The sequence below is a fragment of the Rhinichthys klamathensis genome, unplaced genomic scaffold (assembly GCF_029890125.1).
Source record: "Rhinichthys klamathensis goyatoka isolate OS25496 unplaced genomic scaffold, OSU_Roscu_1.1 h1tg000177l_1, whole genome shotgun sequence".
Lineage (NCBI taxonomy): Eukaryota > Metazoa > Chordata > Actinopteri > Cypriniformes > Leuciscidae > Rhinichthys > Rhinichthys klamathensis.
Window position 1 is genome coordinate 1,246,981 of NW_026606706.1, and position 243,793 is coordinate 1,490,773.

Here is a 243,793-nt window from a genome sequence, read left to right on the forward strand (position 1 = left end):
ATTTTCTCAAAACACCAAAAAATAAAATAATTTTTTTTATAAAAAACAAGTAAAAAAAATATATATATGATTTTCTTTTAATAAATATGAATCAAACCCTTCCGGACCATTTGGTCCCGAAGACCCTGAGTGTGACCCTGAAATGAAGGACCCCAGAGGGTTAACAAGACTGAAGTGAACACGAATTTGTGTAGCCTACAGTACACAATTACTACTTATTACATTTTCTTTCAGTACCCCCCAAACTATTATTTTCATCCCTTTTGGGAGGGTCCAAGTCTCATCTAGGGGGGTCGGACCCCCCCAAATACCAACCGTAATTCGAACTATGCATTCATATATTAAATTTGGCATCTAAACTGATTAAGGTCCTTTCTTCTCAAATCAAACACTTTTGACCACAGTTTTATTCTTGCTTGGACCCTTTATAAATAGAGAAAAAAAGTTGGTGTTTTAGATAGCCTACCATCTGAACTCCCTGCTGTAGTTTATCCTTCAGAACAGACAAAATCAATAAATATTCTCCTCAAGAGCACAGGAAGATATTGTGACTCATGAACTTATGAGATGGACCACATTCTGTGGGTGAGTGACAGTTGGAGAGTCATTTTTAACAGTGATGGACAGACACGCATACAGGTGGAACACACACACACAACTGTGCCTCGACCCAGAGTAGATTATGCCCCATATACCTCACACATAGCTACTACTGGATAAGGTACAGAGTATAAAAACATCAGCATATAATGCTTATTATTAAAAAACAAAACAAATTGTAAACTCCCATGTCCATTATGATCTTCAAGGAGCTGTGTGTACGTACGTTTATGTATTTATATGAGCATTCTGTGTATATGTATGTGTGTGTTCTCCATATGTGCAGTGAAAAGGTCTTTTGTCCCTTGCCCTCCCCAACCTGGCCTACATTACATGCATTTTCACTCAAAGTATACAAGTGTTTTTATAGGACAAAGTAGCAACATAAAACTTTACAACCATGAATATTTCATATCAAACAACACAACATGACAAGAACAAATATCATTAACATTTCACTACATAGCCTACATTAAAACACTGACAAAATTATGCAAATTTGTCCTAAAACCATTAAAAGAAGAAATGGTTCTTTCCTTTCAAATTCTATCCTTGTATGATGCCCACAATAAATCAGCTTATTGTAAGTAGTAATTTACACTGCAAAATGAACTTATATTGTTAAATATGAAGCCAGCAAACCAATTTGTGCTTTATAAATAAAGATGCAGCAATGAAACCGCCTGTGTACAGTTTATAATGATGAGTTAAACCTGTAGCATATCCATAAATAAATAATAACACAGCTAATAAACAAGCATCAGTAATGAATAAGCAGTATAAAATATCACAAATTCCTTGTTGCTGAGAGTTATTTAAAAAAAAATGAAACCTCTGTGTCTGTACTATCAATATGGGGTTTAAGCAGCAAAATGTCATCTCTAGAATACTACGTATTAAAGGTGGGCAAAAAAAAGAGAGTTATGGACCATATCGAACCCATCAGGAGTCCATTAGATATCCTGGGTCTCTCTTTCTACTATTTGATGAAACGCTCAAAGCTTTGAGTATTGTGACTGATGTGCTCATGTCTCCCAACAGCAAAGCAATGCTGAAACTCAGACTGTGTGATCTAGATGTTCTGCACTGCTCTGCTGAGCTCTTTGTTTTGATAGACTGTCTGAGTCGGCCACCGAGGTGCTGATGATCAATGTCGACTCTCAGAGGTCACAGAGGTAAAGGAGATTCACTCTGTCTCTTCCTAGTTAATGAGGTGTAGTGCCTTAAACAGATCTGAGAGCAGTTCATCAAGTCTTGGGCTTTAAGGCTAAAAAAGAAAAGAAAAAACGAACAAAAGTATCATAGTAACATGGTATTCTTTGAGGTCCTTTTGAGTATCATCCAGCCTATAATATTAAAAATAACAGTTCCAAAAGGAGGCTTTCACCATGATGCCACAGATTTGAATAATTTTTTTATTATAAAGAATATTTTGTGCAATAGAAATGTTTAATGGTTGCCAATGTTTCATGATGCCATAAATAACCTTTATTTTTGGTACGTAGTATATTATACATAAAATACAGTGATTAATATTGTAAACATTCAGTACCAGAGTTAGAAACCCAGACCAAGGCCGAGACCCTTCAGGGTCCAGATCCAGACCAAGACTTGTTGGACAATTTCAATAGATGAAGAAATACAGTAGAACAAATGGACTTATTGCAGTGTTCATTTTCAGATACCCAGCAATAACTTTTTTTTGTTGTTGATGCTGTTGTTGTTGTTTTTTTGACTATGCATGCATCTGTGGTTTATGTTGGAATGTACTTGTGATCTGTGGTCACTGTTCTATTGTTTTGTTGTGTTAAATAATAATAATAATAATAATAATAAACAATTCCGTGGTATTTGCACAGCACCATGACCAAAACTAATAAGTGCCATATTTTTTTTGGAGCCACTGAAGTGTGGGAGATCTTAGAGTAAGACAGAAATATTTTAGTAAGCTAAACATAGAGATTGATGGAAAGCACAAAAGAGGGAAAAAGATGTGGTTTGTTCATCTGTGTTTGACATACATAGCAAGACAGGATGGTGTGACATGTCTGTGCTCTCATCAACTCATTCCTTCACAGCAGACATCTCTGACCCACATCAACCCAAAATCAAAATGAAAAGAACAGGGAGAATCGAAAACAAGCTTTTTAGTTCAAGAACATATGTAGCAGACTGTTGTACAACAAAAAGTTCATAGCAACAAATTAATGTTTATGATTGCTGTTGAAGATTTAGTCCCCCAAAAAGTATTTGGACACTTATGCCAAGTATAATATTGCATCAGATCAACTATGAAAACTAGAAGAAATTGTTGCGCTCTAAATTGACAAAAAAATCTTTTTGCGTGGAGCCAAAGAAATATGGAAAACGAACAAGAAGGTGGCTGGCCACACACTGGATTCAGTACAGACTGCAGAAGTCTATCAAAAAAAAAAAAAAAAACAGGAGTGTTTGAGCACATTGCTATCTTCAGTGCTCACTCTGCAACAAACCTTCACCCTTTTCTTGACAAATTAGCAATTAGGGGTCATCAGCTGAAATGAATTATCACAAGTACAACTCTATCACAGGTGGAGCTCCAAGAGAGTCTGATAATTGGCATGCATGACAAAATATTACAGGTATTCAATAGCAACAACAACAACAAAAGAAGAAGAGTAAACAATGCATAAAATCACAAATAATTCTTCATTCAGGGAATAAAGACTTAAGTTCAGAGATCCAGAAGGCCTCCCTTTGCAACAATTTCTAATCTTCTTTTTGTCCATTTCTTTGTGATTTTTGTCTTATATGCATTGTTTTTATACTTTTTTGGGGGGTAAAATGTCTATTAAGCTCATTATGTCTGCATTTATTTGATCAAAAAATAGTAAAACAGTAATATTGTGAATCATTGTTACCATTTAAAAGAACAAATCTTAATTATTGATTATATTATTATTTAATATAATTAATTATAATTATATTTTAATATATTTTACATATAGTTAAATATATTATATTTTAATTTGTTCCTGTGAATTTTCACTCAATTCTTCTGTCTCATGATCTTTCAAAAACCATTCTAATGCTGATTTGGTGCTCGAGACCCATTTCTTTTTATGATCAGTGTTGAAAACAGTTGTGCTGCTTAAAATTTTTGTAGAAACATGCATCATTTTTTTAGGATTCTTTCATGAACAGAAAGCTCGAAAGCATTTATTTGAAATCGAATTGTAATGATTTCTTTCTTTCTTTCTCAAAACATTTTCTCTTTATTTTTTCAATCAATTTAGCTGTTGTTTTTGTGAGTAGTGTGCTTGTGATATTTTCCCTTTTTTTTTTTTTATATCACTTGGTTTTTATATTTTGTTATTTAATACAACGATATTTATATCTAAGTGTGACATAATTAGCCAAACATCATTAATTTTGGGCCAACTGTTATGTCCATAGGGCATCAGACTGCTTGCACTACCTCGTATTTCCACCGTGCGACAGTATCTTCTTCTAGTAGTAATTCCTCAAGATGACAGGGAGTCTTGCACCTCTAGGTGGCGTCATAGCGTTAGAATTTAAGATTATCTGCTATTTCCCATGTCCACACAGAGAATGTGGACGTGCAGAGCAGACCTTGTTGTGTAGATAAAAGATAACAATTCTGGCTGAAGGACACTGATTCACCACTGAGCTATCCCAAGGACAGAAAGAAAGGAAATTAGATATAGCGAGAAAGAATGAGTTAGAGAGAGAGATGAATCTGGTGTTGTTGTGGTCCAGGGGAGAAAAACATACAAAAGTTAGACCCTTTCCCAGATATTTTGAACAAAGTGTGAGGCATTTAGAAGAGAACAAAAACTATTTGTATCAAAAACAGAAGTCCTTTACTGTATGTTCCTATTAAGATGACACATATTTATCGTTAGCAACCACTCAATAGAGATTAAGACACTTTTGGTGTTATTTTAAACTACTTTGTATGAAAAATATACTAGTAGGCCTACGTCTTCATGGTATCCTTGCTGTGGTTGACAGTTTTCATATTGAAGTAGCTTAGAATTAGTAAAATTATGCTTGTAAGAATACCATGTAGATGTATTAAAACTACCAAAAGCCTCTTTGATTCTAGAAACTGAAAGCTTGAAATGTAGTAAAATATATGCTTTCCTCACATTTTTTCATCTGCAAGGGAATGTGACATTAAAACTCCAAACCACTGATCTATAATTGATCTTATAATAATTTCAGAAAATTTCATATTCACAGATGTGAGATTCAGCCTCTTCATTCTGTGGGTTTTTTTTTTGTTGTTGAGAAGTTGGACATTTATAAAGCCACCAGCCAAGAGACTTAGTCTCAGAACTTCAAACAGATTCAATTATATATCTGCATCAAACAGAAATATAAACATGTATCATTAAACAAAACATTTCTACATTTCCAAAAGACGGCTAAATAGCCTACCTCTTCTTTTTTTGTTGTTGATATTTCAGGGTTGTGTCTTTATATTGAAGGTCCTCTTTCTAAATTTCACCCTTAGGTAGGACTAAATTTGCAATATCATGTGCACAACCATGATATTTGAACCAGAAAAACAAAATAGCTACTGTAAACGTGTGATATTCATAATTCTTTTGTCAAAACCATACATTTTATGTCTGACTGAGATGACAAATCACTGGATCAATGACAGTTAAAATAAAAATTAATTAATTAATTCCTTGAAGTAAACGTTAAATGCCAAATTGTATGTATTTTGTCCTACTCAGTGTTAACCATAATCATCATAAAAGTTATTATTTTTGTGATTATTATTAAAAACATTAGGCTACATAGCCTAACAATAGAAATGTTAATTTATGCACAGCTTAAAGTCTTTATAAAAAGGTAATATCTGATTATTAATAGACATAATAATAATAATAAGACTAAGAACATTATATTAAAAGCTATCATATAATTTTTTTTTTTTACTTTTACAATCGGTTTAATAATTTACTTTTATACTTGTGTTTTTATTTCCCGAATAACTTTGAAATTTTGTTCTGAGCAGCCTATATATTTCTGTCAAACAAAAACAAACCATTATCACCCTTATCCACAACAATGTATGGAATACCACAGAATTCCCATCTAGGGGCCGCTGTGTGGTGGGAGGAGCGGAAGTTGAGGAAGTCGTGTATTAGATCGGGGGATGAAGAGCCCGTGTTTGTTCTAATCGTGCGCCGCAAGAGTTCAGGAAGCGTCAATAAAACCATCCAGATACTAAACACACAGTCCCTCGCGCGCACTTATCGGGACTGTGACACGTGCGCGGCTGGATCAGGACACTTTTGCATTATGCATTCGGACTGCAGGCTGCTGGGATGGACGCGTCGGTAATGGTGGGCAGAGGGACCGGAGGGGCTGCGGTCTTCATCCTGATCGTCTTCATCGTACTCCTCGGTGCCAGAAGCTCGCGGGCGCAGAAGGGTACGTGATCTTCCGATGGGGATTAAAGTTTTTATGAGTTGGTACTTCTCATAAACTGCTTCACCGCCTCTGGGTTTGGGACCGATTGTGGTTTCACAACAAACTCTCGGGGTGGTGTGGTGTATGGTACATGAAACTAAACTGTTAGTGGTATCTGAAAGGTTGTAGGTTCAAACCTAGGCTCGGTTCATGAATAATCACAATTGTGTGTTCGATCAAGACATACACTAATCCACACCAGAAACTAACCAAGACAGCAGGACTGAACCTGTAATAAATTCAATGGGTAAACACTTCAGGTAAATAACGGAGTTTGTGCTGTATAAGTACGTGCGCGTACATTCTAGCATTCTTAAATTGTTGCTGTGCTACAGCTGGAGCAACAGAAGAACGTGATGACGCAACGCCTGACATGGGCCGCGCGCTCGCTGCCCTCGCAGCTTTCCCAAATAGGTAGTGAGTTCATGTGCTGTCCAGTGTCAAGCTGCTGCATTTAACAGCAGTATGTGTTTTTTTTAACAGATTCAGTCCTTCTCATGTAATCTGAAGTTAACTCAGTAAGTTTTTGCCAATTCGTTTTACACATACAAAAACAGTACTTTTGCAAAATATCATAAAAATATGCACACTCACAAAAGTTGAAGACTACAGATATATCAGTCCTCTAGGTAAAGATGTTTGATTCTACATGGAGCGAGTTGCCCCCTCATGGATGCCACCATTTTGATTCACCAAGACTGTTACCAGATTTTTTTTTTATTCTCCAACCCCCCCCCCCAAAAAGCCATTAAAAGGTAGAGTAGGTAATTTTCGGAGAAGCTAGCAATAGTGAGCTAGCTTTGAAAGCATAAGATCCCACCCTCCCTTCATAGCGCTCTACAAAGCCACGCCTCTTTCAAAACACATGAGCGCGTACAGCAGGGAGCAAACCAAAGCGCCACGAGAGACGGCATTTAACTACCTCATGTTTCAAAGCACATCACATTACAATAATAATAAACATAACTCAAAGAGCACTGACCTGTACCACCTGACAGCTGCAGATTCATTTCAGTGTTGATTGCCATTGAAACGCAGAATTTCGAGTCACGATTCGCTCTTGAGTATAACAGGTCACGGGTTTCCATCTCTTCCCTATTACAGTAGTTATGGCTTGAACGCAGCACAGCATAAGCTCGTTGTTTTAGTTCAGGAGGAACTGCTGCTGTTTCGGTTGCGATGCTCAGTGATTGACGTCTGTCTAGCATGAAACGCGCTGATGATGATGTGAGATGTGTGCGCGAGCAGGGTGCGCAGAGGTATAAAAATGCATACGCTGACAAGCAGGAAAGGCATCAGCTGCATCTGAAATTGCATACTTCCCTACTATATAGTAGGCAAAAAACAGTATGTGACAAAAGAAGTATGTCTGAATTCACAGTACCAATGAAAGAGTTGGCAAAAAGTATCCGGATGACCCACTTGCCATGAGGCCACTGGAGAGGATTTATGAATGGCAGTGAAGCGATGTAACTGATGCTGGTAGGTCACATGATAAGGGCAACATGGCGAATGTAGTAGGTCCGAATTACATTCATCACACACATTCGTACTGTATAGAACATACTTTTTAGCGGTCGTGAAGTAATTACTTATTCAAAATAAGTGCCTATTCAAGAGAGTATGCGATTTTGGACATTGTAATGTATTGCATATGTATTGCAATGATCAGACAAACATTTTATGGTCTTACGCCTTCCACAGACGAGATATATACACATACATTTAGACCACTTAACTTAGTGATTGCTATCAGGATGTGAAGAGACTTTCAACCAGCATAACAAAAAATGTTTCTGGAACAAATCGGCTACCATGCCTTTAATATTGTTATATATTATCACAAAAGGTCAAAGTTTGTTAAATAAACTGTTTAAGTTTTCCTGGGGAAAACGATAGAAATGTTCAATTGCTTTTTTGTAGCGAAGACTCCATTTCTTAGACTGTTTTCTGAAATAGCTGTTTGTCTTCACTGTCACATGATCCTTCAGAAATCATTCTGCTGATTTGTTGCTCAAGAAGCATATTTTATTAGTATCAATGTTGAAACAGTTCTGCTGCTTAGCCTAATATTTTTGTAGAAACCGTGATACATTTTTATCAGGATTCTGTGACGAATAGGACGTTATAGGACGATATCTTTTGTAACACTAAATATATTTACTGTCACTTTGATCAATTTAATGCATCCTTGCTGAATAAAAGTATTAATGAAAAATTTTCAGTGAAACATGTGACAACTAGCCCCATTTTCTCATACTGACTGTTATCTGTGGGTGTGGAGGGGGCTGTTGTTTTTGCTCCAGGGGTCTGAATATTGTCCAGCAAGGATTACGTAACAAGAGCGCAAGCTGAGTTTCATTCGGTGTGTAAACGCGTGACAGGCGGCGCAAGCAGCTGCAATGCAATGCGATCTCATCTCTCTGTCTCTCTCTTTCTCCTCTCTAGAGATTCAACAAGGAGCTCTTTTGCACAATTTCCAAGCTAAATATTTCACCAAATGAAGTTTAAGTTCTAAGTGACAAAAAAAAAATATCTGTACTTCTTAATTAAGACTTTCTGTTTGTCAAATGGTATTCTTTGAATTACCTTGGAATAACATTTTAAGATCACGGTGCATGATGTATATATATATAAAAGTACCTTTGAATTTGAGCTCTGCAGGGTGCTTGATCATTTCTGGATGTTTTTCAGGGGACGGGTGTGGACACACTGTGTTGGGTGTGGGCAGTGGGAGCCTGGCGTCATTGGGGTACCCTCTGTCCTATCCCTCGCACTCTGTGTGTGAGTGGGAAATCAGCGTGACCGCTGGACACACGGTCCTTGTGCACATTGCGGATCTTGATATCGATACAAACAACTGCCAGGTCTCTTACCTGCGACTTTATAATGGCATCGGACCAGGACGAACGGAAATTGGTGAGAAACGCTTATGGACTTGATGAGCATTTGTTGTTGTTGTGTTTTCCTGGTCCTCAGTCCCATTTGTACTTCCAATACAAATGGAGAGAGAAGGTTAAAAAGTTACTTTTCTTTTCAAAACTTTTGTGATCCACAGGCCTGTTTACACCTGGTAATAATAACATTTGTTGCCAAAAAATGGCCAGAAACTGATGTTAAAGTCACCGTGAAATCAAAATTGACAATTATTATTTTTTAATGGAAAACTGCAATGTTTGTTAATAATGTTTTATCTGTGCACAATACATTATATATCAAAATGCATGTGCTCTTATAATCTTTAAGCAAAAATATTAACTCACACCCACGAGATCGCATCAATTAGCAAGCAACAATGATCCAATCGATTCCCACTGGATAAAATCAAGTCCTGCCATACAGTTTTTCTTGTTCAAGAAGCAGTTTCATTCTAATATACAGATCAGAATATGGTAGAAAAGATGTTTGCAATTTCCTTTTCATATCAACTTTAAAAATGGGTGTAAACAGGGTCTTGGTAATAGCAACAAAAATGCCCACTAATGTACAGATTGTTGCCAAGTAAATGGAAATTGAGTATTATTCTCATTTCTGTCTCTGCAGTGAAGTTTTGTGGAGGGAGAGAATGGAGAGATGCTGTCATAGAGTCGAAAGGGCATCAGGTCACAGTTCAGTTCATGAGTGGACCACACAACAACGGCCGTGGCATCTTCCTCTCATACACCAGTAGTCAGCACACAGGTAACCATTCTGGAACAGATTTTTTTATATATTTATTGATAGTCTTCACCTCTTTCAAAGCTTGTGGAAGTGGTGGTACGGTACATCAAAATGATGGTTCGGTACGTACCCAGGTTTGATATGCTATCAGCACAGCAGGGGGGGGAAACAAACCCTGTTGTTTTTTGTTGTTTTGTTTTATTAAACATTACTTTACTGAACAAACTATGTCTTTCTTTATAATAAAAAAAGTCAGTCAATATTCCTGGAACTTTCAGCAACATACACTGCAGTTTATGGTGCTGTTGTAATTGGGGAAGAGATTGCAAGAAGTGCATACTCTTTTAGGTGCAAAATGTGTTAGCAAAATATTTTAGAATAAGATTAGTATTATTGCCTTTCTATTTCGGCAATTGTTCATTACAGTCTTCAGTGTCACATGATCCTTCAGAAATCATTCTAATATGCTGATTTGGTGCTCAGGAAACATGTCTTATTATCAATGTTGAAAAATAGTTGTGCTGCTTAATATTTTTGTGGAAACAGTGAATTTTTTTTCAGGATTCTTTATAGGAAGTTCAAAAGTCACTGTTGATCAATTTGATGTGTCCTTGCTGAAGAAAAAACAATTTCTTAAGAAGAAAAAACAATTTCTTAAAGAAAACAACTTTTTAAAGGGTAGTGTATGTGTGCAAGATTGTGATTTGTATGAATTAGTGTTGTTGAAGTAGGCTTGGATGTCTCGGGACACACAAAAGAGCTGCTATGGAAACTTTGTGTGTGTGTTTGTACGTCCAGATGAGAGTGAGGGACATCATGCGAAACTGATTATTTCAGGAGTATGTTTCTGACTCTCAGGGTGTTAGGGTTTTTCCTGGTTCCAGGGTGCGTCCTGAGAGCTTATGAATGACAGGCGGTTCATTTAACAGATGCGTCAATAATTTAAAGTCATTCAGGAAATGATGTAATGGCCGTTGGTTCTTATGTCATACCGTGCAAAGATGGCTCAGAGATGGAAATGCATTCCAAGCAACTAGATTTTTTCCACTTTCTTACAAATGTGAACACTTTCCTGTGCGAAAGTGGATGCCATGCTGTTAGGGTGTTGTGGGCGGTTGCCAGGTGGTTGCTTACTTGCCAACTCCTGAGTTCCCTCAACTCCGGGTCCCTCCTTCAATGGCTTTAGGATTTTTCTTCTTTACATCAGGTGGAAATCATAAGTCGGATTGCTTAGAAAGTCAAGCCAGGTCAAGGTCTCAAAGTTCAATTTCTGGGATCAGTAATAGCAGTTCTAAGTAATAGCACACCTAGGTTAAATACGCTGATCGTTGATTGAAGAAAAATAGCATCCATGTCTGTAGCATAAACAGATTGGACTTCTCTAAATACTAAACTTAGACATCAAAGTATACTTCAGTTTTAATGTGAATGCTTAGCGTATACATACAGCATACATAAGTTGCGTTCACGGCATGTTGAAATTACCACAGTTATGAGATTCCGACTCGATATTGTAAGAAGCGTTCGCATCTTTGTTGAACGCTTCCTTGTTATATTGTGGTTGTGTCTATTGATTACTACAATCGATTCATTTTGGTGTTAATAATGTTTCCATAGAAACGCATAATTCAGAGTCTGAGCAATACTTTGCCGAGTCAGTCTCCAATAATTAGTTGTCGTCTCCTCTGTTTCTTTTTTGATGGTGAAACAGTAGGCCGGGTCTATTGTGTGTTAGTACTAATTAGTCCAAAAAAAAAACATTCAAGGAACATATGTGAGAAAAATCTGCCTGTGTGTACATCACATGCTAATAATGAAATTTTAGTCACATGCACTGTACACATACTAGTGTATACTTTAGGCTTTAAATTATACACTCACCGGCCACTTTATTAGGTACCCCATGCTAGTAACGGGTTGGACCCCCTTTTGCCTTCAGAACTGCCTCAATTCTTCGTGGCATAGATTCAACAAGGTGCTGGAAGCATTCCTCAGGGAGTTTGGTCCATATTGACATGATGGCATCACACAGTTGCCGCAGATTTGTCGGCTGCACATCCATGATGCGAATCTCCCGTTCCACCACATCCCAAAGATGCTCTATTGGGTTAAGATCTGGTGACTGTGGAGGCCATTTTAGTACAGTGAACTCATTGTCATGTTCAAGAAACCAATTTGAAATGATTAGAGCTTTGTGACATGGTGGAAGTAGCCATCAGAGGATGGGTACATGGTGGCCATAAAGGGATGGACATGGTCAGAAACAATGCTCAGGTAGGCCGTGGCATTTAAACGATGCCCAATTGGCACTAAGGGGCCTAAAGTGTGCCAGGAAAACATCCCCCACACCATTACACCACCACCACCAGCCTGCACAGTGGTAACAAGGCATGATGGTTCCATGTTCTCATTCTGTTTACGCCAAATTCTGACTCTAACATCTGAATGTCTCAACAGAAATCGAGACTCATCAGACCAGGCAACATTTTTCCAGTCTTCAACTGTTCAATTTTGGTGAGCTCTTGCAAATTGTAGCCTCTTTTTCCTATTTGTAGTGGAGATGAGTGGTACCCGGTGGAGTCTTCTGCTGTTGTAGTCCATCCGCCTCAAGGTTGTGCGTGTTGTGGCTTCACAAATGCTTTGCTGCATACCTCGGTTGTAACGAGTGGTTATTTCAGTCACTGTTGCCCTTCTATCAGCTCGAACCAGTCTGGCCATTCTCCTCTGACCTCTGGCATCAACAAGGCATTTCCGCCCACAGAACTGCCGCTCACTGGATGTTTTTTCTTTTTCGGACCATTCTCTGTAAACCCTAGAGATGGTTGTGCGTGAAAATCCCAGTAGATTAGCAGTTTCTGAAATACTCAGACCAGCCCTTCTGGCACCAACAATCATGCCACGTTCAAAGTCACTCAAATCACCTTTCTTCCCCATACTGATGCTTGGTTTGAACTGCAGGAGATTGTCTTGACCATGTCTACATGCCTAAATGCACTGAGTTGCCGCCATGTGATTGGCTGCTTAGAAATTAAGTGTTAACGAGCAGTTGGACAGGTGTACCTAATAAAGTGGCCGGTGAGTGTAGCTGTGTGCGTATGTACTATGTACACGTAAAAACCGGAGCAAACATTTGGATTTTTTCAATTAGTGATGTGATTAAACTCTAAGCATGAGAGAAAGTAGTGCTAGTTATTTTTGTAATAATGTCTAATGCTACAGGAAAGTTTCAGTTTGTGATTGTTGAAACTTCAGTGTAAGCACATTTGTGAAGGTGCTCTTTACAGCACGGCACATCCTGAGCCTCCAAATCTCTGGAATCACAGCTGTGCACTCGTGTTTGATGTGTCTTAACAATGACATTTGCACTTTGACCTCTGGGGCTGTCTGAGGTCAGGGGTTCACACTGCCATGTGGGAGCTACACCTGTTTACCGCAGTACTGAGAGTGTGTGTGTGTGTGCGAGAGATCATATTTCCCATGAGTCAGGAAAGAGACAGATGAATCCATGCTGTGGGTATGAGTAATGGGTACAATAACACCACAAAATACCTTGAACCTTAGATGCGCTCACACAGTCATACACAATTGTGGCAGGACATTTTGCACCACTCACTTTTTCTTCAGAAAAAGTAAAGGATGAAAATCTAGTTGGTCTTGATCTGTTCATTCAGATAGAGGCTTTTATCCACAAATATGAAACCTAATACACCAATCTGTTACACCACTTACTGAATGGCCAGTGTGCACTTAACACACACGCGCGCACCCACACAAAGAAAATATGCAGCCTTTTGTGTGTAAGGATGACATTAATCAATAGTCACCATGGCAACCATCTAATGTGCTGTTTTATAAAATGCGTCTCTCTTTTCTCATCTTTCAGACCTCATCACCTGTCTGGAGAAAGGAGAGCACTTCAGTGAAGCGGAGTTCAGGTACGCACATTTATAGCTGTCTGTGTGTTTGTGCATGTTCTTGCGTATGTGTGTCTCATTTTACCAACCTGCATTTGCAGTAAATTCTGTCCTGCTGGATGCCTGACTGATTTCGGAGAGGTTTCGGGAACCATACCACACGGATACAAAGACGTAAGTATGCCGCTATTGAGTGGATGTTGGATTAAAGGGTTAGTTCAGGCAGAAATGAAAATTCTGTCATCATTTACTCACCCTCATGTTGTTCCAAACCTGTATGACTTTCCTTCGTCTGTTGAACACAAAAGAAGACATTTTGAGGAATGTTGCTACCCAAATAGTTGATGGTAGCCATGGAATTCTACAGTCAATGGCTACTGTCAACTGTCTGGTTACCAACATTCTTCAAAATGTCTTCCTTTGTGATGAAAGAAACCCATAAAGGTTTGGAACAACATGAGGGTGAGTAAATGATGACAAATTTTTGGGGTGAACTATCCCTAAGCGCAAAGTATACTTCAGTTTTAACGTGACCATGAGCATACGCATACACCCAAACGTGCAGCCTTTCAAAGTTGATAGTGTGTGCCAACACAGGTGATCAACACATGCACACTAGTATAAGGATTCATCCTTGTCCAGTGTTTTTCTATTTCTCTCCAGAAGTTAAGAGTGATAAAAATGTCTTTCTTTGTACTCTACAGTTGTACTGTTGATTTGCGTGTATTATCCCCTCACTTTATCGCTAATCTTTTTTTGTTGCGGTCCTGGGTGGGTTGTAGCTCTTGTTGTTCCATCTGTTTCTTTTCTCTTTTTTTACTACTGTGAAACAGTGGCTGGGCCAGTGTTGCCAACTTGTGGACTAACTAATTAGGAATAATAATGTGTTACGCCTAAAGTATACTTCAGTTTTGACGCGAACGCTAAAAAATGTGTACAGCCGAACATGCAATCTTCAATAGCCGAACACTGCATTTGATAGTGTGCGCGAACACCAAGCGGCAACATTCTAATCTGAAAAATGAAGCCTACCCGGAAGTGCGAAAAACTGCAATACATCGAAGATCCGCTAGAGGGAGGTCCCAAAAGGGAGCAAATATCCATAGACCCCATGTTAAATGTTTTTTCAATTTTGCCGTTTTCACAGCATAAATCCATGTTTTTACAGGTTGGTCCCATGGACTTTTATTTTATTTTTCGATAGGTTCCGAGTGCCTGACAACCGTGAGGGGGGTGAATTATTTTCTAACTCGTTAGTTTAGATCGTATTTAGATATAAAATGTATGACAAATAAGGGCGTGGTTAACTTTGATTGACAGCTTGATTGACAGCTGATAACGGGCTGCGCCGAGTGGAATTCCTGAAATTTGACGTCTCGGCCATGATCTGACACAATACATCATACCACCTCTGTAGCCTTTCTGAACATTTGTATTGAAATATCGTACATAAAATGGGTTGCTATAAACTGCACTAACCGACACTGTAGGACTAGGAGTACTTCGCTCCATTTTTTCCGGTAAGAGACATTCCACTACTATTTCACGTAGTTAGTACTATTTAGCATCAATGTTTGTGGGCAGTGGCACTGCAACAGTTAGCATTAAATCGCCTCGGATAAGTAAGCGTCCGAGGTAGGGACAGGTGGGGTTTTGGGGGGCTAATACAATGCTAAATCATAAATCAGATGTACCTATGTACAATAACATACCGATGTCCAGCAATCGATTTAAATAGTACATTTTGTTTAATTTGTCGTTTAATGCGTCTGCCAAATGAATAAATGTAACATAAGAATAGACTGATATGTCCCACATTAGAGTGTTCTCGGTGTGCTTGGCTGAAGAGGCGCGTCCACTGGCCGGCTCAGTCTCACACAAAGCCCGCCCTTTTACCCATATATGGATTGGCCAGAAGGTGGGCGGGGTTAGGATTTCCCAAGATTTTCAAAAGATGGCGCCGCCCATACCCCCCATAAACGGCCTCAAAACCGTTATTCAGAAAGTCAATGGGTGACGTCAAAGACGCTTTGTCCATTTTTTTTTTTTTTTACAGTCTATGGCGAACACAGATGCTTGACACATGCACATTTGAAAGTTTTTATCTTTGCCCCGTGTCTGTGCTATTTCTCTCCAGAATGACCGTCTGACCAGAATGACCGTCTTAATTCTCCTCACACAAGCGTTTGTCAACTTGGTCGTCAATTGTTGTTGTGGTCTTGTGTAGTTTGTTGCTGTTGTTCCGTTCCCCCGTCCCCTAATTAGTGCAAAAATTCAGGCACAGATGCGAACTGAGCGTACAGGGTATGCACAGTTTGAAGAATCTGTCTGTGCACGTACAATACGAGCGTACTATGCTGATGATGAAATTCACGCCACATGCACTGTACGCATACCTAGCATACACTTAAAAACCGAAGCATACTTTGGGCTTTAATCACTCTTTTTCATGGGGGTCAAAGCTTTTAAGCCTCAAAAATGAAGTAAAAGCACCTTAAAGGCATCTTAAAGCAACACCAAGTAACTTTTCCTCTGCGGTCGCCCTACAGGTTGGAAGCGGAATTGTCCATTACTGTCCTAAATCATTTAGCCTACCGCAGCCTACTGTCGCACGCGCACGCACGTACATGCTCTCTGTTTATCCAGCACCGGCTTTGGAATCATGATGACAATTCAAAAGCTACCCGGCTGCTAGGTATCTTACATGTCTACTGTCGAGTACGCTCCACCTATCGGCAATTGTAACGCTTGCCATAAAGCAAGTCAAATTTGTAGTTTTCTTTTGTCTCATTCGGACTACAGAAACGCAACCCGATCTGGCAATCTTACATAGCTTGGATATATCAGATAAAGGACCGCAAAGCGGTGGCATAAGTGCATTTCACCATGTCACGACTTGATGAACCACTGAAACGATTTTGAAAACATTATTTTAAGGTAAAAAAATCTTACTTGGTGTTGCTTTAAAAGTGCTCCATTTGACTTATGCACTATATTCCAAGTCTTCTTAAGTTGTACCAGAAAACGACTGACATTTTAAGCCGCTATTCATTAGGGGTGTAACCAGGGGCGGACTGGCCATCTGGAGCACCGGGACTTTTCCCGGTGGGCCGCTGGCCAATCTGGGCCGGCCCGGTACACAAATATATATACAAAATATTTATAAAATGACGGAAATCATAATATTACATTTCTTTTCTATGAATGAGGGAATCGATCGCGCGGGCGCAGCCGACAAGGAGTGTGTTTCGTGTGCATGCATGTGAGTGTATCCCTCCCTGTTAATTAGTTAACTTTGGTCTACTCCATTGCGTATCTTGAAACACGCCCTCTTTCACGTCCTGGAAAGTGGAAACACACCAAGCCGCGCAGATGAAAGCCGACTCCCTCGCTTCTGTCGCGGGAAAAAAGCTGCACTTGAACCGACTTGAACACACCGAGAGAACTACAGCCGACTGACAGCTAGAATGCGCGTTCTGCTCCTGCGTGTGAATGAGACAACTGTCTATTTCTGCAGATATATCCATCTATATTCGACATTCAAAAAGAGAAACCGACGCTGCCCGCTGCAAATACACAAACCGTTAACAAAGCAGTGCGTGCTTAGTTAACATTACAGTTTTGAATATCAATCCTGCTAAACACTTTCTTTATTCCACTCCGCTCATGTTAATATTTAAATATTCGCCAAGGAACACTCGGGTATTATGACGTAACATTAAAACAGCCATGGATGAAAAGGGGAAGAAAAGAAAAGGTGGAGCTGAAAAGTTACGCGTTAAAAAAAGCATTAGAGATAGATGCTGTGAAATGCTTCAAATTAACAGATTATACATTTGGCGCGAAGAGTAGCAGTTCAGCAGGCTCTGACGGCTCTAGCTCCCCCTGACTAGCTGATATGCTGTCTTTATAGTTTTATATTAATAATGTTGTGTGTCTTAATGTTCTTCTGTTTGTTTCCCTTTGGTTTTACAAATATGACCTAATATATGTTGTGTTACTTAAAATAAATGTTTAAATAGCATTTGTTTTTGTATTGTGTTATATTTGTATGCTATAAGTGGTGTTAAAAAATATTCTGCACATTAATGGGCCAATGTGTTGTGATGTGGGATGTGGTGGGCTGCTGTGGGCCAGAAAGTCCAGGGCCACTTTTTGGTCTCAGTCCGCCCCTGGGTGTAACAATACATCGTGTCACAATATATCGCAATGCAAAAATGCAACAAAATGTATTGTGTATAGTTCACCCAAAGTGAAAATTACTGTGTGTGAAAAACAAGTTTACAGAGTTTTAGTGTCAGTACGACATTAAACTACTATGTATAATGTTGAATAATGCAATGGGGGAATCTCTTATGTTACCAGTAAAAAGTGGCCTACATTATTTTAAATATATCTAGTCAGTGAAAGAGTGCAACTTGTGCAAGCTTAAAATAATTCTGTTTTCAGCTCCAGAATCATGAATATTTGTATTCTGGTGTCACTAGCACCAAGTCCAAGCCTATTCATTTACAACCACAATGTAATACCAAATAAAAATGTTATGTTATCGCAATAATATTGTATCGTGAGTTCAGTATCGTGATATGTATCGAATCGTGACATGAGGGTTTTGTTACACCCCTACTACTATTCATTGATAATCTTGTTGATAATTGATAATTATCAACAAGATAATTCCAGTGAGCTCTCAATTTGAGAACCACTGTGACCAGATTGAGTCATTGAGTTCACTGAAAATATCTGACTCAGACACCACTCAGGGACACAAGAAGTGCGGGTGATCTTGCTTCTTCATTATATGGTTTGTTTATCCTCTTTAACTGTGGTAATTCAGTCATTGCTCTTTAAAGTAAAATATTCTCTTTGGATCCATGTTTGAAATGTTCCATCTGAATTCTTTACATTCTTCAGCAATGTTAATAAAAATTGTCCTTCATTCAATAAAGGAATGTGTATTAATGTGGTGCAAGAGAGAAGCTATTTCTTCAGTGAATTGCATCGTTTTAGAAAAGGTTGGTCATTGAAAACATTGGTAGCTGCAGAAAATGATCTTTCAGGCTCTTGAGGTTGCACAATTGCACAGATAAGCGATTCTATCATGTAATGTTTAACTATTTGTTTATACTTCAAAGCAATAGCATATTTTAAACACTTATTTAATTTAGCGTTTCTGCCTGCTTTCTTATCAGGCTTCCATTATAAGTGCATCGCCTATAAATGTTTTTACAAATTAAGTCAAAATTATTGTCGGTGGTAAGCAAAAGCATGCTGAAAATGCTTTCAGTTGTATTTAACTGCAGAATATTTCTAAGAGTGACCACACACTGTTTTATCTGTACATTAGGTCATTTCTGATGACCTCATCATTGCTTTAATGCTTCCTGCTTGCTTTAAACTGGATGATTTCACATGTGAATTTGTCAATTTGAACACAATAGGCAGTTGTCTTCTGAGAGTGTGTTTTTAAGCTTGAACGTGGTTGAGTTTGAGGGAAAGACAGAGCGAGAAGCAGGCGTTTTTTTGAAGTTGAGTCATTGTAAATGATTCTGTGTGTCACTTTCAGAGCGCTTGGTCTCCTAGGGGCGTGTTGGTATGCGCGTCTGTGTGTTTGGATGTATGTGCGCGTGTTTTTGTGTGTGTATGACAGCGTGTTTCTCAGGGAGATGTTAGATCAGGTTTGGCTGAATGGTTTTCTAATGCAGACCAGCTGACAACAGTCTTGTTTCTCAGCTCAGATACACCCTCAGAATTAGTGTGGGGCCCATATGACGCCTTGCGAACATGTGTGTGTGCCACGTTTTTTGTGGCCAGAGCAGTGTTTTATTTTGCCCAGAGGAAGTGGTGTATGTTTGCGGTGTCATTGTGTGTGGGTGTTGAGATTTTGTCTAGTGTTTGTGGTCTCATTGGTTTGGAGTCCCTACTCTGTGTGTGTGTATATATATATATATATATATATATATTATTTTTTTTTATTTTTTTTTTAACTAGCAATTTTACCATTATTCCAGTGCCGGGCAGCAAGTCGGCTCTGGCCATGTACACGCTGCAGATAGATGCAGTTGTCATTTCTCTTCTGAGTGCTTTAAGTCCTCCTGCTTATGAGTTTTGGAAGTCGTGATTTCACTATGATGTGTATTCAAGTGTCACCCTGAATGTAAGTGAAACATAAAACGCGCATCTGTGGATCAGATTGTTTAAAGGTGTTTATTAGGAGTGTTTTTCTTTCTGACAGGCTTATAAAACTGATTTAAATGCCTCTGATTCTATTGCTTTCACATGCACTACAGACATTTCAGCCTTAACTGAAGTGTGCAATCTTGATTTATTTGATTAATTGTGCATCTTTTGGACCCAGACAACTTATTAAGAAAGACATGAAGCTTTTAAAGCTCTAATTCAACTAAATTGAGGGAAGGATGCACATTAGGTGTGTAAATGATACTTACATTTTGTCCTTTATGTGCTGCCACAGCAGATGGCAAATGTGGTACATTTCCTGTCACCTCATAAGCTGCTAAATGAGTTGTATTTTCTGGCAAGCTTTATTGCTATTCTTCTTCAATAGTCCCCAAAATGCATGCAGAACAGCACTGTATAGTCAACATTCACAATTGAAACCTAATCCCAATACCAAGTTGCATCTGACATGATTCTTTAATGGACACAAACATATTTAGTTTTAGAATTCACAAAATCATGTCGACAACCAATTTTTTTTTAAACAACTCCACAAAGTAGATGAATTTTGAGAGCAGAAGAAAAGAAAATTGTCATCATTTATTCATCCTAATGTCATTCCAAACCTGTTTGACTAACTTTCTTCTGTGGAAACTTTCTTCTTTTTTGAAAAAGTCTATACAATAAGAATCAGTGGGGTCCAATCTTGGGGTTTGAACAGTTGAAACATTCTTCAAAACATCTTATTTTGTGTTTCACATGCAGAACAACATGAGGGTGAGTAAATGATGACACAATTTTAAGGTTTGTGTTGACTAATTGGTAAATTTTTGACAGCTGTAGTTTACTAAGAATTACAGGATAATAATATGTTTCTGGTCGCTAAGGTTAGTTTGTTGATCGGCCCAATTGAGGCATCCGATCAGCGAGTGAAGGTATTTGCGCGTTACTGTCTTTCCTCGTGGCAAAGTAATTTGATTAAAAAAATATTTTGTTTCATATGCATTTCCTCGTTATTTCATCTGACTCCATAAATGAAAAGGTTTTAATGATATCTGTGCATCATTAAATGTGAGCGAATGTTTGACTATTCTTTTTAACTCTTTACTGAAAATAATGTCAGAGTCAGTTAGAATCAAATGTAACAATTTATTATGTCAGGTAAATGTATCATGCCAATTTCATAATCAGTTCAAAGATGATAAATACAAAGCATCAAATGCTCAGAGATAAAGAGTAAAAGATGTAGGGTAAACCCGACATTTAGAAAATACATAATGCTGAAGTCTTGAGGTCCTTCAACATTATGGGCTGATCTGAGGTACAGAATCGCCACGAGCCGCCTTCAGCATCTCCCTAAATACTCAGACCAAGGCAGAAACCTCTTTTCAAATGTAAACATGAGTTCACACTGGGAATTTGCATTAATCACCGTCCCAGACTTACTGGGAACAGAAGTTGATTTACATGGGGGCACACCCACAGCAGTTAACAAGATACCTCGAAACTCTCCACACCTTATTGTTTCTGGTTTACTTCTGTGGGAATGAGACCTTTGTACTAGTCGTACTGAGACATTTCAAATGATACCAAACAATGTATAGTACTCTGATAATTGTTCACATTAAACCATATAGATTTTTGGGTGAATTCAGGTAGGGATGGGTGAAGGGAATGATGTGTAAATTGGGAGGTGATCAACTCAAGTGTGATCGTGTCTCGAATGGGGATGGTAATATAGCAAGAGAGTTCAAATGTTAATTTCCTTTGTTTTCTCAGAGAGTAGCCCTCTCTTCCAGTTTTTCCAGTCTTACACATGTTACTATGGTTTTCACAATGTCTGCAGTAACCCCGAGTTATATGAGCGACTCATTTATTCTGCACACAGCACACACTGAAAGATAATTTAATGAGTTTCTTTCCCGTAAATACACTACCAATCAAAAGTTTGGGGTTGGTAAGTGTAAAATATGTTTTAAAGAAATCTCTTATGCTCACCAAAGGCTGCATTTATTTGATCAAACAGTAAAAACAGTAATGTGAAATATTATTACAATTTAAATGTAAGTTTTTCCTGTGATGGAAAAACAGAATTTTAATACTCCATCCTTCAGAAATCATTCTAATATGCAAATGTTGCTGCCCAAGAAACATTATTATTATTATTATTATTATTATTATTATTGTCCACAGTTGTGGTGCTTAATATCTTTGTGGAAACTGCAATACATTTTTTTCCAGAATTCTTTGATGAATGGAAACGTCAAAAATACAGCATTTATTTGAAATGGGAAATCTTATGTAACATTATAAATGTCTTTACTGTCACTTTTGATCAATTTAATGCATCCTTGCTGAATAAAAGCATTCATTTCTTTCAAAAAAATCATACTGACCCCAAACCTTTGAGCAGCATTGTATACGCATTTGTCATTCCCCAAACTTTACAATGTGTATGTTGCTTGTGAGAACTCTGTGTAACTCAGTCTAAACTCTGGAAGAAGTTCCTCTTATGATTCATCCATCATTCTTTATCATAGTGGCATAAATGATACCACTGCAATTCTGCTTCAAGGATGTGACCTCATCATGCCAAGTCACAGCTTGTGGGTTTTAGGTGAGTGAATCAGTGTCAGCTGTCTTAATGTCTCACCGTCTCTTTCTGCAGTCTTCTCCACTCTGTCTGGCCGGTATTCATGCGGGTGTGGTCTCCAACACTCTGGGGGGGCAAATCAGTGTGGTCAGCAGCAAAGGCATCCCACACTATGAAAGCTCACTGGCTAACAATGTGACATCTGTGCCGTGAGTAACCCATTTGCATTCTTGCTTTCTTTCTTCATGGGAAAATCTATTTCATTTGATTACTGGGCTTGCAAGGCATTGCAGTTTTGAAATGTCTCTAAACTTTTTTCTTATTCGTTCTGCAAATTCATTCTGTTGAACTGCTTAATGCAGGGGTTCTGCATTAGGAAACATTATTATGAAAATATTAAGTTGTAATATATATATATATATATATATATATATATGTGTGTGTGTGTGTGTGTGTGTGCATACAGCATATTTGTAATATATATCGATTATGTTTTTTTTTTTTTTTTTTACAATTATGGAATTAGTCTAATTGCAAGTTTTATAACTAGTAAAAACCATCTGTCTTTCTTGAACTTGTACTTTCAAGTTGGAAAGCATTTTATGATTTTATGAAAGCTATAGTCATATATTGCACTCTTATTTTGCAAGAGCGTATAGAGGTGAATTAATGATCAAGTACTGTCATAAACATCAAAGCAGCACATGGATTCATCTTGGCTTTATGAATCGTTTGTTGCCATAGAAACAAATACTTTGATTCAGAGGACCCAAACTGCTCTAAATTGTAATTTGGTAATTATGGTATTTTCGACATGAACACAGCATAAGAGAACCGTGAACACAGCATAAGAGACAGCTTAACATTTGCATACTGGATGCACTTATTTGCAACCTTCTATAGCCGTCTACACTGCAAAAATCTTGTTTATTCTCATGTACAAATCTAGAAGCATGCTGTGTGCAAAACATCTCTGATGCAGCATTTCATTTAAACCGAATCGAAGCCCACAACCTAGACTTACTAAAGCGTTTTGCTGCCTTGCAAACACTGGTATTTCCTTCTGGAAATGCAAACCTAGTTTGATTCCTCTCTTTGGTTGAGTTTGTTACCATCTGTGTAATAAATTGATTGATTGGTTGACAGAATGATAGCCCTGTGTCAATCTATGTAATAAGTTGATTGATTGGTAGACAGAATGATAGCTCTGTGTCTTTCTCCCTCTTACAGTGGAAATCTCTCCCCCAGCCTTTTTACTTTCAAGACTAGCGGTGAGTGAATCAGTAATGTATCAAACTTTTTGTGTCTTCTCTATTTTTTGGATGTGCAGTACTTTCCAGAAACCAAAAAAAGTTTATATAACTTGATTTAATAAAGAAGTTTGTTCTTTATTCCTGTCACTTTTATAGAAATGGCCTACACCTTGATGATCTAATAATAGAAACTTTCATTTTCTCTCTCTGTAAGGTTGCTATGGCACTCTGGGTTTGGAGTCAGGGGTGGTCAGCGACTCTCAGATCACAGCCTCGTCGGAGTGGGAATGGGGCGGTCACGGAAAGGAGCCCACCGTCTGGGCCCCCACAGGGGCCCGCCTCAAAACACCGGGACGCCCGTGGGCAGCAGCCAACAGCGACACAAAAGAATGGATTCAAGTGGACCTGAAGAAAGAGAAAAAAATAACAGGTAGAGTTTGTGTATGAGAGAAAAGATCAGTGTTTTTATCTACTGTATGTCTTGATTGATCATTCAGTCGAATGTACTCCTCAGGTATTATGACCACTGGCTCCACCCTCCCAGAATATCAGTTTTACATTTCGTCCTATGAGGTGTTATATAGCCATAATGGACAGCAATGGAAACCCTATCAAGAAGTGAAATCAAATAAAAACAAGGTATGGAGGATTTCCTTAGTACTCTGGAGGATATAGTTCTGTAATACACTTAAAAAATACAAATATCGGGTAAAAAATAAAAAAACTTTAAGTATCAAATGAGCTAGGTTTATTATCAACATTTGACTTGTCCCATCTACCATCTTGATTTTATATATATATATGTGTGTGTGTTGTCGTATTCTAACTGCTGCAGAATGACATCACTGTTTGTATATTTCCAGGAAAAAGGGTTTTACATTCCTGTGGTTTAAGGACCCTGAAATTAAAGTGCACTCTGTGGTCATTAATAATGAATGTCCATCGACTGTCAGGGAGCTTAACGAGAAGCGCATTGATTAGGTGTAAATAAGATGGACCTTGGTCTGAGGCCAAATGTTCTTTGTTGCCAAGACAATGTGTCCTTGTGTGTCTGTAACAGATTTTCCAAGGCAACACCAACTATTTCCAGGAAGTACGGAACAACTTTATTCCTCCAATTGAAGCACGGTTTATCAGAATATGTCCCTTCCAGTGGCACCAGAGGATTGCTCTTAAAATGGAGCTGCTGGGCTGCCAGCCGCATGCAGGTGAGACTAATCTGAGAAATCTGTCTCCGATTTGGCCAAGTAGCTGTGCTAAACATGATTGGATCTCTTTCTGTTGGTCAGCGAGGCCAAGAATCTTCCATCCAGCCCCTCCTCCCCCTCGCAGAAAAAGCACAGTGCCCCCTCTGCAGGAGAGGACGACACACACGCCCAACATCCGAAACACCACCATGCCTCCGCACTCTCACGATGGTAAAAGCATTCTTTATTAAGTAAATTAACATATGTGCTAGTGAGCTGCCTTACCCTAAATTTAGGCAATGACATCGACTTTCTGAGGGGTCATTTGTTTAAAAATGCAAGATGCAGGGCTGTCAAATGAAAAAAGGTAATGTTTTTTAAAAGTTGAACTAGTTTGAACTCGAGCACCAGGTTTTTAGAACGCTGTTAAACATGTCCATCTCGCGCATGTTTACATAGAAACAATGGAAAAGCAGCGCAGTGAATGCAAAACGTGTTCTGTGTGAACGGCCTCTCAGGCAACATTCTTAGTAAAATGGAACATCATAAATGACTGATTTAAGATGTTTTATATAGACCGCAAACTCGCTTTTCACACAAAAAGCGCTTCTCATATGAAGTGCACTGATTTACGTTTTACAGTTGATTCCAGTAGTCTCATTTTAGTATGTTGCCAAGTTAAAACTTAAAGTAAACAACAAAAAATACAAACCATGTGCAAAAATTGGGTGAAATTGTCCCTTTTTAATTAGTCATAAGCATAGAGCATGCTTATGATGCCTAAAAATATTGTTAGGTAGGCAGCTCACTCGGGTTTTGAACAGTTCTAACGCTAGATTAATGTTATTAATGTGCTGTGTAAATGTTGCAGAGGTGGCACTGGTGGCAGTGTTGGTCCCTGTATTAGTTCTGGTTCTGACAACCCCGGTGTTAGTGATGGTGTGCTCGTGGCTGTGGAAGAACAGGTCAGTAAAAAAACTAAACGTTTAGGTATCTCAAATTATTTGGTATCTGAATAGTAAAAAAAATCACCAGCCAAAATATTTCAGCCTCCTTTTAAAACCTTGTTGTTCATAATAAGATCAAATTTAACTTGATGCGAGTAGGCCTAAAAGACTACTGGTTTCAGATAATATGTTCATCTGCATTCAAACCTACAGAAAAAGCCCAGAGGTGACTTATGAACTTCCGCACTGGGAACGCACAGGTGCGTCTGTTCTCACTTGTTTTCTCTTATGCATTTTCCCCTACACGAATTATTAAATGTGTGTAAATGTGTGTTTTAGTGTGGTGGAAGAGTATGAAACAGCTGTTGCCCTCTAAGCTGGATGGAGACGACTGTGTTCGTTACAGTTCCACAGCCCGAGTGGACCACCAGAGACCCCGAGTGGAGCCTGCTGGTACACATACAAACAAACTTGTAGATTTATGTTCCCCAACAAACCCTTTAACAATCTATTTTCTGCCTTTCCCATCTGCTTAGAATACGCCCAACCGCTTGTCACCGGTACCATGGCCTCTCTCGGACAAAGGTCAACGTTTAAACCTGAAGAGGGCGATGCCCCCGAGTATGATGCACCTATTCCACCGGAACATTACCATGCTTACGCTGAGCCCCTTCCTGCTTCTGGCACTGAATATGCTACGCCAATCATGATCGACAGGGCAAACCACCTATCAGGAGGCACTCTACCATTCAGGGGCCGTGGTTTAGTGGCTCGGACAGACAGCAGCCAATCAGCAAGCTCAGCCTATGACACACCCAAGAGCACATCTGATAAAGCCACACCCACAGAAGGACAGTTGTACCAAGTACCACAGAATACCCACAATGCACCGTGTCAGAAAATAGACTGAACAATCACAGAAGAGTGGACCCTTTTGGAAACCCTCGGCTGAACACTACCTTTCCTAGAAATCTGCAGATCAGAATGTTCCGCTCCTAGCCATCTCAAATTGTACGCCTCGCAAGTCCTATCACTGAAATAACACAAAGGAATGTCAGGAGAGAGAGAACAGCAGAGATCTCGTTACACTACTGTGTTTGGTGGGTGTTTTGTGTGTTCATGCGTCTAAATGTGTGTGTACGAGTGCATATATGTGACTATGCTCTGCTATCAAACTGTGAGTCTTTAGATATCTGTGCATTTTTCTGAGAGTGGAGATGTATTCATCTCGATCGCTCATTGTAAGGCACATTTTTTCCCCCTTAGGCAAAGATATTTTCATCAAAACCACCCTTGTGCAGAATAACAAATGATCGAATTTCAAATTAATCGACAAACACTCTCATAACACTGTGATTCACTGTCATTTTGCACTGTTGTATTGTATTTTGCTGTTACATAGGTGCCTTCTTTGTGACATAGCAACACATACTGGTTTCTCTACTTCTGTTCCATAACCTAGTGAGTTAACTTGCTTTGTACTGCCTTAATAGTGCAGTATACCAACTTATAGGGAGTAAATTAGATTTCATCATGATACAATTTGACATTGATTCTCCTAGCTAGCAATACAATATGTACTGATGATACCTCATAACATGCTGCAATACATTTACAATTTTATTAGATAAAGGGGCCTGCGATTCAATATTGATATTATATGCCTATTTTAGACAACCAGTTACATATTTTTTATTAACTTACAAATGCAACCAAACCTTTTATTTAACGCTCTAAAATATAAAAATTCTACATCCCAATTGGGACATCCACAACAAAAATACTTATTTTTTAAATAATATAGAAAGATAAATAATGAAAATTATAATTTGCTTATGCAAAGAGATGAGCAATGACAACAGTCAAAGTCTCAGTTTTCTGTGCTCCCAAAATGTGCAAATCCCCATTAGGACATAAACAACAAAATTAGGTACTGAAAAAATATATACTTTTTAGCTTTTAGTCACACAGATTTTTTTTTTAGCTTCAGACTTTAATTGCATCCAGTCAGAGGATATCAAACATGTTTGATATTTTGAGCTGATTTTTATTTTTATTTGTCATGCAATTCCTAGCAGCGAGGCAACTGCTTCTGCTTTTTGAGTTTGTGTTCAGAATGACTCCGTCAATAAGTATATGATGCCTAAAATTTTAATTTGAAAAGCATGTAGTGTATTCCAGCCTTTAGATGTCTTGCTTTATATAGGCAGAAACTCGCCTACTCACAATTTATAGTTTGATGTTAGCATGTTGCTAAGCTAACACCTCAGTACTCTAATAAGCACCAAAATACATTGTACACACAAATATTGATCAAAATATTGCAGTTTTACTTATAATTAACTAGTTTTTATTAATAGATTTCAGTATTGAAAGACATGTGATTATTTAAAATCATCAGAACATTTGTCTCCACTCGTCCGCCATCTTGGATACATTTTTTCATTGATGTCACTGCAGTAAGGCCTGCCACTTGGAGCATGACTGTGATGCCTTAAGATGTTGACTTGGTTTGGAACTCACAAGGTTTTGGAACAGATTTTTGTTGATTTTGAATCATTTAGTTAAGTCTGAATTAATTAAAGAAGGACCGACTGACAAACATTTATTCAGCACAGGAAATGGCAATGCCTTTGTTAAAAATTTTTTAAAAATGGTACAGCAATGGTGCTGGTGCTGCATTTTCAAATTCCATGGAAAAGTTCTCTGTGCATGACTGCGTATACACATTTATGCAGATATATCTTTTTTTTTCATGCACGTGAAAACCTGTGCCATGCAAAGATCCATTTTTTCCTGCTGATGTGTCTTGTTTTAATATTCCCAAACCACTAACAGGTCAAGTTTAAGCTACCAAGCATGCACTGCTTCCACGGTCACACTGTCCTAGTGGATCCTTTACGAAAGGTGACCCTTTAGTGGTCAAAGGTTGAATAGCAAGATACAGGATGCCGACATTCTTGCCTATAATAGGATTCACTCTGTGCCAAGTTGTCTTATATATATATATATATATATATATAATTTTTTTTGGGTTTTTTTTTGTGGTTGACTTGAAGACCAAACAACTTGATGGATAATCAGTCCAAACATATTATCCATTTGATTTAATGTTATCAGACCAAACGTTGCCTCACGCTATGGATTTTGGATACCAGGATGTTGCATGTTCAAACTCAGATTTGTACACTGTTACGTTTGTCATTTACTACAATATCTGACAAGTCATATTTCGGTACTTGCGTTAGTTTACTGGCTTAAAGCAATGAAATGTCCACAGTGGTGGCACTATGGACATGTATGTGTGTTTCAATGTATTTGTGAGTTTAAAAGTATACCAGATTCAGTCGTGTTTGTGCATGTTTGCTTATAGTTTTTGAAATCTTATCAGAGTTGTATGTAATGTGTTTCTGTGCACTGTATCCACAAGCCTGTGTGTGTTCATGTTTGTCTGCCGTTCACTGTACATCTGTCTCTAAATGATGATTGGTACTGTAGATTGATTGTATAGAAAAACAATTTTAAAATTTTAAATTGAAGTTTTATTAAAAAATAAAATGTAATTACAAGAAATTAATTTGGACTGCTGTATTGATGAATCGCTCACTGGCCTTTTAATTTATGCAGCAGTGCTATTTCTCATATTTATTTATTTAGGCTATTAATAGAACACACAATTTAATAATGTGACCTGAGCAGTTGAAATCCCAAAGCACAATATCAAATATGCTTCAAAATATGAATGGGTAGATGACAATATAAGAGAAATATTTCAATTAAAATATATATATAAAAAAGGTCCTATCACAATTTATTTTTCAATATTGTAACAACCCACTTTTTTGGTAGTTCTTGTGACAAATTAATTTAAAAGAATATTCCATGTAGTCCCTCAATTAATATGTCGTCATAATGCATGTGTAATAATAATAAAACACTTCGAAAACACTTATTACAAAGCTCCTGTGATACAAATTTCCCGCAAATATAGCGTCTGACTGAATGACGAATGCGTTATGCCCAACTTTCATACTGACAAAAAAGTCACTTTGTAAACTATTTGGAGTGTTGAAAGCGCATACATACATACGCCAAATGTGTAAACTAATGCATTCTAATTAAAAAATAACACATATTGTATGCTGTATTATAACAAGTAAATGTAGTGTTGAGAAAACACAGGTGGTTTGTTATCGCGTGTTCACATATCAGGATTTCGTATTGTCACAGACGCCCCCTGCTGGTAGTTTCCTGATATACTGCGTACTCATTGAGTACGTACTGTATCCTTTTTTTAATAGTATGTTAAAAATTATGCAATTCTTTCTGGTTAATTAATCACACGGGAAATGGAAAATCAAGTCAAGCGTCCCCTTTGTAAACTGCACTTTTACAAATATTGTGAGGCATGTGTAGGCTACTCACATGCCTCACAATATTTACCTAGAAAGTAAATTTGCATACTATGCACAATATAGTCATTACATAAAGCATAGAGAAGTTAGTAGTATGCTATTTCAAACTTAGATTATGTCAGATGTGAAGAGGCCTCAGTGTAATGATTTTAGACAGCTGTAAATTATAATTATTCATTACTCATTTCCTGTCTGGAAATACAGGCCAGTTTTTACATTTCATCATAATAATACAGTGGGGTTCAAAAGTCCACTTGCAAAAATGTTTGTATTTTGCAATTTTCTACTTTAATACAGATTAATTTGTTCCAATTACAAATTATAAGCATTACAACTTGCATGAAAAGTTTAACTGAAAAATTGCACAGATCACGCACTTAATCTCTATTTTTAATCCCATATTTTCGATGTGTGTTTTTGAATGCCACTGTATATAAAACTATTAATATTATTATTAAACCATACAAAATGGGTTTTGGCCACAAATTTTTTTCCCTCATAATTAGAGAGGATGATATGTACAGTGTATATGCACACTTTAATTGCTTCCAATGCCTATAATGACTTTTATGGGCAATGTTTGTCATTCTTTTCTGATGTACATTTCCTTCTTCCTTTGGCTTATTCCTCCATATTCTTGCCCTCTTTGCCCACTTTCACAAACACCATTGTGAGTACAATAGCTGCCACCAAGATCATTCCACCGGTCACCAGGTACGCTATGGGCAGGAAGTAATTCTGCCCACCAAACCAGGTCACCATGGAGATCACCAGCTCCTTCTGACCTTGAAAGGGCTCGACAGGAAAATCTGAAGGTATTAGTCAAGGTTAAATCTATATAGAAATGAAATGGATACATATAGGCCCGGTTTTACAGACAGGTCTTAGATTAAGCCAGGATTAGGCCTTAGTTCAATTACGACATTTAAGTAGCTTTTATAAACGTGCCTTAGAAAAAAACATGGTGTCAAAACAATGGCACTGACCTATTTTAAGATATGTCAGATATGCAAGTTGCTTTCAGTTAAAACAGCTCAAACTTGCATTTTAGTCTGGGACTATCTTAAACCTTGTCTGCCAAACCAGGGGATAGTGTCTTAAAAGGGATAGTTGGCCCAAACATTTCAATTTACTCATCCTTATGTTGTTCCAAGTCTATATGACTTTCTTTCTTCTGTGGAACATAAATAAGTTATTTTTAGAAATGTAAGAGCATACATAAAATATTTTGTGTTCCGCAGAAGAAAGTAAAGGGATATTTCCCCCAAAAATGAAAATTCTGTCATCATTTACTTACCCCATGTTGTTCCAAACCTGTATGAGTTTCTTGTTGAACACAAGAGATATTTGTTTGATTACCATCATTCTTTAAAATATCTTCTTTTGTGTTCAACAGAAGAAAGACACCCAATACAGGATTGGAACATCCTGAGGGTGAGTAAGTAATGACAAATTTTTCATTTTTGTGTGAACTATCCCTTAAGTCATGGAGGTTTGAAACGACATGAGAGTGAGTAAATGATGACAGAATTTTCATTTTTGGGTGAACTATCCCTTAAAATGAACTAAGGTAAAAACAAATTAACAAAAGCAGACTTCCCATTGTGACCATCCAATTTTGTCAGTGGTGTAATAAGATGTCACCAAACCAAAAGCCTGGCTGCTGCCGAACCATTTCCTTCCATTTACAACCAATTCTGTCCTCCATGAGCAAAGGATACTGTAAATTATAGAGATGCTGTAGTTGCCACTGGGTAGGCCTTGATTGAAAGGCCCTTGAGCACGATTGAGAACCCCATAAAGCTTTTTGAAATTAGGGAAGGCCGCCTCTCTCATCCAAACAATCAGGTCGTCATTTATGAAGCCATTGTTGTTGGAGTCTGTGTCATCCAACTCATAAACCGGACGCTGCCAGTATAAGGGCCGAATCGTGCCTGAGAACAAACAGAGAGACAACAATGAGAAAAACAGACACATGCTCATAACACATGCAGCATATGGCGTGTAGCCTACCTTCAAAGGCTTGTCGGAGTGTGAATGTGTTGTTGGTCGGAGGGTTGCGGAACTTGACATTTTTGTCTGTGTACCAAGCGATACCCTTCCTGTAGAGTGGAACTGGTAGGCCTACTCCTGGCTCATTCGTTGGATAATAAATCACTGTAAATGAATCTAAAATAAAAATAAAATGGTATAAACAAACCACAAGCAGCAAGCAAACTGGCTTATTAGCATACTACTAACATGCGTCTCACCGTTGAACATGCTGTTGGCCACAGCACCACATGGGGCAACGGGTAGTGCTCTGTTTGCATCGTAATCGAACGGAGCGCAGTACGAACTCGGTGCCTACGTGAGCAACAACAACATCTTGGATGTGATAACAGCGCTACTAATGTGAAGCATAGTGAGAGATCAAATAAAGACAGACGTTATTTGAATCAGTGAGTGGGAGGGATGAGGAAAGAGCGTGAAAAAAGGAGTGCAAACAGAAGGGGAGTAAAAGAGACGTCCAGCACCTTCAGGTTGTTCTTCCTCCCCACCATCTGTGCATCATCGCGGGAGTCCATGTACCTCCGCAGGTTCTGATGAAAGTTCCTCAGACCGTAGTAAAAGAATACATCGCCCTGAAGGAGACAGCATGCTATCAGACATAGTACTACATCATGTTGAAAGGAAACACGCTGATGACAAATTATGAGGTTCATATGGTGTCTCGTTTAAATTAGGAATCAGACATTTGTAATATGAATTTAATTTAGGATGTCTTCTCTCTTTTTTTTAAAGTACGGGTTGAATACACTAAAATCGGAAGCACAAAAACTTTACCCCAGAAAGTAATTTGAAAAATTAGACAATGAATTATGTTATTTGAGTTTATGTACATGTCGTTTTACCAGTGGGACTGTTCTAGGCAGAAAATGCTTTAATTCAGCTGGAAACAGTGCATGAAACCAAAGTTAGGTTTACTGGTTTTAAATAGTCATGCCAGGAGTTCAAAAATGGTATATTATTTATAAAATCGGATATAACGTTGTGCAGACAAGGCTAGAGTGATTTTAACACAATAGTATCTTGTTTACATGCATAAAAACTAATGTTGTATTGTGCACACAATTTTCCTTTCATCATTGTTGAAAACAGTTATGCTGCTTAATATTTTTTTCAAAGCCATAATACATGTTTTTTCAGGTTGCTTTGATGAATAGAAAGTTCAGAAGAACATCAATCTTTTGTAACATTTTACATCTTTTCTGTCACTTTTGATCAGTTTAATGTATCCTTGCTGTATACAAGCATTACTTTCCTTAAAAAAAATCTTTAAAACTTTTGAACGGTCAAATCACTTCTTGAACTGACCCACCGAAAAGTTTTTGGGAATGTAGAAGCTGACTGAGCATGTGCAGGCCGTTCTGGTGTGGATGGCATGCTTCCGCATCTCGAAGCATTGTTTACATGTTCCAGCATTAGTGTAATCCACCTATGCAGCAGAAGGAACAACATACGACATGAGTGTACAATGTAACTGTGGTTGGAGTTATGGCAGCACGTACTTCAAAATGTTGTGATGTGGTGCTTGTGTGGTTTGAATCCTATTCACCCCTTTTCTTTCCATCATTTATCAATGTGACCATACTGAGCAATTTTTTTATAGAGGTACCATAATGTAGCAAACCAGATTTTTATGCTTAATAAAAACTGAGTGATGCCCATGCAAATGCTGCTGTCATTTTGTTATATGGTTGCTAAGATGTTCAGGGTGGTTGTTTACTGGCCCAATTTAAAATAGCGCACCCCCAAGGCTATGATATTCTGGTCTGTAGATATGGCTGCCTTAGCAAGCCATGCTAATAACAAACAAGACAACAATCATGGTCATATGTAGTTAGTCAGCTACTTTAATTAAACAACGAAATTGAATGGTTTAATAAGTCCTAATGTAATGACTTTGAATAAAAAAAGTCTAACAATTTGTCTTTTGACCACCAACCTTGAGGAAAAGTTTAATAATTTATTAAAGTACCAATATTTTGAATTGATCAAATGACAAATGTTAGGTCTACATTATGAGTAAATATAGCAAAAGGACTTGACTAATACATGAAGTTACACTACAAGAACACAGTAAATTAATTTGTAGGTTGTGTTGATCTTGTTTCCAGAGGAACACATCCTTCTGGTCTGTTTCCCCACTTCCTGCTGTCTTGCACATTGGCACTTGATAAAAAAAAAAAAACCTCTAACCTTCAGTTCGTGTGTTTTCTGAACAGTGATGAGGAGCCAGACGCCCAGAAACAAGCACACGAGAGAGAGGATGTAGAAAGTTGGCAGCACGGTCTGTGCCGTGAGAGATGGAGACCAGGCGGGTAACCTCTGCTGTTTAAATGCGGAGTTATCCGGACGCCTCGACAATGGCCCTGTACCTGCCTGCTTCTTTCCCATCTCAGATTCTCTACAACTTCACAAAAATAGTAATAATAACACAAATTCAAATAAGAAAGTGTTTCCTTTAACTGCCACCGGAGGAAGTTTTCCCAGTTTCCAAGTATGACTGAACCTTTGAACCTTAAGTGACTGTTACTTATTAACTACAACCATGAACCACCCCACCTTATACACACAGAGCAGTTCTCCCTGTCTTTAGCTCTAACTGTAAACCTCCCCAGCGCTCCACACATTCTTTTCTATCAGAACTGAGTCTCTCCTCATTCCTGGACTGTGCCGTAATGTGTGGGAGCCGCATTTGAATAAATGTGTGTGCGCTTGGTGCCTGAGCATGTGTGTTGTAACAGGATATTGCATTAAGCAAAATATTCAGAATAAAGTATAAACAGTCTAAAACGGGAGGGGCTCCTGATGCACAAGACAAAAAAATGGACAGATTTTTTTTGTCCAATCAGATATTTTTATTTTTAATTGTAAAAAACAAAACAAAAAAACAACACTCACACGTAATGTTTTTTCTCTTGCAGCAGACATATTTCACTAAAATACATTATAATAGCTCTATCAAATACATACTGAGCAAGGAAATGAATATGAACGTGTAAATAACAGAGAACAGACTGTCTGCTCAAAAGAGTCCTATTTTAAATTGTCCTTCCCTGCAGCTCTGAATTAGACCACGGTCCATCATTTTCAGAAAGTCTTCTTTCACCTGAAACACACAAAAAAATATTTTAAGCTATTTTCCCCACAGTTATTAGAATATAGTTAAGTCAGTTAAACCCAAATAAATCCAAATAAGCAACGTTTTCTTTTTCAGATATGCACATTTAAAATGTAGTCTCTTTCCGGGAAAATGCAGCAAAAATATTGATGTTCTTGTTCACACAACTAACAACAGCAAGTAGCAAAACATATTTTTTAATGGCTGTGATGTAAACGAATCCCTTTTGGCTGTGTACTGTCGATATGTACCATTACAGGAAATATGTTGGCAGTAAATAATCTGTATTAAAGGGTTAGTTCACCCAAAAATGAAATTACTGTCATTAATTACTCACCCTCATGTCGTTCCAAACCCGTAAGACCTTTGTTCATCTTCGGAACACAAGTTATGATATTTTGGATGAAATCCGAGAGCTTTCTGACCTCCCATAGATTGCAACATTATTACCACTTTCAAGGCCCAAAAAGATAGTAAAGACATCGTTAAAATAGTCCATGTGACTACAGTGGTTCAACCTTAATGTTATGAAGCGACGAGAATACTTTTTTTTGTGCACAAAAAACAAAAATAATGACTTTACTTAACAATTTAATCTCTTCCGTGTCAGTCTCTGACGCTGTTCACGCGAGCAGTGCACCACTACCTTTCTGGGCCTTGAAAGTGGAAATGAAGTTGCAGTCTATGGAGGGACAGAAAGCTCTCGTATTTCATCAAAAATATCTTAAATTTGTGTTCCAAAGATAAACGGACACTTACGGGTTTGGAACGACATGAGGGTGAGTAATTAATAAGAGAAATTTCATTTTTGGCTGAACTAACCCTTTAAGTGTGTATCAAAATCATCCATAATTTTGGCTAGTTACATTAGATATCAATATTTTATGTATATTTCATCTCTATCTGTATTGTAATTCTTTAAAAAGTATCTTTGTAATGTTGTAACAAACATGTCTGTCCTATCTGAAAAAACAGCATATCAGTGCTACCTCTGGTATATCCACCATTCTCCTGAGCTTCTGGTCTCGGTAGTTCCAATCCAGTACCAGATACCTCAGTCCTTGCACAGTCAAACCCTCTTAAGCACAAAAATCAAGGAGCGAAAAAAGACGTTTCACAAAACTGAAAACCATGCAAGTTGGTTAAAATAACATTTACAAGATGTACAAGACACAAATGTGCATCAAAACAAACCTTTTTCTAACAAGGCAGCAATTCTCCCAGGAGTTCCAACAGCAATATGGGTCACACCTTTACTCAATGCCTTTATCTGGTCATCCACTTTGATGTGTTTCGCGAACAGCTTTAGCACTTTAGCTTGACCTTTAAATGCTATCAGCTGCCTTAAATGCAAAGAGAGAAAAAAGTCTAACACTTGGGAAAACAAACTCTGTATTATTCAAAACAGAACAACTGAAACTCACTTAATGAGATCAATAGTTCTGAGAGCGGATCCGCAAACGATGAGAAACACCACTGACTGGGTCTGGGTGTGCTGCTTCTGGATTTTAGCCCACTTTGGACAAACTGAAACAAAATTTGTTAATATGAAATGTGTTAATACAAACTATTTACATGTATTCATTAAGCAATTAACACAATGGACACAATTAATAAACCCACCTGACTTGCCATTAAAAAATTTGGTGTCAGTAAGAGTTGTTTTGAAAGAAATACTTTTATTCAGGAAGGATAAAAGTAGCATTAAAGCAACACCAAGCAACTTTTCCTCTGCGGTCGCCCTACAGGTTGGAAGCGGAATTGTCCATTACTGCTGTCCTAAATAATTTAGCCTACCGCAGCCTACTGTCGCACGCGCACACACGCACATGCTCTCTGTTTATCCAGCACCGGCTTTGGAATCAACAATGGCCACAGACAAGGTAGAGTATGATGCATGATTTTATGAAAGTGTAGTTGTAGTCTACTGTCGAGTACACTCCACCTATCGGCAATTGTAACGCTTGCCGTAAAGCAAGTCAAATTTTTTGTTTTCTTAGGTCTCATTCGCACTACAGAAACGCGACCCGATCTGGCAATCTTACATAGCGTGGATATATCAGATAAAGGGCCGCAAAGCGGTGGCATAAGTGCATTTCACCATGTCACGACTTGATGAACCACTGAAACGATTTTGAAAACATTATTTTAAGGTAAAAATTCTTACTTAGTGTTGCTTTAAATTGATCAAACGTGACAATAAAAACATTATAATGTTACAAGAGATTTATATTTCAAATAAATTATGTTCTTTAATGATATACTTTTTATTAATCAAAAATCCTGCAAAAAAAATTATGGTTGTCAATATTGATAATAATAATAAATGTTTCTTGAGCAGCATATTAGAATGATTTCTGAAGGATCATGTGACACTGAAGACTGGAGTAATAATGCTGGAAATTCAACTTTGCCATCACAGGAATAAATTACACTTACAATTAAGTTTTTTAATGTAATATTTTTTTCACAATATTACAGCTTTAACTGTATTTTTGATCAGATAAATGCACCTGTGGCGAGCATAACAGACTTCTTTTAAAATCATTAAAAATCCAAAATTTTAAATGGTAATTTCTATTCTGTAATATTCTATTCTGAAATATTTGCTTATTTAAAATGAGTGTGTCAGATGCTCCTGGTTTGAGGTCAATATTTATTTTTGGGTGAACAATCCTTTTATTCTTCAGTTGAACACAACAGAAAATATTTTAAAGAATGTTGATAATCAAACAGTTGACGATAGCCATTGACTTCCATAGTAGGAAAAAAACTATGGAAGTCAATGGCTACCATCAACTGTCTGGTTACCAAATATCTTCTTTTGTGTTCAGAAGAACAGAAGAATAAAAGGATTGTTCACCCAAAAATAAATATTGACCTCAAACCAGGAGCATCTGACACACTCATTTTGAATAAGCAAAGATTTACCCATTACAGAATATAAATTACCATCAAAAGTTTGGATTTTTAATGATTTTAAAAGAAGTCTATGAAAGAAACTTGAGGGTGAGTAAATGATGACAAAATTTTAATTTTTGGGTGAACTCTCCTTTTAAGAAATTGACAGACTGCATAAAAAGACAAACACGGCATATGTATATATGGTGTTTTACCTTCTTTGAGGTAAGAAGACAAGCTATGTGTAAGGTCATTACTGCTGAGGAAACAAGAGTCTGAAACAGAAAAGACAACAAACAAAATCAACCTCCTCATCCAATATCCTGATTCAAACGAAAGCAGACACAAACACGCATTAATCGACTCACCCTTTAGCGTCAGGTCCTCCTGCTCAATAACAGAGCGGGTCAGGCTGAAGTGATTCTTCAGAAGGCTCATAAGGTCAGCTGGAGAGCCCGGCGCAGGTTCAGAGCTTGTCAGGACATCTGTGATAGTTTTCTTCTTCTAAAGACAAAGGAGAATTATGCAACAATAACATGTTTTAAAGCAAATACATCAGTGGCAGAGACAGTGACAAGAAATGGAATGAATGAATTCAGATAAGCGCCGTCCTCTAATATAAATTAAGAGGCAATTATCTTAATTATCATACTAATAATAACCAAGACCTATGAAAACTGAGAAATGAGCTGTCAAATTATGGTCCATTAAACCAAATCATCTCTAGGGTAAGTTTGTACATTTTGTCACTTTTCTATCGAGCATGAAGTGATCAAAAATATTCTAAAGCAGCATATTGAACTGGGCAAAAGAGTTTGACATCTACAATAACATTAACAGACATGTGAATTATAATTCTTACCTTTCTTCTCTTCTTGTTTTTGTTGGACTCCTTATCACCCTTTTCCTCTGATCTCTCCTCTGTGATGAAACATTCTTTCTGCAGGGAAAGACAGTCTTTACTTAAAGATGCCCTGCTTCTGTTTTTGCTCATAAGACCTTTTGTCTCAAAGACATCTCTTTGATGAAAGACTTAAATGCCTGAACCCAAGGAAAAAAAGATTTGCAAAGTCGAGGTTTCTATATTTTTCTAAAGTGCCCATATTATGCTCATGCACAAGTTCATAATTGTATTTTTGAAGAAATCTTCAAAAATAGAATTCTGCTAGAATAAATTTACATGACTTAAAGTTCAAAAAACATTCTTTTTCTCATATTATATATTATTGTAGCACCTCTTTACACCATCTGTCTGAAAAGCTCTGTTTTAGTTCCTTTAAAGCCTGCCTTTCCAAAAAGCCCAGTCTGCAATAGTCTATAATAGGAGCCCTTTAAATAGAAGTTAAATATTTTTAACAGGTTTCTAAAGGAACCCCCACCCCAAAGCCTCATTCCAAACCCACGGCATTGGTTGAGACACACTTGAGCTTTAACAGAGTGCAACAGTGGCCTGGCCACACACTTTTTCAACGTGACAATATAAAAATCTCTTTTCTTTTGAGAGCATGGGGAGATTACATCATTAGCAGTGCTTCATGGATGTGGGCGGTCGCTGCAGAGCTCTTTTGTGTGATTTGCTTGCTGCGATTATGATTGTAGCTTTCTTTGCTGAATCATAGGGTAATGTTTTTCACCAGGAATTCAGCTTGAACGCAAATAATGAACACCGATATAAGGATATGTTAAATTATGTGAAATGATGGCTTCAACAAAAGCATTTACCATCGATTAATTACATCTCAGTAGATCTGTCTTTAATGGTTTATAAGTTATTTTTAAAAATCAATTTCCCTATGAACTGAAAGGGCTTTTTATTTCCGGGACCTGACTGTTGCACACTATTCAGTTAGATTTGTTTTTAGCCTCACAATCTTCACTTTTGTGTGTGTATTACCTTAACAGTTTTCTTCTTTTTCTTGGTGCCGTCTTGAATCTTTTTTTCACCCTTCCTTTTCTTTGATGTGGATTTATTTGATTGTTCTTCTGTAAGTGGCTGTGTGTCCTCCTCTTGAATCTGTTTATCACCCTTCCTTTTCTTTGATATAGATTTAATTGGTTGTTCTTCTGTAAGTGACTGTGTGTCCTCCTCTACCTCTGACACACCTCAATGGGACAAAGTTTGCACATAAACGAAATGTCATAATGAACGTTAATAACCGAATTAATAATAATAATAAAAAAGCTCAAATACAAACAGTACTACAATACTACAATTGTTTACATGGGAGAAAACTACATATCCCAAGATGCACCGCAGACAGGGCAAACACGTGTTTTGCGCAGTCTGAATCTAGTAAGAAATGTTAAGCCATAGATCCGCCAATATGAGGCTAACCAAGTTCCAACTGATGCTCGTTTATTGACAGAAGTTTCATGTAAGTTACAAAATAATTATTAACGATAAAACAGAACCTTGTTAGGCAGAAGTTTCTAGAGCACTAGTGTGCCCTGGAACAGCAGGCTGTTTAAAACCGACACGCGCAGAGCATAAATACATGACACACACACATTACAGCGCGAAGTATAGTTCAAATAAACAAAAAAAAAACTATGTGTTTTACCTAAATTGTCTCCCTGGGTCCACCACTCGTCTCCCAAATCATCAGCCATGTCTCAAACCGCAATCGCATGTCTGGAGTTTGCGCACGGCAGATTCGCATAGTACAAAAATTGCGCGAATCTACCCGGTAAAAACAAGACTATATTATCTAAAATAAATAATACTCAAATAAATGTATTTTACAATAAGACTTATATAATTGTAAGCAGAAAGACCATTCGAGTATACAAAAAATATACGTTGTTTTCTATTGTTCTTTAGTTACTTGTTTGATTATTGAGGTTTATTTGTAATCTAAAAATCATGCTAAAAATATATTGTAACCTAAACATATATTTAGGTTTTCATGTGGTTTCATTATGCGGTATTCAGATTAACTAAGTCTGGACCACTAGGCGGCGCTGAGTCCTATACAATTATGTAATTATCACTCTGCAGGGTGTTTACCGTGTGAATGTTGGACCGGGACGGAGAATTTGAGATGTGTGTGTGTGTGCTCGTTTGTTCCACTTTCCACCACACTTGTTTGACTGGTCATAACTCTGATAATTTATCCTTCCTCATTCCGAGCTCGCGCCTCTCTACCCCTCCATGCGCGCACGCATAGACACACACAAGAACGCGCAAGCAATTATTTATTCATCACAAACATGAATTAAAAATCTCTGTTTCCCTTCAGCGTACAGCACTGAAGGAAACTTCACAGGCTGTTCATCTAACACAGAGATCACTTGTGGTTATCCAAAGATGGAAAAGATTTTGTAGAGAAATTCTCTAAAGCCATATCTAATTATTCAAGAGCAGTTGGCAACTGAGAGAAGAAGGGTGCCTAGTTTGCTTTAATGCTGTTGTCCCAAATACTGGTGAAAATTCTCAGAATTTTACAGTCAAGACCAAGTTAATTTTATGAACTGTTTTTCAGCTTTTTTAATGTGATAAAATTAAGATTGCAATTCCAACTCGAGGAGGACTATTTTAGTCTTACAACCTTTAAACACACACACACACACACACAAAGGAAGAGAGAAATAGGCTCAACGTTGTAATTTTCCCCTAATTGCAACCATTCTCTTCTTTCTTTCTTTCTTTCTTTCTTTCTTTCTTTCTTTCTTTCTTTCTTTCTTTCTTTCTTCTTGAGTGATCCTTAGTAACAAGTAGGTTCTCGTCATGGCAACATGCCTTGAAATAGACTGTGAAGCTGCATTGGTTTCAAGCCGCGGTGGTCAAAAGACTGATGGAGTGTGGAATGCGTTCTCTGCATTATGGGATTCATTGTTTCAGTAGATTTTCTGTGTTATTAAGAGCTATCCTTTGGGTAACAACAACACTTTAGACCCACGGGGATGCAATGGAGTAATCCAGCAATCAAATAAATTCTTAAAACAGAGTGCAGATTATAGTCACTGGCATGTTACATTTTGTAATTTAGCTAACGCTTTGATCCAAACTGACTTGCAGTACCAACCTTATTACAGGCCAGTCCCTCTGGAGTTACCTGAGGTTGAGTGCTTTGATCAAGAGCACAATACTGTAGTTCATATCACCCTATTGTGGATTTTGAACGTCCATGATTCATTTAAACACTGGTTTTCAGTAACCTGCTCTTGCTTATGTGATGTTGCTTTCCCTATATGTTAACTACATGTTAATATTGTGTGACATTTCAGACATAATATGGCCAGTTATATATTTTTATGTTTGCTCCGCTAATGAAAATAGTCTCAAAAGAAGCCAGAGCAAGATCTGGCTTCTTTGTATGTAAATGACTTGCCAAATGTTTGTCCTAATGCCAACACCCAAATGTATGCAGATGACACAGTAATCTTTGTACATGCTAACAGTGCTGCTGATCTGCTATCAAACTCGATGCAAAAGATTACAGAAAGGGTAAATCACAATTGCCTTCAACTGAATGTATCCAAAACTGTATGTATATTTTTTAGTAAATCTAAAAGCCGCTGTGCAGAACCGGGTGTAAAATTTTAGAATTTTAGAATCTGAATTTTCAGATTTTAAATACCTTGGAGTATACATCGATAACAATCTTACTTTTAAATCACACATTAAGAAGGTTTTTAATCACATTAAGTACAACCTGGCAAATTTTAGATATGTCCGTAGCTGCATGTCAAAAAGGGCCGCTATGATGTTCATGCACTCAATGATTTTTTCCCATATCACCTATTGTTTGACAACCTGGTCACAAGCTAGTAACACTTCTCTCAAACCACTACTCTCCCTATATAAAAAAACTATTAAAGTACTTGATAGGAAATCCATATACTGTTTTAAAAATATATAATCTTTTAAGTTTCGAAAACTTGATTATATATACAGATCTCTGTCTTATGTACAACATTTTACATGGACTTGAGTGCACTTGGTCAAACAGCTTTTTCAGTCAGGGCATTTTAAAACTTACGCTTCTTTTAAATTTAACTTAAAGAAGTGGCTAACAGGTAGTCAGGACTGTCAACATAACATTAGACATGATATCTTGCTGCTACCCTGTCTTCTCTGTCCTGCCTGTTTGTTTGTGCTTCTTGTGCTATGCCGATGAGGTTGTCAGGCTCATTTGTGTTTAGATAGGTTAAACTTCTGTTGTTCGTCATATTGTTTTTTTTTTGTGCATGTCCAAAAAATGTTTGTTATATGGTCTGACAATTTGGCTTGTGTATGTATGTGTGTGTTGGTGTTGTTGTTGATATTGACCAATTGTTCTATTTTATATGTTGGTTTAGTATTTTTTTCTACATTCATATTAACCTGTATGTACTATTTCTATCCTTTTATTTTTTTAGGTGTGACATATTAAGATCTGTCCAGGGACAGCAGATGTAAAATAGCATTTTGGCTAATTCTGGCACACTATACATTTATTTATGTATTATTAGTGTGCATTGTCCCTGTTAAATAAACCTGAAATAAATATATCAAGTGTTGGAATACTATGCAGCTGCATTCTATAGTGAAACAATTCCAGTGTATTGTTCAAGAAACATTTCTTATTATTATCAAAACTTGAGCTGTTTAATATTGTGAAAACCGTGATAAATTGTTTCTGGATTGTGTACTAGTGTACTATATTTATATATATATATCCCCCTAAGTTCATGCATGGCAGCAGAAAGGATCTCATTAACACTCAAGAACTAAGAAGAAAGCCATGTACTTCTGGGGGGTCCTGCGCCAGCTGAGAAAGTGCCGTTGAGATGAATGGGAAAGCAGATAACTTTTTATATTATAGACTTCCTTAATTGTAACTTAATTCAAAATTTTATATGATAATAAAATAAGTTGGCCTTTATATTGATGTAGGACAACTTGTTGTCCTGTTGCCTTCATGAAACTGAACCTCAGTTACCAGTTAAAAACAAAAATTTACCTGAATAAGCCTATAGTTTTTTTTTCATAAAATGCAAGATAGTCAGTGGGCTCTAATGTTGTTTGGTTCCCAACGTTCCGCAGAATGTCTTCATTTTTGTTCCACAGGTTTGGAACGTACAGTAAACGTGAGAAAATGATGACAGAATTGCCTTAAATTAATGCATTGTTTAAATTAATATATTGTTAGCTAACTGCTTGATTTGTATATGCACATTTCTGAAATGCATAACTTGGACACAGTCACCTCTGATAACAGATCACTATAAATTGCAATGTAGACACATCGTTTTAAAGCAGCTTTACAGAAAATGCATTATAAAGCACTATACAAATAACACAACGTTTACACAACACTGTTTTCAACTAAAAACTGAAACTTTGAATGCGTTTTTGGCCATTCACTTACACAATAACAGCGTTTTGACCATTCATTTACACAATAACAGCGTTTTGGGGGCCTGTCGGCCTGAAAATGCAAACTTTTAAAAACTGGTTTCATAGTGCAAGTTTTTGAAAACGATACCATTATTGTCTTTGTGTAAACGACAAAAACACGAATTTGTGAAAACGGTGATGTCATGAGCATGTTTTTCTTTACAAAGTGACATCGGCAACTACTGGTTTTGCTTGCATAATACCGCGTTATTAGTCGTTTACGCAGATCCGTGTGAACAGGGATTGTTTTGACAACGTTGTCGTCTGTACGTGAAAAACGCAAAGGAAAAACTTTTCTGTTTTTAGTTGTGTAAACGTACCCTAAGAATGCAATGAATTGTCCAGCTCCATTCCTCTAATATTGACTATTCTGTGCCCCAAGCAGGCCCTTCCCTCAATCCAGGCATATCATTCAGTACATCCCATACGGCACCAATCTGTGGTTGAGTATGGGTTCAGTATGCATAACAAGTAAGACTCCCAGTGTGGATGCGAACTTTACATTGCAGTGGCCTATTTAATATCAGCATGGCATATGATGCATCTCTTATATATGTGCACCATATGTAACATAACAAGAGACAGGGCTGTTAGGTTGGCTGGAAGTTGCAAGAGGTTGAGAAATAACAGGAATAGGTCATGCCAGAGTTTCTAACAGAGCTTTGAGAGCCCCAATTTGAGCAGCACAAAAGAATGAGGTTTATGTTCAGAGCTGAGAGTCCTTACTCAAACGCACTGCTGACAAATCCAGGTCAGAGCTTCTCTCTTGGAAATGATAAGAGTTTACTGTGGCTATGAGATTTAAATGCTGCAGAAAAGTACGAAACAACTGGCACAATTAATTTCACGAGGTGCAGAATCTCTTTTGCATTTTTTGAATTGTCATTGTCACCGTTTGCCCTCCTTCCTATGATGATGATTTGAAGATTAGAGGGCAATTTGCCGGGTCCCCATCTGAAAGAAGAAAGGTGATTTAATTCGGCTTTGAAAGGCAACAATCTAATCTCTCTCTTTCTAATCATTCTCGCTTATTTTGCTCTTCCTTTTTTCTGAGAATTTGACCTCTCTATTGTGTCGAGGCAGTGTGCACCGATACACACGCAAACACACACTCAAACACATCTGTAATATAGACTGTGTGGGAGCTCAAATGGTGGCAATTTGTGCGGCTATAAGCGATTGGTTGACATGGAGGTGCTGATTATGGGGTATAAGTGTTAGGTTCCGATGGACCCATCCACATTGATGCCCTGATTATGGATAATTTACCCCTACTGTGGCAGCATGGGACTCTACCCACGCTCCCATTCTCTCTCTTTCTCTCTCTCTCTTTCCTTCGCTTATGTCTCGTCTGATATCAGAGATGGAAAGAAAGGTTGTCATCGATGCTTTAGATGCCACCATGCCAGTCGTTTCTACGGTAATGCAGAAACTCATAAAGTCACTATTGAATTGAATATGCAGTCTAATATTCTTTGACAGACCCATGAGGTTTTTCTCTATTCTACCAACCTTATGACTCAGAATAGCGAATAACCGCAAATGACCATAGTCAAATCTCTCTGGTATGCTAGATGGGATGCTGGGCCTTTTTTCTTTTGCCTTTTCTGCATCTAATATTGCACCCAAAGTACCATCTATAAATTACAGTGTGTGTAATATATAATCTAGTGCAAGTGTGTAAGAAACGGCCTGCGGATCAAGCACAGAGTGTAGTGCTCCACATTAAATCATTTATGGAGCCTGCATTCTAGCAGGCCGTGTGCATACAGTGCATTCATCATTTAGCGAAGCTTCGCACACATGGAGTAGCGACAACTCCTTTATATGTGCGTTTGAACACATCTTGAACTCAATTCAAATATAACGTATAGTATTTTTCCCGGGAAAGGCCAATGAATACACCCACGTCGCCTTGCTTGTTACTCGCACGGGAACGATCCACCCACAGTGACACATGCTGCCGTTAGTGTGTGGTCGAACGCAAGGACACAGATTTCTGCCATATGGATTGTGAGGCTTGAGCAACAACTGGGTTAAAGATGATTCTTGATGTCCTGGAAGAAATGACTGTGTGATGAAAAGACCAGCTTAAACCGGAATGAATTCCCAAGGCTGCATGGTTTGGTGCTGGTTTGGCTGGTGGACATCAGCCCACCAGCATAAAAAACAACAGCAATGTTGGGCTCTTTTTTTTCTCTCCATTCCGCTTCTCCCTTTATCTTTTTATCTCTCCCTCGAGCGTTCCTAGCATCATTCAATAAAATTTGTCAGTCCTGCATTCTCCCAGATGCAATAAGTCTTTGATACTGCAACCATTCCTTTCAATTAGAGTGGATTCCTCTTTATCAATACTGCATTTAAATGCTGCAATCAATAAACAAATTATTCACTGAGTGTGGCATCTTTTCCCTGCTCTCACGCCGAATAGTTCATTAGCCCATGCCAATGCACTCTGTGGAGTGGAAATATTCATACGTGCACATGCATTCAAGGTATTGACTAAACATGAGGACAAAAGTGCACTGCTAGTTTTGACATTAGTACTATATCTAATAATTGCACATATAGTTGAATAGTATTTCATCACTCTAAATTAAATACTACCAGAGTTTAGAAAACAGCACGCAGCACCCATGCAAGAGTGATAACAGGAACTGTCTTATTTAAATTATACTATAACACTGAATTGTATCAGCCATGATTATTTTATTTTATTTTATATATATATATATATATATATATATGATTATGTGTGTATTATAGGCAAGTTTATTTATAATATAATATAATATAATAGTTAATAACTTATGTGTCACAGGGCTGGTTGTATAAAAGAAGATGAAGGCAATACGGTCATATTTAATAAATCCAAAGGGTAATCCAAACTGGCACAGAACAACATACAATGCATCCACAAAAGACAACACCGGACCCTAGGACTGAAACAGAACTGAACAAAAATACAGGTGATAATGATGGTGATTGATGAGTCCACAGCTGAAAATCATCAGTGTCCATGACAACAAATGAATGATTAAGGCAGATGACGACAAAACACAAAGAGTCCGATTGTGACAATATGACTACGTTAATACCGATCTTTGTAATACAATTATTTTTATTTTTTTAAAAGGACAGTTGCCATGGTTATTGATTAATGTGGATTTTACAGCTCAGTTAATTTGATCTTGGACAAGTTTGGTGAGAAGTATTTGAGTTAATATTAAAATCTCAGACTTTTGATTGCAGACTTCGATATCCTAGTACAGTTGAGGGCAGTTTGAGACGTCATAGAGATCTCTAGAGGACACGTGAGATTACCCGGGTCTTTTTACCCAGCAGATGATTCTGAGAAGCAGAAGACTTCTCAAAACCTCAATTTGCTCTCGATTAATCTCACAGCTGTTTAAACAAATGAGAAGTTAAATAGATCCCATTTGTGATATTTCTTTTCTTACGGTAAGCTTCTTCTTCGCATAGGCCTAGTGTAGGTATAGTTTCAGTTTGGATACAGAACAGTTATAATATGAAATGGAAACTATATCCATATCCTGTACAAAATGTCCTCAATATGCTAAATGGCTGAAATGCTCACCATGCTGTAAAATTGAGTGACAGTATGGTACAGTTATGTGTTCCCAGGTGATGCCTGCACAGATTTTACATACCCAACAGCTCAGCAGAACCCGGGAAGAGCATGACTCAGAGGAGCGCTCATACTGCCAAATGAGGATGAAAGAGACACTGGTTTAATCCACCCAGTAGATATAAGGAGGGGTTGAGAAAGAGAGAGAGAGGTAAGTCCTCACAAACTGTGTCCTATTCTCCCTTGAAAAGCTGCAGGGTAATTCACTCCTCTGAATAGTGAACTGTCCACTCAAATAACTCAAGACTCATAGTGATGTATCAAGATCCTCTCTCTGGAGGATTAGGGGCAATATGATGTGCATTTTTATGTGAAGGTGGATTTGTGCGTGCGTGTGTGTGTGTAGGTGCGTTGTGCTGTGTTTAAACGTGTGTGCATAGCAGATCTGGTCTTAGTCTTGAGGCGAGCCGAGTGTGACCCACTTTCCCTCTGAGCTTCTCTGCTAGAGATGCACTCAGGCAGGCAGGCAAGCACACACTCACACACACACACACACACACACACACACACACACACACACACACACACACACACACACACACACACACACACACACACACACACACACACACACACGCTAAACGCCAACATCAGAAGACCGAAAGGAGGGGAGATAGAGAGAGGGAAGGAGCAGGGAGATGATGATACATAGCCGCTGCTGCACTCTTCAATTCAAAAATCAATCCCTGTTCCAAACCCGCCCCTCCAGCACTTTGTCATGTGCAAAAACACAGCACCCATTTTGCTGGGGGATTTTCATCCAACAAGTAAGCACAGCTGCACCCCTGTGTGTGTGTACTTGTGTGTAGGCGTGCATACATTGAATATGCATGCGCAGAGAGTCGTCAACCTCGGCTACATGCCAGCGTGCGAGTCCTCCATATAAAACAGCCTATATACGTTAATAGTTCATTTAATATTAATGGGTCCCAAGTGTAATTGTACCACTGGGAAGACCTGCATGGAGATTACCCATCGAACCCTAACCGCAGAGCACTGCAGGCCGCTAATGTGTATTTATTATCAGGTCAGTGCTCGTAATGTTGCACACTAATAATGTTTGGTCCACGAATGCTGTCACAACAGCACTATTAAAATGATGGTATTCAAGAAACATCACATTTAATCAAATTTAAAGTCATCCATGATATCTAAATAGACAATTCTTATTTTTTTTTTATGTAATATTGTGGTGTTGTTTATGCACATTTTTTTTTATTAATGCGCCCTCGTAATCTTTAATAAAAAACATTAACATTAACGGTAACACTTTACAATAAGGTCTCATTTGTTAACATTAGATAACATAACCAAAGAAGGAGCAATATAATTTTACAGCATTTTTTGTTAGGTAATAAAAAAACTTTTTTCATTGTTTGCTCATGTCAGTTCACAGTGCACAACTAACTTATTGGTAGGTCAAGTTAACTAATAACTAATGTGAACAAATTAAACATTGTAAAGTGTTATCGCATTAACTTCTGTCATCCACTTTCTTTCATATGTGAAACAAGGAGATGCTTTTTGGAGAATGTACAAGCTATCAATAAATCAAAAGCAGTCACCATGTTCTGTCAAGCTCCAAAATGACAAATGTTGTGACTCGTGCACTATATTCCAAGTCTTCTGACGCAACTAGCAATGTTTGACGAAGGTATTGAAATTTCAGTAATTATTCACTGAAAATCTCTCTTACTTCATTTACACTTTTTGCATATTGAAAAGAACAGCTTAAGATTCTGCCTATAACATCGTTTGTGTTCCTACAGGTAAATGATGACAGAATTCTATCGCTTTAATCATTGTCAACATTTGTCTCAGCTGAGTCTAGTGATTTCTAATCGTTTGGACAAATATCTGAGATAAAGTTGATATTTAACAGTTCGAGATGTAGATGAGATAGAAATATAAACTATATAGAAGTTTTACATTTCTTGAGTTATGAAAGAGCAACTGCTGGGTATTTACAAGGGAACCTTTTTTTAAATATCTTCTTTTGTGTTCCACAGGTTTGGAACTACATGAGGGTGTAAATAATGACAGAATTGTATTTTTTGGGGTAAACTCTCTTTAAGTTAATTTATTGAGCAGTTCTCAGCATGTAATGTTTTTTTTGTGTGTGTGGTATGTTGCAGATGTTGTCAAATGTTATGTCAGAAATGAGAATGGCACTGTCAGTTGCAATCGGCTCAATATTGCCTATGTATTTGCAGGATTTCTAATTGTGACTAACTACACCTACAATTGTTCATTCACAATTCAGAAGAAACTTTCAGGGTTTTTGAAGATTTTAATCCAGTGACTATTTGACTTTATGTAATCCCAGTGAAAGCCTAAAAAAGTGTTTTTGCCACCGCGCTAGATGATTATACATTATTGGAAATTACTACTTGTAAATATGGGCTGGGTAAAAAAAAAAAGCACATGAAACCTATAATTTAAGTGGCATAGATGTTATTATCAGTTTTTCCGTGTGAATGGTTCCATTTTGGTTTGCATATGAAAGCTATTCCTGACGTTATGAGTCTACCCTGAACAGCCAGAACAGCATCATAACTTTTCATAAAGTATTTGGACACTGAAGCCACGCTTAAAAATGTATCAATGTCATTGCATTAGGTGAAATATGAAACCAAGTGACATTTATTTAAAAGAATGATATCAGAAGCACACCCTTTTCAAGCAAAGCATTTCACAAAATAAAATTTTAAATTCATATTTATGTTTTAAGATTCCACTAGGTTTGATATGTTGCTTGCTATCTAAAACAAATGGCATCCGTATTTAAGTGTGGCTTAAGTGTCAAAATACTTTTTGGGGCCATTACTTTCTTTACTCCTCAAGAAAGACTATCAAAATCCCATTGAAGAAAATAATTATCCTGGCGTGACCAGCTCCTTTTTATGTACTCCTCTTGTGATTAGTTTTCTGATGCAGGTCTTTGTGTGAGTGCCACCTTAACGTAAACACAGCTAATTAGCGGAAAGGCAGATGTGAGCTTGTGAAGAAAAAAAAATCAGAAATGAGCAACTCATCGTGCGGCGTCAACTCATGTCAGCGGATAAAGAGAGGGAGCACAGGAAGCAGTCTCTAAGCTCTTTTTGGAGCGCATTAGCAGTACTTGATGAGTGGTAAAACGCTGCATTTGTCATTGTGACACACTCCTGGCCCCCACAGAGACAGACTGCAGTTAAAACTCAGCCCTGATAGATTACAGAGACGACTACATTCATAACCCAGCTGTATACCTCCACGTTGAGACGTTGCATACGTACGTCCCGCCTGCAGATGTTCAGGTGTTTATTGATGGATGCATTCGGATCTGCATGGAAATGGCCTGTTATAGCTTTGTTTGTTTATTTATTGTGCCTGTCTTTTTGACAGCAATCCGTCTTGGTCTCACACCAGGGTCATTGTGTGTGTGTGTGTGGCAAGGGAGGAGAAAGAGAAATCGCATGTCTTTCAAAGTGTAGTTCATCTTGTCACCAAGGAACAGATTTATCATAATGATGTGTCACTGTACACAACGCATCATAACAAAAGCATAATGTAATGCAGGTCAAACTAAACAAAATACATGCATGAATGCAAACATGGCCTTTAATGCGTTTAGGACCATCAATAACAGTGATCTGAGCTTCTATTGCAGTCATAAACAAGCTTTTTATTCCATTCTCATTCTCTGTCTCTCTCAGAATTATCAATATGCCTAATGAAGAAGATTACAGGAGATGCATACTTGATGTCCCAAATGATACTGAAATTTCCATTTCCATAAGAAACCCCTAAGCGGTGCAAAATACTCAATGCCGACATGAGCAAATCTCGTTTACCAGGGGCCTCAGTTTAACTCACTTTTATATTGCAGTGCTCTTCAGTAATAAGGGAACGTATTCATTTTCTGTGCATTCAATACACATTTATTAAAAAAATCGTGAGCTTAGAATTATACAGTTCTATCTCCGTTTAAGGTAGTTCTGAGATATTGAGCATCAAAGTTTTTACATCCCTGCTGTTTTGTGAGATGGAACCTTTTTATTTATTACACCACACAGGCATTAATAAACACCTAATGGAAAAGATTATGTCAAAAACTCAATTTCGACCAAAAATGGAGATAGAACCTTATAATTCTAAGCTCACGAAATGTCTACCCTGACTATGCAGAGGTTTTTTGTGCTGCAGATGTTGCTCTTTCATATCTCAGGTTAATAGAGTTATGTTTTATTTAAGCATCAATTCTGTCTCAAATCGTTTTTCATTCAATTTTCTCCTTTGGACAAAAAAAAAAAGATACCGCTGATGACACAAGAATATAGATTCTTGAATATAATATAAATTCCTAATAATTGAAAAATGATAACATAATTCATTAAAATATTTAATTATTATTTACTAATACTTATTTAAAATATATCATTTGGTCTTGGGACTGGGAGATTAAAAAATTAAAAGCCAAATGCAAATAATGTGATGCTACCAACCATTTAATCATGTATAGTAAGGATAGCAAAATATACTGGGCTTATCAACTTTTAAAATGAGGAGAAAACCCTTATTTTTGTTGTTGATGTCAAAGGTTGTGCGTCTAATCATCTGTCTCTTGATAGAACCGAAATAAATTAGGTAGATGCCAGCATTAACAGGTTACTTGACATCCACTGATCCTTGAAAACCATAAACAAAACTACACAATGTAAAAAAATTAATACAGCTTCACTTGCAGCACAGATAAATGAGGTTTGTGCCGACCAAAATTTGTTTTGTGCTGTGATTTATTGACTGCCAAAAGCATGAAAACACTTAAATTCAAGAGAAATATATAGAAACCAAAATTGACATTTTTCCAGTTTGATGTCTTGCTAGTGATTTTGTATTTTTTGGGCCTGTGAGTGTGTTCATGGTCATATTAATACCATTATTAATAATGTGTGTTGTGTGTTCCTGTCCAATGTAAAATCTGGGTCATGACGCAAAACCAGTTGAGAACCTGGGGCCGGTTGCATTAACGGCTAAGACTAGTCTTACATGTTAGTCATCCGTTTTTTTTCTTTAAGTCAGTTACATAGAAATGCAGATTGGTCTAATTTGATACCCAAAAGTAAGACTGATTGATTACCCCTAACTAACTGCTAGTTGTTCATAGTTCTTAAGACACAGTCTTAACATGGTGTCCATGCAACTGGCCTCTGGAGTCTTTATCTCAGGGGAAAAGTCTGAGAAGCAGGAGACGTAAGCAAGCATCTCCATTCACTCTCCCATTAATACCATTGGTGTCTAGCAGAAACGCCAGCCATGTTAAAGAGATCTCATTTGTGACTTTCTAACTTCTGCATGAGGGTATTTTTGCATAAGTGCTGTGCTGAATCTGTCCCGTGGAACGATATGAGGTTTGCCTGCAAACATCTTGAAATGTCAGCATCAATTCGGACTGAGTACGTCTTAAGGTCATAAAATGTTGACGTTGAATGTGTATTTTCGGCCGCTGCCATCATCCCACATTCAGGGCATCCATTTTTAGAACAAAAGCCATGATTTCATATCCCAAAATAACAGCGACTGTACACAGGAGGAAACTGTCTTCTGCACACACATCACAAAGCTGCTCAACTGAAGAAATGCAAGTTACAACAAACTGCTTCATCATTATCTCTCTCTTTCTCTTTCTTCTTGTCTTGAGCTCTCTTTTTCTCCCCTTCATCTTTCAGTTTCGCTCTCTTTCTGTCTCCTCACTCTCTCAATCCGTCCCTCCCTCTTTCTCTGTCAAGGAGTGGGCTTTGATTAAAATATATCTCTTTTTGTCCCTGAAACCTGACTCGGTGTGCTTCACACTGTACCAGCTCACATCATTATGCGATGAGCACCAAACAAAATCTGCTCCTCTTTGTCTTATTCTCGTCTGTGACTCATTCATTACCATGTGAAAGATCAAACTCGAGCACTATAGCTCTCACAAAGGAGAAGCACGCTAAAGCGAGTTTTCCAAGCCATATTTAAAGAAACAAACAAACAAGCAAGCAAGCGAACGAGCAAGCAAACCACCCTGTGCTGCAACACATCACGTCCTCGTTTAACTCTACGGTGTTTTTGATTTGCTCGGCAGGCTGCTCGCAAGTTGCCTTATGAAAACGAATAGCTTATCTAGAGCATCTTGAGAAAAAGCTGGAGGAAATATTGTTATTTCATTTATTTAAAAAAAAAAAAATGAGTGGAGCCAATGTACCAAGGCAGGCCTGGTCCTCTCCAGATGGATTCTAGGCAGCCTCATCTTCTTCATCCATTATTGATGAGTGGGGCAAAGAGAAATAGGTCAGAAGAGAATGAACTACATTCTCTTTGTTCACTCGGATGTTACATAAATGATTGAGATTTATTGCTTCCACTGTCATATTTAGTCACTGGCCTCTGATCGCCTTACAAGACTGCCCTTGGATGATTGTTTGCAATATTAATATATGTACTTCTCTGCTTAGCCTTGTTCCCAGGTGTAAATAAGTCATTCTTTTCATGTAAGTGATAGGCAGAAGTGGAAGAAGATTTAGATGCTGAGTTAAGTGTAAACTCAATACCAGTTGCCCACTGCTTGATGGCAAAGATGGATGGATCATGCCCCAGGCCAATAGGGCCAGTGTCTCGGGACCTCTGTCGGCCAGTGTGCTCCTGGTAATAAGGTACTCTGAATGTAAAATTGATATAGACAGATGAAAAATGCACCGATAAAACAAATGTGTTTATTGTGGTTTTGTGTTTAATTAGTGACATTAGTGTCACTACTGAAATTGTATTACGCAAATGAGGAGTACAACTGTAATTACACCTTCATTTCTCAGAATCGCTACTTCTCGTTACTCTCCCAGTTTTGATATTCATTATTTTTTTTATTTTACTGCAGGCTAAATGTTGCTGTTTTGAAACTTAGAAACTGGCAATGAATGTCAACAAATTATCATAAATCAGATCATAAATGCATTAAGTGTTCTCCACGGACAACAAAAGTATGCAGACTGTGTACCATGTGGTTGTGCATATCTATCTGTCTTAGTTACTTTGTCTGTTTTCGAAGAAATTGAAGGCACAATTTTGGAAGAAACCGTACAGCACCTTAAAACATCAACCTGCGCCCTTGACGCACTTCCCACATCTTTTTTCAAACGTGTGTTAAACAGCTTAGAAGCAGATCTCCTGGAAGTGGTAAATGCCTCACTTCTCTCTGGTAGTTTTCCAAACTCCCTGAAAACTGCAGTTGTCAAGCCCCTCCTGAAAAAGAGCAATCTGGATAAGACCATCTTGAGCAACTATAGACCGATCTCAAATCTTCCTTTCATAGGCAAGATCATTGAAAAAGTTGTCTTCAATCAGCTGAACAAATTCTTAAGCTCAAATGGATACTTTGACAATTTTCAATCTGGTTTCCGATCGCATCACAGCACAGAGACAGCGCTCATAAAGATAATAAACGATATTCGCTTAAATACTGATACAGGCAAATTATCAGTGCTGGTACTACTCGACCTCAGTGCTGCATTTGACACTGTTGATCACGACATACTTCTTGACAGGCTGGAAAACTGGGTGGGGCTTTCTGGGATAGTCCTAAAATGGTTCAGGTCATACTTAGAAGGGAGAGGTTATTATGTGAGTATAGGAGACCATAAGTCTGAGTGGACGTCCATGACTTGCGGAGTCCCTCAAGGCTCAATTCTTGCACCACTCCTGTTCAACCTGTATATGCTCCCAATGAGCCAAATAATGAGAAAGAACAAAATTGCTTACCACAGCTATGCAGACGACACACAGCTCTACTTAGCCCTATCGCCTAACGACTACAGCCCCATTGACTCCCTGTGCCAATGCATTGATGAAGTCAACAGTTGGATGTGCAAAACTTTCTTCAGTTAAACAAAGGCAAAACTGAAGTTATTGCGTTTGGAAACAAAGATGAAGTTCTCAAGGTGAATGCATACCTTGACGCTAGGGGTCTAACAACTAAAAATCAAGTCAGGAATCTTGGTGTGTCTCTAGAGTCAGACCTTAGTTTCAGTAGTCATGTCAAAGCAATAACTAAATCAGCATATTATCATCTGAAAAATATTGCAAGAATTAGATGCTTTGTTTCCAATCAAGACTTAGAGAAACTTGTGCATGCTTTCATCACCAGCAGGGTGGATTATTGAAATGGACTCCTCACTGGCCTTCCTAAAAAGACCATAAGACAGTTGCAGCTCATACAGAACGCTGCTGCCAGGATCCTGAGCAGAACCAGAAAATATGAACATATCACACCAGTCCTCAGGTCTTTACACTGGCTCCCAGTTACATTTAGGATTGATTTTAAAGTATTATTACTGGTATATAAATCATTCAATGGGCTAGGACCTCAATATATTGCAGATATGCTCACTGAATATAAACCTAACAGATCACTCAGATCATTAGGATCACATCAGCTAGAAATACCAAGGGTTCACTCTAAGCAAGGAGAGTCTGCTTTTAGCTATTATGCCAGCCGCAGCTGGAACCAGCTTCCAGAGGAGATCAGATGTGCTCCTACAGTAGTCACTTTCAAATCCAGACTCAAAACACATCTGTTTAGCTATGCATTTACTGAATGAGCACTGTGCCACTGTCCGTCCGACTGTTTTTACTGTACTGGTTTTGTCTTTGTTTGTTTTCTAATTTCTAATTTATTTATTTACTTATTTTTATAATCTCTGGAAGAGATTTTGAAGGAGAGCGGGAGAGTCTTCACTCCGATGAGGCGAGTGAAGGAGTAAGTTATACTGCTGTATAAGAAGTCGCTGAGAGCGTCGTTAAGGGTAACGGCAGCAGACAGCGCACACGAAGCGTGCTCTGTGGGGGCCCCGCTGGGCATTACTGGTGTAGCACCACCCCAGCAGAGCACGTCCCTGGGCTAGAGGTCCAGTGGCACCGTAAACCGGCTCAATCTCTTCCATCTCAGATAGGGGTGGACCAGTACTACTTTATTTGATTTTTTATTCTAAACTGTTTTAATTATTCTTATTTGTTTTGATTATTTTAATTTCTTCTATGTAAAGCACTTTGAATTGCCATTGTGTATGAAATGTGCTATATAAATAAACTTGCCTTGCCTTGCCTTGTCTGTCTATCTAGCCTATCTGTCTGTCTGTCTGTCTGTTCGTGGACTCTTAATTTGTATTTCCTTGTTTCCCAGTGTTTCTTTCCCGTTTTCTGTGTTCTAGTCACTAGTTAGTTAGCTAGTTTACTGGTTTTGTTGTTCACCTGTGTTTTGTTGAGTTTCTTATTAGTGTGTATATCAGTTTCCTCAGTTCAGTGCATGGTATTGTCTTTGCATGTTGTGCGTAAAGCTGTTTCATTTGTTACTCACCCTTTTTAGATGACCTTCTTTGTTTTATTTTGTTAATAAAGTTAAAGCATGCATCAGATCCACATCTCCTCTTCATTGCCTTCATCATCATCCTCTGCTGTAACAGTTCTATCATTCTATCTTGCTATCATTCTGGCCTACAAACCTTCAAACTTCAAGGGTTTTTTAACTGTTTTTAAAACTTTTAAACAACATTTTTGTCAACACATTTTTGTCAATATGAATTTAAATTCATTTTAATTCTACTTCCTTAATGGCCGAAATTTTCGTACGAAATTTCTGCACGTTAAAAAATAAATACGACCTCACGTTGCGTCAATCACGTTTACACACTGCCTCTGAAACTTTTGTCCGTCATAAAAAAATTCGGAAAAGCCACCATATGACGAATATGAAAAAACACATACGAAAATTTCGGACTCAGTGTGCAAGGACCTTTACACTTAAATTTGAATTGCAATTCTGCATCCTGTTTGTTAACTCAATTCAAATTCAGGAATTGTTTCTGCCAGAGCAGTAATTCAGCTCACCAACCATCTAAACCTTTGTCTATTTAATGGGCTGCTTCAATCACCTAAAAACCATGTGATAAACCAGTTAAACATCAGAATTTGGTTTTACTGTAGTATCTGTATTTTTGTACATTACAGAGACGTAATGTAAGGGCTGGACTGTGCTATCAGGGACCATAGAAAGGTATCTCTTCAACAGCGGTCAACAAGACAGCGCACTACAGGTCAACAAAGAGTGTCAGCGTGTGTAATTGTTTGGATAGCTTCTACATGACTGTGTGTATGCCCTGAACCTTTTGGATATCACGCCAATTTTAGTACGTTATTGTCAGTTTGAGAAATGGGTTATTGTTCTGTATTCTGGAACAAAGTGCAATAATTCATTACAATGCTAATTCTGCTGATGACCTTTCTGCGGGTACGCTCGCCCGTTAACACACACGCATTAATCTTCCTTCCTAAATGAACCTTTATTAGAACAGTGTTGGTGTTCAGAGGGCTAAGACATCAATAAATTAATTAGAATAAATGTAATTAGGAGTTGGTGATTATGATTAAAGGTTTGTTAGAAAAGTCTGTCAGAGTGTTTGGTTTTGCACATTGTGTCGTGAAGCGTGCCTAAAGAATGCTTGCAGCTAGAGAGAAACTAAATGATGACTTGATTTCCTATGAAAACCACTATCACAATGCCATCTCAACCCTAGGCATTTGCTCTTAGGCTAAAAACTAAACTTGTCAAACTAAATTTGAAAAACTGCTGCAGAGTCATTATTTATATATGGCACCTGATCTAAACTGTGACAGCTCAGTGAATATAGTGAACACTGTTAAAAGAGCATGAGCATAGACTCAGAGATTAAGCTGTATTCAGATATTAATATAACAACCGTTATGATTAATTATGATTATTAAAATACAATAATAATATGGATTCTTCTTCCAAGGAAAGTTTATTTGTTTATGACTAATACAACTATTTTTGTAACCAGTGGTAAGTGCAAAGGTTTGAGTTATTCTGCAATATTAGAATTATATGTGTATGTTTGTGTGACAGAAATGTCATTGAAAGAGATAAAATGATTAAAAAGTTGTGGCAAGTCCCTGTAGCAAATTCCTTCAATTTTTGGAACCTGTGTTATCTTACATATATTTCTTATACTTTGACAGTGAACTAAATAATTCAACATGAAAACACACCAATGATTTTCTAGCACTTTTGTATCTGATATTGATTTGATTTTATAATCACCAGCCATAATTGTTCGACTTTTAAAAAATGAATTCAGTTTTTGACATAAATGGAAAGTATGCAATGTTTCTTTATGTAGGCAAATATTTGCCCCTCAATAGTTAATTTGTTCCACTTTAACGCATGTATTCTCACTCTCTACTGTTCATACATTAACCTAAATCTGTTCAGCTCTTATGCACATGAGCAGCTTTAATCAGTGGAAAGTTCAGAACATATGGTCAGGGGTCAAATTCAGGATCGCTGAAGTCGTAAGTGTTAACCCGTGAGGTTTATTCTGACAGGCATTCTCCTGCTATTTCTGCCCCAGTGATTCATGGGCCATTTAATGCAATCTGTCACACTCCAGCATCATCCTGAACTCTACACTAGCTGACACTTCAAAGACAGCTCTGATAAATGGGCCTGTAGTCTCCAAGGAGGCCGTTTTCAGAGTCATGGCTAATCTTAAAGCAAACATTGCAATAATTATGTCTAAATGATCCTAGTTCAGCTGCCAAGTTTTGGTTTTTGCCTAATACACATAAGGAAAGACCCTGTAAATTATTTAATGCTTTCACATATCACACCTGCAAAAGGGTAGATCAGTGTAATAGTAATAATAGTGATTGATACTATTTGCACCAAGCATATTTAACAACAAATAGCCTCTTGTTTATACAATGGTGGGTGAGTTGGTGGAAATAACCAACGCAATCTCACAACAATTCGTACATATTTCACGAGGTGGCTAATTTGTACAATAATTCATACAGTCTCACTAGTACGTTTTCGTACGATTTGTCTATAGACTTCAGTGATGGGTATAGGTTTAGGGGCAGGATTAGGGGTGGTCCGTCCTGGTGACGCTTTTTGCCACCTTGTAAAATATGTACGAATTGTCGTGAGATCGGGTTGAAATAGCTTTTGTTAACAAGCTTGGTCTTTTCCACTCAGTGTAAAATAGAAAATGCCTATCAAGGGTTCTTGAATGATTCTAGAACCTTTCAGTAAAAAACCCTCTTGATTTGCCTGCATGGTCCATGGACCCTCTTGTGCTTTTCTGCAGATCAATCCATTCATTTCATATTTGTTTTCTATTAAAGTTTTATAATCAAAATGATAATCATCATAATTTATTATATAACATTTGATTAGTTGGTTGGGGCATCTGGCAGGAGATTTAGGATTTTAATTAACGCTCCTTAAACAGAGCTGATTCTTATTGTATAAACAGAGAGTGATTGAAAACAATTATAGTAATAAAAATAATTGACTCGAGAGTAAATAAAAAAGCAGCGAATAACCATCTGATCCATAACCATTTGCATAACCATTTGCTTAACAAACGCTATGAGTTTGTAGAGATCCGCTCTGTTCTTGTGCCTGACATTTTAATCCTCTTTGAGCTTAAGAGAGCTGTAGTCATGCAACTAATGTCTGCTGGATCACAGTTTTGGGTTTCAAATGGTTAGCTAAGAGAGGGGACTACATTCATGATTTGTATACATCCCAGAAGGCTTTTCTTTAATGAGGTCTCCGCCCCTTTTTCAGGGTCACAGCCTGTACTTCACATATGTCAATATTCATTTTAGTATAGGCTTATTTATGACGTTCTCAGGAATTTAAATGATATGGCTGTTTCTGAAGCTAATGTATATGCAAGTGAGCAGCACTGCAGTGATGAGGGGATAGAGAGGTGAGAGCCACATATTCTGGGATGGGATGTAGCAGGGATGTGTTCAGAATCACCGGGGCTTTGGTGCATTGTATGAAATCCAGAGTTAATTTAATTTCTATATTAATCTCACTGAAAGAAAGAAAGTCACCTGCTCTCATATCACCTGTATAAAGATGTTCAAAGGCAAGGGGTCCAGGAGGACACCCACTCATTTCTACAAGAAAAAGGAAGAGCGTGCCCTTCAGCTGAGTTATTTTAGAGTCGTCCACCTGGACTTTCTTTGAGGAACAGGAGAGGACAGATGAGAGAGGGATCAGGACTCCCAGTGCTGTTTCTGGGACAGTTCCCCTGACCACAGATGACGGAGAAAAGAATGACATGCGTGATGGAAAAAGGAAGGTAAAGAGGTAAAGGAAAAGCAGCAGGATGGAAGAGCAGTCAACTGTGATCTCTCGTGGGGGTGAATCTTTTGGAGGGGATTTGCGAGTGGGGTTTTAGTAAGGACAGAGATTATTGAGATGAAGTTAGATGCCCTTTTCAACATGCCACCCACTGTAATCCTGCACTGTGCAGCATTAGCACAGTCACCACTGACTTTTTAAGGACGCTGTGACACCGAATTTCCGAATTCTGCTGACACAATGACATAGCTACCCTTTCGCAGACTGTATGACATCATAAAACCCTCCCAGCCATGATGTCATCACGCACCATCCACTGACACAGTGACACCACAAGGTTGGTGTGATCAAAATATATACAGTACAGTATACGTGGGAGTATGAGTAATTTTATATCACGGACGGTGTAGTCATTTTTATAAACAACCAAACAATGAAACACCTCATGATGTGCCAAACCCATTAAGTGTGTTCGATTTGAAGCTGCGCTGCGCAGACTGATCGGTGAATGACATCAAAGTACTGCGAGAGCGATTAGAGAGCAGACGGCTCCGTATGCTTTGGAATCACTCTCGCGGTACTTTGACATCATATACACTGATCGGTCTTTGCAGTGCCGCTTCAAATCGAACACGCCTATTATTTGTAGTTTTCAGTCATGTGACTGGCACAGAGACCTGCTGGGGTGGTTGCACCAGCTGTGCATAAATTACAACTTATCTTAGGGGGAACATAAAGGGGCACTAAGTTATAACTTACGGACTACTAAATATTTTTGCCTTTCGCCATTAAACTTAGTTGAAACATGTATAAACTATTTATGGAAGCCTCTGATCTGATCTGATTACAATAAAACAGAGATTGATCGAATTGCATCAATAAGCTCATGTCTAACCTGACAAACTTCAGTCCTTTAAACATATATGATAATGTTGACATTTACACTTGTTTACATTTTAAGAGAGAGACCATTATGTTAATAAATGACTTGCGGGTCTTCAAAAGGGATCAGGACTTCCAGTGCTGAGAGGCTCTTCAAAATGAAACCGATCTAAACATTGTGCCTCTGTGTGCATCAGTCAAATAAAATCAGTCATAATAAATAAATGTTATTTCTTTTTTGTATCAGTATATATTTGTTGTTTCTTATCAATTTCAAATAACATTTCTGAATGGCATTTACACATTTTATGTTATTTCATGATTAAGTATCATATTTTAATGGAAAATTGTTTTTACCCAGGCACGGCCCCCAATGGATATCCCCCACCCCCCACCGGTATTAGTGCACTAGGGATAGGGAACGATTCACATACTGAATCGTTCCCTATCCCCTATAGTGCACTATGTGTCATTCATCATGTAAAAAATAAAGTGACAGATTTTAGCTGCAGCTTCAGCGTCTTTTTATAATTTAGGGGGCGGGACGCTTAAGATTCTAGAGAGAATTTGATTGGACAGGAAATCTGATGAGAAGCTGCAAGTGCAGAATGATGTCATCAAAATCATTGATCTAAATAGAATGGTGAATGTATGACGTCACTTTGTAGGCTAACCGGCAATAGCTAAAGGTAGGCTATAAACAAACTACACTACAGTCCCACGAATTCAACGTCAACATCACTAAGCTTCCGACAATCTTTCCGTTTTTATAGAAACATTTACCCATAAAGTTTTAGTTAGAATAGTTTGTAAAAGCACAAATATAACCATAACAATGGTGTAAAAGTGGACTGAGCCAGAGCCCGTCTAACGGAGAGCCTTGGCACTTCCTATTAGCCCCATTGTGTATCATATTGGTTGCAGTTCCATTAGAATTCCACTGGAGGTGATCGCGGGCGAGTGCAGAATGAATGCGAGTCTATGGAGCTAAACGGCTAAATGTATCTCTTTCTCCTGCTTGTCGTTGAATCAACATAGATTTTATTGTTAATTCCGCAAGTTCAATATAGATTATAGACCAAAAGTTGAATGAACGAGTACTTATGTCCTTTCGATTTCTTACAGGTTAGGCCGTTGTTGGCCGGAACACGCTAAGCATTCTGCTATTATGTGACGTCATCACATTTTTTGAACGGATTTTTAGAACAGATAAGTGAACTTAAAAATGCAATTTTCAGCTGAGTGTATTATCTTAGCCCTCCCTTTTGAATGCAACTTTCAAATTACTTGACAAAAAATTACATCCTGAGAAAAGTGGATTTCTGGGGGTGAAACCCCGTAGACTCCTATTCATTCTGTACTCGCCTGCGAGCGCCCCCGCATGGACAGAGACGTGTTACTGCAGCCAGTCCAGAAACCGGAAGTGACCAGACAGTGCCAATTCTCTTCAATGGGCTATATGCACGCATAACTTCCGCGTTTGATGCAAGGATGCTCTTGCGTTTCCGGTTGGGGAGATTTAAAGCGGAGGAAAACCGAGGAAAACGGGATTATGGCAGAGTCTTCAAAATTTACTGTCCTCTCGTCTTTGAAACGAAACTTTAATACGTTTAGATGTAATTTTATATAGTTATGTTTATTTAATATAATAAACAAAGAAGCATAAACAAAACGAGGGGTGTCTGTTTTGTCTGTTTTTGTGACTAACGTTTCTTTAGTATAGCAAAAGAGTATAAAAACCAATATAAATTCTCGGTATAGCATTGGACTCTCGGCGGAAGTTATCCAGCATCCTTAGACCTTCACCGGAAATACCGCCGTGCATAGAGCCCATTAGACATTCTCTGACTGAGCTTACCTTTTCAGCGTGATGAGGTTTACTCTCCTCGACAGCCTATGTAGTCCCATTCAGCCACTTGCTAGCAATCGCCTTTTTCAAGACACGTAACAGCTTCAAAAAATCATGAGTGGGGTCATATTAATGTATTTTATGTCGTAGAATAAAACGTGAGTGTCTTGAGCTTATTCACCACATACCTTATTTCAGCAATTTAACCAAAAACTCATTAAAAAAAATCATTGACTTCAGGACGATGGAACCGTAAGTGCTAAAATGCTAACTCGCTTCAGCATTTTGGCCTGCAAAGTGATGTCATACCTGCAGGAAGAAGTGAGCATAGACAGTAAAAGAAGTGAGAGACTGTAAGTTTTGAATGCTTATATATTCTAAATGTGAATTTTGTCATTGTTTTGGAGTGTACCAGTTTATAACAGGCCAAAATATTCATACCTGATTCATACTAAAAGCAAAAAAAAAAAAAAAAAAAAAAAAAAAAAAAAACTTTAAGTAGAACTTAAAAATAGCTGGTGGTGAAGCCATTGTGAACAAACCATGCGATCCATATGCATCACCCACCGCAGCGCACATTGAAAAAGACATCCCACAACAGCACATTCTATAACACTTAACCTGGCTGAATGCAGGCTACAATATAAAAATTCAGTAGGCCTAGGCTACAACATGCTAAATTGCACATTGAGCATTTTCTTTATAACAAAACAGTTTCTTTTATAATGGTTTTCTTTATGAAAATGTTTAACGTGAAACTTTGCACGTTCAGTTTATATTTTGAGTTCATGTCCTGACAAATAATTTCAAATCTCACGGTTGATGACGCACACTACCGCCCGCCAGGAGTGTCGCCATTCCTGAAGCCTCCTCGATGCGTTTCTGGACATATCCGCGAACATTTTATGGGCACAAGGCAGAAAATTTATAAAATATCACTCTATTAACTATAGGCCATTAATAGATGGTTCAAAAGTATGTAAAAAATATATGGAAATATTAATTTATTATGCGTCGTCGTCCTCGTCCGCACACAGACCAGACAGACAGTCAGACACACACTTGACTCATCAACGGCAGAATCACGCTCGCACATGGAAGTAAACTACGGGTGAGTCTTTCCGAGCGGCTTCCTGTGCTTAATAACTTCCATCCTCTTTAACTTCTGCTATGCGAGAAGCCAGAAATGTTGGAGAAATAAAATGTAATTTTAGCGCAGTGACGTTTTCAGTCACACCTTTTTACAGCTTCTTATTCACTTAGTATGCAGCCGTAGGCCTAATTGGCTTGTTCCATATGCGGTCGTTGATCAATAGTTTTTAAGTTGATTATCTATTTTATTGTATGTTATTATTATTATATTGATAACATATTAATTCATTAATGATCGCTTTTTTTGTTTATTTTAAATAGCGTTGTGTTAAACCAGTAGGCTACTTTAGATTTCTGTCAGATGAGTGTGTAAATCAACATTGCTACATGATACTGTAAGTTAGCTGTTCCTGTGTAAATATAATACTACCGGTAGTCTAAAGTAGCCTACCCACCACACATTTTTTGGCGCATTCCCCCCAATGGGTGCCATTTGATTGTTGTATTTCTTCAAAATTAAACTTTATTTTTTTGTATCTTTTTTTTCAACACTGACTATAGAAATGTATTTAACCATTCAAAATGTGTATTGGTCAATTTCAGGTAACTTTATTTCATTTTTTACAAGCTTTCTAAGCAGAAGATTAAAGTCCCACTCCGATCATATTTTGAGCTATTTTTAAACATTCCCAGTGGTCTTTAAATTATGATTATGCCATTTTTAGCCAAAATCACAAAACCTGTGCCGTTTTCTGGGACTTCGCTTCAGCAGAGCGGCAGTAGCTCATTAGCAATTCGCCTCTGCGTTGTGGGCGGAGCCGTTGGCACGGAGACGACCCTCCCCCTGCCCGTTGCTGAGAGCTCTGTCTCTCCCGCTAGCTTACATCCCCAATACCGGTGGGGCAACAGTATTATATACACGTTAATTATTATTATCCGAAGTTAATCAAAGTGATCACCGATCATTATTTCACTCCAAGACGTCGCGTGTGGAGACGCCCAGTGGAGTTACTACGTCACAACTCCAGTCGATTTTAGCCGGCATTTTAGCGTCTGCTACTGATTCACAGCCATTTGAATGTAGAAATACTCAGAAATACAACTTTGAGCTGATTTTTCTCAAGATATGTCCTCTAACATCAGAAAAATGCCACAAGAACATGTTAACACCTAGAAAAACATTATTTTCATCGGAGTGGGTCTTTAATGCATTTTTTTCAGTCCTGTTAACCACACTCATTAGCCTTTTAAAGTGCCCCTATTATGCTTTTTCGAATATTACCTTTCATGCAAGTGTAATGTAGCCTGTGAATGTAAACGATCTGCAAAGTTGTGAAACCGAAAGTGCACGATACAAAAAGTTATTTTCTCCCAAAAGAAAGAATTGACTTCGAACCGTCAATTCCACTTCCGTTACTGCTACACGTCACTGGGTAACACATTTACCTAATTCCGGCCTATGTTCTACATTGTCCGCCCGCGAATAACTTGACCTGCCCACAAACGCTGTAGCTGGTTCTGTGTAGCCTACATGTCGAGAAGACACTGTTTTCTGCTCTGCAAAAGCAAATTCTCTTTGTAAAGGATGAGGATGTGAAGAGTCAGTGGATAAAATTACCACAGCCATACAACAGCAGTATAACCTTTTGACAATTGCTTCTTAAATCTCTGTGAGGGCGGATTTAAAAAAATGCTTATCCATTAAAGATGCGACAGTACCTACTTTATTTAGACTCACTTGCTCCTCAGAATCACAACCTGTGATTAATTATTGATGTACTTTACAGAGTGTTTAAAATACATAGTTTTGTGTTTTTATATTGTGTATATCTCTGACTAACCGGCTTACTCACGTTATTACTGTCTTACTGAAATAGTTCTGATAAGCAGCTGTGGGCCACTATTACCTAAACCTGTGTCTATTAGCCTAACTGTACGTTCACACCACCGCCGACTTGAGCTTCCAAAGCGGCCGGAAGTCATTCATTTTCAATGGAAGCTGGCTTTTCTTAGCTGCAAGGAGCGTCAAATCCATCGGCGTCGCGTTTTGAGGGTTTTGAGCGTCAATCAGAAAGTTGAAAGAAGCTCAACTTTATGGTAATGAGCTGTGACGCGGTTCAGCGGCAAGCAGCGACAAAACCATAGACAGTATAAGAAGAGGACAGAGCCATCTCATTGGAACTCAGTTGAGACAGTTGAAGCCCATTTTTAGCGATTTTTGAGCACTTCCGTTCCTGACGCGCAGACTCAAACCGACTCAAACTAAGCTTGATGACGTGAGCAACCTGTCTGACAGACGTTAATCTTCTAGTAGCTGTGCGTGAAAATTGCCAACGTTAATCTTGCAGAGACGGGGAACTTGAGCAAAGAGTTCTTTGGCGTGAGTGAGCAGGAGTAAGTATTCCGTTGCTTTTATGGACTCATTATCTATGGGCTTCTCCCTTGACGGGACGTCCCCCCGATTGCCTGCGAGCTTCTCTTCCTGTCTGTACGGTAATTTCTGTACAGCGCGACAGAGAGTCGAGTGGTTATGACGCAATCGTTAGCCTATTTTTACTAAATCTGTTTCTACGGGGCCATAATGTAACATAGAAGGTAATGGAGGTCTGTATACATTGTCGTGTTTCTTTAGAAATAAATAATGGACAAATGGAGTCTTTAAACGCCTCAGATGTAAAGTTATTCGCTGTCAAAGTGACGCCAAAATGAATGGGAGTCAATGGAAATGCTAACGCAAGTGAAGTTCTGCTACAACATGGCGGCACCCGGCCGGCTTCAACTTCCGGTCGATGTATTACCCCCTTGGACAAAACGCCAGCAACCAATCGGAATATAGACGTCCTTCGCGCTGGCTGATTCCGGAGAAACATACAATGTAAACTTTAGTTCCTACCAAAACATTAGTTCCGAGAAAATGGAAGAGAAGCTAATAATCGCCGTTGCTGGGTTTCCTATCATTTACGACATGACGTTGTTTGCTTATGCATGAGCGCAACTTTTATTTGAAATATTTACAAACGCTCGTTTTAAAGCGGGAATGCAATTCATTTGCTCACGGTGACACCGATTTGACCGCAAATAATAATAATAATAGCTAACTGTTCTTTTTTTCCCGACCAAATGTGACCAAAACGGTTATAAAAATGCTGTCGTTATAAAAATGCTGTCATTATAAAAGGTTTCTTCAATGTATTGCTAGTTTTTTTCAGTTTATTACATTTTATGCTGTGACACTTCTATTCTCCCTGCAACGTCAGAGCGTCCAAAGCGTCAACAAGTTTCCCCGTACTTTTTGACAAGCGCCCTTGACAGGGCGGCCAGAGCTTCTTTGACGCTCAAGTCGGCGGTGGTGTGAACGTACAGTAATGCAGATTGTTTATCGTTCTTACTATTCTGAGTAATGATAAAGGATTGACGAAGATTTGTTTTACTAACTTTAATGTTTGTAAAGTCATTAGTGCTCGGTTAATGTGTCAAGAAAATGTTTGTTTTTAAAGAAATGGTTGGTTACATGTTCAAATAGGCCCAATTGATATTTGTGACAAAAAAAAAATCACTTTATATGGATGAATGAAAGGTGTATTTTTCTATTGAACGCAAAGCCATTTTTTTCCTTTTAAAGAAGACCCAAACCTCAAGTTTATAAATTTTTTTTTAATAATGTAATCTATTAAACAATTGGATAAATGATGGACCCCCCAAAAATAGTGGTTTAACTCAGTGTTAATTTTGTTTCGTTAAAGTCGACTTGCTAGTTATTTTAGTCGATAAAGTTTTAAATATGGATATTTTTCTTACACGAACGCTTTGCTTCAGAAGGCCTTTTTTTTACCCCTCAGGGCCGCGAGGAGCACTTTTATCATGAATGGATGCACTTTTATGGATTTCAAAACATAACCGGCCATTCACTGCCATTATAAAGCTTTATGTCCTGGAGCCAGGACATTTTTTAATATAACTCCGATCGTATTCTTCTGAAAGAACAATGTCATATTCCCTTAGAATGGCTTGAGGGTGAGTAAATCATGGGGTAATTTTCATTTTTGGGTGAAAAAAATGAAACTATCCCTTTAATATTAACAAAAAGAAAAAGAGAAAAGCATTCAATGCTCTTTATAGCTTTAATAAGGATTCATTATATTTAATTTATACAAATAAATATGTCTGCTTGAAAGAATAAAGAATGATGTATGCAAGTTGTTATAAAGAATGCATATATCATTAATTGAAAAGAAGACAGTGTTCTACTTGAGGAGAAGTGGTTTTATTTAATTTTAAGATATTTTTTTGTGTCACAGTAGTTAAATCTGTGTCTGTATTGCATGTTCTAACTTTAAAATCATTCATATTAACTAACAGGTTAATAGATGTTTTTTTCCAGGAGTATATAATGGGTTTGGAAATTTAAATTAATCCATTATTAGACTTGCACAATTTTACTAAACCCATTAGATTTTAGTCGACTAAATCTACTGTAGATTTCGTCAACTAAAATATGACTAAAACTAAATGGCATTTTAAAGACTATGACTAAAACTAAATCAAAATTTGCTCAAAATTAACACTTTTATTTGTAATATAGTGTGTCTCACTATTTACCCTGCAGCAAGCCATGGGTGGGTGTTTCTGGCTCCTGCATGCGTAGTATGGGTTCTCTCCATCTTCTGCAAAAGGTAAGAAAGACAAAAAGTTGAAGCCACTTAGTGGTGGATTGGCTCCCTGTAAGTATGGTATTCTATTCACATTGTAAAACTGATCGTAAATGTGTATAACTTCAGTAATTTCAACTGTAAAAAATAAAAATCAGGTGAATAGTATTATATCAACTAATATTCACACTATTAAATAAATAAAACAGAGGGCGCTACTCAATATTGTTACTATATACTATATACTCAGTCCTGTTACTTTTTATATGAGTAACAGGACTAAGTTTTTAAGCACAGAATTAGCAAATACATGACATATTGTCACATGTTGTACATGCTAATAGCATGAGGACACTGAGCAAATTCTATTGACTATACCAAAACTTGAAATGGCACCCATTTTAATGTTAATGTAATGCAACTGTGTCTATAAGGATTTAGTTTTTTTTTTAAATAAAAAGTAATGATAATTACTAATTTACATAATAAATCTACATAATTTAACTACTTTTTATAATTAGTAACACAATAATGTAATCAATTGCTTTTTAAAGTATTGCTCCCCAACAATGGTTTCCATTGATAAAATGCAGTCTCTCAGATGCTGTGACATCTCAGGGTTCCCATGGTTACACTGTCACAGCCACATCATTAAGTGCCCACTTTCACAACAACAACAGTAACAACCCTCTGTTATGACCTCAGTATAGCTGAACGGGCACAAAATCAGCATCTTTTGATGGTTTGATAACTAAAACACCATCATAATATCATCACCCATCAGACAGGATGACATGGTGTCTTTTTTTAGTCCTCAAATAAGCAAGTGACTTCAAACGCATGAGGTGTTGTGCATTTCAAATGGAATATGCTATCGTGAACTTACATCAGTGAAGAACATCACCTCTCATCTTGGATGCTGCAGTATGGTATAGAGATCTTTACGCATAAAGTGTATATATGAGCAAATCTCAATTTATGCGCATTCTTTCTAGTACTTAATCCTTATTAAGATATAGCTTATATGTTGGTGAACTGCATATTGCAGTAAATAATCTGTCATTTTAACGCTTCACAAATACACTTAATAGTACTACTCACATTCTGAAACAGAAACTGAACCCATTCCATCACTGTGAATCTGACAGCTGTTATTGAGCTGACAGACCGCACTTGTAACTGGGTTATTCACTGGACTTCACAGATGTGATAAATGCATTTTGATCTATTATTTAGTTTGCTGCAACATTAGCATTATTTGAATGTTAAATGGGCACTAGCGCACTCTTTGATTGGAGCTATCAAAGCTTCTGGAACAATCTGTGGAAATGAGTTTGAGAGCAACAGCTGATTTGTCACGCCTCTTCCCATGTCCCTCCTCAGTAAATCACGCCAATTAAACTCTCATGTGTCAATTATTGTGTTTAGCTGGAGTTGGTTACTGATGAATTATGGGTATATTTGTGTGGAAGTAACCTCAGCTGATACCTCATTGGCAGAGTAACAAAAAATGCCCTTCTGCGTAAAAACAGATTCTTCCTAATACATTGTTAATGGGTTTATCTGAATATTCCATTTCTTGCCATAATGATCTCATTGCAATTTGAAGAAAAAATGTATGCAGTTTGAATGCTTTCAAATGTCTGCAGTAAACTGGTCTAGCAGTCAGTGAGTGCCTCCATACTTCATGTGGTCTGAAGAAAATATAAATGTAGAAAATTTGAATTTCTGAGCAAGTTATGTTAAAATACTTTGCATGTAGGGCTGTAACTTTTTAAACTCTGTAGAATCCAAAGGGAGAAGTAGCTCCTCTAGCTAAACAGATGCTGGATTGTTAATATTCATGCAATGGAAAGATTAACTGTTCGGCACTTTGTAGGAGTACAAGCTATGTTTAAAAATTTACCAAATATTCAAAATGCAGGAAGTACTTTTGTAAGCCTCACTGTTTTGTGCTTAAAATGAGCACAATTTTTTCTCAGTACTTTTATTTATTTATTTATTTTTAAATATCACTCTGACAGAATGTTCCAACTAACCAGTTTTATTTATTTATTTTTTAAATATACTTCCCATCGTGAATGTAAATGTCACGTTAAAGTAAACGTGGCTAGTCATATAACAGCATGCCTCTCATTAAGCTGACCTTTGTCATCAGGTTCTCTATTAAACTCAGTTTGATTCTCTACAGATTCGGCCATTCTAGCAGAAAATTAAATTAACATAAAATCAATTAATACATTAATTAGTCTGGTTTAATCACATCTTTCCGGGTCTACTTTGGAGACTAATTATTTATTTCATAATTAATGGAGGGTGATTAATTGTGAGGTTTAGAACGAGTACATGCCTTATGCCAGTCCAGTGCAAAAGGTTTATGTACAGTAAATGAAGGCCAGATGCTACTGTTTTCCATTTTATTTTCATGCAGATCTATGTTAGTGTAGTATGGAGAATAGTCTATATATGCCATGTGACCAGGATGTGTGGAATTTAAGTGACTTATAGAGAGCACTGCCACACAAGGGATGGCTTTTTTTTTATGGGACACTATTACAGGGACAGTCCCTCTGGAGTAACCTGAGGATTATTAAGCATCTTTAAAAAGGACACAATGGTGGACGATCATAAAAAAAACCCATTTCTTTAATTTATTTGACTCCTCCTTTTTCTTAGCATGTAGTCTCACATGACAATATGATTAAATGAAATAAATTATTCAGATTTTTATCCTGAAAAAAAAAAAAGACCTCAATAACCTCATAAGGTCAAATACTGCCTCAATGTCTAATCAATTTTGCCAATACATCAAAATCTGCAATCAAATGTCAGAGATTTCGATATGAGCGTGAATATTTTTCATTAAATTCTTCCAAGACCTAGTATCTGGGCTATGCTGTAAAAATGAAAATATATTTGAGAAACCATTTGGAGTTCCTTGGATCACACTTTCATATTCACAGTGCAAGTACCCTTGCATTTACATTTATTCATTTAGCAGAGGCTTTTATCCAAAGCGACTTGCATTTGAGGAATACAACGTAAGCGAGGCAGTGACATAAGAAGTGCTGCGATATTCCATAGCTGTTCAGATAAGTAGAACAGAGATGACAGTGAGAAGTATAAGTTAAAGAATTTCTTTTTTAAGTAAGTGCATTAACAGGATTTCAGTCAAGTGCTCACTGAACAGATGTGTCTCTTCTGGAGGTGCCTCAAATGTTCTGTAGTGTACTTAAGAAAATTCTATATTGTCTCAAAGCATATCCCTAATGATGGGGTACTGCTATATGCAATCTTTAGGGTTTAGGCCTATAGTTTTTGCAAGAACTTATGGATTTTGTTTTGTTTGTAATGGTGCAATCCTTTAATTTTTACAGTAGTGTTATTCTTGTTATTTTTATAAGTATGTGCACTCTTACTTTGTCAACATGTATCATTTTGTCTTTTTTTTTCTTTTCTACAAAGGACGTGAAGAGACATCTCAGACAAAGTTGATTGTTAAAGTTGCGATGAAACGGAAACAGTGCCAGTTATTTTCTTCCACGTTGTAAACGGAGTGTCAAACAATAATTTAAATTTAAAAAAAAAAAGTAGGGTGGGGACTCTGTTGTCGATTGGATGGAGGTCAGAATTCAGGTCTGAATGTGAGCTTGCAGACAGTTGTAAGAAATGGGTGGGGTTTAATCAGACTAAATCATTTGAGAAAAATCTGTCATTTCATCGGAAGCTTGTTTTGATTAAAAATTACGTTTTCAAAAAAGTGAAACGTGCACGGATGAACTGTTCACGAGAAGTTCAATAACATCCATTTAGAAAATAGAATTTTCATTTTAATGCTGACTTTAAATGATACAAACATAACACAAAAAGAGCTTCACTAAGTCTCACAAGTTGAGGATTTTTAAACAGCGGAGAGCACAATGTGTTTTTTTGCCCCATCCAAGTTCATTTATAAAATTAAGTAAATATAATGTTTAATGAAGTGATTTTTGAAATGAATATACCACATTTGGTATAAATACTACTGAATTTTTCATTCTTCTACTTGTAAACCAAAATATATATATTTTTAATCCAACTACAGATCCTAGTTTATGCTAAATATGTGTTAACATTCTCATACACAGCCTTATATAATCTGCAGTGATATACTGTGGGACAAATGTCCTGTTCTCTGGGCTTAAATCGCTTCTACATCCTAACGAGACTCCCATCCGATGGCTTCTAGCAGTCAGACACCTGCTTATCTGAGTGTGTGTGTGTGTGTGTTAAGGGTGAACTTCCTCCTAATTAGCTGTCATTTGCTCAGTGCCCATATCAGGAGGTCATGTTATCATTGGGGCTGATGTATTCTCTGTAAAACCACACCACTCCTCCAAAGGGTACGTTTGAGGGGGTGGAGGGAGGCGACGTGAACTTGGAGAGTTAATGAGGAATCAGACATAATTTAAATGCAGATGTGTGTCATTAATCTTGGTGTCCTCCCTCACTCTTACGGCGTTTTATTCACTCACACTTTGAGTCTTCTGAAGCTTGCCTGATGTAATTTGGGGGGGGATAAAAGAATATTGCACAATACATGATGCATTTAAAATGCCTTTCAGACCACCAGGGATCTCTGCTGAAACGCAGTGCATGTAACATTACCACTACTTCCTGTTTAGCTCCTGAGCAAACTTTTTGTCTGCTCTGTTTCTCGTCCAAGCTCGCGAACTTCTCTGTGCCCACCTACACAAGGCTGTATGGCTCGCAGATGAGAGTCGAGATAAATGTGCAGTCAGCTGGGCTCACATCCCAGAATAGACCGGTAACTACGGCGACTGTACGTTGGAGCGAGCGTACAGGAGTTAATGTATCCACCCCTCCTGTGCTCCACTCTCTCTTTGACGCTCTCTCAGAGTAATTGCACGTAATTGGCGTTCCACTGAGAAGGCCATTCCACGGTGTGTCCGTCCCTTGTCTTTCTTTGATTGTGAAGTGATTTGCTCAGGTTGTGTCACTGATAAGGCATGTGTTTAATCGATGTTGAGAGGTAGCCGTGGTGATGACATGACCCTCTCGACGGCGTACCATAATTATGCCCACCCCCAGCATGCGGCGCTTGATCGCAAACAATGTTTGATTTTTTTTTTTTTTTTTCACCTCTTAATTATTTTTTAATTAGCAGCCTCTACACAAGAGAGAGTTGGAAACACTAAGCACCAGAGATCATTTCGCAGTTAATTACCACACACACACATACCTACACCCACATAATATAGATTTTCTGCATAGTGTGTTAAATATCAATATGATATGCATTACTTTGCATATGTCATCTTGTTTGTCGGTTGCAATAACACAAGCATTCCTTTAATGGAGTGAATCAATGCAGTGAACGCTCATATTTTCAGTCTTTAATCAGGCATTTTAAAATCAGTGCAAGAAATGAAAGGAATAACAGGCTTTTCTGCAAAGATTGTATCTTATGATTCTGAATCTCCACAATCACACTCTTTATGAGGCTCTGGTTGGGTGATGGTTTCTGTCCTTCTGTAGGTGTTTGTGTGGTGATTAAGATCACCATGACAACAACGAGCAGCTGGGCCAGTGCTTAGAGCCTGCTACGTATTACCTGTTTCATATCCAAACTTATTTCAATAAAAATAGATGAACAATTATTCAAACCCTCTGAGTTATCTAATAGCAAACGTTAGGCATATATCATGTCTGATGTAATGACAAACATCAGAATATATCACAAATGTATATATCAGACCTGGCTGTAATTTGTATCACAGTTGTGATTAGTAATATCTGAAGTGCTTTATATTCTCCCTCTTACCAATTTAAAAAAATAATAATAATAATTATCCAGAATGAAATGATATTACGTTGCTTCTTGCACATTTCTCAACACTTTTGAAGTGAAACGACCACAAAAACGTGTTCAGTTTTATGTAAAACAGATGAACATGAATATGCCATTGTTTTTATACATTGGTTTACCACCTACACCAAACCCTTCACTAAACCTAAACAATAGTGTTGTGTTAATATAAGGAAATGTAAAATGAAAACACATTTGGCAAAGCAACCATGCCATTTTAGCTTGCTTCTACAAGTCAGTGAGCTCTTTTATCATGACTCATGTTTCACCGGACTGTACCAGATGAGTTACCGAGCAAGTTTGGTTATGTGATGCAAATGTCAAAATGTATTAGATTACAATTGATGCACTATGGTAAAAGTGTTTTGTGGTCATAATCTATTGCGCAAGGAAGGAACCACACAAAATTAAGTCTTTATTAATCAATCCCTGTAATCCACATTTGTGTGAACAGGAATAGAAGTTGTTGATGTCATACTGTATGTATGTATGTACTGCACCACTATGCAAATTCTCGAATGCCAAAATACTGTACGCCACATTGCAGTGTTCGCGACCTTCTCCATTGTGACAAATCAACCATGATTTTTTTTTTTGACACTTTCCCATTCCAAACAGAATAAGTAGGAGTGGAAAAATAAAAACCAAAACAAGCAATGAATTTTAGAGCAATAAAACAAACTGAGACGAACTGCAGCTCTCAGTGCAAGCAAAAAGGCTGAAAGCGTTAGTTCACCCAAAAATGAAAACTGTCATTAATAAACTCAACAATTTCTTCTCTTCCGTGTTAGTCTCTGGAGCTGTTCACGTCAGAACGCCGGCTCATTATTGGCCGGCTCCTGCGTCAGAATCACACGCATGCGTTGTGGTGCTAACGTGAACAGCGTCAGAAACTGACACGAAAAAGAAAACAATTGTTGAATAAAGTCATTACTTTGTGCGCAAAAAATCTAACAAAAATATTCTTGTCGCTTCGTAAAATTAAGGTTGAAACACTGTAGTCACATGGACTATTTTAACGATGTCTTTACTACCTTTCTGGGCCTTGAAAGTGGTAATAATGTTGCAATCTATGGGGGGTCAGAAAGCTCTCGGATTTCATCAAAAATACCTTCATTTGTGTTCCGAAGATGAACGAAGGTCTTACGGGTTTGGAACGACATAAGGGTGAGTAATTAATGACTGAAATTAAATTTTTGGTTGAACTAACCCTGAAAGAGTGCAAACCTAGCCTGGGAAAACCCAGACAACTTCCAGCAAATTTAGATTTGCTCTGCAAGTTAGTCTGGCAAAGTGCTCATTCAAGCCCATTTCTATTCCGTCGAAATCGCGGCACCAATCAGAAACGTTTGGGCGGGCTTTACACGATGACGACAGCACAGCGACGGTGAAACAGATTTTGTACATTTACAAAGATGGATGCCGCCGTGGAACTAGGGGTGTGATGGTTATAGTTGAACACCGTCATTAGAACTCTATAACCGCCAAAACCATGTTATTAAAAGATTTTTTTCACAAACATTTTTTATCATAGAGAACGTTTAAATACTAATATCAGCCTACGAGGGAAACGGAGGCGGAGTTGGTGCTGCTACTGCTGGAGATGATTCGGGAGAGGTCTGTGCCCCATTACCGATCAGAGCGTGCGCTGACACGGAGTAAAGCCTTGTTCATACTCGACGCGTCCGCACGAGCGCGAAGGTGCGCGCGGCAAGAATGACGCGTTCGGTGCGCAAGACCGGTGTAGTGCCGAATTTCGACCCCCGCCAAATTACTACCCCCCTAGTATTGGTAGGTTTAGGATTAGTTGTGGGGGAGGGGTTAGGATTATGGGTGGGGTTAGGATTAGGCAATCAGGTACTGACTTCAACGAGGGGGGTAATAATTTGGCAGGGAGTCGAAATTCGGCACAACACCGGCAAGACCCCATTTCGCTTGGCTGTGTGCACGGCTTTTTTTGTAACAGTGCGCGCGGCGCCGCGTCCGAGGTTGAACGACTTTAAGCCAAGCGTGCCGCACAAGCCCTCAAAAGTGAAGCCAAAACGTCTCGATCGCCCCCCGGTGACCGGTCCTAGTATAGCTCATAAGCCCCGCCTCCCCATGTTATTCAACGGGACGTGAGACCAACAAAAATAATTAAATTACACTTCACATATCTTTTTTCTAAATATAGTTTCTGTCATTTACTGTTGTTTCGATCACGTTGATGTAATTTCAAGTGTTTGTTTTTAAAATAAGTTAGTTTTTAGTTAGTTATTTGATGCTATAAAAACGGTGCTGTGACATCATGATTGACAGCTGTGATTGACAGGTTCTCTGTGCGAAGTAGTAACAGAAGCACCAACGGACTTTTTTTCATAATGTTGACTATGTGGTTAGTAGTTGTATTTACCTTATTTTAACGAGGTACTGCAATCAGCAGACATCATTGGAGAGGAACGGAGCAGACAAGGCCATTTAAGAAAAGTGCAGGGCGTGTGCTTGCGATTGATTCAACGAGCGGCGGGGCCTTGATTTCGCGGCTTTACTTCCTGCTCGCGACTGCGCATGACTGGTCCCGAAAACGCTACTGCGCAAACTCAAGTTCCAATATGTCAGCGCCATATCGGGACTCTGGCGGCTTCAGTTCTCTCCAATGGAAAAGAGCGAAGGGGCGTCGTCCATCTTTTTTTACAGTCTATGCTTCAAGCCGAATCTGCCCGAGCATGTACGTCTCACCGCGCGTCTAAATTGCAATGTTTTTTGTGTGAAGGTTTTGTTTACTGTGTGTGATTTATTTAATGGAAAGCACATACACTTCTAGTTGTCTTGCTGTTAAAATTTAAATAAACGTAGAGCAAGTAGCTAATCAGTGTCTGCTCGTTTATTCAAACTTAGTTGTTCTATAACAGACGAACGAACGTCGCTCTGCATACGTCATCTCCTTCATCGCTCTGATTGGTTTTAGGTCTATCCAATTGCACCCAGAGGCATTTGAGCTACGTCCGTTGGTGACGCCCCTTTGGAAATGATTTGTCTATGAAGCTTTGCCAGACCATAACTCAGTTACTGAGAATGGTCTGGTTTTAACCTGGCTAGTGCAAACCAGTAGCAATGCTTAAAATTTTGATTTGATTAAAGTCTATTTTAAAGTATTTTTAACACTATAATGTAAAACAAAACAAAAAACTTTTTTGGGGATATATTTATTTTTTGGTGAATTATGTATTAACGACATGTCATGACAACAATGTGGCATACTACTGTTTGAAATGTTTATTTTTTCATAATGCATAGTGATTAGGGGTGTAACGGTTCACAAAATTCACAGTTCGGTTCGATATGATACACTTGTGTCACGGTTCGGTACGGTTCGGTACGTTTTCAATACAGCAAAAAGAAAGAAATGCCAGAAAAATGTCCTTGATTTAATTTTTTTAATTATATTTTTATTAAAACTAACATCAAAAAGTATGATATTCTTTTACTTTGAGCAATGATGGAGCTATACTTGACTTTTCTTAGGAGCATATAAAACAAAACAGCTCCTTGGACAAAATGAAATGTAATATTGTAGTTATAAACAAAGGTTTATTTTATTTCAGATTAACATTTGAGGGCAGCAATTGTATTCATAATGTCAAAATAAAACCGACGTAATGTTACTTGAAAGCATTATAGCCTACTATTCTTGCCAAACTTCCATGGTTACTGTTAGTAGTGTTACTACAGTAAATCCATGGTGAATGTTGCTGATCTGTGGACACTGAATAGTTCTGTAACGCAGGAGTTCCCTGCATCACCTCCTTCAAACCCACGTAGAGAGCTGTCTCCTGAGTATAAACACTACATCTCCCATCATGCAGTTCATCTGGACATCAAACACACCTGTTTCCACTCTTTGCTCTCACACCTGTATCCCATTTGCTTGTGTATTTAACCAGCTCTCAACCCTCATTCAGTGCGAAGTATTGTTTAGCCCTGGCTTACCTACTGAGCGTTTATCCTTGTGTTTTCTCCTACTGGTTCAGATCTCGGACTGTTTGCAGTTATCTACGATCATTCTCTGGCTACCTAGACCTTGGACTGTTTCCTGGCTTTCGATTATTCTCTGGCTTCTTTGACCCTGGCCTGTTTACTGTGCTTCGACGAATCTCTGCCTAGCCTGGACTTCAACGCCTGTGTCTCTGAGTACTCTTTGCCTAGCCCTTCTACTATTGTCTACTTATATCAAATAAAAGCTGCAAATAGATCTTACCGACTCTGAGCAATCCTTACAGAATACTTCGCCAAACCCAGGTCCAGCAGCGGTCTCACAGTTGACCACCGAAGTAACTGCACAGGCTGCTGCACTAGTACAGCACAAACATCAGTTGGATCACCTTACAACGCTCACTGATGAGCTCGTGAACGCCATCCGAGGACTGCAAGTATCAGCGGCCAACGCCACCACCGATCAGCCCTCAGGGGCTTCCCCGTCGACTGCGAGTGCTACTGTCAATCCTCGTCTCGCTCTTCCAGAGAAGTTCGACGGTGCGTCAGCGAGATGCAAGGGTTTCCTACTCCAATGCCGCCTCTACTTTGACCAACAGCCCACATTACATCCCACAGATGCCGGGAAAATAGCCTTCGTGTGTTCACTTCTCACCGGGAAGGCGCTGGAATGGGTGACCGCCATCTGGAGGCCGGAGGGATTCCCCTTTACCACGTTCGCGTCATTCACCCATGAATTCCGCTGCGTTTTTGAACACCCCGCAGAACAGGGTGATGCTGGGGAACGCCTTCTCAGTCACACACAGGGGAGAAGAACCACCGCTGATTATGCCCTCACGTTTCGTACCCTTGCTGCACAGACCAATTGGGTTGAGGACACTCTAAAGACTTTGTTCAGAAAGGGCCTTACCAACGAACTACAATCTGAGTTGGCGTGCCGTGACGAGAGGAGGTCGTTAAACGAATATATCAACCTGGCTATCGAGATCGACAACCTGATTCGCTCTCGTCGTACTCCTCGAGCCTCCTATCGTGCACGTTCTGACGACATGCTTGGATCAGAGCCCATGCAGCTAGGTTTCACTAGTCTTACTCCCGAGGAACGTGAGCGACGCATGCAGCAGCACCTTTGCCTCTACTGCGGTCAGTCTGGTCATCGAAGACTCACCTGCCCAGTTCGCCCACCTTCCCAGGTTCAACCGGTGAGTGCAACGGGTGTTTCAGACAACCAGTGGCCCGGTTTCATTCTACCTGTTCGTCTCTCTCTCCATGGCAGGAAGATTGACACTACAGCATTGCTAGATTCAGGAGCTGCAGGAAATTTCATGTCTCACAAGTTCATAGTTCAGCACAAACTTCAAACTAATCCCTGTGATTTTCCATTAACAGTGGAGGTGCTAGACGGTCGGCCCTTAGGAGAGGGGAGGATCCTCAGACTCACCGAAGAGGTAACCTTACACATGGGGAACACTTCACTCTGAGTCTATCAGGTTTTATGTTATCCGGGGCTCCAAGCACCACATAGTCCTGGGCCTTACATGGCTACGTACACACAATCCCCAAATCTCCTGGCGCGAGAACCAGATCGTTCAATGGAACCTCTCTTGTCACAGAACATGCCTGTCCAAGGTCAAGCGTACTCCAAACCACTCCCTCCAGGCTTCCACGCCCGGATTCAGTGATCCTAACCTGCCTGCCGAATACTCCGATCTGGCTGACGTCTTCAGCAAACACCGTCTTCAGCTGCACAACTTCCTGTGCACCGTTCAAGTGATTGCGCCATCGAGCTGTTACCTGGCGCCACACCACCTAAGGGCAGAGTCTTTCCCCTGTCACAGCCTGAGTCCGAAGCCATGAGAAAGTACATCGAGGAGGAATTAGCCAAGGGGTTCATTCAGCCTTCGACCTCGCCCGCCGCAGCCGGATTCTTCTTTGTTAAGAAGAAGGATGGCACTCTGCATCCATGTATCGACTACCGTGGGTTGAATGAAGTAACAGTCAAGTTCAGGTATCCAGTGCCGTTGGTACCAGCCGCTCTCGAACAGCTTCGCCAGGCCAAGTATTATACCAAGTTGGATCTCCGTAATGCCTACAACCTGGTTCGAATTCGCAAAGGAGATGAGTGGAAGACTGCCTTCTCCACCACTAGTGGGCACTATGAGTACCTCGTCATGCCGTTCGGTCTGTCCAACAGTCCTTCGGTCTTCCAAGCGTTCATGAACGACGTCTTTCGTGATATGCTGGAGAAATGGGTGATCGTCTACATCGACGACATTTTGATCTACTCCTCAACCATGGAGGAGCACGTGAAGCACGTCAGATCAGTTCTCCAACGACTTCTCCACTACCAGCTCTTTGCCAAATTCGAGAAATGTGAATTCCACCGCACGAGTACGTCTTTCCTGGGTTACGTAATCAGTTCAGAGGGTGTGGCGATGGACGAAAAGAAGGTTCAGGCAGTCCTGAGTTGGCCAGTTCCCCAGACCATCAAGCAGTTACAACGGTTCCTGGGATTTGCTAACTTCTATCGTCGGTTTATCAGGAATTACAGTACAGTTGCCGCTCCTCTGACTGCCATGACAAAACGCTACAACCATCGTCTGAGCTGGTCACCCGAGTCCTCCAAAGCCTTTGATGATCTCCGAGCTCGCTTCACTTCTGCTCCCATTCTGCGGCACCCCGACCCCATGCGCCAGTTCATCGTCGAAGTGGATGCCTCCAACACTGGAGTAGGAGCAGTTCTCTCCCAGCGTCAGGGCATTCCTGAGAAAATGTATCCTTGTGCCTTTTTCTCCCGTAAGCTCACTCCCGCGGAGCGCAACTACGATGTGGGCAACCGTGAGTTATTGGCCATGAAATTGGCTCTAGAGGAGTGGCGGCACTGGTTGGAAGGAGCGCAGGAAACATTCATCATCCTCACTGACCATAGAAACCTCGAATTCCTCCGTTCGGCCAAACGCTTGAATCCTCGTCAGGCTCGGTGGGCCCTGTTCTTTACCAGGTTCCAGTTCACCATCACATACCGACCAGGTTCCAAGAATACTAAGGCCGACGCTCTCTCTCGTCAAACTGAGGAGACGACCCAAACAACAGGTACCGAGAATATCCTTCCGGAGAGTTTGCTCATCGCCCCAGTACAATGGGACATCACCACGGAGATCGAACTGTTCAATCAGCAGGAACCTCCACCTATGAATTGCCCTCCTGATCGCCTGTATGTGCCTGTTTCCCTACGTACTCGCCTCATAGATCAGGTTCACACGACGCCCAGTTCCGGTCATCCTGGTATCACCGCCACCGTTCACCTGCTCCGCAACCGGTTCTGGTGGTCCTCTTTACTCACAGACACCACCAACCACATCCAAAACTGTACCAGCTGTAACACTTCCAAGACACCTCGTCAACTCCCCGCTGGACTTCTCACTCCATTTCCCATTCCCCAACGACCTTGGTCGCACATCGCTATAGATTTCATCACCGACCTCCCGGAATCCCAGGGTAACACCACCATACTGACCATAGTCGATCGCTTCTCCAAGGCATGCAGACTGGTGGCACTACCCAAACTGCCCACAGCACTCGCCACTGCCGAAATCCTGTGTAATCAGGTGTTTCGCTTCTACGGTCTGCCGGACGACATCGTGTCAGACCGAGGGCCACAGTTCACCTCTAGAGTTTGGGGAGCTTTTTTCAAACACCTCAATGTAAACATCAGCTTGTCCTCCGGATATCATCCCCAATCCAACGGGCAGACAGAACGTCTGAACCAGGACATCATTCGGTTCTTGCGCACATACTGCCAGCGACAACAAGCAGAGTGGAGCCGATACCTGTTCTGGGCAGAGTATGCGCAGAACTCCCTGGTTAAGCCCGCCACTGGTTTAACTCTGTTTCGGTGCATTCTTGGCTTCCAACCCCCGCTGTTCCCTTGGTCCGGGGAACCCACAGAGCTCCCTTCCGTTACCGAATGGCTTCAAAGGAGTGAGGAGGTCTGGGATCAAGCGCATACCCATCTGGTACATGCAGTTAGGCGTCAGGAGCGCCACGCCAACCGGCATCGTAGACCAGCCCCTCATTACCGCCCAGGTCAATGGGTCTGGCTGTCCACAAAGGATCTCAAACTATGGCTTCCCTGCCGCAAGCTCAGCCCCAGATATGTCGGTCCATTCCAGATCCTAAAACAAGTTACTCCAGTGTCGTTTCGTCTAAAACTTCCCACTAACTATCGTATAGCTCCCACATTCCATGTTTCCCTGCTGAAACCTGCTGTTCGTCCTGAGAGAGGGACAAGAGAGGAACTCACAACACAAACCACTCCTCCAATCCTAGTAGACGGCGAGGAAGCGTATCGGGTAAGAGAACTGCTGGATTCCAGGCGCAGAGGTCACGTCCTTCAGTACCTAGTCGACTGGGAGGGGTTCGGTCCAGAGGAACAGTGTTGGATCAGGGCTAAGGACATCCTAGATCCCACACTTATCGAGGAATTCCACCAAGCACATCCCAGCAAACCTGCTCCTCGACCTCGTGGAAGACCACGTCGCCGGTTACCTTCTCGCGCCGGGAGTCGCTCGCAGGGAGGGGGCTCTGTAACGCAGGAGTTTCCTGCATCACCTCCTTCAAACCCACGTAGAGAGCTGTCTCCTGAGTATTAACACTACATCTCCCATCATGCAGTTCATCTGGACATCAAACACACCTGTTTCCACTCATTGCTCTCACACCTGTATCCCATTTGCTTGTGTATTTAACCAGCTCTCAACCCTCATTCAGTGCGAAGTATTGTTTAGCCCTGGCTTACCTACTGAGCGTTTATCCTTGTGTTTTCTCCTACTGGTTCAGATCTCGGACTGTTTGCAGTTATCTACGATCATTCTCTGGCTACCTAGACCTTGGACTGTTTCCTGGCTTTCGATTATTCTCTGGCTTCTTTGACCCTGGCCTGTTTACCGTGCTTCGACGAATCTCTGCCTGGCCTGGACTTCAACGCCTGTGTCTCTGAGTACTCTTTGCCTAGCCCTTCTACTATTGTCTACTTATATCAAATAAAAGCTGCAAATGGATCTTACCGACTCTGAGCAATCCTTACAAGTTCATTCATGGCACAATGTTTCTTCCTGGTTTCCACGTCAGCGCTGTTTGATCCGTTAATAACGATATTATTACTTCACTGGCGAATTAAATTTTTTTCTTTACTGGATTTCGCTGTGTAGTAACAGTGCTGCTTGATTAAGATCGGCTCGCGCTGCATTGGTCCAAACTGATAAACGGTCCGTCAACCACACATTAACGAGTAGCTCAGTTTCGTTCCGATTACATTACATTTGCCATTTGATGTTGGGCAATGTTGTGGTCACGCCAGCGTCTCTTACATTATGAGCGCACTTGCCACGCGCGACGTGCCTACATTTGAAATAACGAAATGTTGGTCGGCAGGAAAAATGGTCCAACGAACCGTTCGGTTCAAAAATGAGTACCGAAAACTGAACCGAAAGCCTCGTACCGAACGGTTCAATACGAATACCTGTATCGTTACACCCCTAATATTGATGAATTTTTAAATAGCATGTAGTATACAGTAAATAATGTGCAGTATGCATTGAGTAGTATTTCATTTTGAACGTAGACTTTGTTTGCTAGATTTAAGTCTGCGATATTTGGTGCTTGTGCGGTTGTCTTCCTGTTGTTTTCCACTTCAGGATCTGTTTTTCTTTGGAGCAGCTGTTGATTTCATTGTTTTAGCATTCACATATTAGAGTACATGAGCCAGGCCATATGGTGGCAAATCACTGAGCCAGAACTAGAGCGATAGATAAAGATGGAGAAAACCACACAAAAATCCTTTACTTGCCGTTTTTCTTTCTTTTTCTTTTATCATTAGCACTGTTATTAGTCATGCTGTTGTTATGGATGTTTAAGGTGAAGGCTGATTGCTTTCGGAGTGTATTTATGCTCTGCGATGCCGAGGGTGTAGGCAGGATTGAGTGTGTGTGGACAGGCACATTTTTCACCTGTTCACCTCCTCTCATCCGGGCTGCCTTTCAAGGTCTCAGGTCCTCACAATGGCTCAGACACAAATGCAGCCACCCAAAGAGTGAACTGACACAGGCAATTTCAACATCCATCTCGCTGCATTTATTGACTATATACGAGAGAAGTGCTCCCGCTAGAAAGCTATTTATACGCTTTGAAATCCAGAAAGGCTAACAATGGCCATATTTGTTCTGCAAAAAGTCTGTTTGAGGAATGATATAGGCAGCTGTGAACCTTGGGTTCTGTTAAAAACAGGCCTCCTCACCCATAAATCAATAGGTGTGTGTGTGTGTGTGTGTGTGTTTATCTGTTTACATGTATTTGTGTGTGTTTATAGTGGTTCATTGCTCTTAAATGACACTACACTTCCATCTTTGATAGAAGGAAGACTGGCAAACTTTGACAAAAGAGTAACTATAGCAACCTTACTCCTTTGCTTCATTGACAGGTTTTAATGTTTCTGAATGAAATGCGGCCAGTGAACATTCTGAATATATCTAGATGCGAGTTATGAGCCAAATCTGGGCTTGAGGACTGAGTTATGGAGCCCTAACCAAGGGCATGGATCAGAGGGGTCATCTATCTCCGGGGCGGACAGGCCCTTGCCTCCGGTGTGTTTATTATAGCCTGTATATTATCAGACGTGGATCAGCTGTGGATTCTACCGGTTGTCCCTGAAAAACTTTGAGTTCCCTTTATGGAATACATGGAGAAATTAAAAAACAAACAACACATTGAGAATCGAGTAACTGCAACATGGTCGGGGAGTATATACTGTATATATAACAATGGAACCGGAACTAAACACAGGAAGGAAATGTGGGAACTAAAGGAAACACAAATATAACATAACATTATTAATTATTATGATTAAATCACCTCATTATGTTTAAACTTTATTTATTCACTTTTTTCTAAATTATGTATTTATTTTAAATTATTATTATTATTATTAATTAATTTATAATTAACTTATTTAAAATGTATTTGTATGGGGCCAGTACCAAAAATATTCTTAGCTGAAACTCAGACTAAAAAAAGTTATAAAATTATTGTTATAAATTATAGCACATGCTCATTTGCTTTTTAGGTCCCTAGAAAGTCTTTTTTGAGGAAAGGAATAAAATGCAGAAGGAAATTACCACTTTTTGCTGTGGGGGTTATTTTATGAAAGTGGTTATTATATGTAATATGATAATTACATCATAATGTTTGAGTAGCATATTTGCAATATTCTGACCAGATTTCACCGCATGTGGCTTGGCTGTTTAATACAAAAAGCTATACAGGAAGAGGTCTGTGTGAGTTGTATAGTTTTTGGACTATATGAGAATTACAAAAATGAAATGATAAATCTAACGAGCGTATTCTACAAACTGATTTAGTTTTAGAGGCACTTTGCAGGCAGTGTTTAGACAGTATTGCATCTGGGTTCCAATTTATCAAAAGTCGTAGATCGCCTTTTATAGTCATAATGAAAAATAGCTTGTTACTATTTTTTTTTTTTTTTTTTATAATTTAATTTAATTACTTGCTAATAATTTGCAACATGCTCTTTTCCCCCCCAAAAAAAGTCCCAGATTACATTTTTGGGTAGTGATGATGGCATGCTGCTTGATTATAAGTTTGTTCATACATACATGCACACTTACCTACTTACTTACTTATTTGTGAGTGAGCGAGCGAGCAATACTTGAAACTTTTTTATATCTTTAATAACATCCAAAGGTTTTTTTTTTTACTAAATGTCTTCTTCCAATCTTCAGATGTCATTGTATATCAAAGCATTGAGATTTGTCCTCAGTGGAATAGCTAAACCTAATTAGCAGATAGTGTCAACATACATTTGGCCAATTGTGTTTGGCTTCTCTGTATATTTCTTGTCAGCAGTACTTACTTGTGTCTGGGTTTAAATGCCGTGTGTCATCAGGGCAGCTAGTATTGTTGAATGTTGAGTGATTGATTCCCCTCTTTTCCTGAGAGATTGCCTGTAATGCAGATTTAAAATAGCCCACCTTTCCTTATTGGCTTTTTTATGCCAATTCTGAGCATGCAACAGTCGAGTGTTACACTTATCTTCCCCCGACTGAAATGCATAATGTATTGTTTTTATGGATTGCTATGACAGCGCTCGTAAGAGAGCAACGACAGAATCGGCATTCATTAGTACCTTGAGGATGTGACAATCGAAATTAGATCCCTGTGATGTACCGGTCCATATTTCATCTCAAACCTGGAGGCCTTTCACTGCTTACATCCCATGTTAGGTAAGCCATGCTTCATGCAAAATGCCACTGTCAGAGTGTTCTAGCATGGATTAATGTGATATTCTGCACATTCGATTTGTGCTTCTGCCTTTTCCTTGGCTTTATCCAAGGTTTTTACCTCGCCCTGTCCCTGCTCTCCGTTCTGGGTCAGCGAGCGTGTGTTGGTGTGAAAGCAGGGCTTGTTCATTTGGTGTCACCCTGCTGTTAACCAGATACAGTTACTGAGGTTAAACCTTGTCATCTACCACTGCCATGATCTAACAGAGCCAAGCCTGTGGTTTGTGCACAGGAGTGCTGTTAAACTAAAGGACATGCCAAAAACGGCACACACATGCGCGCACACACTGGGCATCAATGGTAAAGACTCATCTGGAAGAAAAACAGACTGTGAGTGTAGCCAAGCGAGTCTGCACCAGCTGATCGGTGTGTGTGTGTGTGTGTGTGTGTGTGTGTGTGTGTGTGTGTGTGTGTGCTTGGAGATAAAGGAAAGAAACAGTCAATTTACTCATCACGCCAAAATGTCGAAACTTTGAATCCTTTGTCCACTAATGTGACTCGAATCAATAAACTACGCATGATGTCGATAGAACGAGTGCTGTTCTGAAACTCATCTCACAGCTTGCAGCTTCATTTCTAAATGCACAGCTTTAACTGGCCAATATTAAGGCACTCGGCATGCATTTTTCTGCACAGTAGTAGTTATACATACATACGGCTGTCTTAACACCACCTGCAATGTTCAGAGAAGTCAGAAATGCTGCAGGAATGCAAAAATAACCCATAACAAATTCATAGAGATACCTTAGATTTCATTTTTCTTGCATTGATTCACTTTCAAAAATACAGACAGACAATGTTTAAACATTTAGAAACTTATTTCCAAAATGATACTCAATGCTAGTTCAAGCATAAAAATCTGTGATTAGTACATATTTGTGTTATTAAAAAAAGTAATCTCTCTTCTCTGCACTTTTATTTATATTTTTAAAGACTTTACTTTTTAATATGTGTCATGTGTCAAATATGTTGAAGCAAGGGAGAGTAGATGTAGGATCTAGTTGCAGCAGTGATATTTATTTACAAAAGAAACAAAAAACAAAACATGCAAGAAAAACAGGAGAACAACAAGGATAAAGCAAACCATACAATGAGAAAACAAGGTGATACAACTAAAAGTTCATGAAAACAGAACATAATGTATGAGTTGTGTATGAGTACACAATACATACTCATGTATGAGTTCACCCAATTATCAGAATGTTGTCGTTTACCATTATTTAGTTTTGTCAATCATTTTTTCTATGGGACATGAAAGTAGATGTTTGACAGAATGTTCATGCTGACAATGAAAGGAAATTGTGACTGGGATTCCAAAATTAATATGCTTGATTTTAATCAAATTCATTCCAATTATTGAACCACATTAAGCACAATTAATCACATATATCAGTGTTTAAGAGAATCCCCCATGAAGAAGATGATTCAAGCACATTATTGTGGCAGACGAGTAACTTAATAAATAGACATTGAAAGTGGCTTTAAAAGACAATATACATAGTTTTATTTCCATATAATTTCACTGCAGTCCATGTTGCAATCACATCGTCAATGAGTCTGAAGTAGCTATTTTTTTCCTTTTTGTCTGTGTGCATCAGTGCATGCAAATTGATGTCTTTGGTCATTGTGTTGCATCTCGCTGGTTTTCTGCATCTCATGCCACGTTTTTAAAGGTGCAGTGTCAAGTTCAATTTCAAAAAGCGTGTCTCAAGACCCCTGTTTTCAGACCCATTCCACTGTGCTCCAGCTGTTTTCAGACAAAAACTGTGCTTGGCAAGTGTAGTTCTCTTACGAGAGGTTCTCTCGTATTGCGTAAGCTAGCTTACGCTGCGGGAAAGATTCATCTTTGCTGAGATATTGAAGCCAAAAAATTATTTCATAATTTTGTATCCATACACAACGCAGTTCCTCTGCGGCAGACCTAGAGCGGGCTAGCTAGCAGCTCATTGGATCGCTCAGAGAGAACTGCTTAAGCCTATGGGAGAGCGGGGCTGAACCCGCTTCCAATGAGAGGCGCCCGCGCGCTCATTGCGTCATGACCCGCCAGAATGGGCGTGGCCATGGTGTATATAAGGAGCTCTCCCAGGCTTATATGTTGATTCATTTCATCTTCAGCAAGCTGCACGCTTCTGCTGTTCCTGAGAAAAGCCATCGCCGTCGAAGAAGGCATCCTCTAGCGAGCTCAAGGACCCTGAAGAAGCCGGCCGTCTTCGCCACCTTCAGCCGCCCTGCAAGCTAGGCCATCCGACGATTGTATCCTTTTCTCTATATCTAAAAGAGCCGAGCGTCTTTTTAAAGATGTCTCGTTTTTCCTGCGGCTCTTGCCGCGCTCGTCTCGAGGACGGAGACCGCCATGTCATCTGCGCTCTCTGCTTGGGACTCGAGCATGCAGAACTCGCCCTCGCTGATGGAGGATGCGACTTCTGTGAAAGCCTGCCGTTATCGTCCCTGCGGGCACGACTTCTGGCAGTGAAAACCGCTCCCGCGCCGCCTATTCTCTCGCCGCGTAAAAAGAAACGCCGCTCTCAAAGGCCGCCGGAGCCCCCAGCGGAAACATGCGGGCCGCCGCCGCCGCCTCCCGCTTCCCGCTCTCCCTCCCCGCCCCTGCCGGACATTCAGTTGCCGCCGAGTGGCCGCTCTGTTGTTTCCGATGACGCCGCGGAGGAGAAGGACTCCTGTTCACTGCTCGCTTCTGACAGTGAAGACTGGTCATCTCTCGGATCCGCGAGAGAGTCGACGGGGACCCGCGCCGGGATAGAAGAGGAGCTGATGCGCCTCCTCTCACAGGCCGTCGAACGCCTCGGTCTCGAGTGGTCTCCTCCACCCGAGCAGGCCCCGAACCGAATGGACGGTAGCTTTTTTCATCGGCGCTCGACCCCCGCGTGCACCCGGGCCGCTCCATTCCTGCCTGAACTTCACGCAGAGCTGACAAAATCCTGGAATGCACCGCTCTCGGCTAGAAATCGCTCCGATATATCCGCCTCGCTGCGCTCGGTGGACGGAGCCGCCGAGAAAGGCTATGCAGCCATGCCGCCCGTCGAGGACTTGGTCGCCACGCACCTCTGCCCGCCCTCCGCTAGATGGCGTTCTTCACCCACGCTTCCTTCGAAAGCTTGCAGAGCGACCTCGAGCTTTCATGCTCGCGCTTACGCCGCCGCCGGTCAGGCCGCCGCTGCGCTTCACTCTATGTCTGTCCTCCAAGTGTTACAGAGCGATATTCTCCGTGAATGGGCCGAAGGCGGTAGAAAACCCCCCCCCCGCCGTCACGGATTTGAGAAGTGCTACGGATCTCGCCCTTCGCGCCACTAAAGCCGCCGCACAAGCTCTGGGGAAATGCATGGCCAGCCTTTGTGTTGCTGAGAGACACTTATGGCTCACGCTCGCCGACATGGGAGATTCTGAGCGCGCCGCGTTTCTCAACGCGCCCCTCTCCCCGACGGGCCTGTTTGGATCTGCCGTCACGGGAATCGTCGATCGCTTTTCTGAAGTACAGAAAGCTACTCAGGCGATGAACTTGTTTCTACCCCGCCGCGCTAGCTCTTCAGCGGGCCGCTCTCACGAGCCCTCCGCCAGAGCCCCATCACAGCGCCCCCCTCCGCAGACTCAAACAGCTCAGCGCAGTCAGAGCGGCCGCCCTCGCCCTCGCTCTCGCTCTGACAGCCGCCGCAGACCGCCGCCCCCCCGTGGCCCGCGACCTAAGATCACGCTGAAGCCTGATCATCAGAAGTCTGCCTAACAATGTCAAGAAAACGACGGTGCTCTCCCGCTGCGGCCGGACCGCCGTCAAAGCTTCGCCCTCTGCCAGTCCCCGTTATTTCGCCGACTGCTGTAGTGTTGACCGCCACAAACAAGCCGGTGTCCCAGCCCGCTTGCGAGCGACAAAAAGCCGTTTTTACGGCTACCCAGAGAAATCTCAAAAAGAGAAATTTTGCCAGTTGTGTAGAAAATGTGCCCACAATCATGTGTTCACCCATACACACAAGCATAACAGATCCCGTGTCTCTATCAGAGCCCCATCACATGAAACGGGCACAGCCCGCTCTAATATCAGAGAACATAAACACGCCCACGAGCTCGTGCACGTGTCCCCTCTCTGCTCGCTCTGTGTCACGGCCCATAGACTCCTCTCTGAGTGCAAATCCCGTTGCCACACACATTCAAAGCGCGCCCACACACTGTGTCCAGCCCGCTATGTGCAGCAATCAGGGCAATACAGCCATTCGGCCACTAGCCGCATGCTCCAAAGCGTGGGAAGCCATTCCAGGCATTTCCCCGTGGGTGTTAAGCATTATAAAGAACGGCTACCTGCTACAGTTTCGCCGCCGCCCGCCTCGTGCGCGCGCGCAGCTCGAATCTTCTGTCAGCCCGCTGGCCGCCGGCACGCTCCGCTCAGAAATTGCGACGCTGTTGCAAAAGGGCGCGATAGAGAGAGTCCCGCCATCTATGACCGAGTCGGGGTTTTACGGCCGTTATTTTCTGGTTCCCAAGAAAGACGGCGGCCTCAGACCGATCTTAGATCTCAGGTCTTTGAACAAAGCGCTCATGAAGAGACCGTTCAAGATGCTCACTACCAGGAAACTCCTCGCGCAGGTGCGCCAGGGGGACTGGTTCATATCTCTAGACCTGAAAGACGCCTATTTTCAGATCCAGATAAATCCCCGTCACAGGCCATTCTTACGTTTCGCCTTCGAGGGTCTTGTTTATCAATACGCCGTTCTCCCGTTCGGCTTATCTCTGGCGCCCCGTACATTCACGAAGTGCATGGATACGGCGCTCGCCCCCCTGCGAAGCCAGGGGCTGCGCATTCTGAATTATCTGGACGACTGGCTGATTTTGGCCCAATCACAGACGGAGCTTCTGTCGCACCGCGCAGTTCTCCTCGACCATTTGGAAACGCTGGGCCTCTCTGTCAACTGGACAAAGAGCTCCCTTCATCCCAGTCAATCGATTTCCTTCCTAGGAATAGATTTGGACTCGGTCACGATGACGGCTCGCCTGTCTACACAGCGCGCGCGCAGTGTTCAGCGTCTAGCCGCCTCGTTCCAGATGGGCACCCGCAGGCCTCTGAAAACTTTTCAGAGGATGCTGGGTTACATGGCCTCAGCCTCCGCTGTACTTCAGTTGGGCCTTCTGCACATGCGCCCGCTTCAGTTCTGGTTGAACAGCCGTGTACCCCACCGCGCGTGGAACACGGGCCGCCAGCTGATCAGGGTTACGCAAACGTGTCTCACGGCGCTGCAGCCATGGACAGTAGCAGAATGGTTTCGTCTAGGCGTCACGATGGGGACCTTTTCCTGCCGAAAAGTCATCTCGACAGATGCATCCAACACGGGTTGGGGTGCAGTCTGCGAGGGCTCACCGGCCTTCGGCCACTGGTCGATTCAGGAAAGCCCGTTACACATAAACTGTCTGGAAATGCTGGCGGTCGAGAACGCGCTCTCGCACTTTCTCCCGCGCTTCCAGGGACACCACGTCCTGATCCGTTCGGACAATATGGCCGTGGTCTCCTATCTCAACCGTCAGGGCGGTGTCAGATCCAGAAATCTCTGTCTACTGACGCACCGCATTCTAGTTTGGTCTCAGAGCCGCCTGCTCTCGCTCAGAGCGACGCACGTGCCGGGCCATCTGAACGACGGTCCAGACATACTGTCCAGGAACCTCATCTCCACAGGAGAATGGTCCCTGAACTCACAGACGGTCCAGTTACTGTGGCGACTATTCGGCAGAGCAGAAGTAGACCTCTTCGCGTCAGAAGAGAACGCTCACTGCCCAATATATTTCTCGAAGAGCGAGGACGCGCTAGCCCAGGAATGGCCTCGCCGCCCGCTCTATGCATTCCCTCCGATCGCTCTGTTACCACAGGTAATTCAGAGGATCAGGGACACACGCCACTCGGTGCTCCTCATAGCCCCGCGTTGGGAGAGTCAGAATTGGGTTCCGGAGCTCACGCAGCTGTCACAGACAGCCCCGTGGCCCATCCCAGTCAGAGCAGATCTCCTCTCTCAAGCTCGCGGCACGATCTGGCACCCCCATCCACAGCGCTGGGCGCTACATGCATGGGTGATCAACGACTATTCGTTGATTTGCCAGAGGGAGTAAGAAACACTATCATACAGGCTAGAGCACCTTCCACGAGAAGGCTCTATGCGTCTAAATGGTCTGTGTTCTCAAAATGGTGCACCGACAAACAGCTGGACCCACGGTCGTGCGAGGTGCCGTCTTTGCTTGTTTTCCTTCAAGAGATGCTGGACAAGGGCAGGTCCCCCTCCACTCTCAAGGTTTATGTGGCAGCCGTCGCGGCGTTCGCGGAACCCCGACGCGCTCAGTCATTGGGCAAAGACGAGTTAGTCATCCGCTTCCTCAGGGGAGCTAAGAGGATGAACCCTCCGCGGCCCCCGTCGGTTCCGGTTTGGGATCTTTCTATAGTCCTTGAAGCTATGAAAGCACCCCCGTTCGAACCGCTCGAGTCTGTGGATCTGAAATACCTCTCGCTCAAAACCGTTTTCCTGACGGCTCTGTCCTCAGTTAAACGCGTTGGGGATCTTCACGCGCTCTCATCCAGCGCCGCGTGTCTTGAGTTTGGACCGAATGATTCGATTGTCATTCTCAAACCTAGGCATGGCTATGTCCCGAAGGCGATTGGTACCCCGTTCAGGGCTCAGATTATCTCCCTATCGGCTCTGCCTTCATCCGATAGTGAGCGCGATGCCAATCTCCTTTGTCCGGTGCGGGCTCTGAGATTGTACACTACGCGCGCTGCCGCGTTCAGACGCGCTGAGCAGCTTTTCGTGTCGTTTGGGGGGCGCACCAAGGGTCTGGCCGCCTCAAAACAGACACTGTCTAGATGGATAGTGGACGCTATCGCCTCTGCTTACGCATCTAAATGCCTGCCCTGCCCTCTGGGCATCAGGGCGCACTCCACTAGAGGCATGGCCTCATCGTGGGCATGGTCCTGTGGAATTTCCGTTCATGACATTTGTGTGGCCGCGGGATGGGCCTCCCCGTCCACTTTTGTCAGGTTTTATAACTTGGAAGTTCCCGCCTTGCAGGCAAAATTACTAGCTGTCTGACGAACAGCTCTCTAAGAAGCTGCATTTCTGGAGGTCCCTCACAACCGGTTCGCCCCTTGTGCTCTCCTGTAATGCTTATACACTTCATGTGCCCGCTCTGCTGGCCCCATACATGCTTATGTGTACACTTCATGAGCCCGCTCTGCGGCCTCTTTGTACATTCACTCCACGTTAAAAAATTCCCCCGGTATATCCCTGGGTTTTTTCATGAGTGGATTCGTAGCGCGCACGGCGTTGGCCAGGTGTTCCCGCAGCGTAAGCTAGCTTACGCAATACGAGAGAACCTCTCGTAAGAGAACGAATCGGTTACCTAACGTAACCTCGGTTCTCTCTAGAAGAGGGAACGAGTATTGCGTTCCCGGCCGTGCTTGCGCTACTAGCGTTTCGCTTCACGCTGAAATAAATCAACATATAAGCCTGGGAGAGCTCCTTATATACACCATGGCCACGCCCATTCTGGCGGGTCATGACGCAATGAGCGCGCGGGCGCCTCTCATTGGAAGCGGGTTCAGCCCCGCTCTCCCATAGGCTTAAGCAGTTCTCTCTGAGCGATCCAATGAGCTGCTAGCTAGCCCGCTCTAGGTCTGCCGCAGAGGAACTGCGTTGTGTATGGATACAAAATTATGAAATAATTTTTTGGCTTCAATATCTCAGCAAAGATGAATCTTTCCCGCAGCGTAAGCTAGCTTACGCAATACTCGTTCCCTCTTCTAGAGAGAACCGAGGTTACGTTAGGTAACCGATTCGTTTGTTGAGACTGAATAAATGTTGTAGCAGCTATATGGTCTCTCTGCTATTGAAGCCTGTTTCCGCCATGGAATAAAACAATTTAAAATATAATTGTGACTTTTTTCTCTCACAATTCTGAAATATTTTCTCTCACAATTCTGACTTTTTTCTCGCAATTGCGAGTATATATATCTCACAATTCTGACATTTTTTTTCTCAGAGGGAAAAAAATGGCTTTTCTCAGAATTGCACGTTTTTTTATCTCGCAATTCGGAATTTAGGCCTATATCTTGCAGTTGTGACAAAAAAGGTCAGAATTGTGAGATGAGAGCACTCACAATTATCATTTTTTCTTCATTCAGTGGAGAAAACAAGGTTTCATTACTCTGCTCGCAAAAATATTGTGATATCAAAAAGTGTAGCTTTAATTGCTCCAATGGGAGGAAAATGTTATAAGGAATTTATGTACAGGGCTTCATTAATTAGCATCAATTTATTATACTTTTTTAATGTTTTGAGATTTTTTTATAATTAATGATTAAGTGTGCTGTTTTTTTAAACATGTTTTTATATAATTGTTTTATGATGTTGTTGTTTTTTTCAATGTTTTTTATACTTCATGACTTATTTTGTAGATTTAAATAAAAAAAAAGAGTTAAATTGGCAGCAGGTCATACAATAAAAATGGTAAATTGCGTTAATTGCTTTTATGCATTAAGATTGCTTTGTAATTAATTATTAAATGCATTATTTTTACACATGTTTTACATGTTTTAATAATTAATGACTGTTTTCCTTTAAAAAAAATGTTTTATACTTGACTAACTTTGCACATTTAAAATGTATTTTTATAATTAACCTAGTTATCATGTTAAATTGATAGCCCTTCAAAAAAAATTAAAAAAACAATAGCTTGGTGAGAAAACTAATGAAGTTTCAGTCATGATTCACTGAAAATTGTCCCCTCTGCAGTATCACTGTAATGTGATTTGTGATTCACACATAAACCAGTGATTTTGAAGACATTAGATGTTCTCAAGAACATCTTTTGTGCTCCATGGATAATTTTGTTTTATTAATTTGAAATTACTTGATGGCATATTTGTTGAACTGTTCCTTTAAAAGGCTCTTCTGTGACACACACATAATTACATTAACTCAGTTCTATCCCTGGATTCTGGAATCAAACAGACACTCAAGTTTGGCAAGAGCTGAGGAGTTTTATATAGACTCACATTAATCTTGTGGCCTTCAGACAAAAAAAAAGGCCTTATTAACCCACATAACCAGAATAAGATAATTACCTTTGTTACTCTTCTTCTGTGTTTAATTCTCGGCGGGGGTTGAGATGTGTGTGTGCGCATGTGTATAGGATGGATACTATAATCTATGAATTATTAATACATTATTACCTTCTGATTAAGACATCATTTTTCTGACATTTTAATATCGCAGATGCCAAAGAACTGTTGTTTCTTTTTCTTTTTTAAGCCTGAGGGGTGTCAAGTCAGCAAAAACAAAATGGTGCAAGACAGTTAATCTGCAAGCTGCACATGAGGAATTCGCAAATATATTTGAATTTCCGTTTACACGGAATATCCATGAACTCTGTGTTTTAAGCTTGGAGTTCAACACCGAGAACAGTGTCCTTTACTACAAATGAAGGAATTGCAAAGTGGGAAGGGATAAGATTCAGCCAATCAATGCAGATTACAGCAAGGGATGGACTCAAACGATGACACGTATTCCTCTTCAGGAGCCCACGTGCTAACACGTAACACACATCAAAGTGGCTTTGATCACTGCAAACACAAACACACTGTTGCAGTTAAGCAGGGCAGAGAAAGAGAATAGCTCTTCAGAATGGATTACAAACAGGCTGCTGCTTAGTGCATACTGTGCAGTACATAATATAAACTACTAATAAATAAAAAAAACGGTATTAATAGGCTATGCAATTAAGTGCACTATGCCGAATTTTCCAAAAATATAGAAAGTAAGTAATTATAGACTCCCTTATAATGAAAATCCCTTTCAATCATTATGATCCACTAGAAGAGTGTGTTGGTGTCTGTGTCTACAAGGACACTGCTCTGCGTGTAATTTCTTGTTTTCTTCCTGAATTGCTGTGCTCAACGTTTATGGGCTGCAACCTTTGGCCAGTTAGTGTGTCATTCCAGCCAATAACGACGGGCGGTGCATGTGAGGGCGGGACTTTAACTTCTGTAACGTTTTGAAGTCTGGGAAGCCTTGCTAAGTTCTCCTGCCTCGACACAACAATTCGTTAATATTGCTATTGCCTTATTGACTGCCACTGTAACTTGACAGATTACTAGACAGTGTAATTACGTTTTAATGATGACACATAGTTATTGTTTGTTAGCGTGCACTTCTGCCAGTTTTCCACCCACAAGGTGGGGCCAAGTTTGAATGTTGTGTTTACAGACAGTCAGTAACTGAAAATGTCTGCATTAGTGCACCTTTATTTCAGTAAGTGCCGTCTAGTTATCTCAGAAATAAATCTGGTTATTTTGCACTTTTAATACAGGTTTGGGTAAATATGTCATTGTAGCAGCTCAAAATATGTTTTTGGAACTGAGTGCCCTTGGAGGAGCAAAGATGGCAGGTTGCAGGTTGTCTACTTCAGGAGCTGAATACCCCTGAGCATCTGCTATTGAGATTAATGGAAATGCTAACGCTCTCTCCAGGTATTCAGACCTCCCTGGGTGTAACTTATGTGTTGAGCATCAGGGACGAGATCACATTTAAGCGTCAAATCACTTTATTGTGTTCACTGTATCTTATCCCCATGGACAAACATGCCACAATTACATTAAAATGATTGGCACCAGTCAGAACATGCATATCTCCACTTTAGTGCTGAAATCTGTTTCTATATCTTCATTTCCCTTCAGTCACATTTATGTTTTCAGATATAGGGATATCATTTGAAGAATTTTAATACATAAGACATATTAAATTCTTAATCTGTCGCGAGTTGTGCACCTGTCAGCTTAAAGGTCATTTTAACTAAGCTGATATTTTTCTTGTATTTTTGCCATATTGTCCTATTGTAGCAAATTGTGTCATTTTTTTTTCAGTTCTTCAGATTTAAGCAATCATAAAATCAGTAGTTTGCCCTTAATGCAGATTCAGGATTTACTTATAATTAGAAGTATAATAAGAAGTGTTGTTGTTTTATTTTATTTAAAATGTTTTATTTTTAATTTTATTTTAATGTTAAAATATCATATAAACCTATTAATGTGCAGAAACAAAAACAATTAAGTGATTCCTATGTTGATTAGGAATCAACATAGGAATGGCACTAGTTTGGGGGTGGGACTATCTGTTTGAGGGGGACTACTTGAAGAAACCTGTTTGAAACAGTCATTCATTTGTCCATTTTTTTTCTGTTTTTCTTGCTTCACTGCAAAATATTGAGACATGTTCTCTTTTATGCTGTTTGAACTTCCCCTTTTGGAAACTTTTTTTTAAAAAAGTGTTTACACAGAAGAACCATTTAGGTTCCCCAAAGTATCTTTAAGTGAACAGTTCTTAAAAGAACCATTTTTTTCTTAGTGTTGTGGTGGATTTTTTAATAAATACGATAGTAAACTATTTTTTAGAACTAACCATTATAAAAATCTGACTTTAACCTGTGTTAAGGTTTTACCTGACTTCTCCTTTGGTTCTAATATTATGACTAACTTTTACCTGACTTCCCATTCTAGATCTAACAATGTAACAACATAAATCTTACTTCCTTTTTTAGATCTAACCTTCTGACAAACTTTTGACACAATGTAACCTTGGATAATATAACCTTGGACAATGTAGAACGTACTGTTTTTTGTCTGTATTGTGTTATGATCAACTGAACTATTAACCCTTTACGATGTTTTTTTGAAGATTCAAGATATTTTTGCTGATTGTCTCTAACATACCCCTTTTCCACCAAGGCAGAGCTGGTGCTGGTTCGGAGCCAGAGCCTAGTTTCAATTCGGTTCTTTGTTTTTCCACACGCAAAGCACCAGCTCCGAACCAGGAAAAGTGGTTCTTAAGTAGCACCAAATCATTGCTGGTCTAGTACAGAGCCAAGTAAGAACCGCTTGCGTCAGGGGCTGGGGGTGGGGTTACCGTGACCAACAAGACGAATAGAAACTTGTGACCGCCATTTTTAAATAGCAGCTAGTCGAGCTAATAGCGGCTTGATTATAATATGCGTCTATGTAAGTTACGGCGAGCTGCACAAACGCGTTGGATTCCGATGTATTTTTGCAAACCCATGAGCATCCATAGTAACGCAACGTCCGTTATTGTTGATGGCTTGTTCGAGATGCATCGGAGCGGCGCGGACCGATCGGAGCTGCGGGAGTGTTTGGAGATCATACGACTCCTTGTGCTTTTGGATCGCTTTCGCAGGGCTTTGATGTCATGCGGCGATCGATCTGCGAGAAGCCGATGCATCTCGAACAAGCCTGGCGTGTTTGTGTTTGGCGCTACCGCACTAGCGTTGCTGGGCAACATGAGACGTATGCAGTGACGTAAGATCTGGCTCTGTTGTGGCTCTCTAGCCGGTGGAAAGGCAAACCGGTTCTTAGTAAGCTTGTCAGTCGAACCAACTCCGAACCAGCTCTGGCTCTGGCTCTGAACCAGCACCCGGTTCTTGTTGGTGTAAAAGGGGTAACAGAGGGTAAAGACGAAGGGGCTTGCTTTATCAATTTAACCAATCATATTGATAGAACTTGACATGTTTGTCATGCTGATTCTATTTTGATGTGTCTGTCTTTATCCTATAAAACCTGATGTATGTGTTTTATACATCAGGTTTGTGCAAACCCGAACTTTTGCCAGCCCCGCCCACAACATTTGAGGATGGGAAGTTCGGTCTGGACTTGATCCGTTGTGAAGCAAGTTTGCCCGAACCAAAGCTGTTCGGACCAATCAAATTGTCAGGGCGGGCTTTATACGATGATGGACAGATGATCAACAGTAACGTAATCATCCACGTCACCAAAGAGTGGTTGGGTTGAATTCGTTTACAACAAAGATGGCTGCCGCTGGAGAATTGAGATGTGTAGATTCAGCCATCTTGTCTGTTATAGAAGATGTAGACAGCGCGCTCATTTTAAAAGAGGAACAGAGAACCGCGATCAAGGCATTTGTCGATCCAATTGAGTGCAAAGGCATTTTCTTTCCTGGTTCGGTTGAAACACGCCCCATAATCATAGCCCAATGGAGCAGTATCAGACTCACATTCTGACTAGAATCTGAGTATGACGACGTCAGGCTAATGCTCTGGAGTACTTCTCTGAGATCTTAAGGCCGTGATTTAAAAGCATTTAAAGGTATAGCACCCGGCCGACGTCGATGTGTAGACGCGCTTGGGTATAGGGTTAGACTCGGCCGACGTCGATGTGTAGACGCGCTAGCGTATAAATATTATAGGACGTAGTTAGGTTTAGGGAAAAATCTTCAACAGTGTGTAGAACATTTTAACAATCTTATGAACCTTTTCCAATTTAAAGAACCTTTGGTGCAATAGAAATGTTCCATATGTCAAAGGTTCTTCATAAAACCATAGATGCCAATAAATAACCTTTTTATTTAAAAAAGTGTTTTTGGTATTTCATCCCTCCTCACAACCTGATAAAATGACAAAAGACCCTGAAAAAAAATCACGTACTGTATGTAAAATTAATTCTGTCTTTTGGGGGAAAGGCTTAAAATAGCTACTAAACCCTCTTGTGACATTCTCCTTTCCGTTGTAATTTCCGTTAAAATTATATTCGACCCAGACACTATGACAGACAGATAGGAATACAGAGAGGCAGACATATAAACATATAAACGGCAGATAATGGAAGGCCATGGAAAGAGATATTTCTCTTGTTTATTCTAATGTATGCTACAGTATATTTTTTGAACATCATTCAGAGAGACATTTAACCTCAGGGAGGTTCTTCATTCATCCACTAAAATTAGCTTGAGACCAGCTGGTTAACTGTAATTGTAAAAATTCTTCAGACAAATTCTGAGAAAATATCTAGCATCATCTGTTTGCTGAATAAAATACTGTTAAAATATTATTTTATACAAGATGTAAAATACAGCTTTAAGATGCTTTTTGGGGCTACTGTGTAGGGTTTTGTAACTAGGATTTTTTTTTTTTTTTTTTTTGAATACATGCTTTTATCAAACTGGATAAAAATTTCCATGAATGCTGCAATATCTCAAACCATCTACAGAAAGTAAATTTATTTATTTAAATGGTTTGATATATTGCAGCATTCATGGAATGAGCTCATTTGTAGGAGTTTTGCAAAGTTTTTATCCAGTTTGATCAAAGCATTTATTCTGATTTTCAGCAAATCCATTATTTATTAATTGATGATGTTTGCATTTGCTTTTGGTGGTTAACCAGCCTCACGGCGATACATTTTAAGCGCCCAGTCTGTGGAACCAGGTTTTATAGTGCAGTGTGTGGACAGAGATTACTGTAGATGTACAGTTTAGAACCAGCCTTACAAGAGATTGAGCTGTATGACATCAGCGGAGTGGGCAGCAGATACTGGAAGTTATAAAAACCCGTGGACTGTATGCAGGAGAGAACTCTCTCCCTTGGGCAGGAGGAATATACAGAGAGGAATGTGTGTGGTTTTATGGATGAGAGAGGAGAGAGAGGTAAAGAAACAGGCAAAACCAGAGAAAGAGTGTGTGTTTGTATGTGTTTGTGTTCTGAGTGGGCTTTTCTTCTGCTGTGAACCTCCTCATTGTTATGCAACTCACAGAGCAAGAGACTCACCCTGGACAGGACAGCAAAGTGTTTTGGAAAAGACTCTCTCTCTCTGTCTCTCTCTCTCTCTCTCCCCCCTCTCTCACACATGCACACACCTGGGTCTCAAGGCTGTCTCTTTTCAGAACACACGTATAAAATGCAAACACATACAGTACATACACGCATACATAAGTTTAAAGGAATAGTTCACCTAAAAATGAAAAAGACCTTTTGAAGATCTACCTTCATATTGTTCCAAACCTGACTTCCCTTTTAGTTGCATAATAGCCCGGCTACTCTTTAACATTCAATTAATGTAAATTCACTCTTTATGCTAAGATTTGGACCAGTCATAAATAAATCATGATTTACTGGATGTAGATATATTGTTAATGTGTAATTGTTATTTGCGGTTTCTCTACTTTTTTGACATTTGTGCCATATGGTGTGTGTGTAATTATATTATTAAATAATACATTATTTTTCTGTTCCCTTCCAGAACAGACTCCTAAAATTCTCTAAAAAGGCACCAAAAAGTACTGTACGTGTAGTAAACTTCTGGTTATATTAAAGGGATAGTTCACCCAAAAATGAAAATTCTGTCAGTAATTACTCACCCTCATGTTGTTCTGAGAGCTGGATCACTCCTCCATAGGTTTCTAAGGGATTGAAACTTGCCGGCCCAGAAAAGTTATTAAAGACATCGTTAAAATAGTCTAAGTGACTACAGTGGCTCAATCTTAAGTTTATCACGCGACGAGAATACTTTTTGTGCGCAAAAAAACTGGAGGAGTGATTCAGCTCTCAGGTTTAATCAAAAATATCTTAATTTGTGTTCCGAAGATGAACGGAAGTCTTACGGGGTTGGAACAACATTGAGGGTGAGTAATTAATGACAGAATTTTCATTTCTGGGTGAACTATCCCTTTAAGTTTTCTGAAGTCATGTAACAACTTTGTGTGAGGAACAGACTGAAATTGAGTTTATTCTCCGAACAGATTTTCTTCTGCAGTAGCTGTCAAATCTCATGTGCATTCAGTTATGACCAGTGGCTGTGTTTACAAGTACACCAATGGTCTGAATATTGCCGATAATCAGAGAAAAGAATAAGTTTTTACATGACAACATCTTCAATGCTGGTTACTTACTTCTTGCATTACTTTGATTATTTGCTATGAAATGTGGTGGTTATACTGCTATTTTGTCACTATTCACCAAAACACAAAATGTTACATTCAAAAGGAGTAGGTCTGTTTGTTGATACTGTTTTTATTTGCTTGCTTCAAATGTTTTTTTTAAAACAAATCCAAAATGTGTTTGAACCATCATCACCATTGTTTCCAACCATCATTAAAACATGTCACGTTAAGCTGTAAGAATAAATTATTTTTCTTCCTAAAAGAGCAGCATTTCAGGGCGGTCACTAAAACTATCACGACTTGGGACAACATTTTTATTTGTATGCCCCTTTTCCTTGGACCAAATGAGTAGACTGTACCATAAAAGGACCTTAGTGGGGGCCCCCTCATCACACAGCCTAGAACCGCTTTCTCAGTTGCTGATGGCCAAGTGGCTTCTTCGATTACACTGTTTTCTGACCTGTTCATGACTGTGACACGGCATACTTACAACACTGGTACATGCACACTTTGGTCAGAGTGGAATAAATGCAATAAACATGCCTGTGTACTGCACATTTAACTGTGATTATGGTTATAATTATAACCATAATCACATTTACATAATTACAGTATTCTCTTACATGAGCTCCAGCTTAAACACCATATTGCTTTAATGACATGACAAGGTGAGTGTAATATTATAGTGATCATTATAGATATTATAGATATCATTATTAGAGGGTAATATTTTCAGTGAATATAACGGCTTAAGTATCCTTCGCACAAAAGTATAATATGACTTCAGAAGACTTATAATGCACTAGACATATGGGCTATTTTTATGGAACTTATGGTGCTTTTGGTCAGCTTTTTTGTCAGCTGGAAATTCACTAGTCAAATATAGCGACATGCTTTCATTGTGCCAGAAGAAAGCAGTAAAAATTCTGCCTTTTGTTTTCCGCAGTAGAAAGTAAGTCATGAAGTTTTGGAGCGACACGAGGGTAAGTAAATGATGACAGAATGTTTATTTTTAGGGGTGAGCTATTCCTTTAACTGAAGATGTTCCTAAATACATGCAGCCCACCACAGTCGTTGCGCACGCATGCATGCTTGGTTTTGAGGCGGACTTTAGGACCATGGAGAGGTCTCCCACAGCAGCGGGCGCACACAGCGCGTCTTGAAGAGGAAACCCCCACAGGAGCTCTCGCTGCCGGATACCTGAGACATCTCAAATCATCCCTCTGACCGACAAGCGCACGGCGCGCAACGGAATGCGCAGGAGTGACCGACTGTCCGCTGGACGAGGGCGCGCGGTCATGGGTGCCTCTTCAGCACCTTTGAGTTCTTAATGCATTATGAAGTCATAGAGACCTCTGGAAATCCTTAAAATTCTCCTTAAGGCAGCGTCTATATTGGAATAAACTATCAGCTGGTGAATTTCTCTGTTCGGATGGATGATTTGGTCAGATTCCTCATTCATCGTGATGCGCGTTCATTTCGTTTACAAGTGTCTTATTGACTGACCGCGGATCAATTTTTGGACGTTGGCTGACGGTAAGCTCGCGCTCTGTTTTAGTTACCCATGCGAAGTTTGAAGTGGAGAGGTTTCATGGTGATGCGGGGGTGGCTAGTTGATTTGCTCCGGCTCGTGAAGATGCCTATGTAATCTAACCTTTAGAAAAAAATCGGAATCATGTAAATTTTGAGTTTAACGCTTAAATAATAACTCAATTTCATTGAGATTAAATTGTAGAATGAAACCTGTCAACAATACGTCCGGATCATATTTTGACTTCATTTAAAAAATAAATGGAAAATAATGTTTTGTGAAAGACAGTAAGCCGTGTTTTGCATCATTAGGATGTGATTGTGACGGTATTTCACGACTATTCAGCATTCGATCGACCCCCCTCCCTCCCTCCCTCCATTATTAGTATAATTGTGAAAACATGATTATGTGTATAGGCCTATAGCTGTAATTAAAAGTAAAGTAGTTTTTGCTGCCCTGCTTTTAATTTACTTATTTTTCTAAATCAATGGCTGGACAAGATGTATCTCATTAGGCTACTGTATTACAGTAATGCGACTCTATTAAGAATCTTCATTGAGATTAATGAGAATTATAAACAAATTTAAGTAAAGCATTCGAATTGAGGGCAGAAATATGCTACCCTGACATGAAAATAATGGCACAAAAAACAAACATTTTAATTGTTCTACAAGTTCTAGCTACTTTTTTAAGGGTAAAATATAACCTGGACATTTGTTCTTTGCATTTTTCCATACCTAAAGCAGAATTTCAAGTGGGAATCGGTTAAAATCTCAATGTGAGCCGCGGTCTTTTCATACGCGCATAAAAGACGAGATTTTAATCGGTGTTTTCATTAGCTATTGACTAAACTAAGGTTTAACATTTTATTCCAGTTGTGCGGTTTGTGGCAAACCACTGTTACATACACGCATATTATAGGCTATAGATAAATAATCTCGTTTTAGTTTGGGTTGACTCGAAATAAATGTAGAAAACGCAACGTGATGTGCGGCAGCGTTTGAGATGGCTTGTTTAAAGGCGGTGTTTGCGGGAGTATTTGCACGGACAGAACACACACACACACAATCACTCTCTCTCACACACACACACACTCACTCTCTCACACACACTGCAGTGGCGTCTGATCACAGTCTGCAAGAGAGTGAGCGAGAGAGCGTGCGCATGAGAATCTGTGCCGACACCGGCTGGTAATACATTAGACCTCTCGTGGGCTTTTCACACTTGAAATTGTAAACCCAGGGTCATTTTTATTCCTGGGTTAACTTAATCCCTGCTGGGTTACTTTGTTTACGGTTTTCCACAGCTCAATCACTGCCCTGGGTTAATATTTAACTCTGGGTATTGTGGTTACGTGGTTTCACACTTTTATGAGATAAATCACATGAAATGGACAAATAGGCCTAGGCCTACAGCACGCGACCTGTCGTTTATGGACTTTTCGGACCAATGAAATATTAGTCTCTTCCTCATTCTGGTTAACGCTTTAGAGTTTAAAAAAAAATCAACAATTCCCTTACACGCTGAAACAACGCGTGAGAGTTTGTGACATTGAGCTAATATTTAATGAGGCAAGCAATTGTTTATCTTATGATTGGTTGACCTATGTTAAACTCTCCGCATTATTGAGCTTCGCATGCTTGAAATTTTAACCCAGGGTAAAGCTTAACATTGTGTAACTTAATCCGGGCTTATTTCACACTGCACATTTGTAAACGACGAGTTAACGTATTTGCATATTTATGACATTGATTGGTCAAATACACGCACCCCGTATTGATAACTGCTTGTCTAAATGTTTAAATGTCGCCACGTAGATTCATCTCTAGTTGTCTTAAGCCTTATAAAACAGCAAAAACGATACTTTATTCTTATCTCCTGTTAACGCGTTTTGTCACAGTTCTTCATTAGTCTCTCTGAGGAGGAAAACAACGTGAAAGTTTGTGAGACACAATGCTCATGAATACTTAATGAGATAAGCTCTGTTCGTTTATAATTAGTTATCTGTTGCTAAACAACTCACTGTACTATTTCTGCATCATTTCTCACTGTATACCAGTGTATTACGTGTTAGCACCGCAAAAGCCTAAAGCAGGGCTTCATAACCCAGGGTTAAAAGCCTTGCTTACCCTCTTTGGAAATCAGTGTGAAAGTTAAGACTTAATCCAGGGTTAAAAGTGGCCTTAACCCAGTTAAGCATAGCGTGAAAACCCTTTTGGCTGGCCTAGTGTTGCTGTTACACTCCAAGAGTCATGTCATGTGAGAACACACCCAAGGCATGTGCATTATGCTCGTCATGGATGCATATTCATAAACGCACATTGGCCTCTTTTACCTCGTGCAGCCATTAAAATTCTCAATTGAACATGTAGACTTCCTCCGTTTGATGCATTATCAGTATAAACAAGCCAATCTCCTAATGCTAATGATTAGTTTAGGTTATTTTTGCAGATGTGTGCCTAGAATACACAGATGAAATGCTAGGGAAAATTGTCTTTGACAGCACCATTGACTCCTCTTAAAGGAACTGTCACTCAGCTTTGAATGTGGCATGGGGCACAGCCCGGGTTTATTGTGTCAGTATGTGTGGTTATAAAGAATGCATATAGTCCCATGGTGGAGCTCTTATTGCCTAGGGTGAATTTGAAGATGGACCCACACACACTTCCCTACTTAAGTTTCCAAAGAGATCTGGCTATAGAGCATGCCATCACCAGCGGCGTTTGGATGGCCTATTAATAAACAAGGCATGTTCTGTCATGGGCTTATACTGAATGGCCAGGGGCATCAGTTAGCCACTTGTCGATAAAATCTGTGAAGAAGAATCTGCACAAGAACCAATATGTTAAAATGTACTTTGATGTGATGTGGCCATTTGACTGTGAGTGGTGCTGAAAGAACAGCTCCCTCTTTCAATGAACTACAACACATCTGTCAGAACCTTCTCTGCCTTGAAACATCAGCAGGTCAACTCGCGTATCACTAAAATGACAAAAACACTGACTGATGCCCCTGATCTGTGGGAAGCTAATAGTCACGTCTGTGGCATTCTTATAAAAGCATGCATATGTCATTTAAACCATGCGTCGCTGAACGCACTCAAATTGAACTCCGTATTGCAGTTCTGATACTGTTTGCGCTTTTAAATGCAATTAGGATTGGAGAATGTTTGCAGAGCCAATCGTTGCCGTTAAATGGCTAAAAATCTTGGATGGGGTTAACTTTGGAAGTTCAAAGGTTTCCTTTGTGCGTGTGAGTGTTTACATGTATGGAATATAGTTGTATTGTTTTCCCAGCGAATAAAACACACTCTTGAGACCCCCCTTCCAGTTTCTTAGGGACCACTTTACTGGGCACAATATCAATAAGAAGCCTCTCGCTATCTCTCTGTGTGTGTATGTGTGCATAATGAGGAGAGTATGCTGTGGGAAAGCCCTCATTATAAAACAGTTTGAGCTCTCAGGCCATTAAAGTCAAGCACAGCGAGTGAGGAAGCAAGTAAAGGATACTCAGGTGGATTGCTAGATGATTGAAACAATAAGCTCATTCTATATTGTCTTGTCGGTAATGGCTTCTATTGGAATCCTTTCGGTTGAGGGCTCTTGTCAGCTCTTGTCCTGGTGATGTTTTTTGACCTGCTGTCCATGCTGATTCATCGGGTCTCAAAAGAATAGCAATCGATTAGTAATACGAGAAGAGAATGCATTGATTTGGGTTGATGAGAAGTTGTTGGGTTTTTGGGATTTCCATCGTGGTTTCCTGACCTTGATGGTGTGCTTTCCATTTGGAGTGCACCTGTGGAGGTGATGCGTCACGCATCAGAGCTTTCGCATCCCATATTTACATAACTCATGTAGGGAATTTCAATTTGAAGGACGTACAAATGACACGTGCACACAAATAAATAAGTACAATGAGTTAATTTATTTGTATATTTGTGTACGCAGAATATGCAAGTCGACTCACATTGATGCATGCACACAAGCTCATTTACTGCTGGTTTTCCTGTTGCTGATGAAGTCTGACATGTAATCTTTCCTTGTTTCTTTTTTTCTCTAGCTCTCTCCCTCTCTATTACTGTCACTTTCTCTCTCCCTTAGGACTGTCAAACTGTCAGAATCCTCACTGATTCCCTCAGAATAGTACTGAAACCTGCAGTGTGTGAATCCCTATGAGTGTGTGTTTGTGTAGACCCAATTTAGTCTCATATTATATGATGGTAACAGGGCGTTTGCAGTACAACGAGAGTATTCGGCTTTTACAGCACTTCCTACACTGACTTACTCATAAAATAGCTCTAGATGTTCATTTATTCATTATTGATTTCAGACAGACAGTAAAATTCAACACCTGATGTTTATGGCTTCAAAGTTTCTCGATTTTATTCAAATGATTTACGGTGGCCGCAATTTGAGAGAAGCCTCATTTTTGCTTCTCTCTCGCCATTTAACCTTGAAGTATAAGCTCATGACAAATGCAATGGATTCTAGGGCTGACAACCTTTGATGGAATTGAGAATCTGCCTCAATTTTCAGTTCTCTCCTTGTAAATGAGATGGTGCAGTCATTTACATTGGTGAAAGTGACTCAGGAACCTAGTCATCAGTTAGAAAAGTAGTCCCATAATGACAGTCATGGTAATTCTGAAAGCATTGGTCAGGACGAAGATTTGGAATGAGCTAGAATACTAATTTCCCAGAGGAAAACAGGGAAAAAGACACATTTAAACACTGTACAGTGGGGTTCTGAAGTCTTAGACCACTAGTGATAATTCAATGCAAAACTTTTCATTTCAAATTATATTAGAATAGCATTTTGATGGAAAATTATAATTGAAAAATTAATGACATGCAGAATGTCTTAGTGTTTGGTTTGTCCTCCTTTTGCTTTAATGACAGCAGCACTTGAGCTGGCATGAACTCCACAAGATTGTGTAAAACCTGATGATCATGTTCTCCAGCATGATTTGAGAATGATCCAAAGAACATCTTGTGCCTAAATGCAAGAACATTTTACCTTTTGTACAAAATAATTCACATAGTCAATTTGACATACAGTATTTGCTCATTAGCGACCTATTGTTATGACGGTGGAAGGTGAACCCAGGCGCAGACAGGATGCAGTGACACAAAGTTTATTATAGACAGAAAACAGAAAACAAAACCCACGAGGGGGCAAAACATGAACAGCAAAAGAAACGACCAGACTAGACTAGGACTGACAAACTAGACCATAAACTAACTACAGAAACAGGATCAGTAATTCTCCAGACAAAACTCTCACAAGGTACACACAGGTAGAAATCACACTATGAGAAACAATGAACCGGCACAATAATGACTAGACAATAATGACAAGACGAGGGTAACAAGGGGGCGGAGTTACATAACGAGACAACACAAGCACATGGTCCAAACAATTGGCCATGCGCTTATACACAAAACATGATTCCGTCATGATCCTGCCTTACGACCAGGGAAAATCAAGGATACTAAGGCAGAATCATGACACCTATAAATAGTTCAGAATCTTAAGGCCTGTTCACACAGGGACCGACGTTTAACGCCTCGTGACTAAACAAAGGGCGCCAATGTGAGTGTGCACACCGACACGAAAAACGCCACGCGTAAAAGCGTCATTTTTTAAAAAACGCCTCGGGTTCGTTTTTTTAGTTTGACGCGCCGCGTCAAAAACTATCCGACCAATGAGATTGACGCTTTTGCTCACATGTCTGGAGCTTCTGAAGTAACAGTAAAACACAACTTGGAGGCGCTCAAACACAAAACGGTCTTGCCGAGCACACATAGGCCTACGTAACGGCGAAGAAGATATACGCCAAGTAGCGTCAACACTGCCGGGAAGAAATGAGACGAGGAAGATGCAAGGCAAGATGAATGTAGAGCTGCTGGTCTCGTTGGTGTCGGAACATAAATAACTATATGACAAACGCGACAGCGACTACAAAAATCTTGATAAAAGAGAATGTTATGGAGTGGTATTGCAGAGCAAATGGGCGCCATCTAATGTTAGGGAATGAATTTGCATGTTCACTCGGCTCATCGTCAGCGAAAATCGCTTGGGTGTGAACACCAAAAATGCGTTGAAAAACTCTGCCGAATAATGCGCGCCGAGATTCGTCCCGGTGTGTACGAGCCTTTACATTTATTATTAAATCTTTTAAAAAAATCCTAGATCCTAGGTCTCAGACCCCTCAGGGACAGATGTACTAACGCTTTTGCGCCCACTTCAGCCGTATTTGTTTCGCAAAGTGCGCATAAAACCATGGCGAGGTATGTACGAACGGGACGCACCGAGACGAAAGCGCAGACTGCCTGTCGCGGGAACTGAAAATGGCAAAATGCGCTTTTCGTGTCATGCATATGCATTCATGGGATGGTCAAGGGGAAAGTGGGAGTGTCACATAAAGATATGGGAGGGGAAGCGTAAACTGCGCCTAATTATGTATTCCGCGTTATGTACAGAAAAAGCCGGTGAAAGCGCACCTCTATTTTGCGCTGAAAATTCTCCGCCTATTAAAAGGTGTAATTTAGGAAGCGGGTTTCCTGGCATATGCCTCCTGGTGAAATGGCAGCAGTAATCCGAGCAAGACGAAGACATAGGCTAAGGGGAGACGAGCTGAAAAGATGTTTGCCACGAGAATAACACTTTTTCAGTTAAGTGAAAACGAAATCATTAAAGGCACACCGTGTAACTTTTGGCCAAAAGAGTTGACGCATATGAGTTATTTTAAATGATTCCTCAGGCCAATATACAGCGCTTGACACTATCAATGCTCCGAGCGTGGCTGCCCTCTTGAAATACCGACTATGTAAGTTTGGAGAAGACGGACCGTCTATGGCCAGGTCATGTGACCTGGAGAATGCCTGGAGAACGTATCGTTTTACGACCGTCACGTGACCACAGGCTCGGAAGAGTCAAGGAAAAGAAAACGAGAAACTGGCCGCGTGAGAAAACCGGACGAGAGTCTCACTCGGTCAGGCTTTCACTTAAAATAGGATAAGAATGAGCATCAAACAGAAATAACCCGGCGCGCGCAGCTCTTAAAGGGGCCACACCTTATTTCCACTCGTTTTTTACGACAGTACAAGTACTCCACAGCGACTCTAGGGGTCGCTGTTTGACAAAAATGGAATTCCTACATAGTGTACCTTTAAACGTTACAGATTAAGCAGCTTACAGTTACAGTTACTGGAAGAAATCAAAGATGACATCGAATCTCCAACTCAGCGTTCACATCCCATTCCAGCAGTTGTTAAACTCCTTGCTACATTACAATTATTGGCATCAGGATCATTTCAAACAGTCATAGCATCAGCAGTGAGAGGAGGCGGCCCATTCATTTGCGCGTTTACGCGCAATTTAAGGTATAGTGGGTGGGGACAGGCGCTGATTACCTGGGCTGCGTTCAGCCCCGACAAAACGTTGCACAACGTTTTTTAAACAGAAACGGTGATGCGTTGAACACACTGTTCTGATGACGCAAGAGTTGCAACTATGGCAGCTGAGAAGGCCATTCTTTGTGAAGAATTTTCGGAGCCTGATGAAGTCAGTATAAATATGTGTTTAATACTACAAAATATGCCCGATGTTACAGTTACTGCACTTGCCGCCCAGAACACAAGAGAACATCCCAATCGAGTGAAGGGATTTGTGGAAACTGAAATGGAAGCACACATCTTACCTAATTCAGAATAAAACACATCTATTTAGCCTCACATACTGACTTTATTTGTAGTTCATACTGTTTTAATACCCTGTATTTTCTTTCTCATTTTTAGGAAAAGCACTTAATTACCATTGTTTATTTCTATACCAAATGTCATACACTTGCAATGAAGCTAAACATATAAACAACTACTTTATTATGGTGATACTGATATCCTATATTTTTACAATAAAACTTACGACAAACATGTCTTCTAATAACCTCAGTTGTTGCATACACCGAGCTGCATCGAACACATTTGTAAATTACTTTCTTTGAACCCATTGTGCGAGTTCACTTTAATACCGCGTGCTTTATATACATGTTGCTGCTGATTGGACTGCAGTTCTGACACACCCACCAAACAAGAGAAAACGTATCTCAAACCCTGTTGCACACCGGTGCACGCCGTTTCCAGGAAACATGACGTTCAACCCGGAAACCGTAGCAAAACGTTGCGCACCGTTTTGAACTTGAACGTGCCCCTGATGAACTGCAAGTTTGTAACACGCACACTGCGGTTTCACATCAAGCGCAGTGTGTGTGCAATTATATATATATATCATTTTTTATATATATATATATAAAGTAAATCAGTGACCGTCTTTAATATTGATAGGCTGTAATTGCAGTAACTTTTGAACAAGGCAATTTTAGGAAGTTGCATCCACATTAAACTCAACCACAGTCAGTCTATTATGAATAAGTAACATCTTTTAGCTATGAGATTCAAATATGTCCTCCTGTAACAGAAATCATTCCAGTATGTTGTTTGGAGTTGCGTTTTTATGCTAAAATTTGATTGGGGATTGGGAATTGTGTTAAAAATGTAACATACTGTTATAGGCCTTTTGAAATTGAATTGGTTTGGGCACTGGAGTATCATTTGAATGCCTCTGACAATGATCTGTACATTCTAGTATCATTTTTAAAAGTGTACTGCTCAACATTATTGGATTTTCTGCCCTTGTGAGGCTTTCCTGTTAATAATTCCTGATACCTTAAATGATTTCAGAAGTAATTGTCTCCCTTTCTCTTTCAATTTCATTGTTTTCACATGAGGTTCATTCAAATAGGCTTTATGAGCATCACTATATTATAACATGTATCTGCTCAGCAACTGTTTTTTTACTTAACTTAATGAAAAATAACTGAAAACGTTCTGTTATTTTTCGTTCAATCTAAAACTTCATCTCAGATGAAGGAAAATAAAAACCAGACAAGTGAGACAATTGTTAACATACTGTAATAGTACAGAGATTTAGTATTAAAATTGATGACGCAAGTCAGATAATTTGGCCGGAATTTGATGTGAAAATTTGAGTTTGTATTGAAATCTCTGATGTTTCATTCCAATAACTCAGCAGGTCGGAGCGCTGTTTGAGACGCTGTTGAATGCCTCTTCTGAAACTCAAGAGGGAATACTTGTGAGAATACTAGGGTCTTTTTCAGCAGACAAGTCTGAGAAGCAGGAGTCTGAAACGGTTCAGCCAATAGTATTCTCAATTGTATATTAAGACAAACAGTAAACCAGAATGTATTGATTGAAACTGATAATTAACATACAAATTGCAATGGCCCCATGGCTCACTTCTAATGGAGGAGAACATTTTTGTTACAAAAATCATTGTTTTTGTGACACAACTTATCTGTCTTTTTTTGTTTATGTGCACAAGTGATTAGAAACAGTCCAGTGAATTAAAGGAGAACTCCGGCGCAAAATGAACCTTTGGTCTAATTACACATTGTTACCTAGTCAACCGTTATCTGAGATTTGTTTTCATGATTATCGAATGTAAAAAGTTTTATCTCTAAAAACAGTTTAGCCTATAAAGCTAGTATAACGCTAGTATATTGGGCATAGATCAATGACAAATAAAAATCGCTTGTTAATACCACTAACAAGGCTCAAAATAGCCCCACACTAGCACGGTAGCATAATGAGGGTCCCTACCTTCAAACCGAAGCATTGAGAACTTTGTCAGTGTCCAGACAGTTTAATAAGAAGATATTTTATACATAGTCAACTTCGCGTATAAAGGCAGAAGCCATCTTTGAAAAAGAGTCTCTACCAGTCGATCTACGAACGCCGATCCAAGCCTGCTGTTCGCGCTCACCTTATCACAACTCATAGCTCGTTCACATTCTCACCAGCGCACTTCGATCGGCGTTCGTAGATCGACTGGTAGAGACTCTTTTACAAAGATGGCTTCTGCCTGTATACGCGAAGTTGACTGTATGTAAAAAATATCTTCTTATTAAACTGTCTGGACACTGACAAAGTTCTCAATGCTTCGGTTTGAAGGTAGGGACCCTCATTATGCTACCGTGCTAGTGTGGGGCTATTTTGAGTCTTGTTAGTGGTATTAACAAGTGATTTTTATTTGTCATTACTCCATGCCCAATATACTAGCGTTATACTAGCTTTATAGGCTAAACTGTTTTTAGAGGTAAAACTATTTACATTCGATAATCATGAAAACAAATCTCAGATAACGGTTGACTAGGTAACAATGTGTAATTAGACCAAAGGTTCATTTTGCGCCGGAGTTCTCCTTTAAAACGAAAACAATTGTGCTATATCTATGAAACATCAGTAATCCCCCCCCCCCCCCATTTGTAAAAAATTAGGCCTACATAATTAAATGCACAAATAACATGTTTAAGACACTGCATCTGTTTTTAAATAAATTCAGTTGTTGTTTAATTTGGTATCATTAATACTGTTGAAGCTTTTTTAGCACAGCCTATACTCTACTAAAATGTTAACATTCTTATATACCATTCTTTGATATAATTCTAACCACTTAGCATTCAGAAATAAAGCAGTGGATCGCCGGAGCCAGAATATAAAAATACTGTTTCTGCTCTGAAATGAAAAACAGTGTTTCTAATCCCTGGCTTGTACATATTGTATATTTTTTTGTAGTATCATTCATGTTGTGAACTAATATATATTCATGCACATGTGTATATAGTTTTTCATGCATTGGAAGATAGTTTGGCTCTTGCATAAATAGCTAATTTGACTAATTTATCCATTCATGATGTGCCAGTGGCAGGTTTCCCAGTCATGGAAACCCAGAGAATTGGAAATTGGTGATTTCCAGGCCTGGAAATCTCATGGAAGTCAATTAAATCTCAAAGTCATAGAAAATTCTATAGTGAGTATAAAAATCATTCTATAAATATCATTATATTCTTGTGTAGCCAACGTGAGAGTAACGGCCTTCAAATCTCACAATGCTTTTGCTCAAATAAGTCGAATCAGCAATGTTTTTCAAGCATCAAAAACAAGTGAAATAGTCAGTAGAAATGGGAGCCCTGCTGACATCTAAACCTTTCATCATGTAAAATCATGTCAGACTTAATTTAAATTGAAAACCTCAAGTTTCCTGCACATAGCTCTTTTCTTCTCTCCCATTGCCATTATCTTTGCTAGCCCTTTGACCACCTATTATCTTGTCTTTTTTTTTTTTTTGACTCCTGACTGAGAACTAGTGTGTCTGGTAAGGGGATTAGTGGTGCTGTGTCTGGAGGTGGTGTAGGAGAGCAGTAATACTCAATAATTAATCACCATCAGCAGCGCAGAGCATGGAAGAGTACTCAGGGGTCCCTTGTTAGCCGGGGCCGATCAGTGAGGTGTGAAGTGTCTGCAAGCTGCTTTAACCACACACACACACACATGATCAATATTCAGAATTTCATTTCATGTTAAGGGCACAGAACGACTGTTACATGTGTGTGACTTTTTCATGACTGTGATGTATGGTCAGGATAGAGCACCTGTAGTCAAGGTTGCGTGTGCACTAACAAGTCCATGTCATAAAAAAAAGCTTTCAGGAGTCTATATTTATTGTTTCTCGTTTCCTGCTTTTGCACTCACTCACACACACATACACACACACACACACACACACACTTGATGCCCCTGGGCGTGTTCGAATTCTACTCTGATATTTGCCTGGCACGAGAAAGCTGGAACTGCCACAATAAATAATGGAGTCCACAAAGACTGATGTGGTCTTTGTCTCCCCCCCCCCCCCCCCCCCCCCCCCATTCTTTTACAAACTCAAGCCCACACCTACAGTCAGTAACGCAATTACACACATGCATGCATGTCCATTTGGCTCTCTTATGAACTGTCATATATGTAATGGCTGAATATAGATGCGGCTCAGGTTGTCCTTGAATCATTCGTTTTCTACTGTCTCGTAAGTGTGTGTGTGTGCGGGTTTTTAACGGTGTGTATCTCTGTTCATAACGCAGCACTCTTCCTCCAGGGGCACTGTTATATTTACCGCATGGTAAATGTGTTGACTGTCAGGCCTGGAGATGTGGAGAGTTTAAATTGGATTAAATCATAAAATCACCACATCAATCATTCACAGCTGGGCCCGCCGCCACATGCCTGTCCTGTGAGCGACCGTACATGTGTATGTGGATATTAGGTCCAATGAGAAATGAGGAAGACCTTCTATGTTGCCTCTAACTGGACGGTGATTGAATTGCCAATTGCCAATTGTGACTGGAAAAAAAGCACTGCTCATATGGACTGATTTGATCTTAAAAGTGTTCAGTCTAGAAAATTATTATGTGACCGTGATTAACAGGTGTATGAATGCAGGTGATTAGTGTTATTTTCTAAGTCAAGCATCTCAAGCACTTTTTTAAAAAAGCCTTAACCCTAAGGCTTAAAATATGACACATAACTCATCCTACACTCTTTGTTTGTACCTCGAATCATGTGGCTTGTTGAGAAAAGGCATGCTGTTACATTTCTAAGCAACTAAACTTGAAATGTATAGGCAAAATAGCAAGTTACACAAATTATATATTTTATATAATACATAATAAATACAATTCCTATATAATTTGCTTATTATTTGCTTATTTCTTTTTTTGTGCTAAAATGGGTGAACAAATCTTGCTAAATCTATACTTAGATTTTGGGGTAGATTAACTTCCCACATCCCAATATGTCTCATAGCAACGCCCTGGCAACCACCCACAACAACCTAACCTTTTTTCGGGCTCTTTTTTTTTTTAAGATCCTAGACCTTCTGTTTAGGGGTGGGGTGATGGGTGGACTTTTATGCTTTATTTTTCTAAAAATTGTACATTTTCACATACAAAATCGACACCTTGTAAAATATTTACATAATCCCATGAGGTTGGGTTGGTCATATTTGATATGGAATAGTTAGCTATTGGAATAGTTAGTCATTTACATTCTTTATTTTATACGGGTTGCTCTTTTCCATGAAATAACCTTCCTATTAAATTTTGCTGGAACTTTTAAGCTTTAAAATTGATAAAGCATCATACAAATATCAAAAAATATCACATAAAAATTAGCCCATATGTACTATATTCAAAATCACACAATAACTTTAAGGAACACCATGAAATTTAACTCATAGTTCACTGATTATTTTCAGTGAATTGAACTCAAAAAACATATCAGTCAGATTTGTGAATTAATTATTCACATAGATTTTTTTTTTTAACTGGATCAACCAATTCATTGAAAAGAACAATTCATTCATGATTTAGACATCGCTACTTTTCTCATGAACACGCCAAGGGAGGATGTCAAAATTTTCAGTGAATAATTGCCGAAATGGGTCTGTTCCAAACTAGTCCTATAAAATGTACCCTTGGTTCCACAGAGGAAAGAAAGTCATTTGGGTTTGGAACAGAATTAGGGTGAGTAAATGATGAGAGCATGTTTTTTTGGGGGGGTGAACTACCCCTTTAATTAAAGCAGTAATAAGTGATCTCATACACATTAACTGGTGGCTGTGAAAATGTGAAATCTTTATATTCTACCTTTTCTCATTTTTTTTTCTTTCTCTCTCTCCTCTTTCAAAACACTGAGATTATGTGTGGGAGAGGGATGATAAGCCCTTTAAAGAGATCACAAGAGCACTCTCTCTGTCACCCCTTTGCCTTTTTAACGCAGACACACACAGAAACACAAACACTCCCACACACACACAAAATAAAGTCTATTAACCTCTCAAATGCTACTGTTCCTGATGGGATTTAGGCCTTCCAGTGTCTGAATTTGGCATGCAATTCATCATCAGTAGAATGTTATTGTAAGATAATTACGGATGAAGAGGAAGGGTTTGCACACACTTATTAAGTTTACATTAATTATTTGAGGAAAAAGGGAATATAGGTGTTATTTGATTTGATATAACAAGCCTTGGATGGAAATCCAAGAATACCATATAGCTGCAGGGAGTAATTTAGAGGTCTGCGTTAAAGTGACAGAAGCAGTGCATTATGGGGGAGTCATGTGACAAGGTTGTGAAATAAAATACGAACCTGAAATTATGTTAAGGTGCTTTGTCAGCAGGAGACCTCAAATAAAACGATAAACACAGGTGATTATGGGTGGTTGACATATACTTGTAGTACTGAGCATATTCTTGTGCTTGTGCAGAAATGTATTCGTCGGGCTATTAATTTCAAAAAGCTAGATGATGATATATATATATATATAATGCCTTAGAATCCAAGCAGTAAGTAAGTGCCTCTTTATTAATGAATATTTCAGTCAAATTTGGGTTCAATATACAGATATCAGATTTCTTGTTGGCCTCTTTGATCGCTCACATCATTTGTTCTTGCACTTTAAAGAGAGATGGATACATAGGTTTTTATTTCTGACCTCTTTGTTAACAAGTTTAATTAATTCTATTAAAATGTTTCCCACCCAGAGTTCTTTTTAATAATCGTGTATGTCCTACATTGCTCAAACATTTAAGATTTAGAAACTCATGCAGACAGAAATATGTGTTTATTCCATTATGGAAATGGTTTGGGTTCCCCCCGTTTTCAGGCTTCTATAACCGCTCAGATGGGGGAATTGTGTGGACGTTGTGCACAGACAGCAAACGGAGATTAAAATAGATTTCAGATATGAACACAGAACTCAGGTGATTGAGTGGCTTCGTGGGAAGGCACAGAAATCAGATAAAATATGAAAAAGTCGTACTTTAATATGATTTGACCATGAAGGAAATGCTTAAAGATTGCATCTCTCTTATAGCTTTGTCTCATGCATATACATATATATGGAGGAAATAAAAGGCAATGTCTGGATTCCAGGGAAATTACATTTTCCACATTTCTGCTGTGGAGTAGAAAGAGAGTACGTAAAAGTGTAAATGCATGGAAGCCATTTGCCATTTTCATTATGTTCAGAAATTCTGATATTCAATTTTTTATAAATGATTAATATATACATTCATGAAATATACATTTTTAAATTTAATTTTACAGTGCAGTTGTATTACAATAGTAGGCTAATACATTTATGTCTTATAAATAATAATAGAGATATTATTATATATTATAAAAATAATATATGGTATAATACACTCAGAGCTATCAGGACTACGAAATAGTTTCAGTAGATAAAAAAAAATACTGTTCAAACTGAATGCCCTAAATTTGGCAATTTTTCCTCAGTGTTAGGGCTGGGCAAAAAAAAAGTCGATTTTTCGATGAATCGTTTTTTAAAATGTGGTCAATTCAAAATCGATTCTCAACGGCCACGAATCGATTTTTTCCAAATAGGGCTCACGCGTGCTGCGTCTTCTCTCTCTGCACAGTGCTCAAGCGCTGCAGGCGTCGATACACACTCGTGTTTAGGAGTCGGGACATGACGGAATATTCACTTGCACAATCGGGCCAGCATTGCATCGTAACTAACGTTTATCATTTTCACGTCTTTTTAAGTTTTACCAGTTTAAACATTCAAGCCATTTTAAACTATCCCGTGCTCGCGCACTCTCAGAGATGTTTTTCACTGCGTGCACATATAAAGCCTAAATCCGCCTCACAAACAGCTCGCCAGTAACAAAAGTTCTTTTTCGTGGATTATATCGCTTTAACAGTTAAACACACGCAGAATTATGTCAAAACTCTGGTCTTGGTGAGTAACCTCGTAAAGACAGTCGGTTATGTCTTAAATAAGCATAAAACGCGTGTGACGGACAGTATAATGAAACAGTAATGGATCCGTGCACTAGTTCTTAAAGTGAACGCAGCCATATGTGTCTGTCATTAATTTTGTTGTCAAAACAACATAATATAGCATGAATTGTAAGGAATCAGAATTAATAGCCTATGTATTTAATTCAGTCTGGACTAAAAGACTATCCAGTGTTATTTTACATTGGATTACTTTATTCAGTTTCTGTATTTCTGACCTACCCAAAAACTTTTATTTGTATGTCTCTTTATTCTATTGTATTTATTTGTGCTACTTTTTTTCAATTTAATTCAAAGATTGAAATCAAGCTTCCATGTGTTGCATAAAGTCTTAACAAAACAATTACCCCATTGTAAAAACAAACATTTAGGTGAGATCAATGTAATAAAAAATTGTCTAAAAAATGATAACTGATATTTATTTATCTATCTATCTTAAACATAAAATAACCTGATCCTGTTTGATCAAGGCGTGCGACTGTTCTGACTTGTCCAATTTTCAGCATCAATTTTGCATCTTGCATCAAAATCCTTTCTATTCATTGTATGCATTTAGTGTATAGTGTACCTAAAATAAAAAGAGTTTTATATACAGGTTTGTGGCTCTTAATTTCTTTGTATTAATTAACCACTTGTAAACTTATGTCCACTGTTCTTTTTTATAAATATAGGATTTGTATTACATCTATATTCATTATAGTCGAATCGAGAATCGAATCAGAAATCGAAATCGAATCGAGAATCGAATTTGAACATCTGAATCGATACCCAGCCCTACTCCGTATGTATGGTATAGAAAATTGTGCTGTAACAAAGTTAGAAATTCCAGTATTATGACAACACCAGCAGTATGACCAACTAGTTTTCACAAATTTCACAACTAGCAAAAATAGTAAATAAGTAGTAGTCATCTGTCAGAATAAAAATTTGTACATTTACTGAATACAGTATGGGCGGGTGGTCGACAGTTGTTAAGGTGTTTTGAGTGTGTTAAAATCAATCATCTTATTAAAAAGTTCTTCTGTTACTGAGGTATTCTGAGTGATACTAGTGGTCAGTATGAACAACTAGATTTGTACATTTCTGAATAAAATGGTTTGTGGGTGGTTGCTATTCTGAGTGTTCTTTTGATATGTTGCTATGTGGTTGCTAAGGTATTCTGAGTGGTGTTTTAAAGCAATAAGCCCCAAGAATTTGGTTTGGTTTACAGTGCTTTTGGAATAAGAGACATTGTTAGGCACGATGAAGAGCGGAAACAGTTATACCTGGCGAGGTTTCATACAATAAACACAGCAAGCGACAAAAATGTAAATATTTATTGATATATAATTATAATTCTTCAGCCAAGCTATGTAGTTCTTTAGCAATGTTCAGCAGAACGGCTGACAAGCAACACAAAGATGCAGTGGCACTGTAATACTTACGTAATGAGATGTTTATAGAGTATTTTACAACGCTCAGCCAATCATAAACAAGGACCGAAACTATCCATTTTATAAAGTATGTTAAAAATCATTAGCATAATAAATGTTGTTAATCACTTACTAAGGTATTCTAGTTGTTTTTAGTGTGTTGTTGTGTGGTTGCTAGGTGGACTAGTCCAGGACAAAATAGAATGTCTGTAGTATTGTTTAATGTAAGTATATATTTTTTTCCATCAGATTTGTCACCCAAAAAATGTTCAGTCGTTTAAAAATTTTAAACGGGTTTCTCAAACTCACCCTTTATAGACAGACCTTATTCAGAGCAGCGCCATGACAGGTATGAAAGTGAGTAAAAAGCTGTATAAAACTTCTAGATCACTTATAATTTTCCACAGCTCATACTATCTGGCTTTTTCATCTACTGAAATTTCTTGGAAAGCTATTTTTGCAGTTTCGTCAGCAGAACAATTCAAAAACACATTAAATAACAGTACAAGCCACTGAAGAGATGTACTATGTCTATTCCCGTTAAAAATCAAAGATTGCGCTGCTTTGAATAAGGTCTATAGTTCGTAGTCCTGCCCCAAATTCAGAAGTTAATGTCGTGCCACTCAAACTAACAGAGCAATGTTTGACAGCATCACCGTGTTTACCCTCTTCAGGAAATCAGCCTACTAGGTTTTTAACATTGACAAAATTACACACTTCACCTTTAAATCCTGTGTTTGGCGGAAAAGCAAATGCAGGTCTGTACATGGGTAGCTGATGGTTGTATGTTGCCAGTATGACATGTCAGGTTTCTCTCTGTGTCTCCGTCAGGCTGGAGAGGAAGATGACAGCCCTCAACCCAGTGCTGTTCCTTCTCTGCGGTGTCTCTGTGTCTCTGACTCTGAAGGTGGTGTCAAAGAGAGGCTCAGGTATGTCCAATTTCTGTCTCTCTATCTCTCTCATTACTCACAGAGGGCTTGCTCTTCGCATTAACGTGTAACATCAAATATTATTTCATGGCATAATGAAAGCTGCTATGCTAAACCACTCTCACGGGCCATGTGACTGTACATATTAAAGCATAATTTAATGCAGCATTGATGGTGAAGGTCATTTTTGTGTGCTGAGACTATGTGTGTGTGTGTGTGTGTGTGCTTTCCTTTACGCGCAAGTAGGCATGTACATAATCACCACACTGCACACACACACACACACACACACACAAATGGAAACACGTGTAAACACACACACAATTTGCAACAGGGAACAGGTTGGGAAGAGCGCAGTGCCAGCCCATCTGTCAGAGGTGATACTCTAATGTGTGTGTGTGTGAGGGAGGGTGTGTGGGTGTGGGTGTTTAAGGGAGCGAGAAAGTGTGTGTGTGTGTGTGTGACTGACTGACTGGGAAAAAGAGCACAAAATGTGAGCCAAGACCACCATGTTCTCTAGATAATTAGGTGCAGGGAGGTGTTATGAGTTCAGCTGCAGTTTGATGTTCCCCAGGACCAAAATTTTTATTTCCAGATACCTAATTTTTCTCCTGGAGCATAATGACAACACAAAAAAGAGTTACTCAATTACTGAAACTCAATGCGTTCACTGAAAATAATCAAAAAATATTAACCCTATTTCAGCGTTGGCTAAAGGAACAGTTATTATATACAGTCTGATGGAAACTGGCTGGAGTCTTTTGAGGACAACTTCAGTACCTTGGCGTAAAGTCAGCATGAAATGGCATTCGCAACCCATTATACTTCAGTAAGTATCCGTATTTCCGATTGAAACAGGATATTCAAGCGGAAAAAAATGTAGAATGGGAGTTGATTTTATTTGTAAGGACTTGATTGGATTGTGAAAAGTGGACGTTACATACCAGAATAGAGCCAGATCTGAATGCTTGTATGCTAAAACAGTACCTAAATAGCTATTTGGTTATTGGTTGGGTTATCCAATTCAATCCAACATCATACAAAAGCCTGCACAGTCGGCATAAAATGGAAATCCCTAAATGCGTGTTAATGATATTATTAAGAACAATTTGTCCATGCATGTTTCTTTTCTTCTTTTTTTTTGGACCTCATAATTTTTAGTTAAAATGTCATAGCTCGATCTTCTTTTCTGGTGACGTAAATGCTGGACCTACCTAATTATTTAGTCCGCTTAAACGTCCCTGCTCTATATTTCTTTTCTTTTTTTTCAGTAATCCATTTCACTCTGATATAAGTCACAATATAAAAGAAATTTCCGTTACTTAGGTCAAGTTTTTATTTATGTTGCAGTGGTTGTCTTGGCCTTAAATTGGCACATCACTGTACCCTAAAACAAGTTTCAGTTACCTACTGCATTTTTAAATCTGTTATTCCCAGTCAGCCATGATTAATTTGTTCCATTAAGGTTATCTGATAATTAAAGGGTTACCGAGATAATGATCAGTATTTGGCCACCATATGTAGAATAAAACCGTTTTGTTAGGCTAATGATATCTCATGTGAGTGTACATTTAAAACATGTTTCGCAAGTACTATTCATTTCTGCCGGTGTAAAACTTTTTTTTAATGAGCACAATATTACTGAATGCAACTTTAAGAAAGTAAATAGTCTATTTTGATTTCATGGTGAATTTAAAAAGCATGTTTCAGAGCACAGTCATCTTAAGAGAACGCACTTCAATGCAGCCTTGAAAAGACACTTGAAATGCACACATTTGAGATCACTTAAAGCACAGCCTTACAGAGACTTTTGACCATGGGGGTGTTGAAGGTACAGTACTTTAAAGGTTTTTTTGAAGGCAATCTAGAATTACAGTGGTGCTGGACTGCCACCGACCGCTGCATGTGTGATGAAAGCATGCTGGATGTAATGTCTAGTACAAAGATGTACTCAAATGGGTACGTGCTGGCTTTCCTCTTTTAGGAATGTCTGAGGACAACATCTGTGGCTTGCTGTTGATTACCACAAATAATTTTGCTGCGCTCCTCTGTAAAAAAAAAAGAATGTATAATAAATAATACATTGACAGTAGAAACCAGGCAAACAGCAGCCCTGCGAACAAACATTTGAAATCACACTATATTTACATAATTTAGTATGTAATACAAACTTTTGATTCTTAATTTAAATTAAACATGGTTACTTTCTCTTGGTATCCCACAATGCAATGTGCTCAACTTTCATTTGCCTTCCATTGTGAAAAATATTGGCTCATTATTTGATCGCAAAAGTGAATCCACTCCCTGAAGTACACATGCACCGAAGTGAGGTCATGTGACAGTTGCGTACAGGATGCCGTTTCACATACTTAAAAAGATTAGTATGCAGTATACAGTACATAATACTCTATGCAGTATGCAGTAAATCCATTCTGAGCAACTGTTAGAAACTGCACTCACAGGAGTTTCATCACTTATGCATGACCACAAGTTCATCCACCCGGAAAAGTAGTCCCACCTCAACAGGATGATTCAGACAACTTTACAACTTAGGTAACTCACAGAATTCAAATAACAGTTTTAATAAAAGCACAAGCTTTATATTTTTGTCCAAGGACCAAGACCGAAAGTAGCCTGGAATATTCCTTTAATGAAATCGGAAAGTATGTTGAAACCAACAAGAGAGTTTTATTGGAATTTTTGTATGCTCAGTGATGCTTCTGACTGTATTGTGGCAGAATCAACGCTTCCAAGACACTATTAAATGTCAGACACATCAACATCACTCTCTCCATGCTGAAGATGAAATAATAACTCTTTTCTTTTCCATCTGATCATCTCAGCAGAGGCCCAAGGCATGGCCCAAACATCAGTATGTGTGTGTGTATGTGTGTGTTCGTGACTTTGAGCGACACAGACACATCTCATCAGCTCAGCGTGCATTCCTCTTGATGTGTTTTAAAGGACTTCACAGCTGTAATTGAACAGGGCCATGTTCTGATTGGTTATGAAATATCAAGCTCTAATTGTCTTGCATTATGGATTATGAAGATTTGAGTGCAGATTCATGAAAAGAGATTTGAGAAATGAGGGGGGAAATGTCATTCTTAGATAAGAGGAGGGATGCTTCTTTAAAGAAATTATTTAAGTTGATTTGAAGCCAATTCAGTGGTGCATTTTTACTAGATTTTTGCGAATGTTATTCATATTAGGCTTGTGAAAAGAACATTTGGTAATTTCAAGGAAGGGCAAGACCTCATAAAACAAAAATACATTGCAAATGGACTTTAGTCAGGGTAGACATCATAGTAAATTTGACGTGAATGAAACCAAGGCTGTGAGGGCCAAAAGTGCAGTCTGTTTAATGGGTTGTGTACTGTCTTAGGTGATATCAAATTTTCACAAAGTAACCAACCCATAACTTAACTTTTTTGGAGTTTTTTTTTTTTGTACACTTGAATTTTAAAAAAGCCATATTTCATTCCTCACAGCCTTTTTTTTATTAGAATAAAATAAATATTGCATCTGTCCTGACTAGTTCCCTCCTCACAAATGTTTTGTTGTAGTTATCCGTGAAATGCAGAAGATTAAATGGTGCGTTCAAGTCCTCCTGAAAAGTTGGGAAGTCATAATAACTAGTGATACAACGAAATTTTAGCTACTCAAAATTTGTGACCGAAATAGCAATGCTGTTTAGCACAGCTCCGATGGCACGTTTCTACTGTGTCAGCGTCAATTTCGTGCACACAACGCGGATAAACTAAAACTGCTGTGAACTGTGGACGCTATAGGGCTAGATTGACAGTATCGACCAATATCGATTTTTTGATTTTCACTAGTCTCTGCTTTCAAAATCTGTCTTATTTTATCAAAAATGTAAAAAAAAAAAAAATGTCTTTCAGTTCAAGCGACAGAACGGTTCGCACATTAACCGATCATCTTTTTCGTTGCTAATCATAGCAAGAAATAAATATGAATGAACGTCACAGGCATGTTGAAAGAAACAGTACAACTTACCAAAATGTATCATGTCTCACACTCAATCAGTGTATCAACCAGGGAAAGACGTCAATAAAACGGCTTGTAAACAATATGTCACTTAAGCCCTATTCGGACGGGATTAGTTTAACATGGAGAGGTTGGGTAAAGTAATTATTGCCAGAGCTTCTAGGTGATTTTAGTCCTCTCCGAATGTGCCAGTAATCATTACAGACGATGTCAGTAAAGATTAGTGATGTGTCGTTCATGAACGATTCGTTCATTTTGAACGAATCTTTAATATGACTCGGGACTACCGAGTTACTTGTCTCAGAGAGTGATTCGTTCATTTTGTGTTGATCGCGCATGCGCATTGCGCAACATATGGTTTCTGAATCTGTACTGGAAATGATTAGTTCATCTCTCTCGAGTTCGGGTTCGGGACGGGTCCGAGTCTTTCGTTCTTCCTGTCAGTCCCATAGAGGCTATGCTGTCAGTACCGGAAAGAGTAATGATTAGTTCATCTTTCGAGTCTCGAGTTCGGGTTCGGCCGGGTCCGAGTCTTTCGTTCTTCCTGTCAGTCCCATAGAGGCTATGCTGTCAGTACCGGAAAGAGTAATGATTAGTTCATCTTTCGAGTCTCGAGTTCGGGTTCGGCCGGGTCCGAGTCTTTCGTTCTTCCTGTCAGTCCCATAGAGGCTATGCTGTCAGTACCGGAAAGAGTAATGATTAGTTCATCTTTCGAGTCTCGAGTTCGGGTTCGGCCGGGTCCGAGTCTTTCGTTCTTCCTGTCAGTCCCATAGAGGCTATGCTGTCAGTACCGGAAAGAGTAATGATTAGTTCATCTTCTGAGTCTTCGGGTTTGAGTCCTTCGTTCTTTTGTCACGTGACTTGTCACCGTATTGAATAGCCTACTAATTCACAACCTTTTTTACAAACAAGCACGTAGTTAATGTATAATATAATAGTAGTTAATTAATGTATAATATATAATAAAACACACCACAGATGCACAAGAAACATTTAAAGAAACGGACAGGGACAATAATAAGATGGAACTTTTATTTTTCAGATAATGTTTATTTCACATATTTTGTATTTTAATTCCTAAATATAAAACAATATACATTCAGACGCAGTCAATAATACGAATCTAATATTGTATTTGATGCGAGATACCAGCGGTCACGTGACAAAAGAACGAAGGACTCAAACCCAAAGACTCGAAGAAAATGAACTAATCATTACTCTTTCCGGTACTGACAGCATAACCTCTATGGGACTGACAGGAAGAACGAAAGACTCGGACCCGGCCGAACCCGAACTCGAGACTCGAAAGATGAACTAATCATTACTCTTTCCGGCCCTGCTGTATCACACACGGCACGGCCCAGCAGACAGCGCAGATCAGAGTCAGACACTGACGAGTCGACAACTAACGTCTCGAGACACAAGAGGAGGAGAACAAACCTGATAAATATGAAGTTGCAAAGGAAAGAACGTCTCGGATGAGGAGGTGAGGTGAACTAACAGAATCAGACTGCAATAGCCTGAACTTAAAACCCAACAAGTAATCAATTCATAAAAATGTCGGTTTCTTATAATTTGGCTTTGGCTGCATTACCCTATAATTTATTTTTATTATTTTTACAAATGTAATCAACATTTTCGTAAGTTCTAGATGTGTTGGGATATTTAACATGCCATTTTAATTATATTATGCTGAAATGAACGAAATGAACGAAATGACTCGAAAAAAGATTCGTTCATTTTGCTGAACGAGACTCAAAGATCCGAGTCAGTAAAATGATCCGAACTTCCCACTACTAGTAAAGATTACAGCGACTTTTACCTTCTGTAAAAAGGTCAGAAAAAATTACCTCAGGGAATAGGCTAGGCTACTTCCCGTGCAAATAGACCCGCTGTAAATATGTTCGTAAATATTCTGTCATTTCCTGTTAAAAAGTAGTTTCCCGCGGTTTTTCAAGTATGGAGGTGCTTGAAAAAACATTCAGTTGCGTTCTAGGCGGTGGGACAAGTCTGTGGCTAACCAAGTTTTTTCCGCATACCATTCAGATAAAACAGAAGGTCGAAAGCGCTTGTTAGAAGCACGAAGCTTCTTTTAGCGTTAGGTAAAAGTGCCTATTACCAACATAATCAAATCTGAATTGAATTAATACATCGTTCGACCAGACCTTATTTTTTTTGCAAATGACGGCAGGAAGGTGACGGGCTGACGGCGGTGGGTAAATCGATTTACCCCTCCCACTTCTGCTAGTTTTAGTGAGATTTCTTATTCCGTGGGAATTGGCCATTATTATTACAGACGTCATGTGGTAAAATTTCATTACTCCATCTACCCTTAGAGTAAAACTAATCCCGTAAGAATAGGGCTTTTACCTCAAAGCCATTTAATAATAAACTTGTTAGTTAACTAGAAATAGGCTAACTTGAGAGGAGCATTTTGATAAATATAGCCTATACACTGTATTACATATTCATTATATTTTTACCTGTTAGTGATGTCTTCATTATTTCATTTGATATATGTTTGATTGAATCTGTCATAAAAACTAGTTATTACACTTAATTCTTGATTAAATGTTTATATTTTACCAATAAATTAGAATAGAAACATAATTCTGTTATTAAAAAGTTGATAAAAAAACGACCTTATGTGCAATTTAACTATTATTTGTACAACAAAGTTTTATTTGAGTGTTTATTAAATTTGATTGATTAACTAATTAATTTGTATGTATTTATTTATTTATTAAATAAATAGTTTTCTGTTTCAGTTTTTGGCTAAGTGCATCCTGAAGTTTTGGTTTTGGCCCAGAATTTTAATTTTGGTGCATCACTAATTACAACGTCAAGCTCATTCAAATCTCTTTGGTCAGAGTACCTTTTCTACAAAAAATACAGCAAGGTTTTTAACTCTACTTCTACAAAATTAAGAATAAACAATGTGCATCAGGTGCGTTTTTGCTTTGTTTTTATTCAAAATTTGAAGGTGCTGTAAACAATAATTTATTCTATTGTAATTGTACAATATCGTTTTTTGTACATGCAACTAAGCTAGATTTACTGTAAATAAAAAAAGTAATTTCATATATTTTAAATAAAAGGCGTCCGCCTTGTTTTCTCAATGACACACCCTCAACTTGAGGATCAAAGCAAATACTTGTTTCCCACTCACAATTACAATCATTCCAACATGACTTGAATGCAACCAAAAGGTAATTTTCATAACTTTGCTGCCTCTTTGGTTTGTTGCGCCAGTCATCCTCTCCTTATACTGACATCTAGTGGTGTGGATGCAGCATCACACAAAATGCAAATGTTGTCAGTTACTGATGCCAGTGTATAAATGCATTCAAAATCAGCCTATTATGGAGACTACCGAGATGAGGCTTGTAGTATCTCAGCATGGCGTCCCCCCATGAGGCGACCTGCGCCATGTAGAATAAACGGCTTTTATTAAGCTACTGATAAGACTTGATTCCAGGGTTGTCAACTCTCACGCATTCGGTGTGAGACACACACTTTTCAGGCTCTGTCCCACGCTCTCACGCTGCCCAAGTAAATCTCACGAGAAGCTAACGTGCAGCGCCAATGTCTCTCCTTAGGCGTATGACATCAATTCGAAAGCTGTGCTTTTGGGTCGCTCTCAAGGTATTTTGATGTCATACGCCATTCGGTCTGCGCAGTGCCGCATAAAGCTGAACACAAATATTGACAAGGTATGGGTTTTAATTTAACCAATGAAGACCTGCAATCTTACTATTGGACCAGTCTGTACCAATCACATTTTCCCCACACCTTGCAAGGTCACTGTATATATGCTGCTAACCCCCACCTGCGCAACAATCACGAAGATGTTCGGGCGGCATTGTGAAGCGTTGTATTTGTGCGCACAAATTCACATGAATTGTATTGCAAGCTTATGAATTGAAATCGCGAAATTTGTGTCAAGCACTAACAAAAACAGTAGGCTACCAGTTAATATATGTGTAAACATTATGTAAACATTGTAACATGTTGTCACTAAACTTAATGAAATTCTGTTTAGTTACCAAATGTTTTGTCAATCACAATACACTTCCAACAATACAACACAATACAACCCCTCCTCCCACCTTCTGTAATTCTCACTCCTAGCTAAACTCAAAAGTTGGCAACCCTGCTTGATGTAAAGAAAAAGTTATTTTGATATGTACTGTACATCTTGCACATGTAAAACATTTTTAATGAGGGAAACTTTAAGGGTTAAGGGTTGATATAGCATAATGAGGGAAACTTTAAAGTCCCACTCCGATCATATTTTGAGCTATTTTTAAACATTCCCAGTGGTCTTTAAATTATGATTATGCCATTTTTAGCCAAAATCACAAAACCTGTGCCGTTTTCTGGGACTTCGCTTCAGCAGAGCGGCAGTAGCTCATTAGCAATTCGCCTCTGCGTTGTGGGCGGAGCCGTTGGCACGGAGACGACCCTCCCCCTGCCCGTTGCTGAGAGCTCTGTCTCTCCCGCTAGCTTACACCCCCAATACCGGTGGGGCAACAGTATTATATACACGTTAATTATTATTATCCGAAGTTAATCAAAGTTATCACCGATCATTATTTCACTCCAAGACGTCGCGTGTGGAGACGCCCAGTGGAGTTACTACGTCACAACTCCAGTCTATTTTAGCCGGCATTTTAGCGTCTGCTACTGATTCACAGCCATTTGAATGTAGAAATACTCAGAAATACAACTTTGAGCTTATTTTTCTCAAGGTATGTCCTCTAACATCAGAAAAATGCCACAAGAACATGTTAACACCTAGAAAAACATTATTTTCATCGGAGTGGGTTTAAGGGTTAAGGGGTCCAAAAGAACAAACCGACGCAACTCTGACATGCACAAACACATGCAAGCACACTCAAAGTGTCGGTTCGTCCTGTCTCATTAAGCACACTATAGTTCCCTTCGCTCTCTCTCAATCTATGTCTGTTTTTTAAATGCTAATGATGGATTAGCCCGTGCTCTGGCCTCAGGATTTTCTCTCTTTATTCCCATGTTTGTTTCGGTTCTCTCTCTCAGGTCTCTCTCTTTTCTCCTGCTGTCATGTTACTGCGACCCGTGGACCCTCTCTCATAATGAGAGGCCCAAATGAAAGAGTTCTAACGACAGAAAAGACTTCAATCCCTCTTTTCTCCATCTTAGTCGACTGAATTTTTCCATTATTCCCCTCCGAGCTGTGAGAAAATCGCTCTCTCCCATTGGTTAACAGGCCACCTGCTCGCCCAGCGAACCTGCTCGACCTCCATCGCCTTGGCAAGCCAGAGGCAGAGGTGAGATGAGAGGTATGGGAAAAGATCAGGGACGAACAGTCGTGCTATTGTCCAACAGAGACCTGCTCGAGGTTAGCGGAAACTCGGAAAGGTCAGTGTGCGGTCGAGGAAAGGTCAAAACAAGGGGCGGGGAGGAGGACGCCCGGTCGGCACGGTGCGTCGTCATGGAAATGTCCTCAATTTGCCTGTTGCATTCTGACTAAGACAAATTAGAGGCGGACAAAGCGTTTTTTTGCGATCGTTGATCCGAGAGAGTGGTAAGACTCCATGGGAACAGTAAATAAGAGCTGCAGTGCATTATGGGAGATTAAAATCACTTGTTTGGCCCAAAACACATCAGCTTAGAAATATGGGGTACATAATGAGTTTATATGAATATACCTACTCAAAACAGCTATAACCATAAAGCACTGCGAAGCAAAGGAGCCCCGTTCCACCTCTTCCTCTCGCTCTCTCTCTTTCTGTCTCTACAGAGAAATGGAAATGCACACTTTATGGGTCTGGGTGATTGGATTTGCATGGCGTCAAGCCAGCACAAACACACACACACGCAAATACCCACACACACACACACTAAGACACAAAGTGTCTGAGAGAGCAGTGGTAACTCAAAGTCAACATGACAGTTTTACTGGGGTGCAGTTGCTCTCAGTGTCTAAAGCAAACAGCCATTTACTGTTGCACTAAATACCGACTTGCATTTGCCCTCAATATCAGAGAGAGAAATTACCAGCTCAAATTCAAGCAGGGAATGGGAAATTAGAAACCAACATTCGAGTTTCCTCTTAAAAGAATGGCTGTTAATGGGCCTTTGCGTGGAAAGAGCCAATCGAGATTGTCAAAATGAATTTTAGATCCCTCCAAGCATGATTATATACCCTATCTCTCAATTGCAAATAACTGTTTCATCTTTGAAATTCTCATTCTCTCGTTTAATGGAAAACAGGACTTTTGTTCAGACCTCTTGGTTCCATCCAAACTCTTGTATTTATTTCTGAATGCAGTGAATTGATCGTAATTAAGGCTGAAAAGCCATTTTTACAGAAGTCTGTCATGTTCAGAAGCTCTTTCTGTTTTACTGCGGTACTCCAAATTAGCTTTAGACTCATTTCGAGGTTCCTTTTGATTGTGCATGAGAGCCTTTGGAATCCTGCACGAGTCTATCGAATTCAGCGCTAGCCCACCTGTGGCAGGATGACAGCATGTAGCGTACTTCTGCTTTATTGCGTTTGATCAGAGGCCTTTGCCAAGTCTTATTAAGATGTTCCAGTTTAAGTAAGCGCAAGATATACTCCATATACTTAAATGGCTCTTTGTTAAAGCAGAACATTTGAATTAAATGAGATACAATGGTTAATTTAATATTACTGTAATTGACTCCAGTGGTCGGGCATTCCATGCTAATATCACAGAGGAGGACTGCCTTCTGGTTGAAAGAGAGCGAGAGAGACAGGAGGAGAGAGTAAGAGTGACAAAGACTGTGAGTGAATGTTAGGAGACCTCCAGGGATGAGGTGACCTACAATTAGTGACAGTAACATGATAACTCAAGGCCAACAGCAGTCGATTAGCATATTTCATAATTGATTACAGAATATCTTCGGAGGACGAATATTTATTCAGACCTAGTTAGGGCCAATTTGGGGGCGAATTAATGAGGAAACGAGGCTTAAGACTAGACCTGTGCTTTCTTTTTCTTTTCTGTTAGATGTTGAATTATGCAATTATGTAAATTCAAGGATGATGGCTGCAGAGGAAAACAAATTCCATATCCATGATGGAGGAGATTTGTTCAGTCCAGTTAGATGATTGTTCTTATTCTTAACTGTTATGATAATAGAAAAAATTACTTTTGTCATACATGTACAGTGGTGTGAATAAGTTATTACCCCCATGCTAAAGTTGCCTAAAAAGAGGAATAAAAAATCATCTTTTGGAAATTGATCTTAATGCCTTAATTAGAAAATGAGGAAAAATCCAACCTTTAAGGACACCAATTTTCTTTGTGTATGAATAATGTATCATAAATAAATAAATGTTCTTCCTTAAAATACAGGGTGCATAAGTCAGGCTATGTTAAATTCCCATAGAGTCAGGCAGATTTTTATTTTTAAAGGCCAGTTATTTCATGGATCCAGGATAATATGCATCCTGATAAAGTTCCCTTGGCCTTTGGAATTAAAATATCCCACATCATCACATTCCCTTCACCATACCTAGAGATTGGCATGGTGTTATTTCAGTTAGCCTAATAGCTGGTTTGATTTGCATTGAAAGATGATCTTATGGAAAGTACCCCATGCCAATCTCTAGGTATGGTGAAGGGAATGTGATGATGTGGGTCTATTTTAATTCCAAAGGCCAAGGGAACTTTATCAGGATGCATATTATTCCTGGATCCATGAAATAACTGGCCTTTAAAAATAAAAATCTGCCTGACTCTATGGGAATTTAACATAGGGGGGGCCTGACTTATGCACCCTGTATTTTAAGGAAGAACATTTATTTATTTATGATACATTATTCATACACAAAGAAAATTGGTGTCCTTAAAGGTTGGATTTTTCCTCATTTTTCTAATTAAGGCATTAAGATCAATTTCCAAAAGATGATTTTTTATTCCTCTTTTTAGGCAACTTTAGCATGGGGGTAATAACTTATTCACACCACTGTATGTCTTATTTGTACAAATACATCTCTCTACATTTTTTTCTTCCCATGATTCTGACATTTCAAATAGATGGAGCTCAAAAAGTTGACTTTTTATTGTATGAGCAATATCAATATTTTGAATATAATTATAGCAGCACGAATATTATCCTAAACCACTTTTTTGTGTCATATAGGTAATAATCATATAGGTTTGGAACGACATGATGGTGAGTAAATGATGACAGAATTATTCTTTTTACGTGAAATATTCCTTTAAGAATACATTTTGTTGCATTCGATTTTCTTTTTCTTACATGTAGCCATTTTATTCTAGTGCGAAACACCAATCTGTTGTGCTAATCATGACCCCTCTCTGCTTGGAAATGTGTCTGTAGTTATGGAAACTCTGTAGTGAAGCATTTTAACAAGGTTCTTATCTAAGCAACAGAAACCCACTTAAACTAATTCTCCACCTCCATCCACCCAACCACACACACACACACACACACACACACACACACACACACACAGCTCCCTTGGAGATGAGTGATTCCCTCAAATTTAAATTTAAGAAACAAGTGCACAGAGAGAAAATTGCAAGTATGATTATCAAGTAAGATTATCTTTCTTTATCTACTCCTATATTTTATTTTTAATGGATTTAATTCATTTGCTCTCATGCATCATCTCAACAACAGATGTAATAATATAAAGAACTAGATTTTTCCATCCATGCTGGAAAACATATGCCAGGACATCACTATTCAGTTGGTTCTGGATAATATGCTATAGGTGTTTAGTCAAAAGTCTCTATAACATTCTGGTCTCTAGATATAGCTTAGTGTCTTCCTTTATTGTAAATCTATGTTTTTTTTTATTATTAATACATTTATTCATATTCATAAAGTCTATTTGCTTAGAAAAAATATTAGGTAGTAGCACACCTCAATAATCTGCACAATTCATGCAGCAAAGATGGTGCAGGATGAGTTGCGTGCCAAAGTTGAATGGTTATGAAGTTTAATAGTGCTAATGCTAAGTTTTAGCAATATTAATAGTGATTCAAGCTAAAGCCATTAAAACGAATCGGTTACCTAACGTAACCTCGGTTCTCTCTAGAAGAGGGAACGAGTATTGCGTAAGCTAGCTTACGCTGCGGGAAAGATTCATCTTTGCTGAGATATTGAAGCCAAAAAATTATTTCATAATTTGTATCCATTCACAACGCAGTTCCTCTGCGGCAGACCTAGAGCAGGCTAGCTAGCAGCTCATTGGTTCGCTCAGAGAGAACTGCTTAAGCCTATGGGAGAGCGGGGCTGAACCCGCTTCCAATGAGAGGCGCCCGCGCGCTCATTGCGTCATGGCCCGCCAGAATGGGCGTGGCTATGGTGTATATAACAGTCTCTCCCAGGCTTATATGTTGATTTATTTCAGCGTGAAGCGAAACGCTAGTAGCGCAAGCACGGCCGGGAACGCAATACTCGTTCCCTCTTCTAGAGAGAACCGAGGTTACGTTAGGTAACCGATTCGTTCTCTTACGAGAGGTTCTCTCGTATTGCGTAAGCTAGCTTACGCTGCGGGAACACCTGGTCAACGCCGTGCGCGCTATGAATCCACTCATGAATCCCAGGGTGATACCGGGGGATTTTTAACGTGGAGTGAATGTATTATGAGGCCGGCAGAGCGGGCACATGAAGTGTATACATAAGCATGTATGAGGCCGGCAGAGCGGGCACATGAAGTGTATAAGCATTTAAGGAGAGCACAAGGGGCGAACCGGTTGTGTGAGGGACTCCCAGTAATGCAGCTTCTTAGAGAGCTGGTCGTTAGACAGCTAGTAATTTTGCCTGCAAGGCGGGAACTTCCAAGTTGTAAAATCTGACAAAAGTGGACGGGGAGGCCCATCCCGCGGCCACACAAATGTCATGAATGGAAATTGCACAGGACCATGCCCACGATGAGGCCATGCCTCTAGTGGAGTGCGCCCTGATGCCCAGAGGGCAGGGCAGGCATTTAAATGCGTAAGCAGAGGCGATAGCGTCTACTATCCATCTAGACAGTGTCTGTTTAGAGGCGGCCAGACCTTTGGTGCGCCCCCCAAACGACACGAAAAGCTGCTCAGCGCGTCTGAACGCAGCAGCGCGCGTAGTGTACAATCTCAGAGCCCGCACCGGGCAGAGGAGATTGGCGTCGCGCTCACTATCGGATGAAGGCAGAGCCGATAGGGAAATAATCTGAGCCCTGAACGGGGTACCAATCGCCTTCGGGACATAGCCATGTCTAGGTTTGAGAATGACAACAGAATCAATCGGTCCAAATTCGAGACACGCGGCGCTGGATGAGAGCGCGTGAAGATCCCCCACGCGTTTTACTGAGGACAGAGCCGTCAGAAAAACGGTTTTGAGCGAGAGGTATTTTAGGTCCACCGACTCGAGCGGTTCGAACGGGGGTGCTTTCATAGCTTCGAGAACTATAGAAAGATCCCAGATAGGAACCGAAGGGGGGCGCCGAGGGTTCATCCTCTTAGCTCCCCTGAGGAAGCGAATGACTAACTCGTCTTTGCCCAGGGACTGAGCGCGTCGGGGTTCAGAGAACGCCGCGACGGCTGCCACGTAAACCTTGAGAGTGGAGGGGGACCTGCCCTTGTCCAGCATCTCTTGAAGGAAAACAAGCAAAGACGGCACCTCGCATGACCGTGGGTCCAGATGTTTGTCGGTGCACCATTTTGAGAACACAGACCATTTAGACGCATAGAGCCGTCTCGTGGAGGGTGCTCTAGCCTGTATGATAGTGTTTCTTACTCCTTCTGGCAAATCGACGAATAGTCGTTGATCACCCATGCATGTAGCGCCCAGCGCCGTGGATGGGGGTGCCAGATCGTGCCGCGAGCTTGAGAGAGGAGATCTGCTCTGACTGGGACGGGCCACGGGGCTGTCTGTGACAGCTGAGTGAGCTCCGGAACCCAATTCTGACTCTCCCAACGCGGGGCTATGAGGAGCACCGAGTGGCGTGTGTCCCTGATCCTCTGAATTACCTGTGGTAGCAGAGCGATCGGAGGGAATGCATAGAGCGGGCGGCGAGGCCATTCCTGGGCTAGCGCGTCCTCGCTCCTTGAGAAAAATATTGGGCAGTGAGCGTTCTCTTCTGACGCGAAGAGGTCCACCTCTGCTCTGCCGAATAGCCGCCACAGTATTTGGACCGTTTGTGTGTTCAGGGACCATTCTCCTGAGGAGATGAGGTTCCTGGACAGTATGTCTGGACCGTCGTTCAGATGGCCCGGCACATGCGTCGCTCTGAGCGAGAGCAGGCGGCTCTGAGACCAAACTAAAATGCGGTGTGTCAGTAGGAAGAGATTCCTGGACCTGACGCCGCCCTGACGGTTGAGATAGGAGACCACAGCCATGTTGTCCGAACGGATCAGGACATGGTGTCCCCGAATGAGCGGGAGGAAGCGTGAAAGCGCGTTCTCGACCGCAAGCATCTCCAGACAGTTTATGTGTAGGGGGCTTTCCTGTGTCGACCAATGGCGGAAGGCCGGTGAGCCCTCGCAGACTGCACCCCAACCCGTGTTGGATGCATCTGTCGAGATGACCTTTCGGCGGGAAAAGGTCCCCATCGTGACGACCTGTCGAAACCATTCTGCTACTGTCCATGGCTGCAGCGCCGTGAGACATGTCTGCGTAACTCTGATCAGCTGGCGGCCCGTGTTCCACGCGCGGTGGGGTACACGGCTGTTTAACCAAAGCTGAAGCGGACGCATGTGCAGAAGGCCCAGCTGAAGCACAGCGGAGGCTGAGGCCATGTAACCCAGCATCCTCTGAAAAGTTTTCAGAGGTGAGCGGGTGCCCATCTGAAACGAGGCGGCCAGTCGCTGTACACTGCGCGAGCGCTGTGTAGACAGGCGAGCCGTCATCGTGACCGAGTTCAAATCTATTCCTAGAAAGGAAATCGATTGACTGGGTTGAAGGGAGCTCTTTGTCCAGTTGACAGAGAGGCCCAGCGTTTTCAGATGGTCGAGGAGAACTGCGCGGTGCGACAGAAGCTCCGTCTGTGATTGGGCCAAAATCAGCCAGTCGTCCAGATAATTCAATATGCGCAGCCCCTGGCTCCGCAGGGGGGCGAGCGCCGTATCCATGCACTTCGTAAATGTGCGGGGCGCCAGGGATAAGCCGAACGGGAGAACGGCGTATTGATAAACATGACCCTCGAAGGCGAAACGTAAGAATGGCCTGTGACGGGGATTTATCTGGATCTGAAAATAGGCGTCTTTCAGGTCTAGAGAGATGAACCAGTCCCCCTGGCGCACCTGCGCGAGGAGTTTCCTGGTAGTGAGCATCTTGAACGGTCTCTTCATGAGCACTTTGTGCAAAGACCTGAGATCTAAAATCGGTCTGAGGCCGCCGTCTTTCTTGGGAACCAGAAAATAACGGCCGTAAAACCCCGACTCGGTCATAGATGGTGGGACTCTCTCTATGGCGCCCTTTTGCAACAGCGTCGCAATTTCTGAGCGAAGCGTGCCGGCGGCCAGCGGGCTGACAGTAGATTCGAGCCGCGCGCGCGTCCGAGGCGGGCGGCGGCGAAACTGTAGCAGATAGCCGTTCTTTATAATGCTTAGTACCCACGGGGAAATGCCTGGAATGGCTTCCCACGCCTTGGAGCATGCGGCTAGTGGCCGAATGGCTATATCGCCCTGATTGCTGCACATAGCGGGCTGGACACAGTGTGTGGGCGCGCTTTGAATGTGTGTGGCAACGGGATTTGCACTCAGAGAGGAGTCTATGGGCCGTGAAACAGAGCGAGCAGAGAGGGGACACGCGCACGAGCTCGTGGGCGTGTTTATGTTCTCTGATATTAGAGCGGGCTGTGCCCGTTTCATGTGATGGGGCTCTGATAGAGACACGGGATATGTTATGCTTGTGTGTATGGGTGAGCACATGATTGTGGGCACATTTTCTACACAACTGGCAAAATTTCTCTTTTTGAGATTTCTCTGGGTAGCCGTAAAAACGGCTTTTTGTCGCTCGCAAGCGGGCTGGGACACCGGCTTGTTTGTGGCGGTCAACACTACAGCAGTCGGCGAAATAACGGGGACTGGCAGAGGGCGAAGCTTTGACGGCGGTCCGGCCGCAGCGGGAGAGCACCGTCGTTTTCTTGACTTTGCTAGGCAGACTTCTGATGATCAGGCTTCAGCGTGATCTTAGGTCGCGGGCCTCGTGGGGGCGGCGGTCTGCGGCGGCTGTCAGAGCGAGAGCGAGGGCGGCCGCCCTGTCTGCGCTGGGCTGTTTGAGTCTGCGGAGGGGGGCGCTGTGGTGGAGCTCTGGCAGGAGGCTCGCGAGAGCGGCCCGCGGAAGAGCTAGCGCGGCGGGGCAGAAACAAATTCATCGCCTGAGTAGCTTTCTGGACCTCAGAAAAGCGATCGACAATTCCCGTGACAGCAGATCCAAAAAGGCCCGTCGGGGAGAGGGGCGCGTTAAGAAACGCGGCGCGCTCAGAATCTCCCATGTCGGCGAGCGTGAGCCATAAGTGTCTCTCGGCAACACAAAGGCTGGCCATGCACCTCCCCAGAGCTTGTGCGGCGGCTTTAGTGGCGCGAAGGGCGAGGTCCGTAGCACTTCTCAGATCCGTGACAGCGGGGGAGGGGTTTCTACCGCCTTCGGCCCACTCACGGAGAATATCGCTCTGTAATACCTGGAGGACAGACATAGAATGTAGCGCTGCGGCGGCCTGACCGGCGGCGGCGTAGGCGCGAGCATGAAAGCTCGAGGTCGCTCTGCAAGCTTTCGAAGGAAGCGTGGGGGAAGAGCGCCATCTAGCAGAGGGCGGGCAGAGGTGTGCGGCGACCAAGTCCTCGACGGGCGGCATGGCTGAGTAACCTTTTTCGGCGGCTCCGTCCACCGAGCGCAGCGAGGCGGATATATCAGAGCAGTTTCTAGCCGAGAGCGGGGCATTCCAGGACTTCGTCAGCTCTGCGTGAAGTTCAGGCAGGAATGGGGCGGCCCGGTTGCACGCGGGGGTCGAGCGCCGATGAAAAAAGCTGCCGTCCATCCGGTTCGGGGCCTGCTCGGGTGGAGGAGACCACTCGAGACCGAGGCGTTCGACGGCCTGTGAGAGGAGGCGCATTAGTTCCTCCTCTATCCCGGCGCGGATCCCCGCCGACTCTCTCGTGGATCCGAGAGATGACCATTTTTCACTGTCTGATGCGAGCAGTGAACAGGAGTCCTTCTCCTCCGCGGCGTCATCGGAAGCGACAGAGCGGCCACTCGGTGGCAACTGTATGTCCGGCAGGGGCGGGGAGGGAGAGCGGGAAGCGGGAAGCGGCGGCGGCGGCCCGCATGGTTCCGCTGGGGGCTCCGGCGGCCTCTGGGAGCGGCGTTTCTTCTTACGCGGCGAAGAGGGAGGCGGCGCGGGAGCGGATTTTGCTGCCAGAAGTCGTGCCCGCAGGGACGACAACGGCAGGCTCTCACAGAAGTCGCATCCTCCATCCGCGAGGGCGAGTTCTGCGTGCTCGAGTCCCAGGCAGAGAGCGCAGATGACATGGCGGTCTCCGTCCTCGAGACGAGCGCGGCAAGAGCCGCAGGAAAAACGAGACATCTTTAAAAAAAAAAGCTCGGCTCTTTTAGATATAAATAGAGAAAAGAGAAGGATACAGTCGTCGGATGGCGCTAGCTTGCAGGGCGGCTGAAGGTGGCGAAGACGGCCGGCTTCTTCAGGGTCCGGGAGCTCGCTAGAGTGATGCCTTCTTGACGGCGACGGCTTTTCTCAGGACAGCAGAAGCGTGCAGCTTGCTGAAGATGAAATGAATCAACATATAAGCCTGGGAGAGACTGTTATATACACCATAGCCACGCCCATTCTGGCGGGCCATGACGCAATGAGCGCGCGGGCGCCTCTCATTGGAAGCGGGTTCAGCCCCGCTCTCCCATAGGCTTAAGCAGTTCTCTCTGAGCGAACCAATGAGCTGCTAGCTAGCCTGCTCTAGGTCTGCCGCAGAGGAACTGCGTTGTGAATGGATACAAATTATGAAATAATTTTTTGGCTTCAATATCTCAGCAAAGATGAATCTTTCCCGCAGCGTAAGCTAGCTTACGCAATACGAGAGAACCTCTCGTAAGAGAACTAGCATTATCAGTAACAGCAATATCAACATGTTTTATTTTCCCCTTCACATTTGTTGTCATCTTCCCCCTTTAATCTTTCCTCACAGGTAAATGCAGTCATGCATTGTTGTGACCAGGGAATACCACTGTCATTGGGTTCTATATGCGCTTTCATTTGTGTGTGTGTGTGTGCGTGTGCATTATATTTCCCATGGGGACTGTAGAGGGGAGAGAAGGAGAGGGAGTTGTTTGATCTTTAACAGGATTATTCATCCTCTTTCCCTTTTATGTATTTAATATCCTTCCTTTATGCGCAAAGCATCTGGGCAGCATTTAAAACATTAAACCACACACATCTCACTAGAGGCCCATGTGCTTTGTTTGTGTCTTGTGCATTTGTGGTGTGTGTGGAGGTGGAATTCCTTGACCTGACAGTCCTGTAGCATGATCAATACTGTGTTAAATTACACACAAGTCTGCAAGCCACACATTTTCAAATCCTCCTCTTTCTTTAAAATCTCTCACTCTCCCTCGGACATACACGTGCGCACACACATGAACGTACATGCACGGGTCAGCCCTAGAACTGCAATTTGAACTGACTAGATGTTTGCACAGTACATGCTGTACGTCATCATGATTTAATTAATGGAAATGTCAGCAGATCTTTTTTTTTTTTAAAGGATAGGGGAATCTTACGGATTCAATAGAAGTTAAGCGCTTTTGACAGAATCTCTGAAATGCTGTTGGATACCACAGACATTTATTTAGACTCAAAAATTTAGTAATGCATTACAATGTAATTCTATGGAGAAGGATATTTTAGAAGGTGTAAAAGTCAAAATATGAAGTGCTTAAATGCTTTTTCTTTACAATAATTTTGTTATTTGAGCTTTAAAATAGTTTAAATCAGCCTTTTCACCCTGTTTTAGGAGATGAACTGGTTATGGTCTGCTGATATAAGGCCTGTGGGTGGATTTTTTTCTATATGCAAACAGTCTCTTTCTTGTAGTGTTGGATGTATGTTAACATATTTAATATTTAATTATTGTGGCTTAGTGCTGCCACTAACGACTAATTTTCTAATGACTAATATTTCGACTAATTTTTCGATTAGTCGACTAATCTAAACGACTAATTAAAAAAATTGTTTGTCATTTCGTTGTGTCCATTTTATTTTGAACTCAACTGAAGGGCCAAAATATAAAAGGTCACCTGTTGAAAAACATTATGTATTAACAATCTAAGCATAAGTATCTGCATTTCCATTAGGCTATACCATTAGTCAGAGTCCTAATCATGTCCTAAACAACATGTATGTATTCATTACTTAAATTAGCTCTTTGTTCTGACTTAAATTAATACATTATTAGCTTACTGTACATTTTTATACGTTTCTGAAATGCATAACTGATAACATCACTCTGAATTGTAAAGTAGATGCAATGCATGCATTTTCTGTAAAGCTGCTTTGAAACAATATGTATTGTGAAAAGCACTATACAAATAAATTGGAATTGAAGTGAAAGAGCCTGGACTAGCCTATACGCTTAGCTCTGCCTTATAATGAATCGCGCTGAAAGCAGGCAGGCACGCAGCTATGCAGCTCGCGTTTACACCTGCGTGCATGGCAGGCCCGTGCCGCGTTTCGCGTGAATGTGAAAGCAACACGGACTCGGGTGCGCGTTTTAGCTGATTATGATGTATTTAGTTAAATAAAACACATGTAAGGGATGATAGTATTGATGATTTACCTAGGATACGAGCGAGAGTCAGTCTGCAGTGTATTCGCGCATAGCGCTTGGAATCAGGGCAACACATTTGGAAATCCACTGACTCCTCAAAAGAGTCCGTTTGCAAGCAGCAGAAGGCCACCTATGCGACACACGCACCTGTGTTGTTCACTCAGCTGCGCATAATAGCACAGAATAAAAAAATAAAAAAAAACAATATTGACCCGCGTTCTGTTTTCTATCATGCACCGTGGGATGCACGCAAACGCACCAGGGTTCGGGGGCGCCGGGAACAATCGCGCTCGGGCTCGGACCGCAGCAAACGAGCCCAGTGTGAAAGCACCGTCACCTGCCGCCGCAATTTTTCATATCAAAGCAGTGAAGGCGGGGGAGGGGGGAAGGAAGAGGGTAGCATATTAACCAGCAGGACGCGCACAGACTGGTGTGTAGAGGTGAATTCAAGGGGGTAATCCACCAGCCGGAAACTGAAGTCTCCCGGGGCGCCGCCATTGGCTAACAAGCCTTCACCTGCTGTTAGCATTCCATTGACTCCCATTCATTTTTGCGTCACTTTGACAGCGAATAACTTTACATCTGAGACGTTTAAAGACTCCATTTGGCCATTATTTATTTCTAAAGAAACACGACAATGTATAAAATGCTCCATTACCTTGTATCTTACGTTGTGGCCCCGTAGAAGCAGTTTTTGTAAAAATAGGCTAACGATTGCGTCATAACACGCGACTCTCTGTCGCATAGAAGAGAAATGACCGTAAAGACAGATGTAGAAGCTCACGCGCAATCGGGGGACTTGGAGGCATAAAGTCAAGGGAGAAGCCCATAAAGTTGCTCCTGCTGCGAGCTCATGAACAGCTAATACTCACGATCTCCGGCTCTGCAAGATTCAGAAGGGAATGATTCAGATTCCTCTTGGCACAGCTACTAGAAGACGTAAAACTGTCAGTCAGGTTGCTCATGTCACAACTACGTCTTCAAGCTCAGTTTGAGCATGCGCAGTGCGCTTGGCAATCAGGAAGTGAGTGCTTCTATTTGACTTCACTTTTCTCCGTTGAAGTCTATGGGGTCGCTGTGTCCATTTCTTTTACTGTCTATGGGTGAATTACAGTGAACCGTTTGAGACGGGAGACCAAAAATAAATTTTAAAATAAAATCTAAATTTTAAAACGACACGTCGACTAATTTGCATGGTCGATTACATCGACTAATCGCGGCAGCACTGTGGCTATACTTTAAAACACTGTATATTTTAGCATTTTGTTCTGGTGAAGTGCCTTACATCGTAGACTTCAGGTAAGTGCATTGTTTGCACATTTCATAACTTTATATTTGACAATACCCCCTTTCACACAGTAATCCCTTACCGTAAAATTACCAGAATGACTTTACCGGTATAGACAAATATGATGTTCACACAAGCAACGTTCTGGCCATTCTACCGGTATCTGCACCAAAATACCGGTAAATTCTGTAATGTCAGTCATTAGGGGTACGACGAGATCTCGAGACTAAAATGTGACGAGATTTCGCGCCGAGTGAAAAGCTGTCTCGTGATATCACCACGACGGAGCGCGAGGGTGAAATAAGCATAAAATATTCCACCGCTACACTCACATTCGCCTCAACTGTCGTTTTGCTGTTTTTATAAAAAAATAAAAACCATTTGATTATAAACTAATCTAAAAGTCTGCTCTGCTCATCCAGCACGAGTAGCCGTCAGTGCAGTAAGAATCACAGTTCACTGATCGTGTGACGATGGTGGAGGTTCTCTTTCATCATCTTGTGTTCGAGATCCACCTATGGGAAGGGCATCCGTACCTGACCTCTGCAGTCTGGCAAGACAGACAGAAGCGCGCAGCCAATGCCAGGTAAGGCCCCACCCCCTTACCTGAGGGCATATAAAGCCTGCATGCGCTACTGTTCTCCAGTTGACATTCGCTTTTCGCGATCTCTGCACTTACACAGTTCGGTTGGATTTGCACTGCTCACTTGCGTGTCTTCAGGAGGACATATCGCCAGATCAGCCTCCGCCAGACGTTACAGTCGTTTATTCAGCCTGATTAGCTGTGTCCTGCATCTGGAGCAGCCCGTGCTCTCGCTTTTCTCACCTGCTCCCCTTTCCACGGCTGCCCGCCATGGATTTTTCTGTTTTTCACCGGTATGTCGCTGTCTAAATCTGCCGCTTCTCCGCCTGCCCGGCCGCGTGTGGTGTGCTGATCACACTAAAGGACCTTCACTCTTTCTACGTGGTCTGCTTGGGCCTCAAACACGCTCAAGAAGCCTTGGAGAACCCGGAGAATTGCAGTCAGTCCCTTACGCTGCCCAAAAAGCTTTTGCGACGCCGTCTTAAAGTCGCAGTGACCCAGTGCGCTGAGCTCGGCCTTTCTGACTCGGATGGGGGACATGGTGACGACAACGCGCTATCAACGGGCCTCCCGGGGCGCTACTTTACTTATCTGGGCTGACCAGCCCAATCCTGCGTTCCCCGAAGAGGACATCTTTGCGGGCAAACTCCCGCTCGTCGCCGAACCGGCCGGTTCCGGCGATGAGGACGAGGAGGCCATCCTGCCCTCTGGCGTTCCCCAGCCCTACGCCCCCGCGGCCTTGCCTCAGTCTATCCTCCTGGAAGTGTGTGAGCGAGCAGTTGCTCGCCTCAACATTGAGTGGCCGGCTCCACAGAGCGCCACCAACCAGGAAAGGGACATTTACGACGGGAAAGTACTGGGACCCCCTCCCGGTTCTAGGAAACAACTCTTCCCCGTCCTTTCAGCGTGCGCGAAGCACATGAGGCACAACTGGAGCGACCCGCTGGGTGATCAAGCAGGGTGATCCCCAGCTATCGATTCCTCCATCGCCAGGCACCTTAACCCCACCCTGGGCGGGCTGCACACTCCCCCTAAGCCAGTCTTGCCCAACAAGATGGACCGTTTTTCTGCCTCAGTTCACCAGGCCGCTTACAAGTCCTCGGCCTTGGCTGTCAGGGCCCTGAACGTCTCCTCCCTCCTCTCCGTTTACCAGGCGGAGATCTTGGACGAATTAGGGCAACAGCTGGAAAAAGGAACCCCCTCTCTACCCATGTGAAAGGAGATCCTTACCGTTAATGACCTCGTCCTCCGTAACGCTCGTCAGGCCGTCCAAGCCTGCGGGTGCTCTATGGCGCTTTCTGTGGTGGGAGAGCGCGCGCTCTGGCTTAACCTGTCGGGCCTTCCTGACAGTGAGAAGAGGCGCATCGTGGGCGCTTGGGTAGAGCCCGGCCGAGCTCTCTTTGGCCCTGCCGTCGCATTGATGCAGCAATGATGTGACGACAAAAAGGAGGATGAGGCCTTCAAGTTATGCCTTCCTAGGAAGCCGGCCCCACGCCAGGTGCCCCCTGTGCGTTGCCTAACCCACCTGTCACAGGACGAAATTTCCATTAGGGCAAGGAAAGGCCCCGCAACAAACCCCCCTCCCACGGCAGAATAACCCACCTCCTGCTAAGCACTGGGGGAAATCGACTCCTGCCACGGCAGGAAGACCATCGAACCCTACCCCCACCGATTCGAAACACAAGCGGCCGGCCTGATGTTCAGCCGATATGGGCACGAGTCCCTCTGACTCTTTTCCTGCCCAAGAACACCTGTCCAAAAGACGGAGGGTCTCTCGCGGATAGGTCGATTCCCCCCCTCCCGAGGCTGCCCAGCCCATGTGTTCAGTGGATGTTGTGTGTTCTCCCCCCACGTCCAGGGGGTCTGTTGTGAGGAAAAGTACAAAAGTAGTGTCACCACACCCCACATACTCTGTTCCCCTCACCCAATTATTGAAGGCTTCGGCCCCAGTGTTCCCTCAACACAAAACACACACAAAGTGTTCCCCAACACAAAAAAAAAAACACAGTAAAACAAACTAATCGATTGAATTCGTTACTGAGAGAGGACCTCTCTCCGCAGAGAGATATCATCTCCCTGCAGAGAGAGAAAATCTCTGTGAACCCCTGCATGTCGCCCCTAGTTCGACCACTAGAGGGCGCCATTGCATCAAAAATTAGCCAGCTGGGCATGCACAGCGCTGCTTCGGCTCGGGTGGGAACACTCGCCAGTCACGAATTGGCTTGGCAACCTGTTTCGGCTCCCGAGTGGGTGACGCGTACAATAATGCAGGGCTACAGACTGCAGTTTGTAATGAAACCCCCGCATTTCAACGGCGTTCTCTCTTCACACACGGAGGAGAGCGCCGCACAAATTTTGAACAAGGGAGCGATTCAGGTGGTGCCCCCCAATCCGATAAATCAGGGATTTTATTCTCGTTATTTCCTGGTACCACAGAAGGACGGCTCTCTCCGCCCAATCTTGGACCTCCGTGTGTTGAACAAACATTTGAGGAAATACAATTTCAGAATGTTAACACATGGCTCACTCGCCCGCGCCATAAAACAGAACGACTGATTCACATCGGTCGATCTGAAAGATGCTTCTTCCACATAAGCATTATCCGCCACACAGGAAGGTTCTTCGTTTCGCCTACCAAGGCACGTTACAAATTCACAGTTCTGCCGTTCGGGTTCTCGTTAAGCCCTCAAAGTTTCTGTCTGTGTGCGGAGGCGGGCTTAGCACCCATGACAGTGTCAGGTCTGAGGATTTTGACATACATAGACGATTGGCTCATTATAGCCGAATCAAAGAAGAAAGTGTTGCAGGACACCTGCCGTGTGCTCGCGCACATCACATCTCTCGGGTTCAGGGTGAATGTGAACAAGAGCAATTTTACACCCAGTCACACTGAGATTTTCCTGGGCTTGGAGTTGAACTCAGACTCCATGGGAGCCCGTCTCTCTCAAGAGCGCATTCTCTCTCTAATGAACTACCTGTCGCAGTTCAGAGAGGGGGCAAAAGTACAATATCGTACATGCCTCAGGCTGCAGGGTCTTATGGCTTCATCTATCCAGGTTTTGCCGCTGGGACTCCTGAGAATGCGAGCGTTCATGAAATGGGTTTTGTCACTACGTTTCAGCCTGATACGCGATCTTTGTAACAGTGCAGCTTTGCGACACTGGAAGAGCGCGTCATTTTACGCACAGGGAACCCCTTTGGGGACGGTTATGATGTGGAAAGTTGTGACGACAGATGCGTCCTTAACAGGCTGGGGTGCCACCCAGGAGGGCAGAACGGTGAACGGTTTGTGGCCGAGCAAACTACGTTCAGCACACATAAATTATTTAGAGCTTATGACCATATGGAAAGCTCGGAATCATTTTCAGCCTCGCCTGCAGGGACATCATGTGCTCGTAAGCTGCGACAATACCACGGCAGTGGCTTACATCAACCGTCAGGGCGGCGTGCGCTCGTCGAAACTTCACGCTCTAGCTCACAAGCTTTTGGTGTGGAGCATACGTTTTTTCCTGTCGTTACGCGCGACTCATGTTCCAGGCATTCTGAACAGAAGTGCGGACCTTCTATCGAGGGGGAACCCAATTTATGGAGATTGGCGCTTCCATCCTCAGATAGTGGGTATGATATGGATGAGATTCGGACAGGCAACCGTAGATCTATTCGCCTCACGCAAAAACTACCATGGCCCAAAGTGCTGCTGTATGCTTTTCCTCCCCTGTGCCTGATAATTCCTACACTGGCCAGGGTGAGAGAGCAGGGCCTGTCTCTCATTCTGATAGCACCCAGGTGGCCCAAAGCACCATGACTGGTGGAGATAATTCCTCTGTTATATGCCCAGCCGTGACGCCTCCCCACCCGCACAGACCTACTGTCCCAAGCGAACAGGGAGATTTATCACCCACACCCGGACAGGGTGGCTCTCTGGGTCTGGCCCGTGAGAGGACAAACCTAAGTGCCTTAGGCCTTCCCCCGCGTGTGGTTGCTACTATACAGAATGCCAGGGCCGTTTCTACGCGGTCCTTATATGGCTGTTAAGTGGCAAGTGTTCGAAGGGTGGTTTGATGGGCATGGTCTCACATAATATCAGTGCGCAGTTCCTGATATTTTGTGTTTCCTTCAAGAACTTATGGATAAGGGCAGGTCCTTTTCCACCATTAAGGTCTACCTGGCAGCGATTTCTGCTTGTCATGTGGGTTTTGAGGGCTCAGCGGTTGGGCAGCGTCCTCTAAACCGCAGATTTATGAAGGGTGCCTGTCGCTCTTTGCCAGTCATCAGAAGAACGGTCCCTCAATGGGACCTCTCCATAGTGCTGGAGGCTCTGTCTCAATTCCCTTTTAGCCCCTGGGAAATATTTCCCTAAAACTGCTGTCTTTCAAGACAGCTTTGCTCTTGGCCTTGGCATCAGCTAAACGTGTCAGTGAGCTACATGCACTCTGGGTCCATTCCTCGTGCACTAAATTCTCTTTTGGTGGAGATAAGGTTTTCCTTAAAGTCCCTGTAAAGTCAAAATTAAGTATGTGTTCTGAGTTTGTCACACCACAGAAAAATGTGTTATTAGCCACCCAGCCACATTTGAATGATAAAAAAAGCCGGCAAGTACATAAAATAAGCTATCAAAATCTTGAAAAAATCAGCATTATTCTCTGCTCTCAAATGCTGGGGGCGTGTCCGCTGGCTGCGCTGAAACCACGCCCACTCGTGGGAAAGCTGCCGACGGTGATATTAGGTGATACTGCTTTCGGGACGGGGAGATGAAGGCCGAGGCGGGAGATAGTCGGTTCGGCCCCATTTACCAGTAAGAGCGGATTATCAGTGAATCCCAGTTGTCTCCGACGAAAGTTTATAAAACTATCCCGTGTAAAATGATCACTACAGAGGCGGGTGTTGGCGGTGAATCTCAGCTCTCCATCAAGGTTGGCTCTTCACAAAATTAATCCACCTCTTCTTGATGTGATCGTTTTTAGGAAATTTAAATAAAGACACCGATCTGTTTTGTACATGATTGCATCCAGGTAGTAGCCTACGCATTTCCGTGTCGAAGGCATAGCTAGCTAGCAAACTGTAGGCTGTAGTAACTGATAGTACTGACAGTAACTCGCGATTGAGCGCCAAACTGATGTGAATGTGCTCTATTGTTAGGGGAGGGGCCAGCCTCAGTGGCCTCAGTGCGTCAAGTAGGGGCGTGTCTAGGAGCTCAGGGGCTCCAGTGCGTCATCGAGCCCCCGCTTTAGCCCCGCCCAAAAAATCCGGAAAATAGCAATGGTAAAAAACTGTTTAACGGTCTAACTCCACAATTCAGTACTTCACAGTTCACAGTCTTTGTAATATGTTTTAGCAATACATTTCTAATATGTTTAGAATTGTTTTTTAGAATTTCCTTTCCGGCCTTCATGCCGAAATGCTTTCCTGCGTTCACATCGGAGGTGTTAGAGCTGTCCGCTTTTCACCCTCCATCTTTTTCCTCTGCGGAGGATCAAAGACTGAATGCCCTGTGTCCTGTCCGTGCCTTACAGACATATTTGGCTAGGACCAGTGCTTTCCGGAAGAGTGACCAGCTCTTTATTTCATGGGCACCCCCTCACAAGGGGCATCCCATATCTAAGCAACGCCTCTCACATTGGCTTGTGCACGCTATAATTTTGGCATATGAATCGAAGGGAGTGCAGCCCCCAGGGGACATCAGAGCTCATTCCACGAGGGGCTTAGCCGCCTCTCGGGCTCTGTTCAGGGGAGTATCGCTGCAGGACATCTGCTCTGCTGCCAGCTGGGCTTCTCTCCATACGTTTGTGCGTTACTACCGGCTGGATGTCACTAGAACCTCGGTAGCACATTCTGTTTTGGAGGTGGGGTCGTCTTGTGTGCCACACACATTTCATGTCCTGCCTGTACACAGCAGTTATGTGTGTGTGTCAGTATCATGAATATGGCGGGTTCATGATTATGGGACGTGTCAGGCACCGGCCCTTTGGGTGACCGTCTTTCTCTGGCTTACAGAACCTCACTCTGAGTGTATTGGGCAATCGGGGAGCTGTCCATGCCCATAGGTGGATCTCGAACATGAGATGATGAAAGAGAACAATAGGTTACTGTCGTAACCCCGGTTCTCTGAAACATCGAGTGGAGAGATCAACCAGCTGTGCCCCGCTTACCGCACGAGAAGCGAATATACTTACTGGAGAACAGTAGCGCATGCAGGCTTTATATGCCCTCAGGTAAGGGGGTGGGGCCTTACCTGGCATTGGCTGCGCGCTTCTGTCTGTCTTGCCAGACTTGGTGCAATTGGATGCTTCTGCAGATGTCAGGTACGGATGCCCTTCCCATAGGTGGATCTCTCCACTCGATGTTTCAGAGAACCGGGGTTACGACAGTAACCTATTGTTTCGTTGCACAACAGAGCCTAAACGTCTGATAAATGTCTTATCTTGTAGAATGCGCGCTCAGAACCACTGCATCTTATACACAGAGTAAGCGCGATCACGAATTTGAAAGTAAAATACGAGCTCCCTGATGCGCGCAAATTAGGCTGCATACATACAATAATCTGTCTCCCAATACCCATCTCTGGACTGTTTAGTTGTGGCTATGGTCTCTGTTTGCACTTCGAATATTGAGAGAGTACTGTAACGTCTTGACAAAGGAGGCTCAGTTTCTGGACTTATAATCGGAACGCAAGAACAACTCTAAAGACAAGCTCACCAGCCTCGTTTCTCTCTCCCTGGCCTTTTCCGGAATCCAAACTCACCACATTAACCCTATAACTGCCGGTGCAAAATAAAACCGCAATTTCACAACAATTATAAAGAGTCTGTGCACTACAGTGCTTTTATTATGGTTGCACTTGCACTTATTGTTTGCACTTAATAAGACTAAGAGATAACTGTGTTCTATGTTCAATTTGGGAGTTCAGTTAGGAGATCACACACAGCCTCAATCAGAAATTCTAAAAAGCTCATAAAATGTACAGTAAGGTCTGAAGAGACTCATGTGAAATCATACAGGAGAAAAGCCAGTCAATAAAAGGGTGTTTGACAGGCACTTTGAAAGGCGTAAGGAGATAATCACACGCGTTTTTGCTCTTAAAAACACGAGACACAGAGATAGTATCTAAATTCAGAGCCGCAGCGAAATGGTCAAATATGTCCATCTAGTGCATATTTACATAGAAAAATTATTTAAAAGCAGCGGTGCTTACTGTAAACAGCGCTAAGTAATAGCATCATCTCCATTATAACTTTATGATTGGCCCACAACAGACTTCTTACGTTCGGACCTTGTACGTGCTCATACCGGTAATCTTTATTCTTTGTTCACACACAGCATCATGCCGGTAATTTACTGGTAATGTTACAACCTCTCATACTGGTAAAATGCCAGAGCCGATTTTTGAAAAAGTCCTGTTCACACATGATATTTTAACGGTTATTTACCAGTAATTTACCAGTAAAGACTACATGTGTGAAAGGGGCTAATGTATAAGTGTTCAAGGGTCTTCTGCAGAGCGAGGTGATTGTTGTTGGTGTGTGTGCATAGAGAGGTTATTGTTGGTGTGTGTGTCAAGGCATTGGATCATGGTGGATTAGCAGTAATCTTGGCTAGTGACACTCCCCGGTGGTCGGATCACTAAGCACACAGCCTCTCAGTCTTTCTGCTGAACACATCTCACACAGAAAGAAGCCAAACAACCTTTTTGCAGCAGCTACAAGCTTTAAACTCATTGAGGTTTGGCTGATTGACTCACATTTGTATGCACACAGTCATGGGATTGCTCAAGACAGTTGGAGTCTTAAACTGTCAAGTGATCATTAGTACCTTACTTGGGGGACATACACAAACAAATAAAAACCTCTTAGAGTAAGCACACAGTGAGGGAACACTAATCTCTTTGTATTTTAATATATAAAGCGTTTTAATGTTTAAATTCCTCATCTCAAATGGCTCATTTTTTTCTAATGACCCTTCAGAAGAAGAAAAAAAACGCAAGTGGACTAAAAATCTAATATCTGTGTCAAGGCCAGGGCCGTGATTCAACCTCCCTAAAATGTTTTCAAGTTTCAAAGGAGCCCTTTACTTATACTGCCATTAAAGACTCCATGAAATGGTTTAAGAAACACAATTTTCTTTGTTGTTTTGACATATTTCCTATTGAAACGGGTAGCTGAGGCAGAACAAATCGAAAGGCTTATACTTTTTCAAATAGCCAACTGCTTTTAAGTAGAATATCACAGCCTAGCAAAACCATGATTTACTACTCGCTGTAGCTAGATGATGACAAGTGGTATTAGGGAAAGGAGACATCAATCTAGAGAACATTTTATTGTACAAACAATTTTAAACACCTGCAAACAATAGAATTTCATTAATATTATTATGATTAAATTATATTGAAGTGAACCGTGACTCTTGAACCTTGGCCCTCTCACCCTCTTCCCTCGCCAGGAAAAAGTAAAATCATCCTAAAATCAGCCAACTTACCGTGTCCTCTTCTAGTCATGCATAAGTTACCTTTTACAAGAAATGCAATAAGCAGTCAGCACAGTGAGTTTGAGAGTTATCACCAAAATAATACAAAATGTAATAAATCCTCATTATCCTCAGTACAAATAATAGCATCATCGCACAATCGATGTCACACAATCAGCTAAATATAGTGATAACTAGCCGGGTTGCAAAATGTACGACACACAAAACCTTTACAGATTGACCAGTAATTCTGCTTAATTACTGTTTTCTTAAATAAAGATCATAAAGGGATGGACATGGTCAGCAACGATACTCAGGTAGGCTGTGGTCTTAAAAAGTTAAAGCTCAGTTGGTACTAAGGGGGCCAAAGTGTTCCAAGAAAATACCCCCCACACCATTACACCACCACGACCAGCCTGAACCATTAATACAAGACAGGATGGATCCATGCTTTTATGTTGTTTACTCCAAAATTCTGACCCAACCACCTGAATGTTGCAGCAGAAATCAAGACTCATCAGACCAGGCAACGTTTTTCCAATCATCTATTGTCCAATTTTGGTGAGCCTGTGTGAATTGTAGCCTCAGTTTCCTGTTCTTAGCTGACAGAAGTGGCACTCATTGTGGTCTTCTGCTGCTGCTTCTGCTTCAAGGTTCGACGTGTTGTGCATTTAGTAGTAACGATTGGTTATTTGAGTTACTGTTGCCTTTCTATCAGCTCGATACAGTCTGGCCATTCTCCTCTGACCTCATGTATCAACAAGGCATTTTTGCCCACAGAACTGCCGCTCACTGGATATTTTCTCATTTTCAGATCGTTCTCTGTAATCCCTAGAGATGGTTGTGCGTGAAAATCCCAGTAGATCAGCAGTTTCTGAAATACCCAGAGTAGCCTGTCTGGCACAAACAACCAGGCATTCAAAGTCCCTTAAACCACATTCAAAGTCACTTAAATTACCTTTCTTTTCCATTCTGATGCTCAGTTTGAACTTCATCGTCTTTACCATGTATACAAGCCTAAATGCATTGAGTTGCTTCCATGTGATTGGCTGATTAGATATTTGTGTTAATGCGCAGTTGAACAGGTGTACCTAATAAACTGGCCAGTGAGTCTATATACACTATATTACCAAAAAAATTGGGACACCCCTCTAAATCATTGAATTCAGGTGTTACAATCACTTTCATGGCCACAGTTGTATAAAAATCAAGCACCTAGGCATGCAGACTGCTTCTACAAACATTTGTGAAAGAATGGGTCGCTCTCAGGAGCTCAGTGAATTCAAGCGTGGTATCGTGATACGTTGCCACCTGTGCAATAAGTCCATTCGTGAAATTTCCTCACTACTAAATATTCCACGGTCAACTGTTAGTGGTAGTATAACAAAGTGGAAGCAATTGGGAACAACGGCAATTCAGCCACGAAGTGGTAGGCCAAGGCCACATAAAATCACAGAGTACAGAAGTCGCCAACTTTCTGCAGAGTCAATAGCTACAGACCTCCAAACTTCGTGTGGCCTTCAGATTAGCTCAAGAACAGTGCGTAGAGAGCTTCATGGAATGGGTGTCCATGGCCGAGCAGCTGCATCCAAGCCTTACATCACCAAGTGCAATGCAAAGCGTCGGATGCAGTGGTGTAAAGCACACCGCCACTGGAGCAGTGGAGACGTGTTCTCTGGAGCAACGAATCACGCTTCTCTGTCTGGCAATCCGATGGATGAGTCTGGGTTTGGTGGTTGCCAGGAAAACGGTACGTGCCTGACTGCATTGTGCCATGTGTAAAGTTTGGTGGAGGGGGGATTATGGTGTGGGGTTGTTTTTCAGGGGTTGTGCTTGGCCCCTTAGTTCCAGTGAAATGAAACTCTTAATGCTTCAGCATACCAAGACATTTTGGACAATTTCATGCTACCAACTTTGTGGGAACAGTTTGGGGATGGCCCCTTCCTGTTCCAGTGCACAAAGCAAGGTCCATAAAGACATGGATGAGCAAGTTTGGTGTGGAGGAACTTGACTGGCCTGACCTCAACCCGATAGAACACCTTTGGGATGAATAAGAGCGGAGACTACAACCCAGGCCTTCTCGTCCAACATCAGTGCCTGACCTCACTGCGCTTCTAGAAAAATGGTCAAAAATTTCCATAAACACACTCCTAAACCTTGTGGAAAGCCTTCCCAGAAGAGTTGAAGCTGTTATAGCAGCAAAGGGTGGGCCAACTCCATATTAAACCCGTGATTAAGAATGGGATGTCATTAAAGTCCATGTGCATGTTAAGGCAGATGTCCCAAAATTTTGGCAATATAGTGTATATACTAACTGTAGATACTGAAGTCACATTTCAAAAGATCAGATGTGTATTACAGATCAAAATTAAAAATATAATTTTAAATGTTTTTTTTTTTTACACTGTCATCCAAAAAAAACACACATCTGTGTCACATGTGAGAAGAAAAAGCATATTTGGGCCACATTCAGCTGCAATGTGAACGCAGCCCTGTCACACGGAGCTTGAGAGAGATGAAAGTGCATTGCTACAGAGACCTGAGATAGGATTGTGTGAGTGTGCATGGAGGGATTCAGATGTAATTTGCATGAAATGCATCCAAAATCTTAATGATTTGCAAGCTGGTTGTTTTATCTTACACAATGGGAAGGAAGGGGAGTGTAGAGAGAGAAAGAGAGGGAGAGTTCAATCAACTTCTCATTCGTTTTCTCAACCTTCTGTTTTTCTCTGACTATTTTAGTGCAGTAGGTTGCGCAGGATTGAGAACATGTGAATGTTTTATAGGCTTACATAAGGGACCTCACCCCAGAGACAACCGACCTCGTTATCGTTCATTTAGCAGTGAAAAACAAGATAGATAGATGGGGTGGGGGTAGATGAGAGGATGAAACGAGAATGGGGAATGCAGAGGGAGAGGGGAGAGAAAAGCATGTACATGCAGAGGAACCGAGAAGGATGGGATACATTTGTGATACAAGTGAATGTTGGAGAAAGAAGCATGGGGGAAAGAACCTGGTTTCAGGTGTGCGAGTGATATGAGCTTTCAGAGAGGGAGAAAAGGGTGGAAAGGAGAAAATAATGCAGTTGATTCCATTTTGATTCCATTTCGTTTCTTTTATCTGTTACCCAGAGTGCCTCAGGGAAGCTTGGCTTGTTAGCATCACTTGGGCAAAGAAATATAGGGATCTTTGCAGGATGAAACATCTCTCTTTCTCATTGCTTCTCTTGCTTTCCCCCTTTGCTTGCATAAAAAGGTCAGAGTTTCTTATAGCGGTGGGGAGCCGTTTAAAGCACACCTGATATTAGAGTGGAAGCTTGTCTCTACATATCTCAGCCTTCATACATCTGGAAATCGTTGCGTAATGTGCAGCCGACCAAAGCTAACTGTGTGTTTGCATGTGTGCATTTGAGAGCCACAGGCCTGTGGTGTATGGGTACGTACCCCGTAGTTTATTGGGTCAGTGCGTTCAGGTTTAATATGACTATGTAATTGCCTCATCTCTCTTTGAGTGTGTTATTAGCGTGATGTGTCACAGCCCCTTAGATTTAACCCTTATGTTCTGCTTGGGGTCTCAGAGACCTCAAGGCCATACAAAAATATACTATAATATTTTAATAGCTTGGAAAATACACTTTAATTCAACATAAATTGACCCTGTCTACTTTTTTTTTAACTTAATGCAAGGTCTTGGTATTATTGTGAACAATTTATCCGTGAACATCATTCCAAATAAAAATAAAAAAATCTCATTTTTCTTCTCACTTCACTTATGCAATGTGAACTAATTGATATTGTTAACCAATAATCACATTAAGCAAACATGTATTTGGTCTGGCTCCATTCTGGTATGCAATGCCCACTTTTCATGGCCCACTAACTAAATACATAAATACAATTTAAAAAGCTAAAATTTCAGCTGCCATTACTTCAGTCTTCAGTGATCCTTCAGAAATCATTCTTATATGATTATTTGGTGCTCAAGAAACAATTCTAATTATTATCAATGTTGAAAATTGGCTTTTTTGGTAACACTTTATAAGTTTAAAGTAATAAAGTCATGGAAAATGGGAAAATTTATTAGACATTAATAGCATTAGTATTAAGTGTTCCTTAAAAAAATATTCATTCAATTGGTATCTTCTGACTGGAAATGACACAAGTAAGAGGGCAAAGACTGTAAGCCATTGTGTGAGAGATTAATTTAAAATATTAGCTTCTTTTTTTTTCTTTTTTTTAAACATTTTGACAAAATGTTCCATGTTCAAAATTATTCATATCCCAGATCTTATCGCAAAGTTCTCACGAAATGCAATCTTCTGCACCGTTCTAAATGCTCCTGGTAACTTCTAGCATGCTAGAGCATTCTAATCAACTATAAATTCAGAACAGCTGATACACCTGTTTGCTAGTCAGTTTCTGGTCAATTGCAAGTCATGGTTAAAACCAATACGTTGTCGTTTAGTGAGGACCTCCGGTTGCACATTGTGGATGCTTACAAGAAAGTGAAAGGCACAAAGGTATTTCCAAATGTTTTCAAGTTCCAGTGGCCACTGGGCAAAGCATTATTAGAAAGTTCAAGGAGTTTCACACTGTAAAAAAATTAAAAGGACATGGTAGGACTAGGAAGCCAAAAGTGACCCCTGCGCTGGCAAGACTGGTAGTGCGGAGGCTAAGAAGAATCCAAGGATCACCAGCAAAGCCATCCTGAATAAGCGGAGTAATGCTGGTGCCAACATTTCTAGGCAGACACTCCAGCGGACACTGTATAGGGCTGGCCTCCATGGACACCGACCAAGGAGGACTCCACTTTTTCAAGGCAGGCACAGAAAAGCTCGCCTAACCTTTGCAAAAGCTGACCTGGACAAAGAAGAAGCCTTTTGATCATCTAATATGTGGTCTGATGAGACAAAAATGTAGTTGTTTGGACGTAGGGATGTGGCTTTTATTTGGAGAATAAAGAAGCATTCAACCCCAAGAACACCATCCCCATGGTCAAGCATGATGGTGGGAACATAATGCTTTAGGAGTGTTTTTCAGCCAATGGGCGAGGCAACCTTGTAAATGTAAATGGCATCATGAAAAAAGAAGACTACATTAAGATTCTGGAGCAAAACATCAGACAGTCTGCAGAAAAACTTGGCCTGGGGACGCAGTGGATCTTCCAACAAGATAACGATCCAAAACACACAGCAAAAGTGGTCAAGAAATTGTTGGCAGAGAACAATATCAACGTTTTGGAGTGGCCAAGCCAGAGTCGAGACCTGAATCCAATTGAGAATTTGTGGAGAGAACTGAAGACCAGAGTGATGGTAAGGAAGCCTTCCAACCTCAAGGACCTGGAGATCTATGCAAAAAAGGAATGGTCCAAAAACCGTTTGACATCTGTGATGAAAAAGAAAGGCTTTGCCATTGGTTATTGAGAAACGGTATGAATAATTGTACACATAAAATGTTTTGTCAAAATGTAAAAAAAAAAGAAGCTAATTTTCTTCATAAATATCTCTTACACAAGGTCTTACTTTCTGTTGTCACCATTTGTGTAATTTCCTGCCAGAATATGCCTATTTGTCAAATAAAAATTCACCATAATTAAACATTTGGCCTGGGTGATTTTGGGCTTAACTGTAAATATGTAGTTTTCTGTGATGGGCAGGTTTAGGGGTAGAGTTAGTGTAAGGGGATAGAATGTACAGTATATAAACCATTACACCTATGGAGAGTTCCCGTAAACAACATATGCCAACGTGTGCATGGGTGTGTGCACATTTTAAGGAACACTGAATATGAATGCAATTAATGTCGAAGAAAAGTTGGTTTAAGGCACTTAATGACATTTTCCCAGTTTTTGTGGGAATCTAAATTGAGAACTATTTACTCCTTATAACCAATTAACAATTCCTTTACATGAGCTAATTAAACAATAATAATTGTGTTAATTACAGTGACAATGAATGAATAACTCACTATTTGTATATAGCCTATGAACAATGTAGAGACTACAATGTATTAACTGTGAATTAAGTATAAACTAATAGTTTAATGATTTGTAAGTACTTTATTACTGTATACTAAGTGTTACCCATTTTTCTGTGAAAAGGTGATACATTCCTTGCTGAATAGAATTAATAATTTATTTTAAAAAATCATACTTTTCTTAAACTGTATACATTTTTTTCTGAATTATTTGAGGAATAGAAAGTTCCAAAGAACATTTGTTTGAAATATAAATCTTTTGTAACATTATCAATGACTTTATTGTCACTTTTGATTAATTTAAGGATTCCTTGCTGAATAAAGTTAATAATTTATTTTAAAAAATCATATCCCCAAACTAAATATATAATATATAGTTTTATAATAAGCAAGTGTAGCATTAGTTATGGCAGGTCACGTCAGTCAAGCTCGCATCAGCTGACTCTCAGCTGATCCACGTCTACCTATCGGAATACGACGCCTATAACAGCATCCCTGTATACAAGGTCCATTCAGTATTATCATCAGCATCACGTTGCTAGGAGCTAATTGCCCTCCTCCATCCCCAGCTCCTCCTCTCGTCCAGTCAGGACTTGGCCTTCTGATATTTCTCTTCGAATCAGACTAATTTTTATTGAATCAAGTTGTACATTAAATCATTAAACATTAATTATATCTGCAATACATTAATGTTGGTTCTGTTTAGTTTACCTTAAGGGGGGTTACTGCTGCTCTCCCTGCTTTTATCCATAGGCTGCATGGATGGGCTTGGAGTTCTTGCCCAGAACAAAACCATACCACCAATCCAAACTGTATGCTAATTGTCAATCATCTTTAAAGAAAGTGGTCCTGACAGAGTTGTTTAGTGTATATACAGTATTTTGCTTGTGTTTGGGATGTTAGAGATATATAAAATAGGAATAAATCATATATTATTTTTAATTAATTATCAAATTGCATGATTAGATTCTCTGATTGGTGTACTGTACACACTGTACCAATTCACTGTTAGTTCTTTCTAGAGGACAAATTGGCCCCAAATTGAATCAATGTTACTAAGATGGATATTCTTTAAAATAAAAAAAATGTACATATCTACTTTGTGGTAAGACACTGAAAGATAAAGCTTCAGTGATCTCTTTCTGTTGAGATTTGATTAAAGGGATAGTTCAACCAAAAATAACAAATTCTGTCATCATTTACTCACCCTCATGTTGTTCCAAACCTGTATGAATTTCTTTCTTCTGCTGAACACAAAATAAGATATTTTGAATAATGTCAGTAACCAAACAGGTATGGAGGACCAACTCTACCATATTTAAAAATAAATACAGAAATAAATAAATGCTCAATAAATAAATAAGCATACAAGTAATTGCCCCAAAAAATACAATAAACGAATAAATGTAGGTAGAAATTAAATTATACAGTGAGACATAAATGTATATATCTCTTTTAATTAGCTTCTTTATTTATTTACCTTTGTAATAATTACCTTATTTATTTATTGTCCGTTATAATCTTCAACTTTATTTATTAATTACTTATTTTTTTAAGTATTTATTTATGTGCATGTTATAATATTTTTGTCTGTTTTATTCTTCCTTTGTATTTTTTTACCCTATTTATTTCTTCAATGCTATTTATTTCTGCCTGTCGTTTTTACATTTCTGTATGCATTTCTGCCTCATTATGCAAATGAGGAGGGGCTGTGTCTTAAGGGGTCAACTTCTGCCCATTGGTTGGTTAGCATTTTACTGCATCGGTCGAATCTACATGCCACCGGCCACGATTTTTTTTTTTTTGCAGGGTGGTAGGGGAAGACTCATTAATATTCATTAGGGAACTCATCCCTGATTGTCAATTTAAAACAGGGGTCTCAAACTCGCGGCCCGCGGGCCGTGATATTTTGTGGCCCCCTACTTGACATTAAAGTTTAATGTTAGTGCGGCCCGTCGTTGCGTGTGCCGCGAAAAAAAAAAAAAATGTATCCCTTATGAGCTACCATAGATAGTCTCGTGACAGCTTACGGAGGGTTTGTTGTCAATAGTTGTCATAGACAACCGCGAAGTACAAACATACTGCGCCTGGAAAAAATGAGCGCGTCGCTTCAATTATGAGCGCGCTTGCCGCGCGCCTACATTTGAAATTACGAACTTGAGCGCGCAAAATATGTGAGCGCGATATGTGAACGGCCCCTTGGCGAGCTACCACCAATCAGGCCACGAGCTACTGGTAGCTCGCGAGCGACGTGTTGGAGAGAGACCCTTGTCGGTACACGATCCGTTCCATCTGCACGATCCGTTCTACGCATGCGCGTAATTACGTAGTAGAAGACGTCACGGTTTTCCTACACTATCGGTACCACGCATGCGTGGATGAAACACTTTACGGCCAGGCGGCACAACTTGCGGCATACCGGTATTTGTGTAACATAGACATTCAATGTTTGTGTAACTTTAGTTGTATTTTGTTTAACATTTCACAGCGGGTCTATTTTGATGTTTTTAAATGTAGCTTACGCTGCATTACGATGTGTTTACGTGGTTGCCAATCCAAAATAATAAAGGAGTTGTGACTGTGAGTTATGAACATACATGATCAATTTCCCCCACTCTCCTTTGCGATTCATTGCTGTATGGTATTAGGCTTAACTGACTTAACTTGCCGTGTTTTGGTCTGAGGTCAGTATTGTCAGATGGTTTGGTGTCATTTTTTTTGATTAAAATTTAATTATTAAATTAAATAAATTATTAATTTATAATCGGCTATTAGTTACCTTTTAAGTTGAGTAATTTTGTATTAGTATGGGTCTATATAGGCTAATATATATCTATATAATCTAAATGCGGAAAATAATCTCTTTAATGTTGTTTACAAAGACAATAAAGGAACATAATATGCATTTCTGCCTAGACTATCTGCACTTACGTGAAAAAAGAACTACAAACAAGTCTGGGGAAACGTTATAGAGTATTTCAAACTGACAATGGAAATGACTTGAAAGAAGCATGTGTACACACAGAAGTGACATGGGACCAGTGGTGGACAGTAGTAAAGTACACTTTTTGAGTATCTTTATTTATCTTTATAAAAACACACACACACACACACACACACACACACACACACACACACACACACACACACACACACACACTTTAACAGCTCTCAGTCCACTTCAGACGAACACTCTTTCCGCTGTAACAGCTCAGTCACTTCAGACGAACACTCTTTCCGCTGTAACAGCTCTCAGTCCACTTCAGACGAACACTCTTTCCGCTGTAACAGCTCAGTCACTTCAGACGAACACTCTTTCCGCTGTAACAGCTCAGTCCACTTCAGACGAACACTCTTTCCGCTGTAACAGCTCAGTCCACTTCAGACGAACACTCTTTCCGCTGTAACAGCTCTCAGTCCACTTCAGACGAACACTCTTTCCGCTGTAACAGCTCTCAGTCCACTTCAGACGAACACTCTTTCCGCTGTAACAGCTCTCAGTCACTTCAGACGAACACTCTTTCCGCTGTAACAGCTCAGTCACTTCAGACGAACACTCTTTCCGCTGTAACAGCTCAGTCCACTTCAGACGAACACTCTTTCCGCTGTAACAGCTCAGTCACTTCAGACGAACACTCTTTCCGCTGTAACAGCTCAGTCCACTTCAGACGAACACTCTTTCCGCTGTAACAGCTCTCAGTCCACTTCAGACGAACACTCTTTCCGCTGTAACAGCTCTCAGTCCACTTCAGACGAACACTCTTTCCGCTGTAACAGCTCTCAGTCCACTTCAGACGAACACTCTTTCCGCTGTAACAGCTCAGTCCACTTCAGACGAACACTCTTTCCGCTGTAACAGCTCTCAGTCCACTTCAGACGAACACTCTTTCCGCTGTAACAGCTCTCAGTCACTTCAGACGAACACTCTTTCCGCTGTAACAGCTCTCAGTCACTACAGACGAACACTCTTTCCGCTGTAACAGCTCAGTCCACTTCAGACGAACACTCTTTCCGCTGTAACAGCTCAGTCCACTTCAGACGAACACTCTTTCCGCTGTAACAGCTCTCAGTCCACTTCAGACGAACACTCTTTCCGCTGTAACAGCTCAGTCCACTTCAGACGAACACTCTTTCCGCTGTAACAGCTCAGTCCACTTCAGACGAACACTCTTTCCGCTGTAACAGCTCAGTCCACTTCAGACGAACACTCTTTCCGCTGTAACAGCTCTCAGTCCACTTCAGACGAACACTCTTTCCGCTGTAACAGCTCTCAGTCCACTTCAGACGAACACTCTTTCCGCTGTAACAGCTCAGTCACTTCAGACGAACACTCTTTCCGCTGTAACAGCTCAGTCCACTTCAGACGAACACTCTTTCCGCTGTAACAGCTCTCAGTCCACTTCAGACGAACACTCTTTCCGCTGTAACAGCTCTCAGTCCACTTCAGACGAACACTCTTTCCGCTGTAACAGCTCTCAGTCCACTTCAGACGAACACTCTTTCCGCTGTAACAGCTCTCAGTCCACTTCAGACGAACACTCTTTCCGCTGTAACAGCTCTCAGTCCACTTCAGACGAACACTCTTTCCGCTGTAACAGCTCTCAGTCCACTACAGACGAACACTCTTTCCGCTGTAACAGCTCAGTCACTTCAGACGAACACTCTTTCCGCTGTAACAGCTCTCAGTCCACTTCAGACGAACACTCTTTCCGCTGTAACAGCTCTGTTCATTTAAACGAACACTCTTTCCGCTGTAACACACACACACACACACACACACACACACACACACACACACTAACAAAATGTATAGGGGTGACTGTGCACCCCAACTCCAGCATTTACTCTCAGGTTGAGGGTGTCTTTGCAAATAATCATGAAGGTTTCCATGTCCTGAATGTTTTCAAAAATGAACGTGAAAGGCTCCATGGCATAGCACTTCCTCGACTCCATCAGCACCCTCCACGCTTTCATTTGGTCATCATGATCCATCAACATGTATGATGGTTCTTGCACCTGGCCAGTGAAAAGCCCAATACTGTTCCTCACGATGTATTCTGCCTGGTACATATGTTTCAATGTGAGGGGCAGCTCCTCCACTTCTACCTGTTCCTCCTATGATAAAGTAAAATACCATAAATTAAGACTACAACATAAAATGTTTTGGTCTTTCAAACGGGGCCTAAAGACATCTTTTCAGCAAAAAAATGAACAAATGTCTCTTGGAGATGGCTGCAATGTAACTAAGGGTGAAAGATTGACAACGTTTACATGCACCCTCATAATGCGATTATAATGGGATTTTAGCAATATTGCAATTATATTTTACCTCATGTAAACACAATACTTAAAGCAACACTATGTAACATTTTTACCTTAAAATAATGTTTCCAAAATCTTATCAGTGGTTCATCAAGTCATAACAGGGTGAAAGGCACTTCTGCCATTGCCTGACGGGGTCTGTATCGCTTTTACTGGCACTACGGAACTTCGGGGTTCGGGTAGTAACTTGGCTTGCTACGGTAGTCGGTGTTACCGGTGTTAATTTAACATTTAGAATGCGTACGTGAAAATGGTTGTCTGGTTAGTTTGGCCATACCTTGACTATTTGGGGTCGAGAAATCCTATAAATAGGTGGTAGGGTGCCTGCCATCAGCTGTTCTGCCTCCTCTGTCCAGAAGGCAAAGCGCTGCCCGAAGTTCTGCCCATGCCTATTCAAAAGTATGGTACTTTTAATGTAGCATAATTGTAAAGCAGACCAATGTTTTACTGCTTGAAATATATGCCCTACCTTGCGATCGAGAATTTCTCCAGAATCTGGAGACACCACCACTTCCGAATAGATGGTATGTCAGTCTGTAATACACATGTAATATTGGAGTCTTGCATTGTTTGTTTTTTAACATTCTTTGATACATATACATTCCATGAATTACAACTTACATCCAAAAAGTGAAACATGGCACCAGTACAGATGCAGAGGGCATACTGTTAAAGAGAAAAATAATTACTATGGAGATTTAGGACAAACAGGAAAAATTGAGTAGAAATTGTATAAGTTTACCATAAGCATGAATATCCCACAGCTCTGTCCATCTGACTGAACTGGAAATGGCTGAAAAGTAATATACAGTTACTCAGATGTAATGTTGACAACCATATATAGTGTCCGCTGAGCAAAATGAAATGGCAAATTTACATAGTAAGTAAAGTTACATCAAAATCTTTGCCCGTCTTCTCCACCCACGGTCCATTAGCCACTGCTCCTGCAAGTTGTCTGGAAAAACATTATGCAAAACTGAATCCATAGAACAAGGTTTTTTCCTTAATCCTAAAGCCAGAGAACAAGGCTTTTACTCAATCCTAAAGCCAGAGAACAAGGTTTTTACTCAATCCTAAAGCCAGAGAACAAGGCTTTTACTCAATCCTAAAGCCAGAGAACAAGGCTTTTACTCAATCCTAAAGCCAGAGAACAAGGTTTTTACTCAATCCTAAAGCCAGAGAACAAGGCTTTTACTCAATCCTAAAGCCAGAGAACAAGGCTTTTACTCAATCCTAAAGCCAAAGAACAAGGCTTTTAATCAAACCTAAAGCCAGAGAACAAGGCTTTTACTCAATCCTAAAGCCAAAGAACAAGGCTTTTAATCAAACCTAAAGCCAGAGAACAAGGTTTTTACTCAATCCTAAAGCCAGAGAACAAGGCTTTTACTCAATCCTAAAGCCAGAGAACAAGGCTTTTAATCAAACCTAAAGCCAGAGAACAAGGCTTTGCCTGAACAGGATATCAGTCCATTTCACTCAGTTTGATCTGTATTTGTTAAGGCTGTTACACAATGTCATCAGATTGAAGATTTTCAGAGTGCTGTTCAGGCTTAACTGGATGAAAAAAAAAGTAGAAAACACCCCCTATCATGTATTAACTTTAATTCCCATAGTAGCACGTAACTACATGCACTTTATGTTCTTTGTTAGCCTTAATCGGTCACAGGTCAAACCTTGCTAATGTCCTCTGCTTATGCATTTCAAACCTAAATATGGTTCGGTATTTCTCATCTCCAAACCCATTTGGACATAATGAGTCCAGAAAAATAGCCTCCTTCTTAGCAACTAATAACACCTGTGAAGAACATACCCTATTAATGTCAGCTATAGGGGCACCAACTGGTTTAAAAATAGAGGAAAAACTAAAAAACAATGTAACTGTACACAAAGCATGTAGTGGCTTGCTGTTTGTGACCCCCTAGACCATGCTGGCAAAATGATGATATCTTTAGATTCCACATTGTCCTATGAAAAAAAAACTATGTTCAGATCTCCTTGGACATAATCTTCACTTAAAGAGGTGTATCTGCGGGACTTATCAACACATTATACAACTTACCGGCAAACTAGGTTCGCTTAGTTTCCATTTAGGGACTTCAAATAGGTCAGCAATGTGGACATCCATTCCCTGAATAAAATTGTATGTCTGCATTTCATATACATACATCTCACAAAAGTGAGTAGTAAAAATGTGAGAGGTGCACTCACTTTTGCACAAACTTATGTGTAAGTCATCAAGGTAAATACAAATACATACATGTCTCCTGCCTGCCTCCTCTACCAGCCTGAAGCACGCATTCCCAATCTGAAAGCACAGAATGTTTTGCATAATTACAATAAAGGCATTAGAACCATCCAAACTCTTTACAGCAATATCCACTTACACTGCTCTCCACCTGTTCATCTAGCCCCAGGCTCCAAAAGTCTTCCCTTTGAAGACAAACTGGGCCATCCAGAACAACAATTTCTTTTGCTGGACGTGTTCTATCCAGCACATAGGTCAGCTAGAAATAAAAAATATCCCTGTTAGGAATAAGCAATCATGCATTTATTATTTAAAGCACACCAACAAGCTGTGCATGTGAACTATCCAGTTTAGTTTGGCACTCACCACTTGTTCTTGTTGAGGACACAACCTCTTGTGCCACAGTGGACCTTTATTGGCATACTGGTGGTCCACCAGTCCAATGTCTTCTGCATTGTTTTGGCTGCCCTCCGATTCATGGCTATGATCTACACAACAGGAAAGTAAATAGTAATCAGCATTGCCAAGTGTCATGTTTATATTTGCTATGTCACCAAGTAGGATTATTACAATACCTTGTGGCCGAAAGTAGGGCCTTAGCTGTGCAACATTCATTTTCTGTATTTTTCCTAACATAGCCACACTTGCCACACCCTTCTCTGTCAGGGATGTGAGGGTGAATGGCCCTTGGTGGAGATCCTGTAAACAATTTCCCTTCTTCACCTTCTTTTTGGGCTCCCCAATTAGGACCTCGTCCCCTGCCTTAACTGAGCACTGGCGAACCCCTTTCCTTTTCTTTGCCTCAAAAGCCTTTTTTTGTTTCCCCTGTGCCTTTTCAATGTTTTTCCGTACCTTAAAGATAAGAATATATTACTATGCGAACATTCTTATTCAAATTGAACATGCCATTCACACAACTCTGAACAAACCGTTTCATTGAGGGCCTTGACTCCAGCTAGTTTTAGCTCCAGCTCCTCCTCTGGGTCCGCCAATTCAAAGGCAGCGTCTGTCTCACAGACATTTAATGCCTGTGGTAGACGGGGGTGCCTATTGTACATTAAAAAGTACGGGCTGTACTTGGTGGATCTCTAATTTGAAACAAAATGTTTTGCATCAAATCACAAAATAAAACTCTTAAAACATGTATGCAACATATGTTATCTAGTCATTTTGAATAATAACCTGTTTTGCAGTGTTTATTCCATAAACTATGGCCTGTAAGTGGATGTCCCAATCATCATGGTGCTGATTAACATATTTTCTGAGAGTCCTCTTTATATTTTGATTAGTTCTCTCATCCTTCAACATAGAAAGGAATTGTTACATGCACTTTAGTGTACATTGGCTAAAATGGACTTTACTGTTTTGCGGGATGTCATGAGGGCACACTTACTTGGCCGTTTGACTGGGGATGGTATGCACTTGTGATGGCATGCTTGATGTTCAACGCCGCAAATATGTGTGCATTAAGCTGTACATCAGACACACATGGTTATTTTCAATATTTATTGGTCTCAGAAATGACCAATGAATTGTGATGATGCCATATGCCCTGTGTGAAGGGAGAGGGTAATAAGGACACATACCTCGTTAACAAATGCACGGCCCCTGTCAGTGATGATTTTCCGGACCATACCAAATGTGTAGAGCTTTGACACAAGTGCCTCAGCCACCTCAGTGCTAGAGCCACACTTCAAAGGCTCAGCGATAACCCACTTGGTGAACAGGTCTGTCACCGTGAGGACGTATTGATGGTCTTTCATGGTTTTTTTCAGTGGACCAATGAGGTCCATACCGACCACCTCCCACGGCTCTTTCACCTGTGGAGATATGTAATATTACCACATCACCTAACTTGTTGCTTTAAGTGGTACACCAAGGTAAGCTCTACCTTAATAGGGTGAAGGGCAGGAGACACAGTCTTTATGGGGTCGTTCTTTTGGCATCTGTGACAGCTTTTGACCTGATGGATACATTTATTATTTAGACAAAATAATTATATTATTTAGACAAAATAATTATCTGAAGTCAAACAAAGCCACTAAATCAATTCATTGCCTGAGAGCCATAGTGTCAAATTCCATTAAAGTTCCAAAAAAGTACCCAATCTGCCACATCTGCCTTTATGTTATCCCAGTAGTACCCCACAGCAACCCTGTCCATGGTCGCCCTCACGCCCCCATGGTTCCCTGTTCCAGGGTTGTTGTGGCACTCCTCCAGGACAGCCCGCCTCTGCTCATCAGACAGCACAACCAGCCTCATGAATTGTGCACTGGGGCCAATGTAGAATAATTTACTTTCTGTGATAGACAAACAATGTTTGTAACGTAATGATTTTGCTGCTTTGTTTGGTATTACAATACAGCACGTATGTGCACATGTGTCTGTTCAGGGATGCAAACACGTGTGGTGAAAAATGTTGGCGGTTACTATGTCTGACTAGATGGAACGTTACTGACATGCTCACACGTGTTAACTAAAACAATGCGAAATATTATTTTCAAATACCAGAGTATAGAAGAACAAGAGGCGAAACTCTGATGCTTTTTTTGGTAACAGCCACTAGGTGGCGTTTCGGTAGCCCGCCATTTTGGGGTGAAGTTTCCAACTGGAGTTACTGGACAACAGCACAGATAACAGTTTTTTGAGGTAGTTTTTTCTTGCATTAGTGAGTATTACCATTTTATGCAACTTTACACAATTACTACTATTATTAGTTAGTTACCAACTTCACTAGGCCTGAAATATATTTTGTACGTTTTAATCCCCTGGATTATGCTAAAAACATGATGATCTTATAGAACATGATGCATTGCTGTGTCCGTTATTCTATAATTGCCACTTTTGTACAGTGGCTGTGTTTTTGTTTACATAGTCTTGCTTTTTGAGAGAGAGAGAGAGAGAGAGAGAGAGAGAGAGAGAGAGAGAGAGAGAGAGAGAGAGAGAGAGAGAGAGAGAGAGAGAGAGAGTGTGTGTGTGTGTGTGTGTCTGTTCGTGTTTGTGTGAGAGAGAGAGAGAGAGAGAGAGAGAGAGAGAGAGAGAGAGAGAGAGAGAGAGAGAGAGAGAGAGAGAGAGAGAGAGAGAGAGAGAGAGAGTGTGTGTGTCTGTTTGTTTGTGAGAGGGTGTCGGTTCCTGTTTGTTTGTGTGTGAGTGAGAGAGTGTGTGTTTGTGTGTGAGAGAGTGTCTGTTTGTGTGAGAGAGTGTGCGAGTGAGTTTGTGTGTGAGAGAGAGTGTGTTTGTGTGTGAGAGGGTGTCTGTTTGTATCTGTTCCTGTTTGTTTGTGTGTGAGTGAGTGAGTTTGTGTGTGAGAGAGTGTCTGTTCGTGTTTGTTTGTGTGTGAGTGTGTGTGTCACAAATCATAATTCAACTTGAATGGTCTGTTTGTGTCTGTTCGTGTTTGTTTGTATGAGTGAGAGAGTGTCTGTGTTTGTGTGAGAGAGTGAGTTTGTGTGTGTGAGAGAGTGTGTTTGTGTGTGAGAGGGAGTATGTTTGTGTCTGTTCCGGTTTGTTTGTTTGTGTGTGAGTTTGTGTGTGAGAGAGTGTCTGTTCGTGTTTGTTTGTGTCAACTTATTTAAATATCTTACTTTACTGCAACTATCTGTTTCTGCTTCTTTATCATATTTATAGTGTGTGATTTATAAAATACCTTATATCCTACATCACATACATCATATATTGTGTCTGGTCACTGTATATCTTATATCAGAATATTATATTACTGTAAGCCTACTGTGAATATTAAAATACGCCGAACCATGTGTCCTGTATCATAGCTACATGAATGACATTTGCAGCAAAAAAAACCGCGCGAAAATCAGTTTGATATTCAGTGAGGTATAATTAATTTAATGCGCTGACAGCTCATTGCACCTGCCAAACAGATTACAGCGGGTGACCGGTCTAAGATGGGACACTGGCAGTAACTTAGCGGTTGATAGGGCGTCTATCAATAATGATGTCTATGCACTCACGTACCTCTTATAACAAAATTTGCAGCCATTCGTGAGACCTTCTTCTTCAACGCTGCATCCACCAACCCGTCAACCAAATATTGTCTAACGGCAGCGTAAAGGGCAAACTTCTCATTTCGCTCATTTCTTCCACTGAACTCCATTTTCTTTTGCTGTGAGTGAATGAAAGTTTCGCGGTACAAATATGCGCATGCGTGGAACAGATCGTGCAGTGTCGTAAATCAAAATCAGCATCGCAAAACAGAATTATAATTTGCGCATGTGCGTTTTCTACTGCGTCTACTACGCATGCGTAGAACGGATCGTGCAGGTGGAACGGATCGTGTACCGACAACCCTGCTCTAAAACAATGTGAGAATAATCACTTTGAGCTTGTAATATGTGTCCAACAGGTTCATAAGAAGGTTTGCTTTGATTTGTGCAGTCAGTAATTTGAGACACTATACAAAGAATTCAATAAGACGGGCAGACATGACTGCAAATATTTGTATTTCAAAAGCAATAATTGTTTTTCTAAGTATAATAAAAGGAAATGTGCCTTCCAAAAAAAACATTCAATATCATTAATGTGTTGTATAAAGAAAATAAAAAGGACATAAGCAAATATAAATATCACAAATATGTGTTATAGACAAAGAAAGTTTGTAAAATGAACTTCAACTGTCAGAAGGACAGCTCATGAAGAACCAATCATGTACAGAAAGGAATGTTCAAATTCAGAGGAACTGTTCAGAAGAAACGTTAATAAATATTGAGAAGATTGGATCAGTTGTGCTCCTTTTTTGGAATACTTGAATACTATTTTTTTGTGGAATACTTGATGCGGCCCAGCCTGACCCAGACTCTACCTCTAGCGGCCCCCAGTTAATTTGAGTTTGAGACCCCTGATTTAAAAGATACATTTTAAAGTCAAGAAAGTCGCAGTTTGATGTAAAACTGTTGAGGTATAAGACTGTGAAAATACGTAATTAATAAGACTACAAACCCAAAAGGCGCACATTTTCTCTCAATGAATGAAGCTAACTTTACTGAAGCTAACGTCTGTCATTTCGTCTATAGTTTTACGTTATAATCGTAACGTTACGCCGTCATGCCTGAGTGTTTTGTACCAGACTGCACACACACGAGCAGCGGATCTCGCTCGTTGTTTCGCTTCCTGGGAGATGTAGTTCATTGAGCGATTTTCACATAAAACTAAATGTCACTCTTCTGTTTTATGACAAACTGCGACTTTCTTGACTTTCATAATTATCTTTTAAATTGACAAACATCATTATGTGTAATTAAGGGCACAGTTCAGACGGAATAAAAAGATAAGTTGTCTCTCGCCATTGACTACCATACATATTTTTTCCGAAATAAGGTCCCATGAGCCGGAAGTGGAGGGGAGGGGCTTAGGCTCTCTATGGGCAGAAGTTGGCCCCTTAAGACACAGCCCCTCCTCATTTGCATAATGAGGCAGAAATGCATACAGAAATGTAGAAACGACATGCAGAAATAAATAGCATTGAAAAAATAAATAGGGTAAAAAAATACAAAGGAAGAATAAAACAGACAAAAATATTATAACATGCACATAAATAAATACTTCAAAAAATAAGTAATTAATAAATAAAGTTGAAGATTATAACGGACAATAAATAAATAAGGTAATTATTACAAAGGTGAATAAATAAAGAAGCTAATTAAAAGAGATATACGTATACATTTATGTCTCACTGTATAATTTAATTTCTACCTACATTTATTTGTTTATTGTATTTTTTGGGGCAATTAATTGTATGCTTATTTATTTATTGAGCATTTATTTATTTCTGTATTTATTTTTAAATATGGTAGAGTTGGTCCTCCATAAACAGGCCCATGTTCTTCAAAATATATTCCTTTGTATTCAGCAGAAGAAAGAAATTCATTCAGATTTAGAACAACATGAGGGTGTGTAAGTAATGACAGAATTGTCATTTTTGGGTGAACTTTGCCTTTAAGGTCAGATGAACTGATTTAAACAATTTCAAGTAAAATAAGATGTTAATATCAAAATTGCTATTATTATTTTACACAAACATAATTCAAGTCTCTGTGACCCCAAACATAAAAAAGTAAAGTTGATATCAGTAGAACATGAAAATAAAATGAAACAGCTGGACTTCAGCACCATGGAGAGTGGCTGAACTGGAAAAAAGGGATTAATGGAGAGCAGGGTATGATGACACCTGAAGAGGTTAACCGTGTTTAGTGGAGTCATATCAGACAGTACAGTTACAGCATACTGATGCAAGACAGATGTAAGACAAAACAGTGAGAGATGGAGGAAGAAGGAGTGTTGTGGGAGAGAAGGGTGATGTAATTGTCATTATAAATGTAATTGATTTGGCAGAATGCGCATGTCATCAAATAATTTTTATTCGCTATCTTATTCATTTAAAAGATTCAGCAAACTGCCATCTATTGCCTCAGCATTTTCATAAGTGACGAGCACCCAAGTTCGGCATGAAGGAAAACGTCTTGAGGGGTGCATTTTGTACATGAACAGTGTGTCACTATGCATTTCCGCACAGTCTATGCTGTTTATTTTCATAACTTTCAGCATCGACGGAAAGCGAAATAATGAGTGGAAGTTCTGTCCTCCGCATCGGGAGGAAATGTTCTGTAATGGGTTTCACTTAATTTGAACACAATTGGGAAGTTATTACAGAGACGGATTTAGCCATTTGTGAATTTGGTCAAGGGCAATGCAGTCAAGCAGGAACACAGAGGACTTTGCTCAATGACAAGTGCTTTTCTTTTCTTGAAAAATATTATAATTTTGGGGATGTAAGGCTCTATAATACACCTTTGTGTTTTTAATGCTCTCACAACAAGTAAAATAACATTTGTGTGTGTGTTTATGAAGAGCCTGTGATGTTTGCCTTTTGTTTGCTGATTCTCATGACCACTCAAAAATATCCTGGATAAATTTCACCCCATAGTCAAAAGTAAAAAAAAAAAGATGATGTATTATGCATAAAGAAAATATAGCCCATTTTAAGAGAATTAAGATTTTTTGCATTGTGAGATTATTTTCAAGACTCATTTATCCTCTCCTAATGCTAAATCCTGTGAATTGTGAAGTATATTTCTAGTATTCACTTGGCTAATTTTAACATAATACAAAAAAAAACCCAGAACATATAGGGTCTGGTTAAATAGAAATGGAAATAGGAAACCTTTTTACGGTTTAGTGATTTTCCTGCGTGTTTTTACTGTTCAATTATGAATTAATCTCGACATCAATATAGGGCTTGAAAGATTTAATACTCGTATACCCAATATATAAAGTGTATTGCTTTTGAATTGCTATAGCAGTAGTATTTGTCACAATTTGGGCTTATTTGTTTTTTACTTGGAAAGAAAATCAGACAGATGCAGATCAATCATCATTGTTCAAGGCCACCAGTGCCATCTCAAATGATGTAATGCACATAAATAAAAATGTTGGTCTTGTTAGGGGCACTTGCAAAATCACATTATGTAAAATGTGGGGCGTTTAGATCTTGAATATTAACGCTACAGTAGATTATTTGACTGTCTTATCAGATTTTAATAGCTCTATTTTCTTCATCTCCAGAGTTTAAAAAAAGCAATTAACTGCTTTTATTACAAGCTCATGCCATCTCCTGTGTGTACACACACACGCGCACAGCGATCCTCCAACACACACACACACACACACACACACACACTTGCATATGCAAACATTATAAAACACAGCATTTAATTACAACAATGAAACATAATTAGAGTATAATTAGTTGCACGAGTTAACTTCTCTATAGCATCCAAGCTTTAAAATAAACTCCGACTCATATTGACTTAACATCTCGATAATTATAAGATTTTCTGTCGAAAAATCTGCATTTCAATAGCTCAAAGATTGGACAGTGGCGTGTGTGTGTGTGTGTGTGTGTGTGTGTGTGTGTGTGTGTGTGTGTGTTTGTATCTAAAGCTTTATCTGCAAAATTTAATGTTTTTTTTTTTTAACCTACAGGATCCTATGTGTGTTTATGGATTAAATAATTTAGCTCAATGAAATATAATGTAACTTAAAGAGATATTCCACCTGATAAAGACAATTCTGTCATGTTTTACTTACATTGCATGTCTTATGTTTTGCTGGATGGCCAGTGACATCAAATGGTGTTTAAAGTGCCCCTATTATGCTATTTTTAAAGGTTCCTAATTTTGTTTTGGAAGTCTCCTACAACAGGTTTACATGCATCAAAAGTCAAAAAACACTTTCATTTTCTCATAATATACATTGCACATCACCACATTGTTCAATGATTCTCAAACGACTCGTCGGATGAATCATGGTGCGTTCTATTATTTATCCGTGTCGGAGTTCCGACTAGAAAGACAGACGTTGCCTAGCAACAAGCACCAACGCGCCCCCTTTCCTCGGATTTCCCAGCTTGGAAGTCGGACAACCGCGAGGACACCGAGCAAGAATTCCGATACGGAATCCAAGATGGCTTTGCCCTGTGTGACTTGTAAGAATTGTTTTTAATTGTTTTTGGACCGCTTTGGTTGTTTAAATGATGATTTTAATCACTCGTATTACTGCAATATCTTACTGCGTCCGTGTCACTGCCTGTGGGTATAGGAATCGGTCTTGTTATGAGTGCAATATTGAATGAAGCCTTGTTTCAAACGGGTGTTACTAACGTGGCTAACAGAAGATAAACTAAAACATGAAATAAAGTGAACATTTTAGAAGTTAAAATAGCTGCGTTTTGATAAGCGCCTGGTATTCGGCCAGTGCTACCATTGCAACAGCTTTCCGTGTGGCGTCCATGTTTTTTCTCCGACTTGGACACGCAAAACATACCAGAACGCTTGAAGTGTGGAAGTGACGTCATATCCGAGGGCCGAGTCGGTTCGTTGACAATAATAGAACGCACCATTAGTCTCTCTAAATCCCTTCTTTCCAAGAGCTTACTCTGCTCTGATTGGCCAGACGGCCCAGTCTGTTGTGATTGGTCTCCTGCGTACAGCGCCTGTCAGAATCCACACGCTCATTACCATAACTGAACGTCAGCACTATCCGGAGGCTTCCTACAGCTCAGCGATTAAACTGTAAAGAAACATTAGAAGAACTAGTTATTCAACCCAAACCTCCATCGCAAGGACGACTCGAGCAGGACGTTTCTCAGTGTGATACGCTACTCTGTTTGAGGTGCATTATGAGATGTTTCAACTGTAATTCCTCACCATCAGCATTAACAGAGTATGTCCATCAACAAACCGATGTGTATATTTCTAATTTATTGCGGTGCACATGCGGGAACTGTATTAACTGTATCAATAAAAGTGCATATGTTCGCCCAACAATAACGTGAATGACTGATGTAACATAAACGTTTGTAAAAGCAAATCTTGCTCCATCCTTTATCTTTTCTCAAAGTAGTAAGAACGACAGACAGTCTGCATTAATAGACACAGTTTTGGGTAATAGTGGCCCACAGCTGATTAGCAGAAGTATTTCAGTAAGACAGTAATAACTTGAGTTAGCTGGAAACACAAAACAATTATTTTGAACACCTGGCAGAAAATATATACATCAATAATTATTCATACTTACAGGTTGTGATTCTGAGGAGCAAGCTGGTCCAAATATACTGGGTACTGACCCATCTTTCAAGGGCAAGCGTTTTGTGAATCCCGCTTTGAACTTCGAGATTTGAGAAGCATTCGTCAGTACAACAACATGTTGTGGGCTGATTAAAGGAGTAGTTCACTTTCAGATGAAAATTAGCCCATGATTTACTCACCCTCAAGCCATCCTAGGTGTATATGACTTCTTCTTTCAGACGAATACAAACAGTTATATTAAAAATATCCTGGCTCTTCCAAGTTTTATAATGGCAGTGGATTCCAACCAACAGATTGAAGCTCAAAAACGTGCATCCATCCATTATATAAGAACTCCAAACGGCTCCTGTGGGTTAATAACGGCCTTCTGAATCAAAACGATGAGTTTGTGTAACAAAAATAATAATATTTAATTTAAAACTTAAAACTATAAAGTAAAATAACTAGCTTCCGGCCAAACGAACATATGGATTCCACTTAAGTGTAAAGCGTAACTTATGCGAGTAATGGAACGTAGCCTACTGCTGATATTTACGCTACGCCATGATGCACTACACTACTTCTGACGTCATAAATTTCGTAAGTTGCGCATTAGGGGCAAGTAGACTGCGTTTGGCCGGAAGCTAGAATTTTACTTTGTAACGTGTTAAATATGAATATTTTTCTTACACAAACTCATCGGTTTGCTTCAGAAGGCCTTTATTAACCCCCTGGAGCTGTTTGGAGTTCGTTTATGACGGATGGATCCACGTTTTTGAGCTTTCAATCTGTATAAAACTTGGAAGAGCCAGGATATTTTTTAATATAACTCCGATTTTATTCGTCTGAAAGAAGAAAGTCATATACAGGATGACTTGAGGGTGAGTAAATCATGGGCTAATATTCATTTGAATGTGAACTTTAAATTGTTTCAATTTAAAGTTCACCTTTAAATTTTAAATTTAAAGGTGAACTTTAAATTTAAACAATTTAAAGTTGTTTAAATTGTCCTTTAACATCCTTTAAATTGTTCGCGGGCGGACAAAGTACAACATAGACGGGCATTATGCAAATATATCTTCTAGTGACGTAGAACCGTAAAGCAGTAGGATTCGAACGAAAAATGACTCATAAAGGTTACACTTTCAACTTTACAACTTTGCAGAACGTTTACATTCACAAACAGCTATATTACACACTGCATCAAAGGGAATATTCAAAAAACCATAATAGGGGCACTTTAATAAAGAAACTTTGCAAAATTCTAAAGGGGCGGAGACTTATATTTCTGTCCTCCTGTCTTTCTGCAGTGGACGGCTGCACTGATTGGTCCGTGGACTATCTGAAGTACCGGGTGTTACACGGAGAGCCGGTGCGGATAAAGTGTGCTCTGTTTTATGGTTATATCAGAGCCAACTACACCCAGGCACAAAGCATTGGACTTAGTCTGATGTGGTACCGGAGTTCTGGGTTGGGACATGGCGATTTTGAGGAGCCCATCTCCTTTGACGGGGTACGCATGAGCAAAGAGGAAGACGCCATCTGGTTTCGGCCTGCTGAGCTGCAGGACGCCGGTCTGTACTCCTGCGTTCTGAGGTGAGAGAGTGAAACGTGCGCACATGTGTATGCGTGAACACTCATACGCTTAAATATGCAAATCCACAGGGAGACACACGCACACACTCTGCCTTTCGGACATTAGCCGGTTCTGGGAACATGCTTAACTTCCTCCTTTGATGTTTTTTGATTGTCTCTCAAAGCCTTCAAGAAAAGCGTCATGCTGAGAAAATTAGCTTGTGTGTATTGCTGTCTGCGTGTATTGTGTGTGTGTGTGTGTTAGGGTTGTGTGTCTGTATTTGAATCTTCTCAGGGACAGTAAAACTGGAAGTGAAATAAGTAAGCGACGGCAGAGGACAGTGAGACGTTCTGTCATCCATCAATCAAACACTGACACTCCGGCACTCTCCTATAATGCCGCAGGCCACTGTCACACATATTAAACAGTCAGGCAACTCTCCAGGGTCCTCATTTGCTCAGGTTCCAACTGACTTGAGGTCAAAGCAAATAATATACTCATCATATTCACTTTTGCATCACAAAATGTCTCTCTCATTGTATATGTGTGAGTGTACAGAAAACAAAAAAAGAGAGAAAAAGATGAACTAAACATCATGCAGATTAAGGGGCCGTTTACACAACATTGTTTTCAACTAAAAACGGAAAACTTTTACTTGACAATGGCATTTTGGCGGCCTGAAAACACAAACTTAGAAAATGAGATTCAAAGTTCAAGTTTTTAAAAACGATTCTGTTATTGTCTCCGTGTAAACCACAAAAATGTGAATTTGGGAAAACAGAGATGTCATGCACATGCGTATTACGTGTTCAGTCTTACGTGAGTAGTGTTTCCTTACAAAGTGACATCGCCAACTACTGACCATGCCGGCCATACCGGCGTGATGACTCCGATTTTCAGCTTGATGGATCTGGATAAATATTCTGAATGTTCCGATCCAATCTGACTTCTGACCCGTAATGCTACCTGAATCAGAATCATACACTGTTCGTTTCGTTGACCAGAGGAGAACACTGAGCCTGGTTTCTCCCAAGGGTTTTTTTCTCCATTCTGTCACCTGATGGAGTTTTGGTTCCTTGCCACTGTCGCCTTTGGCTTTTGGCTTGCTTAGTTGTGGACACTTAATATTCAACAATATTATTGATCTGCCTGCATTGACACCATTATTTAAGAACTGAACTGAGCTGGATGATGACATCAATGTTTTCTCCAGAGTGGCTGTATAGAAAAACTAAATAACTTTTTTACAACAAAAATGAACCATCACTGAACTTACTTAAGCTGGACTATGACACTATTTTCATCTAGATCTGCTGTATAGCCGAAACAAACTTTGTTGCATTATTTTCCTGTTTGTGTTATCATTGTTAATTTGATACAATCTGTATTGTTAAAAGCGCTATATAAATAAAGGTGACTTGACTGGCCTGGCATGCATAATGCAGCGTTTTTAGTAAATGCAAAGAAAAAAAATTCGTTTTTAGTACGTCATTGTCGTGTAAACGTGCCCTTAGAGCGACATGAGGTTGAGTAAATGATGACAGAATAATAATTTTAAGTGAACTATCCTTTTAAATAAATATGCATTGCATTCAATACTTAAAGGTATTGGTAAAAAAAAAAAAGTCCAATCTAATTTGAAATACCGTTTTTTTATTTGTATTGGTATGCCCGTTCACAACAAGAGCGATAACTATAAATATAACGTCTCAGGTTACTACTGTAACCATAGTTCCCTGAGAAAGGGAACGAGACGATGCGTCACTTGACGCTTTGGGAACACCCCCAGCGTGCATGCGTCTGAGCATCAATGTCAACTAGTCCAATGGAAAGAATGAGCGTCACGGGCGGGTGACGTCATGACCAGGAAGGGATAAAGGCTCACCCGGTGAAACGCGGCATTAGCTTCAAAAAGTCGAAGCAAGCCGATCACAGGGAAGCAGGAAGTATGGCAGGGTGACGCATCGTCTCGTTCCCTTTCTCAGGGAACTATGGTTACAGTAGTAACCTGAGACGTTCCCTTTCGAGGGAACTCGCGATGCGTCACTTGACGCTTTGGGAACGAGAATACCCAAAACGCCAGAATTCCAAGTACCTGAGTGTCAGTCTGTTGGAACTAAGCACTAAGCACCTGAGAACCTGGGGCAGCATCCAGGTCCAAACTGTAAAACCTGACGAATGTGAGCGGTGAGGACCAGCCTGCCGCATCACAAACGTCTTGGAGGGAAACCCCAAATAACAAGGCTTTAGAGGCCGCCATACCCCTCGTTGAGTGAGCTCTGACCACCAAGGGACACGGATGGTCAGAGTACTCGTATGCAAGTGAAATAGCCTCGACTATCCACTTGCTAACCGTCTGTTTAGAAGCAGGAAGACCCTTCTTAGGTGATCCAAAGCAAATAAATAACTGGTCGGACTTCCTCATAGAAGATGTCCGATGAACATAAGTATCCAGTGCTCGCACTGGACACAAGAGGTTCAGCCTTTCCTGGTCCGCAGATGTAAAAGGAGGAGGACAGAAAGCCTGCAGCACGATAGGCCTCGGAATCAAGGTCGGCACCTTAGGGACGTACCCCTGTTTTGGATATAAGAATGCCTTGACCATCCCCGGTGCAAACTCAAGGCAAGTGGGGGAAACCGAAAGGGCCTGAAGGTCTCCAACTCTCTTAAGGGACGAAATAGCTAGCAGAAAGATAGTCTTAAGGGTAAGAAATTTCTCTGAAACCGAATCTAAGGGCTCGAATGGAGCCCTAGACAGGCCTTCTAGTACTATTGCCAAATCCCAAGCTGGCACCCTAGTGCGAGTTGCAGGCCTCAGCCTCAATGTGCCACGAAGGAAACGTGTAATCAGGGGGTCTCGACCCAACGATGTACCCCCAACCAGGGCGTGGTAAGCCGCAATGGCCGCCACGTAAACCTTAAGTGTGGAAGGACATAAACCTGACGTAAAGCGCTCCTGCAAGAACTCGAGTACTGTGTTCACAGAACAGTTAACCGGATCCCACTGATGTCGGTGACACCATACAGAAAAAACTTTCCATTTCAGCGCATATAGTTTCCTAGTAGCTGGAGCTCTGGAGCTTAGGATGGTCTCAGCAGCCTCAGCTGAGAGACCACTCTCTATGAGTTGGGCCCCCTCAGAGGCCAAACCCACAGGTTCCAAATCTCTGGTCGAGGGTGAAATATTGTGCCCCCGGCCTGAGACAGAAGGTCTCTCCTGATCGGGATCTCCAAGGGAGGACCGTCTAAGAGATGGATCAGGTCCGCAAACCAGATCCGACTCGGCCAGCGTGGTGCTACAAGCAGTAGGCTTATTCCGTACTGGCGGACTCGTTCCAGAACTCCTGGGAGCAGAGCAACAGGGGGAAATGCGTACAGACGTAGCCTCGGCCACGTCTGCACCATAGCATCCAGCCCCAGGGGGGCTGGGTGAGTAAGGGAGAACCAAAGTGGACAGTGCGTCGTGTGCTGAGACGCAAACAGATCCACCTCTGCTTGGCCGTAAAACTCCCAAATTTTCTCCACCGCCTCGGGGTGGAGTCTCCAGTCCCCTGGCCTCAGCTCCTGCCTCGACAGGATGTCTGCCCCCACATTCTGGTCCCCAGGAATATACACTGCCCTCAGGGAGAGTACCTTCCCCAGAGACCACAGGAGGATCTGGTGCGCCAGTTTGCAGAGCGGACGCGACCGCAGACCCCCCTGACGGTTCAGATAAGAGACCACTGATGTGTTGTCTGTTCGTACAAGCACATGATGGCCCCTCAGGTCTGGGAGAAACTGTCTCAACGCATTGAAGATAGCCATCATCTCCAGGCAATTGATGTGCCACGAAAGATGATGACTTTTCCACAGACCCTGAACCGAGCGGCCTTCCATTACCGCTCCCCAGCCGGTGAGGGAAGCATCTGTCGAGATCGTAACACGATGGCAAAGAGCTCCCAATACCGGACCCTGGGTTAAGAACCAATGTTTCCTCCATATAATTAAGGCACGAAGGCACCGCCGCGTGACCTTGATCATACGAAGTGGGTTTCCCCTCGGGGAGAACCCTCTGGTCCTTAGCCACCACTGTAAAGGTCTCATGTACAGCAGGCCAAAAGGAATCACGTTGGACGCTGCCGCCAAGAGACCCAACAGTCTCTCGAACTGTTTCACAGTGCGTGACTGGCCTAGCTTTAGCTCTTTGGTGGCTGTCAGGATAGCAGCTACACGAACGGGCAATAGAGTGGCGCCCAATCGTCACTGAATCCCATACCACACCAAGGAAAGTGGTTCTCTGTACTGGAGAAAGAACACTCTTCTTGGCGTTGAGCCTCAACCCCAACATCTGCATATGGGCGAGAACGACACCTCGGTGCCGAACCGCCAACTGCTCTGATTCCGCCAGAATCAGCCAGTCGTCGATGTAGTTCAGAATACGTATGCCCTGAAGCCTGAGAGGGGCTAGAGCTGCATCCACGCATTTCGTGAACGTGCGGGGTGATAAAGCTAGACCGAAAGGAAGAACCCGATATTGGTATTCTTTGCCCCCGAAAGAAAACCTTAGGAACTTCCTGTGCTGAGGGAGGATGGAGATATGGAAGTAGGCGTCCTTCAGATCTATCGTGACAAACCAGTCCTCGGACCTGATTTGAGTCACGATCTGTTTGAGTGTCAGCATCTTGAACTTGAGTTTCTGTACTGAACGATTCAACAGACGAAGATCTAAAATGGGACACAACCCCCCATCCTTTTTTGGAACAATGAAATAACGGCTGTAAAAACCCGACTCTCTGTCGGGTGAGTACACCTGTTCTATAGCTTCCTTTGCTAACAGGGCCTTTACCTCTTGCTCCATTACCAGAGCCTGCTCGGGATGCACCACTGTGGGCAGCACCCCGTTGTAACGAGGAGGACGAGAACCAAACTGGATTCTGTATCCTTTCTCTACAATCTGCAGGACCCAATGAGAAATATTCGGCAGAAGCTTCCACGCTGCCAGAAAATTTACTAAGGGAACCAGCCTCTCGAGGCTGGTCTCTGGTGTTATCGAGACAGCCAATTCCGGAGCCTGAAACATAATGGCAGGAACTACCTGAACTGGCCGCTCTAAGGCCCCCCTCAGAGGGCGCGAAACTGATGCTGTGCCGCAGCATAGCATCAGCGACTCGCTGGAGACCGCTGCGCCCTGAAGCACCAAGGGTGGCAGGGTTGGCAGAACGGTCTCGTGAGGACCCCGAAATGGAACGGGCACCGTATAATGAGGTGTACACCGCTCCACTTCGGTCGGGGCTGTCCTCACAGGCCTGATGCATTAACATCAGGACCTTTTTTTTTTTTTGAACCAAAGTCTTCTTCGCCTGAAGAACGGTCCTCAGATCCGGCTTCGACTTAGAAGACTTCGGTTGAGAGGGTTGCGTCCGTCTCCAGTCTCTACGTGGAGGTGCACGAGACGCAACACTCTCTTTCTGATGCACACGATATGATGAGCTCGACGGCTGGGGCTGCTCACGCCCAGCAGTCCCAGGGGGCTGGACCCGGCGAGGGATAAACTTTTTAAAAACGTCCGCTTGTTTCTTTGACTCCTGAAATCTCTGGACGACCGCGTGGACTGCGTCGCCGAAGAGACCAGAAGGTTCAAGCGGAGCATCTAATAAAAAAGCTCGATCTTTTTCTTTAATCTCAGACAGATTTAACCATAAATGTCTCTCAGTAGCTACCAAGGCTGCCATAGACCGCCCAATTGCTCTGGCGGTCTCCTTAGTAGCCCTGAGAGAAAGATCGGTAGCCCGACGAAGTTCACGAATATCGTCATGACTGACTCCCTCACTACTATCCAGATCCCCCAGCAGGTCAGCTTGATAAGCCTGGAGCACAGCCATAGTATGCAGACATGCTCCAGCTTGACCTGCTGCCGTATAAGCTTTGCCCACTAACACCGAAGTGGCTTTAAGCGGTCTAGTGGGCAAAGCCGAGGCTTTCAGAGACGATGCGGGACCAGGGGAAAGATAACTGGCTAAATTCTCTTCCGCCTGGGGCATCGCCTCATAACCATACTCTTTCAGCCCTCTTATTCTCGAATAAGTGTTAACATGAGGGCTGAAAAGACGTGATGAATATGGTTTATTCCACGATTTAGAAATTTCATTGTGCAAATCGGGAAAAAATGGAAGCCCTCGTGGTGGAGATAATGTGGTGGAAGATAAAAAGCGCTCATCTAATTTGCTTTTAGGACGAGCGCCCTTCTTCTCAGATGGCCATTCAATATTTAATTTCTCTACAGCCCGCGACATAACATCCACCAGCTCATCATATGCTGGGGAAATAAATTGTGAATCTCTTTCCCCCATGTGTGTGCTTACACTCTCCACACTCATCGCATCAACCTCCTCGGAGGAAGAGCAATAAAGTAATGGAGGGCTCTCTCCCCGGGCAGAAGAAACCGCAGAGCGTGCTTCCGACACCGGGGAGAGAGCACTGGATCTCTCGGGTAAGGAAGGAGAAAGAGCCCTCGGACCCGTCTCCAACCCCTCCGAAAGATCCTTTTGCGATCCCCAGGAATGCATTCTCCGCGCTGCCTCAGCAGACGCGGGTCCTGATCCCTGTGGATCGCGAGCCTGCCCACTCTCTTTATCAAAGAGTGACAGGCGAGAGCGGAGCATGCGAAGCGGTAACATCTCACAATGCTGGCACTCAGCCCCCTCGAAGGCTGAGACCGCATGCTCCACTCCCAAACAAACGACACAAAGCTCGTGTGTGTCCCCACCCGTTAAATAACGCGGGCAGGGAGAAGCACACTGTTTGTACACTTGTTTAGTTTCCATCCTTTTCCGCAACAGACAACAGTAAATAGACAGAGACAAAATGACACAAATCGCTTGCTGAGACACAGAAGCTAATGCCGCGTTTCACCGGGTGAGCCTTTATCCCTTCCTGGTCATGACGTCACCCGCCCGTGACGCTCATTCTTTCCATTGGACTAGTTGACATTGATGCTCAGACGCATGCACGCTGGGGGCGTTCCCAAAGCGTCAAGTGACGCATCGCGAGTTCCCTCGAAAGGGAACTATAATGATAACTATATTAGTGTCCATAGCAACAGACAATAATGCTCTGTTTATCAAGTGCTTGCTGCAGTTATGTCGTTAAAAAGTCGGATGAATCCTATTTGGCTGTTTTAATCATTCATCAGCTAGAAAAATATTTCTGAAAGTGATTCCAACAATATTTTTCTTCGTTTGGGTGTGGACTTCCCTATTTTCACAGTATTAGAACAAGTATTCACACGTTATAGTTATAGTCATTGTTATAGTTATCGCCCTGGGTGTAAACAGCCCTTGTATGCTAGTTTGAATCTTAAAATTTCTTCTTACTGCCTTTTCACATCGGTAATGAAATTTTGATGATTTATATGTTAGTCAGTATGATTTTGTCAGTATGCACAGCTACTTTAGAATGAGTGACAATGGAGAAAAAACTGTTTTTGTCAGCATATTGTTGAGATTACCAGCATTTACCAGCAATGAATAACAGCCTAAATTAACTAGCCAAACATTGATCCCCTAGAAACCAATTAATTGCCACTAGTTGTCACTTATGAGATTCCAGTCCAGTTAGGATGCTGCCTAAGAAGGAGGCTGCCTGTGTTGGCTTTTTTTATTAAGAACCCAGTTAACAACAGGAAATAGAGTTGTTGTTGTGTTTCTTTCCTCTGAGACTGTCTTTGAGCTGATTAAACCATAAACAATAGTTTTCAGCAACACACCGACAGGAGAGAGCAGATATTTTAGTATTCTTTTTAGGTTTATAGGGTGATAAAACAAGACTCTGCTGACATATGCGGGCGTCTGAAAATAGTGAGTGTGTAAAAATAGTCTTTGCTATACGGTTAATAGGGCAGAAAGAGAGCTTATAGATATTTTTTGGGGTTAATTTGTTTATGCATTTTACGAAAGACAAGTGCATTGCAGGTTGCCGCCCCAAGCACACTGTAACCATGGTAACCCGGTAGGAGGTGTGAGGTCATTACACTGAAAAGGTCAAATTTCAACAAATCTTATCAGCAGCTATTAAACTCAAAGCCCTTGGACAAAACAAACACTAATGCACTTTTAATGGAGACACACATCAATGTAGAGAAGTGTGTGTTGACAAGCAGTGCTTCTGAGTTACAGAGTGTGTGTATAGGTGTGTGTGTGTCCGGATATGTGTTTGTAGCTGTGTAATTTAGTTTGACTTAGAATTTAATGCAAACAAAATGCAGGGTCATATAATGAGAAATCTTTTTTTTTATTAAATAAATAAATGCTCTGACATTGTACAATGAAATATACTGTAATTTTTTTAACTCAATGTCTCTTTCCATACTTTCACATCTTTGATAGAAGTCTTCAGCAAAAAAAAAACGTACTCGGTTACTAACCTCGGTTCTCTCTAGAAGAGGGAACGAGTACTGCATAATATCTTACGCTAGGGGAAAACCTCTTTTCTACGAGATATTGAAGCCAAAAATTATCCTTAATTTTGAATGAATGTAAAACGCGTTGCAGCAGCATGCAGACATAGGCAAGCCGGCTCGCGTGCCTATTGGCTGTCCTGCGGCAACTGCAGCAGCCTATCGAGAGAGGCCCTTGGTGACGTCAGATCCAATGGGGGGCGCTTCGCACCCACTACGTCACGTCCTGCCGAGACGGGCGTGGCCTGGGCCTATGAATACAGCTCGATGAGCTGATATAATCTGGTTTTTCATCGCCGAAGCGAACCAGAGCGTGTTGCAGGCACGGCAAAGATACGCAGTACTCGTTCCCTCTTCTAGAGAGAACCGAGGTTACGTTAGTAACCGAGTACGTTCTCTTACGAGAGGTTCTAAATGCTGTGCTTGCAGCGTTTGAGGCAGGCAGCCTGGCCGTGCTCGACTCCCTTATGGCATTTTGCTGAGAGAGAGCGAGCGGGGCAAACCCTGTGGGGCTTAACATGTCTGTGAGTGAATGTTGGCGCGGGACAGCGGGCACATTTACTGCACTGAAAACACTGTCGGCCTGAGCTGACTTTATGTGTGTTGGTTTCATTTTACAGAAACTGTGGGACATGCAGTGTGTAGTGTTTGTGGGCACTGGGTTGTGGGCACATTCACTACATTTAATGCACAATCGACATGAGTCTATTTTATTTGTGCGAGCCCTGTACTGTGGTGGGCTGTGCTTGTGTGTAGGAATGAACACTGGGTCGTGGGCATTTTTATTACACTCATAACACCATCGGCCGTGGCCGGAATACCAGAAATTACACTCTTTATGTGATTTATCTGGGTCGCCGTGAAAACGGGATTTGTGTGCAGGCAAGCGGGCCGTGGTACCGGCTTGTTTACTGCAAAATACACTAGAACAGTCGTATTTTCTGGAACTGAACGAGCGAAAAGTTTCGGTGGAAGTCTGGCCGCAGCGAGACTTAAACACCGTCGTTTTCCTAGGAGGGCTAGGAAGACTTTGAGGCCTCGGGCTTTATCTCAATCTTTTGCCGGGGCCCAAGCGGAGGGGGGCGGCGGCCGGCAGAGCGAGAGCGTGGTCTCTGGTCCCGGGCTTGACGGCGCTGTGAAGCGGCGGCGGGCAGAGGCTGTGGCTGGGAGCTTCGAGCAGACGGCTGTTTTGGGCAACCTGCTGCGAAGCTAGAGCGCTTTGGTAAGAAGTGCTTCATAGCCTGTGACGTCTTCTGAACCTCAGCGAATCTATCCACGTAATCTTTGACGGATGATCCAAAGAGGCCAGCTGGGGAGATGGGCGCGTCGAGGAACGCGGAGCGCTCCGAGTCCGGCATCTCAGATAACGTCAGCCATAGGTGTCTCTCAGCAACGATGAGAGAAGCCATGTTCCGCCCAATGGCCTGTGCAGCGGATTTCGCGGCGCGAAGAGCCAGGTCCGTAGCGCTCCTCAAATCCGGCACGCTGATAGCTTCCGGTCCTTCCTCATCCAGTTTTCGGAGAAGGTCGGCTTGGAAGATCTGCAGTACGGCCATTGAGTGTAATGCCGATACAGCCTGCCCAGCGGCGGTATAAGCGCGGCTGTGCATAGCGGAAGTAGTGCGGCAAGCTTTAGAAGGTAGCGCCGTCTTAGCTCGCCAACCAGCAGAGGGCGGGCAAAGATGGGCCGCTACAACTTCTTCTACTGGAGGAAGAGAGTGGTATCCTCTGTCTTTAGCACCGTCCACCACGGAGAATGCTGCTGAGACAGAGGTATGCAATCTGGCTGAGAAGGGGGCGTTCCAAGACTTCACAACTTCTTCATGAAGTTCAGGAAGAAAAGGCGCGGGCCTAGAAGACGGTGGAGTGCGGTCCCTTTGCAGGAAACATCCATCCAGTCGGTTGTGTGCGGGCGCCGCCCACTCAAGGCCGAGGCTCGCCTCGAGGGGGGGAGGTCCACAGAGCTCGCCCAATCCTCACTGTCCGACGCCAGGATAGAGCAGCTGGCCTCCTCTACAGATACAGCTATCTCATCGTCATCAATGGCGGAAGCGGCGGCGGACAGCGGCCATTGTCCTTCGGTGAGCGACTCGAGTGAAGCTGGTGAAGCTGGCGGGTGAACCGGCGAGCTTTCACGGGCTGGAGAAGGCTCGGGGACCCGCTGAGTACGGCGCTTTTTACGGCGCAGCACTATAGCGGGCGGAAGTGCAGACTCTGAGAAAAATGCCAGGCGAGTCCTCAGAGTCACCATGGGCAATAGCTCCCAATGATGGCAGCCGCCATCAGCCAGCGCAAGAGCTGCATGATCCTTACCCAGGCAGGAAACGTGGATGACATGGCGGTCCCCGTTGCTGAGTGCGGCTCGGCACAAGCCACAGGAACGAGGCATCTTTAAAAAGACGCTGCTCTTTTAGATAGAAAGAGTGTGAGTCGCAGCGGCGAACACACACTCAGCGGAGTAAAAGGATATAAACACCGGAAAGCGTAGCAGGTACGGCGACTGAAGGCGGCGAGATGAAGGCCAGCGGCTTCAGATGCAAAGGCTCGTCCCGTAGAAGGCTTTTCTCAGACGGCGCGGCTTCTTCACTCCGGATCCAGCGATGCGTGAGCTTCGCTGAAGAGATGAAAAATCAGATTATATCAGCCCATCGAGCTGTATTTATAGGCCCAGGCCACGCCCGTCTCGGCGGGACGTGACGTAGTGGGCGCGAAGCGCCCCCCATTGGATCTGACGTCACCAAGGGCCTCTCTCGATAGGCTGCTGCAGTTGCCGCAGGACAGCCAATAGGCACGCGAGCCGTCTTGCCTATGTCTGCATGCTGCCGCAACGCGTTTTACATTCATTCAAAATTAAGGATAATTTTTGGCTTCAATATCTCGTGGAAAAGAGGTTTTCCCCTAGTGTAAGATATTACGCAGCACGAGAGAACCTCTCGTAAGAGAACACATGTAGTTTAATTCTAAGGGTCAAAGAGAGGATGGAATATTAATTTTGACATGTTTTTCTGGTGAAAAACATTAACGAACATTATAAGTGGGACCTCGGGGAAAATGTAAAGGGATAAAAAATGTATGAAATGACCCTTTAAAGCCTTTGAGAAAACATTTTCTATTCATTTGCTTCTCATATTCCGTAAGTAAAACGCTGATTATTTGTAACCCCACATGAAAATTGCAGACAAATTGTGTTCCATCGTGGTCAAATTACATCTATCATGGTTGAATAAATTAATTATACAAGAATAAAACCTGATTTAATTTGTTAGTGTATAGGATCTGTGAGATAACACAATAACCCAATGTCTCTGGGTGAGTATGTGTTAATCTGATTGCAGAAAGCACAAATTTTATACTCTGTGTGTGTGTGTTACAGGAATTCCACGTTTTGTATGAAGGTGTCTATGACTCTATTGGTTGCCGATAATGACACAGCAGGATGTTATAACTCAAAACTGCGCTACACTGAGAAAGGAGAACTGGGAAAGAGTAAAGACATCTCCTGCCCTGATATCCAGGATTACGTTCAGCCTGGGGAAAAAACGCAGATAACGTGGTACAAGGTACGGTGTGAGATACTGTGAGGTGAATTCACTTAACAGTTGCGCCCTTTCAGTGCACAAACAGCATCTTAATAACAAACCACCTGCGATCCAGCGTCATGGCACCTGTTCCGAGAATTTAAATTAAGCCATTGTCATTCTTTTCAGTGCAAACACACCTCCTTTTTATGTAAATTACGGTTATTATACTTTGTCTTATTCACAAAGGGCAATTAACAATGTGCTTTTACCGCACATTCAAAGCCATAAACAGAAAATTATTTAAAAGAGTGTTTGTGTACATTTTCTATCTATCATGGTAGCAGTAATTCATCAAATGATGATCAAATTAGCATAAGAGCGTTATAAAATACAGTCGAGTGCACCTTCTGCATTTTAAAGAGCCAATTCGGGTGTCTGGATCGCTGCGTTGCGACCCGCAAGATCAAGAAATTGTGTTTAGCACTGATTTTTGTGGGGCGTGTTTGTGCCATTACTTGATTTGCTTGCTGTCGGCAAGCACAGTAATTCTTATTGAATTCCCCTCCGCCAGTCATAAAAATTTTTCATTATGACAATATACAAATGTGTATACACATGCAATATGGTGTAGTCTCTTTGTTTCTATAGTTTTTCTCTATTTCTCTTTGCCTACGGGTGTGCAGGAGTGTAATGTGCAGCAGTGGAGGAGCAGCGTGCTACAGACCGCAGACTTGCTCTCCATACAGGAAGTGAGGGAGGATGACATCGGCAACTACACCTGTGAGCTGGTTTTCGGAGGCTTCCTGGTGCGGAGGACGACCTATTTGAGCGTGACAGGTAGTACCATGTGACGTCTCTTCAGTGTGTGAGAGCACTTGCTGTGATAGTCTTGCTGAGAGGGGTCGGTTGTTTTTTCGAGCGTGTTGTATTATTCTTTTTTTTTGCTTCTTTTTTGGTTTCAGGCACACTCACTGTCATGCTTTTGTTAACAGTGACTTTGGTGTATGTATCATTAATGCACAAGTTTTCAGTCAATACAACTTTTCAGTCTATTCTTCTCGCAAAGCTATCATATGATTTCAGAAGACTCAAAATATAGTACGTGAGTCATATGGACTGCTTTTTTGAGCTTGATAGTCAGTCATCATCCCTCATTTATATCCTTTTATGTTTCACGGATTTAAAAAAAATCATAGTTTAGAATGAGAGTGCTTGAACCATTTCTTTCATTTTTGTTTTTTTATTTATTTTTAAAAGACATTTTCTGTAATTGAATGTATTGTAGATGTATTTTTGCAACACAGACCGAATACAGAAAATAACAGAACAGTGTAAGATAGTGACAAAAAGGTTTTTCTTTCGTTAGTGTTCATTAGTGTAGTTATTCACTATTCAACAAAAAAGTCCCGCATTTTATGATCTACACTTTGAAACATATTCGATTAAATTTACAATAAAAACACGGCAGCTGTGATTGCAAGAAATTCACCTTATAATATACAGTGAAAATGTTTCAGGTATTACAGGATGGCTTATAGGTGCCTGTATATTTGACAACTTATAACTGTATTTCATTAAGTTATATAATGTTAATACGTTAAAATCTGCTTTGTACTGCAATATTTACTGATAACCACCATAATGATACAGGTTGTAGAAAGCCACATGAGGAATCAGGGTTCATTGTAAATGGAAACCATACAAAACATTACACGTAGACACATGACACTAAAATAATTCAATAATTAACTAAATAACAAAGTGTTACACAAAACAACCTAATGCACATTACTGGCATAAACTGTACTGTTGAACATCTGAAACTGTCCTTTTACTGTTTTTCACTGTGAATTATATGGCAATTCAGTTTTTACTTGCAAAACCATGCATTTGACTGTATTTTACAGTAAAATTGCTTATAATGTGATGTTAAACCAATTACAATTTCACTGTTAATGGTAAGATATCTTTACAGTGTTTTTCTGTAAAAATTACCAACATTTATTACAGTGTATAGATAAAATAGGCAAAAAGTGTTTAGTGCAGACTTGCACCTGGCATGTAAAATAGCATTTAGTGCCACTGAAATTATACACTGCAGCTTTAAATAATGTGTACATAGTAACCAGGATCTTTTAATATAAAATGCAGTGATGAAGTGGTTAATGAAAACACAGCCATTTCTTATTATTTTTCATAGGCTTTTGGCCTTTAGGGTAGTCAAGCGACAATGAGGAAGAATGAGATTGAGTTTTGACACAAGGCCAGACCTGCTTTCCCGTGAGCACAACTGCTCATATGTGTCATGAGCATGTGCTCTTCCCACTACACACATTTGACCTCTATTACCGCTCTACACTCACAATAACAGAGATAGAGAGAGATATAGAATGACATTTATACAGACACAACACTAAGCCGGCAGTGGAAAGGTCATTTTCATCTATATTTTTACGTTTAAACATCTCTGTCTACGATTAAACATATTTTTATTGGCCCCTTGTGGATTCTGTCCTTTCTGCCACTATAGCAGGTCAATAAAACGGCACATACAGGTGAAAAGAGGTCAGATGTTATTCTCTCTTCCTTCCTAAACCCTCATTCAGTTGAAACCTATTAAAACACTTTGCGCTGCTTTTCCCGTGCTCATTTAAAGCCTATTTTAGGATGGCATTAGACTCTCAGGGACAATTTCCTGGATGGAACTTATAGTCCAGGAGAGCAAATGATTCTCAACGGAAAAACCACCATTAACAGTAAAATTTAGTCCGTAGCTCGATTTAACCCTCGTCACGGACACAGAGTTTTGATGTTAGGAGTCGTATAGCAGTTACAGCAGAATCAAAGCACTATAGCTCAATTTGTTTTGAGCTGGTTACAGCAGTACGTCTCCATAATTGCTACAGAAACTTGCCTCGATGGTACATCTCTGCAGCGGGTTATCTGGTGGAGCTGCCTGTGTGCCCGAGGGAGGAAGTTAGCGGAAGAACACAGAATCATTTTCTTGTTTTTGAGTACTTACAGACAGTCTATTACTGCGGACATGGTTTTCGTCAACAACGATTGGAGCGGTGGTTTTTTTTGTGCCTTTCTGTGCGCGTGCATTTCTGAAAATTTGAAGCGTGAAACTGACCTACAAAAATACACGCCCAATGATGTGAATCAGTGCTATTGTACATCCTCTCTCGAGGCAAGAGGGCCAAAAAAGTGTTTAAACAGTTAATCATGCACGTTGCACACACAAACAGAGAAAAACGTACTTCCTGTGTGAGCTGTATGTGTGTATTTGGGTGTGAACTCCATATCAGTCATAGAAACTGATTATAATAATTCAGGCTGGGTTTTAACAGTGAATAAGTTTCCTTTCGGTACACTACCGTTGTCCTATGATATATCAGTGCAGGACACAGGAGCGTCATGCTCTTGTAGAGTCTGATGTCCTGCACGTTGACCTGGCTGGTCTGCTGCCCTCTTTCTCACCCAGTGATTCATCATGCTTTGCCTGTAGTTGGAGAAAACAAGATAATGTTACAAAGACAGACAAAAAAATAAAAAAGGCTGAATGTGTTTTTATATTAGATAAATGGCAACAGAGAATATACAATCATTAGAAATGGTTGAGGTGCTCAGTAATGAATACAAGCATCAGATTTTTTTGCAATAAAGAACACTTAATGGGACAAATCATAATTTTTTTTATATCACTTCATTATATAAGCCAATCCAATCGTGTGGGGTAAAATGTCTCTGAAACCAGCAGTTTGTGAGGGAACTTATTTATACATATATATATATATGTATGTGTGTGTGTGTATATATAATTTCCCTTACAATATATATAATAAATATTTTATTATATAAAATATTTTTTTTCAGTGTCAGACATTAACTTTCCATCCCATTTCATTTTCTCCAGCCCATTTTATTTTCTAGCACCTTTCAGTTTATCATAACTACCCTGAAAATGAATTATTCATAATTCTGGTTATTCATTATTATTTTATTTTACTTTGGGCTTTTGCTTTGAGCATGCCTTAGTAACCACAGGTCATATAAAATGCTGTTTTTACATATTAAAGTTGGAATCATGTCTCAATAAATGAATACTTTTAAAAGAACATGAATGTCCTTGAAACTATCAGTCATTTCTTCTAGGAAAGAAATCACAAATCTTTAATATTTTGATTATTTGCCCTAGACAGCAATGTGATTAAAATGGAGATCAAATTGAGGCTTTTACACAAGTTACCTGCTTCTCAGATTTTTTTTTTCTCCAGAGAAAAAACAAAACCCCTAGTTATCTCTCATTTGTCACATTTTTTATTTTTATTCTGCCAAGGAATTTTAGAATAATTTTAGAAGAGGCGTCCAGCTTCCGGATGCTGAGCTGTGTGTTGGAAAACAGTTTCCAAAAGTAGCTTGCATTTCCTATTGCTATTTTAGTTCAGACAATGTGGTTTCCATGGACACTTGCGTGGTGTCCATGCCAACGGCAGGTTTGGAGCAGTGTAAGCGTGTGTGCCCAGGAGGGACTTGCGACAGAGTGTTCCAGGGACAATGCCAACCTTACTTTACCTCTCCCACCTGTACCAACTTGTGCTCTTCCCACTGTATCTCTATGGAAACGGTCAGGCGAGGACAGTTGCTCAGATTCGATTCAGTCGCCCATAGATGACGGAACGGTTTGTGGGTACTGTAGCCTGCAGGTGAAGCGTTGCTGAGTGGCAGGGTAGGTATTAAATGGTTACAAAATGATACACGGGTAAGAGAGTGTTTTGTTTGTTTATCCATTGATCTCCATGTTGATTGGAGCCCCGTTGTCTTGAAATCCCCTATAGTGCAGTGGGGCTGCGATAGCACGTTCTTTACACATGCTCCCAACACCTTGCATCTGTCAAGTCTAATCAGGACAAGAAAAGTGTGTGTGTGTGTGTGTGTGTGTGTGTGTGTGTGTGTGTGTGTGTGTGTGTGTGTGTGTGTGTGTGTGTGTGTGTGTGTGTGTGTGTGTGTGTGTGTGTGTGTGTGTGTGTGTGTGTGTGTGTGTGTGTGTGTGTGTGTGTGTGTGTGTGTGTGTGTGTGTGTGTGTGTGTGTGTGTTTTGTGTAAGTGTCGGGGTGTGTGTGTGTGCACATGTGCCCGTAATCAGTAGAGAGTTATGTAATCATAATTAATTAAGGAATAATTACAGATGCCGCTAAGTGAGAGTGCGACAACCAAACTCTTCTTAGTCACCCAATAATGCACACACACACTCTCATTTTCCTGCATGTTGGGGAATTTCCGACTCTGCTATTGTTTTTATTCTATGTTATGGTATTTACACACAGGGCCATAGCTAGTATTTCTAAGTATGAATCCACTTTATTTTATCCTAATAGGAACATATTTTATTTTATTTCTTTTTAATTTAGGTTGCAGGACCAGAGTGTCATGTGTTGTTGTTCATCTGAGGTTGTATTTACCTAAGACCTGCTAACCACCAGATGATTTTTTTCATTATGTCCTTATGCGTAAAACCATAGAATTCTTTCACCCAATTACCTTACGGCCCTGCACACACACACAGCAGTAACACACATTCCACCTTTTTTACATTCCACTCCAGTAGTTCTTCCCCTCAGAGCTTCCTTTTATCTCAGTTTATTTCTCAAGGACATCTGAACAGGAATAATACATAGCATGAAAATCTCTGTCATCACTGAAAATAGAGTCAGATATTTTGAATGCTCTACAAAAGTGAATCGTATCCAGCGCAGTGTGCTGCAGTGATCGCAATGAATACATTCTCGTGTTCTCCCAAGCATCAAATCTGCCCTAGTTTCGCCAGCGAACCGTGCTCTCTGGCTAATGCTAGGACACTTTTGCAGGCTAAAGTTCACACAAGGTTTATCTTGTAGTTTAAGCCGCAGCTAAGTAAGGCTGTTAGGTGTGGGTTACATCTGTGTTCTAGAAAAGGTTCTCAGACCGTTTAAGGTGCGTGTTTTTGATTAGCTGTTCCCTTGTTTTGGGTTTATATGTAATGGAAAAATTGTGTTTTAGCAGTCAGAGGGGCATGTGAATTATTTACCCTGCACTGCACAAAGAGTTATGCAATATGAACTATGACAGAGAGAGATTAAAAATAACTGTCTGGGTCGTTTTTTTTCTGAGGAGGCAAAATAAAAAATAAAAAAATGCCACAAAAGAATTATTTCTTAATATTGACTGAAATAGTATTTATTGTATAGCAGTGCTCCACAAATTTGCATGAATGGGTCAAACTGGAGAAAATGGACCGACTAATTACAAAGTGAATTATTCGCCCACTCAGACGACATCCCTTTCTGTCAGGTTAACTAACATCAAAATAGCCTTAAAATGATGATCTATGAATGAGACTGTTTTAGGGACTTGTATCTCTGTTTAAGGTACAATATGTAAGAATTTTGTAATAAAATATCCAAAAATATCACAGTGTGATATATTTCCTGCAGTTGTGTACTTACAATATCCCAAAAGTTCCCAAATATTTTTAATTTCAGAGAAATTCCAATTTTAAATAATTGGCCGTCCCGGAATTTTCACTTGTCGCCTGTCACTGACGTAATATCCGCGTTATCCGTGGTTTCCGCTCGTGCAGTACGAGCATAGTAACCATGGCGACAGACGTGGACAACAGCGTTACTTCTAGCTGCACGTGCACGCTCACGCTATTGTTTTTGTTTCGTTCAAACATTATGGACCATGGCAAGCAGTCTTTGGGAAAAAAGGAGAACTAAAATGAGGATCAATATCAGCGTGGCGTTTTCGAGATGCCGAGAGCTCCACGTCCACGACTAACTTCGGCTTGACAGAGCTCGTATACATGTACTTTATTAGACAGGTGAGCAAATGTACATAAAACGAATCAATGTTATATAGTTTCACATGATGAAATGTTAGAATATGATCTGTATGTTATTCTAATGTTGATCTAGCTTACTGCTAGTCTCATACAGCCAACAAACACATAGAATAACATTATAACTTTCAACACACTCAAATGCATTTTAGTATGTATGATAGTGTAGACCAAGTGAAACAGCACTGCGTTACCTCACAAGTTTAATTCGTCAAATAAACCGACCTGTGTGAGTAGTAATTCAGCACTTGCGGGTAGTTCGGTAAGTTAGAATTAAATGTCCTTATTCCTTTATATCCGCGGGACTCGAGTGTGGCGCTGATATCTGTCTCTCATTAGCAATCACGCCCTACTTCATACCACAGTCATGTTAAAAACATCAATGTATTCACTCATCCATAAGCATTATTAGATCCATAAGCTTGACGACAAGTTCCATAATTCAACTGGAATTTTGCGTCATCAACCTACGCCTTTGTTATTGTAAGAGGTTAGCGAAAAAAAATACATATTGTATCTTTAAATTAAAGCTGCACCTCCTTGTGCGATCATTATGAAACCTTCTGTGTTTACAAAGAATTTGTTGACTGATGATCCAAAAAGAAGGTGACCGTTAATAATAATAGCCAAACAACATTTAGTAGTAACAAAATAGAAAGTTCAAAAGAACAGCATTTTTATGAAATAGAATAGAATATTTTATATAAGTATAGTATTTTTTTTTAATTTTGAACCGTTGTGTATATATTATCAAATAATTTATTATCATATTAGTATTTAATAATAGTAATAATTCATTAATTTAATTATAATGATAATAATTCATATTAATATCGCCTCATTCCTATTATCTAAAAAAGTATACAATTTAAGTGTGCGTGTGTGAGTGTACAATGGCCCTCAAAACTATTTCGACACTTAAAGCCATATTATGAAACAACGATTTATGAATGTTATTGCATGAGGCATTGCATCTTATTTTTGCTATTACTTTCAATCAGCTGATTGCAAGATCATTTTAATGCTGTGGAGTCAGTTCCCATCAATTTCACACAGGTGCCTCTAGTGATGCTGTGTCCCATTCAATTCGTAAAATCAGAATATCCAGAATGTGCCTGGAAAAGTGCAATAGAGCGGCACTCGAATTCAGACTTCCAACTTGGAAACGTGCATCTAATGCATAGACGTTTATACATTTTTAAGCATGTCCAGTTACCTTTTGAGGCTACATACTTGTATGCGAGCGTTTTGCGAGAGTTTGAATGTGCTTGCGTGTGTGTGTGTGTGTGTGTTGGTGAAAAAGAGTTGTGAACCTCAGAGGGATCCTGCGCTATCACACCTCTCCTACTCGCAGTCTGTCAATATATCAGTCTCAAACTCCGTGAACTCATCTCACACACAGAAGCTACTCTACGGTTGTGTGTGAGTGTGTGTGAAAGAGGACGATAACACACAAACAGAGCATGGAGGAATTTAAAAACGGACTGATTCTTGTAGTTTTTTCTGGGTTGTAGCTTCCCCCCTGCTGAGTATAACCAGTCTCCCCACTGTGCTGGCTTGAGTGTTTTTATTTCTCTCCTCTTCTGCATCACGCTATCCTTCCGTCACACTCATCCCTTGCTTCTAAGCCAACCCACATTTCCACTCTATCTCTCTCTTTTCATCTCTCTCTCTGTGTTCTCTCTCAGGGACGGATTCACTAAACAGTTGCGCCTTTTTTGCATCAAGTATTTGAATGCAAAAAATAGCTGCTTATTCACTAATTATCACAATCAGGTTTAACTATTTTGATGCTTTTTAGTGCAAAGACCTCCTTTATAGCACCGATTTTGTGGACGTTAGTGAATTGGGCACTCAAACAATGCAGACAGTGTTCGCAAATAAATGGTGCTGTCAGTGGCTGCAATTCAATCTTAGTGAATTCTCCTCTCTGTCTTTTTACTTTTAGACATGGAGACGATAGCATCTTCATTTTGAGGGTGTTTGTCATGGTTGTGGGTTCGAGTCGTGGTGACACTACATTGCTCATTGCTCAGATTAGCTGTGTAATTGTTCTACCAGACAGCAAGCAATTTGTATGGTGACTCATCCTCTCTCTCTTTCTCGCCTTCTCTCTTTTCTCTCGTCCTCTCAATCTCTGCATGTCCTCAAGCTGCGTTTAAAGCATGTTATGATAGTTACAGTCTTGACAGGCTCATTAAAGACTCTCATATTCTCAAAAACAAATTATTTTAAAGGAATAGTTCACCCTAAAATTAAAAATAAAAGAGTTTTCTTCATTTTCTCACCCCCATGTTGTTTCAAACTCATATTCTGACTTTCTTCCATGGAACACAAAAGGATTATTCTGAAGGTTGTGCTGGCTCTATTTTCCATGCAGTTACAATGAAGGTCACAAGCTTAAATAAAGTACCATAAAAGTGGTGAGCTGTATTACAACTCTTCTGAAGTCATTTGTTGGCTTTGTGAAGAAGAAACAAGCCAAAATCGACGTTGTAATTCACTTCACCTTATAAACCACTGAAACCGGTCATAAGCTTTATTTTTACCCCCACCACCCACATAAAAATTCCCAGCTGAATTACCGACCGTTTTTTGACAAATAGGTTGTGTGGTAATTTATTTGCTGTCCGAAAGCCACATCTCTGCCTTTACTAAAAGAAATAAATCTGTTGTAAATCCATTTTGACCACTGTGTGTTAAAAGTACTTTTATTTCTGAATTTATTTTACTAGTCAACCCAGTAGATGGGTCAAAACTAGGGGTTGCATTAACTTATTTCTGCTAATTAATTTACATATGTTTAAAATGACATCTATTATCCCTTTACAACAAGTCTAAATGTGTTTAAGGGATAGTTCACCCAAAATTGGGTGTCAATTTTGTCATTACTTAAACAACTTGAGGTTGTAACAGTAAGGGCTCGACAATAAAGGACTGCAAGCTTTAAAGTGTAATTTGCACGGTTTTGCGTGATATGATAAGCGATTTTTAGATTTAATCTGCGCGATTTACTGAAATGTCAGAAGAACCAGAACAAAAGTGGATGTTACTTACTTGTTCAGATGACATTTTCCGGTGAAAATTATTATGTTGGTCATACTTCCAAAAAGAATAATCTGTGATTCTGAATGACAGTATCCACACCGGCACGGTGACTGACAGCCTCACACTCTCCTCAAACAGTGTGTTCATCCGCGCTGTGCCGTGTCGAAGTACAACTCATGTAAAGTTGATAATTACACAAATAACTGCAATTGCAGATTTTGAACAGAGATGGCGACAAAGAGGAAAAACTGCGGACTGCAGCTTTAATAAACAAGTTAATATTAAGTGACTTACATTTTAGACATCAAATCGCCTGTTTCGCTCTATTCCGCCAACGAAAATAGTTCCAAACAAAGTCCACAGCACTGTTTTGCGTCTCTAAGCAACACACAAGATGGTGTATATTTACTGAATGAATCAGCTTTTCGAACGAATCAGCTGAATCAATGATTCAATGACTCACTCATTAAGACACTAAAAAGCTGAATCAGCCGTTTGAATGAATCGGTTGAATCTCAATGACTCACTCATTAACAGTGACTTTCTGCCACCTCCTGGCGGGTTTAATTTCACATTTAAAGTATCTTTTCATTTTTTAAATAATTTCAAATAACAGTATTTAACATTTATATGTTCAACATTTCAAAACATTATTTATGCATCTTTAACTGCTTTTCAGATTAACTTTAATAAAGGTTGATATATAGTTATATAGTTACATTAGATTACAATTTCTCCACCTGAAAATCATCTGTTTAAAACTACATGAAAAACCTGAAAAGCACCGTTTATTTAATTTATATGTTTGTTCTGTTGTGTTTATTTGTGCTATTGCTCGTAATTTGATTATTTGTTCCCATTTTATTACTTGGGCCTACTGTTTAAATTAGTTAATCTAGTAGCTTTTGGTGTCATAAACTTATTTATTATGGTTACATACAGTATCAAAAATAACGAGAACAATACTAGGCTTGTTTTATAGGCCCATTTCTTTTCTTTTACTTTTTTTTTGTTGTTGTGGGGCCAGTGAAAATTTTGGCAGGGCAAGTAAAAAATTTAACCACTGGCCCGACCGGGCCAGTAGAAAAAATCCTTAGCGTTGAGCCCTGAAGTAATGACAAAATGTTCATGATTTGGGTGAACTATCCCTTTAATATATTTGATTATCCAAAATTAAGCATTACCAGATGACAATTTGTTATTTGATGTTTTTGTTGTTGTTGTTTTTAGCATAAAACTAAATTGGGATGTAGGCTACACCGTTTGATACTGGTTTTCTCATAATGTGATTTAAGTCACACCATCTTACTGTTCTAATGTGTCCATTTCCCTTATAACTTTAACAGGGAAATGTGCTGCATGGGTCAACAGTGAGATGTGTATATTCTGGAAGCATAATTCATTAATTTGCTGTTTGCTATCCGTCAGTCACCCGGAATAATCCGTCGGGAGGGGCCAGTGCGCTTTCCTCCGCCGAGTGAAAATTGGATTTTGGATGAGCGATCGCGCGGCTTAAACTTCCACCAGCTCGCTGTCTATTAAGTGCACCCCCCACGTCATGCACACACACACACACACACTCAGCCCAGAACCAATCTGGAGCTGCGGCAAACACAAATATACATCCTCGAGTTTTAAGAGTTACATAAAGCTGAATGCAAATGCACACGTATGTGGCATGGTGCGTGTAGTATTACCTACAGCAATCCTGTGCTTGGGAAAAGCCAACTGAACAAACACAGTCAGCATAATCACCAGAGAGAAAGACACGTACACACCTCTGACTCGAAGGAAATGAGCTGGAATTTGGAGCATCATGCCCACATGGGGAGAGGACGATCTGGAGGGAGAGAGGGATGTGGGGAGGATTGATTTATGGGGGGGTGGGGGTTCTTCAAAAAGAACAGAAACGAGAGAACTGGGGAGACCAAGACAATTCTCGCTGAGATGTTGATGGCGAGATGCTGGAGTTTACTCATCCAATCACGAACGTGTGGGCAGAGAGGGAGAGAGTGTGTGCTTCATCAGAGGTGCTTGATGTCACTTAGTAAAAATAACGCTCTGTGTCTGTTTCAGCTCCTCTGACTGAAGAGCCCCCCAGGATTCTGTTTCCCTCTGAAAACAAGCTTCTCGCCATGGATGTGCAGCTCGGTAAGAACAGCTTCCGTTTGAGTGTGTGTGTGTGTGTGTGTGTGTGGGTGGGTGGGTTTGTTCGCAAAGGCATGTGCTATTTTTGAAAGAACATAGTATGTAATATGTACACTGTGCACAGTATTCAAATTTTCTGAATGCATGGTTACCCGAATGACCTATTACATTTGTAAAAAATATGCAGTATAGAACCAGAGCACATTGCGTGCAATATTGTATCCCATGATGCATTGCACTTGACTTGACCTTTTATTTCCAGGGTGACAAAAGAACTGGAGGCGATATCAATCATGGTTTTTCACGATTTGTCTGGTTGATGAATTTTTTTGATGGGTCTGCCAAAAAATTTGCACAAACCTGGATTAAAAATTAACAAAAATAACTCTTTGTTTCCGAGATGCTTGCTGAATGAAACATTCAACCAAATTCAAACCGTTGCGCCATTTTAGCCAAAGTGTTTCTGAATGAAAGGCTGCGTCTGCTTGTCACATCACTCATTTCTCAAAATAACCAGGGCATCTTGAGGGGTCACCAGTGACGCATGGTGCTTCTGCTTCTGTCAAGTGCTATACACTTTATCAGTGTACTCTACCATTCAAAAGTTTGGGGTCTGTAATATTTTTTTAATATTTTGGAAAGAAGCTCACCATGGCTGCATTTATTTGATCAAATATACAGTAAAAAAAAGTGGTAATATGGCAATTAAAGTGTTAAATAACGGTTTTATGTTTTTAAAATGTAATTTATTCCTGTGATGGAAAAGCTGAATTTTCAGCATCATTACATCAGTTGTCAGTGTCACATGATCCTTCAGAAATCATTCAAATTATAATTAACATTTCTTATTATTACATGTTAAAAACATTTGTGCTGCTTAAAGGTTTTGAGGAAACAGTGTTACAATTCTTTTTAGGATTTTTTGATGAATGTAAAGAACAGCATTTATTTTAAATAGAAATCTTTTGTAACATTACAAATGTATTTTCTGTCACTTTTAAGCATCCTTGCTAAATTAAAGTATTCATTTCTTTCACACAAAACAAACTCACTGACCCCAAACATTTAAATGGTAGTGTATATAATGCATAGTTTGATATATACTATTTTTACAAAAGCATCAAAATTTTATGCAATTAAAGTTTGCATCAAATAATGTTTTGTTTGGCACATTATCACTTACAGAAAGCTGGCAGTATATTAAATACTACTTTAAAAATGTTTGTGAACACTTTCTACTGATCATGGCAGCAGTTAATTAATTAAATAATTATGAAATGATCTAGAAGAACATTATAACCAGGCATATATCCAGGTGTTTGGTGCAGTTGAGTGCACTTTTATCATTTTTTAAAAAGCGAGTTGCTCTACAGTCCCAGCAAAATAACCCTTAATTGCGGTTCACTGCTGCACCCTTCACAACTTAAACTCAATTTTTGCTGATGGAAATGCGCACAGGACAATTGAAGTGCTGTTACTGAATCAGGTGCTAAAGCAATAGCAGAAAGTGCATGCAATAGTGGGCACAATTCATTTTGAATCCATGAATTTTCCTCTTAATGTGGTGTGCTGTTTCCACATACTATCATTGTTAAATAGGCTACTGTAGTAGGCAGTATGCAATATACTGCGGAGTAAGCCGTACAGTAGAATTCCATTCCCAACACAGCCGGTGTGGTTTTTGTATTTGCATTGTGTTTGTGCTAGCAATTGTCTAAGTAAAACGAGAGAGATTGTAATGGATTTACTCAAAAAAGCACAAGCAAAACAATTTCAACAAATGTGTGATCTGTTTCTGTCATTGAAAAGACGTCAAACTGTTACTAAAGGAGACTCATCGAGAATGTTTAAACTCATGCCATGCACAGTTATGCACTAACTCAGCAGTAGCAGCGTGTGTGTGTGTTGTTGACGTTTGAGAAAGGAGTTCCCCTGCTAGACAGATAGCTGCTATAGTCAGCATTATGATGCTATGTTGTTTACGCTCTGAATGGAAGTCGTTCTCATAAATGCAAATCCGTCTATGCTAATTATCTGCTGTTGTCTCCCAACAATAGCCGCTCCATATGGTGCCGAAACATTCACTGGGCCTTCTTTTGGATTTCGCTGTATGTGTGTGTGTTGATCCGAGCTCCTTGTGCATGTTAACACACGCATACCATCCGTTTTAATATATGTAATGGACAGAGATGTGCTTGTACGCGCATGTGCGCTAGTCTGTTAGTGTGTGCAATGAACTGAACCGTGTGTGTGTGTGGTGGATGGAGCCGCGTCTGTTTGTTTGGCGTAGGCTCTGGATCCAGGCATGTTGGAAACAGGAGCAGATTGGAACATATTGTGGCAGCGCTGACCATGTTCTGCCTTCAGAATGACCAGAGAGAGAGCAGGACACCACTCATCGACTGGAGACACTGACCACATGATGAGTAATTTTGAGGCTTAGACATGTGTGCATTGTGGGCAGCTTAGCAGTATAATAGAAACCATTTGAGTCGAACTTTGTCGTGTTGTGATTGTGAATGTTGTAAACTGTTCAGTTTCATCTCTCTCTTTTCTCAGTTCAATTTAAATTCAATTGAAATCTACATTTTCTATATCCTTTGCTGCATCATGGGAACTTTTAGAATTTTTATTTAAATAGTTACAGTTGTAGTAAAGAATTAATATTAAATCTTTGTTCAGTAAATTTTAATGTCGTCTTGGACTTGTAATGACACCTAGTGGCGAGGATGTAGCATCACGCAAAGGTTTTCAGTTACCGATGTGATGCACTTTTTCAGTCAGCCATGATAAATGTATTCTATAAGCGAAAGTATACAATAATTGCGATATAGCATATATTTTTACGCTGATCATGGGCGGCCTCATAAAGCGACCTGCTCCTTGTAAAATAAAACCATTTTTTAAAAGTATTTATTTGCTTATGTATAAAACTTTTGTAATGTCGCAAATGACCTATTTCACCTTTATCAAGTTGAATAAAATATTAATAGTGCAAAATATTTGTAAAAAATAATTAAGAGTTGGTAATGAATAAAGTATCTATTCGTTTAACAAATAATTTAATCAAACTAAATGAATGCAACATTAACTGAACTAGACATTTAGAATAATGTAAAGAAAAATATTCAATATTCCCCCAAAAAATTTAAAGGGGTCATGAGTTGCATTTTTCTTGCAACTGAGGTACACTTTACAATTTTCTTGTTATGAGGTACACTTATAATGTTTTGTATTATTTTTACATACAATTTTTTCGTAATTTAGAATTGATTTTAACCCTCTGATTTGAACTCTCTGTTGGAAGGGGCGTGTCTGCTGTGAGACTTCAGTGTAAACACCCACTGCTGTGATTGGCTAACATCTTACATATGAAATAAGTATTACATGTCGAACTCTCTCGAAAACTTTTACTATTTTTTTTTACTATTACAGCTGTCGAGCTTAACTAATGGTAAAAGTGTTGATTACAGCATTATATTTCGATCTACTCCTGTTGCATTAAAGGTTGCAGCGATGAGCATTGTAGCCAACGACCGACTGTCTGTTGAGCACAGTGAATGCAGTGCTCGATTTCTGCACTCTCACGAAGGCTTTCATCATAACTAACAGTTCAAACATGATGTAAATAAGAGTGTAGATAGCATCATTGATTATAACAGGAGTTTTAGCCAGAGATTTACTGACACATAAATGGCAATAAACCATTTTGAGACAAAGAACGTCTTACTTGAACCATTACATATCAGAAAACACTACACAGGCTTTAGAAGTAACACGGTAACTTACATGTTGTGGCATTACTGTCGAGTCCATAGCTTACAGTAAAAGTCTGTTAGCAAAGCATGCAGCAAAATTGCTTTTTACCAAAGAATCCACAGTGAAATGTACTAAACAAAAAAATAATGCTGCACTGAGACATTCACTTAGTTAAAAATAAATAAGCACTTTCCTAGCATTAGGATCCTTTGGAAGGTGATGTTATTTTTAGTCCAGTGATCCAGCATCTCTCCTCTCATCGACATTAACGTGCCAGTGAGCGGGGCCAAAGATGTGATGATGTAGAAGTAGGCATTGGTTTTCTTCTGCAGAGGCGGTCTTTCGCCGCACTATTACATCATAATGTGACAAAATCCGAAACAAGTTGTTTTCAGAGCTTTTTTTCAATAAAAGCTGTTTTTGGGAGAAAAAAGTAGGTTTTGATTTCTGAAACTTACAGGGTGTTTTTACAGTACAATGACCTCTTTCATGTCAAAAGATCAAGGGAAATTTGATTTCTCAATTCATGACCCCTTTAAAATGAACCAGTAAATACACACTCAGAATCTCAAATGTGTGGCGTACAGATGTAAGTTGCAGGTGAAATCTAATGAAAGAAATTTAGTGACAGATGGAAATGAGAGAGAGCGATTTTCAAGGAAAGAAGAGTATTAAATAGCGAGTGAGGAGGTTCTGGGAGATGGAGACAGAATTCTGAGCTGGTGGAAGAATATTTAATGCTTTTAGAACGTTTCATGAGGGAATCACTCCTCGCTGAGCACTTCCTGCAGAAATCTTATTGGACACGCACAAATACAGACACACACACACATGCAAACTCACACACACAGTTTTATAAGTATATTGCAGGTAAGAGGATATTGCTGGTCTAATACTAGTTATTTCCAGCATTTGTTGATGCCACTGTGTAATACTATGTGATATGTATGATGTATATGGCCATTACTTTGCTATAAACATGCTTATTATGAGAGATGAGCTATTGAAATCATTTTTCATGCTCCCTGCCATAGAAGCGGAACAGATGATGATGTGAGATGATGGGATGATGAGTGAAGGATAGAGAGAGACTGATAGAGTGTGCTGTGTGTGAAACCATCACATCCAAACGTTATTAATGACAACAGGGGTACTCACACACACCTGTGTGTGCGCACACACAAAAGCACAACTCAAAAATCGCAAACAAAGAAAGGGGGGAAAAACGAGACTGAAAGAGACTGGGCTGATTCACATTTAACATGGAAAGAGGGGAAAAAAAGGTGACCTTTCTTCCTTTGTCTCTTTGCAGTCACTCTGTCTCTTTGCAGTCACTAGCCAAGCTGAAGAGAGAACAGGAAAGACTTGACTATCTATCTGTATTTTAAACATTGCATTGGACTGATGAGAGTTTATCTTAACCCTCATGTTCTGTTTGGGGTCTTAGAGCCCCCAAGGGCTCGAAAAATGTACCAATAAACATTGAAGTATCAGGGTGGAACACCATTTGCTTGTTCTAATCTTATGAGATCTGATTATAAACAAAATTTCAGCTGGATAACATGCATCAACCGTCCTTTATGAAAAATTGCTTCATTACTTTTGTTTGGAGTCTCAGAGAACCCAGATACAAACCATTAATAAATGCAATGAATTTTCACATGCTAACATTTTTTTTTTTTTTTGACTGGTGTACATTCCTGTCAGTTGTTTATTTTAATTCTTTCATTCTATTTTTTCACAAATGTTTTTAAAGAGGTCAAATCGACATTGAACTGCTGTGAAGTTACTGTAATGGATGCTAAATAGATTTCTGGAAAAAGTGTAGGGAAAAAAGCTTTTTATATATATATGTGTAGATTAGATTAGGGTAGATTAACTTATATAATTGTTAATTTTACAACTATACTATTATTGATGTTTATGGGTCAATGACATGACATGACATGCATATTTTTGTGTCCAAGTTTATGATTTCCTTTTAATATAATTAGATAAATTCATGACGTATCACTTATTCTATAAAACCTATTTGGTTTGAATTCATTTACAGTACATTCAAATAATAAATATTATTTTTGGTACCAGTTGTGTTATCTTAAAACACCAAAATGCCAGGTGGAGCAACCATCTGCATAAATGAACCGACTAAAAAGATTATTTAATAATAGGACATTTAAAAAATAAAATACTATGGCATAATTTTATGTTTGAAAACTTTAATTTACATTTTTTTAAAATAAATATTCTAAAGCTGTTGAGATAATTAAAAAACTTTTATCTGGGAATTTGTATATTCCTAAATGTTAGGGTGGCACAACTGCAAACATGGGTCTTTTTTAATGAATTGACAAAGTAATAACAGTAAGAAAGATAATGCAGCATCCAAAGGACCCTTGATCCAATTGATCCTTGTGGCAGAGAGAAAAGGTTTGTAGATCTCTCTCAAATTCTGATCAAAATAGCTACTTTCAAGTATGGGTAGGTTGGTACTCTTATATTATTTTTATATGTAATTGAAATGAAGAAAAAAACTCCAGTATTCAGCATATTCCCTGTCAACCATGTAAATAAATTCTTGATTGAAACAAATAATAGGTAAAAGTGAACAAATGGCTGAAAAAGATTGTGAATAGTTATTGAATTTAATGCATTTACTGTTATAATTGTATGATTATTTTTCTGCATTTAAAAGTAAAATCAGATGCTAAAGATAATAAATCCCTAGCCACTGGAATACAATAATAATGAATGAAATAAAAATGTGTTAGGCATTGTAGACACTCTAATGGTTACTTTACTAACATTTCACAATAAAATTATATAGAATGTATATATTTAAAAAAATATATAAATTTGTTTAAAAACATTGTTCCTGACTCAAAAATATGCATTACATCAATTTTGAAAGGATTTTTTAAAATCTACCCTTTTTTAAGATTTATTTGTCATTGACCCTTATTTATGTTAGTCATTGGGGGTTTTGTGTGTAAAAAAAAAAAAAAAGTCAATCTCAAATGACCATTCGCAAATAAATGTATTCGCTGTGTGCCTTTGCTTTGCTTCCTCACAGATGGCACAAAACACACACAGAGAAACACAGACGTACGTTAACGCAGAAGTGGGGAGGATTTGTGCTGAGGTATTCAGAGAACTCTTCTTAATATTAATCACCCTTGCCCAAAATAATACAGTTGTTGCTAAGCAACCATCGGGAGATGAGGGCATTTCTCTAAATAAACATCTAAATTTATTATTGGGTAAGATTGGCCACTGATATCCTTAAAGGAACAGTGCAAAAGCAGTGGATATGTGCAAAAGCTGTGTTTCTGCTGTTAGGATGTTGGGCTAAATAGCCTGGAACCAAATATCTGTGGTTTACAAGCCCATTTTCAGCTATCTGGCCACAGCTGTGGATTAAATGATGAATTAAATGATTATTTTTGTGCCATTTCTTGTTAATTTAAATCTAATCTTTGTTTAATAAACATTTGTATGTAATGCGCAGTAGGCAAATGAGGGATCGTAACAGCCAATGAGCAGCAGCTTAGTTATCCGCTTCACATTTTTGAGCACATACATTTTCAGCTTAATTTGAGAAAGAGAGAGAGAGCACAAAAGAGGAATGACTTGACAGAGAAGTCACGTTATCTCTATTCTGAAGTGTTCAGTCCAATCCAGAGTCCTTTGTCACACATTTTTGGCCCACAAGGCCATGGTTTCTAATCATCCGTATGACCCTGATAGAGCCGCCATGACCTTTCATGCACTAGCAATTTTTGGTATGCTCTTTAAATGGAAAGTTCACCCAAAATTCTGTGATCATTTACTGGCCCTCCATGTCATTCCAATCCCATATGACTTTCATTCCGAGAGATTTAGCTTAATATCTGAGAAAAATGTTTCAAACTACAATTAGGAAGAAATCTGTAGGACCTGAAGGATGTAGTGCAAGTCTATTTGCAAGGAATTTTGCAAAGTTGGCCCCAATGTGATCCATGTCAGTTGGCTAATAAGCAGGGCTTTTACTAACTGAAATTGCGTAATAGGAATGTAATGAATAATTGTGTTTTATTTAAGTGTAATGTATAATGTGGAATTTCATATTATAACTGTAAGGTGTTATGTTAGGATTTGAGTGTATGAATTTGTTTAAAGTGCCCCTATTATGCTATTTCAAAGGTTTCCTACAATAGGTTTGCAAGGATCGAAGGTCAGAAAACAGTTTGATTTTCTCATAATATACATTGCAGCATCCACCTTTTTCCACCATCCAACTTTGCAGACCTTTTACATTCATAAACAGCTATATTACAATATTCGAAAAAAGTATAATTGGGGTACTTTAATGGTTTGTTGATTTTTTTTTATATATATATATAATTGTGAGCATAGATACTGATAAGCAAGATAAATTTCAGACTTAGTCTGACAAATTGGTCTTCTGTTGGTTTTAATTGGTTATTTTGTTTTATTTATTTGTTTGTTTGTAACAACTAATAATTAAATTTGCCAACGTTTGTGAGGTTCATAGCATTGAATCCTGTATATTTTATTTCGTGTTTGGGTAATTTTCAGTTTCAGAATCATTCTGGTCAGACGGACAAAAATAAATGCTGGTTCGTCATATATGTCATTAAGACAATATCTTCCTTTCTAAGTGGGCTGGTCCTGGCCAGAATAACAGCAAAATGGACACAGGTTTGATGTATATAGTCAAAAGTCTCTCATGTGGCTGAGGAGAAAATGGCATGGGTGTTTGAGGCATTTATAACCAATCATCTGTTCTTGCATAGAGACACAACAAATACAGTGTCATTTCACTTTCTACTTGAATCTGTCTCTGCACCTCTCTTTGATTCTTAACCCTTGACACTATATCCTCTGCGTCTCTATATTGTTTGATCTCTGTCCTTCACTTTAATAAGAAGAAATCCTTTCATCTGACATTCCACAACACCCGGCCTCCCTTCTGCTGAGGTTTAGTTTCAGGCGTAGCTTAAACCATACATAAACCTCCTGTCAGACTGTTAACAGACTCTTACTCACCTGCATTCAGAAAGGAGGAGTATTAAACACTAACACATTCACACACACTTGCACGTGTCAAACACAGAGCATTTCACAGTCAGTCATCTACAAACTGTTAGGAGTTACACATACTTGAACAAACTGTCATTTTTATTTATTTTCCCAGGCTGAGCTCGAAGAATAATCAGATCAAATCATATTTGCAGCCCAAAAAACACCTCATTTGTGTCCATCCTGGCAGTTTGTCAGATATCCAGATTTTATTATCTTTCCTTTGGGGATTTGAGCGCACAGTCCTCATTGCTGGCTCTTAGAAGCTGAAAGAAACTGAAGAGAATGTGAGTCCTAGTAAATACAAATATAAAAAGATACCTTTAAAAGAATAGTTGACCCAAAAATCACCTACTCACCCTCATGTCATTCCAAACCCCTCTATATCTATTTCTGAAAGATCATGTGACACTGAAGACTGCAGTAATGGCTTTGCCATTTTAGGAATAAATTACATTTTAAAATAGAAAACAGTTATTTAGATTGTTGATTTTACTGTATTGTTTTTTCAATGCAGCCCTGGTGAGCATAAGAGACTTCTTTCCAAAACATTAAAAAATATTACCCACTTGTGAATGGTATATATGCGTATAATATAAAAATATTTTAAAAAATCTGTCAGAATATATGGCTACTTTTGCTAACCAGCCAAACCTTGAACCTTGTTTAAAAGCAATCTGAATTGGTTCTCACATTTGAATGTATTGAATTGACTATCCTATTGACTCCTCAGTCCATCCTAATGTGATTTAATCTCCAAAACTGCCTACCACAGTTAATCAGCCTTGTGCTATAGTCACATACCAACAGGAAGTCATGTGACGCGTGCGATTTCCACACATGATCTCCCAGGGGTCTGACGGAGTTTGATCCCGCTGTCAGCGGAAGAAAGCTGTACGGAGAGAGAGAGAGAGAGAGAGAGAGAGAGAGAGAGAGAGAGAGAGAGAGAGAGAGAGAGAATGCTGAGAGAGAAGAATAGAAGCAGTGGGTTGAATACGTAAGGGCCTGCTGACGTGTTGATATATCTGGATTTAGATTTATTTTGGAGATTGAAACAGATCCTCTGGAGAAATGCCGCCTGTGTGAGGGGGAGGGGACACATATGTGTCAGTGTGTGTGCTTTTGGGCCATTTTAAAACCTTTAGAATAGTCGGTGCTTAAATCGAATGTGTGTGAGAGTCTGTGATTATAGTAGAAAACTTTCTCTTTGTTCACGAATCTCCCTTTACAATTCAAATGTGCTCACAGCTCTAAAAAATGGATTAAACTGCACTAATTGTCTTTTCTCTCTCATTTGCACACTCTTTCAGTGTCAGACACACACGCTGTAACATCGGTGAGAGAGGTGCTGAGGCAGGGTCTCTATTATGACATCAGAAAGAAAGGATGAGGGGAGGACAGGGAGTATGAAAGGATCTGCGGAGGAGTACCTGTTCACAAAGCCCTATTCTATACAGATAATTAAAGTCTTACATGTCCCCGTTGGGTTGCACTGCTGAGGAACAAATCAGCTGAAGAATTGGTGGAGGGGAGAAAAAAGATGGATACAAAGAAATCTGTGCATTCAGTCTGCTAAAGCAGCAGTGCTGTGAGATTTATTCTTTAAGTGAAGTGAATTCTCAGTGAAGGTCATAATGTTGACGTAGGTCTCTATTCGTTCATTCATGGCTGTGTGTGTGTGTGTGTTTGCAAAGGAATGCTTGGTCAGTGTTTCGGCTGTGTTGGTAAATGGAGCGAAACACAGCAAGCTAACAGCTCAGTACACTTGCCTTTCATTCAAACACACTCAAAACAGCACAATGGCCCTGGATAGAGCTAAGAGCTCTCTCTGGTGGCAGACCTTATTAAACATCAGCTTTTTCTAGCTGCTTCCTAAATGATGTATTGAAATTGCTCAATTATTCCATATCTGTTGTGCGTTATCCCCTGATTAGGAGGCAGACGAGATTGTGGCGATAACAGAGGAGACAACGATTTCTAAAGGAAATACCAGAGCTTGCAAATGAATATTGTTAAAGTATTAGTTAAGCTTGGGTTTACACATACATAGTTATACCCCATCAGAGCCGCTTTACTGTTGTCATGGCAATCAGCACATACACTGCTGTACACAAGAATAAACACACAACGCATTATTAGACCAGAATTCTCTATGTAAGAAAGAAATCCTGAAAAATGTGGATCTCAGTTTCAGCAGCACAACAGTTTTCAACATTGAATATAGTTGGAAATATTTCTAGAGAACCAAATCAGCATATCACAGTGATTTCTGAAGGATTATGTGACTCAGAAGACTATAGTAATGATGCTGAAAATTCAGCTTTGGGATCACAGGAATACATTACATTTTAGAATATATTTAAATAGAAAACTGTTATTTTAAGCTGTAATCATATTTCACAATATTGCTGTTTTTACTGTATTTTTGATCAAATAAATGTAGCCTTGGTGAGCATAAGAGTCAAAAACATTAGAAAACCCCATTACTTTGAACGATAGTGTAGATTTGGGCTAAAGTTATGGCAAAAAAAATAGAGAAAGAAGAAAACCAACAAAACATAGCATTTGAGGAATTTCAAAGGAATATATGCCTTACAAGCTTTGTAGCCTAATACCTAGAAAAGTTGTTTCCTGAGAGTAAAACAAAAAAAGCTTTAAAAATCCTTGAATTTTCAAGGTTATAGAGCATTAAGCATTTATGGAGCATTAAGGGTTTGAGAGAAAGATACAAACCAGAAAACTTGAGAGACCAAAAGATAGATGATTCAGAAAGTTTCTATGGACGTCTGTCAGATTTTTCAGCATCCATTATGAAAGAAAAAAAACAGTCTGAAAAAAAGTCAGGTTGATCAGTTAGACTAAAAGATAGTACCGGTACAGTCAGACAGACATACTGAAGGACTGATTTGAGTCATTAAAAAAACTAACTCAGGTTTGTGCAATAACAGTATTTCAATTTTATGCAGTTACTTGCTGGTGTTCTGAGTGGTTGTTAGTTTGTTTCTTTGTGGTTGCTTGGGTGTTTTAGTGTGTACAGTCCCATACAGGGGCTGCTCCTTATCCAGGATCTTGTCATTTTGAGACTGGAGTACTGCAGTGCTGTTTTGGCCAGCCTTCAATCTAGCGCAATTAACCCTGCACAATTTAAGAACACGCCAATGTATCTGGTCATTAACAGACCGGAGAGGGCCGACGTCTCACCCCTCTCGGTCTTGCTCCACTGACATCCTAATCAAATTCAAATCTCTTTTCTCTGCTCTTTTGCAGTTATATTTCTGCTCTAGCTTTTGTTTACTCTTGAAATTCAACATTGTGGCACAGCGTTGCTGGCTCCTGAATGATAAATAGCTTGTGTTTTCCCTTATTTAAAAGTCGCTTTGGATAAAAGCGTCTGCTAAATGATTAAATGTAAATGTAATTGATTCAAAGGTCTGAAACTGTGAATGTCTAAACATTAGCATTCCAGAAATGTAATTTGTGTTTATTATTATATGTCAACAACACATCAAACCCAGTATCAGTTCAATTTCTGTGACGTGTTGGCATTCACAGTGTGTGTGTATGGTGCTGTTTTACACACTCATGGTCTCAGTATCTCTTTGATCAGATGCTCTGCATGTACTTCACATCCTGGTGAGAGACAGACACTATTTCTGGGTTGTTTTGGGGGCCTGGAGCAAGATTTTCCCTGGTGCTGGGCCTTATTCGTTGGTAGTCTAAGACATGCCTAATTAACGTCATACAACTGACAAACATCACAACCTTTAGGCGAAAATACCACCTCAACCGCAACTAAAGAAAGATAGAAATAACACTTCAAACCACTGAGGATAAACATGTTCATAAAGTAATAAATAAACTCACTGTTTTAGAGGATTGTAGTTCTCAATTTTTTAAATGTTTTAATTTTCGTTGGTAAAATTAAAACCAACGAATCCCCCTCTCTTGCTTTACAAGTATAGATCTCACTGATACTGAAGCTTTGAAAGTGTTTAAAAGTAAACTTAAAGAAATTCAATTAAAAGTGAAAGGGGGAATAAGTACATTGTATTTGCTATCTGAAAGAAATACTGTACATCAATCATTTGTACACCATGTAAATACTTTAAAACAGAGCTCTTCAACCTTTTTAAGACCAAGTATGGATAGAGACAGAACAGGAACCTACTGTTACACATTGTAGTGTAGAATTTTAACTGGATTATGATCATTTAAAATTATAAATTATAAGTTTGAAGCATATTTTGTATAACACTTTTTCACACACAAATAAAAGTGTGTGTGATCAATAATTGGCACACTCCTAAGGTTCATGGACCCCCTGTTAAAGAGTCTTGCTTTAGCAGAATGAATCTAATGCTTTAAAAGCATAGTTCACCCAAAAATGGAAATTCCATCATCATTTACTCATCATCATGTCGTTCCAAACCTGTATGACTTACTTTCTTCTGTGGAAAATAAAAGAAGATATTCTGAGAAACCAAACAGTTTGGTTCTCATGTGTCAATTGTCTGGACAAAAAATACAATGGAAGTCAATTGGAACTGAAACTGTTTGATTGCAACATTCTTCATAGCATGCTTTCTTTCTTTTCTTCAAAAGAAATAAATGCATGCAGGTTTGGAACAACATCATAATTGTGAGTAAATTATGACAGAAGTTTCATTTTTGGGTAAACTATCCCTTTCAGGGTGTTTAAAATAAATCTTATAGAAATTTAATTAGCATAAACTGCATTTTATATGCTCTCAGTAGGAAATAGTATACTACTATAATGTATTGTCAAGAAAAACGAGAAAGAAAGATTTTCTTCCTTTTTTTAAGCACACTGGTGAGTCTCATTAACCTACAATAAGCCATTGTGAGCTTGTCAGCTGCCATTGATTACATGGAGACCCCCTAGTGGCCGGTGCAGGGAAATTGTCTCTGGCTTCACAAACACAGTATGGGCCCTACATTTTCTTACATAAGACAACAATCCCTGGGCAGAGAAACGATTGAATACAGAAAACAGAAGTTTGGTATCAATGTGTAATCTCAAACCTCTCTTCCCTCTGCAGGAAGCATGCTGAACCTGACGTGCCGAGCCTTCTTCGGGTACAGTGGGGACATCAGTCCACTTGTTTACTGGATGAAAGGAGAGAAGTTCATTGAGGACATGGACCAGAGTCGCATTCGAGAGAGTGAAATCAAGTAAGGAGGAACACAATGGAAGCGAGAGTAAAGAAAAAAAATCATTACAAAAATAGCCCATGTGCTAAATTAAGGATGTTTTACTGAAAAAAAAAACAGGAGAATTGCAAGAATATTGCGCATTAGGTGTATAGAAGCAGCTTAGACTGCTATTTTTTTTTATCAATATAAAATATTTTAACATTTATATTTACAGTTTGTGATGGTTTAGCTGTTAGATCATTTTTTTTCTGGCTATTTATTAACAAATATACAATTTTGGCCATACTTTTGAGTTCAGTGTAAAATACCATGGTAAAAGAATAAGGTTAGAATTCAATACCACAATATATCAAAGTTCGAATGTATTACTGTTACAGTTCCAGCTCACTGATTTTTAATGGAATTCAAGAAACAGTTGCTTTTAAAACTAGCTTCCACTCTGAAATCGCTTATTCAATACGATAGATGGTGCACCGTAAAGCACACTTTAAATGTTCACTGAGATGTCGACAGTATATTTTCAATTACTGATATCACAAGCTTGTATATGAGCCTATTTATATCTAGCAGGGGTGGTCGCTGTGATGACACACTATTATTAATTCCCGTCTGAAAGAGAACTGGATCAGAGCGGCTCTGAATACATCCTAATAACACAGCAAAATGTATCGCGCACCATGCACCGAATGCATTTGCATTTACATGCAGTTAAGGAGCAGCGATGTCAGCATCTTTTAAATGAAATTTCAGTTTCAAATGATTCAGCCAGGACAAACAAGAGACTGAATGTTTTGTTATAATTAAATGAGAGCCCCATTTGTTGAGTGCCGACCAAACCCAAAGCCCTTCCTCCCAAAATGTCTAATCTCTACAAGCTGCTCAGTCTAAAATTTATCCTCAAAATCCTCTGTTAAAAGGGGCTAATTAAAAAACTTTGATTCCACAGCCCATGGTGAACAATGGCTCATTGTTTCGTTCTCTCCACCAGGACCATCAGAGAACACCTGGGTGAACAGGAAGTGTCCATTACTCTGACCATAGACTCACTGGAGGAGGTAGATCTGGGTAATTATTCCTGTTACGCGGAAAACGGCAACGGGAGACGGCAAGCCAACGTACAGATTGGGAAACGAGGTAACACATTCAACTGTAACACACATGAACTCAATCGACTGAGTCATACCAGCTGCTTTTCAGTTAAAGGAACAGTTCACTCCTAATGAAAATTATGTAATTTACTCACTCTTATGTTGTTTGTATGACTTTCAAGAGATGTTTTGAAGAATGTTAAGGCTGATCTTCTTAAGCAGACATTGACCAGGGGCTGTCATATAAAAAAAAAACATAATAAAATAAATAAACATTACTCCAGTCTTGAGTGTCACATGCTCCTTCAGAACTTATTCTAATATGCTGATTTGGTGCACAAGAAAGATTTCTTATTATCAAAACAGTTGGTCTGCCTGAAAATGCTGAAGGTATCTACCCAAACTTGTTTCTTTAGTCATGGCTGCCGAAGTTCCTCGGTTTGAAACCAAATTGGGTGTGGTTTAATTGGAGGTAGCTCATCCAATCTCTTACCGAACACTGATGGCATGGGTCGACTCTGTCCGCTTATTGTTCGGTTCCAACTTTCGGGGAAAAAGCCAGGTGTTGGTTGCCAGTAGACGTGCGATGCAAAAAGTGGACCTGATGTTTTAGAACAGCAGAATCTCGTTTAATCAAGATTTCTCTGCCTCCATTCAACGAGTTCTACACAGTACGGCAAAAGCTACAGCAGATGGGAGCCCAGTATGTTATTCAGTATCCAGCTAAATTCCGGGTGATCATCGGTAAAGTTACTAAATTCTGCGAGTCCCCTGAGTGGTGAGGATTAAAAATCACATTCAGGGGGGCACCACAATACGACCTAAAGAGTCGTATGAATGAATGAATGAATATTGAATGGCCCTAGTCACCTTCTGTTACCATACTTTTGTGCATGTATTTTCGTTGTATGGAAAAGAGCAGCTTGGGCGTTCTTCAAAGCCACGCCTTTTTTGTCCCATAGAAGCAAAGTCATACAGGTTTGGAACGACATGAGGGTGAGAAAATGATGACAGGATGGTAAACTATCCCTTTAATGTGCTATGGGATTTCTTTACATAAACAGCACAGCATGTTCCTGTGTCTCCCTCCTCTTCTCTGTTTGTCTCTTTCTTTCTCTCCTTTAGGGAAATGCATCAGCATCTAAAATTCACTCTCTTTTAAAGAGAGCTGCTTTGAAGGCATCCTATCTTCTCTTTTAATGGCAGTTCAGAGGAGGAGACGGCTTCAGCAGTTCACACACATTCTCTCCCTCTCAGCCCAACTCAAAACTCATTCAACTGTTCTCACACACACACACAAATGGAAAAACATACACTCTCTCTCTCTTTCAACTCGTCTTAGCTGTACACACACATTTCTGCAGATAATCTCAAAGCCACACACACACACACAAACCAAATCTTCCATATGCACCCCCTCTCTCTCCTTCAGCTCATTGCTGAGCACACAAACAAACATGCTTTCACAATCTTTCAGCTTCTCTGAAGCATCTGAGTATATCTTGCGTATTTTCCTCCATTAGCTGTAGCGCAGAGGAGCTTTGAACAATATGAACATCATTAGCACTTAATCATTCGGAAGTCATTTTGCATTTCTCACTCCTTGTGTATGTCCTTAGCGCAGCATGAATTTCCGTGCTGGTCCAGGCTGGTTTGGTGCTGATCTGACTGGTAGATTTGCTTGAGAAGCTAATTGACAAAGGAAGTCGTGTCGGTTTAGCTCGCCAAGAAGCCTGATGCCAGCAAACCTTGAATCCTATGCTAGGGATCAGGGACCATATTGCTCAAAATTACTTAAGTCTTAAATTAGATTTGAATCTTCCAACTGATATTGCCATGGTTACAAAACAGATGAAATAGTATTCTAGACTTGGAATGTTTCTGTAATAGAATGCAACAGTTGGGTTCTGTCAGTAAAACTCCCATTCATTTTCACCACTGGGGAATTGTTTTTAACATATCTTAAACCTTCAAAGACAGACTTACTGTAAGCTGCGAGGTTGTTAATTGATGGTATATGTTTTTGTTTGAGCCACTAGCCAGCATTCAACTAACAGCGGAATTCCTAGGGGGAAAAAGTCATAGTGAACTTCCTCATGATTCTGCAGAGAATCTCCACCAATCTAATTTTTAATTCGATTTTCATTCACAATGCTTCATGGAATTGTAGTTCTACCAGAAAGACTCAGGAGGCAAGAGAACATATGAATAAGATTTATTTAAAGGGATACTCCACTTTTTTTGGAAATAGGCTCATTTTACAACTCCCCCAGAGTTAAACTGTTGAGTTTTACCGTTTTTGAATCCATTCAGCCGATCTCCGGTTCTGGCGGTACCACTTTTAGCATAGCTTAGCATACATTATTGAAGTGGACAAGACCATTAGCATTTCTCAAAAATAAATGACCAAAGTGTTTCGGTATTTTTCCTATTTAAAACTTGACTCTTCTGTAGTTACATCATGCACTAAGACCGACAGGAAATGTAAAGTTGCGATTTTCTAGGCTGATATGGCTAGGAACTATACTCTCATTCCTGCGTAATAATCAAGAAACTTCACTGCCGTACCATGAGTGCAGCAGGCGCAATGATATGACGCAGCGCCTGAAAATAGTCCCCAGCTCGGTAACTTCCAACGTGACCGGGACTAAGTGCCTGCGCCTGCTGCACTCATGGTACGGCAGTGCAGTTTCTTGATTATTACGCAGGAATGAGAGTATAGTTCCCAGCCATATCAGCCTAGAAAATCGCAACTTTACATTTTCCGTCGGGTTTTAGTGCACGATGTAACTACAGAAGAGTCAAGTTTTAAATAGGAAAAATATCGAAACTCTTTGGTCATTTTTTTTTTAGAAATGCTAATGGTCTTGTCCACTTCAGTGATGTATGCTAAGCTATGCTAAAAGTGGTACCGCCAGAACCGGAGATCGGCTGAATGGATTCAAAAACGGTAAAACTGAACAGTTTAACTCTGGGGGAGTTGTAAAATGAGCCTATTTCCAAAAAAAGTGGAGTATCCCTTTAACAGTTGTATGCAAATTAGTATCAAATAGATAATAGAAATGATCAAGTTCTTTGGCGTAGACCCCGTCCGTAGTCCAAATCCGGAGGGTGACGGAAACTGTTTTAAAAAAAAAACAGAGAGGCCATTATATGAGATGACTATGTAACAATACCATGTTTATTGGACACAAATATGATGGCAATACCATGGTATTCTTTGATTTGTAGTATGTGGAATTGCTGCTTATCCCAGCACTCATGCTACCGGCACAGTAGTTTTACAGGCTGAAGAGTTTAAATGAATGATATGCTAAGTGTTCTCGGATGAATTGTCAGCTTATTTAACTTTATTTTGTCTCTCTTTTCATTTTGTGTCTCTCAGTGGAGCTGATGTACACTGTTGAGTTGGCCGGTGGTCTGGGTGCGATTCTTCTGTTGTTGGCGTTGTTATTGTCTGTGTATAAATGCTACAGGATTGAGCTGCTGCTCTGCTACAGGCATCACTTTGGTGGGGAGGATACAGATGGAGGTAAAGCCACACACTCCCCCTACAGGAGTTACTGAGCACAACACTGCAGCAATTACATATTTGTTGATCCTGATTGTTACTGTATGTAATTAGGACTCTTTTTTCATCAGAATAATTTCCAAAATATTTTGTTAAACCCTCTACTTTCTTTCTTTCTTTCTTTCCTCCTCAGAAAATAAAGAGTATGATGCGTACCTGTCCTACAGTAAGGTGGAGCTGGATCAGTGGGGTCAGGAATTACAGGAGGAGGAACGCTTTGCTCTGGAGATTCTCCCTGATGTCCTGGAGAAACATTATGGATACAAACTCTTCATCCCTGACCGAGATCTCATTCCTACCAGCAGTATGTGCAGAATGTGTGTTTTGTGTGAATGCATGAATGTCTTTGTTAGTGTGTTTGTAAATGTTGTCTTAAAGCTGCAGTCCGGCATTTTTCCTCTTTGTCGCCATCTCTGTTCGAAATCTGCAATTGCAGTCATTCGCGGAATTATCAACTTTACGTGGGTTGTAGTTCAACACCCTCGACACGGCACAGCGCGGATGAACACAGTGTTTGAGGAGAGTGTGCAGCTGTCAGTCACCGCGCCGATGTGGATATTGTCATTCAGAATCACAGATTATTCTTTTTGGAAGTATGACCAACATACGAATTTTCACCGGGAAATGTCATCTGAACTAGTAAGAAACATTCACTTTTGTTCTGGTTCTGACATTGCAGTAAATCGCGCTGATTAAATCTAACAATTGCTTATAAGTTATCATTTCACGCAAAACCGTGCAGCTATACTATGTTCTCTAATTGTTAATGTTAACAACGTCAGCAAGCATTGCGTGACTACATCATGTAATGTCCTTCCGATATTATCCTTGTCTTCGCATGGGTCCGGTTGCAGTCTCTTTTTTTCTGTAGCCACTCCGAAGTCCGAACGAAGTCTTTTGCATTTTACAGCGGGTGAGTCTCTAGTTGTCACTGATGATGATCGTTGTTTGAACCTTTCTGGATCCGCCATCAAATTGATAAGTTTAATTATATCAAGTGCTGTGAGAAAAGGCTATAAATCTCTACCTCCAACATCCTCACACGCAATATAGCTTATACTAGCCGAGACTCCTTCTTTATGTGTACGGGTGTGACGTAATGACGCAAAGACATGCTCGAATCTCCCGCGGAAATCCACCAGTACCACTGGAATTAAAAACATTATTACAAGCTTACCGTTTTGCATCGAGCTAAGGCAAGCAGATAGTTTTGAACACTGGCTGGTTATGTATTTTATCAAATATGTATTTTGGATAATTTTTAACCCAAAAAAAGCTACGGACAGCAGCTTTAAATGTGTAAAACATTTTCATTAGCACAAGCCAGATGTTCACAGAAATTTCAAAAATAATCAGAGAAATTAATTTCTTGTGAAGTTTTAGGAGTGTATTCAGAAACCCACAACAATCATAAAAAAAAGTTGTATGGACAGATTTGACAAACAGCACTAATTGTACAGAGCTTATGAAAACTCATTCATAATGAAGTGTGACATTTTCATCTCATAAACATGATAGCAGCACTGGATTCACCTTGCTTCCTAATACTGCAGAGTGATTTAATCATTTGTAATTAAAACTAATTAAACTCCCTCATCAGCATTAATATGACCAGGAAGCCTTATGTTGACTAGAAAAAAAGCTTAGTTAAAAAACAAAATAACTTTTAGTCTTAAAACATTCTGTGAAAACTTTCTGTAGAACCCAACGATAATTTAACTATTAATAATATTCCAAATGTGGGCAAGTACCAAAATAATAATGAGACCGTTTATGTAACACTGTGTTTGTTTTGGTCATATGTCAGGTGTTTTTGCCCTGTATGTGTGCTTTGTCTGAAAGCTGAATGTTTATGTCCAGGTATGAGCAGTCAACATTACCAAGATGACACACATCTTCTTAGAGGTACACCTTTGTTTGAATGCAAAAACACACGCACACACAGATTGTTGTTCATGAACGACTGTGGTTGTTGTGTCTTAAATGTGTGTTTGTCTTCAAATGTGCATTATTTTCAGGTATTACAGTTTTTTTTCTTTGTCTGTCATGTAGCTTACATAGAGGACGTGTCCCGCTGCGTAGACATGAGTAAACGTCTGATCATCGTGCTGACCCCGAGCTACGTGCTGCGCCGCGGGTGGAGTATATTTGAGCTGGAGTCCCGTCTGCGCAACTCTCTGGTTTCAGGGGACATTAAAGTGATCCTAATTGAGTGTGCCGATCTGCGAGGAGTCATTAACTACCAGGAGGTGGAGGAGTTAAAACAGTCCATTAAATGCCTGAGCGTGGTGCACTGGAATGGCCCGCAGAGCAACAAGCCCGGCTCGCGCTTCTGGAAGCAGCTCCGCTACACCATGCCGTACCGCCGCCCCCAGCAAACCCTCACCAATCACGCGCTGGACGCCGGCGAACCCGGCCCCTTCGCCGACCTGCAGACCGTCTCGGCCATCTCCATGGCAACGGCCACGTCCGCCGCCTTGGCTCCGGCTCACCCCGAGCTGCGCCCGTCCCTGCGGAGCTCGTACCGCTCGCACTCGCTGGCACGGCAGAAACACTCGCACTACCGCAGCTACGACTACGAGCTGCCCTTCACGGCCGGAGGCACTCTGCCACCCCAGCACACCTACTGCAACCTGCCCCTCACCCTCCTGAACGGCCAGCGGCCCGTCAACAACAAGACCCTGCGCCAACACAGCCTGGACGAGCACCACGCCAACAACGCCATGCTCCCGCTGCTGCCCAGAGAGACGAGCATCTCCAGCGTCATCTGGTAAAGACAGAGGAAGTGAAACGCACTCAGAATGGGCCACCTGGCACACGGGGGACTAAATAAGCTGGCATACAGCACAGAACACAGTGAGGTTAGTGGGTTCCTGTGAGCAAAAAGATCGTTCTGTCCACGCTAAGTGGGTCTGAGGATGTGAGTCTTTTTTTGGGCATTGCTCCAGCTGCGAGGGACGACGTAGTGCCATATCTGTAGGCGTGAACTGAGCATATAAAGTCACACCACACGGAGGTATACAGGGTCTCGTGTAGATGTTAGCGTTATATTTGTAGCAACGCTGTCTTCCTGTCTCCATGTTTGGTTTGATCACGCCATCTATTTTTACTCGTTAATGCTCGATGCTTTTGTTTTGTCCCTTTTTCTTCTTTTTTAGGTTGGACTCGGACATTTGATTGAGATTTTGTTTGTTTTTTTCTACCTTCTTTTGAAATGGACTGAAATATTCCTCGTTTGATTTTAGCTACTGTCGTTCTGCTCGGAAGCTACTGCGTTTTGTTCCGTCCCTCTTTCTGTTGTCCAATGTAAGGTATGTATTTATGGTTTTAATTGCAAAATTTTCAAGAAGGAAATATATTACAAATTATGCAAAATATACGAAAGCCTAAAGGGGTCGACGGAGGTGATCAGAGAGCGGTGCTGTCTTCTCTTACAAGAGGAACAGCATTATTTCTCAAATATTAAGGGGATTTTAAAAGATGAGACATCTATTTTTATATCTGAAGAGTGCTGTTTCTCTCTAATACCACAGGGTCATTGGGACAATGGGACTGAAGACTCTCTTATTTGTGAATTTGGGTATTTTATACAGTTTGCTACATTGTTCTCATCTGTGGAGGAAAGTAAATGTTTTATGTTAACTTCTGAAACAATAATCAGCTGCATTTTTGTTTGTATTTTTTTATTTATGTTCATAGTCAAGGATTTTTGATCCACATACAGACCTTTTGACCTTTCTTTCACATTTCTAATCCGTTTAACTCTCAGTCTGACGTCTAACTCACTGGTTACATGCTTGTCTTTTTCTCCTCTAGCTGCTGTGTAACTCAGATACATGCTGGCATGTTTCACAGAGGGACACGGGCCTGTATACTCGCATTCTAGTATAGGGTATCAAATAATCTCCGCTTGAACACGTACCATATGATTTAATAAATGCCCAAAGTCAACATATGTTTGTTGTATCTCATCTAGAGGTTTTACTGATCTAGGGGTTTTCACTTATGGCAGCATGTACTGATGACTCTAAGGGGGAAAAACACAAAGCTAGAATCAGAATCAACTGGTTTGCAAGTAAACAGAGGTCTAACTGTAAAAACAAAACAAAAAAAAAAAAAAAAAATCTGAAACTATTCCTATAATTTCTTTTCTCCTATTTTTTCTTTGATTTTTTTTTTTTTTTTTTTTTAGTTGAAAAAAAAATTGTTTATAAAAATAATTAGAATTATGTATGAATGTTCACCTCTTGAGTATGCATAGAGACTAGTTGTGTATCCTGATTTGAATATTTACTGTATTATGAACAAAAGCTATCACAGAGAGATGTGTGATCTCTCTAGAGGCACAATCATTTTTCTTTTTATATTGTTTCTCACTGTGTACAGTAAAGTCACAAACCACTATAAGCTGGTCGGTGAAATTTTGTGTGTGTGTGTGTGTATGGTTGGAGAGGAGTGTCTGGCTCTCAAATTGTCTGTCTTATACAGACAATACACTGAGGCCTAACTCAAGGTTCTAGGTGAGTTGCTAAAACTGAATATCACAATTATGAGCAAAATGCTAAATACTGGATACTACAGTTCAAAAAATAATTTTGAAACATATGCATATAAATGCACCTCTTTAAATAAAAGAGAAAATGAGATCTAAAATATGCACTTATTTATGTGTTACTACAAACAGACTGACATATCTGAAAACATTTTATTTTATTGTCATAGAATGGTCTTTGAAACTGGCTGAAAGCATGCAGACAGATACCATTTATAAATATTTAATATAGACTTTAATTAATCATTGAACATAAGCAGACATACAGTATGGGCCGAAGTAAAAACGATCCTTACATCACAACAGCAAAATTAAACAGAACAACTTGATTACTGCCAATGGTAACGGTGACGTTCACTTTAACTAACTGAACAAAACATTTATAGCATTTGTTATCTAGGTTAATGTTCATTTATAAACATACTGTTGTTCACTGTTAATACATATTAGTTCATAATATATTAAATAATGTTAATTTATATATTAGAAATGTATTAGTATATATAAAGTTTCTGATATTTAATGAATTAACAAATTGAACGTTACTGTAATGTTTAACCAGGATTTCTATACATTTTTCACCATTAAATGGTGTTTGTTGCTTTGGCTTCTTGTGGATGTAGTCAGTGTTGCTCTGAAAGTCAAGTTTCCTGTCTATTATAGTACACGGTGACCTGCTTCACATCCTGTGCTGCCAGCTTGAGCGCAACTTTCTAATCATGGCTCCTTCATCTTGGTGATATTAATGTGTAGAGAGCTGTTATCAAACCAGAAGACACGGCTGTCAACATACTGGAAATAGACTATTTACATCCTTCTGGCAAGCGACCAAAGCTGTATCATCAGCTTACTTGAAAGGAGCAGGTCACTGTTGTTACATTGAACTTCACTGCTATTAACATGATATAACAGGGGGGATACAGTTGCATACATCCCTGAGGAACACCAGTCGGATGAAGTGCTGTTCATACGGATTTGCTGAAGCAGCGCTTTGATGCAAGGACCAGCCCGCAGTTGACATTTACATCACGCAGTAGGTACATTGGGGTGTGCCTGTATTAAAGGCAGAAGAGTATTAGTTTTGTTCAAATGCTGCTGGACTTTATCCAGCACATGTTAGCTCGATAAGCAAATTGCGTGGTGTCCATAAGTGTCACCTTTTTGAGAAGAACATTTTTTTACATGTAGATGCTCTATCCATTTGAGGAGTACTGATGTACCATCAATGGGCCAAACGGCATTAAAGGATTTTTGCACATGGGGTTTTTGGTACAGCGATATGAGTGATGTCCTTCCAGGTCAGGGTTATAACTTTTTTTTTAAAACATTTGAGCAAACATACGTAGATCCCAGTTGTGCAGTAGCCTACACCTTTAAAACCTTCCCTTTCAGCCCCTCCTGATCCTAAAACTTTCAAACTAAGCTTTTAAAACTACTTCAAACTTTCAGGCAAGGCCTGTCAACCCAATATTAAAAGTCTGTCTTGGCGTACTCAACTTTTTCTAGTTTAATAACTTATAAACACATTATAAATGTCATTAAAGAGAAAAAATAAATTTTGCTATTTTAGGTTTTAGTATTTTTTTATTCAAAGCCACAAGAACAATTATTACATAGTCACTATTAACAACTTGGCTGCCAGACATTCAGACAAATAAAGTTAATACATTTCAATGCTTTTTTGTTTTTAGTTTGTTCCAAAAGGTTTATAAATAATTTAGATAATTAGATGTCACATACAATTTAAGACATTTATTTTGCAAAGAGCCCACTTGTTCTTATGTATATGATATTAGGCTAATTGCATTGTGTTGTTCTTATTCCAAAATGTCATTCTTAAAATAAAAAGTACTCAATTTTCTATACACCCCATTTTTCTTTTACTATAGATCACCAAATTCATCTAAAATAATACAATTCAACTTACACTCATTTGTATAGCGCTTTTCACAATACATATAGTTTCAAAGCAGCTTTACAGAAAACATACATCTACAATTTAAAGAGATCTGTTATCAGAGGTGACTGTGTCCAAGTAATGTCCATATTTCAGAAATCAGCTATTTAGTCTACACTTTCTGAAGAGACTTGATTGCTTTATAGGATGAACGGATTTAATTTAGGCTTTTATTAACATTTAAAAATTGATCAGCGGACAAAAGCTCAACCGAACTTGCTTCATTTGTTCTTGTGGAACCTCAAACCTCATTGGTTCTTGCACGTCAAGCGAACTTGTCTACAACTGATGTGTGAGTTGATGAATGTTTATATGTGAATAAAAGACTAAATTCAATCTGTTCATCATATAAAGCGATCGTGTCTCTTCAGAAAATTTTGGACTAAACCGCTCAATTCATATGGATTCGTTTTTTACGATCTCTTTATGAACTTTTTGAAGCGTTAAAGTGGTTAGTTGGGTAGCAGAAAGCTCTCAGACAGAAAGCTTTCAGATTTCATCAAAAAGATCTTCATTTGTGTTCCAAAGGTGAACGAAGGTCTTACGGGTTTGGAACGACAATTAAGGGTGAGTAATTAATGACATAATTTTATTTTTTGTGTGAACTATCTCTTTAAAGCGCCCCTTTGAGGAGACAAGATAGCAGGTCAGAGTAATGGGCATGGCGAAAGGTGAATTGCTAGAACAGAAACGAACCCCTTTCGTCACGCCCATTACTCCAACCTGCAGATACTCACACTTGGCTTTGAGGAGGACATGTGTGATTCATACGATGTACTGTAGACGGCGATAATGCACAACTTCTGTAATGAACTACCATGGAAGAAGAGGAGGCTGACCCGTTTAAATCATAGACAGTAAAAGAAATGGACAGAGCGATCTCATTGGAACTCAGTTGAGACAGTTGAAGCCCACTTTTAGCGATTTTTGAGAACTTCCGTTCCTTCAATTTAAACCAAGGGGGTAATCCATCGACCGGAAGTTGAAGCCGGCCGGGTGCCGCCATGTTGTAGCAGAACTTCACTTGCGTTAGCATTTCCATTGACTCCCATTCATTTTTGCGTCACTTTGACAGCGAATAACTTTACATCTGAGGCGTTTAAAGACTCCATTTGTCCATTATTTATTTCTAAAGAAACACGACAATGTATAAAGGGCTCCATTACCTTCTATGTTACACTATGGCCCCGTAGAAACAGATTTAGTAAAAATAGGCTAACGATTGCGTCATAACCACTCGACTCTCTGTCGCGCTGTACAGAAGTTACCGTACAGACAGGAGGAGAAGCTCGCAGGCAATCGGGGGGACGTCCCGTCAAGGGAGAAGCCCATATATAATGAGTCCATAAAAGCAACGGAATACTTACTCCTGCTCACTCACGCCAAAGAACTCTTTGCTCAAGTTCCCCGTCTCTGCAAGATTAACGTTGGCAGTTTTCACGCACAGCTACTAGAAGATTAACGTCTGTCAGACAGGTTGCTCACGTCATCAAGCTTAGTTTGAGTCGGTCTGAGTCTGCGCGTCAGGAACGGAAGTGCTCAAAAATCGCTAAAAGTGGGCTTCAACTGTCTCAACTGAGTTCCAATGAGATGGCTCTGTCCATTTCTTTTACTGTCTATGGTTTAAATCTATCATGAAAAAACAAATGTATTAACAGTGTAACAAAAAAATAGCCTACATTCTTAATGTCTTTTTCTTCAAATTCCTTTTTTCTTTTTTACTCAGTTCTGTGCTTTCTGTTTTATTTTGTCTATATGGTTTAACCAAAAACATGTCTAAATAATTGAATTCATATAAAAACAAAGTAATAACAGTTTGGCCCTATGAAATGTTTTTTTTTAAAGAAATTCTGTATTGTGTATTTCAATTTGTCTGGTAATCAAATGATGGCATAAAATATTAATTTATCTTTTATTCAAATGAAAATTAAACGAGCCTTTTAATTGTGTGTAGCAAACAAGTGCTACACAACAGAGGCTTACTGTTAAAATTATAACATGGAAGAAAATGTGTTTTAGCAATAATTGTACTATAGTATTACAATAAGATGTACATTATACTGTACAAGAGTAATATATTTCTATCGCAGTTTCTTTAAGTCAAACCAAACTTTTATTTTGGAAACCCGTCAAATACAAAACAAACCCCTTCTTCTGTTTGTTTTTTTATTAATGCCAAAAGAAAGAAAATGTAACAAATACATAACAACAGTAACAATAAAACCCAGGACATATGTCACGAAAACAGTACAAATAAAAATAACATAAAGCCAGAGGGGATGAAAAAACAAACATTATACAAGGTTAAACATTGAAAGTTGACTTTTTTATGCCCATCAAAGAGTTATAGTCTACCAGAAAAATTGACAGTGGTGGGATCTTACCCAAGAATTTGCATTTGTGAATAAAAAATTTGCCAAGTATCATAAACAAATTAACAATGTACTGGAAACACAAATTTGAATTGTGGTAAAGAAAATAATATTAAAGGTGTTAATACATATTCTGACATCTGTTTTTTGCTGAGAGAGATAGGTTCATAACTCATTCCAAAAAGCTTCAACACAAACACATTCACAAGAAGATGTACAATTGTCTCTTCTACATCACAGAAAGAGCATTTATTTTCAATGTTTTGGATATACTTATTGAGTGCACTATAACAAGGGTAGCATCTATGCAATATTTTTTAAATGTAATTTCTTTGATTTTGTTTGTTAAAAGATATTTGTGTGGAAGAGACCAGACAAGACTCCAATTAACATTGTATAACGTTGTCATCCATTTGAAAGATGATGCTGGAATAGATTTTCTGTTAAAATTGAATTTGTCATCAGCAATCAAACTTGACAATTTTGAAATAGAAGTCTTATACAAAGAAATAGGACTATAGGTTTGCTCTCCTTTCAAGAGAGTTTTTATAACATTAGGAATGACGTTGAATACAATATTTTATTCATTTAATGAAGCCCCAAAATCAAAAACAATTTTGTGGAGAATTCTGAAACGGAATAAAACTGACAATTGTCGTCCATCAGCTGATTAACAATATAAATGTTATTTAAATACCATCTCTCAAAAAATATTGATTTATTTATGTAAATAATATTCTGATTGTTCCAAATAAAACAATGGTGAGGTGAAAAATTATGTTTGTAAACCATTAACCACGATAATAAAAACCTGTTGGGGACATTTTGCTAATTTAATGGGTCGTTTTCCAAGTGAGAAGGGGCACTGTAACAAAAATTCAATATCTCCAATTTTCCTAAAAACAAAATTAGGAAATATGTTCCATATGAAGTCTGTTTTTTTTTAACAAATCTTTTTAACCAATTTACTTTTAGCACATGGTTAAATAGGGTAAAGTCAACAACTCCAAGACCTCCATCACTAACCTTATTTCTTAGAACCTCCTTTTTAATTTTGTGTGATTTATTTTTCCATATGAAATTTAAGGAACATATCTAATAAGGAACATAATGGCTTGGGACAGTCCATTACAGAAAAGTAAACTGGTGTTTTCCTTGATGCCTCGCCACAGCCAATCACCAGCACTTGATTTGTGCACATCATACATGATGCATGCTGATTGTTTCACTGACGTTGACAAGATTAACCCCTCAGGTATCCAAATTTGGTACCGAACATCAAGACAATTTTTGGTACTCAATAGTATCGAGATACTACAATGGTATCGAGGCAATTCGGTCGGTGCCTAAAAAGTATGGAAGTCGATACCCAGCAACCCTAATACAGATTGGTCATATATGAGGCGCTATATAGATAAAGATGACTTGTCTTAACTTGACTTTTAAAACAAAGCAAATGAAGCTGTGATGACTTGATGACTTGTTTCCAGTCTTCAGTCTCTCATGTTCTTGCTCAGACGTGGACAGGCTCTCATCTCTCTGGTGTGGCGGCTTGAGTTCCTGTCAGGTTGGGGTTGGACTTCAGGCTTCGGGTCGAGTCTCCAGCTCAACCCCTCCACCAGGACAGCAAGTGTGTTCTTTACTATCCAATACACAGATTACATGAACAAGTCAGCTCATGAATGATATTTTAAGAGCTGTTTTACAACAGATTTGAATTCTATTTGCACTGATTCTGTTATTTTCCTGTCTACCGTGAAGCCGCTTTGAAACAATCTGTATTGTACAAAGCGCTATATAAATGAAGGTGACTTGACTATAACAAGAACATTACAATGAACACAAATTTGAAAATCTCACTACAAACAATCCAGAGCTGAAGACAAATGATAATAAGCCTACTCTGTCTGTTACACTTCCTTAGGAAAATTGGGGAAAAAACAATTAGATCCTGTTGATTTGGAGAGTACAAGATGCTTAGCGTCTCTTAGGATACATATTGAAAGAGTTATAGGGGTTCTGCGTCTGAAATACACAACTTTGCAAAGCATTATCCCCATAGTTTTCACTGACATTGACAGAGAAAATGATATGACATACCTTGACAAAATGGTGAAAGTATGTTGTGCTCTTACAAATGTAACTGACAGTAGATGTGTAACTGAGCTAAATAAACCTATTTCTTTTATACATTTCTTGTTGCTTGTGACATTCATTTGAAAGATATACTGATGTTTTATAAGTTTTATTTATTGGTGTTTTATTTATTTGAATTTATACACTGCTGAACAGACAGAAAAACCAGTACATGAGAGAAGGAGAGGAAGGAAGATGGAGGGATACATAACAGGGGCCATTAACTCTTTCAAATCCTCTCACCACTCATTTTTCATTTCTTTTTTGTGAATTTATCATTTTTCTGCAGCTGGGACATACCCACTGTTTAGGAATTCTTTTAATGCGAAGGCAAGATTGGTGAAACTTTTTAACTGAACAAAAACCTGATGCACAGACCAACATGTCCCCTACTTCGGGCTCACGACAGTAGCACCACTGTTGACCATCATCAAATGCTGCAGCTGGTTTTGGAGCAGAAAAATACTTGCCAATCAGCTCTGGCATGATGCATTTCTTAAAAAAGTTTGTAGCACAAGCCAATTCTTTGTCAAAAAATGGCACATCTGGTTTCACTCGTTCCACAAAAGGTGAAGTACTGTCCCTCTCAGTCCAAAATCACAATAAGGTTTGTCAGTAACAGATAACTGCATTTGTACTTGATAATAATAGGCATGGTCCCGCTTCAGTCTGATGCTTCCACACTCATTGTTTTCAAGGCAAAAGTTTGGAACAGAGTTTGCCGCCTCGTTTACAGAGAGGTCCTTGGCTCTAAATACGGCTAAATACGGTTAAATGGCTGAAATACGGTATATATTTATAAATAAATATATTTCATTTTTGGGTGAACTATCCCTTTAACTTCTTTTACCTGGAGTGTTCAAAGCCATTAATAATGCTGACCAATATGCCACAAGAAATGAACTGGCGATAGTAGGAATACTCTCCACAAACACTTGGTGACACCAAGTTCATTTTAAGAGATTAAATTGTAGATTAATTTTAAGCATACTATATGCCTGTGGTGAAGAGTGTAACAGGAACTTGAGAGTTTCTCTGATTCTTTTTGTTGTTTTTTTTGTTTTTGTTTTCAGACTACATCCAAAATAGTGTTTCCACATCGGAGAAAAAGGCAGTTATAAGAACCAAGTGAATAACGTGGATGCTCTTCAAAAAACGAAACCTCTCTGAATAATGTGGGAGAAGAAATACACATGATTGTATGAGTTGTAAATAAACACTTAACTCTCAGCCTGTTATTTGAAGTAAAAAAAAGAAAGAAAAGTAAAGTAAAATCACATTTATTGTTGCATTGCAGTTGTTGTTTTGTACCTTAATTCATTATATTGCAGATGTGTGAAAATAAAACTTATTCTGGATATTCTGGTTGTGTTTCAAAGGTATTACACAGCATTTTATTATTGCACTTCGGTATTATGTAGGCCTAATTGTACTTTAGTTGTAGGCTATTATGTATTGCAGTAGCCTATACCGCAGTTATATTGCAGGATTATCAGCTGTATTGCAGTAATACTTCAGCTGTAATGCAGTTGTATTGCAGTTGAATAGTAGGCTACTTAATATGTATTGCAGTAAATCTGCAGTTGCACTCCAGTAAAACTAAAGACATCATTATAGGCTACTGCAATATTGCCGTTTTTCGTGTCCAAAAATTTGCATTTTTCTGCATGTAACAAAAACTAGGCTAATCTTTTGTAAGGGTAAGCTAAACGATGACATCCGGACCCGGTTTATTTTTAGGTCAACTATCCCTTTATTATCTCTATGCGTGTGCAGGGACAAAGCTTTCTCCTTTCATTCCTTCTTTCATTTGTTGTGTTAAAATAAAACGAAACGTTAAATTAAACCAACAACCGCCCACTTAGACCCAGAGCCAGAGATAAATGGCTCAGACCGGAAGAAATCACGTGACCGACATGTAAAGCGACCAATCACGGTTCGCTTTTAAAACTACTGTTCGTTTTTAGGGGCGGGTAAATCTGAAATCGCTGATAATAATGGCTCAGGAGTCTCCGCGAAACGTTGTACAGGCCAAACCGAAGAAAGTGGAAAATGGCTGTTTGCTTTGTGGTAGGGACTTCTATCCAACCAAATGTAATAAGCATCGACTCTATCACGGACACAAGTCTGAAAACAAAGCGGAACATACGGTTGTGTTGGAGGAATTAGTTGGCAAACTTCAGGACACGACTCTGGCCGTCTGCGGCATATGCAGAACTCTCTTATTAAGGTACGATCGCGTGTCCAAAGACGCAGAGAGAATACAATGGCTTATTAAGGATACGTGGAAGAAGACGAGAGAGAAACGATGTGCGGAGTCAACTCCTTCACTGGAAGTGAAGAGACGACGAGAACTGATGGACACAGCAGCATATGATGAAGACAACAACATTGCATCCATCCCACTACATTCCACTGACACCGCTGCAGCAGCAAAGGTAAAACGTTCTTTATCTGATCTCTCTAGAAACACTACGACCAATGATCACTTGTATTTTAGGACAAAATACTATCTGCTTTAAATAAGACTATTTTGAATTTACTGTGTTGTTGTTGTTTTGTTTTAGTTTTATCTGACGCCATATAAAACCCAAACGCCATAAAAAAAATGCTAAGAAAGAAAACTTTCTGGAAATATTGCTGTAAAACGTTGTGGTAACGTTAATGTATTACGTGAAAAAAACGTTTTTTTTGTATTATTATATTTACGGTCTAAATTACGTGTTGTTGTTTTTTTTTTTAGATGATTCGTGTTTTCAACAAACTGAACTGGGACATAATTACAATAAATAGCCTACCCTTAAAAAATCTGTAACGAGGGAATAAAACTTAAACTGATAATATTGCACGTCGTGTTAAGGGACCATGTGATCCCACTCAACAATTTGATCTTACCATGAGCTCCCAGGATACTCATGATGTGGTCACAATGTGAGGTCACAGTGAGCTCAAAGGCCCAATCCCAAATGGCACACTTCATGTGCACTTTCGTTCTTGTGGACTTACAATGGCTGCCGCGTGCGCGTGTCCGTTAAGTCCGTGAGACCGTAGTGTGTCCCATTTGTCATTTTTAGATCTCAGAAGGGTGCTCGCGAGCGCCGCGTGCGGTCGATTTGCGCCCTTGATGCGCACTTTTGCCGAGCCCGTGCTGCTGATGCGGACTCCACAGCAGACTTCTTCCCGACAGTCAAAGCGGCATTACGTTACGAAAGTGCGGACTCAGAGGAAGACCGCGAGTGCTTAGGGTTCCATTTGGGACAGGGCCAAAGTGTAACTTCACAGCGCACTCACTGTGTGCTCATACTGGGAGCTCGCCATGTAAGACCACTGTGATACCATTGTGTTAAACTCTCATTCTGTTCGTTTAGTGTGAGATCACTGTGATCTCAAATGTATCTGATATTGTTCAGTTATATCACAAGAATCAAGTAGAAGTTCATATTTTATTTCCATCAACAACGTATTTCAAAAATTCAGTTTCCTTGTTTAATTTGTATTCTTTTCAGCCTGGTGTTGGCATTTGACACAAATATTTCTATTTGACGGATGCATTCAGATTCAGCAGGTGTTTTTTTGGTGACTCATTTTCACTTAACTTCTATTTATTTTTCCCCTTGAAAAGACTTGACACATCCTGAAACACAGAGAGCAATATGTCAATGCAATCAGTTGTAAAATCAGCTTGTGTGGTTACTGAAGCCAGGTGATTCCACACCTGAGCTAGCAAGATGGCTGGTTCACATGCACCTGGCCATGTGCCAGTGCTCTGTTAACACAGGGCCAGGCCACCGTGCATATTGGCATTATAATATCATATGATCATATGAACAAATCCTGCTGTATCCATGTTTTTTCAGTGTTGAGAAACAGGAAATATAACAACATCTTTAACAACATTTGAACTGCCTCCTCTCAACCTGCTCAACATTTTGAATTCACAATGAGCTCACATATTAATCACACTGTGATCAGATGGGCAGTATTTTAATTACATGTATTTGAAATACGTATTTAATTACTTTTGAGTATTTTGTAATTTGTATTTTCCTTAACAAAAATAAATGAAATGTAATTTGTAATTAAAATACTTATTTAAATATATCATTTTATTTCGCATATTAACTTTCATCACCAGGCTTAAAGGGATAGTTCACCCAATAATGAAAATTAGCCCATGATTTACTCAACCTGAAGCCATCCTAGGTGTATACTGTATGACATTCTTCTTTCAGACGAATACAATCAGAGTTATATAAAAAATGTCCTGGCTCTGCCAAGCTTTATAATGGCAGTGAATGGCTGTTTAAGTTTTGAAGTCCATCAAAGCACATCTATCCATCATAAAAGTGCATCTATACATCATAAAAGTGCTCCACACGGCTCTGGCGGGTTAATAAAGGCCTTTTGAAGCGAAGCGATGTGTTCGTGTAAGAAAAATATCCATATTTAAAACTATCGACTAAAATAACTAGCTTCCGGCAGACGGCCGTACGCATCGATTTACGGCGAAAGAGTAACACTTGACCCGACGCATGACGTAATGACGAACGCGGAAGCGCAGAGGATGGAGCAAAACAAAACACCGGTCACGAATTAGACGTCTAAAACAACAATTTGTCGGAGGAGCTTGAGTTTGTTGCCCAGCCCTCTTTGTTAAAGCTTACGCTACTCCTACATGCGTCACTGGTTACTTTTGTGGCGCAAGTCGACTTGCGTGGGCCGTCTGCCGGAAGCTAGTTATTTTAGTCGATAAAGTTTTAAATATGGATATTTTTCTTACACGAACGCATCGCTTCGCTTCAGAAGGCCTTTATTAACCCCCGGAGCCGTGTGAAGCACTTTTATGATGGATAGACGCACTTTTATGATGGATAGACGCACTTTTATGATGGATAGACGCACTTTTATGATGGATAGAGGCACTTTGATGGACTTCAAAAAATATACAGCCATTCACTGCCATTATAAAGCTTGGAAGAGCCAGGACATTTTTTTAATTTAACTCCGATTGTATTCAACTGAAAGAAGAATGTCATATACACCAAGGATGGATTGAGGGTGAGTAAATCATGGGCTAATTTTCATTTTTCGGTGAACTATCCTTAGGGCCATAGACATAAAATACAAATAGGACTAACAAATTTCACAGCCTTTCACAGTTTTTGGCAAGAAAATCACGTGATGTGACACATCCTATTGACCCTGTTCACATTTCCGGGTTTCTCAGAAGTGGAAGGCGTCATAGTTGGGTAAACTTCTATAGCAGTGAATGAGAGACTACATTAAATATATTTTTGGTGTTCCTATTTGCTCAAATAACAAAAGAAAAACGCCACAACAGCGTTTTCACAACTTTCAAAAAGAGTAAAAAAAAAAAATAGAGATAGATTGATAATGGCAGTCGGAAGAGAGAAAGATGTCAACTTTGTCACAGCCGCGGTATTAGAAACACCCTCACAGCAGCGTTAACTTGTGTAATATTATACAAATAAGTGTTATAGGCGTAATGATCTTTTATTATGACAGTATGTGGCAACATGTACATTAAAAGCGCATCTTCTGCACTAAACGATGATATTCCGATATTCTATACTCTTACATGTATCTAACTCCACACTTACTCTCACACTACACAAGACTGTAAATTCTGTTTGTATTTTGTATTTACAAATTACTTGTATTTTAATTAAATCCTTTTTTTTCACAGCAGTATTTTATTTAAATACATTTGATGAGTAAGTATTTGTAATTTGTAATTAAATACTTTTTGATGTATTTGTGCCCATCTCTGACTCTGACTATGAGAATAGTGTGATGATGTCACTGCTCAACATTTTAAATTCACAATGAGCTCACATATTAATCACACTGTGAGAATCAAAGTATGTGTTTTCACTGTGATCATCGCATGGTCTTTACGTTTTGACTGGGATGGCAAGTACCCTATGATATAAAATAATTGCTGAATCTGTTTTGATCAGGTTCTTTGACCCAAATATAAGTTTAATTTATTAGATATACAGGAGCTGAAAACAGACATTTTCATATTAACCTGTTCTGTTGATTTTTTCCAGGAGAAACTCAAAACTGCATTAAAACCACTGCAGGCAAGGCTAAGAATATTTCAGGAGTTTCAAAAGACTTCACTTCAAACTGCAGAACATATTAAGGTAAGTATTTACTATGGTATAAAGTTGTGAAGCACCCCATCTTTGTAAAATGTATGTATGTTTATGTTAGAATATAGTCATTCATTCATCCGAAATGTCAATGGTTTCAGTTTCAGGCTCAATATACAGAGAAATGGATCAAGGACGAGTTTGTGAAACTTCGCCAAAGTTTATGCAATGAAGAGGCGGCCAGGAAAAATGCACTGAAAGAGGAAGAAGAGCAAAAGAGTCAGATGATGAGGAAGAAAATTGAGGAGATGAGCAGAGAGTTGTCATCTCTTTCTGCCACAATCACAGCTATAGAGGAGGAGATGAACGCTGAAGATGCTTTATTCCTACAAGTATTAAGCATGTTTATTTACTTTACGAAAAGGCAATATGCCCTTTTTAAAAAAGTGTTAATTTATTTAATCTGTATTTCTGTTATTACAGAACTATGGGGCCACTATGAAAAGGTTTGTATTGTTTTTCCTGTTTCTCTGTTGTTCTAAGCTCAAACCTACAGCATCACTGACTCCTGAACGGTTTTCCAGAGTTTCCCAGTGTAGACTGCCGGATCCAGGGAACATTTCTGGAGTGCTGATCAATGTGCCAAAACACCTGAGTAACCTGAAGTACACTGTGTTACAGAAGATGCAGAAAAGTGTTGAATACAGTGAGTACAGAAGAACACAACAATGACATCAGCTCCATAATAAGAGTCATTTGTTTTGATTCGTGTTTGTGTGTCTTTCTCTTGCTTCAGCTCCTGTGACCTTTGACCCCAACACTGCTCACTGTAATCTCATCCTGTCTGATGATCTGACCAGTGTGACATACAGCGATGAGGAACAGACACTTCCTGATAATCCAGAGAGATTCGACATGTTTGCGTGTGTTCTTGGCTCAGAGGGCTTTGACTCGGGGTCTCACTGCTGGGATGTTGAGGTTGGAGACAGTACGGGCTGGTTCCTCGGAGTGATGAATGAATCCGCTCAAAGGAGGAATAAAATATTCTCAAGGAGTGGAATCTGGCTGGTGGGGCATTTCTGTGGTGAATATAAAGCACATCTACCACCACAATCACCAACCCTCCTCCTGGTGAAAGAGAAACTGCAGAGGATCAGAGTTCATCTGGACTGGGACAGTGGAAAACTGTCATTCTCCGACCCTCTTACTGACACACACATATACTCTTTTGCACACACATTTACTGAAAGATTATTTCCATTTTTCGGTGTTGGCTGTAATATTTCTCCTCTGCTCATCTTACCAGTAAATTTCTCAGTAAAAAAAGACTCACTTTAGATCTTAGTTTTATGTAATGCCTAATTTTATTTTTATTTTATTTTTTCATTTAATTGACTGTGCTGATGATGATGTATGTCATATATAAATAATTATACTACGGGGCCGTTGAATGCTTGAATCTGATTGGTTTATGAACGTTCTAAGGTGTGCAATTAAGAAGACGCACGGCTAAAGTAGTTCCAGGCAGGTCTTGACCGCATTACATGTGTATATCACTTTGCCAAATGATTTTAGTTATTTCAAAGGTCTTGTCAGCCTATAACAGCAAAAGAACCAAAAACTACAACGACACTAACCCAGCAAATAAACACTGTAAACAATAGGATAAAAATTACAAATAATTTCCATGTTTTTTTTGCCACATAATCTCGTTTTATTATGCATTTATTATTATTTATTATGAAAAAGCACATACTCCTGCTCTATTCCTCTCAAACGCACACACATTCAGTACGGACACACACTCGCACAGAAATGTTGTCAGCGCTGCTCTGGCAATTTTATCAGTAAAATAGTTTAACAACTTAAAAGTTGCATGATATTTCTCACTAACGGTGTAATAACGGCGCTATTACACCGGCATTGACAAAAACCTGACAAATGTCTTGAAATACATCATCTGATGAACAATGTTTTGAGGTGTGGTAACCGTAGTATAAGTGGAATAATTGACTCTGGGCTGTTGAAATATTCGAAAAATAATGCACACCCGATGTTTAACAGCCACTCCGCTTTTTCTAATAATTCAACAGTCCAGAGTCAATTATTCCTTACATAAAAGAAATGCTCAGTGACCTCTGGATGCTAAGACTATTAAAATGCATTTATGTATTTAATATTACTTTGACCTTTTAAATGCAAGAGTGTAAATGGTGGTATTTTGTGTAACTAGGTGCTTGTCCCCAAAATGCTCTGATACAATCAAGGCATGGAAATATAAATGTAAATAATTATTTTAAAGCCAAATTTGTGCAGTAGGTGGCAGTAGAGATTTTCTCAATATATTTTATTACCCATTACATGTTTTTGTTTATCAAACAAACAGCAAGTTTCACAATGCGTTTACATTATGCTTCACAGCTTGATTACAGTCAATGGGTTCATCAACCGGGGTCGTAATTTAGGATTACCGTCGTGTTCACTTTGCGTGGTTTTAGAAGCGTCAACTTTGATGGACCATACGCCTGCATTGTATGGACTTGAGATTGATTATTTTTCGTTTGAAGGTCTAATGCCTATTTTTCGTTTGAAGGTCTAATGCCTCAAGATGCAAAATATAAAACAAAATGTAAAACAGAGAACTGCTTGTGATACATATTGCTTTCAAGTGTGTGTGTGTGTGTGTGTGTGCGCGCAAATTCATAAGCTATTCATCACGTTCAGGTTAGTTGAATCAGATTTGACCTCTAATTATATCCATTAGAACGATAACAGTTTTTTAACACCAGTTGACTGAAATTCCATGATTATCATTTGTGATGACTGGATTTTTTTAATGATTTTATGTTAATATTGCACTGATAGTTATTGTAGTCATTGTTATCTAAAACTATTTAAATAGTTTTGCTAATTGAAATATTATACTGTATATATAGCTATATAGAAATATACAACTAATAAAAATAACAAGTTCATAACAATATTGTAGAAACTTAAACTAAAAACAAAAACTGAAAATAAGAAAATAATGGCTAATACAAAATATTAATAAGTACTATAATAGTATATAAATAATATTAAAATAACGCTGACTCGCAGAGAGTCATTTCTTGGTAATGAAACATTAGAGCACTTATCATTATTTTATATTCAGCAGAAAATTTTGATTTTATTCATCCAGACTTTCAATAACTGTAGACACCTTGAATAATCAGCAGCATTCTAGTTGACAGAAATCACTGATTAACGTGTTTCAAACTTGTTGCACGCTATATGAAAGTCCATCTCCTTGGTCTTACTGCCACAACGTTTCTTTTCCCACTTCTGCCTCGTATCCAACTCACTTTGTCTCAGTGGAGATCTGCAGTAGAGGGGTGCTGATCTCGCTGGACTGATAACTGCTGGTGACTTTCAGTAGGCAGCTGAGCAGCATGTCTTTGGCCCGTGCCGTCTCCATGTTCTGTTCACGGCTCAGCTGGAGGGTCATTTGGTCCAGGCTGGTCTGCAGTAGCTCAGAGGCCATGACCGGCCTTGTCGCCGTGGGTCCCTCGGTCAGGTACTCCCTGTACAGCTCCAGAAGCTTCTGTTCCAGGTAGCCGTTGAGCTGTGAGTTAGAGAGGGGCCGGCCGAACTGCAGAAGAGAGGGCCGTTCGCGTCCGCTTTCTTCCCTCCAGCGCCTCGAGCCCCTGTACTCATGGACAAGAGGAGGCAGGAGGGAGGGTGAGGGGACATCTCCAGACAGAAGAAAGGGCCCAGCCTGGGGGTCCTGAATGTGATTGCCCTGTACATCCCCTGCACTGGGGCTGAGCGGCAGCACCTGGCCACCAGCAATGTGTAAATCGTTGTAATGCTGAAAGATGCTGTGGCAGCTCGAAGGCACTAAAAATGCCTCAGCTTCTATGGTGTCTGCCTGCCTGGGGATATCCACACTTAGGGCGTGTTGCCGTCCTGCCACAGGGGCGGGAGACGAAAGGTGAGCTTCGCTCTGCTGGGTCTTTGTCCGGGTCGTATTAGCATAAGTCTCTAGAGGTGAGAGGACAGGGGTTTGTGTTGAGAGGGGATAAGTCAGCGGAGACGATGATGGTGCTGTGACCGTGTCACATGTAGGAGGATTTACACACTCGGGTTCAGCTTCGAACACCAAACACCACAGCTTACCTTCACACAGCATCTACAGTACACATACACAGAAGTTAAAGTGGACATTAGTTCACACTAAACGTTTAGAAAAGGAGTCTCAAACTCAAATGATCTACAGTTGTTTGGGGCCAGTAAAGAAATAAATAAATTCATACTTTTATTGAGCAAGGATGCATTAAATTGATCAAAAGTGACAGTAAAGACATTTACATTGTTACAAAAAAACTTTCTTTTGAGCTTTCTATTCATCGATGATTCATGAAAAAAAATGTATCACTGTTTCCACAAAAATATTAAGCACCACAAGCACAACTTTTGTCAAAATGTTTCATATTAGAATGATTTATAAAGGATCATGTGACATTATAGACTGGAGTAACGATGCTGAAAATTCAGTTTTGACATCACAGAAATAAACTGCATTTTAAAACATATTAAAATAGAAAACAGC

At 40.2% G+C, this 243,793-nt stretch overlaps 7 protein-coding genes across 13 annotated transcripts; 3 read left to right on the top strand and 4 right to left on the bottom strand.

The window, feature by feature from the left end:
- The first annotated feature begins 5,746 nt into the window (after nt 1-5,746).
- dcbld2 (discoidin, CUB and LCCL domain containing 2) lies at nt 5,747-27,190 on the top strand. 2 transcript variants are annotated; one of them, XM_056260701.1, is made up of 15 exons: nt 5,749-6,051; nt 8,785-9,009; nt 9,634-9,771; nt 13,634-13,685; nt 13,766-13,838; nt 22,513-22,646; nt 23,668-23,708; nt 23,905-24,120; nt 24,205-24,329; nt 24,751-24,898; nt 24,980-25,108; nt 25,749-25,842; nt 26,038-26,084; nt 26,164-26,277; nt 26,361-27,190. In XM_056260701.1, the coding sequence occupies exons 1-15, from the start codon at nt 5,946-5,948 to the stop codon at nt 26,732-26,734; spliced, it is 2,016 nt and encodes a 671-aa protein (XP_056116676.1). In that variant the 5' UTR covers nt 5,749-5,945; the 3' UTR covers nt 26,735-27,190. The 2 variants fall into 2 exon arrangements, with proteins under 2 accessions (XP_056116675.1, XP_056116676.1); XM_056260700.1 differs by having other exon boundaries at nt 5,747-6,051; nt 24,751-25,108.
- A 3,450-nt stretch (nt 27,191-30,640) lies between these two features.
- Nucleotides 30,641-35,049, bottom strand: tmem30c (transmembrane protein 30C). The gene is made up of 7 exons (XM_056260722.1): nt 34,482-35,049; nt 33,601-33,717; nt 32,756-32,863; nt 32,492-32,585; nt 32,253-32,408; nt 31,961-32,173; nt 30,641-31,048 (listed from the first exon to the last, which is right to left on the bottom strand). Exons 1-7 carry the CDS (start codon nt 34,677-34,679, stop codon nt 30,861-30,863), a joined length of 1,074 nt encoding a protein of 357 aa, XP_056116697.1. The 5' UTR covers nt 34,680-35,049; the 3' UTR covers nt 30,641-30,860.
- Nucleotides 35,050-35,278: 229 nt separating this feature from the next.
- On the bottom strand, nt 35,279-40,982 carry cmss1 (cms1 ribosomal small subunit homolog). Of its 2 annotated transcripts, none has more exons than XM_056260724.1 (9): nt 40,869-40,982; nt 40,202-40,410; nt 39,170-39,247; nt 38,676-38,811; nt 38,523-38,582; nt 36,831-36,933; nt 36,601-36,749; nt 36,396-36,484; nt 35,279-35,394 (listed from the first exon to the last, which is right to left on the bottom strand). In XM_056260724.1, exons 1-9 carry the CDS (start codon nt 40,915-40,917, stop codon nt 35,311-35,313), a joined length of 957 nt encoding a protein of 318 aa, XP_056116699.1. In that variant the 5' UTR covers nt 40,918-40,982; the 3' UTR covers nt 35,279-35,310. The 2 variants fall into 2 exon arrangements, with proteins under 2 accessions (XP_056116699.1, XP_056116700.1); XM_056260725.1 differs by having other exon boundaries at nt 35,287-35,394; nt 40,202-40,401; nt 40,869-40,976.
- A 64,052-nt stretch (nt 40,983-105,034) lies between these two features.
- Nucleotides 105,035-226,256, top strand: il1rapl1a (interleukin 1 receptor accessory protein-like 1a). Of its 2 annotated transcripts, XM_056260696.1 has the most exons (12): nt 105,035-105,449; nt 123,423-123,520; nt 179,096-179,381; nt 191,169-191,355; nt 192,000-192,153; nt 203,320-203,394; nt 217,293-217,425; nt 218,396-218,541; nt 221,881-222,027; nt 222,200-222,370; nt 223,927-223,971; nt 224,119-226,256. In XM_056260696.1, the coding sequence occupies exons 2-12, from the start codon at nt 123,436-123,438 to the stop codon at nt 224,838-224,840; spliced, it is 2,151 nt and encodes a 716-aa protein (XP_056116671.1). In that variant the 5' UTR covers nt 105,035-105,449; nt 123,423-123,435; the 3' UTR covers nt 224,841-226,256. The 2 variants fall into 2 exon arrangements, with proteins under 2 accessions (XP_056116671.1, XP_056116672.1); XM_056260697.1 differs by lacking the exon at nt 223,927-223,971 and having other exon boundaries at nt 105,038-105,449.
- LOC130094443 (uncharacterized) lies at nt 165,430-168,445 on the bottom strand. 4 transcript variants are annotated; one of them, XM_056260734.1, is made up of 9 exons: nt 168,344-168,439; nt 168,217-168,264; nt 168,019-168,087; nt 166,854-166,914; nt 166,702-166,752; nt 166,581-166,625; nt 166,429-166,493; nt 166,237-166,348; nt 165,430-165,752 (listed from the first exon to the last, which is right to left on the bottom strand). In XM_056260734.1, the coding sequence occupies exons 5-9, from the start codon at nt 166,708-166,710 to the stop codon at nt 165,435-165,437; spliced, it is 549 nt and encodes a 182-aa protein (XP_056116709.1). In that variant the 5' UTR covers nt 166,711-166,752; nt 166,854-166,914; nt 168,019-168,087; nt 168,217-168,264; nt 168,344-168,439; the 3' UTR covers nt 165,430-165,434. The 4 variants fall into 4 exon arrangements, with proteins under 4 accessions (XP_056116709.1, XP_056116710.1, XP_056116711.1 ...); XM_056260735.1 differs by lacking the exon at nt 168,019-168,087; XM_056260736.1 differs by lacking the exon at nt 168,344-168,439 and having other exon boundaries at nt 168,217-168,333.
- An 8,793-nt stretch (nt 226,257-235,049) lies between the features above and the next one.
- LOC130094426 (E3 ubiquitin-protein ligase TRIM35-like) lies at nt 235,050-241,154 on the top strand. The gene is made up of 6 exons (XM_056260705.1): nt 235,050-235,521; nt 239,158-239,253; nt 239,364-239,594; nt 239,686-239,708; nt 239,787-239,908; nt 239,999-241,154. The coding sequence occupies exons 1-6, from the start codon at nt 235,081-235,083 to the stop codon at nt 240,538-240,540; spliced, it is 1,455 nt and encodes a 484-aa protein (XP_056116680.1). The 5' UTR covers nt 235,050-235,080; the 3' UTR covers nt 240,541-241,154.
- A 1,310-nt stretch (nt 241,155-242,464) lies between these two features.
- LOC130094441 (TLR adapter interacting with SLC15A4 on the lysosome) lies at nt 242,465-243,399 on the bottom strand. Its single transcript, XM_056260731.1, has one exon. The coding sequence runs from the start codon at nt 243,371-243,373 to the stop codon at nt 242,543-242,545; it is 831 nt and encodes a 276-aa protein (XP_056116706.1). The 5' UTR covers nt 243,374-243,399; the 3' UTR covers nt 242,465-242,542.
- Between the last annotated feature and the right edge of the window lie 394 nt (nt 243,400-243,793).

Excerpts from the sequence above, each read along its gene's own strand:
- tmem30c (XM_056260722.1), bottom strand. The coding sequence starts at position 34,679 with ATGGGAAAGAAGCAGGCAGGTACAGGGCCATTGTCGAGGCGTCCGGAT. Across the intron at positions 33,718-34,481 it reads AGAAAACACACGAACTGAAG|GTGGATTACACTAATGCTGG; the intron begins GTTAGAGGTTTT and ends TCTGCTGCATAG. Across the intron at positions 32,409-32,491 it reads GGCCAACAGCATGTTCAACG|ATTCATTTACAGTGATTTAT; the intron begins GTGAGACGCATG and ends TTTTTATTTTAG.
- LOC130094426 (XM_056260705.1), top strand. The coding sequence starts at position 235,081 with ATGGCTCAGGAGTCTCCGCGAAACGTTGTACAGGCCAAACCGAAGAAA. Across the intron at positions 239,595-239,685 it reads AAGATGCTTTATTCCTACAA|AACTATGGGGCCACTATGAA; the intron begins GTATTAAGCATG and ends CTGTTATTACAG. Across the intron at positions 239,909-239,998 it reads GCAGAAAAGTGTTGAATACA|CTCCTGTGACCTTTGACCCC; the intron begins GTGAGTACAGAA and ends CTCTTGCTTCAG.
- il1rapl1a (XM_056260696.1), top strand. The coding sequence starts at position 123,436 with ATGACAGCCCTCAACCCAGTGCTGTTCCTTCTCTGCGGTGTCTCTGTG. Across the intron at positions 192,154-203,319 it reads GACCTATTTGAGCGTGACAG|CTCCTCTGACTGAAGAGCCC; the intron begins GTAGTACCATGT and ends TGTCTGTTTCAG. Across the intron at positions 218,542-221,880 it reads CGTACAGATTGGGAAACGAG|TGGAGCTGATGTACACTGTT; the intron begins GTAACACATTCA and ends TGTGTCTCTCAG.
- dcbld2 (XM_056260700.1), top strand. The coding sequence starts at position 5,946 with ATGGACGCGTCGGTAATGGTGGGCAGAGGGACCGGAGGGGCTGCGGTC. Across the intron at positions 24,330-24,750 it reads TGAAATCAAATAAAAACAAG|ATTTTCCAAGGCAACACCAA; the intron begins GTATGGAGGATT and ends TGTCTGTAACAG. Across the intron at positions 26,278-26,360 it reads ACCCCGAGTGGAGCCTGCTG|AATACGCCCAACCGCTTGTC; the intron begins GTACACATACAA and ends CCATCTGCTTAG.
- cmss1 (XM_056260724.1), bottom strand. The coding sequence starts at position 40,917 with ATGGCTGATGATTTGGGAGACGAGTGGTGGACCCAGGGAGACAATTTA. Across the intron at positions 36,750-36,830 it reads AGAACTATTGATCTCATTAA|GCAGCTGATAGCATTTAAAG; the intron begins GTGAGTTTCAGT and ends TTTGCATTTAAG. Across the intron at positions 35,395-36,395 it reads GAATGGTGGATATACCAGAG|GTGAAAGAAGACTTTCTGAA; the intron begins GTAGCACTGATA and ends TGTGTGTTTCAG.
- LOC130094443 (XM_056260733.1), bottom strand. The coding sequence starts at position 168,363 with ATGAACAGGTGGAGAGCAGT. Across the intron at positions 166,626-166,701 it reads GTGGGATATTCATGCTTATG|TATGCCCTCTGCATCTGTAC; the intron begins GTAAACTTATAC and ends TCTCTTTAACAG. Across the intron at positions 165,753-166,236 it reads CTCGACCCCAAATAGTCAAG|GAGGAACAGGTAGAAGTGGA; the intron begins GTATGGCCAAAC and ends ACTTTATCATAG.
- LOC130094441 (XM_056260731.1), bottom strand. The coding sequence starts at position 243,373 with ATGCTGTGTGAAGGTAAGCTGTGGTGTTTGGTGTTCGAAGCTGAACCC.